Raw genomic sequence first — 288,358 nt, forward strand, 5'->3', positions numbered from 1 at the left:
GTAATTTTTTTTTATATCAAATAGAAAAAAAAACTTGGAAGTTACTTTCTAATTATAATAAAAAATATATATTTTGGTCTCTTAAAATTAATTTTTGTTTAAACAAATTAAAATGCGCTTGTTATACTTTATTGCGACTCATTGGTTTCTAAAATAAAGTGGTCAGCGAGTATCACACTCACTTGCCAAATTTACTCTTGATAACCTTAATGATTGTATCTGGTCGCCTAGGGATCCGGACTGCATTAGTCCTCTCTTGTTGGATGATGTTGAGTGATTAATTATATCAACATTCTCTTCAAATATATATTCTAAAATAGAGAGAAAGTGATATAAAAGTATCTTAAATAATAAGATGTTATATTATAAGCTAAAAATAATTAATTGATATTTTAATATAACAAATTTTAGATAAATAATTTTTTATGGTAGTCAAAATGTATATGAATAATATGGTCTAAAATTGAATTTTTTTATGAAAATGTTACTAATTGTTATCGATATCGTAATCCACCAAAAGTTATTTTTGAAAATTTAGAAAAACAAAAAAATTCTGAAAAGTGAGATTTTTTTTTTTAAGTTTCAAGTAGACATATATTTTGTGATTTCAGTATGTGTTGTGCTTTGCTGACATAATATGGTATATATGCAAATAAAATTTTCTAAAAAATATTTTTATAATTATTTTATTTTATATTATATGTATGTATATATTTTAAAAAAAAATCTTTTTTAAATCCAGATTAAGTTTTGTATCAAAAAAATTCTTATTATTTGGCACCTGAAGTTACCTAGCACCACATGAGGTAGTACTCCATAATTGTTTAGCAATACTCTATAATATTTATTAAATTCAAATAAATAAGACTCAATATTAAATTACTCTAATAACAAAATACTCCATAATACTTATTATATTATATGTATGTATATATTTAAAAAAAATCTTTTTTAAATCCAGATTAAGTTTTGTATCAAAAAAAGTCTTATTATTTAGCACCTGAAGTTACCTAGCACCACATGAGGTGGTACTCCATAATTGTTTAGCAATACTCCATAATACTTATTAAATTCAAATAAATAAGACCTAATATTAAATTAATCTAATAACAAAATACCACCTACTTATTATAATATTAGACACTAATAATACTCCTTAATAATTCTCAATCAAAAAGTTAGTCCACATCTACAGGCTACAACCCTACAGCCCCTGACACTACTTTATTTAATACACCTGGATACTTCCCAAACAAAACGAAACAAAATGTGGCATCGTTCTCCCATTTCCCAAGTCCACTGTTTGGTTTGGGTATCCCATAAGCATTAGCATAACCATAAATGAGTTGTCACAAAAATTGATTTAAATTGATATATATGGTCCATTTGAGCGAGAGCACCGGGTCCACTGCCGAATGCCCATGCTTTCGTGTTAGGCCATGTACTGCAAGTTAAAATTGACAAGCTTTCCATTTTCTCACTGTCGTCATCTTTTTCCCCAAACAATATTTACAAAGTGGCATGTGGGTGGATTTTGAGGATTCCCAAATTATTTTCTTAATAAAATTACAGTTTCGACGTTACGCTACCTGGTACAGGATTACCATGTCGCTTTATATTCTTACATTCATTTAAAGTTTGGCTTATAGGGACCACCATGCGCTCCGCATCTCTTTTAGTACACAAAATACGTGAACCAACTACTTCAGTTCAAGCAATGCTTCTTCTTTCCTTCTTAATATGGGATTATGATTTATTTAATTTTTCTCTTAAGAAATTGTATATATATATTTATCACTTCGTTTACTTAACTTCGTTTGACAGGCAAAGCAATCTCAACTACTTCGTGGGTCTGAGCGAACAAAGAGTAAGGTGGAAGAAATTTGGTGGTACGCCTTTGCCAAGTTGTAGAGTCCTTGGATTCATTTTTTTTCTCTCTTTTGTCTTTCCTCTTCCATGTTTTTACCTTTTATTTTCAAACTAATAATTCATCACCACGCGGCCACGCCAACTTATTAGTATGCAATTTTTTTAAATTTCCACTTTTACTTTTTTTTTTCTTTTCTATTTTCGTTTATTTGTTTTGGCTTGTAAGGTTGAACTTTTCTACTCAAGAGAATCTCTACTGTGAAGATCAGTACAAGTTTTTTAAGTTCAACATCGTAGAAGCTCTCACACCTCCGCGCTAAATTTTTTTTTGTCCAATTCACTATTGACAATTTTCAAAGTTTCATCGAAAATCCAGCGTAGACTTCCCAACCGCCCACAGTAACCTCTGTAATAAAATACAAAATAAAATAAATAAATTAATTGACAGCCAAACTAATCAACGAAATAAATAATATATTAAAATATAATGAAAAGAATGTACCTGGCACAAACGGAAATGGTAATGAGTGACGGATAGATTAACCCCACACGTAACGGAACGGAGATAAAACGTAACGGCCAACGGAAACGTCGACACGTTACGACGACGCTAAGGGAATACACGATGGACTTCCCAATGCTGCAAACGGCGGTAATTGAATGGTGACTCATCTGATCTGATCGGATCGGAGAAATGACTCTTTCTCTCACCAAGTTCTGGATTAAATAAATTCATTATTACAATGGAGTTCGATTCGATTTTATTTTATTTTTATTTTTTTGTCATGCCCTTGCTAGTGCAGATTTATGTCCCGAAAATGTGCTTCTATAGCAAATCATATATACAAAGGGAGTTCTCTTTCACTCCAGTCATGTCATGTCGCAAAAAAATTCTAGTGTTTTGGAGATCTCCAAGTACAAAACTCTATCCAATCGAATCAGCAGCCTCCTTCAACGATGGGGAACCGAAAATCGCCAGAGCTGACCAAGTCTCTGCCGCAGAATACAAACGACGCGCCCTTTCCCAGCAACTCCATTGGCACACATTCCAACTCAATAAATAACACGCCGGATTCCGGCCGGAATCTGAAATCAGAAAAGTACAATACTGACCAGAAAATGAACCAACCTGTGTGAACCAAATCAGAGATCGTCCGCCTTGGACATGATCAAAAGACGACTTCGAGTAGGCCGAAACCCCGCTCGCCTCCTCTGCTGATGCGAAGAAGGTCGGATCAGTGCCGTCAAAGCTCGCTTCACCCACTCGCCTTCCACGCCACCGATTCGAACCAGCGAGTTCGTCATAGCCGATCTGCGCATGTTCAGACGATTAGAAGGATACGGCACCGTGCTTTGATTTCCACCACTGCTTAGATTCTTGTGAAGGCTGCAACGGAATGAACCCGGATGATTGGTGGGAGAGCACATACATGTCTTTTTCGTGAGAGAGACCGGACGGCTTTGCTTGGAGACGGAGATGGATCGATTAGGAGAGATCGAACGGTGTTCAATGGAGAAGCGAACGGAGGAAGATCGAGAAGCTGAGTTGTTGTAAATGTTCACTCGAGTTGGAGAGGACGGACGGTGGTGATCTTTCTGAAAGAAGCTGGAAGCTGACGGGTAGAAACTGAAACTTGAAGAAGAAGCAAAATAAGAAGACGAAGATGAGAGTGAAGAATCCGATGGCGGCGAGTAGAACCGACCACAGGGTGAGAGCGAGCGCAACACTGGCCCGCTCGACCTGGTTTTCGTTCTAGAAGAAGAAGTCGACATTGAGGAGAGCGAAAAGGAGAGCACTGACAGAATTGAGAGAGAGCAACGAGAAGAAGACGCCGAGGAGTTTTTTTTTTTCCGAAGTATATCCCTAAAGGGCCCCCTCGGGGATTGGTTTGGCAAACCTAATGAGTCTCCAAGGCACAATTTATAGGATTGAGAAAAGAAGGGCAGGTAGTAATTAATGATAAATCTAAGGGATATTAATGAAGAAAGGTAACCATGGTTAGGGAGATGTTTAAACAATTGTTGTTGGATGGTTAGATTCTAAAACAAAAAAACTTATACATTACTCTTATGTTTGCAAATAAGAATAATATATGATTAAATAATTTTTATGATTTGTTTTACTTTTTAAATTAAAAATCCAATTATTTAATTAATTGATTGTTGTTAGCTAGTTTCTCTGATGATATAAAAATGTATAAGTTTTTATTTTTTAATTTACTATATGGATGTGTGTTGACTTGTTTTTTCGTCAACTCACACAGGGTGATAAATGAAAAGTTGTTTATGTGTAATATCTCAGAACAGATCTTTAATGATGAACATTGAGCTAAAGAAAAGAGAAATAAACGCAGTAATAAATGAACGAGACAAATATTTATAGTAGTTCGGTCAAACAAATATGACTTATGTCTACTTTAGTCAGTATTACTTATGAACTTTGAACCCTCAAGAGCAAGTTGAGCTTGATCTTGCTCTTGGGGCAGTTACAGTGATGGAGAGTAGAAGCTCTCTCCAAAAATGAACAACTACTGACTGGTTTCACAATTCTCGGATTTCTCCCGATTCTCCACCCCTTGTATTGTGCGGGTTGCACTATATATAGTCGTGGAGATGGGTAGGGTTGATGGTGCCACATTGTTTCCCGATCAGGCTAAATCTTAGTACACTTGGCTTGGAGACAGACTTGTGTCTCACTAAAAATGGAAATCCAACGTGTGTTGTTCATTTAATGGTTGAAGGCGCACTTGGGTGCGAAAGAAGGCTCGGATGGTGAGGGTCATGTTAGGATTTATGCCCTAAAAGCATGTAAAGACATTTTATTGATTTAAATTAAAGTATATTTTTATTATATTTGAATGTTATAATTATTGTTTGAATAATTTTATATGGATATCAAGAAAATTACATATTCATTTATGAGGATATGATCTTGTATTAGTATCGGAGAATTAAGATCTATTGATGCGGTTTTTCGCTAACAAGGGATTAAGAAACCCGATTAGAGAGATTAAGCTTGTTAATAAACCAGAAATGTAAACTCACAAGATTTTAATGTACTTCAGTGGTTAAAATCCCCCTAGTCCACGAGTCACTCTTATTCTTGCTTAGGAACTCTTGAAGGAATTGCTTATGAAAATTTCAGCAGAGTCTTGGCATACAAGATATCGGTCCCTTTTACTGTCGATTCCCCTTATATTTATAGGGAACTTTGATGGACAATATTGGGTAACCATACTATAAAATGGTAACATACAATATTGGGTAACTTTCAAATTAATGGATACGTGAATACCCTAATTAAGCCTAGTGACATTTACATTAATCAATAAATGTATGTAACGATCATAATATTTAATGCGCATATTAGGCATCCGAGTCTGTAAGGATTCTTCCATATGTGCATCTTTGAACCGCCTCGAGCTAGATGTCACTCTCGAATTGGATATAACTGGAGCAGGACAGATTGACTTAGATAATATTTGGGATAGATGAGGGTGATCTAGACAGGGGATACTTTGATCTCTTGTCATCAACATTTTCAAACGATTTGAAGGATCCTGGGCTGTCCCGAACTCAGTGACACATCCTCGAGCTGTTTGGTCTGAAGCTAACGAAACATCTCCAAAGTCTTGCATCCTTTACTTATTACATGCCAGCTGTACCTCGAGTAAGATAGTTAAGCTCGTGCTTTTAGGGTACAACATTTGCCCCAAGTCCCTGCTCGTGCATAACGTCACTTCTGACATGCACAGTAGGGGCTTTTTGACTTCTGTCGTGAGAAAACGTGCCCACCCACTCACTTGAGTATGGGACATGTTTCTGCTTGTTATATGCGTTTGTTCGGGTTTCGAGTACTGTGACAGTTTTCTTGTCAACCTTTTACTGCCGCTTGGTTTATTTAATTCTAACCCTCGGATCTCTACCCGCTTTAATCATGCGGCTCAGATTTGTCTCCAACTTTGATGTATAAATATGAGAACAAGGCATGACATTCGCCACATTTGCTTTTGAGTTTTCCTTTCTTACTCCTCTCCAAGAATTCTCAGAAACCCTTTTAAGTTTCTTCCCTCTCAGAAATCCCTCCAACAGTCACCTCCCAGTTTCTACAATCTTCGTTGTTATTCATCCTTTTACAACCTCGATCAAGAACCAATTCGTAAGTACATCTTTACTCTAGTTTAAATTTCATTTTACTTTTTTTTTTTTACGAGTTTATGAAATTTTCCAGTGTATTTTTTCCTTATTTTGGTTATGTATGGGTTCAGTTTGAGTTATACTAGGCCAAAACAAACATGACCAGAAATAGTTAGGTTAAGTGCATAAAAAGAGGTAATTTTTTATGGGTTTTTTATTTTTGGGTTTAGAGGTTAAATGTACGAGTCTTTTGGTCTAGAAGGTGAACGGTTTCGGCTCAAACCATGTAGCTTAAGGGACACAATACTAGGGTGCATTAAACCGTTTTTCGAAACCACCATGCCTGACGCATGATTCCTGAAGTTTCAGCACCTTCTCGAGATTAAGGTGCATGAATTAGGGATGCGTGTGGGACCACGCGTTAGAGTATTAAGCCTGGACTTAACCCGTAGATGTTTTAGGTCGAGTAGTAAAGCCGAGTAGTGAAGCCATAGAATTTTAGGTCGTCATTTCTTCCATTATTTGGAACTAGGTTACATCCTTAGGTCGCCTCTAATGAGTCATTTTGTAATCAGGCAAACTAAACACAATCGCTATGGCCTCTAAAAAGAAAAAGACCGTGGCAGGCTCCTCTTCTCGAGGCAAGGATAAGCAGGTCGCCCCCGTGACCCCCATCCCCCACTTTGGTCCATTGGTGGAGAAGGAGATTGAGGTAAAACCTGACCGTTTCTTCGAGGTCGAGAAAATCATGTCTCAAATTACTTCTCAACCCAAAGTAAATAAAATAATGCTAAGTCATGGGATCGAGATGAACCTGAACGTCTACGCTCGACCTCCATTGGAAGGTGAGCAGAGCTGTGCCCTGTTGGAGGATGAATTCGGGGCCTGGAGTGATGAACGCGTGAAGGTAGGTACCTTCCTTCCACTAGATCAGTACTTTGCGGACTTCCTCAACTCTGTGAAGCTCGCCACATTGCAGCTTTCGCCAAATTCTTATCACCTCCTCACGGGGTTAAAGTATATATTCCTCAAGAATGAGTGGGATGTCCCCTCTCCAGAGGATATTTTATATTTTTTATGTCTGAAGGCCAATCCAGACGTTAAAACCCGAGGTGATGGTTTCTACTACTTCACCTGACTTCCCAAATCTGCTAGCATCATTGACCTCCCCGGCCATCTGAATGACTTCAAAGATCAATTCTTTATGTCAAATGGATTTTGGAACTGCGAACATTGTTATTTCAACTGTCCCCGTAAGTATCTTACCTTTTAAACTCTTCATCTGAATTCTTTACTTTTGATAAGTTTTACTTATCCTGGTCGAGCTTTTATCTCGTGTAGCTATAGGGGTCATTACAATACTCTGAACAACGCTCCTACCGAGGAAAAAGAATTCAAGGCGGAGGTGAATGACGCCACCATGGTGGCCTGCAAGTTGATTAGGGAAGATTAGACACTGGCCATCAGGCCTCGAGGTCTTCCCAAGAGGCTGCCTCTAGTCGTTGAAGAGGTTGAGGAAGAGGAGGAGGACGCACCATTGGTGCGTAAAAGAAAGATTGCTGAAGGTGGGCAGGATTCTGACCAAGGTCATGCTGAATCGGGGGCAGCAGTTGCCGTCTCCGGCCAAGGTAATAAATATAGGGAAATTAATCGTGATGTTGCCAGTTTTTCCCTAACTCGTTTCAATCCGAGGAAACTCATGAGCAAACATCCCGAAGACCCAGACCTGGATGTAGCCCTGCATCAGTGCGTCGACCAATTGGTTGTTCGCCATGACTTTGCCTACCCTAAGTACATTGTAGTAGTAGATAACACTTTACACTTCGGGTCCACCATTTTTTAACAGTATGGTACAAACCTCTTATCATGGCATTCCTTGTGTCACAGTTCCTTTACCCCAGGTATTAGGCAGACTGAATACGAACCTAGTCCGGATGAGGAACCCAGACCTAATAGGACCAGGAAGTATTAATATTAGAATCTCCCCCTCCCCCAATAATACAAGAATTAGAGGTTGTGTCTAGCCCAATCCATAATCTATAACTGGTCATAGTAGTTTCATCCTCTAGTTCGGAGGGTAGGGTTCTTATTCTGTTACTTTATTTTGTTTACACAGTTAGAATTATAAGACTCTATTCTAACTTTTCTGTTTGTCCTTACAGAAGAAGATATGAGCCCCAAGGACATCTTCGGCATCGGCCCTATCGTAAAGAGGCCGAGGATTTCAAAGAAAACTACATCTGGAACTAGAGCTACTATTGGATCCCTAGCCAAAATCAAGGGGACCAATTCCACCTAGAAACAACTCCAGCCCTCCATGAATACGACCTAAGATGCTCCTTGTAACATCCCAAAATTCTTAATAAGGCTTAGTACCTTGATTAGGGGCCCGAGAGGGCAATATTGAAATATTTATGTGAATATTAGGTGAATTAATTGGATATTGATGCGATTATCTGAATTGCATGTGTTATATTAATATATAGCCAATTATGCATGATTATATGAATTATGATAGTTATATTATAATATGACTATATTGGCATGTGTTAGGTGTATTAAGCTGCATGTGGGCCCGTTTCTTATTAGAAGGGCATTTTTGTAATTTGTCCCGTTGATGGCATATTTGTATATACATGTGTGCATATTGATTGACACCACATTATTATGTGGATACATTTGAGTTGTTCAGCACGAGACAATCCTAGGGAGCAAGTAGTGGTTTAGTCACAATGGGGAGAAATACCCGGCTCGAGGCGAGCCAAGGGTATATTGGGTGATCTGGAGAGACACCGGACTCATTGTAGTGTGAGTCGTATTTTGGGAGAAATAGAAATATTTCGGGTTTAGCGGAATTATTTGAGGAAATTTGGGTATAGAGTGGGAATAGAGAGTGAAAATGACATTTTTGCCCTTATGGGGTGCTGAGAGAGAAGTGGGTTGAGAGATAAGCAGATTCAAGCAAGGTTAGAGTCATAACAATTCTAGGGAAGATTAGAAGCTTGATAGCATGGGAATTTAGCTAGAAATGGATTGTTCAGAGGTAATTCAAGCTCCTAAACTTCTGAGTTTTTGTTTTTTTAAAGTTTCTTAAGCTTGATTGAATTTTATGGTTTTGGTGGGTTTTTGATCCGTTTGTAAGTTGGGTTTTGCTGCCTGGGATGTACTGATGATGTTTTGGGATTGAATTATGGGTTTGGTACTATTTTGGGGTGAGTTTTGGAGGAATTGGCTCGGAGAAAACTGGGTTCGCATGGTCGCGCCACGACCCTCATAAACCTAGCAGCCTGGGCGGTTCCCTAAACTTCCATTGCGCTGCGACGCCTTCTGGGCTGTGCCGCGCCTTCTGACTTGAGGAGAGTCGCAGCGCCTGTGAGGGGCGCCACAACTCAAAATGGAAATGTTGGCCAAAGTAGGTTTTGAGTGACGGAACTCAAACCTAAGGGTTTGGGAAGAATTCTACTACCCGGTTTAGTAGAATTCGAGGACCCAGAGACTAGGACTCGGTCCGGAGATCTTTATTTGCTTGATATTGATGAATATCATTAATTATGGTTGTGACTAGGGTACCACTAGGGCACACGACGAGATCGTTCTTGAGGGTTGTGATTACCTAACTCGTGCTTAGACCAGAGGTAAGAAAACTTCACCCGGTCTGTGTTTAGGGCTTGGCCCGGTTATAGTACAAGATTATTACTATGTTGAGAATGTTGTATTAAACATGTTAAATGCGATGTGTTTACCTGTGTTATGTAATAACTTCTTGTCTGTATATCTGATTGGGAGGCTCAGCTTATAAGTTGAGGATTCATCTGTTATCTGATGAAAAGCTTGGTTTAATAGTCAATGGCATATTTGTTTTAAAAGATTTGACTTATCAGTTGAAGGTTAAAGACTCTACTTATCAGTTGAAGTTTTAAAGATTTGACTTATCAATCAAAGGGTAAAAGACTTGACTCATCAATCGAAAGTTAAAAGACTCGACTTATCAGTCGAAGGTTTAGGGAATCGACTTATAAGTTGAGGGGTTAAAGGCTTGACTCAGGAGTAGAGGGTGACAATAGCGTGCTAAACGCTGGTTGATAGGGTTAAACCAACCCGGAAGCAAGATATACGCTTGAACGCCCTAGGTTTGTCTGTAGTGTTAAGCATCAGACCTGCTTGGCCGGCTCTAAGGTTGGTTATCTGAGAAATTGGGCAATAGGCCCTAGTATGACTCTATAGTCACTTATCTAAATTAATTGCATGCATGAGTAGGGTTATTACTATTGGGCATGCTAATTATTAATTTGTGATATGATAATGTACTACTTAAAAGCATGATTATGTTTTCTTGTTGAGCCACGACTCACAGGTGCTAAATGGTATAGGTAAAGGAAAGGAAAAATTGGACCAACCATGAGTTGGAGAGCTTCAAGGGCATAATGTACATATGTGGCGTGCTCGTCTACCATAGCCGAGGTTATTAGTTGGAACTAGAGTTGGACCCTGATTTTGCTACCTAGGTCGGCTTTTGTATACATTTTGGGTTTGTAACCGTTTTAAACTATGTTGGGATCCCATGTATTGAAGTCAAACTCTTTTAATGAAATAGTTGATTTTTGACCAAAATTTGAGTACCTAAACCTATGGTCAGTTTTAACTACACGGTTTAAGTCCAAATGACTCATTTAGTGAGTTAAGCACTATTTAAATTACACAGTGTAATGGTCATGGATCAGGAGGACATTACAACTTGGTATTAGAGTCGTTTATGTTTAAAGGTTCCTAAAGATTGGCTGGGCATGTACACTCGCCACTGAAGACAAGCTCGACTTAGAGTTCAATAACTATTTATGTTAATTTTTGTTTACCTGCCTATTTGACATATGAATGTCTTATTTGCATGCTTGATTAGGAAGCATGAGTTATATTGATAGGGCTTGCCCCTTGACTATTATGTGAATGATAAAGGATGTGCTTATTAGCACTATTACTGCTATGAATATTGAAGAATGTGCTTATTAGCACCCTGATTGAGCATGAATATGAACTGACTTGCTTATTAGCATGATTGTTGTATGTGAAAGCTATTGAACTACTTATTAGCACCATTATTGCATGTGTATGCTTAATTTTATAGTCTTGGACCGTGGGAGTGGTGCTGGGCACTGCTATTGTTGCTTGATGTGTTGAGTCATTGATTGCAGATAGACTTGGAAGTGTGCTTCCAAGGGAATCAAATGAACCAGCCGGCACTGGAAGTCAGGTCAGAGATAACGACTAGTGTCAGTACCTTTCACTAGCTCCTGAGAACTGGCAACAAGTGCTTGCTGATATGTAAGCTAGGATACAGAGGTAGGAAGAAGAAATCTGCCTATTGAGACAACAGCAGGTTTCAGCAGGGAGCGCTGCACCACTTGTGGCACCAGTATTACAGTAACATCCAGGGGCTGAAAACAGGTGGGAGCCTCTCTGTGAGAACTTCAGGAAACAACACCTGATCTTTGAGGGATGGCCAGATCTGCTGCGAGCTGAGCAATGGATGGGTATGACCTCCTTCATCCTAGAATTTATTGGGGTGGCAGGTAATGACAGAGTGGCATGTGCCTCATTCGGGAGGGCACTTGAATTTGGTGGGAAGTGGTATCCAAGACCAAAATGTAAAAACCCTGAGCTGGGAGGAATTCAGAGAATTATTTAATGAGAAATACTATAACGATGCAGTCAGAGCTTCAAAGGCTGATGAGTTCAGTAATCTAGTGCATGGCAACCATAGATTGTAAGAAAAAGATGGCAACCTTTGAACCTGAGGGTGAGGACTTATTTGTATTTGTGGGAACTGTACACAGACCCCGTATTCCTATGATATCAGCATTGAGAGCTAGAGACCTATTGCGAGGTGGTTGCATGGGATTCCTAGCTAGTGTGGTAGAGTCCACTAGGGTTATGCCAGTTGGACCCGAGGATACCAGGTTAGTTTGTGAGTTTTTGGATGTATTCCCAAAACATTTACCAAGTTTAGCGTCCCCACAGAGAGATAGAATTTTTTATTGAATTGGCACCGGGCACAGAGCCAATATCTAGAGTACCATACAAGATGGCTTCAGTAGAATTAAAGGAACTGAAGGTTCAGTTATAGGATTTACTGGACTTGGGTTTTATCAGGCCCAGTTTTTCGCCACGAGGTGCACCAGTCTTATTTGTGAAGAAGAAAGATGACTCTCTAAGGATGTGTATTGATTACAGAGAGCTGAACAAGATGACTATCAAGAACAGATATCCACTGGCAAGGATTGATGATTTGTTTGATTAGTTAAAGGGTAAGGCTGTATTTTCAAAGATTGATCTTCAATCTGGTTATCACCAGCTGAGGATCAAAGATGAGGAAATTCCAAAGATGACCTTTCGTACCAGGTATGGGCATAATGAATTTTTAGTTATGTTGTTTGGATTAACTAATGCCTCGACACCCTTCATGGATCTGATGAACAGGGTGTTCAAGGATTACTTGGACATATTTGTGATAGTCTTCATCGACGACATTCCGGTTTATTCTTAGTCAGAGTTAGAGCATGAGCAGCTATTGTATGAAAAGTTCTAGATGTGTGAGTTCTAGTTATCTCAGGTGATGTCCCTTGGTCACATAGTCAGCAGAGATGGAATGGTAATGACCCAAATTTCCTAATAAGGCTTAGGGCCTTGATTAGGGGGCCAGGATGGAAAATTTTGGAATTATGTGATTATAAGATATTTATGTGTATCATTATGTGATTATGTGATTATGTGAGTTATATCATAATATGACTTGATATGCATGTTTAGGTGTATTAAATATGCATGTGAACCCATTTCTGTTTAATTGGGTAATTTTCATAATTTGGCCCGTTTTGGGTATAATTGGCATATGTGTGGTATGTGTGTGTTACTTCATTATTATTTGGTTATACTAGGGTTACTCAGCATGAGACAGTCCTAGGAGGCAAGCCAGTGGGAAAGTCACAACGGGATCCATACTTGACTCGGAGTGAGTCAAGGGGTATTTAGCACATTACCGAGATATTGGGTAATGGGAATAAATATTTGATGATAAATTGGGAGTTAGTGAGATCAGGGGGAAATTCTGGGAATTTTGACTATTTTACCCCGGGGGGCATTTTTGGGTCCCCGAGCATTAGGATTTGCTTGAGGTTACATAAGCTTGAAGTAACTGTTAGAATTATAAAAAGAACATTCTCTCTCCCTCCCGTTCCCTTTTCGACACCCGTTCGCATTATCGATGGAAACTTGAGTTTTAGGACTCGGATTCAAGGGAACAGGAAGGTTAGGTCAGCTGGTTGTAAATCTTTTCGACCACCACGGCCGAGGGTTTAAAGAGGAATTAGGGTTAAACCTTATTTTGCCGCTTAGGTCAGCTGGTTGTAAATCTTTTATTGTAATTAACCTTTAAAATATATTTTGGGATCCCAATGTATACATGTTTACCCAAAATGGCTGCGGATGACGTTGCATGAATTTTGTACATGAGGGTAACACGTGTCAACGTCATTAAGAAGGGGTGCTGTTCGTCTGTCGACCAGCTTCTCGATACTTCATCAAAGCTTAGCTATTAGATACGACCAGGCTGGTCGTATGATTCAGTTTATTTCCTTCAACGGTCATAATCTTGTAATAACTACGTTGATTATTTCCTCTTTATTACCTTGATACACGGATATTAAGGAGAATTAAGGCCCATTGGCCCATGTAACCCCCCTTGAGCCTAGAAATATACATGAAATAGCTCAAGGAAGGGACTTTTTGATCTCTGAATCTTTTTCCTGAGGATTGAGAGAGAAAGCTATAGTGTGATTATCCATCATTTGATTGTAATTCTCTCAAAGTTTGTGAAACTCAAGAACCCTAGTTCTTTGATCACGGCTTTGAGATTCAATATTAATAATAACACTAAGTGGACGTAGATCATTACCATTCTTTGGGGCCGAACCACTATAAATCGTTGGTGTTTTCTTCTTTACCATTAGATTAAACTCTTAATTGTCGTCTCATTTTCTGTCGTATATTTGACTCTGTGTCGTTGGCCAAATCGAGGGTCAACATTCTGGTGCTTTTATTGAGAGATTGATAAAATACTTTAAGAAAATCTAATGGCAAAAACATCCAAGAAGACTGGACAGGCCGTTGGCGCTGCACCATCCCAACCTCCTCCCCTAAATGTGGCTGAGAATGAACCACATTTGGAGTTTGAAGAGGAGGAGTTAGATTCCGAAACGCTGAGGGCAACGCTAGGGGTGTTGCAGGATGAGTTAGCTAATCTGAGGGCCAATCAGGAGAATGCTGCGGAGACAATGGTGCTGCAGCAAAGAGAAATAGAACGCCAACGCCAAGAGCTGAGTGAGCGGTAGGCGGACATGGACCATCGGCAGAGGGATGCCATGGCCGTTCTTGAAGCAACCATTCAATTGGCTCGGAGTCAGGCTGCGCCAGCCTCTCAGCCAGATCAGCCGCTGAGTGTGCCGCCTTAGAGGGCTCCCAATCCTAGTCCTCCCCTCTAACTAGCAAGCCCTCAAAGGCCGGAGCAGCCCCCTGTGGCTCAGGATGATGTCTCAGTTAGGGATCCTGAGCAGCAGCCTCCCTCTCAGGCTGGTCGAGGCAATCCCCAGCGCCCGAGGTAGAATAGGGTCGGGCAACCGCCCTACAACCCTAGACGCCCAGGGGATGAAGAGCCGAATCTACCGAGCAGGGGACAACGTCCTTCTGCCAACAAAAGGAACATTGAGTCAGGCTCTGTGGTCAGGGGCCCCCCACTGCATAGCAATGCATGGGGACCCAATGACCAGCGTAGGCCTCCCCTTGACACTTGGGAGATGCCAGCCCGAGGAGGAAATAGCGTGAACAGCCGGTCATGTCGTAGTCAGCCACAATTTAGAGATGGCCATGACTATAATGAAGTCGATTCCGGCAGAGGAAATGCTGGTCGGAGAAATGAGGAAAGAGGTGGAGGTAGAAGCCCCCCACCTAGAAAAATATAGGCCAGCTAGCCATAACCTTGGGGGGCAACCCAGGCAGCAGAACGTCTTTGATCGGCTAGGAGTTAGCGAGCAGAGACGCAGGGATGATGATTTAAGGGACGTACTTAACGACTGCCGCTAGAGGCACGACGAGTACGCTCCCCTGGCATCGATTGCCCCAACATTCCCAGAAGCGGTTCAGGCTCAGATTGATGCTCTGAACCAGGCGGTACAACAGCTGGTCGGGGGACGAACGTCCCATATAGAGTACGATAGGAGGAGGGGCACTCCCTTTGTACAAAGGATTGCTGCAGCTGAAACCCCCAGTAAGTTCAAGATGCCAACATTGCCGAACTTTGACGGGTACGGAGACCCAGTATCTCACGTTAATAAGTTTGAGATACAAATGGATATACAGAAAGTGTCGGAAGATGCCTGCTGCAGGATCTTCCCCACGACACTATCTGACACCACCCAGGTGTGGTTCTTCAAGTTCCCTCCTGCTAGTATAGTATCTTGGGAGATGTTCGTAAAGGAATTTTATGGACAATTCTACGCGGGTCGCGTACACCCCACAGAGGCCAACCAGCTGGTCGAGATACGCCAGAAGGAGGGAGAGCCCTTAAAAGAATATGTCCAACGCTTCATGCGAGCAGCAGCTGGAGCCAAGACAGTGGGCGATGAAGGTAAGATGATGGCTCTAACTGCTGGGGTTAGGCGCCATTCACCCCTCTGGAGTAGCCTCAGAAAGAATGGGGTAAGAAGTACCCAGGAGATTTTGGATCGAGCTGATCGATATATCAAGCTAGAGGACGTGATTTCCAATGAAGGGAAATCGCCAACAAAAGACAAGGGGCCAAAGGAAGAACCCGCCAAAGCAGCCAACGGGTCGGAAAAACCCAATGGCAACGACAAGGGCAAGGGCAACGGGAATGGCAATGGTAGGAACGGTGGAAAATGGGCGAACAATGAACCCCCATCTTCTGAGAATAAATGCCCCAAAGGCAGTCGATACGAGCCAAGATTCACTAACTACACAGCCCTTGTCGAAACCTGAGCGCAAGTCTACTAGGCAACCAGCTCAAGCGTGCCTTACAAACGACCTGCACCTATAAGGAAAGATATCGCCAAGAGGGATATAGCGAAGTTATGTCGTTTTCACAACAACTACGTGCACGATACTAATGAATGCAGCCAGTTGAAAGACGAGATCGAGTTCCTGATTAGGCAGGGACATCTAAGGAGATATGTTCGAGCCACAGGAGGATCCCAACGAGAGGCTCAAGGTGGCAACGAGCAGGCACCTGCATGCCAACGCTCGCCACCCCTACAGCCAGCTCCTGTGGCAGGCACTTTACTCACCATCTGCGGAGGCCCACATCTTGCAAAGGACAGTGGGAAGGCAAGGGAACGATACGCTCGAACCCTACGCCATGACCAGGACATCGAGATGATGAGTGTGGAGGATCGAGCACCAAAAAAGGCTCGAATAGAGGAGGAGTTGATAACCTTATCTGAAGACGATGCCCAACACGTACGATTCCTACATACCGATCCGCTGGTCGTAGACGTACAAATTGCCAATATGATGGTGAAGAGGGTGTTGGTCGACACAGGAAGTTCGGTCAACATCCTATACAAGTCTTTGCTGGAGAGAATGAAGTTGTTCGTCAAGGACCTGGAGCCATGCAACCAAACCATCTATGGTTTTTTCGGCGAAGGGCTCGCCCCAACAGGGTCGATTAGGCTTCCAGTTACAGTAGGTACTGCACCTACTAACAGGACATTACTCGCTACTTTCATAGTAGTTGATTGTCCTTCGGCATACAATGCTGTAATTGGGAGACCAATTCTGGTCGACCTACGGGCCGTCACTTCAATATGGCACCTTGCCATGAAATTCCCAAAAAACGCAGGGGTAGGATGCGTATTGGGAAATCAGTGGGAAGCAAGGGAGTGCTACAATGCCTCGATAACCAAAGCAAAGAAAGGTGTGTCGAGAGATGTTCCCGGGAAAGAGTTGCAAATGGCCATTGATGCTCAGGCCCAGTCAGGTGACAATGTCACCAAATAGGGCGTTGCCCAAAGTGAGGATAGAGACTTGGATCCTTGCTTTGGGGATTTTGAGGAAGAAATAGGACCCATCGAGGACCTTGAAGAGGTCCAAATCGATGAAGAAAATCTGAACAGGGTTGTGAAAGTTGATAAAAACTTAGAGACAACAACAAAACAAGCACTGGTGGAACTTTTGAGGAGGAACCAGGGAGTCTTCGCTTGGTCACACAAAGACATGGTCGGAATAGACCCTGCAGTCATCAACCATGTCCTGAACATCGACAAGAGTTTTCCACCGGTGCAACAGAAAAGAAGACTGCTCGACAAAGATAGATCAAAGGCCTTAAAAGAAAACTCAAGAAGCTGAAGGAGAATGGGTTCATCAGGGTGGCGTTTTATCCATCGTGGGTCTCTAATCCCGTGCTAGTTCCCAAGCCGAATGGCAAATGGCAAACATGTGTGGATTTCATAGACCTCAATAAAGCCTGCCCCAAGGATTGTTTCCCACGCCCTAGGATCGATCAATTGGTCGATGCCACTACAGAGCATGAGATTCTCTCTTTTATGGATGCATACTCCAGATATAATCAGATTAGTATGCATCCCCCTGATGAGGATCACACTAGATTTCGGACTGATATAGGGCTTTACTGTTATAAAGTAATGCCCTTCGGTTAGAAAAGTGCTGGTGCGACTAGTCAACCACATGTTTAAGGAGCTGATCGACACAAACATGGAGGTCTATGTTGACGACATGCTGGTTAAGTCGAAGAAGGCAGAAGGGCATGTAGAGGATTTGCAGGAGTGCTTCAACGTCTTGAACAAATATCAGATGAAGCTGAATCCCCTCAAATGCTCCTTCGGAGTAGGATGAGGGAAGTTCTTGGGATTTATAGTTAACTCGAGAGGAATTGAAGCCAATCCCGAGAAAATCAAAGCCCTGATCGATATGAAATCGCCAACAAAGATTAAGGATGTTCAAAGTTTGACCGAAAGGATTACCGCTCTCAGTAGATTTATTTCAAAATAAACGGACAAGTGCGTTCCATTTTTTAATCTACTTAGAGGCAACAAAAAATTTGAGTGGATGGAGGAGTGCGAGCAGGCTTTCCAAGCATTAAAGACTCACATGGCACAACCACCCATCCTATCAAAGCCGGTCGATGAGGAAACCTTGTTTGTCTACTTGGCGATTACAGAATATGCTGCTAGTGCTGTCTTAGTAAGGGAAGAAGAAGGCCTGCAGAAGGTTGTTTATTATGTAAGCAAGAGGCTAATTGGAGCGGAGCTGCGCTATCCACCAATTGAAAAGTTAGCGTATTGCTTAATTTTGGCCTCAAGGAAGCTGCGGCCTTACTTTCAAGCCCACCCAATCACAGTTTTAACCGACCAACCTCTACGACAAGTGCTGCAAAAGCCAGAGGCTGCGGAAAGATTGTTGAAATGGGCAGTCAAACTTGGGCAGTTCGATATCTCTTACTTACCACGAGCAGCGATAAAAGGACAAGCCCTGGCTGACTTCATTGCAGAGTTCACTAAACTTACAAATAGCGAGCAGACCGAAGAGCCTGATGAGCCTAGATCTCAAAACCAACCTCCCTCATGGAAGTTGTTTACAGACGACTCTTCTAATGAGCATCATGCAGGCGCGGGGGTGATCCTAGTTATGCCTGAAGGGCATTGATTTCACTTTGCAATCAGGTTTGATTTCACTGCTTCCAACAACGAGGCTGAGTATGAAGCGTTGCTCGCTGGGTTACGATTAGCCAGGGACATGAATGTAAAGATACTTGACATCTACAGTGACTCTCAACTAGTAGTAAATCAAGTCATGGGAGAGTACCAAGCCCGGTGTTTAAAGATGGTTGCCTACTTAAACAAAACAAAGGATCTATTAGCACAGTTTGACAAATATACCCTTCAGCAGGTACCTCACGACTAGAATTCAAATGCTGATGCTTTGGCCAAGCTAGCAAGTGCAAAAGATGCTGATACTCTGAACATAGTGCCAGTTGAACGACTATCTGTACCAAGCATCCAAGCAAAGGAGACCACTCTAATGATCCAGGTGGCGGATACATGGATGGCACCATACGTGGAGTATTTGATGCAAGGCGTGTTACCAATGGACAGAAACAAAGCTAGGACCTTTCAGCGATTGGCTACTAGGTACATCCTAGTCGATGGAATCTTGTATCGAAGGGGGTACTCAATGCCACTCCTCAGATGTGTTTTGAAAGAGAAGGCCAAAGAATTGATGAAAGAAGTACACGAAGGCTTTTGCGGGGACTATGCTGGGGGGCAAAGTTTGTCGAACAAGATCCCGAGGCAAGGGTATTTCTGGCCAACAATGAATGAAGATTCGGTGGAATTCGTACGGAGGTGTGACAAATGCCAAGGATTCTCAAAAATCTCGCGAGCAGCCCCTAATGAACTGAAACAGATGCAAAGTCCGTGGCCATTTACAGTGTGGGGGATAGACTTAATCGGATCTTTACCCACAGGAAAGGGCGGCGTCAAATATGCTGTGGTTGCCGTCGATTACTTCACTAAATGGGCCAAAGTTGAGCCACTCACAACAATAACGACCAAGAAGGTGCTGGATTTTGTGGTCAAAAACATCATTTGTCGCTATGGATTGCCAAGGAAAATCGTCTCAGATAACGTCACACAATTTGATAGTGATTTATTCACAGACTTTTGTGAACGGCATGGGATTATCAAGAGCTTTTCTTCAGTCACTCATCCCCAAGCAAATGGGCAAGTCGAAGCAGTCTGTAATGACCCAACTACTCTAGACTTTTGGACCATTAATGAAAACTATACATAAACACTAATCCTTAACAAAACTTACAAGTGAAAAGATCATAACTTTATTAAAACTTGTAAAAAGGAAATGTTAAACTTACATAAAATTGAAGTTAGGATATGAGATCCCATTGTTTTAAAATCAAAACATGACATAATGATAATTAAAAAGAGATTACATAATAAAATGCGGAAAGATACATATAAAAACCATAAGAAAACAAAAACTACATCCTCGAAACTGAAACTCTCGACTCCTTGAATCCATTCCGCCTCAATACACATTCCCCAAGCTTCCAAGAATCTTTCCCGCCACTAAGACTATTTTCCTGCACATATAAACAAAAAGGAGTGAACCTAATGCCCAGCAAGGAAAATCTAACATATAGCCATATACATAAAAGTTCATAATGCAACATAAAACATACTATAACACATACATACTATAATGGCCATTATTACTTGGGGTCCCATAAACTAAACAAGTCATATGCCCATTAGATTAGTGGGGTCTTGCTAGCTAAGCAAGTCATATGCCCATAATCTATTTGGGGCTTGTTAGTCATATGGGTCATATGCCCAAGTCTACAATCATACTTATCATAACATATTGCATAACATAAAATCATAAGATAACATATAAAAGCATATAACGCATAAATCCTATCCTATTTTCCTTACCAAAATAACCGGGATATGGGAACTGATTTGGGACCTTGGAACACTCCTAAAAACCATTTATAATATGGTGAGTATATTGAAGAAAAGGGATGAAAGTGAAAATGGGACTATGCTATCAAAATATACTTACCAAAAACCTTGTGCTTAAGAACTTGGATTTCCTAACCAAGAATAAGAATAAGGTTAGAATGAGTAGAAGACTATGAGAATTTTTAAAGAACATAATACATAAATGGACTAGAGTTTGGAAATACCTTGAAGACTTATATGACCAATCTAAACCTTGAACCGAAATGTGAATAAACCTTACTTCCCCAAGTGTTTGATAAGCTTATAATGATCAAGCTTATAATTCTCAACCCAAGTGTTTACACTCTCAATATAATAACCTAGCAACTTGCAGCCTCTGAACTTAGAGTAATAGATGAATAATGGCTGGGTACTAGGTCCTATTTATAGAGTTTAGGAATGAAGAGATCTTCATTTAAATTGAATAAAAATAATGGCTTTTTAAGTGAAAAACATTTGAATTATCGTTCAGCAGAGGCTGAAGACTCGTTCAAAAACATGCTGGACTTATCAAGAGGTTGAAGGTTTGAATGGAGAACGATTTCGCAAACTTTCAAATTATGCTGAGAGGGGCGATATATCGCCTGGGCCAGTATGCCTGAGGCAATCGTGCATCGTTTCAGGTTTTTCGTATCTTCGTGCTGCGATATATTGCCCCCTATAGCTGCGATATATCGGCATACGCTGATTATTTAAACAAGAAATTACACATTTTTAGCTTAATTTAAATTGAGTAAACAGCCTTGACTAAGCCCTCTAACGTTTTCAAAGCTGCTGGCTGACCTTAGAGTATTCAAATTTTAACCTTAATAAATTAAATCCTCAAAATACTTAATCATTAATAAACCCATACATAACATGTGTTATTATCTAATTGGTTCTTTTCTAAACCTTATAGTATAATAAATATTATCCTCAATATCAGTCATATTAATCAAACCTTAGGTTAAAATTAATATTCCTAAACTATAGGTTAAACTTAGAAAATCTACAAGTACTACTATGAGTGTCCAAATAAATCCCGGTCTGAACCAAAAATCCACAGTCATAAAGATAATACTATTATTACTATTATACTACTATCTAACTTAGCTAAGTAAAGTTCTTGGACTTTACACAGTCAATAAAACGCTAAAGGATACCTTGAAGAAAAGACTGGAAGAAGCTAAGGGTGCATGGCCAGAGCAATTTCCTGAAGTCTTTTGGTCGTACAGAATTTCTCATCGAATAGCAACATGCCATACTCCATTCTCTTTGACTTATGGGTATGAGGCTATGTTGCCTGTTGAGTTAGATCCATCCTCACATCATAGAATAACGTATGATCAAGGCTCTAACAGCCAACTATTGATGGAATCCCTAGACTTGATCGATGAGAAACGTGAACAAGCCCAACTCCGAGTAGCTGCGTACCAGCAAAAAGTCGCCCGGTATTTCAACTCTAAAGTACGCGAGAGAAAATTCAACGTCAGAGATTTAGTACTTCGAAGGGTTTTCCTAAATACCCGCGACCAGGCTGCTGGAGTACTCGGACCTAATTTGGAAGGACCATACCAGATTGAAGAAGTCCTCCATCCAGGCACCTACAAACTTGCTCACTTAAATGAAGATCTCATTCCTCGCTATTGGAATGGAGAACACCTGCGCAAGTACTATCAATAAACAATTCTTCTTAAAGAATTGGCTTGTATTAATTTTACTTTTTACAAGTTATGAAAAAGGGTTGGTCATTTTATGTGACTAATCGCTTATAAGTGTAAGATCTTATTGATCACTCGTACATACACGTTTTGTCCATTTATTACGAGAAATATAAGGGACTATGCGCAGTCAGTCATTCTTGCCAATTATTGTATTTATTACAAGTATTTGCTCATTACGTGTGTTGTTTTGCTGTATTATCGTTTTAATTATTTGCTCCGAGCAGTAATGTTCGAACAGGTTTTGGTCAAGGCAAGTGACTAAGGACCTAAAGCTCCTCAATCACTTGGGGGCATATAAGGAATCTAGTAAGCAAGGCATATCGAAAGGTATGTAAACACATGAGCAAAATAAGTGAAAGCATGCTAGGGTACTTAGAGTATTTTTCAAAATTTTGTATTTTGTTAAATCAAACCAAAGTACTATGCTAAGTTCGGTCATGCGAACAGATGTTATAATAAAATGCAAATATTATAATGTCTTAAGGAAACCTTTTACACCGCGAGCAGTTACTGCTCGGATGTAATTGTTTGATAAAAGGAAAAAGTAGCTGTCCGCGTAGCAATAAAAAAATATATTGACTCTACATCACGACCCGTAGGTTGGGTATTTAAAAGAATAAAAGAAAAATAGTAGACTACGAGGCAGGAGGATATTGAGGGGTGTCCTGGTTGACGACAGTTGTAACTTCATTGTTCGCCTCTTCCACGCCAGGTGCCAAAGAGATTTCAGGCGAGGCAGGTATCTTTGCTCTCTCTTTCTCCACCAAGCAAGCAATGCAGCGGCTTATCTCAGCATGCCTCGTGCGCTCGGGAAGATAGCTGAAGTTGGCCTCCTGGTTGTGTTTCCAGAAGTCATAGAAACACTTAACCGTGGCATTCTTGTACCTCTCCAAATTGCTGGTGTTGGTTTTTTCAAGTTCCTCGATCCGGCCTTCCAGCTTTGTAGTCTCCTGTTTGCTTGCAATCAGGTCCTCCTCGAGCTTTTTAGCCTCGTGGTAGTTGATGCGGTTAGACTCCTTGAATTGGTCTCTTTGCTCGACGGCCTTGTCCAAAGAATTCTGCTTCTCCCTTAACTCCTCAGCCAGCTTGTTCTTCATTCGAGCAGTGCTGCGTTTGTCTTCTGAACCACCTTAAGATGTTCAACATATTTTGCTTCGGCAGCTTTGAGTTCTTCAGCGTGCTGTTGCTCGGAAGTCTTGGAATGTTCGGTGATGGCTCTCGAGCGGAGACGACCAGCAGTCACGGTTAGCATTGCCTGCGATTAGCACGAAAGTTAAATTGACTATAATAAATAAAAGGATTTAGTCTCCACAGAAAAAAGACAACTTACACATGCGAGCTCGTTTAAAGCATGGGTTAAGATCTGGTCGACGTCCATCATCTCTGTCCCAGCCATCGCTTCTTGGAAACATTCGTGCCTCAAAATATTTGCCATCCTATCCTTGGCTGATCTTAGGGCACGACTCGATATGTCACCCCCTGTGGAAGCAGGGGCAGGCTACTGAGTCTGGTCAGCTGGAGCTGGTGGGGAAGGTGTCGACCCGACTGGAGCAGGCAGGGTTTCCTGCTCAAGGGGAGAAGGAGATGGTGTTGCATTTGTTAAAGGTACGTCTGCCAGAGGGTCTGTAGTACAGGTTTCTTGGCTGGAGGCGCTTTATTGCTTTCCCCGTGATGCCACCTGCTCGCTTTCTTCTTGCTCCCAGGAGCCTCGGGAGCACAGTATATATCGAACACGTTTTCAGATTCCATGTCTGCAAGAAAGAAAATGCATGAACAGTGAGATAGTACAAACGATTGAGTATGTTATGTCAGGAAAAGAAACAAAGAAAATCGTAAGTAAAATACCCGAGCTATCATTACTGGTCACTACATTATATACTCTACTAGTGTTACACTCACTCTCTAGCATGAAGAAGTCTGAATCTAAATTGGGAGCGTACTTAAAATTTCCATCCCCGTCAAACAAGTGACAGGGAATTGGAAAACTATCTAAGAGCGAGAGATCAGTACCGTTCTCATTCAAAGATTCGTCGAGAGGCTCGAGAGGTTCGATAGCTTTCTTTTTTCCCTTTCCCAGTGGGGCGGGGGGAGCAGTAGCTCGCGGGGTGCTGGAGGGTTCCTTGATTGTCACTCTAGTTGTCCTCCTCCTTTGAGGTTGTGACACGTCTGGGTGCTGCTCGGGAATCTCCTCGCCAATGGAACTTCCCGCTGTTGACTCCCTCACATCCTGATGAGGTGCCAAAAGCCTGACCAGCTTCAGGTTAGCCTCTGTGAATAGATGCTTGATGCTCTTCTCTACGTCAGTCAGGCTGGCCAAGAGGGCTGATCGGACCTCCATGTCTGGAGTAGGGTCAGGAGTAGGGCTGATCGGACCTTCATCTAAGGAAAGTGCAGGTAAAAATTAAAGAACAATAAACGACCAGAGGTGCAAAGACTTTACCTCCTTGTGCGAAGGCCAAGTTGTTCACGACCATGTCAATAGTCAGAAAGTACTCCAGATGGTACTTCCCCACGTTCGAGATAAAAGTAGTGTCAGTCAGGAAAGTACGACCTGTTTCCTGGTGACAGAAATGGAAGAACCCCGTGTTTTCCTGGTTAGGGTTGGATTATAGGTCGAACAGGTAGTTGACCTCATGTGGTGTGGGGACAGTCCATTTCTTATGGCTATAGAGGATATAGAGTGCAGAGAGCATTCTATATCCATTAGGGGTTATTTGAAAAGGAGCGACCCCGAAATAATTGGCCACTCCCTAGAAGAAAAGATGAAGAGGTAGGATCGCTCCTGCCTTGATGTGATACCTCGACCAGGCGCTATACGTGCCTCCAGGAAGATTCGCCCTTTGGTCTCTGGTGGGTTAGTCTAGGGTCACCCCAGGAAGTCCGTATTTTTTAATGTAATTGGCAATCACCCTAATTGTTACTCGGCTAGGAGGGGCGACGTACCATTCAACATCTGGTTGAATGGCGTTTTGAAGTTGAGCGCGAGTTTGAATGCTGGGGTCAGGGATATTTCTTTCTCGACCACTGGTCGAGGGAATTTCAGCATGAGGACCAGGCTGATTTGAAGGATTGGAAGGTTTCTTTTTCTGGGCTTTAGACTTAGCACGACCCATATTTTGGCGCGGGGACGATGAAATGTTTGGGGTAGCTCGAGAAAAAGGAATTTCTGGTATCAATAGCGACGGTTGCTCCTCCTCCTCGAGCAATTGAGCTAGCAAGTCTTCATCAATGGGTCTCTCACCTCCCCATGGATCTTTCATGAAAAGCTGTGAACAGAGAAAGGGTAAGATGAGAATGTAAAGCCTAAAAATCTGTGTTGAAAGTTGGAATAACGTTGCTCGCGTATAAAAGTTAAGCTTTTATATGGCCAGCATCATTCTAGCAAAAACACTAAGTTTTATACGAGCAGTTTGAGAAATAGATTGAAAAGCGGAAGTAAAAAGTTTTTCAGAGAAAACTTTTTCAACTCCGATAGGGTGGGAAAAAATTGAAAATTGAATTTTTACTTCGATTTTACGCCTTAAATCTACGGTCTCGACTATCAAACTGGCTCCTAACTCCTATACAACACTATTTCACTTCCCTATCAAGCATCGATCAATATGCCCATTATCCCAAAACAGTTTCGGTCAAGAACAACCAAGAACACATATTTAAATACAAAACAATTTTGCATGGCAACTTATACGTCTAAGGGGTTCGTCAAACTTACTTAGATGAAAGGTGGAGTCTGAACATGAAAGCTTTGAACGTCCGGAATGAAGTTCCTTGGATCAACGATGAAAGTTCCTGGGATTTCTAGGCTCTGAAGTTCGAAGTTCTTTGGAGTTCTTGAAAAGGAGATGGCAAGTGAAAAGTAAAAAGTGAAAATATGGATTTGGGGTATTATTTATAGTGACTGTGACACGATAAAAGAAGTAATCATGAATTACTTTTTTCAAAGTTTGGGGAAGTGTAGTAGCCATCATATAAGTTTTTGGGAAACCGAAAAGACTTGATTGGACATGATTGATCACTTTTTTCAAGAAAGCACGAGCGGCTCTGATAGATTTGGTGGGGTAAGCGAAGAGTCAGTTTCCTAAGTTTACTTTATGTTGGTCGCAGTAAAATAAACTTGGGGGGAAAATGTTTACCCAAAACGGCTGCGGATAACGTGGCAGGAATTTTTTACACGAGGGTAACACGTGTCAGCGTCATTAAGAAGGGGTGTTGTTCGTCTATCGACCAACTTCTCAATGCTTCATCAAAGCTTAGTTATTAGATACAACCAGACTAGTCGTATGATTCAGTTTATTTCCTTCAACGGTCATAATCTTGTAATAACTACGTTGATTATTTCCTCTTTATTACCTTGATACACGAATATTAAGGAGAATCAAGGCCCATTGGTCCATGTAACACCCCTTGAGCCTAGAAATATACATGAAATAGCTCAAGGAAGGGACTTTTTGATCTCTGAATATTTTTCTTGAGGATTGAGAGAGAAAGCTATAGTGTGATTATCCATCGTTTGATTGTAATTCTCTCAAAGTTTGTGAAACTCAAGAACCCTAGTTTTTTTATCACGGCTTTGAGATTCAATATTAATAATAGCACTAAGTGGACATAGGTCATTACCATTCTTTGGGGCCGAACCACTATAAATCGTTGGTGTTTTCTTCTTTACCATTAGATTAAACTATTAATTGTCGTCTCATTTTCTATCGTATATTTGACTCCGTGTCTTTGGCCAAATCGAGGGTCAACAATACAGTAAACGTTTTAGTGAAACGTTGTATCTTTAACCAAATTTTTTAACCCTAAACCGTTAATCGCACTTAGTTACACAATTACAGCCAAATGACTTGGTTAGCGAGTTTAGTACTGTTTAAAATGCACAACGTAATGGTCCCTAGGTAGTATGGTGTTACAGAATTATGGTGGATTTGGCCAAGATTGAGGCGGTCAGGGATTGACCAAGGCTAAGGAGTACTTCATAGATTAGGAGTTTCCTTACATTGGCAGGATTTTATCGGCGTTTTGTGGAAGGGTTTTCAAATATTGCAATACCACTGACAGAACTGACACACAAAAACTTGATATATACATGTGGATATGTACATGTGGATGTTTTTACTTTAACATGTGGCCTGACCTAGAGAGGTTTTTGATGGAACACCATTTTGAAATGAAAAAGGTGGGATCTTGTTATTTCTTTTATGACATTTGTTTTGCTATAACTCTGTAGAAGAGTAGTTGTAAATCCGTTTGCTAAACTAAAAATGTGCGCACACAACCTTTTTAAAAGTTTTTTTTATATGGATTTTTGGTACAATGTTTCAAAGTAAAACTTTAGAATTCCGAATGTTTCGGTCTTGTATGTTTTGAGGGTCATTACAAGTGGTATCAGACCTCGAGTTGAGTCGTTACAGTGGTAGTCACTGTAAGTACTGTCTTTTCATATCTCTTTCTATTGCTTTCTTTTATTTACCTCAATTCTATAAATTGTAGGTTATGGCCGATATACCTAAGATAGGTGACCTTGTGATAGGAAACCTACATGTGATCCCAACGCCCGAGATTAACTATTATAGATTATTTCACAACGAAGTTACTCGCCACTTCAAGCACGATTGACGGGATCTGCATGTTGTTTGGAAATGAATGCAGTACATGACAAAAGTCTTCGGTAGAGCCAACACACCCGATCGACGGAGGGTACGGTATGCCAGCACTTGTCTGAGAGGTGCGACCTAGGTATGTTTTCATCACAGACATTGGCGGCTAGTTCGCGACATGTGGGATGACTTCCGTATGTAGATCCGTGGTTAACAACATACCTTGAGGTAGGGCGGTAGATCCCAAGGATGATCCCGAGCAGCCGGTCAAGGATACTGACATAGAGCTGGATATGCTGAAAGATAGCCTAGATTAGGTTATGCTGAGAGGGACTTGTTGATAGTTTTTGTAAAGACTTGGAAAACCTACTCGGTTGTAGGACTTTTGTATAGTTGTAGTAGGCGTATGTAGAAAATCGACGTGTAGCTAGGGTTCTCTTTTGTATTTATCGTGCTGCTAACTAAAACTTTATGACATGTTCTATCATGATCATTTTGTATTGCTAGGTTATAGCTCTGAATGTTATGACTACCCTTTTTGAGTTGAATCGTTATGATTTTATTTTGTTTATCTTATGTGTGGGAAACTTGTATACTCGAATGTTTTAAAAATTGTTGTATAGAGACTCGCGATGGTGCCTAACACTCGAGCCAGGGGAGGTCGGGCTATTAATCCACCAGACCCAGCCGAGAGAGCGGCCATTGACCAGGATGTAGGTCGTGGTCGAGGCAGAGGAATAGGTCGAGGCTGAGGGAGAGGTCGAGGATAAAGAGCATAGCCAAAACCAAATCTGGCAACTCAGATAGAGGATCTGAGAAGGACTACGCATGAGCAGATTGTGGCAAACACTCAGATGTTTAAGGCATTGATGAGAATATTTCCAGAAGTACCACACAACCTTGCACCCCTAGCACCCCAAGAAGACATTCCAGAACCATGGGAAGCACCAGCACAAGGAGACCCATCGGTAGATGAAAATCCATCAGCACATGCACCCAGAGCAGAACCGCCAAAAACGATCTCTAAACGATTTGGTAGACAAAACCCATTCGTGCTCGAAGGGAATTCGGACCCCCTGATGGTAGAAGAATGAGTCAGTGTCCTGAAAAGGATCTTTGAATTTTTTGAGGCCACCGAAAGAGAAAAGGTGATTTATGTGGTGTACACGTTGAGAAAGGATGCCCGCATCTAGTGGGACATCGCTAAGAAGGCGTAATACTGCACAGATGGAATGGACATAATTTTTAAACTTGTTCATTGCTAAGTACTATAACCAGATAGTGATGGATCAGAAAGTGGTTGAGTTATCCAACTTGGTACAAGGGTCATCTAGCGTACAGGAGTATGTGCATAAGTTTGATCAACTCTCAAGATTTGCTTCAAACTTGGTAAACACTGAAGCCAACCGGGTATGCAAATTCATGAAGGGGTTCAAAAGAGAGATAGCTCAGTTCGTGGATACCGAGAAGACCAGCCCGGATACATATGAAGCCATGGAGCGAGAAATTCTCCAAGAGTCATGGCTGGTACAAGAGAAAAAAGAGCACTACAGGGCTGAAGAATGAGCACATGTCTTCAATGATCGGGGAAGGTACTCTAGTAACTAGAGCGGCTCTTCTGGAAGGTTTGCATCCAGAGGCAATCGAAGTATGCATCCAGACCAATACTCAAGGGAGTTCTAGGTTTCCCAATAGTGGGAATAACAAACGGAGAATGATCCGCCAAGCCGAGGTTCAAACATCAATAAACAACCAAGGCAAGAGAAAAATCATTTTCCACAATGTAACAAATGCAACCGATGCCACCCAGGCGAGTGTAACAATGGTAATTAGTTCACCTGCGGAAAACCTAGACATTTCTCCAGGCACTACCCGAATCTTGGTTAGAAGGAACGGAAAGACCAACGAAAGCCAATTGGAGCTGCACCGTGAGTTTATGCACTCACCCAGGGTGATAAAGGAGCTGGGACTTCTGACATGGTGTCAGGTCAGTTTCCTATGGATAATAACTCAGCATATGTATTGATGTACACTGGTGCATCCCATTCTTTTATTGTTGCACCTTATGTTGATAAGATAGATAAGAAGCCTGAGCCTATGGAAAATTTATGTGGTGTATCCTTACCTTCGAGGGAGGATATGATGGTATGGTCTTGGGTTAGTGTCGTTCCAGTCTGGGTAGAAGGTTGGGAGTTGATTGTGGATTTGCTAGTTTTAGATTTACATGACTACGATGTTATTTTTGGTATAGATTGGCTAACCAAATACGGGGTGATGGTGAATTGAAAATGAAGAAAGTTGACTTTTAACCCACCTGGGGAAGAACCGTTCGTGTTCCATGGCACAACCCGCGAGAAGAATTTTGCTATAATCTCCACCTTGAAGGCTAGGAAATTACTGGACGATGGATGTATCGGCTACCTGGCGAACGTAATAGACAAGGATATGGAGTCTAAGGTACAACCAACTGAGGTAAAGTGTTTCTTAAGGATCTTCCAAGGACACACCCAGATCGGGAAGTCGCGTTTGAGATCGAGTTAATTCCAGGAACGACACCTATTTCAAACGCACCGTACCGGATGGCACCGATGAAGCTCAAAGAACTACAAGCGCAATTACAAGACTACCTGGATAAAGGATTTATACGACCAAGTCATTCTCCTTGGGGAGCCTTAATACTATTCGTGAAAAAGAAAGAAGACTCCATGAGAATGTTTATAGACTACCGCGAACTCAAGAAAGTGACGATACCCATTACCTAGAATTGATGATCTATTCGATCAACTGTAGGGAGCATCGGTATTCTCGAAGATCAACTTGAGATCCAGATACCACCAGTTGAAGGTCAAGGAATGGGATATTCCCAATACCATATTCCGAATCGGTATAGCCACTACGAGTTTGTGGTTATATCTTTTGGACTCACTAATGCGCCCGCGACATTCATGGATCTTATGCATAGGGTACTGGGTGAGTATTTAGACAAATTCGTGATTGTGTTTATAGACGATATAATCGTATACTCGCAAAACCAGGAAGAACACGCCAAGCACCTGGAGCTGATCTTACAACGATTACACAAGAAAAAGTTGTACTCCAAATTCTCCAAGTGTGAATTTCGGCAAACTCAAGTAAGTTTCCTAGGGCACGTGGTGTCAGGAGACAGAATTGAAGTCGATCCAGCTAAAATCAAAGCGGTGAAATAATGGAAAGCCCCGAAGAACGCACAAGAAGTTCGTAGTTTCTTGGGCCTGGCAGGGTATTATAGACGCTTGGTGGAAGGTTTTTCCAAAATATCGACGCCTCTGACCACACTAACTCGAAAGAACGTCAAATTTGAGTGGACATATAGGTGTTAACAGAGTTTTTAAGAGCTAAAGACCTGATTAACGACTACTCTCGTACTCACTATTCCAAAGGGTACCGAGGGATATGCTATTTATAGCGATGCATCAGGTGAAGGACTCGGAGCCGTACTAATGCAACACGGGAAAGTGATCGCGTACACCTCCCAACAACTGAAAAACTATGAGAGAAACTATCCAACACACAACTTGGAGCTAGCAGCAGTAGTGTTCACATTGAAGATCTGGAGACACTATCTCTATGGGATTCACTGCGACATATACAGGGATCACAAGAGTCTGAAACATTTCTTCACCTAGAAAGAGTTAAACATGAGACAATGGAGGTGGTCAGAATTGTTCAACGAGTATGATTGCGATATACTGTACCAACCAGGCAAGGCTAATAAAGTAGCTGATGCATTGTGTCAGAAACCAATGGCATATGTAATTTCGGTGAAGGAAATTGTAATGCCCCAAATTTCCTAATAAGGTTTAGGACCTTGATTAGGAGGCCGGGAGGACCATAATTGATTTATTATGTTATTAAATGATTATATGCATGTTTAGGTGTATTAAATATGCATGTGAACCCATTTCTAATTAATTGGGTGATTTTCATATTTTGGCCTATGCGGGCATATTTGGCATACATGTGATATGTGTGTGGTGCTTCATTATTATTTGGTTATGCTAGGGTTACTTGGCACAAGACGATCCTAGGAGGTAAGCTAGTGGGAAAGTCACAACGAGATTTATACTTGACTCGGAGTGAGTCAAGGGGTATTTAGCATTATCGGGTTATTGGGTAATGGGAATAAGAATTTGATGATAAATTGGGTGTTAGTAAGATCAGGGGGAAATTCTGGAGGTTATGACTATTTTGCCCCTGTGGACGTTTTTGGGACCCCGAGCATTAAGATTTTTTTGAGGCTACTTAAGCTTGAAGTAACCTGTTAAGAAATAAAAAGAACGTTCAGAACGTTCTCTCTTCCTAAAAGTTCCATTTTCGACACCCGATCGTATTTTTGAAGAAAACTTAAGTTCTAGGACTTGGATTCAAGCGAGGATCAAGGCATAATGATTCTAGAGAATATTAGAAGCTTATTAGCGAGAGGATTTAGTTGGGAAACAACTCAATCAGAGGTAATTCAAGTTTTAAGTTCTAAGTTTTTAAGCTTGAATTGGACTTTGTGTTTTGATGAGTATTTGATTGAATTGAAGCTTGGGTTTTGTGGGTTTTGGATCATGGGGATGTTTGGAAACTTTGATTTTTGAGTTTAGAGATGTTTGGGTAGGTTTTTGGAAGGTTTTAAAATGTTAAAAACGAGGAAAAATGGCTGGTTCGAGGTTGGGCCGCAGCCCTGTTCTAGGGCGCCGCAGCCCAAGCTTGCTGATGAAGGAGGTAGGCTCTGTCTGGGGGGCGGGCCGCGACATGGTGTATGGTGGGCCACGAGACTTAAGGGAATTTTTTCCCATAATTGTGTTTTTGTCATGGGAACTTAACTCTAAGGGCCTGGGATCGATCCCACTACCTAGTTGAGTGAGATTCGACGTCCCGGAGGCTTGGGTTGGGTTTGGAAGTGTTTATTTACAGTTTATGATGGGGTTTTATATTATGGTTGTGACTAGGTTATCACTAGGGGCTCAGAATCAGGATCGTGCTTGTGGCCTGTTTATTGGTAACCTGTGCTTGGACCAAAGGTAAGAAAACTGCACCCCGTATATGACATGCATGGTTATTATTGAGGCATGTTGAGTGTTTAAATGTGATGCAAGTGATGCATGAGAAACATGTGGTTAGAGCATGCCATGAATGTTAAATATGAGATTGATCAGAGCTTGAGTCTCTGTGTTTGTGCATGATCCTAATTATGCTAGCAATTGTTAAGTAAAAATGTCGAATGCCTTGTATTCAGATATTTGACATATGATATATGCCTAGTAGCATTGCTTACTTGTGCGTGGCACTGACTTACTAGTCAGAATCAGCAATGGTGTCAGAACTAGCTGTGAAGCTGTGACTTACTAGTCAAGTTCGACAGTAGTTTTGAGCACTGGTTGCATGTTACTGACCTAAGAGTCAGGAGTGGCATAAGCATCGTGAATGCAGAGCCGATGAAAGATTAGATCTAATCGACCTCTGCATTGAATAACTCATTATGAGCATTAATGCCGGACCGACCCTAAGTTCGATGAAAACTAAAAGTGCTTGCCAAGTTCTATGACTAGTTACTCAGAGCTGGGGCTAGAAGGCCTAGGTGACCGTATCGCCACATGGCTAGAGGGTACGAAACCCACATTAGTGACTCTATGGTCACTCGGTTGGTTTGCATTGGTGACTTGCATATCAATCACTTATTTATTTTAAGCTAGTGACGTGATCACTTATTTGTAAAGGGAATGGAACCCACCTTAGTGACTTTTACAACTGTCACTCTTCTATTTAGGACTATAAGCCCAGCATAGTTATCGGAACCACCAGTGTTAAATCACTCATCTGATTAGGATTGACTTGATAGTCATCCACTCAGGAGGATTCCTTATCCTGGATACCCCATCATTATTTGAACTTATTTGCATGCGTGATTAAGGCTATTATTGCTAGCCATGCACTTTATGATTTGATGACATGATATTACTGATCATGAGCATATTGAGTTTTCTTGCTGGGCTTCGGCTCACGGGTGCTATGTGGTGCAGGTAAAGGCAAAAGAACGCTGGACCATCCTTGAGTTGGAGAGCTTAGGTGATGATGTGTACATATGCGGCCGAGGGTTTAAAGAAGAGCTAGGGTTAAACCCTGTTTTGCCGCTTAGATCGGCTGGTTGTAAATATTTTCTTGTAATAAACCTTTAAATTATATTTTGGGATCCCAATGTATACAGTAAACGTTCTAGTGAAACGTTATATCTTAACAAAAAAAATTAACCCTAAATCGATAATCATACTTAGTTACACGATTATGGCCAAATGACTCGATTAGCGAGTTTAGCACTGTTTAAAATGCACACCGTAACGGTTCCTGGAGTTTAGGGCATTACAGAAATTGCCCAAGAACTACAAACCGATATATCCAAATTGGATTTGGAGTTAGTAGTGGGAAGATTGGGAAAGTTATCCGTGCAACCCACAATCATGGAAGCAATCCAAGGGGGACAACTCGTAGATCTGTGGATCCAATGACTGGTGCATGAGACTACGAAAGACATGCGACCAGGGTTTCACATCTCGAAGGATGGAGTGTTGGGTTTCAAGGGTAGATTATGCGAGCTTGATGATAAGGAGATCAAGAAACAAATCTTTTATGAGGCTGATAATACTCCTTACGCTATGCACCCGGGAACCAATAAGATGTATCAGGATCTCGAAAGATACTTTTGGTGGGTAAGAATGAAGAGAGATGTAGCAGAGTACGTAGTACAATATTTGACGTGTCAACAAACCAAGGTGGAGCATTAGCGACCCGCAGGGTTATTACAGCTGCTAGAGATCCCTGAGTGGAAATGGGAAATGATCACCATGGACTTTGTTACCAGGTTACCATGCACTCCGAAGGGGCATGATGCAATCTGGGTTATCGTGGATAGACTGACAAAATTCGCTCATTTCTTACCCATTAAGACAACACATGGCGCGAATAAGTTGGCAGACGTGTAAATTGCTGAGATAGTGCGATTACATGGGGTTCCCATCTCTATAGTGTCTGATCGTGAAGGGCGATTTACCTCCGTGTTCTAGAAGAGAATGAAAATTGGATTGGGAACTAAACTCAAGTTTAGTACTGCTTTCCACCCACAGAAGAATGGCCAGAGCGAACGAACAATTCAGACCTTAGAAGATATGTTGAGAGCTTGCGTGCTAGATTTTCAAGGTTTGTGGAATGTAAAACTTCCATTTATTGAGTTCGCCTACAACAATAGCTATCTTGTTCTTGATAAAAATGGCTCTGTATGAGGCACTATATGGAAGAAAGTGCCGATCTCCAATCCACTGGCATGATACTGGTGAGAGGAAATTCTTGGGATCAGAAGAGGTGGACTAAGCTACGGAGGACATTAGGTCGATTCGTCAGAGGCTATAGACCTCTATAGATCGCCAACGCAAGTATGGCAATCGTCGACAGAGACCTTTAGAATTTTAAGTTGAGGACAAGGTACTGTTAAAGATAGCTCCACTGAGAGGAGCTATGAGGTTCGAGAAAAATGGCAAGTTGAGCCCTTGGTACATAGGACCATTCGAGGTTTTGAAACGCATTGGAAAGGAGGCTTACTAACTAGCCCTTTCGGTCACGTTCTTTAGAGTTCATGATGTATTCCATGTGTCAACCTTAAGGAAGTGCGTGAATGACCTCATTCATGTGCTAAGTTACGATGAACTTAGCATAGATTCTCAGCTAAGTTAAGAGAAAAAACAGTCGCAATTCTATATTAGGAATACAAGGTGTTAAGAAACAAAACAATACCTTTGGTAAAGGTGATGTGGTGTAACCACGACATTGAAGAGGTGACCTAGGAGATGGAAGCCGAGATGCAGGAGTGGTATCTCCATTTGTTTTGAGTTTCGGGGATGAAACTTTTTTAAATTGTAGGTATTGTAACATCCCGTGTTTTGAACACCCATTAGTAGTCGGTTGGAGCCGGTGAAGAATTATGTGGAATATTATTTTGATAAATGATATTATATGAATTGGTGATGATTAGTAAATTTTATAGTCGTTGTAATGATCTGGTAAAGGATCTAGCTTTATGCAAAGAAAGATTGGTCTCGGACCAAGGAATAAACCCTAATAGGAGAAAAATCTCGAATTAAATAAAACAATAAATACTATGTCTTAAAAATATTAATTTTTTCTAGAAACTGAGACTTTGTAGTCGAGCCAATAAGTTTAAGAAAAATTTATTAAGTTTTTAATTCCAATCAACCGAGCTTAAGAATGAGAATTTCTTGCTCGGGCCTCTCTAAGGACATTTTGCTCAATTTTATAAAATTGCCAAAATTTTGTGATAGGTGACGAATTTTATTTTTGGGTCACATTTAATTTAATTAATTAAGCTTGGAGATATTTAAAAACTATAGGGTAAAATTTTAGGGAATTTTAGATAAGTAAAATTACCAAAGGGCCCTTGAGTGTCTAAGGAGAGAGGTAAAATGGAGCAAGGGCATAAAGGTCTTTTCCAAGGGAGGAGGAGAGAGAGGGGTAGGTGGCAAGGCTATGCCTAGTGCTCTTAAGAGCCTAGGACACCTACCCTAGGGGAAGATTAAGAGCCTTACCCCACTCACAAGCTAAACCCTAATCATTTCTCTCTTACACTTCTAACCATTTTCTAAAAAATTCCTTTTCCCTCAAGAAAAACACTCTCTTCCATTTCCTCTCCCCAAAACCAAAACCCTAAGTCTCTCTACTCTCCATTGCAGCAATTTTTCTCTCCATGAGCCAAGAGCACTCATTTCCCCATTGAAGGAGGGAGAAGCTTAAGAGAACACTTGTGTAGAGTAAGTTTCGAAACCTACTTCATTTTTCTCCTCTTTTCCTTTTCAAACCCAAAACCCTAAGGGTTAATTATGCATGCATGTGATATAAGAGCCATGCATGTCATTGATCTTGTGTTCTAGGGTTCAAGAGAAGCTTGTACGGGTAGAATCTCAAGGATTTAACACTTTGGTGATCAAGTGAAAGCAAGGTGAAGGTCTTGGTAGTTTGCATGTTTTCTCCCTCATCTAAGTCTTTCTACCCTATCTCTCTCTTTAAAATATGCATGTGGGACTTTGGGGCTCGTCTTGAAAGTGTAGAGCGCAAGGGGGAGTTTGAGAAGCTAAGGAAAACACATCTCCAAGCAAGAACTATCAAAGGTAGAAATTTATGGTTGTTCTTGAGTTTTGTGATTTATATTAATAGATCTTGTTGTATAGGTTATTTTAATAGTTTTTGGAGTTAATTTTATGCTTAAGGCTGAGATTGTGTGATTTTATGATTTTCATGCATGCATGTAGCTAGGGTTATGCTAGAAATGCTTATTGTAGTTAGGTTGTGTAAAAATGCATGCTGCCAAAATTTTGTGGTCTGGCTTCCAACGGGTCAGATCACACTCTACTACCTCTGTTTGTGAAAAATACTTGTGTGGTACCATATTTATTTGTGATTACTTGATGATAGGCTTTGTAAAATCGTAAAAAGGTATTTTCAAACCCAAGTTATGCACTTTTTGGCATTGTGATGGAAATCTGGAAAATTCTGGGCAGCATGCACTGCCCAGATTGTTTTGACTTTTGAACGGGTTTTACTAATAAAAAAGCTATGAAATTTGGTAGGATATTATTTTAAACATGTATAAGGGTTACTGTAAAATTTTATAAGAAAATGTGTTATGGTATAAGAGATATGAATTTTCAAAGTTTGCCCTAAAATTTGGAAACAAAACTTCTAGGCAGCAAGCACTGCCCAGATTGCTTTAAACATTTTGATGTGTTATATTTCTCCAAAAAAATATGAAATTTTTAAAGAAGCTAATTTAGACATTTACAAAGATCTTTGTAAAATTTTAGAAAGAACTAGGCTACAATGTAAGAGGAATAAATTTCCAAACTACCTTAAAATCTGGGAAAAACTTCTGGGCAACAGTCACTGCCCAGATTGCTTTAAATATTTTAATGAGTTTTCCCATCCCAAAAATTATGAAATTTTGAGGGGAATTAGTTAAGATGTGTATAGCGGCACCTGTAAAATTTTATAGAAAATGGTGTCACGGTTTAAGAGAAATGATTTTTCTAATTTTTCCCTAAAATCTGAAAAGTACTAATTTTGAACCTTAACGAAAAGTGATTTTTGGGAGGTTAGTTCTCTTAACATAAAACAAGTTGTGAAACGAGACTTTTGTCTAGTTCCCGTCCTTATGACACAGAATACGTGAACGATAGTTTAAGGATTTTGGTTAAAAATCTCAATTTAGGGCAAAAGCTTAAAAACAAGACTTTATCACTTTAAAACATATAATGGCATTAAAGTTTTCGAAATGAGAAGCAAAAATCCTTTGCAAAGATAACTAAGGATTTTGAGATTTAACCAATCCCAAATCAGCTTGAGTTAATTTAAAAGTTGATTTTTACCATTTTATAAGTTCAGGGTCCAATTGCCCTTCTTTTAAAAAATAACATAAAAAGAGATCCTAGGTTATGGATACAAATGGTAAAAATGAGAGTTTGAGTTTTGTAGAACCTTTAAAAGAATGGGATATCATTGTTAGATATTATTTATAAAGGGTCAAAAAGTGGTATTTTGGTAAATGATAGAAAATGGTAAAATTTCGTAAGAGGACGACAAGTTGGTATTTTTCTAAAGACATGAGTTGAGTAGAACTCCTTTTTCCTATAACCAAAATATGAGTTATCTGATAAGAGAGTTATTTAATTAAAGAATATTAAGATGCATGGCACGGAGAGCGTGTTGCGATGAGGCCAATTTTCTGATGATATTGTAAAGACTGAAATGAAATCTGGCCTTATACACTTTAAGGTGTATAAAAGGCTATAGTATATAGTCTTTAAGAGAACTTTATTGCATTTAGCTATCATAGAGCATTATCTATAAGAGTATGCCATAGTTTAATCCGAGCACACTGTATTAATTACAGTAATTGCGAAAAAAAGGAAAACGAATAGTGGTGTTAAAGATCTACCTTGGAACTAAGGACTCCAAGTAAGTTAGCCTTTCTCTTTCTTGGCTACAACATGAATATACTAGTGTGTACTTGTCGTAGTAGATTACACTAGTTTTGTTTGGGTCGTTAAGACCAGGGTATGCTTAATGCCTACCTTTGCAATGCTTATGCATTCTGTGGCTTAATGGTAAGTGAGTTCGGGTTGGAGCCAGAACCTTATTGTAATACTATCCGGGTTGAATCGAGGACATGGTAAAATTATAGTCCGGGTTGGATCCAAGACATCGTGAAATTATAGTCCGAGTTGGAGCCAGGACATTGTGAAATTATAGTCCGGGTTGGAGCTGTGACATGGTGAAATTATAGTTCGGGTTGGAGCCAGGACATGGTAAAATTATAGTCTGGGTTGGAACCGAGACATGGTAAGATAAAGTCTGGGTTGGAGCCAGGACATGGTAAGATAGAGTCTAGGTTGGAGTCAGGACATGGTATGATAGTCCGGATTGGAGCCAGGACGTTTAGAGGGAATCCGGGTTGGAGCCAGGATCCTTTATGTTTGTTGAGTTGATTAAATAGTGTAATTATATATATCTCGAATGTTCTCAGATTTTCTGAGTGCAGGTTATCATGATATGTGTAACGTTGGTTGTTAGATACAATCAAAGTATTTGATTATGATTTGGCTATTATTTGAGAATTGTATGGTAGGTTTGGAACTTATCCAATACCCTAATGACCGGTAGCGATAACTACCTTAGGTTAGCCTGTTACTGGGTTTAGTATACTTGTGTGTAAGGCTATTCTTACTAAGGATTTTCGCTTACCTAGTTGTTTCATGTTGTAGGTAAGTGCAAAAGCAAAGTGGAGCAGTGAGCACCGGAGTCTGCTTGTGGATATGTACATGTGGCCTGACCTGGGGAGGTTTTTGATGGAACACCATTTTGAAATGAAAAAGTTGGGAGCTTGTGATTTCTTTTATGACATTTTTTTTTGCTATAACTCTGTGGAAGAGTAGTTGTAAATCAGTTTACTAAACTAGAAGTGTGCGCACACGACCTTTTTAAAAGTTTTTTTATATGGATTTTTGGTACAATGATTTAAAGTAAAAGTGTAATGCCCTGAATTCTCCGATGTGGTTTAATGGCGGGATTAGTAGGCCGGGAGGGCCATAACTGTTTAATTATGCCATTAAATGATAATATGCGTGTTTATGTGAATTATATTATAATATGATGTTATATGCATGCATGTGGGTCCACATTTGAGTATTATGATATTTTGATAATTTGGCCCGTTAAGGGTATATTTGTATATTTGGGTGCATATTGTGATTTGTGAATGAGAATCCATTATTATGGAGATATATTCGAGTTATTCGGCATGAGACGGTCTTATATAATGGACTAGCGGTTTTGTCATAACGGGGTCAATTATTGGGTAATAGGAATGTTATTTGATGATAAATTGGGAGTATTTGAGATCAGGATGGAATTCTGGAGGTTTTGACTATAATGTCCCCGGGGGTATTTTTGGGACCCCGAGCACTAGGTTTTATTTGAGGTTACTTAAGCTTGAAGTAGCTTGTCAGATAGAACGTACGTTAGAAAACCTCTCGTTCTCTTCCCGTAGTTCATTTTTACCGTTCGAAGCCTTTTCGAAGATATCTCTAGTTCTAGGAGTCGGAATCAAGCGAGGATCGAGGCATAGCGATCCTAGGAAAGGTTAGAAGCTTCTTGAACAAAGGATTTGACGAGAAACAACCTAATAAAAGGTAATCTAAGTTTAAAGTTTTGAGTTTTTATAGTTTCTAAGCTTTGAATTGGACTTTGCGAATCGTTGAGTTTTTGGTTCGTTTGAACCTTGGGTTTTGATAGTTTTGAGCCATTGGGAAGCTTGGGAACTTTGATTTGATGATTTGGGAATGTTTAGGTATGATTTTGAAGAGTTTGGAATGAAGAAAAACGTGTTTGGGAGTGACTCTTGAGTAGGGTTGAGCCCGTTTGAGTGTTTTGGCCCCGGGAACATGGTTTTAGGCCTCAGGATCATTCCTACTACCTGGATTAGTGTGGATTGATGTTTCGGAGGCTAGATATTAGTTTGGGAACCTATGTTGATCATTTTTATTGATGATGTCCCGTGATTGGTTATGATGAGGTGACCGCTAAAGGACTAAAGGTTGATCGTTCTCAAGGGTCGTTCTTTTATTCATTCTAACTCGAATCTGAGGTAAGAAAACTACACCCTATGTATCTATGACATGCGTATTTGTTATTGAGGCATGTTGATTGATAAATGTGGACATGGATTGCATATTAAATTCTAGTGAATGTTGATTACCTGTATATGGCACTGACTAGTCAGGGACACTGACCTAAGAGTCAGAAACGGCATAAGCGTCCTGAACGCAGGGCCGAATGAAGATTAGATCTAATCGATATCAATGTTGAATGACTCTAAGGCATTAACACTGGACCGACCCTAAGGTCGACGAACTTATAAGCACTTGGCTAGTCTAAGACTAGTTACTGAGAGCCAGGGCTGGAGGCCTAGGTGACTGCTTGTCACATGGCTAGGGAACAGAGTTCCATAGTTATGACTCTAGAGTCACGAGGAAGGTTATGTTGGTGACTAATCACCATGCACCTATCCTGTTTAAGCTAGGGAAATGCTCACTTATCTGTTAAGCCCTGGTGACCCTATCGTCACATGGCTAAAGGGAACTATCCCACATTAGTGACTTTTGCGACTGTCACCTATCTGTTTTGGACCGATAGTCCTGAATGATTATTATGATCATTGTTGATATTATATCATGCTATATTGTGTTTTCTTGCTGGGCCTCGGCTCATGGGTGCTATGTGGTGCAGGTAAAGGGAAAGAAAAGCTCACCCAGCCTTGAGTGGAGAGCTTAGGTGGTGATGTGTACATATGCGGCCGCTTGACCACCACGGCCAAGGAGTTCTCAGAGGAACTAGGGGGTTTACCCTATTTTTCCGCTTAGGTCGGTGGGTTTGTAAATTTGAAACAGTAGTGACCACTTTGAGTTGTAAATAACTTGTAAATGTTTTGAATAGCTCATGAGCAGTTTATGTACTTAATGAAATATATCTTTTCCTTTTAATTGTTTTCAACCTTAACCTGTTAATAACACTTAGAACACGTTTTTAACCAAAGGACTAGGGTAGCGGGTCAAATTGCCGGTTCACCGTAACTGTTCTGGGGTAACTAGGGCGTTATAACTTGGTATCAGAGCATGCCAAGGTTAGGGTTCTTGCAGACTGGCTGGGCATGTACACACATCACTGAAGTCAAGCTCGACTCATGGTTTGGTAACTATTTATGTAGTTATATGTATAACTGCTTAAATATAGTATATGTGCTTTACCTATATGCATAAGACACCATGTTAAACCTGTGCCCTGAAATATTATATCCTCAGCAACTATGTGCTTATTAGTACTGGGATTGCTGGAACATACTTATTAGTATTATTGTTTATGAACTATTATGTGATACATGCTGAGTGCTAAATGCTATAGACATGTTTCTGCCTGTGTATATTGTATGACTGTGGAATGTGATAATTGTCTGCTTGTTCTTGGACCGTAAGGTGGCAAGAGGTTTAGTTATTACTACCTGACTGGCCGTATTGATCAATATTTCAGCAAGGTATCAGATAAGAATGAATCCAGGGAAGACAGACACTTCAGCTAGCCAGAGTGATCAGGGCCAGAATAATAATAACAGTCAGGGTCAAGAAAATGACCAGTCTTAGATTCCACAGCCAGCTCCTGTAAACTGGCAGCAGATAGTCAGTGATCTGCAGGCTACAATATTAAGACAGGGAGAAGAGCTATGTCTCCTGAAACAGCAGCAAGTGCCTGTAGTGGCTAGTGTATTAGAGGCACCTCCTGTGTCGGTGCCAGTAGCTGGGTAGCTGCCTAAGGTTGGAAATAAATGGGAGCCTCTTTATGAAAGGTCCAGGAAGCAACAACCTCCAGTATTTGAGGGCAGTGCAGATCCTGCAAAGGCTGAATAGTGGATGAGTATGATTACCACTATCCTAGATTTTATGAGGGTATGTGGTAATGAGAGGGTTGCCTGTGCCACTTATATGTTTCGGGAGGATGCCCGGATTTGGTGGGAAGTGATTACCCAGACCAAGAATGTTAATGCTCTGACTTGGGAAGAGTTTCAGACTCTATTCAATGAAAAATATTATAATGATGCTATTAGAGAAGCGAAGGCTGAGGAGTTCATTAGGCTACTTCAGGGGAACTTGTCAGTCACTGAGTATGCCTTAAAGTTTGATCGTTTGGCAAAGTTTTCCATGGAGATGGTGCCCACTGATCGGACCAGGAGAGAGAGATTTTTCCAGGGACTACAGCCCAGATTATCCCGAGATGTACGTATCACCACTGTGGCTGGGGTTACTACCTATGCACAGGTGGTTGAGAAGGCACTCACAGCTGAGAGTGCAGAGAACAGAATCTGGCGTGACAGTGCAGCCAGAAAGGATTTTAGGAGGCCAAGTCCTCCATTTGTGGGTTCAGGTTGGGGTGTTGGCCCCAGTGATCAGAAGAGGAAGGTTCCTGACACCTTCCCAGTCCCAGGTCCTGATAGGCGGCCCCGTGGTATTTCTATGGGTCGTCCAGGTGGTAGTGAAGCCTGGAAGTCCTATCCTGAGTGCCCTAGATGCAAGAGACATCACTTGGGAGAGTGTAGGGCAAGGGCCTGCTTCTCATGTGGAGCAGTGGGTCATCTTAAAAAGGATTTCCCTAAGGCAAGAAAAGAAGAACCCAGAAAAGCGGAAAACTCGGCCCCAGCTCGAGTGTTCGCGTTGACTCAAGCAAAAGCTGAGGCTTCTCCCTCAGTTGTTACAGGACAGCTTCTTAGTGCTGGAACCCCTTATAATGTGTTGATTGACTCTCGTGCTACACATTCTTTTGTTGCTAGTACTATTATTGATAGACTGTGTAGACCTTGTGATTTTTATGCTGTGGGGTTTGGTACTTTGTTACCCACTGGAGAGTTAGTGGTATCCAGGAGATGGGTCAGATCTTTGCTAGTGACAGTGGAGGGCAGAGAGTTGTCAGTGGATTTAATAGAGTTGGTTATGACTCACTTCGATATGATACTGGGTATGGATTAGTTGGCAAAGTATGGGGCAACTATTGATAGCAGAAGGACAATGGTCACCTTTGAGCCTGAAGGTGAGGATCCTTTTGTGTTTGTTGGTGCTGTGCATGGACCTCGCATTCCTATGATTTCTGTATTGAAGGCTAGGGATTTATTGCAAGGAGGTTGCATTGGATTCTTAGCCAGTGTGGTTGATACCACTCAGGTTGTGCCAGTGAGACCAGAAGATACCAGACTTGTTTGTGAATTTCTGGATGTGTTTCCAGAAGATTTGCTAGGGTTGCCACCGCACAGAGAAATTGAGTTCGTTATAGAACTGGCACCAGGGACGGAGCCAGTGTCTAGAGCGCCTTATAGAATGGCCCCAGCTGAGTTGAAAGAATTAAAAGTACAGTTGCAAGAGCTATTATATTTGGGTTTTATCAGACCTAGCTTCTCACCTTGGGGTGTGCCAGTTCTGTTTGTAAAGAAGAAGGATGGTTCTCTAAGAATGTGTATTGATTACAATGAACTGAATAAGTTGACAATTAAGAATAGGTATCCTTTGCCAAGGATAGATGATCTGTTTGATCAGTTGCAAGGTAAGAAGGTATTCTCAAAGATTGACCTTCGTTCTGGTTATCATCATTTGAGGGTCAAGGAAGGAGATATACCGAAGACTGCTTTTCGTACCAGGTATGGGCATTATGAGTTCCTAGTTATGTCATTTGGATTGACTAATGCCCCTGCTCTTTTATGGATCTGATGAACAGAGTGTTCAAGGATTATATGGACCAGTTTGTGATCGTCTTTATCGATGATATTCTGGTGTATTCTTAGTCTGAGTCAGAACATGAGCATCATCTGAGGTTGGTTCTATAGAGACTGAGGGAACACAGACTGTTTGCTAAGTTCAAGAAATGTGAGTTCTGGTTATCTCAGGTATCCTTTCCTGGGCACATTGTCAGTAAGGAGGGGATTAAAGTAGATCCAACAAAGATCGAAGCGGTTAGAGATTGGCCAAGGCCAAAGAATGCTTCTGAGGTTAGAAGTTTCCTTGGATTGGCAGGTTATTATAGGCGTTTCGTGGAAGGATTCTCAAAGATTGCTACTGCATTGACTGAGCTGACACGTAAGAGTCAGAAATTTGTGTGGTCAGATAAATGTGAGAACAGCTTCCAGGAACTGAAGCAGAGATTGATTACAACTCCAATTCTGAGTCTTCCAACAGATCAGGAGAAGTTTGTGATTTATTGTGATGCTTCTCATCAGGGTTTGGGCTGTGTTTTGATGCAATCAGAGAAGGTAATTGCTTATGCTTCTCGGCAGTTGAAGGAGTATGAAAATAGATATCCTATTCATGATTTAGAGTTAGCGGCTGTGGTTTTTGCTTTGAAGATGTGGAGACACTATCTCTATGGAGAAAAGTGTGTGATTTATACAGACCACAAGAGCCTGAAATACTTCTTCACTCAGAAAGATCTTAATATGAGACAAAGGCGTTGGCTGGAGTTGGTAAAAGATTATGATTGTGAGATTTTGTATCATCCAGGAAAAGCCAACGTGGTAGCTGATGCTTTAAGCCGGAAGGGTCCGGAACAGATTTATGGTACGAGGCTGATAGCCAGAGAGTTAGCAGATGATATGACCAGAGCTGGTATAGAGTTGCTGGTGGGCCAGTTGGCTAACATTACGCTACAGTCTACGCTGTTGGAGAGAAGTAAGGAGGGTCAGCTGAGTGATCCATAGATGATCAAGATCAGAGAGGATGTTCTGGTTGGAGCATCCAGAGATTATACAGTGTCTGAGTTAGGCTTGTTGAGATACAAAGGGCGAATATGTGTTTCGTTAGACACTGCTTTGAGGCGGGAGATTCTGGATGAATCTCATACTACACCTTACTCTTTGCATCCAGGCACCACAAAGATGTATCAGGATGTGAGATCGTTGTATTGGTGGCCGGGGATGAAGAGGGATGTAGTTGAATATGTGACTAAGTGCTTGACATGTCAACAGGTCAAGGCTGAGCATCAGAGGCCGGCAGGGTTATTGCAGCCTCTGGATATCCCAGAGTGGAAGTGGAAAGACATCACGATGGATTTCATGGTGGGCTTACCCAGGACTGTTGGTCAGCATGATTCTATTTGGGAGATAGTGGATCGCTACACAAAGTCAGCTCACTTTCTTCCAGTGAGGACTACTTATACAGTTGACCAGTATGCAGATCTCTATGTGAGAGAGATTGTGCGCCTCCATGGAGTGCCTAGGTCGATCGTGTCAGATCGGGACCCCACTTTTACTTCCAAGTTGAGCCCTAGGTTCGTGGGACCTTTTGAGATCCTAGAAAGGATTGGTCAAGTAGCCTATAGGTTGGCTTTACCCCCATCACTGTCAGGGATTCATAATGTATTCCATATTTCGACGCTTCAAAGATATGTGTCAGATGTAACTCATGTTTTGAGATTTGAGGATCTGGAGCTACAAATAGATTTGTTCTATGAGGAGCGACCAGTTCAGCTCCTAAATAGAAAGGACAAAGTATTGAGGAACAAAACCATACTTTTGGTTAAGGTATTATGGAGGAACAACAAGGTCGAGGAAGTGACCTAGGAATTAGAGTCAGACATGCGGGACCAGTATCCGGAGATGTTCAAGTAAATTTTGAGGGCGAAATTTCTATAAGGAGGGGATAGTTGTAACGTACCAAAATTTCTAATAAGGCTTAGTGTCTTGATTAGGGGTCCGGGAGGGCAATATTGAATATTTATGTGAATAATAGGTGAATTAATTGGATATTGATGCGATTATGTGCATTGCATGTGTTATATTATTATATAGCTGATTATGCATGATTATATGAATTATGTGATTTATATTATAATATGACTATATTGGCATGTTTAAGTGTATTAGAAGAGCATTTTTGTAATTTGGCCCATTGAAGGCATATTTGAATATACATGTGTTCATATTGATTGGGACCACATTATTATGTGGATACATTTGAGTTATTCGACATGAGACAATCCTAGGGAGCAAGTAGTGGTTTAGTCACAACGGGGAAAAATACCCAGCTCGGGGCGAGTCAAGGGGTATTTTGGGTAATTTGGAGAGTCACTAGGACTCATTGTAGCGTGAGTCTTATTTTGGGAGAAATAGCAATATTCTGGGTTTAGCGGAATTATTTGAGGAAATTTGGGTATAGAGCGGGATTAGAGAGTGAAAATGAAAATTTTTCCCTTATGGGGGAAAAATACTCAAGTCTCACTCTCATTATCTCTCTTCCGTTCACTCTTCACGCTTGTTAGAGTTTTCGAAAGAAGCTCGAGTTTTAGAGCTCAGATTCAAGCAAGGTTAGAGTCATAACAATTCTGGTGAAGATTGATAGCCTGGGAATTTAGCTGGAAATGGATTTATCAGAGGTAATTCGAGCTCCTAAACTTCTGAGTTTTTGTTTTTTAAAATTTTCTTAAGCTTGATTGAATTTTATGGTTTTGGTAGGTTTTTGTTCCGTTTGTAAGTTGGGTTTTGCTGCTTGGGATGTATTGATGATGTTTTGGGATTGAATTATGGTTTTGGTACTATTTTGGGGTGAGTTTTGGAGGAATTGGCTCGAAGAAAACTGGGTTTGCGGGGTCGCGCCGCGACCCTGTTCTAGTGGCGCCGCCATCGCACAGAGGTGCCTTCTGGGCTGCGCCGCGACCCGTGTCTAGAGAAAAGAGAGGCTGGGCTCTCTAACTTAAGGAGAGTCGCGACGCCTGTGAGGGGCGCCGCAACTCAAAATGGAAATGTTGGCCAAATTAGGTTTTGAGTGACGGGAACTCAAACCTAAGGGCTTAGGAAGAATTCTACTACCTAGTTTAGTATAATTCGAGGTCCTGGAGGCTAGGACTCGGTCCGGAGGTCTTTATTTGCTCAATATTGATGAATATCGTTGATTATGGTTACGACTAGGGTACTGCTAAGGTTCGGGATGGGAACATGCTCGGGGGTCGTGATTAACTAACTCGTGCTTTGATCAGAGGTAAGAAAACTGCACCCGGTCTACGTTTAGGGCTTGGCCCGGTTATAGTATAGGATTATTACTATGTTGAGAATGTTGTATTAAACATGTTAAATGCGATGTGTTTACCTGTGTTATGTAATAACTGCTTGTCTGTCTATCTCATTGGGAAGCTCAGCTTATAAGCTGAGGATTCATCTGTGTAATCTGATGAAGAGCTTGGTTTAGCCAATGACATATATATTTCAAAAGATTCGGCTTATCAGTCGAAGGTTAAAGACTCAACTTATCAGTTGAAGGTTTAAAGGCTCGACTTATCAGTTGAATGTTTAAAGTCAAATTCTTTTAATGAAATGGTTGACTTTTGACCAAAATCTTTAGTACCTAAACTCGTGGTCAGTTTTAGTTACACGGTTTAAGTCCAAGTGACTCGTTTAGCAAGTTGAGTACTATTTAAATTACACAGTGTAACGGTCCTGGATAAGGAGGACGTTACACGCTTCCCCTTGCTTCTCGTGATCATGTGTATATCCCGCAAGTCATCCAAGTCGTAGCCCTAACTACTGCTATTCCAGGTCATGTCGTCGAGGTGGGGAAACATCCAAAACCCCTACGTGGTTCACTCTAGGAGATTGTGAACCATATGAAAAAGCATGCAAACCTGGTTAGCAACAGAGAGCTGTAGGCCATAAAGGAGAAACCCTCGATGACCGTCCTCGACTCTGCATTGGGGATGACTCTGACTGTAAGTCCTATCCTTATCCTCATTCTTAAGTTCCATGTTTTCACATATTGCCCCTCATTAATCATTGGTTGCACTCTTACATGGCTCAGATCCAAGGTATCGCTCGGATCGAGTTGAGGTGGAAGAGGCCAAGAGAACTCTGGAAACCTCCTAGAATAACAAAAGAAATTGCTAAGGCGTAAGCTTTGGAGGTGATCCACAGTCACAGTCAGATTCTGAAGGAGGTCGAAGACCTTAATCTGAAGATTTCAGAGGTCGAGGAGAAGTCCCTGTCCAAGGCCAAGGAGGATGCTCGGATCGAGGAGCTTGAACTTCTAGTAAAGGGCCATGAGGATATCTCCTTGGAGGAGATGTTCTATTGATTTTGGGCGTATAACCTGGACGAAGATTTCTCATTCCTTGATGTCGAAGTTTGGGGGCGCTACCTCGCCAAGTTTCAGAACCAATTGGCAAAGGAGGCCAATGAGACAGTGGAGACGACTTTTAGGGCTGGGGATGATGAAGGAGAGGAAGAGGTGTCATCCCAAGGGAAAACTGCCAGAGCTCAGGGATGACAGGGCTTTTCCATACGTCTAATTATTTGTTATTTTTTTATTGTTGGGGGTATTGCAAACCCTTGTAATAAGGAGGCCTTTTAGACCGAGACAATTGCCTTAGGGCACTGTTTCTCGTTCAGTTTACACACTTTCCTTATATATGTTGGTTTTTTTATGTTTGATCTTTCTGCTCCCCCTTTCCATTGATTATTATCGTCGTTATAAACCTTTGAAGCTTTTATACACTTATATAGTTGTATGGAGTGCTTTATAGATCGAGACATGTGCCTGATGGCTTTACCAGTTAATTTCTAGTCGTTGACCTGGTTATATCCAGAAGTTTTGATCGCCTATATGCACATACCTATTAGGATTCAGGCCTCGGACCTAGTTTGGCTCCAAGATTTTTGTACCTAGTTAATTCTAGGATTTTTATTTTTACATTGAATTTTCTTAACTTAGTTCGAATTAATTTTTTTTTTTTTAAACTCGAGCTTTAAAATGCTATAGACTTTCTGAATTTCCAAATTCTAAGTTGCACAAATTTATCTTAAGTTTGTAGAATATTTCAAAGACTATCGAGGGTTATAATCCCCCCAAGCAATCAAAATTTTAAAATATTCTTGATCACTTTTACATAATAAACTTGTGTTAAATAATAAGAATAAATTGAAAAATTCTAGCACCGTGTTTAAATTACACAACCTTATACTATTCAAATTGAAACAACAAGAAATATGGCTTTTATACTTAAGCCTTACAAGAGATGAAACAAATAAGGTCTAACAAAGATTTCTTATCATTGGTTATACTTCTTGAGATGCAAGGCACTCCAAGTTCATAGAACCATCTCTCTGTTTAACCGAGCTAGTTTGAAGGTTCCTTCCCATAAGATCTCTATGATCTGATAGGGTCCTTCCCAGTTTGGTCCTAGTACACCGTCTTTATGGTCTTTGCTAGCTAGGAACACCCTCTAGAGCACCAAATGTCCTAATTCGACTCTCTACTCTTTGACCTTTGCGTTTAAGTAGCATGTCACCCTTTGTTGGTAAATGGCAAGTTGTGGCTGAGATTCTTCTCATCGCTCTTTAATTAAATCCAGAGATGCATTAAGCATGTCAAGATTCTGATCCTAGTCAAAGGTCTTTTTCCTGTGTGACATTACCAAAGGCTCGACTAGGAGCATAGCTTCACTTCCTAAAGTTAGAGAGAAGGGAGTACGCCCGGTGGAAGTGCAATGTGACGTCCTGTGGGGCTAGGGTACTTGTGGGAGCCTAGGGTACTTGTGGGAGTTCCTCAGGCCGTAGCCCTTTAGCATCATCTATTCGTTTCTTCAGATTTGCCTTAAGGGTTTTATTTACTGTCTCAACCTGCCTATTGGTCTTAGGGTACGCCACTGAAGGAAAAATCTTAACTATGCCGTATTTATCATAGAAAGTTATGAACAGGTCGGTGTCAAATTGAGTCCCGTTTTCCAACACAATATTCTTTGGGAGTCCAAATTGACATATTATGTTCTTCACCACAAAGTCCAATATTCTCTTCGAGGTTATGGTTGCCAGCGATTCGACCTCAACCCACTTCGTTAAATAGTCGATTGTGACAATCGCGTAGTGAACTCCTCCCTTTCCAGTTGGCAACGATCCAATTATGTCGATCCCCCATATGACAAATGACCAGGGCGATGATATCATGGTTAGCTCCATGGGTATAGCTTGGGCGATGGTGGCAAAGCACTGGCATTTGTAACACTTGAGGATATATGAGGCCGAGTCCTTTTTCAGTGTGGGCCAAAAATAGCCCTGCCTTAACACCTTTAAGGCCAAGCTTTGCCCCCAACGTGGTCTCCAAATCTTAGAGGAGGCATAGAGTGATTTCGTTTGTATAGAATCCTCTCAACCATAACATACATCGGGACCTAGTATGGCATTTTTCGTGCATCCTTGTGGTCTTCAGGCAGTTTTTCAAACGTGAGGTATTCAATGATTGGCGTCATCCAGGTCGAACCTTCGCAAATCATTCTGAACTCTCTCGGCTCTTCATCTATGCTTGGTTTGTCCAAAAATTCTACGGGGACCACATTCAATGTGTCCGCTTCTTTGGTGGTGGCAAGTCGGGCAAAAGCATCTGCATTTGTGTTTTGCTCGCATGGCACTTGTTTGACTAAATAGAATTCAAACTCTGACAGTTCGTTTTTCACCTTAGCTAGATAATCTTCCATTTTTATTCATCGAGCTTGATATTCCCCAAATACTTGATTAACCACGAGAATCATTAAAACATTGAATCGCCTTTGCTTTCAATTCTTTTGCTACCCGAACTCCGACCAACAAAGTCTCGTACTCTACTTCGTTGTTGGATGCGCAAAAAATGAATCTGAGAATTGTACGGAAGCGATGTCCTTCAGGTGTAATTAGGATTATTCCAGCTCTGAATCCGTTTTCATTGGATGATCCATCAAAGAAGATTTTCCACAATTCTTTTACTGATTCCCCTATAGGCTCGTCCTGGAACCCGGTACATTCAGCCACAAAATCAGCGAGTCCCTGGCCCTTTATTGTTGTCCATGGATTGTATAATATTTCGAACTAATTGAGTTCGATGACCCACTTCAATAGACATCTCGATGTTTCAGGCTTTTGCAAGACCTACCTGAAAGGTTAATCGGTTAAGACATGTATGTGTGTGGGACTGAAAAATATGGTCTGAGCTTCCTCGAAGCCATGATTAAACAAAATGTGAGCTTCTCAATAAGAGGATATCTGAATTCATCTCCCAAGAGCCTCTTACTTGTGTACTACACTGATTTTGCGCTCGATTTTCTTCTCAAATTAACACCGCGCTAACCGCGTTCTTCGTGACTGCTAGGTATAAGTATAGACATTACCCAACAACTGGTTTTGATAAAATAGGGTGTTCATCTAAATGTGTATTAAGATCTTGAAATGCATGTGCGCATTCTTTTGTCCATTCTAATCATCTGTTCCCACTGAGAAAATTATATAAGGGGAGACATTTGTCCGTGGAATTGGACACAAACCGATTTAAGGCTGCGACTTGTCCAGTTAAACTCTGGACTTCTTTCAGTGACCTGGGTGATGAAATTTTTAACAACGATCGAATTTTTCCCAGGTTTCCTTTGATCTCCCTTGAGTTAACTATAAAGAATAGAAGTTTCTGTGACGAGACTTCAAAGGTGCACTTCTAGGGGTTCAGCTTTATATGATACTTTCTCAGTACGCCAAAACATTCTTCTAGATTGAAAACATGGTTATTGGAAATTTTTGACTTGAAGAGCATTTCATCGACGTACACATCCATATTTTTCCCGATCTGAACAACGAGAATTTTGTTGGCTTGCCTCTGATACGTGGCAACAACATTCTTTAGCTCAAATGGCTCGAATATGTAGCAGAATACATTGTGTTCGGTCATGAAGCTGGTGTGCTCTTGGTCTACAGGGTTCATCGCGATCTGGTTATATCTAGAATACGCGTCCATGAAGGACATGAGCTCCTGGCCCGCTGTGGTGTCAACCAATTGATCTATTATTGGCAGTGGAAAATAATCTTTTGGACATGCCTTATTTATGTCGGAGAAGTCAATGCAGGTCCTCCATTTTTTGTTTGGCTTCGGCTGCTAGATTCCTCCCAATCTTTACCACTCTCGAAGGTGTCTTTGGGTTGAGAATGATTTCTTTGAGCTCCTCTAGATCCTAGAGTTCAGATTGGTCTTCACCTATTCTTGGGTCTATTTCACCTTATTGGCAACCTTATTGTCAGTCTTCTGAGATTCTTCCACCTCTTCAACAGTTTTCATTGCATGAGACCCCTCATTCTCTTCAATTACCACCATGACTTGCTGCCCGAGTTCTGACTTTCCCTTCATGGAAATGTTGTAGCATTCCCTGGAAGTGAGCTAGTTCCCTCTTATAATTCATATCCCAAAGGATGAAGGGAACTTCATGGCCAAGTGGCGAAAAGATGTTATGGCCTTGAACGCCATCAATGCTGGTCTCTCCAAGATTACGTTGTAAGCGGTTGGGTAGTCAATTACAAGGAACTCAAGGATTTTAGCAACATCACGTGCTTCTTCTCCCAAGGTTACAACAAACTCGATTGTTTCTATTGCTACCATTCCTTCTCTTGAAAACCCATAAAGATTCATGGAGGTCGGCTTAAGATCGGTTACAGATAGTCCCATATTTTCAAGAGTGGATCTGAATAGCACATTCACTGAGTTCCCATTATCAATCAAGATTCTTCTCACCCTCCAATTAGCGAGCTAAATGGTTATCACCAACGAATCCTTATGAGGGAATTGGACATGTGTAACGCCTTACTTCCTTAGAGTCATTACCAAGTGAGTTTAAAAACATGCTTTCAACTCGCTAATCGAGGTTTTAAGTCAAACAGTGTAACTAAGCCATAAACAGAGGAAAAATGTAGAATTAATTCCATATCATTGAAGATCATAAAAGTTTGACACCTGGGATCCCAAAATATAGTTTATAAATATTTACAATATAAAAACTGTACTAAGTCGGCTAAACGAAAAAATCCAAGTTCATTTACAAGCATCTCCCAAAATTCTCTGGCTGTGGCAGCCAGGCTGGCCAAACATGTACACGCCGCCTCACGCCTGTTGTACTCATGGTTGGTTGATCTTCTCTTTACCCTTACCTGCACCACAAAGCATCTGTGAGCCGAAGCCCAACAAGAAAACCCACAAACTGATAACATATGCATCACATATATCAGGCATATAAATAGGCCACCAATTGGCTAAACACATACGGCCTGGCTGACCCAGGCGTTACCAAGCCCTGGAATCGCGGACCACGCCGTGAGGATATCCCAGGTATCCGTGTAGGGACTCGCCCTAGCAACTCGCACTCCACGTGCTCAACGCTGCTCCCGGCCCTTTGCCGTTCTCGGCCTTGCACTCAACATGCCCAACGTTGCTCTCGGCCCTTCGCCGTTCTCGGTCTACACCGTTCCCGACTCTTGCCGTTCACTCACAAAATAACACACATAATATAACAAGCAAGTACAGAATTCCAGCATAAACAGATAAAGGGCTATGCCCCGCAGTTCCAACATATTGGGCTCGGCCCTGCATATCAATTCCATTCAAACATATTGGGCTCAGCCCTGTACACAAGCTCTATGGGAACAACGGTTTTCTTACCTGAGTTCCGAGCTTTCTGAGCACCGATGCCCCGAGCACAGTCCTCTAACGTGAGCCTCACCGAAACCCTAGTCACAAAACATTAACAATGTCCATCCATCAAATTCTAATCTGCTAAATAACTTTGAGCCATAACCCTAACCTCCGAGACCTTGAATTCTATCAATTCGGGTGATAAAATCCATCCCGAGCCTTACCCCTTGAGTTCCCAAGCCTAAAATACCCTTAAAAACTCAAACTGGTACTAAGGGCTACGGCCCCACCCACAAGAGCCGTGGCTAGCCTCGAAACAGAGGCTAGCACCACACTAACCCCCACATGGGCCGCGGCGCGCGCACCAAGCTCCGCGGCGCGCATGAACCTCTCGGCCACCAATGGCCGCGCGCGCACACGGGCCGCAGCTCTCACCTCCAAACCCAAATTTTTCCACCATTTTTCCACACCTTTCCTCAAGCCAAATCACCCAAAACTCATCTATCAAACCCATATAGCTAACACATATATTCTAGCTCAATAACAACTCAGTAACAACATCAAAACCCATCAAAGTCTACTCCAAAATCCCACTAAAACCCCAAGAACAAATTAGATTCTACCCACATGCAAAGCTTGGAAACACAGCTGAAATTTAAGCATAACTTCCATGAAAAAGCTTACCTCTTGCTGAGTTAAACCCCTGAAGTTGAACCTTAATCCCCCAAGCTCCTAGCTCCTTAACTTCACAGCCCAAAGTCCTCAATTTCTTGACTAATTCCTCCAAAGTTCTCCTTGGACATGTCTTAGAGAATGAAAGAGAGAGATGAATAAGAGCTATCTTCAGTTGAAAAGAAATATGTGTCGGTTTCTAAAGCTTCTAAGTAATTCCCCTTTTTGTTTTATTTGACTTAAGTCTAAAGGGTTACCTCAAGGCTCGGGGTACCAAAACGTCCCCGAGGGCAAAATGGTAAATTTCCCCAGTATTCCCGCCTAGACATTCTATCCTCAAATATATCTCCAAATATTTATTTTCATGTCCCAATAATCCCGTAACACACCTAGTACCCAAATTACCCCTTGACTCGACCCGAGTCCGAATCTCAACCCTGTTGTGACTTTCCGACTAACCGCTCACCAGGACTGTCTCGGTCCGTGCTGCGCAGACATATCACATATACATAACATTTACCACATTTATACCCCTAATATCCAGATGGGGTCCACATGCGTATTTAACTTAACTAAACATGCATCACAATCATATATACACATAAATCCACATATAAGCATATTAAACCACTTATTGCCCTCCAGGCACGCTAATCAAGGCCCTAAGCCCGATTAGCAAATTCGGGTCGTTACAACTATCCCCTCCTTACAGAAATTTCATCCTCGAAATTATCTGAACAACTTAGGGTACCGCTCCCTCATCTCTGACTCAAGTTCCCACGTCGCCTCTTCAACCTTGCTATTTCTCCACAGCACTTTCACCAAGGCGATGGTCTTGTTCCTGAAGACCTTATCTTTTCGGTCAAGAATTTGAACCGGCTTCTCCTCATAGGATAAATCCTGATCAAGCTCCAAATTCTCAAAACTTACAACATGCGTTGAATCTGACATATACTTCCGGAGCATGGATACATGGAATACATCATGAACCCCTGATAAAGCTGGAGGCATCGCTAATCTGTAAGCTACCTCTCCAACCCGTTCCAGAATCTCGAAGGGGCCAACATACCTGGGGCTCAACTTACCCCGAAAACCAAACCGTTTCACACCCCTCATGGGTGAAACCCTAAGGAACACATGATCACCAACATACCTGGGAGGCGAGCATACGCGCTCTAATCTTTTCAACTGCCTCATTAGTCCTCTGAACCATCTCTAGACCCAAATACCTCCTCTCACCTGTCTCATCCCACTGAATAGGTGATCTACACTTCCTTCCATAAAGCATCTCGTACGGAGCCACACCAATGGTCGCCTGATAACTGTTGTTGTACGAGAACTCGATCAAAGGGAGATACTTACTCCACGATCCCCCAAAGTCAAGCACACAGGCTCGCAGCAGATCCTCCAATATCTGAATCGTCCTCTCAGACTGCCCATCCGTCTGAGGATGATAAGCGGTACTAAACCGTAATTGCATGCCCATAGCGTTCTGCAAACTCTCCCAAAACTTGGAGGTGAAGGTGGGGTCTCTGTTCGACACTATCGACCTCGGAGCCCCATGAAGTCAAACAATCTCCTTCACATACAACTCAGCGTACTGCTCCACAATATAAGTTGTCCTAACAGGCAAAAAGTGGGCAGACTTGGTATACCTATCCACAATCACCCACACTGAGTCATGCTGTCCCACAGTTCTTGGTAAACCAACTACGAAATCCATAGTAATATCTTCCCACTTCCATTCTGGAATCCCCAAAGGCTGCAATAACCCCGCTGGCCTCTGGTGCTCAGCCTTAACCTGCTGACAAGTTAAGCACTTAGCCACATAATCCACCACATCCCTCTTCATGCCCGACCACCAATACAGAGCTCTCAAGTCCTGGTACATTTTCATCGAACCCGGGTGCAAAGAATAGGGAGTGGTATGCGATTCATCCATGATCTCTCGCCGGATACCAGAATCCATCGGAACACAGATCCAACCCTTATACTTTAGTAATCCCATCTCTGAAATGGAAAAGTCCTTTGTCGCTCCGACTAAGGCACTCTCCCTATGACCCCGCAACTGAGAATCCTTCCCCTGTGCTTTCTTGATTCTCTCAAGGAGTGTAGACTGAAGAGTGATGTTGGCCAACTGACCAACCACCAACTCTATACCTGCTCTGGTCATCTCCTCAGCTAACTTATATGATATCTGCCTCGAGCTAAACAACTTCCCTGGGCCCTTCCGACTCAATGCATCAGCCACTACATTAGCCTTCCCAGGATGGTAAAGGATATCACAATCATAGTCCTTAACCAACTCCAGCCACCGCCTCTGGCGCATATTCAAGTCCTTCTGGGTAAAGAAATATTTTAGGCTCTTATGGTCGGTGTATATCTTGCACTTCTCACCATAAAGATAATGCCTCCAAATCTTTAGTGCAAACACCACCGCTGCCAACTCCAAGTCATGCGTAGGATATCTCTGCTCATATTCCTTCAACTGTCTCGATGCATAGGCTATCACCTTACCAGCTTGCATCAACACGCACCCCAAACCCTGCCTGGATGCATCACAGTAGACCACAAACTTTTCATTCTCCGTCGGCAAGCTTAACATTGGCGCAGTAACCAGTCGTCGCTTCAATTCCTTAAAACTATTTTCACACCTGTCCGTCCAGACATACCTTGTCTTCTTCTTTGTCAGTTCTATCAATGGCGTAGCTATTCTGGAGAACCCCTCAACAAACCGCCGATAATACCCTGCTAAACCCAGAAAGCTTCTTACTTCAGGAACACTGCTCAGTCTAGGCCAATCTCTGACCGCCTCAATCTTACTTGGGTCAACCAGAATCCCCTCCTTACTGACAATATGGCCCAGAAATGTAACTTGCAGCAATCAGAACTCACACTTACTGAACTTAGCATATAACTTATGTTCCCTCAACCGCTGTAGTACCAACCGCAGATGCTGCTCGTGCTCCATCTCTGACTGAGAGTACACTAGGATGTTGTCGATGAATACTATCATAAACTTGTCCAGATAATCCTTGAAAACCCTATTCATCATGTCCATGAAAGCTGCTGGGGCATTGGTTAATCCAAAGGACATAACCAGGAATTCATAGTGTCTATACCTCGTTCGGAAAGCAGTCTTTGGTATGTCCTCCTCTTTAATCCTTAGCTGATGGTAACCTGATCGGAGATCTATCTTGGAAAACACTGTTCTTCCCTGTAGCTGATCAAACAAATCATCGATCCTAGGCAGTGGATACTTGTTCTTAATGGTTAACTTGTTCAGCTCCCTGTAATCAATACACATCCTAAGGGACCCATCCTTCTTCTTAACGAACAACACTGGTGCACCCCATGGCGAGAAACTCGGTCTGATGAACCCCAAATCAAGCAACTCCTGCAACTAATCTTCAACTCCTTTAGCTCCGCCGGAGCCATTCTATAAGGTGTCCTAGATACTGGCTCCGCTCCAGGTACCAATTCTATAACAAAGTCAATCTCCCGCTGCGGTGGCAACCATGGCAGATCCGCTGGAAACAAATCTGGAAACTCACACACCAATCTAGTCTCACCCGGTCCAACCGACACCACCCTAGAAGTGTCCACAACGCTTGCCAGGAATCCTATGCAACCTTCCTGCATCAGGTCCCTAGCCCTTAAGGCTGAAATCATTGGTACACGCGGTCCACTAACTGACCCCACAAACACAAAGGGTACCTCCCCTTCTGGTTCAAAAGTCACCATTCTGCGCCTGCAATCAATCGTTGCCCCATACTTGGATAGCCAATCCATTCCCAAAATCATGTCAAAATCATCCATCTCTAGCTCAATCAAATCAACAGACAATTCCCTACCATCTACCTCTACTGGAAATGCCCTAATCCACTTCCTAGAGATTACCAATTCTCCTGTTGGCAACAAAGTCTGGAATTCCCTAGCATACACACCACTAGGTCTACAAAGCTGATCCATCACCCTAGCAGATACAAATGAATGGGTAGCCCCTGAATCAAACAATGCAGTATACAGAGAACCAGCACTAGAGATCTGACCTGTCACAACTGAGGGGCTAGCCTCTGCCTCAGTTTGTATCAAAGTGAATACCCTGGCAGGAGCAAGACTATCACTCTGCTTCTGCTCCTCCTTCTTAACTTTAGGTAAATCCCTCTTCAGTTGGCTGGCACTCCCACAAAAAAAACAGGCCCTAATCCTGCACTCACCCTGGTGTCGACGCCTGCACCGTGGACACATAGGAAAACTCCTCCAATTATCACTACCACCCTGACGACCAGTAGAAGCACCTCGTTCCCTCCTATCTGAGCTGAGAGAAACAAAGGAATCTGGGGCCTTCCTTTTCTACTCACTGGGGCCACCGCCCCGACTAGACCCAACAAAAGGAGGCACCGTCCTCCTGGAATCGCGCCTTACAGTGCTGTCCTTCCATATCTGATCCTCAGACCTCTCTGCAGTAAGGGCCTTATCCACCGCTTGGGCATAAGTAGTAGTCTCTGGAATCAACGTAATATTCACATCACAGGTGATCATCACATTCAACCCCCGTATAAATCTATCTCTCCTGGGCGCATCCGTCGGCACTAAGTCTGGTGTAAACTTCTCCAGTCTGTCGAATCTCAAGGCGTACTCAGTAACTGATAACCTGTTCTGAGTCAGGTTGATGAACTCATCAACCTTCGCAGGTCGAACTGCTATGCTGTAGTATTTCTCATTAAAGATACTCTTAAATTCCTCCCATGTCATGACTGCAACATTCCTCCGCTGACTCACCACATCCCACCAGATGCGGGCATCCTCCCTAAGCATATAGCTCGCACAAGCAACCCTTTCACTTCCTTCGACCCTCATAAAGTCTAAGATCAAGGAAATCATGTTCATCCACTGCTCTGCCCGCAGTGGGTCTGATCCACCCTCAAAGGTAGGAGGTTGTTGCTTCCTGAATCTTTCGTACAAGGGCTCCCACCTGTTCTTAGTCATAGGCTGAACTGGCATTGGCACCACATTTTGTTGTATTGGCAACCTTGTAACCTGTGGAGGGGCCTGTTGCCTCATCTGACGGAGTTCTTCCTCTATTCTCTGCAGTCTAGCCTCCATTTCGGCCAATATCTGTTGCCAGTTCTGTGGGGCAGGTGGAGGGTCCTGACCCTGGTTGTCATCCTCGGCCCTATTGCCACGGAGACTGGCTGATTGTCGAGGCATCTCAACAAATATGCCTGCAACCAACGACGCCTCTCATTAGGCATGATAACAACATCCAAAACCACCTCCCAGGCACATCAGTAATCCAAAATCATGTCAAAATCATTCATCTCTAGCTCAATCAAATCAACAGACAATTCCCTAGCCTCATTTTTTCCCACACTCGCCGCGGCCCTGCCTGTAGGGCGCCGTGGCACACCCCTGTTTTCTGGCCGCCCAGATGTTCTAAAGGGCCGCGGCTCAGCAAGAACAATGCCGTGGCCCGACCCCTCGAACCCAGAAAAAACCTCCATTTTCTCTACCAAAACCAAGCCAATTACCCCAAAAATCAATCTAACAACTTAATTTAATCATCCCATAAGTTCCACTATGATTCTAGCAGCAAAACCTGACAAACTCTAGCTTTAAAACTCATCAAACCCAAAATTCAATCTTCAACTTCAACATCTCAAAAGAACTTGAAACCCAGCCAATAATCACAGAAGTAAATAACTAAAATCACAGTTTAATGCTTACCTTAGCTCTGCTTGAATCCACAAATTGATACTGAACAATCTCCAAGTTTAGAGCCCCAAATCCTAGCTTGATCCTCAAAATCCTCCTTGGTATGACTTAGAGAAAAATGAAAGAGAAAAGAGGGTGCCTTGGGTCAGTTCACAAAGTTCTGAAAGCTTCCTTGGTTTTGTTTTATTTAACTTAAGTTTCTAAGGTTACCTCAAAGGCTTGGGGTACCAAAAACGTCCCCGAGGGAAAAATGGTAAATTTCCCCAATATTCCCTCCTAAACGCTCTAACTTCAAATATATCTCCAAATATTTATTTCCAAAACCCGATAACCCCATAAAATTTCCAATGCTCGAAATACCCTTGACTCGCCCCAAGTCGGGTATTCGACCCCGTTGTGACCTTCTACCTAAACTACTCCCTAGGACTGTCTCGGATCGTGCATCGCAGATATATCACAATTATTACATTTATCACATTTATGCACTCAACGGGCTAAAATTCCAAACATGCCCCAAATACCCAGACGAGGCCCACATGCATATTTAATGCACCTAAACATGCATTTCTAATCACATATTCATTAAATTCACACATTATGACAATAAATAACTTATTGCCCTCCAGGCACACTAATCAAGGCCTTAAGCCTTATTAGCTAATTTGGGATGCTACAACTATCCCCTCCTTACAGAAATTTCATCCTCAAAATTACCTGAACAACTCGGGATACTACTCCCGCTAATTCAAGTTCCCATGTCGCCTCCTCAACTTTGCTGTTCCTCCACAACACTTTCACCAAGGCGATGGTCTTGTTCCGCAAGACCATATCCTTCCGGTTGAGAATCTGAACTGGTTTCTCCTAATAAGATAAATCTTGGTCCAGCTCTAGATTCTCGTAACTCAGAACATGTGTCGAATCTGATACATACTTTCGGAGAATAGACACGTGAAAAACATCATGAACCCTTGATAAGGCTAGAGGCATCGCCAACCTATAAGCTAATTCTCCAACCCGTTCCAGAATCTCGAGGGGGCCAACAAACCTAGGGCTCAGCTTGCCCCGAACACCAAACTGTTTCACTCCCCTCAAAGGTGAAACCCTAAGAAACACATGGTCACCGACTTGAAACTCTACGCTCCTGCGTCTCAAGTCCGAGTAACTCTTCTGACGACTCTGGGAGGCGAGCATTCGACCTCCAATCTTGTCAATCACCTCATTGGTCCTCTGAACCATCTCAGGACCCAAATATCTCCTCTCACCCATCTCATCCCAATGGATAGGTGATATGCACTTCCTCCCATAAATAATCTCATACGGAGCCACTCTGATAGTCGCCTGATAACTGTTATTGTACGAGAACTCAACCAAAGGGAGATACTTGCTCCAAGATCCCCCAAAATCTAGCACACAGGCTCGTAGCATGTCCTCCAGTATCTGAATCATCCTCTCAGACTATCCATCTGTCTAAGGATGATAAGCGATACTAAACCATAACTGCGTGCCCATGGCCTTCTGCAGACTCTCCCAAAACTTGGAGGTGAAGGTTGGGTCCCTGTCAGATACTATCGACCTCGGAGCCCCATGAAGTCAAACAATTTCCTTCACATATAACTCGACATACTGCTCCACAGTATAAGTCGTCCTGATAGGTAAAAAGTGGGCGGACTTGGTATACCTATCCACAATCACCCACACCAAGTCATGCAGTCCCACGGTCTTCGGCAAACCAACCACGAAGTCCATGGTGATATCTTCCCACTTCCACTCTGGAATCCCTAGAGGCTGCAACAACCCTGCTGGCCTCTGATGTTCAGCCTTGACCTGCTGACAAGTTAAGCACTTGGCCACATAATCCACCACGTCCCTCTTCATGCTAGACCACCAATACAAAGCTTTCAAGTCTTGGTACATATTCGTCGTACCTGGATGTAAGGAATAGGGAGTGGTATGCGATTCATCCAAGATCTCCTGCTGGATATCAGAATCCATCGGAACACAGATCCGACCCTTGTACTTTAGTAATCCCATCTCAGAGATAGAAAAGTCCTTAGTCGCTCCGACAAAGACATTCTCTCTGTGCCCTCTCAACTAGGAATCCTTTCCCTGCGCCTCCCTGATCCTCTCAAGGAGTGTAAACTAAAGAGTGATGTTGGCTAACTAACCAACCACCAACTCTATACCCACTCTAGTCATTTCCTCAGCTAGCTTATCAGATATCTGCCTCGAACTGAACAACTGTCCCGGGCCCTTCTGACTCAATGCATCAACCACTACATTAGCCTTCTCAGGATGGTATAGGATATCAAAATCGTAATCCTTAACCAACTCCAACCACCATCTCTAGCGCTTATTCAGATCCTTCTGAGTAAAGAAGTACTTCAAACTCTTATGGTCGGTGTATATCTCGCACTTCTCACGATATAAATAATGTCTCCAAATCTTAAGCGCGAATACCACCATTGCCAACTCCAGATTATGCGTGGGATATCTCTGCTCATACTCCTTTAACTGTCTCGATGCATAGGCTATCACCTTACTAACTTGCATCAGCACACACCCTAAACCCTGTCTGGAAGCATCACAATAAACCATAAACTTCTCATTATCTGTTGGCAGACTCAACACTGCCGCGGTGATCAGTCACCGCTTCAACTCCTTGAAACTGTTCTCACATTTGTCTGTCCAAACATACTTTGTCTTCTTCTTTGTCAATTCTATCAATGGCGTAGCTATCCTGGAGAACCCCTTAACAAACCGCCGATAATACCTTGCCAGTCCCAAAATACTTCTAACTTCAGGAACACTGCTTGGTCTATGCCAATCTCTCACTGCCTCAATCTTAATTAGGTCAACTAAAATCCCCTCATTACTAACGATATGGCCCAAAAATGTAACTTGTGGTAACCAGAACTCACACTTGCTGAATTTAGCATATAACCTATGCTCCCTCAAGTGCTGCAATACCAAACGTAGATGTTGCTCATGCTTTGTCTCTGAATGAGAGTACACCAGAATGTCATTGATAAATACAATTACAAACTTGTCTAGATAGTCCTTGAAAACCCTATTCATCATATCCATAAAATCTGTTGGGACATTGGTTAATCCAAAGGATATAACCAGGAATTCATAGTGTCCATACCTCGTGCGGAAAGCAGTCTTTGGTATGTCCTCTTCTTTAATCCTTAACTGATGGTAACCTGACCGGAAATCAATCTTGGAAAATACTGTCCTTCCCTGTAGCTGGTCAAATAAATCATCGATCCTAGGCAGTGGATACTTATTCTTAATGGTTAACTTGTTCAGCTCCCTATAGTCAATACACATCCTAAGTGATCCATCCTTCTTCTTGACAAACAACATTGGAGCACCCCATGGGGAGAAACTCGGTTTGATGAACCCCAAATCCAATAACTCCTGCAACTGAATCTTCAACTCCTTCAATTCCGCTGGAGCCATTCTATAAGGTGTCCTAGATACTGGCTCCGCCCCTGGCACCAACTCAATGACTAACTCAATCTCTTGCTGCGGTGGCAACCCTGGCAGGTCTGCCGGAAATAAATCTGGAAACTCACATACCAATCTGGTCTCACCCGGTCCAACCGACACAACCCTAGAGGTATCCACAATGTTCGCTAGGAATCCTATGAAACCTTCCTGGATCAGGTCTCTAGCCTTCATTGCTGAAATCATAGGTACTCGCGGTACACTAACTCTCCCCATAAATACAAAGAGTACCTCCCCTTCTGGTTTAAAAGTCACCATCCTGCGCTTGTAGTCAATCATCGCCCCATACTTCGATAACCAATCCATCCCTAGGATCATATCGAAGTCATCCATCGCAAGCTCAATCAGATCAACAGACAACTCCCTACCATCTACCTCTACTGGGAAAGCTCTAATCCATCTCCTAGAGACTACTAGTTCCCCAGTCGGCAGCAAAGTCTGAAAACCCCTAGCATAAAAAACCATAGGTCTACACAGCTGATATATCACTTTAGAAGAAACAAACGAATGAGTTGCTCCTGAATCAATCAATGCAGTATAAGAAAACCCAGCACTAGAAATCTGACCTGTCACAACCGAGGGGCTAGCCTCCGCCTCAGACTGAGTCAAAGTGAACACCCTGGCAGGAGCGAGACTGTCGCCCTGCTTCGACTCCTATTTCCTGGCTTGTGGGTAGTCCTTCTTCAGATGATTGGCACTCCCACAGATAAAGCAGGCCCTGATCCTGCACTCACCCTGATGTCGTCGTCTGCACCGTGGACACACTAGAAAACTCCTCCAGTTATCACCTCCGCTCTGATGGCCACTAAAAGCACCTCGTGCCCTCCTATCTAAGTTAGGAGGAAGAAAAGTATCTGAGGCCTTTCTCTTCTGTTCACTAGAGCCACTACCCCAACTAGATCCAATAAAAGGAGGCACCGTCCTCCTGGAATCACGCCTCACCGCGCTCTCTCTCCAAATCTGATCCTCGACCCCCTCAGTTTTAAGGGCCTTGTCCACGACCTGAGCATAAGTAGTAGTCTCTGGATCTAAAGTAATCTTCACATCACAGGCGATCATAACATTCAACCCTCGTACAAATCTATCTCTTCTTGTCGCATTAGTCGGCACCAAATCCGGCGCGAATTTCGCCAACCAGTCAAATTCCAAGGCGTACTCTGTAACGGTCATCCGGTTCTAAGTCAGGTTGATGAACTCATCAACCTTTGTAGCTCGGACTACTACACTGTAGTATTTCTCGTTAAAGATGTTCCTAAACTCTTCCCAAGTCATCACTACCACATTCCTCCTCTGAGCTACTACATCCCACCAGATGCGGGCATCTTCTCTGAACATGTAGCCAGCACAAGCTACCCTCTCGTTCCCTTCAACCCTCATAATATTCAGAATAGAGGAAACCATATTCATCCACTGCTCTGCCTGCAGTGGGTCTGGTCCACGCTTGAAGGTGGGAGGATGCTGTTTTCTGAACCTCTCATACAAAGGTTCCCACCTGTTCTATATAACAGGCTGAATTGGCACTGGCGCCACAGCCTGCTGAACTGACAACCCAGTGGCCTGCTGCCTCAACTATCAAAGTTCTTCCTCTGTTCATTGTAGTCTTGCTTCCATTTCAGCAAACATCTGTTGCCAATTCTGTGTGGCAGGTGGAGGGTCCTGACCCTGGTTGTCATCTTCGGCCCTACTGCTACGGAGTCTTGATGATTGTCGAGGCATCACAACAATATGCCTGCAATCAACGATGCCGCTCGTCAGGCAAGATAACAACATCCAAAATCACATCCCAGATCATATCAGTCAAGCCATAAACAACACTCCCTGTAACATACAAATAGCATATAACACTCAACGGGCCATGCCCTGACATCATGCAGATATTAACTCATTCATCATGCTCTCTATAAATAAGCAGGCAAACAGGGCATTAAGCACATATTCAACATATAAGTCAATTATTACCAACCAACCCTGAGTCGAGCTTGTCATTGACAGCGAGCGTACATGTTAGGTCAATCTCCAGGAACCATAAACCTTGGCTCGCTTTGATACCAAGTTGTAATGCTCTACTTCCTTAGAGTTGTTACCAAGTGAGTTTAAAACGTGCAATTAACTCGCTAATCGAGGTTTTAAGTCAAAAGTGTAATTAAACCATAAACAGAGTCTTAAACGTTGGAAATAATACCATTCATAGAAAATCATATAGCATTTAACATTTGGGATCCCAAAATACAGCTTAGAAATATTTACAACTCAAAAATATAACTAAAGTCGACTAAATGACAAAATCTAGGTTTAGTACATTCATCTCCCAAAAATACCCCTAGCCGTGGCGGCCAGGCAAGCCAAACATGTACGCGCCGCTTCATGCTCTCCATACTCATGGTTGGTCGACTTTCCCCTTGCCCTTACCTGCACCATAAAACACCCGTGAGCCCAGGCCTAGCAAGAAAACTCTCACAAGCAGATAACACATGCATAATCAACCCTCAGCATATAATCAACCGCCAACAGGCTAAACACATACGACCATGGCCTCCCAGGCGCTTTACCAGGCCCTGAGTTCGCAGTCTACACCGTGAGGATATCCCAGGTATCCTATAGGGTCTCGCCCTGGCGTGCTAAACGTTGCTCCCGGCCCCTTGCCGTACTCGGCCTTGCCGTACTCGGCCTTGCCGTTCTCGGCCTTCGCCGTTCCCGGCCTTTGCCGTTCTTGGCCCTCGCCGTTTCCGGCTTTTGCCGTTCATTCACATATATGCACACAGAACATAATTAAACAAATATTTAACATGTATAAGCACAATCAATGGGGCTATGCCCTGCAACACAATCATATAGGGTCGTGCCCTGCAACACAAACTATAGGGCCTCACCCTGCTCTACAGGTACAGTAGTTTTCTTACTTGTGTCCCGAGCTTTTCAAGCACCGATGCCTCGAGCACAGTCCCCTAGTCCAAGCCTCACTGGAACCCTAGTCACAATGCATCAACAATATCCATCCATCAAGTTCTAACCCATTAAACAACTTTGGATCATAATTCTAGTCTCCGGGACCTTGAATTCTATCAATCCAGGTGATAAAATTCATCCCGAGCCTAAAACCTCCTTAAATCCCAAAAGCACACTAAACGTCGCGGCCCCATGAACCTATGTCGCGGCCCCATGCTCAACCAGAGGCCCAGCCTCATTTTTTCCCACACTCGCCGCGGCCCTGCTTGTAGGGCGCTGTGGCGCGCCCCTGTTTTCTGGCCGCCCAGATGTTCTAAAGGGCCGCAACTCAGCAAGAACAATGCCGCAGCCCAACCCCTCGAACCCAAAAAAAACCTCAATTTTCTCTACCAAAACCAAGCCAATTACCCCTTTATGAATGGATGTTAACGTGATGAACGCGACACATCAAATGGGTTGCTAAGGATATAAAGACGTAACCCAAGTTACTAAGGATATAAAGACGTAATTCCTAGGGCGGAGGCGCCGAGGTTATTCAAGGACCAGAGACTCTTGTTTACCTCATAGGGTGACATGGACAAGTTAGCGGGTCATGTTCATCATGAATGCTGTATGAACGTGATATGATGTTATGTTACGATAATGTTATGATATGCTATGGTGTTATGTTATTATAGTGTTATGATATGCTATGATGTCATGTTACGATAATGTTATGATATGCTATGATGTCATGATGTTTAAGATGAACGATAATGGTTGCATTTGTTGTATCCTTACTTGCTTATTGTTTGTACTTCCTTATTGGGCTTTTAGCTCACCCCCTTACTTTCCCTTCTAGGTAGCAAATAGGATTTCTCTGTGGCACGCGTGGTGACGTGAGGAGTTCTATCGTCGTAGGGTGTATGGCATGGGGTATCCTATGGACGGAATAAACGATCACTTTAGGACGCCATTTTAATTATGTTATGTTTTAAGAGACTTTCTAAATTATCAGTGGGACTTAATTATTTAATTTTGTTTCTTTTGAACTTTGCATAAAAACTCATATTTTTTTTTAAAACTAATGGGCCCAACTTGCATTGTTTTAAGCAAGTCCCCACTGAGACCTTTATAAAAAGTGGTTTTCTTTATGGACCAATGATATGTGAATGTCTTAATAAGTACTAGTCTAGGGCGTTCTTTACAAAATGTGTTTAAAGAGTGGTTTTTGTTAAAAAAATGGACATTTTTGTAATTTGATCCGTTGAGGGTATAATTGTAAAAATTATATGGTAGGCACATTGAGACCACAATATTATGTGAATATATGTGATTTTTGGAATGAGTGGAACCTTTCGAGCAGTTTTAGGAGAAAAGTCACAACAAGGAAAAATACCCGGCTCGGGTCGAGCCTAGGGGTATTTTGGGAATTTTTATATTTTGGGGATAGTGATAAAATATAATTAATTGATAGGATAATTATATTTTGTGGATATTAGTGATAATTTTGTGATTAGTGGTGTAATTAGAGTTTTAAGCTAAATGACCAAATTACCCTTGGGATTTATTAAAGGATAAGGATTAGTTAAAGGGATGGGTAAAATAGTCTTTTCACCCTAAAATTAGAGAAATCTGCTACGTGTTGGAAGTTACACTCCCATTCACGTCAACATATTCTCTCTCTCTCTCTCTCTCTCTCTCTCTCTCTCTCTCTCTCTCTCTCTCTCTCTTTCTAGTCTCTTATCTTCTCCTTCACTAACGTCACCCAAAATCCTAAGACCAAGTTTTCTTTTCGGAGGATTTTAGAAGGGATTAGTAGCTGCCAAGGGCCACAATTAACCTAGGATTTTCAAAAATTCAGAGAGGTAAGTCATTGGTTTAAGGTTCATCATTTTGCTTTTGTGTTCTTAGTAGAATATGAGATTTGGTGATCAATTTTGAAAATTGATAATATTGGGCTATTGAAATATGTAGATTAGTGTTAGGAATCAGTTTAATATTGTCTTTGCAACTTGAATTTAAATTGAAACCATTATTTGTGTTAATTTTCTGAGTTGGGGAAAAATGGGTTTAGAAGCCTAACTTTTGTTGGGAATAGTGCATTAAAGCAATTGTAGTTGACAAATGTTTTAAATGAAATAAATAATTAAATTAAATTATTATATATATAGACTATGTCTAATATTATATGATAATATTAAGTGAATATCAGAAAATTCCAAAGTTGATCTATGTGGTCTTAATCTCATATTGGTATGGGAGGATCGAGATTAAGATAATAAACTTAAACAGCTCGTAATAAATAAAGTTATGGAATCTTTAGATTAATTACTGCTAGTACGGTCCACTAGTATTATGAATACATGTGACCTAGATCCGGGTTACTAATGCAGTAGGACACTTTAGTTAAGGTACTTTGCATTATGAGTATGTAGAACTGGATCATATGTGATTTGTTAATACTTGTTTAAACACTGTTTCATAGTATTAATCAAACACATCAAATGATGATCATATACATGATAATCTTAATCCTGAGGTTGCTATGAACTCCTATATATTTCATCTGATCCTTTGATTCATGCGTTAAGGTTTGTCAGAATGATCAGGCTAAGAACAATTGTGTTGGGGACTCAATGATGTATATGGTTGGGGACGTAGTTTAACAGATATGGAATCTATACCTTCTTATAGATTGAATAATGGTTCCCTATTGGGTTGGCTTTTGGAACTGAAAAGGTTATGAGCGCTCACGTCGAAAACTTGTTGTGACACAACCTTCACTAGTAAAGTCAATGGTACTCTAGGAACAAGATATAGCTAAAAGAGTAAAATGGTAGTTTTATTCCCTTTTAATTATGAACCATTAATAGAGGATTAACGTTCTATGTAAAGATTATATCAATGGACACTTTATTCTTTAATAAAGTACTCAGTTAATATATGTTTATAATAATCAAGAGTTCAATCTCATATTTTTAGCGGAGTAATCATGAGATTAATAAATATGATTATTTAATCAAAGAGCTTTGATTAATAATGTAATATTTATTGGAGCTTTGTATTATAGGTCCCTAGGGTGGTTTTATCAACACCATATCAAGGTAAGAGTTCATACAAGGATATAACTGTAATTTGAGAATTTGAGAAGAATTTTCTTCACGTCAAGTATGCAATTATATGATAATTGAGGTTGAATAATTAATTTTCAAAAATATATTTATTAATTTAAATATGTAAAATTCGAATTTCATATATATATATATAATTTTTTTAAATTAATTATTTTATTTGAGTGGGAGAAAATAAAATTGGTAAGTGAAAAATAGTTTTTGATTTATTTAATTTTAAAAGATGATGATAATGGTGATCATCAAATTGAATTTTGAATTTCAAATTTAAATTTTGAAATATGGTTGTCATCTTTTCCTTAAAAAAGATTAACACCTTATTTTGTGGGAGATTGATTTTAATTAAATAATTAAACAAAAGAAAAATGCAAAGTCCCTAAAAAGGGAAAAGCAGTACATGCCTGACATAGTCCAAGGACTATGCCATGCGTGTACCACATATACAGATATTGTATATATATAGTTTTTATTTTATTTATTTAATTATTTAATAATTTGAAAATACTTTTTCAAATTTGGTAAGTTAGATATTCACCTAACTCAAATCCTATCATCATTATGATATTTTAATATATTACTATTATTATTATGAATAATAAGGTGATAGAAAAATCTATATATATATATATATGATATAGAAAAAGAAGAGAAAAAAAAAAGATACACAATAGAAATAACATAGAAAGAAAAGACACAACAATACAGAGACAACTCAGAATAGTTCTCAGAGTTTTTGTCAGGCAAAACTCTTTTTCTTCTTCTTCTTTATTCTAGTCACTCTCAGACCATAATCCAAGTTCTCATGTGTTGAAAAATACTTGTGATTCCTAAAATACAAACTCATGTTCTCTATGTGCCCACACACATCTTGAGATGTAGAGCACACTCTGGAAGATCGTGGTTTGAGTGCTCAAAGCTTTGTATAGGAAGATCGATAAATATATGAAAATACTTGATGAAACTTGATAGGCTTCAAGAGGTAATTGTTTATATGTTCTTGAATTTTTGTGTTTATATGTTATATATAAACATATTGTATATTTATATATATTTGTTGCATGATTAATAATTGTTGAGGCGGTTCTTCGGCAACAGGTAATTAAGAGAAGAAGAGAAAGAGATTAGTACTTATAAGTAGAACCGCCGCAGATATGAAATCTTTGTGAGAAGAACTAGGTGACCCTAAACACGTTTTTTAAGTGGTTCGAAGGTTAAAATCCTTCTACTCCACTAGTCAATATTATTGATCTTTTCTGGGTAATTGGTTTACAAAATATATAGTTCTTACAAGACTATTTTTTCCAACCTCTATCAATTCCCAGGGTCTCCATATTTATAGGAGAAGGCACCTGGAAATTGGTAGGGAGGTCATCCCGTGACCTTACCATTTGTCATATCAAGTCTGATATTCATGATTACTTCCTAAACCTGACACACAAGTGTGGTCTAATCAGTATGGAAGGAGATAATGGGCCGCACGGCCCAACCCATCCGTGGGTGTCTGAATACGCACATTCCTGCGGCGTGTCCGAGAAGTCAGGGGGATATCGGACACGTGATGGCAGGATTATGCACGTTTATCTTGCGTGTTGACCTCCCATAGGGTCAGAGCTTCCTGAGAAGCTCGCTACCGGAGCAATCCATAACCCGAGCTGATCCTTCAGTGGTCGTCGGATGTTGTTCCCAGCTCCTGGAACAACAAGAAGGAGCAGGAAACTCCATCCCCTCGAGCTAGAAAGGGCCCGTCCTGAAGATAAAGCCTCTGGCCTGTGGGAGCCTCGGGCTAAATCATGTTTAGTCCGAGGATCGTTCTGCTAAACAGCCCGTGGGAAATCCAGGGCGTACATCTGCCCCCCAAGCTCCTGCTCGTGGTCCATGACGTCAGACATGGGAGACCACAGTTGGAGCTTTTAGACTTCTCCCACAACCCTTCGCATTCCATGCTTTTCGCATGCGTCTGATACGTGGAACGCCGCGGGTGGCGACGGAACATTCTACGAGAACCGCATTAAATGGCCTAGCCTACTGTCCAGCCGTCGTTTCACATTTCGAGTGGAGGGTCTCCCAGGAGCCTTTCACACGTGATCCCCCCTTGTATAAAAAGGGGGTGGTCATCCCACGCACGGACCACCTTACCATTCAGAACCTCTCAAATTTCCTTCTTTTCTCTCTGACCTTCCGAAGAGCAAAACCCTCACTTCCATTGCTCTCATCTTCTCCGTTCACGAAGCTTAAGCGTGCGAGTTCCTTCAAGGCCTTGGAGACTACTGTGCCAACGAAGCCCCTACCCGCGCCGCAACCTCGCTCACCATCCAACCCTATACTGTAAGTCTTCTGTCCCCATTTATTTTTGAAAGCATGCCACTGTAGCCTAGGTAAAAATTTTTACTGTAGCCACATGCAGAGGTTTTCTGGGATCTGTTGAGGGCATAGGCGCGTGTTCCTTGGAACGCGTGGCACCACTCTCCACGGGCTGGGCTTACCCCAGCTCGTGTACTTAATGCTTGCCTCACTCTCCTGCTTGGGTCGCCTTTTCTAAAGTGTTTTCTTTTGCTCGATAGGCGACCAGATGGCTCCAAAGAGAAATCTGCCACAGAAGAATGTGGGAAGTTTGGCCTCCCAGAAGGATAAAGGAAAGGCGGTGGTGACCAGCTCGCCAATTCCTCACTTTGGACCGGCGGTGGAGAAGCAGGCCGAGGTGGCTCCTGACGCGTTTTTCGAGGCAGAGAGAATCGTCTCGAAGATAACCAGCCAGGCAAAGATCACCAAAATCTTCCTTAACCACAACATTCTTCTGGGGAAGACCTCCGTGATCGCCCGACCTGCTGCGGATGGGGAGAGGAGCTGCACGCCGCTCGACGAGTCGTTCGCGGCCTGGAGCGGGGAACACTTCAAGGCAGGGGCCTTCCTCCCCCTGGATCAGTATTTTGCTGATTTTCTGAACTACGTGGGGTTGGCCCCATTTCAGCTCCCCCCCAATTCCTACCGTCTGCTGGCGGGACTGAGGTATTTGTTCCAAAAGCATGAGTGGGAGGTCCCCACTCCTGCTGATATCTTGTATTTCTTCTGCCTCAAAGCCAGCCCGGACCAGCGGGGGCGAGGCGACGGGTTCTATTACTTAACCCGCTTCCCTAACACAGCAGCAGTGATCGAGCTGCCGAGCCATCCAAACGACTTCAAAGACCAGTTTTTTATGTCTACTGGGTTCCGAAACTGCGATCATCATTATTTCAACCGCCCTCGTAAGTAATCCTCCATTTAGCTCGCCTTTTAATGGTTATCTTATTTTAGCCCGTCCCTTATTCCAATTCTGATTTCGACCAACCTTGCAGCCATCTACTCGAGGACCGAAAAGTCCGTGACCCTCGGGGGTCAATACGACACACTGGCGAACCTGCCTCCTAGTGAGAAAGACTACCGCGTGCTCGTGACGGACGAGATGATGGTATTCTGCAAGCTGATTTTCCCAAATCAGACTTTGAATTTGAAAAGGCCCCGGGGGCCTCCCCCAGCCCGCGACAACAGGCCGATCGTCGCGGAGGAGGTCGCAGATGACGAAGGCGAGGAAGAAGGTGAGGAAGTTCCTCTGGTGAGGAACAGGAAGCGGAGCTTGGAGGTCGCCCAGGGGATGATCGAGGAGAGGGCCCAATCCGGAGCAGCCGCGGGTCCTTCCGGCCAAGGTAACTTTTACTTATTTAAGAACGTAGATAGGGCCACTGCAGACCCCCGGCTGGTTAGGTTCAACCCTAGGCAGCTCGTCCATCGTCACCCAAGGAATCCGGACCTGGACACGCTTCTGCTCCACTGCGTTGACCAGCTCGTGTTGGACAACCAAGAGAGTCGGCCCAAGGGTACCGTAGTAGTAGATAATACCCTAGCCTTTAGGTCGGCCATTTTTGAGGAGTACGGGACCAATTTACACACGTGGCCTGCGCTCTAGAGGGGCGTCTACGCTCCGGGGATTAGGCAGTACGTAGAAAAGTCCAGCCCCGATTCAGAACCGGACCTAGAACCTTCGCCAGTTCGGGAGATAATCGTCCTAGGCTCTTCCAGCTCGGGGGGTAGGGCTCCCTTAGTATTTGCTTTCTTATTGCCTTTATTTCTGTATGATTGCTGATAACCGTGTTTTTTGCTCTTTGGCAGAAGAGATGTCTCAGCCCGGGAATAGTCTGCGGGGCGTTGTGTTTGGTGGGAATCCCCCAGCGGGGCCGAGGTTAAAGAGGCTTCGCGAGTCCAAGAGCTCGACCGGGGTCTCCACCAAATCCCCAGCTACGGAGAAGGGGAGAGACCCGTCATCCCAGGTCGCGGGGGCGAACCTCCCTGTCGCCAGGACAGGACTCATGCATCCGCCACCCCAACGATCTCCACTGGCCGCCCAGGACGGGGTAATAGAGGTCGGGAATCAGGCCGCGGTAGCCCCGGACGTGCGTATCCCGGTCGACCCCCGGGCTCTGGAGAAGATGCCCGAAGCATTCCGGGGTACGGTGTACGAGTCGGCCAGCTACGCCGTCAGCCACTATTACAATATCAGGGAGAAGGAGCTCCGGGCCATCGAAACAACGAGCCCGGTCCGAGTTATAGAGTCCGCTATGGACATGACTTTAACGGTAAAGTGCCCCCTTCTTTTAAGGCTTTGACACTCACACGCCGCCTTTCTCCTTCCAGTTTGCTAATTTATCACTCTTTTCTTGCAGGGCATGGCTGCCGCCTATAGAGGCATCGTTAGGACCAAGGCCCAGCTCGAGGGTTTGGAAGCAGATCGCCAGACTGCCCTCCAGGAGTCTCAGGAGGCGAGAGACGCCTTGGCGGCCTCAAAAGCCGAGCTAGAGAAGGTCCGCTCGGAGAACCAAGAGCTTAAACGCTCCCTGGCCGCATCCGAGCTAGAGAAGCTTCGCTCCGAGAACCTAGAGCTTAAAAACTCCCTGGCCGCATCGCGGGCAGACCTTGAGGTGGCGAAGGCCGAAGTCCAGAACTCCCAGACCGCCCTGAAAGATGAACGGGTCGTGTCGGAGCAGTCCTTACAGGACCTATTCTATCACTGCTGGTCCCACAATGCGGACGCGGACTTCTCCTTCATGCCGCCGGACCTCTGGGCATTCCTGTTGCCGCGGCTTCAAGCCCGCCTGAATAAGGAGGCTCCTCCATCGGAGACTGGAGAGGCCTCTGCCGCGGCGGAGCAGGGTGAGACCGCGACCTCCAAAGGGCCAGCTGATGGGGCTTAGGATGCTTCTTGTTTTCGTATTTTGAACTCTTTTTTTTTATTGTAATTCTCTGTTTTATGTGAGGCGTTTCCGCCTCGAGACAATTTGCTCAACCAGTTTTACATATATATTTTCATGTATTTGGTCATAATTTATCTCTTTATTTTTATGAACGTAGTTCGAGTTAACTTTATCCGTATCCCGGGCTCTTTAAATAAGATCCGCGTTCAACAATTTTCTAGTTCACTCCTAAGCTTTCTGACCTGGTTAAGACCAGGAGCTTATTTTGAAAAAACTCAGATCGCGTCAACTTTTATCCGTATCCCGGGATCTTTAAAGAAGAACCTCGGTCAACAAATTTTAGCTAACTTCTAAGTTTTATGACCTGGTTAAGACCAGGAACTTATTTTGAAAAAACTTAGTTCGTGTCAACTTTTATCCGTATCCCGGGCTCTTTAAAGAAGAACCTCGGTCAACAAATTTTAGCTAACTTCTAAGTTTTATGACCTGGTTAAGACCAGGAACTTATTTTGAAAAAACTTAGTTCGTGTCAACTTTTATCCGTATCCCGGGCTCTTTAAAGAAGAACCTCGGTCAACAAATTTTAGCTAACTTCTAAGTTTTATGACCTGGTTAAGACCAGGAACTTATTTTGAAAAAAAAACTTAGTTCGCGTCAACTTTTATCCGTATCCCGGGCTCTTTAAAGAAGAACCTCGGTCAACAAATTTTAGCTAACTTCTAAGTTTTATGACCCGGTTATGACCAGGAACTTATTTTGAAAAAACTCAGATCGCGTCAACTTTTATCCGTATCCCGGGCTCTTTAAAGAAGAACCTCGGTCAACAAATTTTAGCTAACTTCTAAGTTTTATGACCTGGTTAAGACCAGGAACTTATTTTGAAAAAAACTTAGTTCGCGTCAACTTTTATCCGTATCCCGGGCTCTTTAAAGAAGAACCTCGGTCAACAAATTTTAGCTAACTTCTAAGTTTTATGACCCGGTTATGACCAGGAACTTATTTTGAAAAAACTCAGATCGCGTCAACTTTTATCCGTATCCCGGGCTCTTTAAAGAAGAACCTCGGTCAACAAATTTTAGCTAACTTCTAAGTTTTATGACCCGGTTAAGACCAGGAACTTATTTTGAAAAAACTCAGATCGTGTCAACTTTTATCCGTATCCCGGGCTCTTTAAAGAAGAACCTCGGTCAACAAATTTTTGTTAACTTCCAAGTTTTATGACCTGGTTAAGACCAGGATAGGACTTAGTTTGTGATAACTCTTATCCATAGATAAAAATTAACACCTAAGTCGTTAAGGAGACCTGGATATATCCGGGTACCATATGCCCCCCAAGTAACTGGGAAAGGGTCTTTCGTTGTTACTTTAAAATTACCCTTGCAAATAACGAGAAACATTTGATTTTTATTTATACATGGGAGGTGACCTTCTAGGTCTTACACATGTTTATTGATAATATTTCTTTAGGTGGATTGCATTCCAAGTCCGCGGGACCGCCCCTCCACCAAGTCGAGCTAATTTATACGTCCCTTCTTTGATGACTTCGATGACCTGGTATGGTCCTTCCCAGCTTGGTCCCAGAACCCCATCTTTGGGATCTTTCCCGGCCAGGAAAACTCTCCTCAAGACCAAATCGCCGACGCTAAAGGCACGTCTTTTGACCTTAGCGTTGAAGTAGCGAGTGATTTTCTGTTGATAATGGGCGAGCTGGAGTTGTGAATCCTCTCGCCTCTCATCCATCAAGTCTAAGGAGTGGCATAGGAGCTCGTGGTTCTTGTTCTGTTCGTAGGACCGGACCCTGTGCGATAGGACCTTTACCTCCACGGGGAGGACCGCTTCACTTCCAAAGGTTAGGGAGAAAGGAGTGTGACCCGTGGGAGTCCGATGTGAGGTCCTATAGGCCCACAGAACTTGGGGGAGCTGTTCTGGCCAGATCCCCTTTGCCTCATCTAGCCTCTTCTTGAGGCTTGCCTTCAGAGTTTTATTGACAGCTTCGACCTGGCCGTTCGCCTGGGGATAGGCCACGGATGAGAAACTTTTCACAATTCCGTTCTTTTCGCAAAATTCGGTGAACAGGTCGCTGTCAAATTGAGTGCCATTGTTGGAAACGATCTTTTTGGGTAGGCCGAAGCGACAAACGATGCTTTTAACCACGAAGTCTAGCACCTTTTTCGATGTTATTGTCGCCAACGGCTCTGCTTCGGCCCACTTTGTGAAGTAGTCAATGGCTACCACGGCGTAACGGACCCCGCCCTTTCCGGTGGGCAGGGCGCCTATTAGATCTATGCCCCAAATGGCGAAGGGCCAGGGAGACGATATCATTTTTAGCTCGGTCGGGGGTGCTCGTGCAACCGCGGCGAACCGCTGACATTTGTCGCACTTTTTTACGTATGAGATCGAGTCTTTGGACAGAGTCGGCCAGTAAAAACCCTGCCGAAGGATCTTCAAGGCCAGGCTTTGCCCCCCAGTGTGATCTCCGCAGAATCCGTCATGAACTTCCTGCAGGATGGCCTTCGCCTCACTTGGAAGAACACACCGGAGGAGAGGTAATGAATGCCCACGTCGGTACAACACCCCCTCGACTAGCGTATATCTCGGAGCTTGATAAAGGACTCGCCGTACGTCGTTGCGCCCTTCGGGTAACTTGCCCTCGACGAGGTACTCAACAATGGGAGTCATCCAGGTCGGCCTGATGTCAATCATCTCAATATCCGCTCGATCTCCGTCTATGCTTGGTTTGTCCAAGAACTCAATTGGCACCAACCCCAGGGTTTCTGCCTCCCCCGAGGTGGCGAGCTTGGCGAGAGCATCTGCATTGGCGTTCTGCTCTCGAGGTATCTGCTCGATCGACCCTTGCCCAAACGTAGATAATTCGGATTTTACCTTAGCCAAATAAGAGGCCATCTTGGGACCCCGCGCCTGATACTCGCCTAAGACCTGATTCACCACGAGCTGGGAGTCGCTGAAGCACTGGACAGAGCTTGCCTTTAGCTCGCTAGCTATCCTAAGTCCGGCTAACAAGGCCTCGTACTCTGCCTCGTTGTTGGACGCCTTGAACCCGAATCTCAGCGCCGAATGGAATCTATGTCCTTCTGGGGATATCAGAATAATTCCGGCCCCGGAGCCGTTCTCGTTAGATGAGCCATCAACGAAGATCCTCCACGATGAGCCTGAGGATCTGAGCTGCTGTGAATCTTCTGATGGGATCTCACGGAATCCCGCGCATTCTGCCACGAAGTCGGCCAAGGCTTGACTTTTTATGGTAGTTCGGGGAGTATAGAAAATCTCGAACTGACTGAGTTCGACCGCCCACTTTAGCAAGCGTCCCGAGGCTTCAGGCTTTTGGAAAACCTGCCTTAGAGGCTGATCGGTCATGACGTGTACAGAGTGGGACTGGAAGTATGGCCTGAGTTTTCGCGAGGCCGTGATTAGGCAGAACGCCAGCTTTTCCATCAACGGGTACCTTGACTCAGCTCCGAGGAGCCTCTTGCTGATGTAATAAACCGGTTTCTGAGCCCGGTCCTCTTCTCGCACCAGAACGGCACTAGCTGCGTCCTCAGTCACGGCCATGTAGAGGAAAAGAGGTTCTCCTACCCTGGGCTTTGATAGCACAGGTGGCTCAGCCAGGTGCGTTTTTAGGTCGAGGAATGCGCCCTCGCACTCTACTGTCCATTCGAACTTCTTGTTTCCGCGGAGCAGGTTGTAGAAAGGCAGGCACTTGTCGGTCGATTTGGAAATGAACCGGTTCAGTGCCGCCACCCTTCCTGTGAGTCCTTGGACATCTTTCCGCGACCTGGGGGATGGAAGCTCGAGCAGTGACCTGATCTTGTCGGGATTTGCCTCGATTCCTCGGGTATTGACTATGAAACCCAAGAACTTCCCCGATGCGACACCGAAAGTGCATTTCTGAGGATTGAGCCTCATGCCATATTCTCGCAGTATGTTAAAACATTCTTCCAGGTCGGCAACGTGGTTGGTGGCAGTCTTTGACTTGACAAGCATATCATCGACGTACACTTCCATGTTCTTCCCGATCTGATCCGCGAACATTCTATTTACCAGCCTTTGGTAGGTAGCTCCGGCGTTCTTTAGACCGAACGGCATGACCTTATAGCAATAGACATTAGTCGGGGTCATGAAGCTGGTGTGATCCTGGTCTGCTGGATTCATCGCGATCTGATTGTAGCCCGAGTACGCGTCCATGAAGGACATGAGCTCGTGCCCCGCCGTGGCATCCACCAGTTGATCGATCCTCGGCAACGGAAAGCAATCCTTGGGGCAGGCTTTATTCAGGTCAGAAAAATCAATACAGGTCCGCCACTTGCCATTGGGCTTTGGAACTAACACGGGATTGGCAACCCAAATGGGAAATCTGGCTTCGCGGATAAAGCCACATTTCTTGAGCCGGGCCACTTCTTCTTCAAGGGCCTCGGCTCGGGTTGTCCCTAAACGCCTCTGCTTTTGAGACTTTGCAGGGACGCTTTTGTCTAGGTGGAGCGTGTGCATGATTACGCTCGGACTGATCCCTATCATGTCCTCGTGCGACCATGCGAATACGTCTAGGTTCTTTTTCAGAAACGCGGTCAGATCCGCCTTTCTTCTATCGTAGAGGTTCTTTCCGAGCTTCACCGTCCGTGAAGGGTTTTGTTCATCGATGCCTACCTCCTCGAGATCTTCAATAGCTTGGAGCTCGGACCTGTCCTCGCCTACTCGGGGGTCAATGTCCTCGCTTAAGGCGAGCTTTTCGTCTTCGGAAACCCGAGGTTTTTCAATCTCAGGGGCCGCCTTGGGTCCCTGCGATTCCTCTTCATCCTGAATGGCCATCGCCACCTGCCCGGGTTTAGATTTTCCCTTCATGGAAATGCTGTAGCATTCCCTGGCAGCGAGCTGATCGCCCTTGATAGTGCAGACCCCTGTCGAAGTAGGGAACTTCATGGCGAGGTGCCGGACGGATGTGATGGCTTCGAAAGCAACGAGCGTTGGTCGGCCCAAAATTGCATTGTAGGCAGCGGAGCAGTCAATGACTACGAATTCGAGCAGTTTGGACACTGTTCGGGACTCGTCGCCTAGGGTGATCACCAGCTCGATCGTTCCTATCGCTGCTGACCCTTCGCCTGAAAAACCATATAGCATCATCGAGGTTGCCTTTAGCTCGGAGACGGTCAGACCCATTTTTTCTAAGGTTGAACGGAATAGGAGATTCACCGAGCTCCCATTGTCCACTAACACCCTCCTTACTCTTCGGTTGGCGAGCTGGACTGCTACGACCAAGGGATCGTTATGAGGGAATTGGACATGGCCCGCGTCCTCCTCCGTGAAAGTGACTGGTTGTTTCTCTAACCTTTGTTGTTTTGATTGACGCTGTTCCGGGACGAACTCCCCTCCATTGTGGGCCTTCAACTCATTTATGTACCTCTTCTGGGCGCCTCTGCTCGTGCCAGCCATGTGTGGCCCTCCAGAGATGGTGGAAATCTCTCCCTCGACCACGGGGGGAGGGACGTCCTGATCTACTCGAGGTCCAGGTTGACTGGCTGGGATCTCCGGAGCGGGTCGACCTGTGGGGACCCTGTTCCGCGAGTATTGCGCCAACGGACCTGCTCGGATGAGAGTCTCGATTTCATCTTTGAGGTGCCTGCAGTCGTCGGTATTGTGCCCGACGTCGTTATGAAAACGGCAGAATTTGGAAGCGTCTCTCTTTCCCTTAGGGTGCTTTATTGGCTCCGGTCTTTTCCAGGGGACTCGCGTAGCGTTGGCCAGGAAAATATTCTCTCTGGTTTGGGTGAGCTCGGTATACGCTGTGAACACGGGCTTGAATTTATCCACGGACTTATTCTTCTTTTGACCGTGCTGGACGTTTTCACCATTTCCTTTTCTTTTGCCGCCACCGGGCTGGTTGCTCTGCGTGACGTCGGGAATTGCTACTACGATCTCTGTTCCCGCCCCAGCGGGCTTCTCGAGGACCTGGCTGGTCCCCGCGGCTGAAGCTTCAGCTTCCTCCAAGTTTATCCATTCTTGGGCTCTGTTAAGGAATTCACTAACTGAGCTGACCCCCCTCCTTTGAATATCCTTCCACAGATCTCCGCCTACTAGGATCCCGGTCCTCATAGCCATGAGTTTGGAGCTGTCGTCGGCATCTCTGGCTCGAGCAGCGACATTTGCAAATCTGCTCAAGTAGGCTTTTAGCGTCTCTCCAGGTTGCTGTCTCACGTTAGCTAGGGAGTCGGCCTGGACCCTGGCGGCCTGAGAGGCGCGGAATGCCCTCTTGAAGTCAGCCGAAAAGGTCTTCCAGGAGCTGATTGACTGCCTTTTACTTTGTTTGAACCACTGCCTGGCAGGTCCAGTTAGGGTGGAAGGAAAGATCAAGCAACGAAGCTCTGGTCCGATGTTATGAGCCATCATTAGGGTGTTGAACATCCCTAAGTGGTCAGATGGGTCTCCATCCCCGTTGAACTTTGACAAGTGAGGCATACGAAAGCCAGAAGGGTATGCCGTTGCTGCTATGTTGGGGGCGAAGAGCTCCATCTCATCCCCTGAATCATATTCGTCTTTTTCTTTCTCTGACAGGAGCTTCTTCATCAGCTCCTCCATTTGAGTTAAGCGCTCTAAGGTTTTGTCCTGAGATCCTGGGTTATTCCGGGGCTGTTCAACAGCTCCGGACCCGTTGTACATATTAGGCGGGTTATTGCCCCTCCTATCTGGAGATAGGTCATTTGGGGCATTCCCGCCATTACGTACTTCGGATCGGACCCCAACTGAGCGGGCCTGGCCACCATCCCTAACTCGATCCTCTCTGTGAGAGTTGAGGCGATCTCGAAGGTCGCCTCCCTGGGTATTATGGTGACTTTGTGCTGAACTTAGTCGCTGTCGCAGGTCTCCTCCCGAAAGATCACTCCGTGCACTACCGGTCCTGTGACTCCTGCTGGACAGGCTCGATGTGCGTCTTTGGCGGCTCCGACCTGATCCTTCCCTCGGCACCCTGCTGCGCCGGGAAGGCCCGGCCGATGGCGGGTCTCTCCTACTATTTATGTAGGCCGGGATGTCTCGGATGGTTTGAGGAGACGGATATCTGATGGGAGAGGGAGGATGTCTGACCGGAGAGGCGATCCTAGTGCCGTCTGGACGGACTAAATTTGGTGGGGGCCTCTCGGCCCTGCCAGCTTGATGGTTTCGCGCTGGGCGATCTGGACGAGGAACTGGACGCTCTTCGGGGACGGGCTGACGTCTCCGGATCTCCTCGGCCCTCCTTTGGGAATTTCCCCTATCTCTTCTGGGTGTCCTCGAGGAAGGCTGAGAGCTAGGGGTTGATGTCCTAACCGAACGGCTGTACTGCTGCGGTTCGGTCTGAGGCATTTCCCTGAAGTTCGCCTCTTGATGGCGTGATGAAGGGGTGGAGTTGGCTGCAGGGAGTCTACCCGAACGGCTATGCCTGGATCGATTACTCCGGCGAGACTTAGGAGCCTCGCCTTGCCTCTCTCCAACGTTACCGTTGGTTGTGAGAGGGGGTAGTCGACTCAGAATATCCTGGATTTGCTGACCAGCTGCTGCTAGCTGGCTCCTCAGCTGAGCATTCTCCATCTCCACCGCAGTATAATAACATGGATTCGGATTAGGCGGCCGGGGCGTCGAACTACCAGTATCGTCTTGGCCGGCCGGCTGCTTTCCTGGCCTTTGCTGGACTTCAGGAACTTGCTCCTCGGGGAGGGCAACATGGCGGGCCTCCTGCCCATCATGCTGTTCTGTCTCGTTGCCATGTTTGGATCGAGTGGTCACCATAGTTGTATGTTTGTGGTAGTACTAATTAGATTCGCTCTCAATGAAAGCACCAAACTGTTGACGCGGTTCTTCGGCAACAGGTAATTAAGAGAAGAAGAGAAAGAGATTAGTACTTATAAGTAGAACCGCCGCAGATATGAAATCTTTGTGAGAAGAACTAGGTGACCCTAAACACGTTTTTTAAGTGGTTCGAAGGTTAAAATCCTTCTACTCCACTAGTCAATATTATTGATCTTTTCTGGGTAATTGGTTTACAAAATATATAGTTCTTACAAGACTATTTTTTCCAACCTCTATCAATTCCCAGGGTCTCCATATTTATAGGAGAAGGCACCTGGAAATTGGTAGGGAGGTCATCCCGTGACCTTACCATTTGTCATATCAAGTCTGATATTCATGATTACTTCCTAAACCTGACACACAAGTGTGGTCTAATCAGTATGGAAGGAGATAATGGGCCGCACGGCCCAACCCATCCGTGGGTGTCTGAATACGCACGTTCCTGCGGCGTGTCCGAGAAGTCAGGGGGATATCGGACACGTGATGGCAGGATTATGCACGTTTATCTTGCGTGTTGACCTCCCATAGGGTCAGAGCTTCCTGAGAAGCTCGCTACCGGAGCAATCCATAACCCGAGCTGATCCTTCAGTGGTCGTCGGATGTTGTTCCCAGCTCCTGGAACAACAAGAAGGAGCAGGAAACTCCATCCCCTCGAGCTAGAAAGGGCCCGTCCTGAAGATAAAGCCTCTGGCCTGTGGGAGCCTCGGGCTAAATCATGTTTAGTCCGAGGATCGTCCTGCTAAACAGCCCGTGGGAAATCCAGGGCGTACAATAATATTGTATGTTAATGTTTCTGGATTGTTTTCTTGGTCATATAAATTGTTTATATGATTAATGAAAAAAAAATTGATTGTTGTTGTTATTAATAAAAATCAACACAATGGGCGCACTATGCAAAGTTTTCGCTGCGTGCTCTGAATGTTTTCCAACAATTGGTACCAGAGCAGGTCATTAATCTATACATATTATTAATTGTTATGTGGGGTTATATAATTTTTTTATATTATATGCGATATATGTCTGAATGGATGGATGTTTTATTTTCATGATGATAGATTCTTAAGGGTTGTTTATTATGGTGCTTTTGGGTTTAGGAATTGTTCTTAAAATTTCTAGATGAAATATGTAGCCATTTTGGGGCATAGGAATTTTTGTAATTTTTTGCTAAAAATTCTGGGTGAAAATTCTGTTGTGACCCCAAGTCTAAGCCTGAGCCCCGAGCCCGAGTTACTGCCTGTTGCCAGCATCGTGCCCCCGCGAGCCCAGTCACGCCCCTGCGCACTGCAGCACCAACCCAGCCGCATGCGCCCAGCCAGTCACGCCTCTGTGTGCTGCAGTCCAAGTCCAGCCACGCCACTGCGCACGCTTCCCTGCTGCCTAGCCGCACCTCCTGTGCACCTCAGCCGCGGGCCGCCCCTCTCCCAGCCGAACCACCTGCTGCCACCACCCCTTGGTACATCCTACAGTTTGTTTTGTTTCAAACAAACCCTACTGTGTTGTTACCATAATTAATTTTTTGATTATCCATTTAATTAAAAGTCATAAATTGATTTAAAATGGTTTTTATTTGGAAATTTCTTTAATTGAAATAATAGTGATTATTTACCTTAATTAAAAATATTTTAATTATTATCTTCCATAATTAAAATTATTTTAATTAAAATATCCAAAATTAAAATTATCTTGAATTTTAATTTATAAAATTAAATTGTTTAATTTTATTTTTGAATTAAATTTCCCAAATTCAAATTGGGCCTTAGAAACTTTTGGGTGTTAAAACCCAAAATTTAATTATTTTAAAAGTTTGCTTAAAATAATTAAAATTTTGTATAATTCAAAATGGACATGGAAAATGGTGGCATTGACTCAACAAGACTACATCTCAAGGCTCAAGATCAAAGTGTTCTTTATCAAGCCTTAGTTAGTCTAGGTAACATTTTCATGTATATTTTTTCAAGTGTTGTAATTTTTTCTAAAAATACCCAAAAGTTACCATACCCTCTTTTATTTTATATAATTATTATAAATATTTGAATGTGATTAAAATCTTTAATAATTTGTCATGCATTATAACATGTCATTCATATACCCACACAGTATGCAACTAGCATGCATTATATTCATGTAGAAACATTCTATTAGAAATGTCCTATATTTTTGTTATATGTTTATATGTAATAATTCATATAATAATAAATTTAGTCTTAATTAGTTAAGATGGAAAATCAAAATTAAAGTTGTTTAATTTGTTGTTTTAATGAAAAATGTTTTATTAAAATAAAAATGATATTCTCTTAGTTAAAGCAAAATTAGAATTATAATTAATGGCACAATTTTCGTTTTTGGTTTTGCTTAATTAGATTAGTAATTAATAGAATATCATTTCGTAAAAAAAAATTAAAATTATTTTTACAACCAAATTAAAAAAAATATTGATGTTGTGAAAAACACACTTTTCCAAAATAGTGAGTGGGAGAGAGAGTTATGACAATAAGTCTCATGGTCTTCATTATTGGTTGAACACAGAGAGGCATAGGAAGGGCCTCGTGTCCATTCCGTTTGCAGCCTCCCTAAGGAAAGACTTCCGAATATGTTTATTTTATCTCAATGTTGACTTTTCTTATGAGAATATAATTAGTGATGTATTTCAATTTTGTCTGACCCTAAGACACACTCTTGAGTTAAGTCATTAATTGTAAATAATGAGTTACACTCCAAAGGTGTATCTAGGCTTTCGAGCACGATAGTAAATATTGACCAAACTAGCGGTAGTTCATAAGTCAAAAGAGAAAAAAGTATTTTTAAGTTTTCACTTATGAAATTGAGATTTGTCTCAAAATTAATTTGGGGTTAGTCTGATCTACCATAAGGCAGTCCATTAACTTTACAAATTAGTTTATCGTGGATTAGTATATTTTTTATGTGTTTTTATATGTTGCATTCATGCATCATATTTACTTTTCCAAATAAAATGTGATATTTATTATATGTTTTAATTCATTATATTTTATTTATTTATTTCTAGCAACAATGGTTAATCCTCTTAATCCTGGTCAAGAACTTCAAAATAAAAAAGAACCAGTTGATCCTCGTGATGGCTTCCTAAGTACTTTTCATTTAGACTTCAGCAATCTAGATGTTTGGTACAGAAACATACACATAATTCTAGATGAACTAAAAGTGTATGATGCAATCATTGATGTGCCTCCAGATGAGTCATCAACTTTATCTGATTATGATAATCATAAAAAATATGCAAATTGGATGAGATCTGATTATTTGGCTCGTCATTGCATACTAAAGACTATGTCACATGATCTTAAATTGAGATATGTGAACCTCAGATATACATATGAGATATGGGAAAGGATCAAAAGAGATTCTTTTGATCACTTAAGAAGTTTGCAAGAAGAAAGGGTAAATATGATTTGCTCATCTCTTTTTAATATATTTGAATAGTTGATTCAAATTTTTATGCCAGCATATTTATGTCTTATTTTCAGGAACGCATTATTCAAGAAAAGAAAAGAATGTGAAAGAAAAACAAGAAAATGATTGCAGATTGGTAGACCAAGAGATAACTGACATGGAAATTAGTTTTTCATTTTCAACTTTGTATTAAGTTTATTTCTTTAAAGTAGTTCTAGAATTCTTTCTAGAAGCTATGTTTTTAGATTCCTTATTTGATGAATGAACAAGTTTAATATTTCTTTTGAATAATAAATTCAGTTGTTATTTTATGAAATATACTTGTTCCACCTATTTCATCAGTGAGTATAAATGATAATATGAATTATTCAATAATGTGCAAATCATAGATTTAGTAAGACATCTTATTCCAACCACAATTAAGTGAAACATAAATGTGAATTTTTTTTATTTATTTTTTTAGATTGGCTTGTAATTAATTAGATATATATAACAAATAAAAGACAGCATTTTATTGCAATCATTCAATGGTTCTCTCCCTATTTATATAGTCTATTAATTAAAGTTAACCAAAAGACCTTTCTCTAATAAAGGCTCAAATAATCACATGATCATTTAGCTAATACATAGAGATGTATGTTGAACCTTTTAATATTCAAAGCTAAAATAAATAATAAATAGTAAGTCAATATTGATTGACATCTATTTTACATATGTTTAAACTTTGATCAAATGTAGAGAAATTTTTTAGAAATTTGTATGCAACATTCAAAGTCACTTAGAGACTTGTTTGATCTGATCAAAAGGAAGTTTAAACTCGAATTTGGAATTCAAGTAGTTTGTATGTGAACTTGAAATTCAAATCCAATTCACATACAACTAGAATGCATAGCATAATTAGTATTTTGGAAATGGAATATAATCATATTAGATCAAATTAAATAATGAGTAGTCATTATCGTCTTTATTATTTCTATAATTTTAACACTTGTTATACTTTGTACATATTTGATTGTACAACATCGAAGACTTAGAAGATGGGATTCACAAGTGGTTATGTGAATAAATTGAAATTTTTCCATGAAGTCATTTAGTGAAACAGTTTAATAATCATAAAAGATTACAAAAGAATTTCTATTTCTTTAATGCTAATTTAATGAAGCATGATTATTATAATCACTATATTTTCTAGTTAAATTGTAGTAGAAATAATGACTGCAAGTCAAGTAAGAAAGTTACTGATAATTAACAATGATAAAACCAAAGAATATCACAAATTCAGTAAGTTGTAGTGGGAGCGTTAGTTAGTAACTACTCCATTACAAATGTAAAGATAGTTTAATTATGTGTAACACAATCTAACTATACTTCATTCACATACTAGTATATGAAATGACAAAGTTTTTACAGAAAATAATAGTTGAAACACCATGAATCTAGAAATCGAATTTGGAATTCTATGACATCTGGATTCTTGAACATCCAACTAAAGTTCATTGAACTTCAGTTTGAAATAGGATATTCAAGATGAAGAGGAGAATAGAGGAAAGGCAGGCTTTTCGAAGTTAGGTTAATAGCCTAAGGCTATGAACAGAAAGAGGAATTTATTACTTGAATAAATATTTTCTGCTGTAACCAAACTTAAATCTGTTTACATACTCTTATCCATTGCTTTATGCATGGATTAAGAGATTAATTTAAATGAATGTCTAAGTAGTCTTTACTGGAATGGCTGACATGACAAAATCATTTGAAGATCTCGACCAGAAAGATTTTGTTGTGATTCTTATTCTTAATATTGACAACGTTCTAATCATTGAGAATGATGTAGAGAGATCGTCAATAGAAAAGAAACGGTTACCTAAATATTTCTAAATACTAGATTCAGAAAAGCCAAGAATGTTCTGTACATTAAATTTTAAAGAGATTGAAAGAACAATCCTTAGGCTCTGTCTCAAGCAACTTATATTGATAAGAAGCTTAAAAACTTTAGTTTACAAAATCCAAGAAAGGCTTTTTGCCTTCCCGGTAAGGAGGATGTAATATCTAAATAATAAACGTCCATTTATTCTTTTACTAGAAAAGAGGACATGAGACAGTTGTTCCTACAACACAATGATAGACTGTTTAATGTATCGAATGTTATATTTTCAAATTGACATTTGATAAACGGTGGGAATAGTCAGCAATTATCAATCCTTTTTTTATTGAGTCATTGAATAATTATAAGGACTTAATTTTGAGTATCTTAAATATAATAGAGATTATATGTATGTGCATTTAGGTAGAGACCAAAAATCCCAAAGGATGAACTGATTTTAAATCTTCAAAGATTGATATCAGAATCAGCTTTGTGGAGGAAACACATTGATCTAAAAATGTGTTAGACATTTCAGATTTATATGTTTCACTACAAAAGCCAAAATATAACAGCTACGAGAAATTAAATAGGCTATTTGATTTAGTTAAGTTCTTTGACATATCGAATAGGTTTTCAGACTAGAATAAACAACTGGCATCTCATTGTGAAAGCAATGGAGATACAATTATTCTAGAAGAAATAGAAATCATGAGAGGGTCAAGCACATGAAATGAAGTATCATCGAATACAATATATTTTTACATAACTGATGTAATAATCTTGAAGATAACTTCAAAACAGTTTCTTACACAACTGTTACAAGGACTTTGTTAGACAAAATTGGTCAGGAGAATATGATTAACATATTAAAAGAGATGACTCAATTTTTTTAGGGCAAGTGGGAGATTGTTGGGAATAGTTCCCTTAACGCAATTATAGTTGACAAATGTTTTAAATGAAATAAATAATTGAATTGAATTATTATATATATATATACTATGTATGATATTATATGATAATATTAAGTGAATATCAGAAAATTCTAAAGTTTATCTATGTGGTCTTAAACTCATATTGGTATGGGAGGATCGAGATTAAGATAATAAACTTAAATAGTCATAGTAAAATAAAGTTATGGAATCTTTAGATTAATTACTGCTAGTACGGTCCACTAGTATTATGAATACATGTGTCCTAAATCCGGGTTACTAGTGTAGTAAGACACTTTAGTGGAGGTACTTCGCATGCTGAGAGTATGTAGAACTGGACCAGATGTGATGTAAATTATGGTGGCAGGCGATCCATTTCGGGAGGCGGATCCCATCGAGTGGCATACAGGTAAGGTCTCCAAGTCCATTGCTAATGTTTGAACCTGCCATCAAGATGTTCGCCTTGGTAAATGAACCCTGTCTTGGTAAATGAACCTAGGCATCGGTAAATGAAACCAGATTAGGTATACGGGTATAACAAACCTAGTCCTTCCTACAGCTGATGTGTGCCCGAGAAATCCGACAGCTGGTCTCCCTAACTAACCTGAAGAATGGGGTTTGCACGGAATGTACAATGTTCCTAGGAAACGGTACTGCCACTATTCTGACAGATCTTGTCCCCAGGATCCCCCTAGTAGCCCACGTGGATCAGTCCATGCCAACGTACAAAGGGCAGTTGTAAGGCTCTAATACCCTTAAGTCGGCCCAATGGGCCTAGATTAATAGCTTATAATCATGTTGCACTCTTGTATTATGGTTTCGTTAGCGAGCACTTATACTTATATCCTTATAGGGCCCGGATTAGTCCGACCCAAGTCACATGACTACCTATAATTAGGGTCATTCGTGCATTGTAGCGAGGATCCCCAATTTTCTCTTGTATCCATAAACGTTGCTGAACTTGCAAAAAACCTCCATAGTTAAACTCTCTAAAGCCTAATTCTATTGACTCTTGGACTAAGGCTCATTAACGCCCCAACCACGTAAAATATGTGTTCTTGTTCATTTCTTAGCCTTTCTTTCTAGCTCTTATTTCTCAATATATTTATAGTTTTCAAAAAACTCGGTAAACATTAATATTTAAAGTTGTAATGGAAAAGTTTATACCTTTTGAGTATAAACTTTAATTATACCTGCTAGATGAATATTGGGATCTTCAGTAGCCATACCCCCAAATTGATTTTGTTGCACCATATTTATCAATGTTGGCTTCAACTCAAAATTATTAGCAGGAATGGTGGGATTAGAAATTCCAATGAGGTTCTCATTAACATTGGGCATACAAAAATCACGAGCTGCAAGTTCTTTTTGTGGTTATGGTGGTGGATTTGATTGGACGTTAGCTCCACCAACATTAGCACCAACATTGTTGTCTCATTGATTATTATTCTCCTTTGCAAATAACCTTCATCTTGCCCTTATCTTTCTAAGTGCATCTTCAATTTCAGGATCAAAAGGTTCGATTGGAGTAGAGCTTCTGACTTTTCACCTAAACTGTCCATAATTCAAGAGCAACAATGATGTTATGAACAAATAAAAATTAAATATAATGTAAAACAAAGACTTGTAGAAATAATATTAGCAAAAAAATAAAAAATTCCAATCCCCGGCAATGGCGCAAAAAACTTGATACTGATATTTTCTACCGCAAGCGTACGACGTTATTATAGAGTAGTTTTAATTGAAAAGGATGTTGAACCCACATCGATTGATTTATTAATTGCAATGGCCCGATTTCCTGAGACGTTACTTAGGGAGTCCATTTAAAAATAATAAACAATAAATACTTTAAGACACTAAGAGAAAATATTTATTTAAAATTTAAACAGACAATGAGATCTCATTATTTAAAAATAAAAATGTTGGACGCTAGGTTTAATGGCAACATAAAGAAAATAACCATTCAAGTCTGAAAATTTTAAAACATAACATTTATTTCTAAAAACATAAAATGATTGGAGCTAAGCCTCTAACATGTTCCGTCCATGCCTTGAGCCCGCACCACTCACTGCTTTGCTTTGCCTTTACCTGCACACAGAGTACCCGTGAGCTAACGCCCAGTAAGAAGAGCTATGTAGGACATAACTCCCCAAACCAGAAAACATAAACTTTCAACTAAACATAAATAAACATCCTAAGCATAATAATCATCGTGCGATATATAAACACCATATCACACTAACGTAATGTGTGTTACACTCACACACATAAATACTAACAAGTCATGTTGATCGGACATGAAATGTAATCTACCTTGCCTGCGCTGTACTCACACTCGACATTCCCATGGTGGCACCTAGTCTAGCCTGCGCTGTACTCACACTCGGCCGTTCCCTCGAGACATCGTTGCCCTTCCTGCGCTGTACTCACACTCGGTAGTTCCATGGTGGCATCCTATTATCCTGAGATATACACACCCAAGATAATTCCTACAAGTGCTATACTCACAAAAGTAGCAAAAATCTAGTAGCATGTCTACTCTATCATCTAAGCATGTCTACTAACTAAAATCCCTAGCACTATCCTCATGCTAGTCAACCTAATGCAACAATTCAGGTCACAAATATAATTACATAACTAAATAAATAAGAAAACAAGGTTGCACGCATAACGTACACCCTGTGCGTAGATGTCCACTCTTCTGACCATAAACAGTGCGTTTTCCGCTGACGTGACTCGAACCACTCGCTGCGTCACCTCGACGATCTCTAGCTCCTAGACGTCCAATTACACAGCGAAAATTCAGGAAAAATAAAAAAATAGGCGTTAAGGTTTTATTTCGAAACCCTAATTATCGAAATAATTTAACTATGTCATTTTTACATGCATGACACGTATATTAAAATAATTTTCCACAAAAGGTTCAAACCATCATGTCACATGCACAAACAATGATGTTTCTAACGTATCGCATGAATTCATATCAATATTTTTTATGTGAAAATTACCAAAATGCCCTTTAATATCACAATTACATAATAGACTCAATAATTTCTAAAGATTATCATATGACAACAAAATTTAACAACCAACTCTCCAAAGCCCTAATTAATAAGTGAAGACTCATATAAGACCAGAAAAATAATTTTTAATATTTATAAATTATTTTTCCTCAATTTCTCAAATAAAACCCAAATAATAGAAATAAATACACAACCAGCCCAAAAATCAAACTAACATACAGAATTCTTTAAAAATCCAAAATAAACTTATTAAAATTATTTTAGAAATTTCTGGGCAAAATAACTATTTTTCTTAATTAATTTTATAGAAAAACTAATTAATTAAAGAAAAATTCATAACTGATTAAAATAGAATCTAACTATACGGATCGGTTTCTACACCCTACAGTAACACACAAAAATTACCTAGGGTTCAGAACAGTAGCATTAATAATTTTTTATATTTAAAATATAAAATAAGCCAAATAAATCATGAAAATTACATAAATGATAAAAATTTGAAAAAAAATTACAAGAGCCTTAGAGTCTTATTTTAAACTTATACAAAAATTCTCAAGATTTTAGAATACTTTAAAAAACTTTCCACATTTATTCTCTTAAATCACATATTTAAAAGCAAATAATTGAAGAAAATTATCAAATACGATCAAAACTGAAATCTAAATATACAAAGCCATTCTAAATCATACAAATATCAGTGAAACATAAAATCATATTTTTCTGAACAATAAAAATATTTTTCATAATTAATCTTTATTTAAACTTCAATAAATCATAATAATTCAAAGAAAATCAGATAAATATGAAACCAGTTGGAAAATGCTCTAAAATTAATGTACTAATTTTTAAGATTGAAAAACCAAAAAAAAAAAACCTCAGTAAACACCTAGATCGGGTTCGCTGGAGCTCTTGCCGGAGTTGTTGTCTTCTTCGGTGCCGACGAGGTTATTTTTTTCGTTTCCGGCTACCCCAACGTTCCAAACCACTTGGAAACTTCCCACACATGTTCCAGCAGTCCAAAATGACCCTAAGACACAAAGAATCACGCCACAACCGCCTTGGTCGAAGTCTTCTTCTCCAACGCCGGTGTACCGCCAACAATGGAGCTCAAAATTGATTTTTCTTGCTCTAGACCATTTCAGCCTGTTTCTTCACGTCAAAACTGATTCTTTGAGTCCCCTAAGCTTGTTTATCACCAACCACTCACACCATACACTCTTGAACACACTTAAATCCAAAATTATCCAAGAATATGCATTTTCTTGGATAAAAATGGTGAATCACAATCCGAGGCTTTATAAATGTATTTCTCACACTCAAAATGTTTATTTCCTCCCCTAGAATGATTCTACAATGTTCATTCGTGTCCAGATTTTTCCTAAGTGCAAGAACTCAAAAATTTATTCTCTTAAAAAAAACAATAATCACACTCTCTATCTTCAATCCTTTGCTTCCCTCACTATTTCCACGATTTCTCCTTTCAGATTATCATGGTAAACACGTTTTAGAATAGGTTTAGAAAAGAAGTTAGCATTTGAAGTGGTAAGATCCTCTTTTCAAGGAATTCTTTATTTTTTTCTTTTAAAAAAAATAAAATAAAATAACTAAGGTTCCACAACTGATATCATCAGTTAAAATTCGAAAATTTGGCCAATTTTATGAATATTTAATCATATTAAATAAAAATAAATAAGGTCTCTAAAATGTCCCTTGAACCAATCCCAAACTTGAGGGTATTATGGTCTTTTCGCAAATTCAAATATTTAATATTATTGCAAACCAAAAATTACACATAATATGATAAAATAATTTCAAGCATATTATTATTACTATTATGTTCATAATAATAATTTTTAATTAAATAAATAACTTAACCCGAGCCGTTATTTATTCACTTGACATTATTCTCATGTTGTGATTCCACAAAAACTCAAACAGGAGAAATCATCAATTTTATTTCCATTGGAAGTCATACATATCCAATATTCCATCAAAGGAAAAGAAAAAAATTATGACAAGGATGCACATAGTGGGAAAATTATAAAATTGCCCTTCCGAGAAAATGGATATTACAACTATCCCCCCCTTAAAAGAAATTTTGTCCCGAAATTTCATTCAAATAACTCGGGATACTGCTGTAGCATATCAGACTCTAATTCCCAGGTTGCCTCCCCAACAACACTGTTCCTCCACAATACCTTTACCAAGGAAATGGTCTTATTCCTTAGGACTTTGTCCTTTCAATTGAGTATTTTCACTAGACGCTTATCGAATGACAAATCCTCATGCAAACCCAAGTCACGTAGCTCAGCACATGCGATGGGTCGGATACATATTTTCGAAGTTGTGACACATGAAATACATTGTGCACCCCGGACAATGATAGTGGTAAAGCTACCCTGTAAGCCACATTGCCCACTCTATCCAAAATCTCAAAAGGTTTGACATATCTGAGACTTAGCTTTCCCTTCTTGCCAAACCTCTTCACCGATATTCCTTTCCTTGGAGTCACACGCAAAATACATGATCACCAACTTCAAACTCAACATGCTTGCGCTTTAGGTCTGCATAAGACTTCTATCTGCTCTGAGTTGTGACCATTCTAGCCCTGATTTTCTGAATAGCCTCATTGGTGTGTTGCACTGCATCGGGTCCAAGTAGTTTTCTCTCTCCCAGTTCATCCCAGTGAAGTGGAGACCTACACTTTCTTCCATACAACATTTCATATGGTGCTACCCCGATGGTAGATTGGTAGCTGTTGTTGTAAGAAAACTCAATCAGTGGCAAGTATCTACTCTAGGATCCCTGAAAGTCAATGACACACGCTCTGAGCATATCCTCTAAGATCTGATTTGTTCTCTCGGTCTGGCCATCCATTTATGGGTGATAAGCTGTACTGAACTTCAATCGAGTTCCCATGGCTCTCTGCAAACTCTCCCAGAATGATGATGTAAACCGAGCATCCCGATCACACACAATAGAGTACGGTGTCCCATGTAGCCGTACTATCTCATTCATGCATAACTCGGTGAATTGATCCATAGAATAAGTCATGCGCACTGGTAGGGAGTGAGCTGACTTAGTATACCTATCCACAATTACCCAAATTGCATCGTGCTGTTTTGTGGTCCTAGGTAACCCCGTCACAAAATCCATAGATATCTCATCCCACTTCCATTCAGGAATATTCAACGGTTGCAGTAGCCCCGCTGGTCTTTGATATTATGCCTTAACCTGCTGGCAGGTTAAGCATTTTGCCACATATTCCACTACATCCTTTTTCATTCCTGGCCACCAATACAATACCTTATGGTCGTGGTACATCTTAGTGGTCCCAGGGTGAACTGAATATGGGGTAGTATGAGCTTTTGCCAGAATATCTTTCCTCAGCTCATCACTGTTTGGCACACAAATACGCCCCTTAAATCTTATTAGTCCAGTATCTGACATAGTGAAATCCTTGGCATTCCCATCCTGCATCTCTTGCTTTAGGTCACTCAACTTCTTGTCTGCATTCTGTCCTTCCCTGATCCTTTCTAACAAGGTGGACTGAAGTGTAACCTTCGCAAGTTTTCCTGTGATCAGTTCTATACATGCTCGTTCCATGTCTTCTAGGATCTTCCTTGATACTCCTTGTAAAGAAGAAACCATTCCCGGCCCTCTGCGACTAAGTGCATCCGCCACAACATTGGCTTTACCGGGGTGGTATAGTATGTCGCAGTCATAATCCTTGACTAACTCCAACCATCTCCTCTGTCTCATATTTAACTCCTTCTGGGTGAAGAAGTATTTGAGGCTCTTGTGATCGGTGTAAATCTCAAATTTCACCCCATAGAGATAGTGACGCCAAATCTTCAGTGCAAAGACAACGGCTGCTAATTCCAGGTCGTGTGTCGGATACCTCTGCTCATAATCTTTCAGTTCCCTAGAGGCATAGGCTATCACCTTACCAGACTGCATCAGTACACATCCCAACCCTTGTTTTGATGCATTACAGTAAACCACAAACTGCCCGTCCTCTGAGGGTAAGCTAAGTACAGGTGCTGATATAAGCCGACTCTTCAATTCCTGGAAGCTCTGCTCTCATTTATCTGACCAATTGAACTTCAGATTCTTTCTTGTCAATTCTGTCATCGGTGCAGCTATCTTCGAAAACCCTTCAACAAACCTCTTATAATAGCTCGCCAAACCCAGAAAACTTCTGACTTCCGAGGCATTCTTTGGTCTTGGCCATTCTTTCACTGCAGCAATCTTTGCAGGATCTACTTTCACTCCTCCATCAGTGACAATATGACCCAGAAAACCAACCTCAGATAACTAGAACTCACACTTCTTGTATTTGGCATATAGCTGATGCTGTCTCAATCGTTGCAAGGTTAGACGTAAATGATCCTCATGTTCTTCTTCTGTCTTGGAGTAGACCAATATATCATCTATGAACACAATGACAAACTGATCCAAGTACTCCTTGAAAACCCTGTTCATGAGGTCCATAAAAGCTGCTGGGGCATTTGTGAGTCCAAACGACATCACCCGAAATTCGTAATGCCTGTACCTGGTTCTGAAGGCTGTCTTTGGTATATCATCATTCTTGATCCTCAACTGATGGTATCCCAACCGAAGATCGATTTTTGAAAACACCTTGGTCCCCTGAAGCTGGTCGAACAGATCATCGATTCTCGACAAAGGATATTTGTTCTTTATTGTGACCTTATTCAGCTCCCGATAATCAATACACATTCTCATAGACCTGTCTTTCTTCTGGACAAAAAGAACTAGTGCGCCCCAAGGAGAATAACTCGATCTGATGAAACCCAGCTTAAGTAATTCCTCCAATTGAGTTTTGAGCTCTTTCAATTCTGTTGGTGCCATTCTGCATGGTGCTCGAGATACAGGCGTTGTCCCGGGCATCAAATCAATTACAAATTCTATCTCCCTGTGCGGAGGTAAACCTGGCAGTTCTTCTGGAAAAACATCGAGGAACTCAGCTACAACTTTTGTCTCTTCAGGTCTCATTTCTGTCTCTTCGGTTTCATTGACCATATTCACGAGATACCCCAAACATCCGTGTTGCAACATTTCTCTAGCTTTCATCGCTGATATTATAGGAGTTCTGGGTTTCTTGCTTATGCCTTCGAAATCAAATGGATCTCCGCCTTCCGGTGCAAAGACCACTTTCTTACGTTTGCAGTCGATAGATGCTCCGTATTTGGAAAGAAAATCCATCCCCAGAATTACATCAAAATCAGATAAATCTAATACAATTAGGTCTACATACAATTCCCTCCCATCTATCCATAAAGGTACAACTTTAACCCAATTTTTAGATATTACAATTTCCTCGGAAGGTAACATAGTCCCAAACCCCACATTAAATAATTCACTAGGTGCATTTACAACATTTACAGTTCTACTAGAAATAAAAGAGTGTGATGCACCAGAATCAAATAAAACTTTACATGTGATATTGGCCATAGGGATCTGACCTGTTACGACGGAAGGGCTTGCCTCGGCTTCAGCTTGGGTGATGGTGAAGACTCTGGCTGGGACGTGCTTGTCATTCTTCTTCTATTCTTCCTTATTGCTAGATTGTTCCCATGTTGGACAGTTGTGCTTCACGTGACCTTCCTTCCCACATTTGTAGCATACTCCAGCTCTGCACTCACCAAAATGGCATTTTGTGCACTTAGGGAAAGGTGGAATGTTTCTGCCACCATTTCCACCAGAATGGTTGTCATTGTTGGGCTTGGGCCGTTTATCATTTCTGGCTTGGCTGGTCCTGTCCCCTTTTCCTATTGTCATTGGAGGTGGCTTCCCCACTTTTCTTAGCATCCCTTATAGCAGCATTATCTTTCCAGATTCTCTCTTCGCTTCTTTCAGCCGTAAGAGCCATTTCCACCACTTCAGCATAGGTGAAAACACCTCTAGAAACAATCTCCACATCCTGAGCTATCATTGGTTTTAGACCTCTCACAAACCGGTCCGCTCAGACCTTGTCAGTAGGTACAAGATCCTTGGCAAACTTCGCCAGCTGGTTGAACTTCTGTGCATATTCTGTCATCGAGAGATTACCTTGAGTTAGCTTGGTAAATTCATCCATTTTTGCTGCTAACACTGCTGAGTTGTAGTATTTATCATTAAACACCTGTTTGAATCCGTCCCAATCCATAGTGTTAATATCCCGTGATTGCTCCACCACCTCCCACCAAATTCGAGCATCTTTTCTCAGCATGAAAGATGCGCACACCACTCGTTCATTGCCTTGAACTCCCATCATGTTCAAGATTCTCTCCATCCCATTGATCCACTCCTCTGCCTGGACCGGATCGATGTTGCCTTCAAACAATGGCGGGTGTTGCTTTCGAAACCTTTCAAACAAAGGCTCCATATGATTCTCTGCAACCGGTAACCCTACGATGGCAGGTGGCTGACTAACCATTGGTGCTTCAGACCTTACAGGTGGCCCAGCTTGCTGCCTCAGTTGATTGATCTCTGCGTTCTGTCTTTGAATGGTCTCTTCCATTCTCGCAAAATGTTCCTCTCATCCTTGTGGCGGTTCGGGCTGTGCTGCATTCACTGCTGCTCTCCCCTACCTCGACCACGTCCTACTCTGACTGATCTATGAGGGAGCATTCTCAATTTCCTGAACCACACATGCAAATAACTTATAATGAAAAGGAATTATTGCGGTAAAGAGATCATTATAAGAGAAGACTAAGTACGTAAATGTGCATAGTCAAAAGGCAAAAATTATTAAGTAATCTTTAACCGCTTACAGTACAGTGAGTTGAGCTCGTCCTTGGCGATGAACTTTACATGTTAGGGCTTATCAGAGATTCTTTAGGACTGTTTTTCTCTGATACCATACCGTAATGCCCCGATTTCCTGAGACGTTACTTAGGGAGTCCATTTAAAAATAATAAACAATAAATACTTTAAGACACTAAGAGAAAATATTTATTTAAAATTTAAACAGACAATGAGATCTCATTATTTAAAAATAAAAATGTTGGACGCTAGGTTTAATAACAACAACATAAAGAAAATAACCATTCAAGTCTGAAAATTTAAAAACATAACATTTATTTCTAAAAACATAAAATAACTGGAGCCCAGCCTCTAACATGTTTCGTCCATGCCTCGAGCCCGCACCACTCACTGCTTTGCTTTGCCTTTTCCTACACACAGAATACCCGTGAGCTAACGCCCAGTAAGAAGAGTTATGTAGGACATAACTCCCCAAACCAGAAAACATAAACTTTCAACTAAATAATAAATAAACATCCTAAGCATAATAATTATCGTGAGATATATAAACATCATATCACACTAACATAATGTGTGTTACACTCACACACATAAATACTAACAAGTCATGTTGATAGGACATGAAATGTAATCTGCCTTGCCTACGCTGTACTCACACTCGGCCGTTCCCTCGAGACATCGTTGCCCTGCCTGCGCTGTACTCACACTCGGTAGTTCTGTGGTGGCATCCTATTATCCTAAGTTATACACACCCAAGATAATTCCTGCAAGTGCTATACTCACACAAGCAGCTAAAATCTAGTAGCATGCCTACTCTATCATCTAAGCATGTCTACTAACTAAAATCCCTAGCACTATCCCCATGCTAGTCAACCTAATGCAACAATTCAGGTCACAAATATAATTACATAACTAAACAAATAAAAAAACAAGGTTGCACGCATAACGTATACCCTGTGCGCAGATGTCCACTCTTCTGACCTTAAACAGTGCGTTTTCTGCTGACGTGACTCGAACCACTTGCTGCGTCACCTCGACGACCGCTAGCTCCTAGACGTCCAATTACACAGCGAAAATTCAGGAAAAATAAAAAATTAGGCGTTAAGGTTTTATTTCGAAACCCTAATTATCGAAATAATTTAACTATGTTATTTTAATAGCATGACACGTAAATTAAAATAATTTTCCACAAAAGGTTCAAACCATCATGTCACATGCACAAACAATGATGTTTCTAACGTATCGCATGAATTCATATCAATATTTTTTATGTGAAAATTACCAAAATGCCCTTTAATATCACAATTACATAATGGACTCAATAATTTCTAAAGATTATCATATGACAAAAAAATTTAACAACCAACTCTCCAAAACCCTAATTAATAAGTGAAGACTCATATAAGACCAGAAAAATAATTTTTAACATTTATAAATTATTTTTCCTCAATTTCTCAAATAAAACCCAAATAATAGAAATAAATACACAACCAGCCCAAAAATCAAACTAACATACAAAACTGTTTAAAAATCCAAAATAAACTTATAAAAATTATTTTAGAATTTTCTGGGGAAAATAACTATTTTTCTTAATTAATTTTATAGAAAAAATAATTAATTAAAGAAAAATTCATAACTGATTAAAAATAGAATCTAACTATACAGATCGGTTTCTACATCCTATAGTAACACACAAAAGTTACTTAGGGTTTAGAACAGTAGCATTAATATTTTTTATATTTAAAATATAAAATAACCTAAATAAATCATGAAAATTACATAAATGATACAAATTCAAAATAAAATTACAGAGAGCCTTAGAATCTCATTTTAAACTTATACAAAAATTCTCAAAATTTTAGAATACTTTAAAAAACTTTCCACATTTATTCTCTTAAATCACATATTTAAAAGCAAATAATTGAAGAAAATTATCAAATACGATCAAAACTGAAATCTAAATATACAAAGCCATTCTAAATCATACAAATATCAGTGAAACATAAAATCATATTTTTCTGAATAATAAAAATATTTTTCATAATTAATCTTTATTTAAACTTCAATAAATCATAATAATTCAAAGAAAATCAGATAAATATGAAACCAGTTGGAAAGTGCTCTAAAATTAATGTACTAATTTTTAAGATTGAAAAACAAACAAAAAAAAACCTCAGTAAACATCCAGATTGGGTTCGCTGGAGCTCTCGCTGGAGTTGTCATCTTCTTCGGTGCCGGCGAGGTTGTTTCTTTTGTTTCCGGCTACCCCAACGTTCCAAACCACTTGAAAACTTCCCACACGTGTTCCAGCAGTCCAAAACGACCCTAAGACACAAAGAATCACGCCACAACCGCCTCGGTCGAAGTCTTCTTCTCCAACGCCGGTGTACCGCCAACAATGGAGCTCAAAATTGGTTTTTCTTGCTCTAGACCATTTCAGCCTATTTCTCCACGTCAAAACCGATTCTCGGAGTCCCCTAAGCTTGTTTATCACCAACCATGCACACCATACACTCTTGAACACACTTAAATCCAAAATTATCCAAGAATATGCATTTTCTTGGATAAAAATGGTGAATCACAATCCGAGGCTTTATAAATGTATTTCTCACAATCAAAATGTTTATTTCCTCCCCTAGAATGATTTTACAATGTTCAATCCTGCCCATATTTTTCCCAAGTGCAAGAACTCAAAAATTTCTTCTCTTTAAAAAAATAACGATAATTACACTCTCTCTCTTCAATTCTTTGCTTCCCTCACTATTTCCACAATTTCTCCTTCAGATTATCATGGTAAATACATTTTAGAATAGGTTTAGAAAAGAAGTTAGCGTTTGAAGTGGTAAGATCGTCTTTTCAAGGAATTTTTTATTTTTTTCTTTAAAAAAATAAATAAATAAAATAACTAAGGTTCCACAACTGATATCATCAGTTAAAATTCGAAAATTTGATCAATTTTATGAATATTTAATCATATTAAATAAAAAGAAATAATGTCTCTAAAATGTCCCTTGAACCAATCCCAAACTTGAGGGTATTATGGTCTTTTCGCAAATTCAAATATCTAATATTATTGCAAACCAAAAATTACACATAATATGATAAAATAATTTCAAGTATATTATTATTACTATTATGCTCATAATAATAATAATAATAATAATTTTTAATTAAATAAATAACTTAACCCGAGCCGTTATTTATTCACTTGACATTATTCTCATGTTGTGATTCCACAAAAACTCAAATAGGAGAAATCATGAATTTTATTTCTATTGGAAGTCATACATATCCAATATTTCATCAAAGGAAAAGAAAAAAATATGACAAGGATGCACATAGTGGGAAAATTACGAAATTGTCCTTCCGGGAAAACGGGTATTACATTAATTATGCTAATTTCTAAACTCTTAAGCTTAAAATTTTAATTAGAGAACTCAAAAATAGAAATGCTTAACGAAAGAAATAAAAAACAAAAATAACAAGCAAGAACTATGTACGAATTGAAAATCAGAGAATGTAAACCTAGAATATTGATTTTCCTATTTCAAATTAGGAATCCCAGTTTATCAATAATCCCAATCAATTCTCCTGATTTGTAATTTCAAGAATCTTAATTTAAATCATCTACCTTTCTCAAGTGTAAGTGAAATTATTCTTAATTAATAAAAAAGATATCTCTATTCAATATTAATTAAAGAAGAATTCATTAAGCAATAAGGTTCTTTTAATGAAACTCATATAAATCATGGAATCTCTCAATCTCACACTTTTCCTATGTCATACAATTCTAGGTCCAATTTAAGATTACCTCTCTCAAGCGTAAATCCTAAGTCTCAATTCAATTCAATGGTGATCAAGCACTAAACAAAAGAATGCATGAACAAATTAGAGAAACTTCATGGGAATAATATTAAAACTTTAATTCAATAACCTAAAATAGTTCCATCAATACTCTAGAAAATATGTTTAGTTCATGATCACAAACATTAAACCAATAACATTCATGTGCATAACTAATTAAACTCAAAATAAAAGTAAGAGAAGAAAAACTAGATTAGTTGTTCAATTCTCCATGTTCTCCAATGTATTCTCTTCCTCCAAGGTGTTCCAAAAGTCCCTTTCACGAAACTCTATGTGTATATTTATAGCCCACAAGAAATTATCCTCAAAATTCTATTTAAAATTGATTAAAAATTGAAATTTACGTGCAAGGCGCAATGACGCCTAAGTCCAAGCGCAATGGTGCTTGAAGCTCAGACTCGAGGCTCGCAAAATGTAACTGGGCAGCAGTGTAGGTGCAATGGAGCCTTCATTTGGCTTGAAGTTCCAAATTTGCCACAAAATCATCAAGTAAGCTTATTCCTATACACTTAAGGAAATACATCAAAACTAAATAAAAACTTAAGGAAAAATACAATAAATCATATTTTAATAGATAAGAATGAGTGTATAAACATGTTCTCATATGTTGAATATCATATTTGAATTCTTAAAGCTCAAGAATAGTGTGAACAAACTTATCAGGATAAGATGAAAGTCTGTAGTGACCATATCGAATTTGGGATTTTACAAATACCATTAGAATAATTATTTCATAAATCAGATATTTATATAAAAAAATATGATAAATATATATTAATGAATAAATATAAGATGTTTTTAAAATGTGATTAATGGACATTTTAACCTTTTATTTATTTATTTAAATTTAATAAAATAAAATTGATTTTATAAGATTTAAATTTCTGTAATAATTATTCCAATCAAAAAGGGACAATTGACCAATAATGATGTTCACATCAACAAATAGCTAATTGACAGTCGTGCATTTTCATTAACAAAAGATAGTTTTGTTGTTTTTTTAAAAAAGAATAGTACATAACCACCAACCACCACACTTTGGGTCTAGTGGTAGCACTCATGGCTTGGTATCCATGAGTTGATTTGTTGTAATAATTTGTATAAATGTCTAAATTATATATAATATTATATATTATTCCCTTTACGGTGGTGTGTTGTCCCCTTTTGTAGTGGTGTATCTAATCTCCCTCCTCGGGACTTGCTAGACACTACTTTCTCTCTAAAGATGTGCTGAAAGATGTGCTGAAAGATGTACTGTCAGTAGAGAAGTGCATATAGATCAAATATTCAGTCGTATGAATTCTCTTTATTAATGGACAATATTCGACTTGGGGACTATTGTTAAAAGGGGGTTTAACATAACATGTCATGTACTTGTTGGACATATCCAACTTATAATATCCCACATCAACCTTAATTACTGGGATCTACACCAGCGTAATATTTTAGTATTTTGACTTTAGGATACCAGTAGCTGTAAAAATAAAATCCTTGTATTATAGGCATTAGTTATGTTAGTTTCTAATTTTATGCTCATTACTAGATGTACATTATACATTTATCTTGTATATAAAAGATTCATGTAACGCATAAAGATGAATCATCGTTCATAATATAACAGAGCGGTGAACGATCTCATAGTAAAATAAATCATCTTTTCTTCTCTAATCACCCACCATGTCTAATGATGCATTTACCTCTAACACCATGTCTGATGATGTTTTGTCCTCCAACACCACCATGACCTCAAACACCACGCTATCACCCACCCAAACAGAACCTTATACCATTAACCACTCAGATAACTCGTCCACCATTCTCGTCTCTTCTCTCGTAACAGGGAACAACTATGGACCTCTGAGTCGTGCAATCACCATAGTGCTTCGAGCCAAAAAAAATTGGGTTTCATTTATGGCTCCTTTTCGATTCCAAAAGAAAAAGGTGATATTCCTATTGGCAATGTTGTAATGATCTGGTAGGTAGTTGGATTCTCAACTCTGTCTCCCCGGACATCCGTCCGAGTATCTTGTATGTTGACATTGCAGCGTAGATTTGGATTGATCTAAATTAGTGTTTCTCTTAATGGAACGCACCTAAAATCTATCAATTAAAAATACCCATTACTGATTGGAAGTAAGAAGGCATGTCTGTTACCTCATATTTCACACAACTTAAGTCGTTGTGGGATGAACTCACTTCCATCCTTCATAATCCTCCATGTATCAGTGGGAATGCCAGAAGCATGATTGATCAACAACACCAAGATCGTGTAATGGAATTTTTGCAGGGACTTCATGATAATTTCTCGACTATTCGCAGCCAAATTCCCCTAATGGAGCCTTTTCCATCTATTCAGTGAATCTATCATTTGGTGTGTCAAGAAGAAAAACAACAAGAAATCAATATTCAGCAACCTCCCACCATCGACTCGGCTGCTCTTCAAGCTTTTAAACCACCAAACTGGCAACCTGGAAAATGACAGCGTCCTTTTTGTGACCACTTCAATAAGCACGGACACACTCTCACAACCTGCTACTAGATTCATGGATATCCCGACAAACAAGGAAAAAGAACAATCACGCCTCCGACCACAGCTGTTGCTCCTCCGCCGGCGTTAACATCTGACTAGTACAACAAAATCCTAACACTATTGGCTAAAGGGGAATCTGATGGACCATCGGCTCATCTAGCAGGTACAATTCTAACTTGTTCTTTTCCTTGTTGGATTATTGATTCTGGATCATCAAATGTCATATTTGCATCCTTATCTCTATTTTCTTCATATCCATCTGTTCAAAAAAAAATTATAGGTTCAATTACCCGATGGCTCTCAGGCGCTTGTGACTCACATAGGCACTGTTCCTTATTCCACTCTTCCCAAACTTCATAATGTTTTTATATTCCACATTTTAAATTCATTTTGCTGTCAATCTCACAAGTAACAAAGTCACGTAATTGTGATGTAATTTTTTCTTCCTCTAATTATTTTTTTCAAGGTCGAGCATCGAAGACGACGATTGGTAAGGTAATGCTCAACATGGGCTCTTTTATCTTGCTGCTCCTTCAGTTTTACATTCTGCTTTTTCATTTCAGACTTGGCCACCCATCAACATCTCTATTTCACTTCATTCTTAAGAATCTTCTCAATGTTACTGCTTCTAAAAGTTTCATTTACAATGTATGCTAACGGGCTAAATAACCAGGCCTAAATGTAACGTCCCTGTAGTAGTATCTAAGATTACTTTTCTCTTAGACCTCTTTATTTTTGTGACTGTAGGTTGTCTTACTTTTATAGAATAGATTTAGCTTGAGTTGTGGTGATAGAATAAGGTATAATTTTTTTAGTAGTTATGATTATTATAGTATAATATAGGTTTATGATAGTAGCCTTGTTTGTGGAAAATGTGGTGATTGCATAAGAATAAATTAATTATGATATTATTAAAAAGTGTTATGGATCTAGCTTACATAAAACCCAAATGCTCAATAAGATTTTGGGCTTAGTAAATTCAACATCAGCCTAGGGAATTAGAGTTTGTTATTTTATGATTAGTTAAGATATTTGTGGATTAGGTTGTTATTTAGATAATTAAATATATTTTTCGTAACTTTAAGGTATTGTAACTTCTGACCTATTTTTGACTCAGTTATATTACGAATTTCAAAAAATAGTATTCTAGAAAGTTGTAGATAATTGAATTAGTTTTCTAACGGTATAAAGATGATCTAAATCGGAATTCTACCACTCTAGTTATGTTGATTTTACTACAGGTGATTTTAAAGTTACGAGATTTATGAAGTTAGAGGTTGGGATATTTTTTTATGTTAGATTATTCCTCAATTATTTAATAAAAATATTAATAAGATAATTTTGAGATATTTTCTACAGAAGTTAGGATTCTATTTTATTTAAATTTAAATTTGGATTATAGTTAGAATAAAATTAAGTTCTTTTTAAATAAAAGAAAGATCTAGAAACTCTAGAACCTTCCAGAACAATTAAGAGCATGACACTTGTCATAATTATATTTATTTAAGGATTTAAGTATTTTTTTTATTAGCATAGTTTCACTCCTCAAACTCTATAAATAGGACCTAGTGCTCAGCCATTTTCTTCATTCTTCAAATACTTGATCAGAGCCTCCAAGGTGCTAGTGTTGGTATAGAGAGATACACTTGGGTTTGGGATAAAATGTTTATCATTCTAAGCTTTCTAAACACTTGGGAAGTGAGATATAGTGTGATTTCGGTGTTGAGGTTTAGATCAATCTATAAGATCAACCAAGGTATTCCTATTCCTTAAGTTCAGTTCTTTATACTCCTTTAGTTTTCTTTAGTTTCTTTTATTCAGATCCTAACTCATGTTTATGATTCTTGATTAGGTATTTAAGTTCTTGAAACTTAAGGTCCTTCTTGGTAAGTTTCTTCTTGATGGTTTAGTTTTCATATTCATCTCTATTCTTAGAGATTCTCACCTTTTTCTACTGTTGGTTTATAGGAGTTTTCTAATCCCGTTTTTGTTCTCAAATATCCCAGCTTTTGGTAAAGAAAATAGGATAGATTTTATGTGCTTATATGTTATGATATGTTATGCTATGATATGTATATGTATGATATGTTTTAGTTCTTGGGTATATGATTTGTTTAAAAAACAAGCATATAACTTGTTCAGATAACAAGTCCCAAGAATATATTCCTTGGGCATATGATTTGTTCAGATAACAAGTCCCATAAATTTATATGATTTGTTTAGATAACAAGCCCCGTAAATTTATGGGCATATGATTTGCCTAGCTAGCAAGCCCCAAGTAGAATGATGGCCATTATAGTCCTATATGATATATGTTTTTATAGTCATATGTTTTATAGTGTATGTTCATATTATAGTCTTATGATTTATGATGTATGTTTTTAGTAGATTTTTCTTGCCGGGCATTAGGCTCACTCCTTTATTTTTAGTGTGATGCAGGAAAATGATATGGAAGACGGAAGGATTCTTGGTAGCTTGGCTTGTGTGTTGAGGATGAATGGAATGAATGGACTACATGTCGATCGAGGATGAAGATTATTTATTTTTAGTCTTTTAAATCATGTTTTTCCGCATTTAGTTTTTAAACAATTGAATTAAAGTTTATGATTTTCTTTTAAACAATGGGTACCCATGCCATATTTTATATTATCGTGTATTTGATACAATATTTTGAGTTTTCAATAAAGTTATATTATTTCTTATGTATCTTTCTCCAAAAGTAGTAGCTATGACTAGTAGTTTTTAATGGTCCAAGGTCTTAGAAATAGTTGGGTCATTACAGACCCAACTATTTCTAAGACCTTGGACCATTAAAACTACTAGACATAACTACTACTAATTGAGAAAACATACATAAGAAATAATCATAACTTTATTAAAACCCCAAATTAGATATTGTATCAAATTCAAAATAACATAAAAACATAAAATAAAATGTGATAGGGTATGGGATCTCATTGTTTACAAAACATAAAAAAGTAACTTTTAAATACTAATTGCAGAATTACATCAAAAAAAACATATTTTAAAAGACTAAATATAAATAACTTCGTCCTCGATCGACACGTAGTCCATTTAGTCCATTCATCCTCAAAACACAAGCCAAGCTACTAAGAATCCTTCCGCCTTCCATGTTCATTTTCCTGCATCACACTAAAATAAAGGAGTGAGCCTAATACCCAGCAAGGAAAATCTACTAACATTCACATATCATAATGTAAGACTATATCATAAACATATACTATAAAACGTATGATTATAACAACATATATCATATAGTACTATAACAATAATGACCATCATAAATTATTGCAGCTTGTTAGCTAAGCAAGTCATGTGCCCATAAATTTGTGGGGCTTGCTAGCTAAGCAAGTCATATGCCCAATATAACTTCTTGGGGCTTCCTTATCTAAGCAAGTCATATGTCCAATCATAAATTCTTGGGGCTAGCTTATCTAAGCAAGTTGTATGCCCAAGCGACTGAAAACATATTCTTGGGGCTTGTTGTTTAAACAAGTCATATGCCCAAGGACTACAAAACATATTATACATATACTTATCATAACATAAACATATCATAAACACATAAAATCTATCATATTTTCCTTACCAAAAGCTGGGATATTTGGGAACAAGAACGGGATTAGAATACTCCTATAAACCAACTGTAGAAAAGGTGAGAATCTCTAAGAATAAAGATGAATATGAAAACTAAACCATCAAGAAGAAACTTACCAAGAAGGACCTTAAGTTTCAAGAACTTAAATACCTAATCAAGAATCATAAACAAGAGTTAGGATCTGAATAAAAGAAACTAAAGAAAACTAAGGGATTATAAAGAACTGAACTTAGGAATATGAATACCTTGATTGATCTTGTGGATTGATCTATACCTTAATACCAAAATCACACTATTTCTCACTTCCCAAGTGTTTAGAAAAGCTTAGAATGATAAAACTTTTATCCCAAACCCAAGTGTATCTCTCTACAATAATACTAGCACCTTAGAGGCTTTGATCGAATGCTTGAAGAATGAAGAAAATGGCTGAGCACTAGGTCCTATTTATAGAGTTTGAGGAGTGAAACTATCCTATTAAAAAAAATACTTAAATCCTTAAATAAACATGATTATGACAAGTGTCATGCTCTTAATGTTTTTGGAATGTTCTATAGTTTCTAGATCTTTCTTTTATTTAAACTTAAATCCTTAAATAAATATGATTATGACAAGTGTCATGCTCTTAATGGTTCTGGAAGGTTCTAGATCTTTCTTTTATTTAAAAATACTTAAATCCTTAAATAAACATGATTATGACAAGTGTCATGCTCTTAATGATTCTGTCTAAACCTTAGGTTATAATAAATATATTTCTAGGAACAACAATATTAATCAAACCTTATGTTATAATTAATATTCTTAAACTATACGTTAAACTTATAAAATTCATAATTGTTGCTACAAGTTTCCAACTAAGTCCCAACTTGAACCAAAATCCACATAATCTAACATACTACTAACTAATACTAACTACTACTGCTACTACTAAAACTACTACTACTATTATCTAGCTAGCTAAGTAAATATTATGGAACTGTACACTAAAAGTACTACATGTTATTCTCATTGTTTTGAATTAATTCATGTTGATATATGGGGTGCTTTTTCTATACCATCACAAAATGGTTCACATTTTTTCTTATATTGATGATTATTTTCACTGCACTTGGATATATTTAATGAAAAATAAATTTGAAACTTTTCATATGTTGAATTATTTCTTTAACCAAATCAATCGGAAATTCAACATAAGCATATCACAAATAAATTCTGGAAGTGGATAATTTTTTCTTCCTCAATTACAAGAAATTTGTTTCGACAATGGGATTGAGTTTCTTTCCAAACAAATGCAAACTTGGTTCCATGATCACAGAATTATTCACCAACACAGTTGTGTTGCGACTCCCCAAAAAAATGGGATTGTTGAAAGGAAACATATTCATCTCCTCGATGTTGCTTGAGCTTTATGTTTTTAGGCCAATCTATCACTCTCTTTTCAAGGAGAGTGTATCCTCACTGCGACTTGTCTTATTAACAAACTCCCTACACCAGTATTTCAGCACTAGTCGCCTCATCAAATCCTACTTCATACCACTCCATCTTACTCTTCCTTATGGGTTTTCAGTTCCCTATGTTTCACTAAAAACATACATATTCATCATAAATTTGATGACTAAGCTAAACTTGGAATTTTTGTCATCACCTAGCCAATCCATTTTTATCACGCCTCTTAACGATGACGACATTATTGACTCTTCCATTCTTGTAGTCAATACTCCCTCTTCCAACACTATGACTCCAATCATGGAAAGTCCTTCTCGAATTTCATCAATTCTAGAGCTCAATATCACTTTTCCATCTCCATCCGATGATGCTCTTCCAATTGAATATAATCCACCCCTACCTAATCCTCCACACCGTGTTCGTCATCCACCTTCTAATCTGAAGGATTACATTTGTTATCATGCCTCTTCTTCTTTCCCTTAATGGATTTGTTCTCTTTATCATGTTTTTGCACCACCCATCTCATTTTTCTCGCCACTAACATTAACAGCGATGAACCATACTTTTATTCCCATGCCATGAAATCTATCAAATGGTGTGAGGCCATGGCAAGTGAAATCCACGCCATTGAAACCAAAAATTCTTGGTCTCTATGCTCGCTTCGCCCTAACAAAACTCATATTGGTTGTAAATGGGTGTAGAAAATCAAATGTCGTTATGACAGTCCAATTGAACACTACAGAGTGCGCCTCGTCACCAAAGGATACACTCAAATTGAAGGCATAGATTATCATGATACCTTCGCGCATGTGGTCCAACTTGTCACCATGCGTCTTCTTATTTCTATTGCCACCATTAAAAATTGGTCCCTTCATCAGCTTGACGTCAACAATGCGTTCTTCTAGGGCGATCTTGATGAAGTAGTTGTTAGGGTTGGTGCCCTAAAAGCATGTAATAAGACATTTTGTTTAGAATTAACTAAAAGTGCATTTTCTTTATAATTGAACGTTTGAATTATTATTGAATAATTATTATAAATTTCATATTCATTAATGAGATTATGATCTTATGTGAGTACGAGAGGATTAAGATCGTAGATAATAAGTAAAATTGGCAGCAACATATTAAAGTATGAAATCTTTAATTAATGGTTGCTAGTACGATTTACTAAGCATTTTTATTAATCCATGTGATCTAGATCCGAATTGCTAATGTGGATAGACAATTTAGTACATGCACTTTATGTGAATTAATTTCTTTAAACATATTGTTTGCCATAATGATTTAATTGAAATCAAAATGACAATCATATGTAGATGAGTCTGAATCCTGAGTAGTCATGAACTCATGTTCATGTCTCTTAGGTCTTTTGATTCACTCGTTAAGGTTTCTTAGAACAATGAGGCTAATGAGTTTTGTTTTGGAGATTCAATAGTGTAAATGGCTGGGAACATGATCTTACAATAATTGAATCCAAGCTTTCCTATCGAATCGAATATTGGTTCCGTTAAGAGTTAATTTTGGAATTAAATAGTTATTGATTTCAAATTTATAATATGATTATAAATTAACTGTTCAATAGTGAATTAATGGTACTTAAGGAGCAAGATGTAATTAGAAGGGTAAAATGGTAATCTTGACCAACTCTAATTAACGAACCAATAATTGAAAGACAGACCTACATGAAGTGATTATATCAATGGACAACGCGAGACAATTTTGTAAATATAATTCTATAATTACTAAGATTACAATTTCATATTTATAATAGAGTAATAATAGAATTAATAAATAAGATTATTTAATTAAAAAGTTTAATTAATAATGGGATAATGGCAGCAAAACTACCCAAATAGTTACGAATCTTGCGGTTAAATACTTATGTAAAAAATTTGACGGCAAAACTACTTAAGTAGTATATTTTCTTACACTTAACTCACTGTCGTTTAGTCAATAGTTAAAATTAATCTTGTGAGACACGTGGGAGCCTCCAATTTGTCCAAAATATTTTTTATTTTTAATATTTTAGAATTAATTAAAAATAATAAAAAATTCAGGAAAAAAATTAAAAAAATATATGTACATTTAAATTCCTCAAGTTTAATTTTAAAATATTTAAAAATAATTAAAAATTCAAAGAAAAAATAAAATAAAATAATTTAAATTCCAAAAAATTAACACAATTATTTTAAAAACTAAAAACCATTAATTTAATGGAAGATCTGAATAAAATCATAAAAATTTCATTTAGATTGTGATTAAAATCTAAATATAATCTAAATTTCATGTTAATTAAAAATGAAATTTCTATGATTTTTATTAATAGTTTTCATTAAATTAATGTTATTCTTTAGTTTTTAAAATACTTGTTTTAATTTTTTATGAATTTAAAATATGATTTTTATTTTTATTTTCTAAATGATTTTTATTTTTAATTTTTCCTAATTTTTTAATTAATTTTATAATATTTAAAAATTAAAAATATTTTGGACGAATTGGAGGCTGTCATGTGACTCACAAGGTTAGTTTTAACAGTTGACTTAACGGCAGAGAGTGAAGTGCAAGAAAATCCACTACTTAAGTAGTTTTGCCGTCAAAATTTTTACATAGGTATTTAACTGCAAGAATTGTAACTACTTGAGTTGTTTGCCGCCATTATCCCATTAATAATATGATTTATTGGGGCTTAGTATTATAGGCCCATGGTCCACAAGTCACCTCTATACTATACTACTATCTATGTAATGCCCTGGGTAACCAAGACTGTTACACTGTGTGTTTAAAATAGTGCAAGACTTGCTAATCAAGTCATTTGAACATAAATATGTTTCTAAAGTCATTTGACAGGTTAGAGTTAAGAGATTTTGATCATAAAATGATTGATTTTCATTAAAATAAAAGTCTGATACATGGGATCACAAAACTAAGTTTTGCATGGCGGAAACATCTCTCAAAAGTTAATACAGCAGTAGCCAGTCTAAATCGCAAAATACATGTTTGAGCTCTAGTTCTTGTAATTCCCTCGGCAGTGGCAGTCGACCAGCTGTCGATGTACACTCCGCCCCCAAAGCTCTCGAACCCATGGTTGGTCCAGCTTCCATTTTCCTTTACCTACACCACGTAGCACCCGTGAGCCAAGGCTCAGCAAGAAAATCATAATCAACAAGCATAGATAGCAACAAAAGCATATAACAACTTCAATCCAATCAGTTCGATTAATCAGTAGAATGCAAGCATTAAGCGAGGCAACGATAAACATATACTTTCAAACATATAATAACTCAATTTGTAATACAAATATTTAGGTGTCAGAGCCCTTAGGTCGAGCCCTCTGGTTATTTAGCTGATCTTGGCTCGCTTAGACCAAGCTGCGTTCAATAAACTTATCATCATCCCCAGTACACTTAGGTCCTACTTTCACTTCCCACATAACATATATATAATTCATAGAATACATATGTTCAATTACATGGAATGTCAGTCCTGTTCACAACCACTTGGGTACAGTTTTCTTACCTCGAGTCCCGAGCGATGGATAAAGAACGGTTTCGAGCACGATCATCAGTCCTGAGCTTTAAAGGTAACGCTAGTCACATGCAACAATGGAATATTATCAAATTCTAATCCAATTAAATGTTTTGGAAACAAATAAGCCTTCGGGACCTCAAATTCTATTAAACCAGGTAGTGGAATTCATCCCGAGTGCTTAGGTTTAGATCCCTGAGCCTCCCCGAGCTTAAAAACCAAACTAGGCTTTGGCTGCCTACACAGACCGCGACGTGGCCCTAAAGGTCGCATCGTGCCTCAAGTTAGAGGCGCAACCTCTTGCTTCTGGGGAGAGGTGGATCGCGACTTGCTCCCTAGAGTCGCAGAGTACCCATAAGTTAGCAGCCCTCCCAGGGCCTTCTCGGGCATGCGGGCCGTGGCGCCCATGAACTGCGCCGCGGTATGCCCTTGTGAACATAGAATTCCCTGGGTTTCTCCAACAATTTTTCCCAACAACAACCTCAAAATTCAACCCAACTATACACCCAAAACCAAACTAGGTCCAGAATTCTTATTATCATCTCAAAAACAGCACATATAGCCTCTATCATTAGTTTAATCCTCCCTAAAATCCTAGACTCAAAAAACCATCCCAAGCACCATTAAACAAAACCAAACCCAACAGAATTCAACAATTAGAATTTAGAATCTTACCTCAGTTGAAAGCCTAATCTCCTAAAAAATTCTTTGACTGATCCTAGCTTGATTCTTCAACCCTAAGCTTCAATTCCCAAACCTTTTTCCAGCTTAAACCAAGCTTTTCCCCTTCAAAAATCCCTTAAGTTTCAAAACACAAGAGAGGGAGAGAGAGGATACGTGAGAGAGAGGGAGAGAAAGAGTGCTAGGAGTTTTGAGAAATTTATGGTAACTCTGGTTACTTCCTAGGATCAGCTGAGTATATCTCTTAATTAAAAAGGACCAAATTGCCCCTTATACTAACCCAGCCTCTTAGTTTCCCTTTAAGGGCAAAATGGTCATTAATCCTGATTCCCGCTAATTCCTCAAGTCATCCTACCAATTCCTAATTAATCCCAACATGCCCAACTAATCACCAAACATTTACACGTTACTCGTTAAATCCCAAATATATGTTCAATTTTTCCCAAAATACCCCTAGGCTAACCCCAAGCCGGGTATTAAACCCCGCCGTGACTATTCCGCTCACTAGGATCGTCTCGAGCCATATACTGCAAATATATCCACATAATAATGTGATCTCAACCATTTAACACATATAATCACATTTATGCCCTTAATGGTCCAAAATTACAGATATGCCCTTATAAACAAGAACGGACCCACATGCATATTTAATACTCGTAAACATGCATGTAAATATATTCATATTATCATATAAATCATGCATGTCACATAGTCATGCATTTAATCAATTAATCACACACATATCCAATATGTCCTCCCGACACGCTAATCAAGGCACTAAACCCTATTAACATTTTTGGGTCGTTACAGTCTAGGGTGTGAATGTTATGGACGAGAATTAAAGAAGAAAAGAACTTAGAAAACAAGAATATAATTTTTCAGGACTATGTCATAATTATGTGTAATTAATTAATTTAATTACTAATATATTTTATTTAAAAATTATATATTAGTTATGTTATATATTAATTAACTTTAGGTTAATTAATATTGAGATAATATAATATTAATTTATTATATGATAATAAATAATTTAGACTTTATAAGAGAAAGTTAATTTTGAATTAATTGATATTTATACATTTGTGAAATAATATATTATTTTAATACATAGATAATTTATCTTATTAATTAAATAAATAAATGAGATAAAATTGGGGATGCACATATGTGCTACACGCCAGTCACGCGGTGACTAGCGTGTGACATGTCACAAACCCATTTTATTCAGTTCAAATTTTAACTGTTAAGGATTTGAATTATTTATATATTAAATAATTATTTGAAAGATATATTTTGATTTAATTTAAATAATTAAAATATAAACATAATCTGTTTTGACTGAGTTTAATTTATTAGATTATTTTAGGTTTATAAAAATCTAATAATCTATCGTAAAAATTTAGCAATTCATTTTTGTTTTCACTTTTAGAGAAAAACTTGAAAAATACGATAGACTCTCATAGCCATATCTCTTCTCCAAAGATCTCTAGATCTCATGTGTTGAGTACATCTAGAGAGATAAAATAATCTAAACCTATACATTCTACGTGCCCACACATGTCCTAGTGCATTGAGGGTTGGCTTTGAATATTATGGTGTGAATCTCTAATAGTCATATATCGTGGATTAGATGTTCATTTATTAATTACAGAAAGATAACAAGGATTCTTGATAGGCTACGAGAGGTATGATTCTATCTTTTATGAATCTAGATTTAATGTATGTGTATATATATGATCCTGGAATTTGTATTTTGTAAATATTTAATAATATCACTCTTCTGCTGCACACTTTCATTTACACTATCAATACCAGCAGAAGTATACATGAAACTTCTCCTGGATTCTCATCTAACGGTGATACTCGGGTCTCAAATTAAACAAGTCTATTTGCGGACTCAAACAAGCTTCTCGTCAATGGTTTAATAAATTTTCTTCGACCTTCATTAATCGTGGCTTTCACCAGTCTATTTCTGATTACAGTCTTTTCACAAATCACCTTGCCAATACTTCTATTTTTATCCTCATTTACGTTGACGATATCATCATTACTGGTAATAATCACACAATCATCTCTAAGGTAAAAAAAAAAATTCCTTGCTTAGTCTTTCTCCATCAAGGATCTTGGTACTCTTCGCTATGTCTTAGGGGTCAAGGTTTCGCGATCCAACAAAGTCATCTTTCTATGTCAACACAAATATGTCATTGATATCTTATCTTATTCCGCTATGACTGGTTCTTGATCATTTTCCTTCCCTTGGAACAACATCTCCACTTATGACCTCCTAATGGGACTCCTCTTTCTAATCTCACTATTTATCATCGCCTCTTGTGGTGCCTCATTTATCTCACAGTAGCTCGATTTGACATTCAATATGTTGTTATTACTTGAAGCTTGTTCATGCAAATTAATCATTCAGATCATCTTGATGCAGCCAACCGCATTATTCATTATCTAAAAGGATCGGTTGGTAAGGGTCTCTTCCTTCCCACATCTAGTTCTATCTCTTTAGTCGGGTATGCCGATTTTGATTGGGTCAGATGTCCCACTACTCATCACTCCACCACTGGTTAATTCATCATGCTTGGCTCTAGCCTCGTTTCTTGGAAAACTAAGAAACAACCTACTATATCTTGTTCCTCTACCGAAGCAGAATATCGCTCCTTTGCTGCACTCACGTCTAAATTACAATGGTTACATTATCTTCTCAATGATCTTGGTTTTTCGATCTCCCAACCTATTTCAGTCCATTGTGATAGCCAAGTTGCCATTCACATTGCTTCAAACCGTGTGTTTCATGAACACACCAAGCATATTGAACTTGATTATCATCTTGTTCACAAAAAAATTCAAGTTGGTCTTATCACACCATCTTTCATACGTTCGCATGACCAACTGACAGACATCTTCACCAAAGCTCTCGGAGCGGACACATTTCATCGACTACTTGGCAAGTTGGGTGTTCAGGACAGCTCCTTCCCACCTAATATCTTATCGTAATATGTAATGTTCTAAAAAAATAGTACAGAAGTACAACTTCAACTAAAATATTAAAATTTATACCACAAATATTTTCTTTGAAAATGATGAGTACATTTTTAGTATAAGGCGACATTTATAAAATCCCATTTTTAAAAGTAAAATGAAGGCTTTCTCTCATACAAATATATGTAAGTATTTGGCAATATATGTTAGTGTTACCATTAGCTAGATCGAATTGTCACATTATGTCCATATAGTAAATAAAATCTTGCAAAAGGGCATCTAAAGTAATGCTATTAGGGATATTTAGGATAATATTCAACCCCAAGTAAAGCAAATGAATCTTATTCAGTTGTCCGAAACAAATCTTCTTACTAAATCTGTCATAAATAAATTGGACAAATCAAAAGATGCTAGTGATGAAGAATTAAACAAACAAATATTTTCATTATAACAATAATAATGATAATATAAAACAAAAGTATTTTCTTAGGTAGGGACGTAAGAGCATTTTTTTATTTTCAGCACTTGGAGAAATTATAACATTTTTTACATGATGGCGAATGTTATAGTTATAACAGGCATCCTGCCAATTTTCAGGAAATTCTAAATAATTTACTTTGCCTAAATCAGTGTTCAAACAATCAATGGTATGTGTGCTTGATTTTTTTTATACGCATGGAAAACAAACTATTTGAACTCTGATTTCGGAACTGTAAATTCATAGAAATTTCTAAAAATTTGGCGGAATACCTGTTATAACTATAATGTATGTCATCATGCAAAAAAAGTGAGTTATAATTTATCTAAGTGTCGAAAATAGAAAACGCTCATACGATAGGGGCAAACAAATACAAGATTTTGTAGGAAGTTGCATATTACAAGATCTTTGTTTATTTTTATGTAATTTACATATTATCAAACAAACATGTAAATTTCTAGAACATGCTCTTATGAAAATGATACAAAACAGAGTAATGAAACTTACATTACGCAACAGAACTGGAACAACTTCTTCCTTCAATCTCTCTAACCCTTGATTCCTTTCTGTAGCAGAGCATTATCAAGAGATTGAACTAGATCAGCAACACAGTCTTCCCCACCAAGCCTTTGATTAACCTAGAACTAGTGTGGGCTGGTTCTCAACACATGAGATAGAGATCTAGAAGAGAATAAGAGAGTGAGTGGCCAAGGAGGGATTAGATTGTCTAGGTTTTCACTTACCCAATGAATCAACTGAGAATTCCTTATTGTTATCCCCATTTCCTTCCTTGGGCCCGAGATGGTGGTCCAGGCCCACTGACTGGGCATTGGGGTTGGGGCCAGCCCAGGCCCGTTTGGCGGGGGATGACCGACATCGACGGCCCAAGTGTGGGTCCAGACCCGGACGGTGTCTAGGAAGGATGATCTGGGATGATCATCCTGGGAGGCTTATGTTGTTTGGGGTTACGGTTGAAATGTATGCAAACGGTCCCGGAGCCTGGTAAACGATCCGGGCCCCATGTAGACGATCCGGGCCTACGGTAAACGAAGAGGGACAGAGGTAAACGAACCCGAGTTAAGTCCTCAGGGTTGGCAGGATAAATCATTCGTGACCCTGACTCCGCCCCATGACGCGTGGGAGTTGTCCCCACTTTTCACCTGCGGAAAAGGCCACATCGGGAATGCACGCCGCTGGTTCAGACCTGTGCCGCCACTACACTGACTGATCTTGTCCCCTGAATTTGCCTTGTAACTCGAAATTCCCAGACCAAAAGGCCCATTTTGTCGGGTGATAGATAGGCCTTGGGCTGCCCCGGTGCCCCATTCTTTGTCTTTTATATTTTTATCCTTTGTATTGGGCTTCCGATAGAGAAGCCAGTGGTATTTATATCCTTGTTGGGCCCGGGTTAGCCCGGTCCAAGCCCAGTGCTCCTGTGAGCCTATAAATATAGGTGATAGAGCACTGGAGAAGGGACCTCGGTTTGGCTGATATACAGTTACTCTGCCAAAACATAGAGAGAAACTCCATTGTTATAGACTTTCCAAGCTCTAATACAACTGTCCCGTGGACTAAGGCTCATTAACGCCCCAACCACGTAAAAATCTTGTTTATATCTTCTAAATCTCATATCATTAATCTCGCTTACTTTTTATTAATATAGTTTCCGAAAATCTCAGTAAACACTTATGAAAACCTTAGATTTCCTTATATAGGCAACTTAATGGTCTTTATTTAAATTAATTAAGAATAATAAATAAAAAATCAAAGCTTTGAGCTCCCAAAAATGGACTTGGGCCTAATCTCTTTGTTTTGAATTTAAATCTAAATTAGGCCTAAATTCAAAACATTTTTATTTATTTATCTTTTAATTAACTAATTACATCCTTAATCAAATTAACTAATTATAATTTGAAACTTCATTTAATATTATTTATTTATATTGACACCAATTTATCAATATTAATAAATTTACCCAAATATTCTCTTTTATTCTTTAAATCTCATATCTCTGTAAAAAAAATTCAAAATTGACCTAGTCAACTTTAAAAATCCTAATTGATAATTAAATAAATTAATTGAGACATTCTAGATGATTTACTCACAAGTGATGCAGGTACCATGAATCCATGAAATCAAGCTCCAATAAGTTACTGTGAATTATTTACGAACAATTCCATTATCTTATTAATTCTTAGTGACTCCACTATAGATTCAGAATTGAAATCTTGAACTCATAGAACGTATTTTCCAAACCATAAATATGTTATCCATTGTTATAACCATTACAGTTACTCAATCCTCTAATGTTGACTTACTAACGAACTGGGTGCAAATTATCATTTTACCCCTCATCAGTATTTTATCCTTAACTCCCACTAAGTTTCTTATCAATGATATTTCCGTGAACTTAATCACAGAAATGAGATCTCAATCATTTATCCTTTTGAACAAAGCAATTAAGGAAATATATTTTCACTTCTCATACAGAAGTTATAGATTTTATATCTATGACTAATACTCTTACTTAACTACACTATTAAATCTCCAAGATGTATGTATGGGCTAGACCGTAGGGTAAACTGGTAACGAACAAGTCAAAAGATTTAAATAATTTAATTAAAAAAATTTTATCACTTAGAATTAAGATCGTCTCGACCTATAGTCAATGTTGTGACATTGATTAGACTCGGCAACAACGATACTTATTTTCTATCAATAATCAATATTGGTCGTAGTCCGATGTAACCAAATACATCTGATCTTATCTACTTGGTCAATGCCTTGGACAAGACATCACACCTTGAATGTGTAAGTAGATCATATCGTAGATTGCCTAATCAGTTAAAATCCAATGCACTAATCTAATCTTAGGACTCATTTTTTTTTAACATATAATTACAACTATAATCCACAGTGACCTAGTCACTATAATTGTAACTATCCATATGTTCGGGATTTTATAAATGTTTGTATTATTCCAATAATCATGTAATAAAACAAGCAAGCAACACGGTTATCAAACTAAATGATTTCTACTACATTTATTGACAATATAAAATCGCGTTACATGTCTGACATGGTTTTATAAGGGCATAAAACCCAGCAAACTCCCACTTGCCCTTTTAAAACAAATGGGACATGTTTCTCAAAACCATGCATTCTACATGCTTCACAATTATGCTCTCTACTTATATCTTTGTAAAGGAATACAAAAAGATTTCCTTCAAATGCTATCTTCAACCTTCACATCACGCCTTCGCCACACATCCTCGACAATGTGGTACTTTCTCTCTAGCTTTGTTATTTTGTGGCTTCGAGGTTCTTTCGAATTCACTATTGCCTCATCATTGTCACTAGACAAAATGAGTGGTTTATCCATTTTTGGAATAACACCAAGATCTGTATAGAACTTCCTCAACCTGACTATTCCCTTAGCCGCCATAGACGCAACTATGTCCTTAGTCTCAAAGGTGGAATCTGGAATGGAAAATAGTCTAACGATTCTCCAAATCATAGCTACTGAGATGGTAGACAACCTATCGCTTCTCCACATCATAGCTCCACCCCCAAGAGTAAACATTATTTTTCAGAAGTAGAATTCCTACCATCAATGTCAGTCTAAAATCTGAATTTGTGTAGCCTAACAGATTTAAAGATCCACCTTAAAAGGCTAACATATAGTCTCTAGTCCATCAAAGATATCAACCTCCATCTATTGTTCATTTATAAAGTTTTACTGACACTTCCTCACCACTCCCACTACATAGCAGATTTTTTGTCACAGCACATAATATAACATGCATTAGACTTCTAATTACAAATGCATAAAGAATTTGTTACATCTTTTCTTTAACTCGAGGAATCTGTGGAGACTGCTGCTTAGAAAAATAAATTCCATGTCAAGACGCTAAACATCCTTTCTTGGAATTTGTTACAGAGTAACGCCCAAGCACCTCACCTAAGTACGATGCTTGAGTTAGAGCCAAAGTTCAGTTATATCTATTCCTGATGGTCTGGATGATACCGGGAACATGACTTGCTACAACAAAATCTGGAATTTCGTTTCCAGCCAGTTCTTAATGTTTGATAATTTCTTAACATTGTTTCCAATGAGCAAGATATCATCTAGATAAAAGATTAAGAATAGCACAGTGTCTTTTCCCCTAAGTTGTTAAACACAAGGGTCAACTACATTTTTTTTTCTTCGAAACCACAGGTCTTAATGTTTCCATTGAACCTTAAGTTCTGAGAGCGCGAAGCTTGTTTAAGTCCATAGATTGACCTACTTATCTTGTCGACATTCTTGTCCAACTACTTTAAATCCTTCTTATTGATCCATGTTAATGGTCTGTAGTGCACCAAAAAAAATTTTTAGTTATTAAAATTTTTGTGTTTTATTTTATATAATTGTTAAGTGTTGTGAATTAATTAATTTATTTGTTTGATTTAAGTTAAATTAAATTGTTAGAATTGTTTGGTAGAATTTTGTGAATTTATTTGCTAGTGTTATTTATTTGTTTTAATTTTTAAAAATGTGATTAATTGAGTTTTGGTTGAATGCGCTAAGGTGCATGGTAGGTAGTGATGCACCCTAATTATTAAGTGTGTGCTAGTGCAAGGTAGCATGGTGCACATGTGTAGAAATTTCTACACACTTATAGTATCCTTTATTTAGATTTAATTAATTAATAAAAAAAAGAAATAAATAGAAGAGGAAAGGAGGGTGGACGTGCACGGTGTAGTGGGAATGCTAAGGAGAGTTTCCTATTTTATGTGGATAGTGATAATGCAAAATTGATGATAGACAAATAAAGTGTTATTTTTTCTTCCTTTTAGATCAAATTAAAATCCTTTTTTTTAAGTAATTTAGAATAAACAAAATTAATGGGAAATTAGGAATAGGAAACTTACCTATTTATTTTTATGAGGCCATTATTTTCATAAGCTAGAATAAAAGGGAAGAGAACAAAAAAGGAGGCCATTTTTGGCTTGGGTGTCGTCAGCCATAGAGAGAAGAGAGAGAGAAAGTGGCGAGCTAGAGAGAGAAAGGGAGAGAAGGGGCTGCCATTTTCTAGAGAGAAGAAGGAAAGAAAGAAGGAGAAGAAGGACAAAGGAAAAGGGTTTCAAGCTCTAGGTAATGTGTTCATCTATGGTGTTTTTTTTTAAATCTTTGGTTAAGAATATTCTTCTTCTTCAATCTTAGAATAATGGTGTTTTCTTTGTTTGGCTCTATGGTGTTCGAAACCCCTAGGACTTTGAGCAAGGAGGTGGTTCTAGTTGGGCTCTTGATTTTCTATCAAGAGAGGTATTGGATTTTTTCCCCCTTCAATTCTTTGGTGGTTGTTATTTTATGTTGTTATTTGGAAAGATCATGGCTAAAATTGGGTTTGAGTTTTGGGTAGGATACTATGTTGTGTTGATTGATATTATTGATGTAGGGATGAAGGGTTGTTTTGTTTGATGCATAGAAGTTTTGGGCATGGGCGTGTGGTGTGTATATGCAATCATGATTAGAGATTTTGGTCATACATGAAATCTAAAATTCTTATGGTTATGTTTCATGGTTATTTTGATAAGAATATAAGGATGATGATGGATTCATGCAAATGTATTATTGTTGTTGTTAAATCATTATTTCATCTTACTCTTGGAAAACATGTTGGAATTATGTGATCTTCTATTTGTATTAGGGTTCATAAGTTTATTAAAATTGTTAGTAAACATGCCTATGAATTTGGGTTAAATTGTTAATATGTGGGAATTGTGGTGCATGGGTTTCGACCTATAGGGTGTGATGCATGTTGTGATGTTTTTATTTTTGTGTCACTTATACATGTTAGGAACATGCTAGGTTAATTTAAATAAAAGAAAGGATTGTCTTGAATTTTTTATAAATTGATATATTGGTGATTTCATGAAGATTATGGATTGGGTTTTGAGAAACATTAATTAAAGATGAATTTCATGATGATTTATGATTGCTGATTTTGTGAATAATTGGTGAATAAGTTTGGTGAAATAATGATATGCATACATTAGAAATGTCTCTAATGATATGTTGTATTTATGAGAATAAAATAGTGTTTTAATTCACACTTAAAATGATATTTTTACACAAATAATTACCTACAGATTTTTTTTTTAATATTTTGATGAAAATATGAGTTTTAAAAAAAAAATTAAAAATGGTGATTGTAATGATATAATTGGTTGCTGGAATTTTTGTAAAAAAAAAATGTGAAGTTGTATTTTAATAAAAGAAATTTGGTGAGTATCTTAAAATAAATTAATACCCTAAACTATGTAAATATTAAAAGTGGTATTTTTTTAATATAACATGAGTGCTCATTTTAATAGTTATGATTTTTCTTTATTTTGATTAAGAAAAATGTTTAATTTAGTTCACTTGTGAATTTTAAGTAAATTAAATTATGGCTGAAATTTTAGTTAAATATTTATAAAAATAATTATTGGATTTTTCACATAAGAATTTATTCTATTTTAAATTTAATCTTTAAAAATAACACAAGTAAAAATGTATTTTTCCACATCTAAAAATTATATTTTTTTCACATTAAGTTCGTAAATTTGTTAATTGGATTATAATGTTATTTTCTAAATAAACATGTTAAATTATGAGTATTTTACATAATTGTTAGTCTTTGTTATTTTATGGAAATTAAAAGTGATTAATGGAATAGTTATATTTTTTAAATGGTTGATTAAATTATTTTTATGAAATAAAAATAATGCTTTTGGGAGATTAATCAACTTGAAATTTTTTAAAGAGATAAATAATGGTAATCAAAGCATGCTACAATTTTATTATTTTGAAAACAATAGAACTAAGACACGTAGTGAATTATCATTTTAAACGCCACGTTTACGCAACGTTCCCACGTATGCATGTCGCATGCAAATTCACTTTTACGTTAAAAAATATGTCTATTATGCAACCCTGTAGTTTTTATAGCAAGATCATGCATGCAATATAGGTAGAATGTGCATTATTCTTTTATGACCTTATGTGTAATTATGCATTGTTTAGATGTTGTGAGTAACTCTCACCATGTGTGCATGGCCCATGGACACATGAGCTATATGAGTGGGCAAAATAGAGTTTATGTGATGCTAAGGAATGTTATTTTGATTATGGTATAGGCTCGTTGAGAAGTTGTCGTTTTACTTAGCTTGGACATAAGGTAAGGAAGTTAGATAGAATTCTATTTGTTTATGCTATGAATGGTAAGATTGACTTGTTTAAGGATAAATGATATGATATGATGTGTGAAATGCTGCTACGATTTGATGATGAATGCAAGGAATCATGTATTTTTCCTTGGCTTTTATATGACTTGATTGTATATATTTCTGTATGTTGTATGATATGTGTGAAATTCTATTTGTTTATGCTATGTTGTATGATATGAATGTATGTTGTATGATATGTAATGGTTGTTAGCGTGTTGAACGCGACACAACAAAGGGGTTACTAAGGATCTAAGACGTAACCTGAGTTATATGTAATGGTTGTTAGCGTGTTGAATGCGACACAACAAAGGGGTTACTAAGGATATAAAGACGTAACTCATAGGGCAGACACGCCGAGGTTATTCAAGGACCACAGATCCTGTTTACCTCAAGATGTGACATGGACAAGAAAGCGGGTCATGTTCACAAAGATATGATGATGATGTTTATGATGCTAATGTTTATGATGATGATGTTATGATGATAATGTTTATGACGATGATGTTTATGAAGATAACGTTTATGATGATAATGTTTATAATAATGATGACGTATGATGATGAAGTTAAGTATGATATGCAATGATGTATGAATGTGAATATGTTTTGTTGCGTTTACTTGTGTGTTGTTCGTACTTCCTTACCTTCTAGGTAGCAAATAGGATTTCTCTGTGGCATGCGTGGTGATGTGGGAAGTTCCGACGTCAGAGTGTGTATGGCGTGGGGGCATCCTATGGACGAGAAATGATCAGTTTAAAATGCCAATTTCTAAAGAACAATGTTATGTTATTTTTAACTTTCAGAACTTATCAGTGGGACTTGAACTTTAATTATTTTTGTTGTAAAAACGTTGCATGAAAACTATTATTTTCTTTTTAAACTATTGGGCCCAACTTGCATGTTTTAGCAAGGCCCCACTGAAATCTTTATAATATGTGGCTTTTCTCCTATAAACCAATGAATATGTGAATGTTTTACAAAGCACTAGATTATGGCGTTTTATATGGTCGCATCAAGATAACCATTAAAAATTCTTATTTGATGTCCATTTTGCTTGTCTCTTTATCAAAAGGTTATGGATAAGAGTATATTAAATGAATTTTAACATGACTACTAGAGAAAAACTTTTCTCTAAGTCAACTTTTTCTCTTTGCCACGAGTCGAGCCTTAAATGTCTCGACCTTTCCATCATCTCCCCTCTTCTTTTTATAGATCCACTTGCACCCCATGGGCCTAAAGTCCAACGACGCATCTACAAGATCTCAGACAAATTTAGAGTAATTAGACTCTATTTTCTGGTACTTGGCTTCGAGTCAAAGATTTTTTTCAGACTTACCCAGTACCTGTTTAAAGACCAATGGGTCATTGTTACCTGTGTCCCCAACCAACTTGTGGGTTTCACTATCCATCTCATAGGTATCGAGTTCCAAGAAACCCTCCCACTAGGATGAAGCACCGCAACCTTCTGACTTGGATTAGTGGTTTCTAACTCTACCTTGTTTTCATCGACTTGCGTCAGTGAGGATGGAACAATAGTTTGTCGTTTTTCCATCTAATACTATTTTGCTACAAGGCTTGAAATTCATTGTGTAGTCATTATCCAGAAAAGTAGCATTTGTAGAGCCAAACACTTTCTTGCCTACTGGACTATAAAATAGACTACCCTAAGTACCTTTAGAATAGCCAACAAACAAGCAAATCTCAATTCGTCGTTCTAGCTTTCCTACCTTTTTCCTCAAGACATAAGCAGGACAATCCCAAATTCCATAATGACATAAACCAAGTTCACGACCATTCCATAATTCTAGTAGTGTCTTGGAGACAGCTTTGAGATGGCACAACATTTAAAAAATGTCACATGCGATCTAGGTAGCATGTCTCCAGAAAAGATTTGGGTATGAAGTCAGTAGACTTGAATCGTGATTCATGCCGCTCAGCAACACTGTTCTATTGCGGAGTCCTCGGGGTAGTTGCTTTAGACAATTCTCCAAATTCAATTAAATGATCTTGTTTCTGATTATACAAATATCCTCCACCCCTATTAGATGGCAAGATCAATAACATTTTACCTAATATGGTTTTAAAGCCGTAGCAATGAATTCTTTGAACTTCTTAACAAATTCTCATAATTCATATGCTTTAGGTACTTACATGAGTCTCTAGAGCAATCGTCAATGAATCTGATGAAACACTCATAACCACCCCTTGCTTGAACATCCATTTGTCCCCAGAAATTTGAATATACTAGCCCTAGTGGTTATTTGGCCCTTTCTCTTTTCACAGATAATGGACGATTCATCATTTTTCCATCTGGACTAGATTCACAAACTGGTAGGTCACCCTAGGTGAGTTCCCTCAAAGGCCCAGCCTTTGTTATTCTTTGAATCATTTCATAGCAAATATGACCAAAGCGAAGATGCCAATGATACATCATTTCTAACGTTATTGACCTTTTTTCGTTTAACCGTCCCAGATTTAGCTATCTTAAACAACTCATTATTTAGTACATACGGTTCGTTTGGTTGCAATAGGTATAGCCCGTTTTCCATACATCCACCCCTCAATTCACATCCATTTAAAGAAATAGGATTTTATTACTTGTGAAAGTAACTACAAATTGTTGTTGATGTAATAAGAAAAACTGAAATTAAAATTTCTGTTGAAAATCAGAATAAAATACACATTGTCTTAAAACAATATAATTATTTCCAAAATTCATTCAAGCTTACCCTTTTTCCTTGTCTGATACAAACAACCTTTGATGGATTCCAAGCTTTTGCTTTTTATCCTTCGTGGCTTTCCTAATGCTAAAAAGGTGTAAAAAATTACATGCATGTTTAGTCGATCTTGATTCAGCGATGCAAAACTGAAGAATCATCCTCTAAAATCACATGCATCCAAGATAAATATTTCATTATCTTGGTCTTCATATTCCTTGAGTACTGGTCAATCTTGTAACAATTCTCATTCTCCTTGCAGTTGGAAACACTCCCCTTTAACAGTCCCTTTTAGTGTAATTATAATGAGGCCTTCTCCATGATGCTTTGCAGCATATGGTGCCTTGCCAGTGGTCTTCTTGTTCTTTTTGTTTGAATTTCTTCCTCATTTTCTCTTCAAAGAAGAAGCTTAAGGAAACTTCTCCTTGAGCATGTTTGGTAGTGTTGACGCAGTTTTTTGCCAACAGTGTATTAAGAAATAATAAGGTAGATTAGTGCTTAATAAACCGTAATGAAAAATAAATAATTTTATTCAAGAATACATAACTTTTACATGGTTTAGTGGTTAAAATCCACCTAGTCTACGAGTCTATATTATTGTTGTTTCTCTCTCTATTTTGGCAGATTTTTGATATTACAGAATTATGGTCCCCTTTCCTGTCCAATATTCCTAGTATTTATAAGGGAATTCCATGGACAGGTTTGGGTAACTGCATGAGTCAATCATGCATTTACATAATTATTACATTTAATACAAATAATTTCCATTTATATTTGGATATGATCTAATCACAAGGTAAATGTACTCCTAATACCTGAGATATTAAATATGACAACTTGGTCATTAATATACGTATAAAGGGATCCCGAGTCTCTGGGGATCTGCGGATATGCAATATACTAGAGCTACCACGAGCTGGATATCCCCTCCAAGCTCGTGCTTCAACAACTGTTTTAATATTCTGAGCTTGCACTTCACAGCATTCGTGTTCGTAGCTCGAGTTAAACCCAGGACGCCTAACACCACGCGTGACCACATGAAATTGGAGTTGCCCACGTGGATAACAAGCATGTATCATTCCCCTGGCTATTTCTCTGTATATTTATTTGCCAGCTGTACCCGAGCTGAGTGAATGAACTCGAGATAAAATTAGGGAACAATATTTGCCCCCCAAGCTCCTGCTCGTGTATGACGTCGTCACTTTTTGACCTACACAGTAGGGGCTTTTAGACTTCCATTACACAAAACCATGTCTGCCCACTACTTGAGTACTGGATACGTGGTGTACCGCAATTGGCGTCTGTTCAGGTTTCGAAGACTGCAATAATTGTCTTGTCACCTTTTTTCCGCCATTTGGTCTATTTAACCTTGGCCCTTGGATCTTGAACTAACCCAATTGGATGGCCCAGATTAATCTACACAATTTACGTATAAAAAAGATGGCCAGAGTTCAAACTCACCACCTTTCATTTAAAAAAAATTCATTTTCTGCACTTCCAAGCCTCTTTTCTTTCCCAGGAATCCCAAAAACTGTTCAGCTTACCCAGTCACCCAGAAGCTTTCCAGGAGCTTCCCATCACCGAGTCTACATCTTACCGTCGAAGAACACACTGTAAGTATCTCATACTTTGGTTTGAAGAGTTTTTTTCTCTCCCTGTTTTTATCCAGTGGAATTTATGTTCTTCACCACGTTCATCCGCAACATTCATTGTAGTTACTGTTGAGCTACTTCTAAATGTTTATCCTATGGGCATACATAATGACATCATAGACCTCAATGGGACATACCCCCTTCTCCCTGGCTTATGGTTGCGAGGCCATATTACATATTGAGGACGAAATCCCAACAATAAGGCACACGACATATGACTAGACCTCAAAAAAATCCCAGCTCAAAGAAACTCTAGCCCTAATTGAAGAAAAATGAGACGAAGCCCAACTAAGGAATGTTTCATACCAGCAGAGGGCTACAAGATACTTCAACAAGAGGATTCGAGACAGAAAATTTGGATTGGGAGATTTGGTCCTTAGATGTGTGTTTTTGGCCACACGAGACCCCTCTGCAGGTGTGCTCGGTTATAATTGGGAAGGACCATATCAAACCGAGTCCATCATTCGACCTGGTGTTTATAAACTAGCGAGATTGAATGGAGAATTGGTCCCACGAGCTTGGAATGATGAACATCTATGACCTTATTATCAGTAATGTAGGAATGATGTTTATACAATTTTAACCCAGCTTGTATTTAATTCCTGCTTTTTATCAATAAAGCATTGATTTTTATTCAAAGTTTTGTGTTTTTTTATTGTTATACTGTTTACCCGAAAAATGGCTCCTGATGACGTGGCAGGATTGACTTACATGTGGCTGGCACATGGCAGCTTTAAGTGAATGAATCCTGTTCGACCATCGACCAAAGAGTTATTGATTTATCAAGCCTCACGCTTAGGTGCGACTAGTCTAGTCGCATACTTTCATTTACTTTCTTCTGGATATACAATCTTGTAATATTAACATTTATTATATTTTCTTTTATTACTTTGATACGCAAGTCTTAATTGTAATTAAGGCCCATCATCCCATGTAACCTTCTTGAGCCTATAAATAAGAATGAAATGGCTCAAGGGAGGGACTTTTGGATTTTGGAACTTTGATCTTTGTACTCAGAGAGAAGAATATAGTGTGATTATTCGCCGAACTTGTAATCTTCCCAAGGCTTGTGAAACTCGTGAACCCTAGTTCATTGATCACAGTTGGGATTCAATATCAATAAGAACACTAAGTGGACGTAGGTCATTACCATCCAATTGGGGCCGAACCACTATAAATCCTTTGTGTTGTTTGATTTCCAATTGATTTTTCTTCTTGTTTTCATCTCATTTGCTATCGTTTATCTGACTCCGTGTTGTTGACCAATTCGAGGGTCAACATTTTGGTGCTTACATTGAGAGATTAATTCTAGACCTCAAGAAGATCAAATGGTTAAGACATCCAAGAAGACGGGGCAGACTTCTGGCGCTGCATCCACCCAGTCTCCTCCAACAAACGTGGGTGAAGATGAGCCACAGTTGGATTTTGAAGAGGAAGAAATGGATTCTGAAACCCTGAGGACAAAACTAAGTGTGTTGCAAGAGGAGTTAACCAATCTGAAGGCCAATCAACAGAATGCGGCTGAGATGTTGGCATTGCAACAGAGGGAAATTGAATGTCAACGCCAAGAACTAAATGAGCGGCAGGCAGACATGGACCGCCGGTAGAGAGATGCCACTACCGCCCTAGAAGCAGCCATTCAGTTGGCTCGGGGGAAAGCTGCAATGACTTCTCAACCGGATCAACCACCAAACGCACCTCCTCAACGGACCCCAAACCCGAGTCCTCCGCTTCAGCTGGCGAGTCCTCAAAGGCTGGAGCAACCCCATGCTGCTCAACAGGATATCCCAATTCAGGATCTTGAGCAACAGCTACCTTCTTGCGCTGGTCGAGATAATCCCCAGAGTCAAAGGCAGAATAGGGTCGGGCAGCCTCCCCGAAGCCCTAGACGCTCAATGGCCGATGAGCCAAATCCAGCGAGCAAGGGGCAACATCCTTCTGCTAACAGGAGGTACACCAAGTCAGGCTCTACGGTCAAGGGACCCCCACGGCATGATAATGCCCGGGGACCTACCGACCAACGCAGGCCTCCCCATAATGCTCGGGAGGTGCCAGCTCGAGGGGGGAGCAACGTGACCAATCGGTCGTGCCATAGTCAGTCCCAGTTCAGGGAAGACCATGACTATAATGAAGCTGACTCCGACAAAAGGAATGCTGGTCAAGGGCGAGAAGAAAGAGGTGGAGAAAGGAATCCCCCACCAAGAGAAAATAGGTTTGCGAGCCAGAACGCTGGGGGGCATCCTAACGTCTTTGATCGGTTTGGCGCCAACGAGCAAAGGTGCAGAGATGATGACTTAAGGGACGTGCTCAACGACAGGCACAAAAGGCACGATGAGTACGCCCCTCCAGCACCAGTCGCCCAAGCGATCCCAGACACCATACAAGCCCAAATAGATGCATTAAACCAAGCTGTCCAGTAGCTGGTAGGGAGTCGGACATCCCACATCGAGTATGATCGGAGAAGAGGCACTCTGTTCATATAGAGAATAGCTGTGGTAGAAACCCCCAGCAAATTCAAGATGCCAGTATTGCCAAATTTTGATGGGTATGGAGACCCAGTATCTCATGTGAACAAGTTTAAGATACAGATGGACATCCAGAAGGTGTCAGATGATGCTCGCTGCAGGATCTTTCCGGCCACCCTATCTGACACTGCTTAGGAGTGGTTCTTTAAATTCCCTCATACTAGTATAGTATCATGGGAAATGTTCAGGAAGGAATTCTATGCTGGCCTTGTACACCCAACTGAAGCCAACCAGCTGGTCTAGATACGCTAGAAGGAGGGAGAATCCTTAAAGGAGTACGTCCAACATTTTATGCAAGCAGCACAGGGGGCTAAAACAATGGGCGATGAAGGGAAAATGATGGCCCTTACTGCTGGAGTAAGGCGACATTCTCCCCTCTGGAACAACTTAAGAAAGAATGGGGTGAGGAGTACCCAGGAGTATCTTGATAGAGCAGATCTATACATTAAGCTAGAGGACACAATTGCCAACGAGAGGAAATCGCCCGCGAAAGACAAGGGACCAAAAGAAGATCCCGCCAAAGCCGCCAATGGGTCAGATAAACCCAATGGAAACGGCAAAGGCAATGGGAACGGGAACAATAAAAATGGTGGGAAAAGGGCAAACGTTGAGCCATCAACGTCTGAAAATAAGCGCCCTAAAGGCAGCGGGTACGAGCCAAGATTCACCAACTACACGACCCTTGTCGAGAGCAGAGCAGAGGTTTACCAGGCAACCAGCTCCATTGTCCCTTACAAGAAACCAACACCTATAAGGAAGGATATCTCTGTTGATGGTGAGAACTCGTGAACGAAGTTAAGTTAGAAAAAATCAAAGTATGTAGCTTAAAACTGAAAAACTTCATGGATCTAATAAGAAGTTTAGAAGATAGTTGTAGAAAGAACAAATGGAGAAAAGAACTTGTACTTCTCTTGGTGTAAAGCTACAGTATTTTTCCAACCCCCTTCAATGTTGAAGTGGGATTCCCTTTATAGTGGGCTCTAATGGCCCCTGATACATTGTGGCCCAGGGGACCAGATTGTACACAAGTACATTGTCAGAAGAGTGGTATCAGGTGTAGTGGTGTTGGCTCCAGTACTTGGTCAGAGTCTATGGGAGCACCTCCACTTTAGTACTCGATTATCCCTCCACTACTCACCTAGCACGGGTGTCAGAGATGGGCTGGTGAGGACCACAATAGGTACCTCACTTGTACGACAACTATTTGTCTAGCGTGGGCCTTGTGTCCGTACTCTAATTCTTCTTAGCTTGCAAGTGTGCTCCGTACTTCTTTTGACTTCCCATTGAATCGCTATGAGGCTTCCCCTATCCTTCCTTAATCGTGTGTAAAAGAGGTCCTTCATTTTACTTCTCGTGAGGCCCCTAAGGACGAGGGATGCTTAGTGGAGGCCATGGCTCGCGAGGCCCGCTAAGGACGAGGGACGCTTAGTGGAGGCCATGGCTCGTGAGGTCCCTAAGGACGCGAGACGTTTAGTGGAGGCCATGCCTCGCGAGGCCCCCTCGGCGTGGCTGGTGCGTGAGGCGAGGCAATCACGAGGCCCACGGCGCGGCTGATGCGAGGCGCCTTGGGGGCTGCAAGATGCTTGTCTCCTAGTGGTGTCGCGATGAGAGGCGCGCGAGTCCCTGGGGGTGTCACGCGATGAGAGGCGCGCGAGCCCCTGGTGGTGTCGCGAGGCAAGGCATGCAAGTCCCTGGTGGTGTCGCGAGGTGAGGCGCGTGAGCTCCTGGTGGTGTCGCGAGGCGAGGCACGAGAGCCCCTGGAGGTGTCATGAGGCGAGGCCACCACAAGGCCCACGATGCGGCTGGTGCGCGGGGCCAGGCCGCGAGACCCTTGGCATGGTTGGTGCGAGACGTGGCTCTTGGCGCGAGATGGGGCCCTTGGGTCGTTGGCGCAAGGTGCTCGTGGGCGAGGTGCAGGGCAAGGCGTGGTGAGGCGCGAGGTGAGGCTCTTGGGCCATTGGCGCGAGACATCCGCAACACCCCAGGTGTCACTTCGTGAGATGTGGCCTCGTGAGACGTGACCCTGCGATGCCTCCAACATCCCCCTATGACCTCCTCGGCACGAGACGCCCAAAGCACCCCAGGTGCCATTCACGAGACATGGGGTGATAGACTCACGAGATGATGGGTCTCGCAAGGTGCCTGGGTACTTGGTGCCTTTGCATGAGGCGCTTAGACCTCCAGGTGCACAGTGCTTCGACCCTAGGCACTTGAACCTCCAATGAGGTGGGATCTCGCGTTGCCACTAGGAGTGTCGTGAGCCCATTTTCATTTTCCTCAACGAGGCAGAGAACTGCGGGTGGATTTTTTGCATCTACACTTGCCCCCCAGTCTAGGAGAGGACCTTTAGGTGCTTTGGTAGACTCATTTCTTTGGTTCTTATAAGTAGGCCTCCAAAGCATAGGTGGTGTTTATGATGATCCTTGTTATTACTTGAGATTGAATGTGAGCCTATTATTTGGCTTTGCGGATCCCAATGTAGGTCTTTGGCCCCATTTTTGACCATAGATCAAGCATTGGACCTGATGGCTAAGATGAGCCCATGATTCTTATAAATAGGCCTTCATGTCTATCCTATCATTCACACTTTATCTCTTTAGCTTAGTGGCTTTGGAATCCTTATTCCTTTCAAGAGGTAAGGGGTTCGATTCCTCACCACCTCATTTTTGTTAGCCTTTTCTTTTATTATTTGTGTTCATTTCTTTTATGCCCATATTCATGCAGATACTTAGGGGCTAAAACATCATTTTCCTTTGTTTTTGCAGTTGCGTACTTTCGATCCTTTGCTTCTCTTCGACCGTGATGGTGGTTTTGACCCTCGGCCTCCTTTTGACCACGACAGCGCTTGATTTTACTTACTTGAGGTATACTTTCTTTCTCCCTTATGTTCACTAGGTCTAAAATTAGCACCACTCGAGATGGGTTGTTTTGGCCAGAGCTCGCAGTGAGTTAACCCAGTTACATGCCCTCGTTGATACCCCGTAGCTGGTCATTTAGAGTGCTTGTGCCTAGAGGTTTTGAGCCCATTCCTTTGTGTTTTGCAGCAATCCTCTCATTTACACGTGAACCCTGATTACCTACGAGACAAGGTACCATGGCATGTGAGGGGTCATCTGGTGCTCCTCCGGGGGTCGAGTTCGTAGACTTATCTTCAGATTCGGAGTCCCCCAAAGACAACCCTCACCAAGACTATGACACTTTGAGGCAGGCCCATATACATCATCTTGAGCATATGGCTGAACTTAGACGTAAAATATGGGTGGTGGAGAGCAAAATAGACTCAGTTATGAGGGGCGATGGAGTATCTTTCCCCCTTGACCTTAACGACCATGTAGCGAACCTTAGGGTGACCCTTTTAGATCTGCAGATGGAGTTGGAGTTTATGGAGGGAAATCTCCCACCTGAACCTCCTGCCTTGTTTTCCCCTTATGATTGTCATGGGGTCATCCAGGTTTCTCCTCAACCCTTGTTCTCGGTCTACCCTTGCTTAGCGCTTTCACACTCAGTGCCTCAGTGGAAGACCCTTGCTAGGAAGAAAAAATGGAGGGTAAAGTGCCCTATTTCTACCTCACCTTTTTCTCTTGGTTTTGCAGATATGTCAAAGAGAGTACGGTGATAGGTAGCCCCTAAGAAGCCAGACCCTGGTCCCCTATTGGCATCTACCCTAGTGTAACGCCCTACTACCTTAGAGCCGTTACTAAGTGAGTTTAAAACACAACTGTGCAACTAACTGACTCTACGAGGTTTTCAAAGACTAAAAGTGTGACTAACCGGAAGTTAAGGCTGTAATCTTTGAAAATACTTAGTTTCATTAAAAACTTTAAGTATCAACATCTGGGATCCCAAAATAAGGTTTACAAAATACTTACAACTCAAAAATAGATTTACACTTGATTGACTATCAAAAGAATAAGTTAATACAGCCCCCAACCAAAGCAGTCGGGCAGGTTGAACATGTACGCGCCGCCCCCACGCTCTCCATACTCATGGCTGGTTGACTGGCCCCTTGCTTTTACCTGCAACACAGAGCACCCGTGAGCCGAAGCCCAGCAAGAAAACTCATACAGTAAATAACATATGCATATATTATACCAGCATATAATCCATTGATAAACAGGAAAACCATCAGACTAAACAAACACGGCCATGCTGCCCCAGAGGTCTAACCCAAGCCTGGGGTCTCGGTCCTTACCGTAAGGATAACTCATATATCCATTGGGTCCCACCCTGACTATAAGCATCCCATGTGCTAGGTGTTACTTCCGGCCCCACGGCCGTTCTCAGCCTTCGCCGCTCTCAGCCTTAGCCGTTCATTTCATTATAATCACACATATAGTACATCTCGAAATAATCTTTCAATCATATGATAATTCATTTAAGGTTATACATTAGCACATAATACAATCTAGGGCCATGCCCTGCAATAACACTATGGGCCCATGCCCTGTTCTTGAGTGCTACAGTTTTCTTACCTGTATTCCGAGCTTTCTGATGCACTAAAGCTGCGAGCACGGTCCTCTAACCCGAGCTTTTCCAAAGACCTAGTCACAACACGTATAAAACATCCTTTAATACTAATCAATTCAAAACCACTTCCCGGGACCAATTCCACACTCTCGGGACTCCCAAATTCCTAAAACAATTCATTGGAAACATCCCCCGAACCCCCGGAGCAAAAGCTCAAAATTGCAAAATTTCATGTCCTGAAAATGGCCTAGCGCCGCGGCGCTGCCCAAGAGGGCTGCGGTGCCCAGCAAGTCAGAGAGCCCCCCTTGCCTGAAAGCAGCCTCGCGCCGCGGCGCCCAAGAACAGGGCCGCGGCGCTCCTTCGCGAACCCAGATTTCTGGGTTTTCTCTTGCGTGTTTCCCGAGCTACAACCTCCCCAAATCATCCCAAACAAATACCTAAACCCCAAGATCAATTTAAAACTTCATATGAACCATCTAACAACCCATAAACACTAGTATCAAGATCAAAACACCATCCCACCCAAAGATCCACCCTTTGATTTCTAATTTCAGCAACTCAACCCAAAACTTTAAAAACTTAACTCATGCTTTAGATTTCTCAAATCAAAACATAAACAAATCTTAAATGTGCATAAAATCCTTACCTCAAGTGGAGAATTCACCCAAAAGCTTCCTTGATCTCCTCCTAAACTCCCACTTCAGCCCCTTCTACTCTTCTTCTTCTTGCCCTAGCTTTTTCTTTCTTCTAGTTTTTCTTCTCTTCAATTTTTATCAAAACCACCAAATGACCCAATGCCCAAACCGTGTTCCCCAATATCCCAGCTGAAAATTTTCTAAATCCCTTGCCAAATGACCACTTTACCCCTTCCTAATAATCCTTCCTAACTAAACCTTCAAGGGCACTCAAGTCCTTTCACTTCTATTTCAATTCTACCATTTTCTATCTAAAACTTGTTACTCAAAGCAGTTACAAATGGTCACACAGGTTACTCAATCGCCAATAACTATAACCATTAGTTCTCAATTCAATTTACGAAATTCCTAAAGTACCACTAGGCTCCTTCCGAGCCGGGTACAAAATCCCGTTGTGACTTTTAGACTAAGTAGCTCACTAGGACCGTCTCGACGCGTGCATCACAATAAAAACTCCACACTCACGTGGTACAAATCACATAATACAATTATCACATCTATGCCCTCAACGGGCAAAAATTACCAGTTTACCCCCAACATACAAACGGGGCTCACAAGCATCTGTACACAACCTAATCATGCATTCTAATCACAAATTCAATCAAATTCATATAATATCATGTCAATTTACTTCTTGCCCTCCAGGCATGCTTAAACAAGGTCTTAAACCTTATTAGCAACTTGGGGTGTTACACCTAGTGTCCCATGTGTCTGAGAAAAAATTGCTAGAATTAGCAGAGAAATACCGTGTTGGCAAGGAGTACAAGTTATATGTTTCTTCGAACAAGTGCCGGGCTGATAACCCTTCTCAGGGCTATGTGCCATGAGTGAGCACATCTTGAAGGTGGGTGGTACAATTCCATTACACCCATTTTTCATCATGGTTCTCAACCATTTCGCCCTTGCTCCGCTCCAGTTGGCACCCAACAGCTGGCTGACTTTGAGCTGCCTCTTTATGGTGTATATGGAGCTTAATGAGCGTGCTCCCATGACTCAAGAGGTGCATTACATGTACAACCTCATACCCACTCCTAAATCCAAAGGCTTTTATTTCCTGTAGAAAGCCAATTCTTAGGTCTCCTTGATAGAGGGTTCTGTGTCCAACCCAGGGACCTGGAAGCAGGACTTCTTCGTGAAATGTCCCATTTCTATTCGAGTGCACTTTCGCTCATCTCCTAGTAAGTACTTCAAGTTTTTTTTTAACTTACCATTTTGGAACTTATGTTCATATTGGAAACTGTGTTGATTGTGCAAAGAACTTCATCATTCCTGACGTTTTCGAGTCGGAGGCGGATGCGGTGGACAGATTTCTCGATGTTGACCCCACCAAGAAAATGGCTGCATGTCTCTTCACCGTCACCAACCTCAACCATTACAAGCTATCCATGGTTTCAGAGCCTGAGTTGTTGTGGCATATTTTTGAGCGGAGGAAAAAGGCGATTTTAGCTGAGCCTCACTCGGATGGGGGTGATGCAGAGTGTGTGGCCGAGGAGGTTTCCCCAGAACATAGGCGACCTCGCCGATCATCTTTGTCTCCTAGGGGGTGCCCTCCTTTAGCCCCTACGGACCATGACATGGCCTCTCACTCCCATGATCAACATGCCATGATGAGGGGCTTCGTCTGTCCCTTTTCCGAGGACTACGATGCTTTCCCTCATGCTTCCCTTAATCCTGGTTCGTCGGGGGCTTATTTTCCTGATATTCCTGCGTCCTACCTCCTTTGGTGAGCGGGTCTTTTGTCCCTACCCAGCTAGGTCCTGTTGAATCGGAGGGGGCGCCTTGGGTGGGCCGCATGGTGACCTCTTATGGGCAACAATATATCCAGGTCCCTGGGATCTTCTTGAGGCTGATTGGAGAGGTTGTGGGAGTTCCGCCATGTTAGAGCTTCGGGAGACTCTTGTGCGCTCCGCCACTTGGGTGAGTTCATGCATCTTACATTGGCCTTACCCTTTTTTTTCTTGCTCATCATCATTATTGTTATTTTTCTTGTGAAGACTTATACAGTGGCCCAACAATTTGCCGACTCGGCGCAAGACCTCTCATCGTCGAATGCTGAGAGGGACCATCTAACGGTCAAGGTCCAGGGGCTCGAGAAGGAACTCATTGAAACCAACCTTAAGCTTGAGAAGGCCCTGGCAAAGGCCTCTTCATCATCAAAAAAGAAGAAGAGGGAGATTGCCAAGGCCGTGATGCTGTAGGAGAAGGATACTCGCTTAGAGGCCGATCTTAAGGGAGCAGAGGCCAAAATCGCAATGTTGCAGGAGAGGGTCACTTCCTTAAAGGCGAATTTGGCCGATATCGAGTATAAATCCATAGAGCGCGCCCTCTATGGAGTATGGAGGCAAAATCCTAACATTGATTTTTCCTCCTTTGGTGAGCACGTTGTTGCCAGGGTGGCTGAGTGGAATGCCTACAGCAGGAGGCCTTAAGATCCCGCTTCTGCAATTTTTACTGTTCAGTTCAATGTGGTTGTATGCTCATTTGAGCCTTATTTTGTTTTTAATTTCTCTGAGTCCTGACACATTATCATAACTCTCTTTTTTATATATATATACATATGTGATCATTCACTTTTGTTCCTCTATGTTTGAGGTTCTTTTGAGCCCGCAAAATGGGGTTCGATAGGTCCTCTCTTTTTATACTTTTTTGTTTATCATGCTTGAGGTCCTTTGGATCCCATACGAAGGGGTTCGATAGGTCTCTCTTTGGTGCACCTTGATTGTATCTATAAGGATATGTTGACCCTTTTGGTTCTAGTCATCCTTTTATATACTTTTGCGCGCGCTTATTATTTCTTGCGAGAAGCGTCCTTCTTGTCATTATCCATAGTACAATTTTTGCTAGGGTCTCTTTTAGGACCCCTTTTGGCTAGACGGCTTAATGGCCGCTCTAGGCTTATTGGTGGGTGCTTCTCCTGGGGCACTTCCTCTTGTGGAAGCATTTACCCTTATTAGGAGGCTTTTCTTGTAGGACCTTTTGACCTCCTTGATGTTCATAAGGGTAGCTAATCCTTGTGAACTCAAGTGATGCCTTGCAAGGTCTTCTTTTTTATTTGTAAGGGGTTTTTTTTTTATATATATAAGGGTATCGTTTAGGACCAGACCCCTTTTTTTGTATAGATAAGGGCTCGTTTAGGACCCTTTTTTGGCTATATACTCTGCCCCGCAAGTGGTTGGCGAGATTTATCTCGGTAGGCACTTTAATCATTTCATTCACGCATTTTGATAATCATTGTAAATGAGGTTTTGGTAGTGCGATCATTTTGCTCAAACAAGAGTTCTTACTACATATTCATTTAATGCCACAACATATTCATTGGAAATGAGTGAAGTACTTGGTAACCTATGGTGACTTCATTTTTACTACATATCAAGGAGTCTAATTTAGCCTTCTACCTCATAGCTATTATATTAGACTTACACGTTTAGACAGAACAATAACAATCTTGCCTCGGACATGGAGGTCTCACTGATAATATTTTTTTAGATGCTCTGCGTTCCATGCTCTAGGTACCATGGTATCATCAAAACGTGCCAGCTTGTAGGTGTTAGGGGGCACCACTTGGGCAACTTGGTAGGACCCTTCCCAGTTTGCCCCTAATACACCCGTGCTCGGGTCTCGAGTGTTGGGCAGGGCTTTCCTTAACACGAGGTCTCCGAACCTAAATGCCCTCTCTCGCACCCTTGAATTGTAGTATCTTGCGGCTCGTTGCTGGTACGTTGCTAACTTTAGTTGTGCCCTTTCTCTCCTAGCTTCCAACAGGTTCAAATTCCTGGCTAATGTTGCGATATTAGCCTGGTCATCATATGCTTGCATGCGGATGGAGTTAATCTTCATTTCTATTGGAAGGATAGCCTCGCAGCCATAGGCTAAGATGAAAGGCATCTCTCCAATGGTGGAACGAGGCTTGGTCCTGTAGGCCCAAAGCACATTGGGAAGTTCTTCGACCCAGGCTCCTTTCAACTTTTCCAACTTTGTTTTCAAGTTCCTTTTTAGGATCTTGTTGATGGCCTCCACTTGTCCATTGGCTTGTAGGTGTACTATAGCGGAGAAACTCCTCTTGATTCCCTTTTCCCTGCAATATTCCTCGAACATTCCCCCTTAAAATTGCGTCCCATTGTCGGAGATTATCTTGTAGGGTATTCCAAACCTGCAGATGAGGTGTACTATAGCGGAGAAACTCCTCTTGATTCCCTTTTCCCTACAATATTCCTCGAACATTCCCCCTTCAAATTGTGTCCCATTGTTGGAAATTATCTTGTAGGGTATTCCAAACCTGCAGATGATAAATTTGTTGACAAAGGTGGTGATTTGCTTAGCCATTATGTTGACTAGAGGCTCCATTTCCACCCATTTAGTAAAATAATTGACTGTTGCCACCGCGTATTTTGCTCCTCCTCTTCCTGCTGGCAATGGTCCAATCAAGTCAATCCCCCACACAGTGAAGGGCCACAGACTGGTCATGCTCACCAGCTCATTTGGTGACTGTCTGGGATAATTTGCATGCCTCTGGCACTTGTCACACCTTTTCGCGAAATCGCTCGTGTCCTTCTCCATGGTAGGCCAATAATACCCCTGGCGGATGGCCTTTTTCACCGTGGACTGCCCCAGCATGATTTCCACATTCCCCTTCATGTATCTCTTGCAAAAAATTTAAATCCTCTCCCTTATCTACGCACCGTAGGAGCGGGGCAGAGAAGCCTCTCTTATATAGGACTCCATCTACTAGGGTGTATTGGGCGGCTTTGTAAGCCAGCTTACGGGCATCTTTTTTGTCCAAAGGCAAAGTCCCATCATTTAAGTACCTCACGATGGGTGCAAACCATGACTTCTTAGGGCTATTGACCATATGGATCTCTTCTTCTGCTATGCTCGACTTGGAGAGGTATTTGACTGGGATGGACACAAGCCTGTCTTTGTCTCAAGTAGAGGCGAGTTTCGCGAGAGCATCAGCGTTTGTGTTTTTCTCCCTCGGGATCTTTTCTATGGTGTATCATTTCAACTTATCCAAATACCCTTTCACCTTGGCGAGATATGCAGCCATTTTTGGACCTCTAGCTTGATATTCACCCTTCACCTGAAATACTACCAGCTGTGAGTCACTAAAGACATGCAAGTGGGTTACCTTTAACTACTTAGCTTGTCGCAAGCCAGCCAATAGTGCCTCGTACTCTGCTTCATTGTTGGAAGCTTCAAATCTGAATCTTAAGGCGCAATACATCTTGTGCCCCTCAGGTCCCGTCATCACTATGCCAGCACTGACTCCTCCTTCGTTAGATGTCCTGTCTACATGGAGGCTCCATTCTTCAGGGTGCTTTTCCCATTCATGTGCTGGTTCATTCTCTTCTACTTCTCCCTCCTCATGGGGTCAGTGTGCAAACTCGAATATAAAGTTTGCAGGTACCTGCCTGTTGATTGAGGTCCTTGGGGTGTAAATGATCTCAAATTGACTTAATTCAATCGACCACTTTAACAACCTTCCCGAAGTTTCCAGTTTATGCAAGACTTGACGCAAAGGGGTGTTGGTGAGCACCTCGATAGCATGAGCATGAAAATAGGGCCTCAGCTTTCGAGAAGCCACTATCAAGGCATATGCCAACTTCTTTATTTTTGGGTACTGGGTTTCTGCGTCCACCAACCGCTTGCTCACATAGTACACGAGCTACTGATGCTTCTTTTCTCCTTTGGCCAAGGTGGCACTTATAACATGCTTTGATACGGCTAAATACAATTACAACTTTTCCCCTTTTTCTGGCTTGGCCAAAATGGGTGGTTTTCCAAGGTGTTCCTTTAGCTTAGTGAAGGCTTCCTGACAATCATCATCCTAAGCAAACTTCTTGCTCCCTTTTAGGATGTTGAAGAAAGGGAGGCATTTGTCTATGGACATGGAGATGAACCTATTGAGGGCTCCTACTCTCCCTGTTAAGCACTTCACCTCCTTCTTGCTTCGTGGTGGGCTCATTTCCAGGGATGCCTTGATTTTGTGAGGGTTGGCCTCGATACCTCGGCAATTCACCATAAAACCCAGGAACTTCCCTGATGAAACTCCGAAGGTGCACTTGAGCGGGTTTAGCTTCATTCTGAACTTTCGGAGGGTGTCGAACATCTCATTGAGATCATTTGTGAGCTCTTCTACCTTCTTTGTCTTTACCAGCATATCATCCACGTATACTTCCATATTCCTTCCTATTTAATTTGCAAACATTCTATTCACTAGCCTTTGATAAGTAGCACCTATGTTCTTTAAACCAAAAGGCATCACTTTGTAGCAATAAAGCCCATTGTCTATTATGAATGAAGCGTGCTCTTCATCGGCCGGGTTCATGGGTATTTGGTTGTACCCGGAATATGCATCCATGAAGCTAAGTAGCTCATGCCCCACCGTGGCATCCACTAACTGGTCTATCCTGGGAAGCGGGAAGCTGTCCTTAGGGTAGGCTTTATTGAGGTTAGTAAAGTTCACACAAGTCCTCCAATTTCCGTTGGGCTTTGGGACTAACACTGGGTTTGATACCCATATTGGGTAGAATGCCTCTCGGATAAACCTGTTTGCCTTCAACTTGTCAACCTCTTCTTTAAGGGTTGCATATCTTTCTGGGTCTAGCGCTCTCCTTTTCATCTTCACAGGCCTTGCTTTTGGGTCGATGTTTAAGTGATGACATATGACTGATGGGTCTATTCCTACCATTTCCTCGTGACTCTAGGCGAATACGTAGAAGTTGGCTTTCAAAAATTCTACCAGCTTCTCCTTCACGATACCCGTAAGATTTCTTCCTACCTTTAACTTTCTCAATGGCTCATTCATGACCGTGACTTCTTCCAACTCCTCTACCGGCTCACCTCTAGGTTCTTCCGCGACTCGTGGGTCCAACTCGTGTGAGTTCGTGCTTCATGCACAACCATTGCCATAGGCACCGACGACTTTGTGGCCGTACGAAGGGATGTGTTATAATATTCCCTCGCTTCCTTCTACTCTCCTTTCATGCTTGCCACTCCCCCGGGAGTTGGGAATTTCATAGCTAAGTGGTACATAGAAGCTATCGCCTTCAATTCTCTTAGGGAGGGTCTCCCTAATACAGCATTGAAGGCTGAGGCGCAATCTACCATGACAGAGTTTGCCATTATGGTGGTTTTTCTGGGTTGTTCCCCCATGGTGAGGGCTAACTCAATTGCCCCTAGGGGTTGTATTGAATCTCATGTAAATCCATATAGGGAGGTATTGCAAGGCTTTAGGTGCGGGATGTTTAGTCTAATTTTCTCTAAAGCTAGGCGATATAGGATGTCCACAGAGCTTCCATTATCCACCAAGACCTGATGCACCCTCATGTTTGCAAGCTGGACAGTCAACACCAAGGGGTCATTATGAGGGAAATGTACACCCCGTGCGTCTTCTTCGGTGAAGGTTATCAAGTCATTCTCACCCTTGAAACTCTTCGGGGGGCGTTGCTCCAAACTTAAGACGCATGGTGGTGGACTTCGTCTGGCCTCCCTGGCATATTTGTCTCACCCCTTCCTTGATTCGCCTCCGAATCCTGGCCCTCCAAAAATGGTCCTGACTTCTCCTTGTACCTCCGAGGCCACCTCTCGTGCCCGTGGCGAGGATACCCCTTCTTCCGGCCTTTGGTTCTCTTTGCGGACGTCTGCCCAAATGTCCCCTGCGTATAAGCTCTTCGATTTCTATTTTCAAATGGTTGCATTTTGCGGTGGCGTGGCCAATATCTTTGTGATACTGGAAATATTTACTCGGGTCTCTTTTTGACCGGTCTTTTTTCATTGGCAAGGGCCTTTTGAAAGGGACTTGGTTTTCATTCGTGAGGAAAATATGTTCCCTCGCATGGGTGAGGTCAGTATAAAAGGTGTAGGGGCCTTGCCTGCACTCATCAGTGCATTGGGGCTTCAGAGGTCGATCATCTCTTGTTCCTTCATAGACCTTCTTCTTCTTTACACCACTTTGGCTCTCCCGGATTGAGGGTTTTGGTGGGGACTGGTCTTTTCCGGCCTTAAGGCTTTCGTGACCATCCTCTACGCAAATATATTTCTGCACCCGCTCGTAAAAATCGTCCAAATCTGTGACCTCTCTCTTGAGCATGTTATCCCATAACTTACTTCCCGGGCGTACTCCAGCCGTGATGGCCATTTTTAGCTCTCTATGAGTCAAGCTCCGTACCTTGGCTGCCTCCATATTGAACCTATGGATGTAGCTCTTCAAACTCTGATCTTCTCATTGTTTAACGTTAGCGAGGCTGGTGCCCGACATTGTGTAATCACGCACGGCGTGATGTTGCTCGAGAAATTCAACAGAAAATTGTTGCCACGACCTGATGGACCCTGATCGAAGTCTTTTGAACCATTTGTACGCAAGTCCTTTTAATGTGACAACAAAGCAATGGCACCTGGCTCCGCTACTAATCCCCCTTAACTTCATCAGATCGATAAATGCGTCCAGATGGTACTTGGGATTTTTGTTTCCTTCATATGGGGTCATATGAGGCTCCTTGAAGTTGGCTGGGAGCCGGATGGCTTGGATCTCCTTAATGAAGGGCGATTCATGGTTGAACTCGTCCTCAATGGCTTTTCCTCCAGATGCGGTGATGATCTTGCTCCGGAGGCTCCTCATTTTTGTGTCTAGGTCTTGTCTCCTCTCGTTCAAGGAGTCTCTCACCGCGAACGAGTTAACATCTCCCTTTCATTTGCCTTCCCGAGGCGTCATAGGAGGTGTAGTCCTTTTATCCGCTCTCTTCTTGTTGAGTTCCTCTCCTAAATCTGAGGGTGTTTTCTTTACGAGGGCCAGTGTTGTTCTTCTACTCTAGCCTCTTGGGCGGCTTCAGTGGTCCAGGACGTTCGTGCTGCTTGGTCCGGGGGGTGTTACTGGTGGAGAGTCGAGTCCTCCCATCATCCACTGGGACTGTGGTTTCTGCCCCCTCTTGACCTCTCTCTTTTCGCCTTGGGAGAGATATGTTTGACTTCCCTTGCAGGCCATTCAACACCTCTTGCATGTTCTCTAAGGTGGTTTCTAGGATTTGGTTCTTACGGTGCAGTTCACGTATCTCCTCTTCATAAATTCGAGATCTAGAACTCGAGCTCAAGGAATGGACTCAGGGATGCTTGTCAGGTCTGTGTGTCGATGGGCCCGGATCTTGCCGGCCGAAGTTTGGCACCTACGGTGGCCTCAGGGACAGGAACTCACCAGCATCTCTTGCAGGGGAAACTGTTGACCTTGGACGATTCTCATTAGGTGGGACGGCCGGGGATGAGGCCTCCCTTTCATCTTCGTGACCCTCGGGCTCCTTTGAGGCCTCCACATTTTTTGGTGGAGGAGGATTCTTCATGGAGGCTTTCAGCTGATCTCCATCAAGGTGGACCTCCACCTCTCGTGGCTCTCTCAGTTGTTTAGAACGTCTTGGCATTTTTTCCTTGCTGGAATCAATGGAAGAACAGTGGCTTGGCGCTTATTCTTCCCACATACAGTGCAAAACTGTTGACGGTGAGAACTCGTCAACGAAGTTAAGTTAGAAATAATCAAAGTATGTAGCTTAAAACTGAAAAAAATTCACGAATCTAATAAGAAGTTCAGAAGATAGTTGCATAAAGAAAGAATGGAGAAAATATATTGTATTTCTCTTGGTGTAAAGCTACAGTATTTTTCCAACCCTTTCAATGTTGAAGTGGGGTTCCCTTTATAGTGGGATCTAATGGCCCCTGATACATTGTGGTCTAGGGGACCAGATTGTACACAAGTACATTGTCAAGAGAGTGATATCAGGTGTAGTGGTGTCGGCACCAGTACACGGTCAACATCTGTGGGAGCACCTCCACTTTAGTACTCGATTATGCCTCCACTACTCGCCTAGTACGGGTGTCAGAGATCGGCTGGTGAGGACCACAACAGGTACCTCACTTGTACGACCATTACTTGTCTGGCGTGGGCCTTGTGTCCGTACTCTAATTCCTCTTAGCTTGCAAGTGTGCTCCATACTTCTTCTGAATTCGCATCGAATCGCTATGAGGCTTCCCCTATCCTTCCTTAATCATGTGTTAAAGAGGACCTTGATTTTACTTCTCGTGAGGCCCCTAAGGAAGAGGGACGCTTAGTGGAGGCCATGGCTCGCGAGTCCCCCTAAGGACGAGGGACGCTTAGTGGAGGCCATGGCTCGTGAGGCCCCCTAAGGACGCGAGACGCTTAGTGGAGGTCATGTCTCCTGAGGCCCGGCGTGGCTAGTGCGCGAGACGAGGCCGCCACGAGGCCCACGACGCGGCTGGTGCGAGGCGCCTTGGGGGCTGAGAGATGCTTGTCTCCTAGTGGTGTTACAAGGAGAGGCACGCTAGTCCCTGGTGGTGTCGCGAGATGAGGCGCACGAGCCCCTGGTGGTGTCGCGAGGAGAGGGCACCACGAGGTCCATGGCGTGGCTAGTGCACAGGGCAAGGCTGTGAGACCATCGACATGGTTGGTACGAGACTGGGCTCTTGAGCCCTTGGTGCGAGACGAGGCCCTTGGGTCATTGGCGCGAGGCGCTTGTGGGCGAGGCAGGGCGAGGCGTGGTGAGGCGCGAGGCGGGGCTCTTGGGCCATTGGCGCGAGACATCCACAGCACCCCGGGTGCCACTTCGCAAGATGTGGCCTCACGAGACATGACCCTGCGATGCCTCCAACACGCCCCTATGACCTCCTTGGCACGAGACGCTCGAAGCACCCCAGGTGCCATTCACAAGACGTGGGTGATAGGCTCGCGAGACGATGGGTCTCGCGAGATGTATGGGTACTTGGTGCCTTTGCATGAGGCGCTTAGACCTCCAGGTGCACAGTGCTTCAGCCCGAGGCACTTGAAACTCCAGTGAGGTGGGATCCCGCGTTGCTACTAGGAGTGTCGTGAGCCCATTTTCATTTTCCTCAACGAAGCAGAGACCTGCAGGTGGATTTTTTGCATCCACAATCTCCAAGAGAGATACAACAAAGTTTTGTCATTTCCACAACGACTATGGCCATGACACTAATGAGTGTAATCAGCTGAAAGATGAGATTAAGTTCCTTATCAAACAGGGATACCTGAGGAGAAACGTACAAGCCACTGGAGGTTCTCAACGAGAGGCTCAAGGAAGTAACGAGCAGGCGCCTGTACGCCAATGCTTGCCACTTTTACAGCCAACTCTTATGGCAGGTACATTGCTGACCATCTGTGGCGGCCCACACCTTGCAGGAGATAGTGGGAAGGTGAGGCAACGATACGCTCGGACCTTACGTCACGACCAGGACATCGAGATGCTAAGTGTGGAGAAGCGAACTCCCAAGAAGGCTCGAACAGAGGAAGAGCTAATAACTTTCTCTGAGCTTGATTCTCACCATGTCCAATTTCCTCACTCGGACCCTCTGGTCATGGACGTCCAGATAGCCAACATGATGGTCAAAAGGGTTTTAGTCGACATAGGGAGCTCAGTCAACATCTTGTACAAATCTTCACTGGAGAGGATGAAATTGTCTGTGAAGGACTGGAGCCGTGCAACCATACCATTTATGGTTTTTCAGGTGAAGGGCTCATGCCACCAGGATCGATTAGGCTTCCGGTTACAGCAGGAACTACGCCCACGAAAAGGACATTACTCACTACTTTTATAGTAGTTGATTGTCCTTCCACGTACAATGCGGTAATTGGAAGGCCTATTCTGGTCGACCTACGAGTTGTAACCTCGGTTTGGCACCTTGCCATGAAATTCCCAACTGACGTAGGAGTAGGATGCGTATTGGGAAACCAACAAGAAGCGAGAGAATGCTATAATTCCTCGATATCTAAGGAAAAGAGAGGTGGGTCGAGGGAAGACGCCGGAAAAGAGTTGCAGTTGGCCAATGAAACACAAGCCCAATCAGGTGAGCACGTCACCAAATAGGGTGTTGCTCAAAGTGAGGATAGGATTTGGATCCTCACTTTGGGGATTTTGAGGAAGAAGTAGGACCGATCGAGGACCTTGAAGAAGTCCAACTCGATGAGGCAGATCTGACTAGGGTTGTGAAAGTCGGTAAAAACTTAGAGACAACAATAAAGCAAAAGATGGTGGAATTTTTGAAGAAAAACCAGGAAGTATTTGCCTGGTCGCATAAAGACATGGTTGGGATTGACCCAGCAGTTATCAGCCATGTCTAGAATATAGATAAAAGCTTTCCACTGGTGCAACAAACAAGAAGGCTGCTCAACAAGGACAGATCGAAGGCTCTGAAGGAAGAAGTCGATAAGCTAAAGGAGAACGGATTCACCAGGTAGCGTTTTATCCATCGTGGGTCTCTAATCCCATACTAGTACCTAAGCCGAATGGCAAGTGGAGAACATGCGTGGATTTCACAGATCTTAATAAATCCTGCCCGAAAGATTGTTTCCCTCTCCCAAGGATCGACCAGCTGGTCGATGCCACTTCAGGGCACAAGATCCTGTCATTTATGGATGAATACTATAGTTACAATCAGAACAGTATGCACCCACCTGACGAGGATCACACTAGCTTTCAGACCGATACAGGACTTTACTGTTACAAAGTAATGCCTTTCAGTTTGAAAAATGCTGGTGCGACATACCAGCGACTAGTCAATCACATGTTTAAAGAGCTGATCAGTAAAAACATGGAAGTATATGTTGATGACATGCTGGTTAAGTAAAAAAAGGCAGAAGAACACGTAGGGGACCTGCAGGAGTGCTTCAACGTCTTGAACAAATATTAGATGAAGCTGAATCCCCTTAAGTGCTCCTTCGGAGTTGGATCAGGGAAAATTTTGGGATTTATAGTGAACTCGTGAGGTATTGAAGACAATCTCGAAAAGATCAAAACCGTAGTCGATATGAAATCGCCAACAAAGATAAAAGATGTTCAAAGTTTAACCGGGAGAATCGCTGCCCTAAGTAGATTTATCTCCAAATCGATGGACAAGTGCGTCCCATTTTTTAATCTACTCAGAGGCAATAAGAAATTCGATTGGACGGAAGAATGCAAGAAGGCTTTCCAGGAACTAAAGTCTCATACGTCGTAGCCACCGATTTTATCTAAACCAGTTGAAAAAGAAACTTTGTTCATCTATTTGGCGATCACAGAATATGCTGCTAGTGATGTTCTGGTAAGAGAGGAGGAAAATGTGCAAAAAGTTGTATACTATGTAAGGAAAAGGCTAATAGTGGCAGAGCTGTGGTACCCGCCCATTGAAAAATTAGCCTACTACTTGATTTTAGCCTCCAGAAAGCTGCGGTCGTACTTCCAAGCTCACCCCATCACAGTGTTAACCGACCAGCCCCTACGGCAAGTTCTGCAGAAGCCGATGGCCGATTATTGAAAAGGGCAGTTTGAAATTTATTACTTACCATGAGCAGCAGTAAAAGGGCAAGCTATGACCGACTTTGTCGCAGAACCCACTAGGCTTCCAAACAGTGAACAGACAGAAGAGCCTGAACCTCAAAGCCAAACTCCCTCTTGGAAATTGTTTATAGATGGTTCTTCTAATGAACATCACGCTGGAGCAAGAGTGATTTTGGTAACGCCTGAAGGACATCGATTCCACTGCACAATCAGATTTGAATTCACAGTGTCCAACAACGAAGTCGAGTATGAAGCCTTGTTTGCAGGTCTACGATTAGCTAGGGACATGAACATAAAGTCACTTGAAATCTATAGTGACTCCCAGTTGGTGGTTAATCAAATTAATGGAAAGTATTAATCCCGGGATCTGAAGATGGTTGCTTACTTGAACAAAGCAAAGGATTTGTTGGCACTGTTTGAAAGATATACTCTACAGCAAGTACCTCATGACCAGAACTCAAACGTTGATGCTTTGGCCAAATTAGCGAGTGCAAAGGAGGCAGACACAGTGAATATAGTGCTTGTTGAACGGCTGTCTGCACCAAGCATCAGCATAGAAGAAACTTCTCTGGTAATTCAGGCAACAGACACATGGATGGCACCTTTCACTGAGTACTTGACGCATGGAGTGTTGCTGACGAACAGAAGCAAAGCAAGAACCCTCCAAAAAAAGGCTGCTCGGTTCATCCTGGTTGATGGAATTCTATATCGAAGGGGGTACTCAATGCCACTCCTAAGATGAATTTCAAAAGAAAAGGCCAAAGAATTAATGCGAGAAGTCCATGAAGGTTTCTGTGGGGAGTACGCTGGAGGGGCAGAGTTTATCAAAAAATATCCTAAGGCAAGGATACTTCTGGCCAACAATGAATGAAGACTCGATGGAATTTGTTCGAAAATATGACAAGTGTCAGAGATTCTCCAAGATTTCGCGAGCAGCCCTTAATGAGCTAAAGCATATGCAAAGTCTGTGGCCATTCACAATTTGGGGAATAGACTTAATCGGGTCTTTGCCCATAGGAAAAGGCGGCGTCAAATACGCCGTGGTGGCTGTTGATTACTTCGCGAAGTGGGCCGAAGCTGAGCCACTTGCAACCATAACAACCAAGAAAGTGTTGGATTTTGTAGTCAAGAACATAGTGTGCTGCTATGGATTACTAAGAAAAATTGTCTCAGACAACGACATTCAGTTTGATAATGATCTGTTCACGGATTTTTGCGAACGACATGGAATTATCAAAAGCTTTTCTTCAGTAGCTCATCCGCAGGCAAACGGACAAGTCGAGGCTGTGAATAAAATACTAAAATATACTCTGAAGAAAAGGCTTGAAGAAGCAAAAGGGGCATGGCCAGAGCAGTTGCTTGAAGTCCTCTGGTCGTATAGAACATCGCATAGAACAACAACAGGTCATACTCCATTTTCCTTGGCTTATGGATATGAGGTTGTGTTGCCTGTTGAATTGGATCCGCCATCACATTGACGGATGGCATACGATCAAGACTCTAATAGAAAATTATTAAGGGAATCTTTGGATTTGGTCGATCCAAGGCGCGAGCAAGCCCAACTTTGAGTAGCGGCTTACCAGCAAAAAGTCGCCCAGTATTTCAACTTTAAAGTACGTGAAAGAAAGTTTAATGTGGGAGATCTGGTACTTAGAAGAGTTTTCCTTAACACCCGGGACCAAGCTGATGGAGTACTCAGACCTAACTGGGAAAGACCCTACCAAATCGAAGAAGTCCTCCATCCAGGCACTTATAAACTTGCTAGTTTAAATGGAGATCTCATTCCTAGCTATTGGAATGGAGAACACCTGCGCAAGTACTATCAAACAATTCTTCTTAAAGAATTGGCTTGTATTAATTTACTTTTTACAAGTTTGTGAACAAGGGTTAGTCAATTTTGTGACAGATCGCTTATAAGAGTAAGATCATATTTTTGATCACTCGTACAGACTCGATTGTCCATTTATTACGAGAAATAAAAGGGATTGTGCACAGCTAGTCAATCTTGCCAACTATTGTATATATTACAAGTATTTTCTCATTACGTGTGTTGTTTGGCTATATTATCATTTTTACAAGTATCTATTACGAGCAGTTATGTTCGAACAGGTCTTGGTCAAGGCAAGTGATCGAGGACCTAAAGCTCCTCAATCACTTGGGGGCAAATAAGGTGTCTAGCGAGCAAAGCATATCGATAAGTATATGTAAACACATGAGCAAAATAAGTGAAAGCATGCTACGGTACTTAGAGTATTTTTCAAAATTTTGTTTAAATTTTGTTAAATCAAGCCAAAGTGCTATGCTAAGTTTGGTCATGAGAACAAATGTTATAATAAAAATATTATAATGTCAAAAGAAAATCATTTACATCGCGAGCAGTTACTGCTCGGATGTAATTGTTTATTAAAAGGAAAGCTACCTGTTATCCAAAAAACAGGCATGGATGACATGGCAGACGTTTATTACACATGGCTGACATCCGGCAGAAGTCTTGTTCGACCATCGACCAGAAAGATGTCTGTGGCACAATGCTCAATCATTATATACAACCAGCTTGGTCATATACTCGCTATATTTGGAGAAAATCTTATGCAGTTATAATCATATCTGAAATTATCTCCCATGATTTCCTGAGTATCCGATTATTTAGGAAATAATATCTATAACAAATTAATGTAATCTTTCTTGAGCCTATAAATAGAGAAAGATAGCTCAAGGAAGAGGACTTTTGGCTTTCTAATTATCTGAGATTAGAGTTTTACGAGTGTGTTAGAGCTATCATATTGGATATATTGTTTTGTTCTTCAGAGGTTGGCGAAACTCATTGAACCCTAGTTCTTTGATCACTACATTGAAATATTATATCAATAACAGCTCAAGTGGACGTAGGTTATTACCAGATTCTGGGGCCAAACCACTATAAATTCCTGTATGTTTTATTGTTTTTGTCATTATTCTCATTTCAACATATCTGTCCACATCAGGCAATTTTGACTCCGTGTCAGTAGACCAAAATCAGGGTCAACATTCTGGTGCTTTCATTGAGAGCTTGATACAATATTGTTGAAATATCAATGGCGAAAACAACCAAGAAGACTGGACAGGCGGCTAGCGCTGCACCATCTCAGCCGCCTCCTCCTCCTCCAAACGTGACCGAAGATGAGCCACATTTGGAATTCGATGAGGAAGAACTAGATTCCGAGATGCTGAGGAATACCCTAGGGGTATTGCAGGATGAACTGGCCAATCTGAGGGCTAGCCAGGAAAGTGCTGTCGAGATTATGGCGTGGCAGCAATAAGAGATTGAGCGGCAAAGGGACGAAGATTTAAGAGATGTACTCAACGATCGCAGGGAACAACATGATGAGTACATTCCCCCAGTAGCACCAGAGACCCCAGCGATTCCTGGCGCCGTGCAGGTCCAGATAGATGCCCTCAACCAGGCAGTGCAACGGCTGGTCGGGGGAAGAACATCTTATATCGATCACGATAGGAGAAAGGGCACTCCTTTCGTCCAGAGGATAGCTATGGCAAAAACTCCTAGCAAGTTTAAGATGCCTACGCTTCCGAACTTTGGCGGGTATGGTGACCCGGTATCTAACGTCAACAAATTTGAGATACAAATGGACATTCTGAAAGTGTCCGAAGACGCTCGGTGCAGGATCTTCCCTGCAACACTTTCTAATGCTGCACAGGAGTGGTTTTTCAAATTCCTTCCTGCAAGCATAGTTTCCTGGGAGATGTTCGTGAAGGAATTTTACGGACAATTCTATGCGGGTCATGTACACCCAACTGAGGCAAATCAGCTGGTCGAAATACGCCAGCAAGATGGAGAACCACTGAAAGATTACGTCCAGCGTTTTATGCGAGCAGCTGCTGGAGCGAAAACAGTGGGAGACGAAGGCGAGATGATGGCCATAACTGCAGGGGTTAAGCGCCGCACGCCTCTTTGGAACAGCCTCCAAAAGAATGGAGTCAGGACTACCCAGGAATTTTTGGATTGAGCTGATTGGTATATCAAGCTCGAGGATGCCATCGCCAGTAAAGGAAAAACCCCAGGCAAGGATAAAGGGACTGCCGAGCCCACCAAAGCCGCCAATGGGTCGAAACCCAACGGCAATGGCAATGGCAAGAATGGGGGGAAACGGCCACATAATGAGCCTTCCACCTCTGATAATAAACGAGCTAAGGGTAATCGTTATGAACCTCAATTCACTAACTACACTGCCCTTATTGAGTCTCGGGGAGAGGTGTATCAGGCCACGAGTTCTAGTGTGCCTTATAAGAAACCTGCCCCCATTCAAAAGGATATTTCGAGAAGAGACACTACCAAGTTCTGTCGTTATCATAACGACTACGGACATGATACCAATGAATGTGTTGACCCAAGATTTGGCCAACTGACACAGAGTCAAAATATGCTTGATATGAATGAAAGAGATGAGAAGAACGTAATGACAAAAGTAAATAAGACACAGTAATTTATAGTGGTTCGACCCCAGGATCTGGTAGTGACCTACGTCCACTTAGAATGATATTGATATAAAAATCAGAAGAGTGATCAAAGAACTGGGGTTCAATGAGCTTCACTAATCTCTGAAGAACGATACAAGTTTACTAGGAGAATTACTATAGTCTCAAGTGATTCAAAAGCCAAAAAAGTCCCATCCCTTGAGCTATCTCTTGCTATTTATAGGCTCAAGGGGGATTACAAAAGATTGTTACAGATATTCTTTCCTGAATAATCGGATACCCAGAAGATTGTATGAGATAAATTCGAGATTCATAAAGATCTTCCCATAAATGTCACCTTGTACACAGAACCATCGACCAGACTGGTCGTGGGTAAGACAGGCTTACACTGCTTCTAATGTGTCCTCTGGTCGATACTCTAGCAGACGTTTCCAGGTGTTAGCCACGTGTCCAGGAATTACTTGCCACGTCATCAATGCTAATTTTATGGATAACATTTTCCCCCCAAGTTTATTTATCACGAGCAGTAAATAAACTTTTGGACGAACGACTCTTCGGTAACCCCGCCTGACGTGTCAGAACCCTTCGTGTGTTCTTGAAAAAAGTAACCCACTTCTATCTAATCATGTCCTCTCGGTTCCCCAGAAACGATTTTGACGGCCATCCCATTTCCCAATACTTTGAAAAAGGGAAACTAATGATTACACTTTTTAATGTCAGAGACAAACTTATATAAGACCTTCGAAACCTTCTTTTTCTTTTTACGCACGCCACTGTTTTTGCAAGAAACCCTAAAAACCAGAGTTTTAAACTTCCCTGGAGTCCGTTTTCCTGCACTACCAAGACTCAGGCCGTGAGCTCCTTGATCTCCGAAGACCTTTCTTCCACCTCCACGATCACTCTTCTTGGTAAGTTTTCGAAATCCCATGCTTCTAATTTTTCGTGGTGCATGCTTCTGAATGTGGACTGTTTGAGATTATCTGTTTCTGCTTTGAGGTACTTGTAGACAGAATGTTTTGTAGGCAAAGTAGAGTTACGAGTTAGTTTAAAATCCGGGATCATGCTTTTTAGGACGTAAAATCGAAGTAAAAATTCGATCTTTAGGCTAGTTGAAAAAATAAATTTTTCCCGCCCTAAGGGGAGTTGAAAAAGCTCTTTCAGAAAAACTTTTTACTTTCACCCTTTGATCCGTTTTTCAAAATGTTCGTGTAGAAAGATTTAGCTTTTCGTTAGAATGATGTTGTATAAAAACTTAATTTTTATACTCGACCAGCGTTATTCTAAAAAGCTTTTAAAAGTTTTCTATCCTCACCTCCCCATTCTTCTGTATGCAGATTTTAATGCCAGATTTGTGGGGAGGTGAAAGGCCTATTGACGATGACCTTCTCGCCCAACTGCTCGAGGGAGAAGATCAACCAGCTGACCGTGTCCACGAGATCCCTTTTTCGCGATCCTCTTCTAGACCTCATCCTTCTCCTTCAATGGCCCGTTCCAAATCTTCAGGCAAGAAAAGACCCGAGTCTGAAAACAACCCAAATTCTGCTGCCCGTCCTGATTCGCAGGCAAGGGCTCCCTCGACCAGTGGTCGAGAAAATCTTGCTCCTGACCCTAATATCCAAATTAGGGCCAGCCCTCGCCATCAAAACTTGCCTAATGTCAAGTGGTATACTTCCCCAGCCAGTTCAGTAACTCTTCGAATGATTGCTAACTGCTTTAGAAAATTCCCCCTCATAGGGGTTTCCATTATACAACCTGCCGCAGATCAGAGGGCTAACCTCCCCGAGGGTGTCAACAGCGCCTGGTCTCGGTATCATATTGAGGCGGGAGCTTATATCCCTCTTCATCCCTTTTTTGTGGGGGTGGCCAATTATTTCGGTGTCGCCCCCTTCCAAATAACTCCAAATGGATATAGAATGCTGGCCGCACTCCATATCCTGTAGAAACTTAAGAAATGGCCAGAACCTTCACCCCACGAGGTCAACTATCTCTTTGACCTTAAGTCTAACCCGCAACAACACGGAACGGGTTTCTTCCACTTTTGTCACCAGGAAACCAATCGAACATTCCTGAGTGACACTACGCAGATCTCGAACGTGGGGCAGTATAATAAGGAGTACTTCCTCACCCCGGACATATCCAGCAACAACCTGGCCTTCGCACGAGGAGGTAAGCATCGTTCCTGACTGGTCGATACTTTTACTCAAGGTGTCTCCTTTCGTTTTTCTTAAACCATATTCTGTTTTTCAGGCCCTTGGTTACATCCAACCCCAACACCAGACATGGTGTTGAGGTCTAACACTCTGGCCAGGATGTCCGACGCAGCAAAAAGCGTCAAGATCCTGGTGACTGAAGAAAACTTGAGGCGGTCTGGCCTCCTGGCTCCTCGCCATGAAAATAGAGGGTCCGTGGTGGACGAAGCCACTGCCAAGGGGGTTCCCGAGCAGCAACCTCCCGTGAGTCCTCCTCGGAGGAGGCCAACGGGGATTACTATTAGGGAGCCCACGGGCAATCATTCCGCAGAAAGGCCTTCTGCTCCCCAAGGCAAGGGGAAACAAAAGGCCAAAGAGCCAGCTGTGGACTTGGGAGAGTCCTCTGATGATAATGGTAACACAATTTTACTTTTAAATGGTTTTCCAATTCCCTGTCATTTGTTCGACGGGGAAGGAAATTTTACGTATACTCCAAAATTAGGGCCAGACTTCTTCATGCCAGATAATGAGTATATGACTAATAGAGTCAATATTGTAGCGACCAGTAGTTGTAGCTCGGGTATTCACTTTGTTGCCTTTCTTTTGTCGCATATAATATATTTTCATCTGCCTCTTATTCTTATCAGTTTCCTGTGTTTACTTGCAAGCAGATATGGCTACTCCCAATATCTTTGACATGTACCAGGCTGAGGAAGAAGAGGAGGTTCCCCAACTCCAACGGAGATCCAAGAGGAGAACTGGCGAATCCAGCCGAGGCCCTCTGGCCAAGAAGGGTCGAACAGAAGACCTTCCCAAGGACGCGCCAACTTGGCAGACTCCTGGGCCAACGGGGCAAACTCATCCACCAGCTCCAACTGAGGAGCAGACTCCTCCTGCCCCACCGAATCCTCCGGCTGCACCCGCCAGAGATGAAATTGTTCGTGACGAAGCTCTCGGGGCTAAACTCATGAGCCGCACCCTTCGATCAGCCAGGGATCGCCTTGACCGCATTGGCAAAGGTGACCGTGTCAGGGATGCAATGGTCGAGGCTAAAAACTTAGGGGCTGACCAGGTTCTGAATAGGGCCCTGAATGAAATCTCCAGTGTGAGTACTTCTTCACTTTTTGAAGCCTTAGTCTTTTACTCTTCACGACAGGCTCTAACTTTTTCCTTTGTTCACAGGCCTTGCTATCTGCTATCATTGCTCGTACCCGTATCCAGGCTTCCATCAAGCAGGCAAAGGCAATGGCCACTGAGAGGCATCAAGTGAAGGCGGCTGAGGAGCTTTCGGCTGCAGAGGCTAGGCACGCCAAGGAGTTGGAGGCGCTAGCTCGAGAAAGGGATGCTGCGGTGACCAAACTGTCAGAGGCTGAAGCCGCAAAAGATGCCGCCGTGAAGTTGAGGCAAGAGTATCGATAGTTCAATCAAACTCATCTTCGCGAGATCAAGCATCTGGGAGAGATACTCAAGTCCAAGGACGAGGCTATTGTCACCCTTGAAGGCAAGGTGAAGCAGCTGGAGCTTGACAACTCCAAAAATCTTGAAAAGTACAAGAGGACGACACTCCGATGTTTCTACAACTGCTGGAAACACAATCAGGGTGCCGACTTCAGCTATCTTTCAGAAGAAGTCAGGGCTACTGAGTTGGCTCGCTGCACCGCCCAACTGGCCGAGGAGGAGGCAAGATTGAGGATCCCTGCCTCTCCAAGCATCGTTGGTGTGGAAGAAGAAGAAGTTGTCGAGGACGTGACCAACCAGGATGCTGCCCAGGACCCTCCGGCCCCAAATGCCTCTTAAACTTTCTCATTTATTTTTTCTTTCTTTTTGGCTATACGACCCACGGGTCGTGGTGTAAAGACAATAATTTCTTTTTAAACTTTGCTACATGGGCAGTAAACCCTTTTTTATTTTACTCGAACAGTTACATCCAAGCAGCGATGCTTGCGGTGTAAAAGCTTAAATCTTGATGCTATAATATCTTTATTTATTATAACATTTGTCCATATGACCGAACTTAGCATAGTACTTTGGTATTATTTAACACAACATAAATTTTGAAAAATATTCTAAGTACTGTAGCATGCTTTCACTCATTTTGTTCATGTGTTTACATACCTTTTGAGAGTATGCTTTGCTATCGATGTGCCTTATATGCCCCCCAAGTGATCGAGGAGCTTTAGGTCCTTGGTCACTTGCCCTGACCATGGCCTGTTCGAACATTCCTGTTCGTGCGGAAAAATGATACTTGTAATACAGCAAAACAACACACGTAATGAACAAATACTTGTAAATGTAAATTCACAAAGGTTGGCAAGAATGACTGGCTGCGCACAGTCCCTTATAATCTCGTATTAAAAATGGACTAAACATGTCTTTACGAGTGATTCTATAATAGAACCTTACATATACGAGCAGTTATCCATACAGCATGGCTAACCCTCTTTGCAAAACTTGTAAAAATTAAAATTTTTTAACACAAGCCAGTTCTTTAAAAAGGACTGTTCATTGATAATACTTGCGCAGGTGTTCTCCATTCCAGTAACGTGGAACGAGATCTCCGTTTAAGCGTGCAAGTTTGTATGTGCCTGGGTGAAGGACTTCTTCAATCTGGTAAGGTCCCTCCCAATTAGGTCTGAGCACTCCAGCAGTAGGGTCGCGGGTATTTCAGAAAACTCGTCGTAGCACCAAATCTCCGACGTTGAATTTTCTTTCTTTAACTTTGGAGTTAAAGTACCGGGCGACTTTTTGCTGGTATGCAGCAACTCGGAGTTGAGATTTCTCTCGTATCTCATCGATTGATTCTAGGGACTCCATCATTAGCTAGCTGTTCTGATCTTGGTCGTAAGTCAAACGCCGATGCGAGGGAGGATTTAACTCGACAGGTAACATGGCTTCATATCCGTAGGCTAGGGAAAATGGAGTATGTCCTATTGCTGTACGGGAGACGTTCTATATGACCAGAGGACTTCAGGCAACTGCTCTAGCCACGCTCCTTTAGCTTCTTCAAGTCTTTTCTTCAGGGTGTCTTTAAGAGTCTTGTTTACGGCTTCGACCTGCCCGTTTGCTTGGGGGTGTGCAATTGAAGAAAAGCTTTTGATAACTCCATGCCTCTCGCAGAAATCGGTGAATAAGTCGCTGTCAAATTGGGTACCGTTGTCTGAAACTATCTTCCTGGGCAAACCATTTCTGCATACAATGTTCTTGATGACGAAGTCAAGAACTTTCTTGGTCGTGATGGTTGCGAGTGGTTCAGCTTCGGCCCATTTGGTGAAGTAATCAACTACCACAACTGCGTACTTTACTCCGCCTTTCCCTGTAGGCAGGGATCCAACAAATCTATCCCCCATACTGCAAAAGGCCACGGGCTTTGCATCTGCTTCAGTTCGTTTGGAGCTGCTCGTGGAATCTTGGAGAACCTTTGACATTTATCACATCTTTGTACATACTCCATCGAATCCCCATTCATCGTTGGCCAGAAGTAGCCTTGCCTTAGAATCTTTTTTGCCAAACTCTACCCCCCAGCGTGATCCCCGCAGAAGCCTTCATGCACCTCCTTCATGAGTTCCTTAGCCTTTTCTGGCGTAATGCACCTGAGTAGTGGCATTGAAAATCCTCTTCGGTACATAACTCCATCGACCATTATGTACCTAGCAGCTCGTCTTTGCAGAGTTCTGGCTTTGTTCCTATCTGTTGGGAGCGTACCATTTGTCAGATACTCCAAGTAAGGCGCCATCCATGTATCCTCCATTCGAATCTCCATACTGGACTCAGTTGCTTGTACGCTCGGCTTGCTCATTCTTTCAACTGGCACAATGTTCAAAGTTTCAGCATCCTTTGCGCTCGCGAGTTTGGCTAAGGCATCTGCGTTTGAATTCTGATCTCGCGGGATCTACTGGAGGGTGTACTTCGTGAACTGGGCGAGCAGGTCTTTTGCTTTATTTAAGTAGGCTACCATTTTCAAACCCCGCGCTTGATATTCTCCAAGGACCTGATTCACCACCAGCTGTGAATCATTGTAGATATCAAGCGTCTTTATGCTCATATCCTTCGCCATTCTCAATCCAGCGAGGAGTGCTTCGTATTCTGCTTCATTGTTTGATGCAGTGAAGTCGAACCTGATGGCGCAGTGAAATCGATGCCCTTCCGACGTTATCAATATCACTCCCGCTCCAGCTTGGGATTCGTTGGATGAACCATCTGTGAATAGCTTCCACGAAGGAGTTTTTTCTTGAGGCTCGGGCGCTTCAGGCTGTTCGCACTGCTCGCTATCTGGGAGTTCAGTGAACTCCGCAATAAGATCGGCTAAGACTTGTCCTTTTATTGCTGCTCGCGGTGAATAGGTTATGTCGAACTGCCCTAACTCGACTGCCCATTTTAACAATCGCCCAGCCGCCTCGAGTTTTTGGAGGACTTGCCGAAGGGGCTGATCAGTTAGAACCGTGATAGGATGAGCTTGGAAGTAGGGGCGCAGCTTTCTAGAGGCAAGGATCAATATGCTAACCTCTCGATTGGTGGATATTTCAATTCTGCCCTGATCAGTCTCTTGCTGACATAGTAGACTGCTTTTTGTGCTCCTTCTTCCTCTCTCACTAGCACCGCGCTGGCAGCAACTTCAGTAATCGCTAGGTAAATAAACAAAGTTTCTCCTTCGATCGGCTTTGATAAGATGGGGGGCTGTGCCATATGAGCTTTCAGCGCCTGGAATGCTTGCTCGCAGTGTTCTGTCCACTCAAATTTTTTATTCCCCCTAAGTAGATTGAAGAACGGGACGCACTTGTCTGTTGATTTTGAAATGAATCTACTTAGGGATGCGATTCTTCCGGTTAAACTTTGTACATCTTTGATCCTTTCTGGCGACTTCATGTCGATCAGGGCTTTTATCTTGTCGGGGTTGGCCTCGATTCCCCTTGAACTTACGATAAACCCCAAAAACTTCCCTGATCCGACTCCAAAGGAACACTTGAGGGGATTTAATTTCATTTGGTACTTGTTTAACACATTAAAGCACTCTTGTAAATCCCTCACATGCCCTTCTGCTTTCTTAGACTTTACCAGCATGTCATCCACATATACCTCCATGTTTACACCAATTTGCTCTTTGAACATGTGGTTGACCAGCCGTTGGTAAGTCGCACCTGCGTTTTTCAGTCCGAAGGGCATTACTCTGTAGCAATACAAGCCCGTAACGGTCCAAAAGCTGGTGTGATCCTCATCTGGGGGATGCATGCTAATTTGATTATAGCCTGAATATGCATCCATGAATGAGAGGATCTCGTGCCCTACAGTAGCATCGACCAGTTGGTCGATCCTTGGGAGTGGGAAGCAGTCTTTTGGGCAGGATTTATTGAGGTCTGTAAAATCCACACAGGTCCGCCACTTGCCGTTAGGCTTGGGGACCAGGACCGGATTGGAGACCCACGATGGATAAAAAGCCACCCTTATGAATCCATTCTCCTTTAGTCTTTCCACTTCTTCTTTTAAGGCTCGTGATCTGTCTTTATCGAGCAACCTTCTTTTTTGCTACACGGGTGGAAATGTCTTGTCTATATTCAGGACATGGCTGATTACTGCTGGATCTATCCCAACCATGTCTTTATGCGACCAGGCGAAAACTTCCTGGTTCTCTCGCAAGAATTCCACCAGTGTGTGCTTCGTGGTAGGCTCTAAGTTTTCTCCAACCTTTATGACTTTGGTTGGGTCTTCTTTGTCGAGTTGGACCTCCTCCAGGTCCTCGACGGGTCCAACATTTTCTTCAAAATCCCCAAAGCGAGGATCCAAATCTCCATCCTCACTTTGGGCAACACTTTATTTGGTGATTTCATCACCTGATTGGGCTTGCATATCAACTGCCATCTGCAATCTATCTGGGGCAGTGCTCCTCGGCGTTCCGCTTTTCGCCTTTGTGATCGAGGCGTTGTAGCACTCCCTGGCTTCTCTTTGGTTTCCCAAAACACGTCCTACCCCCGCATCTGTTGGGAACTTCATGGCTAGGTGCTACATAGAGATGACGGCCCGTAGATTAACCAGTATGGGCCTTCCAATAACGGCGTGTACGCCGAAGGACAATCGACCACTACAACAGTGGTGAGTAATGTCCTTGTTGCAGGTGCTGTACCTGTCGTTACTGGGAGTTTGATCATTTCGGCTGGGGCGAGTCCTTCTCCAGAGAAGCCGTATATCGTTTGATTGCAGGGTTCCAAGTCTTTTACGGACAATTTCATGCGTTCCAGTGTTGACTTATACAGGATGTTCACTGAACTTCCTGTATTGACCAGTACTCTCTTCACCATCATATTGGCCATCTGGATGTGCACAACCTGCGGATCGAAATGTGGGAACCGGACGTGTTGGGCATCGCTATCAGAGAAGGTTATCGCACCTTCCTCTGACCGAGCCTTTTTTGGTGCAAGGTCCTCCACAGTCATCATCTCGATGTCCTGGTCGTGGCGCAGAGTCCGAGCATATCGTTCTCTGGCTTTTCCGCTATTTCCCGCGAGGTGCGGGCCTCCACAGATGGTTAAGAGTGTTCCAGCCACGGGGGCAGGCTGTAATGGTGGCGAGCGTTGGCGTGTGGACGCCTGCTCGTTGCCACCTGGAGCTTCTCATTGGGAATTTCCCGAAGCCCGTACGTATCTTATCAAATGCCCTTGTCTAATAAGGAACTCGATTTCGTCTTTTAACTGGTTGCATTCATTAGTGTCATGTCCGTAGTCGTTATGGTAACGACAGAATTTGGTAGTGTCTCTTTTCGAAATGTCCTTCCGAATGGGTCCAGGTTTCTTGTATGGCACACTGGAGCTTGTGGCCTGGTAAACCTCTCCCCGAGACTCAACGAGGGCAGTGTAGTTAGTGAATCGAGGCTCATAACGATTACCCTTAGCTCGTTTGTTGTCGGAGGTGGAAGGCTCGTTATACAGCCGTTTTCCACCATTCTTGCCATTACCGTTGCCGTTCCCGTTGCCTTTGCCATTTCCATTAGGGTTGGAACCATTGGCGGCTTTGGCGGGTTCAGCGGCCTTCTTACCCTTGTTCGAGGGTTTTCCATCATCAGCAATGGCTTCTTCGAGCTTGATGTAGCGGTCAGCTCGGTCTAAGAATTCTTGGGTAGTTCTCACTCCTTCTTTTCGGAGAATTTTCCAGAGGGGAGAGCAACGTTTAACCCCTGCGGTAATGGCCATCATCTTGCCTTCGTCTCCTAATATTTTTGCTCCAGCCGCCGCTCGCATAAAGCGCTGGACATAATCCTTTACTGACTCCCCATCCTGCTGGCGAATTTCGACTAACTGGTTCGCTTCGGTTGGGTGCACACGACCAGCATAGAACTGTCCGTAGAACTCCCGTACGAACATTTCCCAGGAAACAATGCTCGCAGGAGGGAACTTGAAGAACCACTCCTGCGCAGCTTCAAAAAGTGTTGCAGGGAAGATCCTGCACCGAGCGTCTTCGGACACTTTCTGAATATCCATCTAAATTTCAAACTTATTGACGTGCGAGACTGGGTCTCCATACCCGTCAAATTTTGGAAGCGTAGGCATCTTGAATTTACTGGGAGTTTCGGCGTTAGCTATCCTTTGTACGAAAGGAGTGCCTTTCCTCCTATCGTGGTCGATGTATGAAGTCCTTCCCCCGACCAGTTGCTGCACAGCCTGGTTGAGGGCGTCTATTTGGGCCTGCACTGCGGTAGGAATCGTTGTGGCCTCTGTTGCCAGGGGGACGTTCTCGCCGTGTCTCTCACGGCGATCATTGAGTACATCTCTAAGGTCCTCTTCTCTTCTCCGGTGCTCGCTACCCCCGAGCCGGTTGAAGACATTATTTTGTCTGGGCTGCCCCCCAGCGTCCTGTCCATTTGGTTGGTCATCTTGAGGTACCTGGCTCCTGCCTTTACCTCTTTCTCCATTCCTCCCACCGGCATTTCCTTTGCATGAGTCGGGCTCATTGTATCCGTGGCCATCTTCGAACCTCGACTGCCTATGGTGAGATCGAATGTTCCCTCGAGGTCCGTTCCTAGCTGAACCATCCCGAGCGTTAGAGGATGGCCTGCGCTGGTCGTGGTGTCCCCGTGCATCATCGTGCCGTGGGGGGCCCCGGACCGCAGAGCCTAACTCTGAATCTCTCCTATTTCCAGGAGGGTACTGACCTCTGTTCGATAGGTTCGGCCCATCATCCCTACGACGTCTAGGGCTTCGAGGCTGATGCTCGGCCCTATTCTGCCTCTGTCGCGGGGGGTTACCCCGAGTAGCTTGGGATGGTGGGTGTGCTTCAGGATCCTGTGGGACATCGTCATGGGGCATCTGAGGCTGCTCGAGCCTTTGCGGACTCGAAGGCTGGATCGGTGGGCTCGGATTAGGACCCCTCTGGGGTGGCCCATTCACCGGTTGGTCAGGCTGCGAGGCAGGTGCAGTCTGATTTCTGGCCAATAGCAAGGCTGCTTCAAGGGCTGCCATGGCTTCGTTCTGGCGGCGGTCCACCTCCGCCTGCCTTTCGCTTAATTCCGCGCGCTGTCGTTCGATCTCCTGCTGCTGCCGCGCCATAACTTCAGCGGCAGTCTCCTGACTGGCTCTCAGACTAGCCAGCTCTTCCTGCAACGCGCCCAGGGTACTCTTCAGCGTTGCATCATCCATTTCCTCCTCCTCAAAGTCCAGTTGTGGCTCATCCTCCGCCATGCTTGCAGGAGGAGGAGGAGGTGGCGGGTTTGACGGTGCAGCGGCGGCCTCCTGTCCAGTTTTCCTTCCAGCTTTCGCCATTAGTTTTCACAACGACGATAAATCAAGCTCTCAATGAAAGCACCAGAATGTTGACCCAAGATTTGGCCAACTGACACGGAGTCAAAATATGCTTGATATGAATGAAAGAGATGAGAAGAACGTAATGACAAAAGTAAATAAGACACAGTAATTTATAGTGGTTCGGCCCCAGGATCTGGTAGTGACCTACGTCCACTTAGAATGATATTGATATAAAAATCAGAAGAGTGATCAAAGAACTGGGGTTCAATGAGCTTCACTAATCTCTGAAGAACGATACAAGTTTACTAGGAGAATTACTATAGTCTCAAGTGATTCAAAAGCCAAAAAAGTCCCCTCCCTTGAGCTATCTCTTGCTATTTATAGGCTCAAGGGGGATTACAAAAGATTGTTACAGATATTCTTTCCTGAATAATCGGATACCCAGAAGATTGTATGAGATAAATTCGGGATTCATAAAGATCTTCCCATAAATGTCGCCTTGTACACGGAACCATCGACCAGACTGGTCGCGGGTAAGACAGGCTTACACTGCTTCTAATGTGTCCTCTGGTCGATACTCTAGCAGACGTTTCCAGGTGTCAGCCACGTGTCCAGGAATTACTTGCCACGTCATCAATGCTAATTTTATGGATAACAGAATGCTACCAGCTGAAGGATGAAATCGAGTTCCTTATTAGACAAGGACACTTGAGAAGATATATACGGGCCTCGGGAAATTCCCAACGAGAAGCTCCAGGTGGCAACGAGCATGCGCCCGCATGCCAACGCTCACCACCTTTGTAGCCTGACCCCGTAGCTGGAACTTTACTCACCATCTGTGGAGGCCCGCACCTCGCGGGAAGCAATGGAAAGGCGAGGGAACGATATGCTCGGACCCTACGCCACGACCAGGACATCGAGATGATGACTGTGGAGGACAGGGCATCAAAGAAGGCTCGGTCAAAGGATGGTGAGATAACCTTCTCTGATAGCGACGCCCAGCATGTCCAGTTCCCACATTCCGATCCGCTAGTCTTGGAAGTTCAAATCGCCAACATGATGGTGAAAAGAGTACTAGTTGATACAGGAAGTTCAGTGAACATCCTGTACAAATCTTCACTGGAACGCATGAAGTTGTCCGTTAAGGACTTGGAGCCCTGCAACCAAACAATTTACGGCTTCTCTCGTGAGGGACCGGCCCCAGCGGGGTAAATCAGACTTCCAGTGACAGCAGGTACAGCGCCTGCTACTAGGACATTACTCGCTACTTTTATAGTAGTTGATTGTCCTTCGGCGTACAATGTCGTCATTGGAAGGCCCATACTGGTTGACCTTCGGGCCGTCGCCTCAGTATGGCACTTGGCCATGAAATTCCCGATAGACGTAGGGGTAGGACGCGTGTTGGGAAATCAGAGAGAAGCTAGGGAGTGCTACAACGCCTCAGTCACAAAGGTGAAGAAGGGAACGTCAAAGAGCACTCCCCCAGATAGGTTGTAGATGGCTATTGATACACAATCCCAATCCGGTGATGGAGTCACCAAATAGGGTGTTTCCCAAAGTGAGGATAGGGATTTAGATCCTCGCTTTGGGGATTTTGAGGAAAATGTTGGACCCGTCGAGGACCTGGAAGAGGTCCAACTTGACAAAAAAGACCCAACCAAAGTTGTTAAGGTCGGGAAAAACTTAGAAGCAACCACGAAGCATGCACTGGTGGAATTTTTGCGAAAGAACCAGGAAGTCTTTGCCTCGTCACACAAAGACATGGCTGGGATAGATCCTACAGTTATCAGCCATGTCCTGAACGTAGACAAGAGTTTTCCACACGTGCAACAAAAAAGAAGGCTGCTCGATAAGGATAGATTGAAGGCCTTAAAAGAGGAAGTCAAAAGACTGAAGGAGAATGGATTCATTCGGGTGGCATTTTATCCATCATGGGTCTCTAATCCTGTACTGGTTCCCAAGCCTAACGGCAAATGGCGAACCTGTGTGGATTTCACAGACCTCAATAAATCCTGCCCAAAGGATTATTTCCCACTCCCAAGGATCGACCAGCTGGTCGATGCAACTGCAGGACATGAGAACCTTTCCTTCATGGATGCATACTCAGGATACAATCAGATTAGTATGCATCCCCCTGACAAGGATCACACCAGCTTTCGGACCGATACGGGGTTGTACTGTTATAAAGTAATGCCCTTCGGACTGAAAAACGCAGGTGCGACTTACCAGCGATTGGTTAACCACATGTTTAAGGAATTGATAGGAGTAAACATGGAGGTGTATGTGGACGACATGCTGGTAAAGTCGAAAAAAGCAGAAGGACATGTGAAGGATTTACAAGAATGTTTCGATGTGTTTAACAAGTACCAAATGAAATTAAATCCTCTCAAATGTTCCTTCGGAGTCGGATCAGGGAAATTCTTGGGGTTCATTGTAAATTCAAGAGGAATCGAGGCCAACCCCGACAAGATAAGAGCCCTGATCGACATGGAATCGTCAAAATATTTTCTTCAGTCGCGCATCCACAAGCAAATGGGCAAGTTGAAGCTGTGAATAAAACGCTTAAGGACACCCTGAAGAAAAGGCTCGAAGATGCTAAAGGAGCATGGCCAGAACAGTTGCCCGAAGTACTCTGGTCATATAGAACGTCTCATTGAATAGCGACAGGTCATACCCCATTTTCCTTAGCGTACGGGAATGAAGCTATGTTGCCCGTCGAGTTAGATCCCCCCTCACACCGACGAATTACATACGACTAAGACCAGAATAGCCAACTGATGATGGAATCCCTAGACTCACTCAAAGAGAAACGGGAAAAAGCCCGACTCTGAGTTGCTGCGTACCAGCAAAAGGTCGCCCAGTATTTTAACTCGAAAGTGAAAGAAAGAAAATTCAACGTCGGAGATCTAGTACTACGACGAGTTTTCTTAAACACCTGCGACCCTACTGTTGGAGTGCTCGGACCAAACTGGGAAGGACCTTACCAGATTGAAGAAGTCCTTCATCCAGGCACTTACAAGCTTGCACGCTTAAGTGGAGATCTCGTTCCACGCTATTGGAACGGAGAACGACTGTGCATGTATTATCAATAAACAGTCCTTTTTAAAGGACTGGCTTGTATTAATTTGTACTTTTTACAAGTTTCGAAAAAGGGTTAGCCACGTTGTATGGCTAATCGCTTATAAGTGTATGATCTTTTTAAGATCACTCGTAAAGACATGTTTAGTCCATTTTTAATACGAGATTACAAGGGACTGTGCGCAACCAGTCATTCTTGCCAACCTTTGTAAATTTATTTTTACAAGTATTTGTTCATTACGTGTGTTGTTTTACTGTATTATAAGTGTTACGTTTCCTATCGAGCAGTAATATTTGCACAGGTCATGTTCAAGGCAAGTGACCAAGGACCTACAGCTCCTCGATCACTTGGGGGGCATATAAGGTACATCGATAGCAAAGCATACCAATAGGTATGTAAACACATGAACAAAATGAGTGAAAGCATGCTACGGTACTTAGAGTATTTTTCAAAATTTATATTTTGTTAAATCAAGCCAAAGTACTATGCTAAGTTCGGTCATGCGAACAGATGTTATAATAGACAAAAATATTATAATATCAAAAGGCATTCTTTTACACCACGAGCAGTACTACTCGGATGTAATTGTTTAATTAAAAGTAAAAAAGTTGCCCATGCAGCAAAGTAAAAAGCTGCCCTTGCAGCAATAAAAATAAATTGTCTTTACAATATGACCCGTGGGCCATGAAAACGAAATAAAAAGAAAATAAACAAAAAAATTGTTAAGAAGCTGCAGGGTCCTGAGGATTGGGAGGAGTGCCTTGGTCAGCCGAAGGACCAGCTTCAGCATCAGCGGCAGGCACTTTGGCCTTTTCTTCTTCTTCCAGCCGAATGGCAACTGCGCCATCAGAGTCCTCTTCAACCGCTCGGACAGGTAGTTGAAATTGGCCTCTCGGTTGTGCTTCCAGAATTCATAGAAGCAGAGGTGAGTGGCCTCCTTATACTACTTCAAATTCTTGGCCCTGTCCTCCTCGAGCTCCTGCACTCGCTTTTCAAGCTCCCTCGTCTCCTGCCTGCTGGCGATCAGATCAAGCTCAAGCTGCTTGCATTCTTGAGTGTTGAGCCTGACACTTTCCCTGAATTTTTCCCGGGAGTCGTTGGCTTTCTTCAAGGTGTCTTGGGCATCCAAAAGCTCCTTGGTGAGAATAGCTTGGTCCTCGCACAGTTGTTCGGCCTGTTTGGACAGCTCCTTATTCTCCTCGAGCAGCTTGTCCTTGTCAGCCTCAAATGCTTGCTTAGTTTGGGCAAGCCTGGAGTCGAAATTCTTTCCCCGAGAAACCAACGCCCCAACACGGCGCCAGCCAGCAGTTAAAGTTAGCAACCCCTGAAGACAAAGAATGAGATAAAGTAAGGGAAAGAAATCAGACATAAATGATAAAGTAGCAGGAGATAACTTACGCTAACTATCTCGTTCAGCCCTCTGTTGATGACTTGGTCAGCCTCCATTGAGGCAGTTTCAGTAATGGCGGCCTGGCTACGCCTGTGTTTCGAGAGCTTGTATATCCTCTCCCTGGCTGAGCCGACCACGAAGTTGGGCAGGGAGCCTTCGGGCAAGTTGTCCAATGCCTCCTTGTCAGCAGCCTTAGAAGAAGGCTGTGGATTAACAGGAGTGGGAGTCATCTGCTCGGTAGGGGGCGGGAGTGGTAATTGTTTATTAAAAGGAAAGCTACCTGTTATCCAAAAGACAGGCATGGATGACATGGCAGACGTTTAGTACACGTGGCTGACATCCGGCAGAAGTCTTGTTCGACCATCGACCAGAAAGATGTCTGTGGCACAATGCTCAATCTTTATATACGACCAGCTTGGTCGTATACTCTCTATATTTGGAGAAAATCTTATTCAGTTATAATCATATCCGAAATTATCTCCCATGATTTCCTGAGTATCCGATTATTTAGGAAATAATATCTGTAACAAATTAATGTAATCTTCCTTGAGCCTATAAATAGAGAAAGATAGCTCAAGGAAAAGGACTTTCGGCTTTCTAATTATCTGAGATTAGAGTTTTATGAGTGTGTTAGAGCTATCATATTGGATATATTGTTTTGTTCTTCAGAGGTTGGCGAAACTCATTGAACCCTAGTTCTTTGATCACTACATTGAAATATTATATCAATAACAGCTCAAGTGGACGTAGGTTATTACCAGATTTTGGGGCCGAACCACTATAAATTCATGTGTATTTTATTGTTTTTGTCATTATTCTCATTTCAACATATCTGTCCACATCAAGCAATTTTGACTCCGTGTTAGTTGACCAAAATCAGGGTCAACACTACCCGTGCAGCAATAAAAATATAAATTGTTTCGACATCACAAACCGTAGTTCGTGTGTCTTAAAATACAAGTTAAAATTAAAGAAAAATAAAATAAAATTATGAAGCAGCAGGAGGGTCTTGAGGAGTCTGCTGGTCGACAGAGGCCCCAACTTCCTCTTCCATGCCATCAATGCCCATAGCCAAGGAGATTTCAGGGGAGGCTAGGAATTTCGCTCTCTCCTCTTCCTCCAAGCGAGCAAGGAACTAGTTTATTTTAGTTTGCCTCATGCGCTCGGAGAGATAGCTGAAGTCTGCCTCACGGTTGTTGTAATGCCCCAAATTTCCTAATAAGGTTTAGGACCTTGATTAGGAGGCCGAGAGGGCCATAATTGATTTATTATAGTATTTAATGATTATATGCATGTTTACGTTAATTATATTATTATATGATGGTGGATGCTGGCATATGGGAGAATTTATTATTGTGAGGGTATTTTGGTAATTTGGCCACTGTGGGCGTAATTGTATATTTTGGGTGCATGGTTGTGATTAGTTAATATAGCCACATTATAAGGTGGATTGGTTTGAGCTATTCGACATGAGACGGTCATGGGATGTAAGTGTTCGGTCTAGTCATAACGGGTTTAAGTTCGGGGCTCGGGGTGAGTCTCGGGGTGCATTTAATGATTAGAGAATTACCGGGAATTAAAGGGGTAATGGGGTATGATTTATTGATATTTGGGAATATTGAGAATAGCGGGAATTGGGAAGCGTTAATTATGATTAACGGGATAAGTGAAAAGTTCCAATTCTACCCTTGAAATGGTTTTAGAGGTTTTAAGTGACTTAAGGGTAATTTGGTCATTTGGAGTTTGGATATATATGACTTAGGAGGGCTGTAGAAAGAACAGAGCCAAAATAGGGGTTTTCATCTTCAACCCGTACACCATCCCTCACCATCTCTTCTTTGGTGTTCTTGAGGCCATCTTGAGGTTTTGAGCTAGGTAATCAAAGGTGGCAGCTAGGGAACTTGTTTCAACCATTAAAGGGGATTCAAAACCGTGTTTGAGGTGAGTTTTAGTCATTGAATTCAGGTGGTACTCTGTTTTCTTCTTTAGTTTTTTAGTTTTGATTTCTTGTTGGAAGTTTGGATTTAAAGGGGTTTTGATTGATGGTTAGATTGGGTTTTGATGAGGGGAGGTTATGGGTGATGTCTAGGGGTTTGAATGAGTGTTTGGATGAGGTTTTGGGCTAATTTGAGGGGCTGGTTTGAGAGGAAAAACACAGGGGAAGAACTGAGATCGCGTGTGGTCGTTTTTGCTGATCTGGGCTGGGCGCCGCGGCGCAGCTGTGGTGCGCCGCGGCCCTTGGCGTCTGGCAGGGGGGGAGCCCTTTCTGTTTGAGTGCGCGCCGCGGCACAGCAGGGGAGGGTCGCGGCCCTTATGGCCATTTTGACCAAAAACATGTTTTTAGCTTGGGGATTCAAGCCATAGGCCTCGGGGTTGAACCTAGTACCCGGTTAAGTGGGGATTGATGTTCTGGAGGCTAGATATTGATTTGGGGAACTTATGTTGATCACTTTTATTGATGATACCTTATATTTGGTTATGACTAGGTGACCGCTAAAGGACTAAAAGTTGATCGTTCTCAAGGGTCGTTCTTTTAATCGTTCTAGCTCGACTTTAAGGTAAGAAAACTGCACCCTGTGTATGTGTGACATGCATGGCTATTATTGATGCATGTTGGTTGATTAACGAGTATGACATGCATGGCTATTATTGATGCATGTTGGTTGATTATTAAGTATGACATGCATAGCTATTATTAATGCATGTTGGATTGCTGGATATTGCATATGATGCATGAGAAACATGTGATTGGGACATGCTTTATATACTGAGTATGATTTCGTTCAGAGCTTGAGCCTCTGTGTTTATGCATGGTCCTAATAGTACTAATACCTGTTTAGTAAGCATGCTAAATGCCTCGTTTATGGATATGGAACAAGTGATATATAATCGGTGGCATGACTTACTCGTGTATGACACTAACTAGTCAGGGACCGACTCTAAAGTCAAGAATTACGCATTGAATGGCTCTATGGCATTGATGCTAGACCGACCCTAAGGTCGATGACCACGCATTGAATAGCTCCATGGCATTAATGCGGGACCGACCTTAAGGTCGAAGAACTTATAAGCGCTTGCCTGGTCTATGACCAGATGTTTATAGCCAAGGTATATGACCCCAGTGACTGTTTGTCACATGGCTAGGGGACGCTATCCATAGCACGACTCTAGAGTCAGGAGGAAGGTTATGTTGGTGTCCACTCACCATGCACCTGTCCTGATCAAACTTATGGAAGAATCACTTATCGATTAAGCCCTGGTGACCCTATCGTCACATGGCTAGAGGGAGCTATGCTCATTATTGTGACTTTCAGCTATTGTCACCTATTTGCTTGGACTGATAGTCCTGAATGGTTATTATGATCGTTGTTGATATTATATCATGCTTTATTGTGTTTTCTTGCTGGGATTTGGCTCACGGGTGCTACATGGTGCAGGTAAAGGCAAGAAAAAGCTAGACTATCCTTGAGTTGGAGAGCCTAGGTGATGACGTGTACATATGCAGCTGCTCGTCCGCCACGGCCGAGGTTTAAAGTGGAACTAGGGTTGAACCCTGTTTTGCCGCTTAGAATGGCCTGTTGTAAATATTTTCTGTAAAAGACTCTGAAACTATATTTTCGGGATCCCAATATATATATTAAACGTTCTAGTGAAACGTTACATCTTAACCAAAGTTTTTAATCCCTAAACTGCTAATCATACTTAGTTCACGATTTTGGCCAAATGACTCGGTTAGCGAGTTTAGCACTGTTTACAAGGCACACCGTAATGGTCCCTGGAGTTTGGGACGTTACAGTTGTGCTTCCAAAATGCATAGAAGCAGTTAGAGGTGGCCCCCTTATACCTCTCCAAGTTGCTGGCATTGGTCTCTTCGAGCTCCTTGATGCGCCCATCCAGCCCCTCAGTTTCCTTTCTGCTAGCAACCAGGTCATCTTGAAGCTTAGTGGCTTCCTGGAAGTTAAGTCTAGAAGCCTCCTTATACTTCTCTTTTTCTCCAATGGATTTGGTCAAGGCAGCCTGGAACTGCTTCAGTTCTTCGGCCAGCTTGGTGTTCTGCTCGAGCAATTTTGTGTTTTTCTTCTCAGCCATCTGGGACTCCTCGGCATGCCTGGCCTCAAACTCTTTGAATTGAGTAATCAAAGCCCCCGAGCGGTGCCAGCTCACGGTTAAAGTTAGCATTCTCTGCGATCAGGAAAAAAGATAAGGTGATGGCAGAAAATGACAAGATAAATAAATAAAGCTCTGCAATAGATAGTAGCTTACGCTGGCTATTTCGTTCAGCGTGCGGTTAATTATCTGGTCAACCTCCATGGATTCGGTGCTGGTGATGGCCTCTCGACTGCGTCGGTGCCTCGAGAGTTTGGTCATTCTCTCCTTAGCCGAGCTGAGCACGACGTTCATCAGGGCATCTCCAGTTTGATCAGGAGGTGTCTGTTCGACAGGTGCAGGAGGAGGGTTCTGGTCGACTGGCCCTGGGGGAGATGTATGGTCAAGGGGAGACAGAGGAGGTGTTGTTTCCTTAGAAGGAACTGCTACTGGAGAGTCCCCAGTCCGAGCCTTTTTCGTCGGAGGGGTCTTCCTGCTCTCTCCGCGATGTGGCCTGCTCTCCTTCTTCTTGCTCGAAGGAGTAGCGGGTACGCTGTAGAGCTTGAACATATCTTCAGATGACATATCTACAAGTAAGAAAACATATGAGCAGTTAGAAAATATGAATAAATGTATTTACTACATCAAGAAAATAAGAGCAAGAAAATTGTAAGTAAAATACCCGAGTTACAACTACTGATCGCTACATTATTTACTGTACTACTGCTACACTAACTCACTGCCTTGAAGAAATCTGAATTTAAATTGGGTATGTATTTAAAATTGCCGTACCCGCCAAATAAATGATAGGGAATGGGCAGACTGTCTAAAAGAAAGAAGACAGTACCGTTCTCATCTGAAGATTCAAGGATGGGCGCAGGGGTTTCAGAAACCTTCTTTTTGCCCTTTCCCAAATGAGCAGGGGCAGTAGCTGCTCGCGGGTTGCTGGGGGGTTCCCTGATTGTCACCCCAGTTGTCCTCATCCTCGGAGGTTGTGACACGTCATGGTGCTGCTCGGGAATTTCTCCACCAGTAGCACTCCCCGTAGTCGATTCCCTCACATCCTGGTGAGGGGCCAAAAGGCCAACCAGCCTTAAATTATTCTCTGTGACCAGCTCTTTGACACTTTTTTCTATGTTAGACATGCTGGCCAAGGATGCTGCTCGAATCTCCATCTCTGGAGTAGGAGCTGGTCGGTGCCATGTGCCTGAAGAATTCTAATTTTCTAAGGAATGTGTAGAAAAGCTAAAGGGAATTAAATGATCAGAAAATAAAGAAATTACCTCCTTGAGTGAAGGCCAGATTGTTGGCGACCAAGTCTGTTGTTAAAAAGTACTCCTGGAAGTACTTTCCTACGTTGGATTTGTAGGTGATCTCACTCAGGAAGGTGCGAGCAAATTCCTGATGGTAAAAATGGAAGAACCCCGTGTTGTTATGATTGGGGTTGGACTTGAGATCAAATAAGTAATTGATCTCATGCGGCGTAGGCACATGCCACTTCTTGTGGCTGTACAGGATAGAGAGCAGAAAGCACTCTATATCCATTTGGGGTGATTTGGAAGGGGGCGACCTCAAAATAGTTGGCCACCCCCTGGAAGAATGGATGAAGAGGCAAGGTTACCCCTGCCTCAATGTGGTATCTCGACCAGGCGCTGTAGGCGCACCCAGGCAGGTTTACCTGCTGGTCATGGAAGGTTTGTTTAGCGTAATCCTAGAAAGTCCTTACTTTTTGAGATAATTCCCTATCATCCTAGCTGTAATATTGCTAGGACGTACCACGTACCATTCGACTTCTGGTCGAAGGACGTCCCGAGGTTAAGCCTAGGATAGAATGTCTAGATGATTGTTTTCAGCTTGTGGGTTGGTCGAAGGATTTTCAGCCCGAGGAGCGGGCTGTTTGGCAGGAGAAGATTTTTTTCTTTTCTTTTGGGCGGTGGATTTTACTCGACCCATGTTTGATGGACTGGTTGAAGGTCTGTTAGAGGGGGCATGGGAAAAAGGATTTTACTCGACCCATGTTTGATGGTCTGGTTGAAGGTCAAGCAACTGGGCGAGCAAGTCATCGTCGATCGGCCTCTCACCTCCCCATGGGTCATGCATGAAAATTTGCGAACAGAGAAGGGGAGATGAGAATCTACGGCCAAAAGACCAAGAAGTGTAAAAGTTGGAATAACGTTTCTCGTGTATAAAAGTTAAGCTTTTATACCACCAGCAGCATTCTAACAAAAACACTAAATTCTATGCGAATAGTTTGGAAAACAGATTAAAAAGCAGAAGTGAAAAGTTTTTCAAGAAAAACTTTTCGACTCTGAAGGGGCGGGAAAAATCCAGTTTTTCTGCATGCTTAAAAATCGAATTTTTACTTCGATTTTACGCCCTAAATCAATAATCCTAACTTCCAAGCTGATTCCTAAGCCCCATATAGTGTTTTTTCCTTATCCTATCATGCTAATATCTATATACCCATTTACTCCAAAGCAGTTTCTTTCAAGAACATTCAAGAACTCGGGATATGAAACAGATATAAAATAGATATTGTGCGACATTTCAACGACTGAAAATGTCAATAAACTTACTTGGGTAAAGATTGGAGTAAGTTTCTGAGACGCTAAGTCGATTTGGCTGGGCAGGAACTTCGTGGATCGCCAAGGTCGTCTGGGTTTCTGAGTTTTTTGCGCCTTGTTCTTTGATGTTATTGAGGAGAAAGTGAAAAGTAAAAAGTAAAAAATGATTCTGAGGGGTTATTTATATTAATCGAGGAGCAGTTACCAAGGTAATCATAAGGGGTAACTTTCCAAGGCATGGGTAAGTGTAATAGTCGTTAGACCACTTTTGGGAAACCGCAAAGATATGATTAGTTGCCTTTTTCGAGAAGGCATGGGCGGCTCTGACATATTTGATAGGGCATACGAAAGGACGGTCACCTAAGTTTACTTTATGCTGGTCGCAGTAAAATAAACTTGGGGGGCAAATATTTGCCCAAAAAATGGCTCCTGATGACGTGGCAGGACTGACTTACACGTGGCTAGCACATGGCGGCTTTAAGTGAATGAATTCTGTTCGACCATCGACCAGAGAGTTATTGATTTATCAAGCCTCACGCTTTGGTGCGACCAGTCTAGTCGCATACTTTCATTTACTTTCTTCTGGATATGCAATCTTGTAATATTAACATTTATAATATTTTCTTTTATTACCTTGATACGCAAGTCTTAATTGTAATTAAGGCCCATCGGCCCAGGTAACCTTCTTGAGCCTATAAATAAGAATGAAAAGGCTCAAGGAAGGGACTTTTGAATTTTGGAACTTTGATCTTTGTGCTCAGAGAGAAGAATATAGTGTGATTATTCGCCGAAGTTGTAATCTTCCCAAGGCTTGTGAAACTCGTGAACCCTAGTGAATTGATCACAGTTGGGATTCAATATCAATAAGAACACTAAATGGATGTAGGTCATTACAATCCAATTGGAGCCGAACCACTATAAATCATTTGTGTTGTTTGCTTTCCATTTGATTTTTCTTCTTATTTTCATCTCATTTTCTATCATTTATCTGACTCCGTGTCGTTGACCAATTCGAGGGTCAACATATACTTTTTGCAAGCTCTCAAAATTCAATAACCTAAGATTACAATCATAGGATATTAAGGGGGCATAAGTGTTATACAATCATACCATGAGCTCGAAAAAATATAACATCAATAAAAATAAACTCTAATAGCAGTGTATGGATTGTTAACCAAGCTTGAGGTAAACAATAACAGTGTATGGATTATTAACCAAACATTGATTAAACAAGTCTGTAACAAATCAGCAAATTCTAATCAACACGATTAAAATTTGGAATTCTAGATAAACCAACAAAAATCATGAGTCGAGACATGGCTGGAAATTTTTTCAAATAAATTTTAATCTCGTAACCTTAAGACCATACTTGAGGATGAAGAAAAGTTACTATATATGAGAAAAATATAACTAGACTAATGAGGTTACACGCCACTAAGTACTTTTTAATAAAAATACGTGGTAAAAGTAATATTCGACCTTGACAATAACGAAGTTGAAAAAGTGCAATCGAATTAACTATGTACAAATACATAGAAGCTCGGACCTAAGCACGACAATATTTATATAGATAAACAAATACAAAGGTAAGTACTTTGTAGTATGCTCGAAATATTTCTAACTAGAAATATGACATACTATTAATAAGTAAAAACAATAAAGGTAGATAATATGCATAAAGGTTTCGAGGAAGAAGCTTGAGCGTGAAAAACTACAATTAGAATATAAACTTGTAAAAAATCTCAAACCTTGAGTGTTAATTGTCTTTGCCCGAAGAGCATAAAAATAAATCCTTAATTACAAAAAAAAAAGTAATAAGGGATGCAACCCTTTTTAAAGTACAATTCATTTTTGGTTAGCAGATGCAGAGCTAGCTTCCTCGCCTTTCTCCTCTTCATCTCCGTCGTCCAAGGTGGTAACCGTGACCTTCTCTTTGGCCAACCGAGCCTTCCACCTGGAGATGAACTCTTCTTCCTTATCTTGAAGGAATGAGGTGTCCATCTTGGGGTTCAAATACCACATCATGTACATGGCCTGGTCGGTAGCCCAATCCATCTTGGACTTGAATTCCTCGAGCATGCTTTTCTTCTCATCCTAGAGGATTTTGAAGGCGGAGTTCTTTTCCTCCTTCAGGCATTCGGTCTCTACCTTGGCAGCACTCATTTCCGCCTTCAAATGAACGATCTCGGCCCTAGAGGCATCAAAATTTGTCGTCTTGATGTCGAGCTCCACCTTCAAGTTGTTGACGTTGGCCTCAGAGGAGGCGAGCTTGGCCTTGGAAGCTTTAAGGGCATCCTCAAACTTGGCTTAGGCCTCTTGGACCTCTTGAAGCGATGCTTCAACGCGGGCTCGGGCCTCCGTGGCTTCCTTGAGCAGACCCTCGACTTTGACCTGGGCTCACTTGGCATGCTTCAAGTTGTCTTCGACACGAATTCGAGCCTGGTTTATGTCATAAACCAAGGTCTCGGCAACAACCATTTTCGAGGAAAAAAGAGAGCTTTGGCGTAAGATACCAAGAAGGGTCTGAATCACAAGGTTACAATAGTTAGAAAATGTGTAATGAGTAACCAAGAAAGTAAAAATCTAATGAAACAGACTTACTGAAACCCCGAGCTCCATAGTCTGATCAATGAGGCGTGTGGGGTTATCCCCCCCCCCCCCCCCAAAGAAATCACAACGCGTTGGCGTCAAGGTTGTTGCACGATTGGCCTGCCCGAGACAACAGGTCCGACCACAGATCGGCTCCTAGGCTCCCAGCCACATTCGCCAGGGGGTATTCTCGCATATGGGATGAGACCACAAACTGCCGAACCATGGTCAAAGTCGAGGCACCCATAGGCTTGGGAACCGAAGGATTTACAACTTTTTTGCCTTTATCCCCTGGAAGGCTAGGCAAGGAGGAGGAGGAGGAGGAGTCTTCTTACTCTAAGGAGGTGGCATAGTAGTCGGGGGCTCATTTGTGATGGCTTTCGAGGTCGCGGGAGCAATGTCCTCGATCATATCTGTAATGCCCCAGATTTCCTAATATGGTTTAATGGCCGGGTTAGTAGGCCGGGAGGGCCATAACTGTTTCATTATGCCTTTAGATGTGTTTATGCATGTATATGTGAATTATATTATGATATGATGTTTTACGCGTGCATGTGGGTCCACATTTAAATAATTATGCTATTTTGATAATTTGGCCCATTGAGGGTGAATTTGTGTATTTGGGTGCATAACTTGATTTGTGAATGAGATCCCATTATTATGGAGATATATTTGAGCTATTCGGCATGAGACGGTCATATATGATGGATTAGCGGTTTTGTCATAACGGGGTCAATTTTGGGGTAATAGAAATGCTTATTTGATGAAAAATTGGGAATATTTGAGATCAGGGTGAAATTTTGGAGGTTTTGACTATGATGTCCCCGGGGGTGTTTTTGGGACCCCGAGCACTAGGTTTTATTTGAGGTTACTTAAGCTTGAGGTAGCTGTCAGATAAATGGTACGATAAGAAAACCTCTCGTTCTTCCTTTTGATAGCCTGTTTTACCGTTTGAGCATTTTCGGAGATATCTCGAGTTCTAGGAGTCGGAATCAAGCAAGGATTGAGGCGTAGCAATCCCAGGAAAGATTAGAAGCTTCTTAACTGAAGGATTTGACGGAAAACAACCCAATCGAAGGTAATCGAGGTTTAAGTTTTGAGTTTTTCCGGGTTTCTAAGCTTTGAATTGATTTTGTGAATTGTTGAGTTTCCGATTCGTTTGAACCTTGGGTTTTGAGGGTTTTGATGCATGGGGAAGCTTGGGAACTTTGTTTTGATGATTGGGGAATGTTTAGGTATGATTTTGGAGGCTTTGGAGTGATAAAATCACGTTTGGGAATGACCCAGGGTGGAGAGCCGCGGCCCTGTTCTTGAGGCGCCGCGGCCCTTCTTTGAAGAAGCAGGTGGAGGCTTTGTGCTTGCTGGGCGCCGTAGCCCTTGATGGAGGGCGCCGCGGCCCTTGCCTCTGGGAACCCTGGGGGCCGCGGCCCAAGGTGCTAGGGCCGCAGCCCTTGCCCTGTTTTCGCCCCGTTTGCTTGTTTTGACCCCGGGAACTTAGTTATAGGCCTCGGGAGTGTTCCTACCACTTTGATTAGTTGGGATTGATCTTCCGGAGGCTAGATATTGGTGTGGGAACCTATGTTGATCATTATTATTAATGATGTCTCATGTTTGGTTTAATTAGGTGACTGCTAAAGGACTAAAGGTTGATCGTTCTCACGGGTCGTTCTTTTAATCTTTCTAGCTCGACTCTGAGGTAAGAAAACAGTGTATGAATACAGTTGCACCCTGTATAGGTATATGACATGCATGGTTTGATATTGAAGCATGTTGGTTGATATATATGGACATGGATTGCATATTAAATGCTAGTGAACGCTGATTACCTGTTTATGACACTGACTAGTCAGGGATCGACTCTAAAGTCGATGATCACGCATTGAATGACTCTATGGCATTAATGCGGGACCGACCCTAAGGTCGAAGAACTTATAAGCACTTGCCTGGTCTATGACCAGATGACTATATCCAAGGTGTATGACCCCGGTGACCGTTTGTCACATGGCTAGGGGACGTTGTCCATAGCTTCGACTCTAGAGTCGAGAGGAAGGTTATGTTGGTGACCAATCACCATGCACCTGTCCTGAACAAACTTATGAAAGAATCACTTACCCGTTAAGCCCTGGTGACCCTATCGTCACATGGCTAGAGGGAGCGATGCTCATTATTGTGACTTTTGGCTATTGTCACCTATTTGTTTGGACTGATAGTCCTGATTGGTTATTATGATCGTCGTTGATATTATATCATGTCTTATTGTGTTTTCTTGCTGGGCCTTGGCTCATGGGTGCTATGTGATGCAGGTAAAGGAAAGGAGATGCTTAACCAACCCTGAGTGGAGAGCTTGGGCGATGTTGTGTACATACAGGTCCGCTTGACCGCCACGGTCAAGGTGTTCTCAGAGGGACTAGGGGTTTACCCTGTTTTTGTCGCTTAGGCCGGCGGGGATTGTAAATTTGAAACTGTAGCGACTCTTTTGTATTGTGGACGTCTCGTAAACATTTTAAAAGGCTCATGAGCAGTTTATTTACGTAATGAAATGTACCCTTTCCTTTTTACTGATTTTTTTCACCTTAACCTGATAATAACACTTAGATCACGTTTTAACCAAAGGACTCGGGTAGTGAGTCAAATTTCCGGTTCACTGTTCACCGTAACTGTTCTGGGGTAACCAGGGCGTTACAATATCTATAGCGTCGGGAGTTTGGACCTTGGGCTCATTGGAGACAGCTTTCAAGGTCTCCAGGAGAGGATCCTTGGCCACCTTTGCGGCTTTCGATAGAGGACTGCCCTTCTTTGAGGTGGCGCATCCCCACTTACTACCTCAATACTTAGGAGGCATCCCCAAAATATTGTCCAAGCTAGAATCCATCTCGCCTGAAAAGAATAAAGAAGATCAGTTAAGCCGAGAAAAGAAAAATTATACACATTTCAATATTAAAGATGACTAAGTATTAAGAACCTAACTGGAGGACTCATTTGAGCTTAAACTCGGGGACTAGGAAATTCCCCTATCTTCTGATGAGGCTATTGGAGTCCCCTCCCTGAAAGTAGGGGACATCCTTGAAAGGTTCCTATAATCATTTGTACCATACTGCAAAGCTATCCCATCCGAAACCTCGTTTAAACTATACATTGTTTGGTATTTTCCTAACCAACTATTGAACCTATGGACTCTAAGGTCTACCCTCGACCAAGCCAGGAAGTTATTCCTGGGGTCCTTAAAATGAAACATTACATCAAGTTCATATCTAAGAAGAGTGGGAGAGAACATGGATAGGTTGAGCACAACTTTACCTCCTCCTGACGAGCTCGCTGAGGCCTCATCCTGTGCCTCACTACCCGAGCCCGAGGGTTCGATTGGGAGAGGTATAGGGATACGTGAGCTAGAGCCCACGTATTTTCCTCTCACAGGTAGCTTGGTAGTGGGCACTGGGACATCTTCCCACCTTGCATATTTATGAATGCCCGAGTCGTCAGTGGACTCACCCTCCTCAAGAAGGTTGAAAATCAGAGCTTGTCTTCGTGAAGAAGGTAGGTGAGGGATCGCCGACCGTAAGGGAGCTTGAGGACAGCTTCCTTATGTTCCTTCATGGCATTTGTAGGCTGGGGATGGTGATAATTGGTTGTATGCAAGATTTGAGTGAGTCAATCGAGCTCGAAAATGAAAAGGCAAATCAAATTAGTAAGGACCATAACAAAATACTTACGAATCCACTAGATAGAGTAGAAGTGAGAGGGAGCGAGACCGTCCGCCAGAAAAAGACGATCTTTGTAACGACCCAAATTTGCTAATAGGGCTTAGGGCCTTGATTAGCATGCCTGGAGGGCAATAAATGATTTAATATGTGAATATGTGATAGAGATGCATGTTTAGTTGAATTAAATATGCATGTGGGCCCCGTTTGGATATTAGGAGTGTGTCTGTGATTTTAGCCCGTTGAGGGTATTAATGTGATAAATGCGATATGTATGTGATTTATCTATGGAGCATGATCCAAGACAATCCTGGGGAGCGGTTAGCCAGAAAGTCACAACAGGGTTGAGAATTCGACTCAAGGCGAGTCGAGGGGTATTTTGGGTATTAGATGTGTTTATGGGGTTATCGGGTTATGGAAATAAATATTTGGAGATATATTTGAGGTTAGAATGTCTAGGAGGGAATATTGGGGAAATTTAGCATTTTTCCCTCAGGGACGTTTCTGGTACCCCGAGCCTTGAGGTAACCCTATAGACTTAAGTTGAATAAAACAAAACTTAGGAAGTCTTTAGAAAAATTCAGAAACCGACTCTTCCTTTCCCTCTCTCTTGAAATTGTCTCCATTCGAAGCTTGGGAGAATTCTTGGTGAAATCAAGCTAAGGACTAAGTAGTGAAGCTAAGATATCTTTGGAGCTAGAAGCTTGAGGCTTAAGGACCAAATTCAGAGACTAAGTCCAGCAAGGGTAAGCTTTAAATTACAAGGATTTAGCTTGAAGTTTTTGCTGTTTTTAGAATATGCATGTAGTTTGGTGAAGGATTGATTTTGGGTTTGATGAGGTATTTGGGCTTAAGTTCTTGTTAGGTGTTGCTGCTGAAATTGCTTAAAGATTTCTATGATTAATGTTTGGATTATTAGGTTGATTTTTGTGGATGATTGGCAGTGTTTTAGAAGAGAAAATGGAGGATTTTTCTGGGTTCGAAGGGTCGGACCACGCCATTGTTCTTGCTGACCCGCGGCCCTCCGAAGCATTTGGGTGGCCTGGAAGTAGGGCGGGCCGCGGCATGCCCTAGCTAGGGCCGCGGCGCGCCTGCCCTGTTTTGGGTGTGCTCTCAGGTTTGGGGGCGAGCCGCGGCATGGCCTCATAGGGTCGCGGCTCTTAGTGCCATTTTATGCTTTTAAGTGTGTTTAGGCTTGGGAACTCAAAGGTTAAGACTCGGGATGGATTTTATCACCCGGATTGATAGAATTCAAGGTCCCGGAGATTAGAGTTATGGCTTAAAGTTATTTAATGGATTAGAACTTGATGGATGAATATTGTTAATGCGTTGTGACTAGGGTTTTAGCGAGGCTCAAGTTAGGGAACTGTGCTCGGGATATCGGTGCTCGGAAAGCTCAGGATGCAGGTAAGAAAACCCCTGTTCCCATAGAGCTTGTATGCAGGGCTGAGCCCAATATGTTTAAATTGCAGGGCGTAGCCCTATGATTGAAATTGTTAATGTTCAGTATATGTTTTATTATGCTATGAATGCAATTATGTAAATGTTCAGCAAGAGCCAGGAACGGCGCAGGCCGAGGTCGGCAGGGGCCGAGAATGGCGTTAAGCACGTTGAGTGCAAGGCCGAGTGTGGCATGGGGCCGGGAGCAGCGTTGAGCACGTGGAGTGCGAGTTGCCAGGGTGAGACCCTAAAGGATACCTGAGATATCATCACGGTGTGGATCGCGAACCCAGGGCCTGGTAAAGCACCTGGGACGGCATGGCCGTATGTGTTTAGCCTATTGATGGCCTGTTTATACGCTAAGTGTTTGTTATGCATATGTTTTTGCTTGTGAGGGTTTTCTTGCTGGGCTTCGGCTCATGGGTGCTCTGTGGTGCAGGTAAGGGCAAGGGTAAAATCGACCAACCATGAGTATGGAGAGCGTAAAGCGACGCGTACATGTTTGGCCTGCCTGGCTGCCATAGCTAGTGGTTTTGAGAGATGATTGTATTAAAACTTAAATTTTGTCGTCTACTTGACTTGGTTTGTAACTATATGTTGTAAATATTTCTACACAGTATTTTGGGATCCCATGTGTCAAACACTTTATGATTTTCAGTAAATGGAATTATTTTCAAAGTTTATAACTCTGCTTATGATTTAATTACACTTTTTGGCCTAAAATCTCGATTAGCGAGTTAAATGCACATTTTAAACTCACTTAGTAACGGCTCTAAGGAAGTAGGGCGTTACAGTCTTGAAATTAGGAGGATGATTGGGGATATCCTCGAATAGCCGCTTTTTCTTGGGATAGCTCGAAAGGTAGTAAAACCTGTCTCTGCCGTGAGCTCGGGAAGGGTTGCTTTTGAGACAAAAGAGATAGAGGATCTCATGTGCCGTGGGCTTACTTCATCTCCTAATACAATGATCTCAAATCGGTCAGGACCCTGTACAAGTTAGTCTGAAGTAAGAATGGGGCGATACCAATGTAATCCAAAAAGCTCAGGAAGTAGTCTTTTAGAAACAGTAAAGCCCCTGCTCACAAGGGGTCACGACTCCAGGCTGCGAGCTTAACCTTCCTCTCAGGATTGCCATCGCAGGGGCGAAGCAGCTCCTCTCATCGAAGCTGGCAAGATGACACGCTAACTTGCTGGTGAGCTTCAACCCAAGGCAGGAAAGTAGCTCAGAAATATTTCTAGGTCAAAGTTATGGAAATTTGTTAGTGTTCGGCTTCGAAAAAAAGTTCTCTGAGACCGGGATGGAAAGGGATTTGGGTCTGTGGATGGTTGGTTTGATGAACCCTCTGTGAGGCTGAATGCGAGTTCATCGGGAGAATAGGATACGGTGACTTTGAGTTTGGGGTCTAGCTGAATTGGCTAGATTTCCGGGTCTGGATTGGGGTGTATCGCAACTCGAAGCTTCTTTCTCTTCCCCTATTTGACCTTGTCGATCTAACATCGAAAATGGGCTCGTATCAATTGATTTCACTTAAAAGGAATTTTAGGTCGGGGAGATGACGGATGGGGGATGGCAAGCTCGGGCCCCCACTGATTCTCAGAAGACTACAACATCTAACAAGGAAAAAAAAGGTGACGGCCCATTATAAAAAAAAAAAAAAAAAAAAAAAAAAAGAGAAGAGAACCAGATTAACATCTATATAACTCGAGCTCGCAAGCTCGAGATAACGAGATCGCCTTAATCGAGCTTGATGGCTCGAATTTTGTAACGACCTCCTTTCTTAACATACATATATATAGTGTAAAAACAAGGTTTAACCTGAATACAATAATACTGAAATTCTGAATTTACAAAAAAACTTTATTAAACAATACATAAACTAATGTTCATAACTCAAACCATACAATACCCACAACCAAATAAAACTTTATCTTGCATAAAAATCTTAATACTTTTATAAATAATTTTTGTGGCGTTACTACACCTTCACGTAGAACTAGAGATGTATCCAACCGATAAATTGAAAAGCTTTATGTAAATTACAAAGTTCATGAAATACTTTTAAAACTTTATGTAAAGTTCACAAAATACTTTTTATGAAATATAAATATAAAATCAAGTTTCTCGTTTATTTATAATATAGCATAGCATAACTCAACTCCATTCAGGTCAGCCCCATATGTACAATCACGTTGGCCCCACGTATACTCATCAACAATTTATATTTGGGGCATCTTACCTACAACACAAACATTATCTGATGAGCTAAGGCTCAGTAAGCAGAATTACTACCTCATATGCATTAAAATAAACGTGCAACATATTATGTATTTTCTTTCTTTCACTTTCCTTTCTTTGGGCCCTAGAGGATGCTGCTGCTGGCATTACATAGGGAATCTCATTCCCACCTAAACATAAACATGATAATAGGGAATTTCTTCCTCGTAAACATTCATTATATAGGGAAGTACATCTCCCCTATTACATTTTGGGACATAGGTCTCCCAAGCAGCACCTTTACTTTAACGCTTTCAATAACTTGTCTATGAACATTAAACCTGCTTATGCATAATAAATATAACATTCTTGAAAATAACTTATGCATAAAAAAAATATGGCAGAATAACATGTAAAGCATATAAATGCACATAAGACACAAAATACTTGTGTTGTAGATGAGGATTCTACTTACCTTGCATCCTGATAAAACAACCGAAATTGTTAGCTTCCTGATAAAAACACAAACTATTAACTTACATAAAATATACATGATGTAATTTTAGTTTATAATTGTTATTATTCCATTTTTTCCCTATTTTATTGTTTATTTTATGTCCAGGCGTATGGTCATACTATAATTGTCCATGGAAAGATCCTTGTCTTAAAGTCATGGTCATGGTCATACGGAAATGTCCAGGTCATAATATCGGTCCATAATAGTAGGGAATAATTTCATATAATAAAAGTCCATAATAGTCCAAAGTGTGACCATAGCCTATATAAGTTTAGTATTATAATGACACATAAAAAAAATAGTTTATATTTCAATTTTGGCATTGTAAATTATAGCGACGTGGTAAAATAATCTATATAAATTTTGGCATTATAATGGCATGGTAAAATAATCTATATATAAATTTTGGCATTGTAGCAGTGTGGTAAAATAATCTATATATAAATTTTGGCACTATAACGGCATGGTAACATAATCTATATATAAATTTTGGCATTAGAACGACATAGTAAAATGATCTATATATAAATTTTGGCATTATAACGACATAGTAAAATAATCTATATATATATAATAGCTAAATAAATGAATTGAAAGGCTCGGGAAGGAGTTTACCTAAAAGGTTTTCGTAGGCTAGCGTTACAGACAAAACTTCACCTAGATCTTAGAGATATAGAACTTTTAAAAGAGTGTTAAGAAGATTTTTAGAGTGAGAGAAAGAAAAGGAGGTTTTGTAATTCAAAATGAGTTTTGGAAGAGCTATTTATAGGAAAACCTTGAGTTACTATGCTAATAAAATATTTTAAATATCAAGCATAGTGGAATAATAAAATATTCAAAATATTAAGCATAGTGGTTTGCTAAAGTCATCATTGTATCACTACTGCATCATCATGTGGGAACCATGGGGTGGACCCCGCTGTGGGACCCATGTGGACCCTACTGTGGGACTCTTGCAGACCCCACTATGGGACCCACTATGAATAGTACCCGGTGAAAAGCAACCAAAAAAATGAAAACTTCTCAATCTTATTATATTACTTAGTTCAACATTTTTTACTCACAAACTTTTTTGAAAAAATTTCTCTAACATCCATAAATTAATTATCCTCATGTGTTAGCTACTTCAACATCTTAGAATTGTTAAAATCCCACAATGGAATACAGCTATATCCCCAACGGTCAGGTTACTCTTTCCAACGGTCGGATCACTATTCACCAACGGTCATAACGACTAGTTTTTGTCCTATAAATACTTGTTCCTTCAACCATTTACTTGCACAACTTCTTCATCTCTTACCCTTCTAGATAAAATTCATCATCAAATCATGAATTTCTCTTTATTGTTCATAACTTTAGTGATTGTTTTCTTGTATTTTTCATCATTCTATGGGTATTATACTAATGAAATGCCCATGAATATTATAGTTGCGTATTCATTAGTTATTCTTCCACTTTACTTAATAGCTCTAGCCTTCGATTAACATTGTAATGTACTCAAAAGTATGAATAAAAATATCTTCTCTTATTTTTCATAATTGTTATAATGCATTTATAGAAAGAAGTGGGAGTTACAAATTGCGAGATTAACTCAAATCCCAACATCGAACTGTTATAAAGTTCGAGGGATTGAGGGTGTACCCACGAGAGTGTGGGGGAGTTATTGTCAGTTTAAGTGTCTCTCGAATTTCTAGGAAAAAGTGGGCAGGTACCCAAAAAGGCGATATTATCAGGATACATGCGCTAAAACCCTAATTTAGAACCCTATTTCTCACGAAACCTATATCTGATTACCACCTAATCAGAAAACAAAAAAAAAAAAGCCATTTTTTACCAGTTTTTTGTCATAAACAGGTTTCTACCCATCAAAATTTATACACCTTATGAATAAAAAAAAATCCTACGTATGGTAAAGATCATAGAAATATAACAAGGACCAACTTTTCTTTAATTCATGAAGATAAGAAAAAAAAAACTCGTACAAAAAATAAGTGATAAAGTTTGGTGAACTTACACAAAGTGGACTGTGGGATGAAGATATCGTCGATTGTAGAAGGGGTAGCAGGAACGATCTCACAGAGCTAACGTGGAAATGGCACTTTGTTTTTTGGGTTTGGAGAACATGCAAAGAAAAAAACTAGTTCGTGTTTTCTTCTGGTTCGTATTTTCTTTTTCTGAAGATGAAGATGTCAAAGAACGGGGAAGAAAGGAATATATATATAGGCAAAAGGAATGTCAAAGGTTGGGTTGCATTTGATTTGAGTTCAAAGAAGGACCCTTGATTTGAGTTTAAAGTCGATCTAAAGGGTCACATTTGAATACAAAATATTGTCGGCAAAAGGGTCATATGAAAGGATGTGTGAAGATAGGAAGGTACTCAAGTACTCTCTGTATGCAATCTCCCAATGACACGTGTTCATACTCGAGTGTGGTAGGTGGACACATTTTTCGAAAGTGAAGTTTAAAAGTTTCATTCTCAGAGGATTTGAACCAACACTTTTGAGGGGGCAACTTGGTCATTTGGCAGGGGTATTATTTGATTTAGATGACTTAAGAAACTGCTAGAACTAAGTAAAGGAAACAACTCTAAGCTTCTCATCTCTTGGTCGGTTCAGCATTTCTCTCTTTGGTGCATGATTTTGAGAGACTCTAACCAGGAATCTAAGGCTTGGAGCTTGGAAGGGGTGAGCTTTGGAAGTTGAGGAGCAAGTGAAAGCTTGAATTCATCAGCTGAGGTAAGGAGCCTAACTCTAAAATCCCTTGAGTTTCAGTTGAATTATAGCTAGAACTGTAAGTTGCATGTGAACAAGAATCTCGAATTAAGTTTGGTTGAGGGTTGAGTTTATATGACTGTTTTGGACTTTTTGTGGAGCTTAGATGGTGTGGTAGGGAAGTCCAAGCTTAATTTTGGGTTTAGGTTTTGAGTTGGGATAATTTTAGAAGGATTGGCTCGAAGGAAATGCAGGGAAAAATGGAGGTTTTCTGGATTTGGAGGTGAGAGTCGCGGCCCAGTGCTAGGCATGCCGGGGCCCGTGTGTGATGAGGCCTGGGGAGGCCTCTGATCTTGAGGTGCACCGCGGCGCTTGGCTAAGCATGCCGCGACCTGTGTCTCTTTCCAGGGAGGCGATTTTCCTCTGTTTTGGAGGCATGCCGCGGCCCTTAAGGGGTTGGGTCGCGGCCCTAGTTCAAAATATGGGTGTTTTGTGGGTTTTTGGCGTGGGAACCTAATTGATAAGACTCGGATGGATTTTATCACCCGGATTGATAGAATTCAAGGTTCTGGGGATTAGAATGGTAACCCAAAGTTATTTAATGAGTTAGAACTTGATGGATGGATATTGTTGATACATTGTGACTAGGGTTTCAGTGAGGCTCGGACTAGGGGACTGTGCTCGAGACATTGGTGCTTGGAAAGCTCGGGACACAAGTAAGAAAACTGATGTACCCATAGAGTAGGGCGAGGCCCTATAGTTTGTGTTGCAGTGCAAGACCCTAAATGATTGTGTTGCAGGGCGTAGCCCCATTGATTGTGCTTATGCATGTTTAAGTATTTATTTAATTATGCTATGTGTGCATATATGTGAATGAATGGCAAGGGCCGGGAACGGCGAAGGCCGAGAACGGCAAGGGGCCGGGAGTAGCGTTTAGCACGCGGAGTGTGAGTTGCCAGGGCGAGACCCTAAAGGATACTTGGGATATCCTCACGGTGTAGACCGTGAACCCAGGGCCTGTTAAAGGGCCTGGGATGGCATGGCCATACGCGTTTAACCTATTGGCGGCATGATTACATGTTGAATGTTAAATATGCATATGTTATCTGCTGGTGAGGGTTTTCTTGCTGGGCTTCGGCTCACGGGTGCTCTATGCTGCAGGTAAGGGCAAGGGGAAAGTTGACCAACCATGAGTACGGAGAGCGTGAAGCGGCACGTACATGTTTGGCCTGCCTGGCTGCCACGGCCAGGGGTATTTTTGGGAGATGATTGTACTAAACCTAGATTTTGTCGTTTAGTCGACTTTAGTTATATTTTTGAGTTGTAAATATTTCTAAACAATATTTTGGGATCACAAATGTTAAACACTTTATGATTTTCAATGAATAGAATTATTTTCAACGTATAAGACTCTGTTCATGGTTAAATTACACTTTTGACCTAAAACCTCGATTAGCGAGTTAATTGCACGTTTTAAACTCACTTAGTAACGACTCTAAGGTAGTAGGGCGTTAATACTTGGTATCAGAGCGAGCCAAGGTTTATGGCTCCTGGAGATTGATGGAACATGTACGCTCGCTGTCAGTGACAAGCTCGACTTAGGGTTGGTTGGTAATAATTGACTTATATGCCTGAATATGTGCTTAAATGCCCTGTTTGCTTGCTTATTTTATATAGAGCATGATGAATGAATTAACATATGCATGATGCCAGGGCATGACCTGTTGAGTGTTATATGCTATTTGTATGTTTTGTGGATTGCTGTTATGGTTGACTGATGAGATTGGGAGGTGGTTTTGGATGTTGTTATCATGCCTGATGAGCAGTGTCGTTGATTACAGGCATATTTGTTGAGATGCCTCGACAATCATCGAGACTCCGTGGCAATAGGGCCGAGGATGACAACCAGGGTCAGGACCCTCCACCTGCCCCATAGAATTGGCAACAAATGGTTGCCGAAATGGAAGCAAGGTTGCAACGAACAGAGGAAGAACTTCGACAGTTGAGGCAGCAAGCCCCTTCTCAGGCCACGGGGTTGTCAGTTCAGCAGGCTGTGGCGCCAGTGCCAGTTCAGCCTGTTATGGAGAATAGGTGGGAACCTTTGTATGAGAGGTTCAGAAAACAGCATCCTCCCACCTTTGAGGGTGGACCAGACCCACTGCGGGCAAAGCAGTGGATGAATATGGTTTCCTCTATTCTGGATTTTATGAAGGTTGAAGGGAACGAGAGGGTAGCTTGTGCTAGCTACATGTTCAGAGAAGATGCCCGCATCTGGTGGGATGTAGTAGCTTAGAGAATGAATGTGGCAGTGATGACTTGGGAAGAGTTCAGGAACATCTTTAACGAGAAATACTACAGTGTAGCAGTCCGAGCTGCAAAGGTTGACGAGTTCATCAACCTGACTCAGAACCGGTTGACAGTTACTGAGTATGCTCTGAAATTTGATCGATTGGCAAAGTTCGAGCCGGATTTGGTGCCGATTGATGCGGCAAGAAGAGACAGATTTGTACGGGGGTTGAATGTTATGATCGTCCGTGATGTGAAGATTACTTTAGACCCACATACTACTACTTATGCTTAGGTTGTGGACAAGGCTCTTACCACTGAGGGGGCCAAGGATCAGATTTGGAGAGAGAGCGTTGTTAGGCGCGATGCTAGGAGGATGGTGCCTCCTCTCACTGGATTCAGTCTGGGTAGTGGCTCCAGTGAGAAGAAGAGAAAGGCCCCAAATACTTTTGTTCCTCCTAGCTCGGATAGGAGGGCACGAGGTGCTTTTAGTGGCCGTCAGAGCAGAGGTGACAACTGGAGGAGTTTTCCAGTGTGTCCACGGTGTAGACAACGACACCAGGGTGAGTGTAGGATTAGGGCCTGCTTTATCTGTGGGAGTGCCAATCATCTAAAGAAGGACTGCCTACAAGCCAGGAAAGAGGAGCTGAAGCAGGGCGACAGTCTCGCTCCTGCCAGGGTGTTTACTTTGACTTAGACTGAGGCGGAGGCTAGCCCCTCGGTTGTGACAAGTCACATTTCTAGTTCTGGGTTTTCTTATACTGCATTGATTGATTCGGGAGTTACTCATTCATTTGTATCTGCTAGAGTGATAGATCAGCTGCGTAGACCTAGTGTTTTGTATGCTAGCGGTTTTCAGACTTTGCTGCCGACTGGAGAACTAGTAGTCTCTAGGAGATGGTTTAGAGCTTTGCCAGTAGAGGTAGATGGTAGGGAGTTGTCTGTTGATCTGAGTGAGCTTGAGATAGATGACTTCGATGTGATTCTAGGGATGGATTGGCTATCGAAGTATGGGGCGAAAATTGACTGCAATCGCAGGATGGTGACTTTTGAACCAGAAGGGGAGGTACCCTTTGTATTTGCTGGGACAGTTAGTGGACCACGAGTACCTATGATTACAGCACTGAAGGCTAGAGACCTGATGCAGGAAGGTTGCATAGGATTCTTATCGAACATTGTGGATACCTCCAGGTTTGTGTCGGTTGGACCGGGTGAGACCAGATTGGTAAGTGAGTTTCCAGATTTATTTCCAGTAGATCTTCCAGGGTTTCCGCCGCAGTGGGAGATTGAGTTTCTTAAAGAGTTGGTGCCAGGGGTGGAGCCAATATCTAGGACACGTTACAGAATGGCTCCGACGGAGTTGAAGGAGTTGAAGATTCAGTTGCAAGAGTTATTGGATTTGGGGTTCATCAGACCGAGTTTCTCGCCATGGGGTGCTCCAGTGTTGTTTGTCAAGAAGAAGGATGGATCTCTTAGGATGTGTATTGACTACAGGGTGTTGAACAAATTGACCATTAAGAACAAGTATCTACTACCTAAGATCGACGATTTATTTGACCAGTTACAGGGAAGAACAGTGTTTTCCAAGATTGATCTCCGATCAAGTTACCATCAGTTAAGGATTAAAGAAGAGGACATACCAAAGACCGCTTTCCGAATGAGGTATGGACACTACGAATTCTTGGTTATGTCATTTGGATTAACCAATGCCCCAGCAGCTTTTATGGATATGATGAATAGGGTTTTCAAGGATTATCTGGACAAGTTTGTAATTGTATTTATCGATGACATTCTGGTGTACTCTCAGTCAGAGACAGAGCATGAGCAGCATCTACGTTTGGTATTGCAGAGGTTGAGGGAGCATAGGCTATATGCTAAGTTCAGCAAGTGCGAGTTCTGGCTACCACAAGTTACATTTCTGGGCCACATCGTTAGTAAGGAAGGGATTCTAGTTGACCCAAGTAAGATTAAGGCAGTGAGAGATTGGCCTAGACCGAGCAGTGTTCCTAAAGTTAGAAGTTTTATGGGATTGGCAGGATATTATCGACGGTTTGTTGAGGGGTTCTCCAGGATAGCTACGTCGTTGACAGAATTGACAAGGAAGAAGACAAAGTATGTTTGGATAGACAAATGTGAGAAGAGTTTTAAGGAGTTGAAGTGGCGACTGATCACCGCGCTAGTGTTGAGTTTACCGACAGATAATGAGAAGTTTGCGGTTTATTGTGATGCTTCCAGACAGGGTTTAGGGTGTGTCCTGATGCAAGCTGATAAGGTGATAGCCTACGCATCGAGACAGTTAAAGGAGTATGAGCAGAGATATCCTACGCATGATCTGGAGTTGGCAGCGGTGGTATTCGCACTTAAGATTTGGAGACATTATCTATATGGTGAAAAGTGCGAGATATACACCGACCATAAGAGTTTGAAGTATTTCTTTACTTAGAAGGATTTGAATATGCGCCAGAGACGGTGTCTGGAGTTGGTAAAGGATTATGATTGTGATATCCTATACCATCCTGGGAAGGCTAATGTAGTGTCTGATGCATTGAGTCGGAAAGGCCCAGGACAGTTGTTCAATTCGAGACAGATATCTGATAAGTTAGCTGAGGAGATGACTAGACCGGGTATGGAATTGGTTGTTGGTCGGTTAGCCAACATCACTCTTCAGTCTACACTCCTTGAAAGGATCAGGGAGGCGCAGGGGAAGGATTCCCAATTGATGGGGCACAGAGAGAACGTCTTAGTCGGAGCGGCTAAGGACTTTTCTATCTCGGAGATGGGGTTACTGAATTACAAGGGTCCAATCTGTATTCCAATGGATTCTGATATCCGGCGAGAGATCTTGGATGAATCACATACCACTCCCTATTCCTTACATCTGGGTACGACGAAGATGTACCAAGACTTGAGAGCTTTGTATTGGTGGTCGGGCATAAAGAGGGATGTGGTGGATTATGTGACCAAGTGCTTAACGTGTCAGCAGGTTAAGGCTGAACATCAGAGGCCGGCAGGGTTATTGCAGCCTCTGGGGATTCCAGAGTGGAAGTGGGAAGATATCACCATTGATTTCGTGGTAGGCTTGCCAAAGACCGTGGGACAGCATGACTCGGTGTGGGTGATTATGGATAGGTATACCAAGTCCGCCCACTTTTTACCTATCAGGACGACTTATACTGTGGAGCAGTATGCCAAGCTATATGTGAAGGAAATTGTTCGACTTCTTGGGGCTCTGAGGTCGATAGTATCCGACAGGGACCCCACCTTCACCTCTAAGTTTTGGGAGAGTTTGCAGAAGGCTATGGGCACGCAGTTACGGTTTAGTACCGCTTATCATCCTCAGACAAATGGACAGCCTGAGAGGACGATTCAGATACTGAAGGACATGCTACGAGCCTATGTGCTAGATTTTGGGGGATCTTGGAGCAAGTATCTCCCTTTGATTGAGTTCTCGTACAATAACAGTTATCAGGCGACTATCGGAGTGGCTCCGTATGAGATGCTTTATGGTAGGAAGTGCAGATCACCTATCCATTGGATGAGACGAGTGAGAGCAAATATTTGGGTCTTGACATGGTTCAGAGGACCAATGAGGCGATTGACAAGATTAGAACTCGAATGCTCACCTCCTAGAGTCTTCAGAAGAGTTACTCAGACTTGAGACGCAGGAGCGCAGAGTTTCAGGTCGATGACCATGTGTTTCTTAGGGTTTCACCTTTGAGGGGAGTGAAATGGTTTGGTGTTCGGGGCAAGCTGAGCCCTAGGTTTGTTGGCCCCTTCGAGATTCTAGAACGGGTTGGAGAGGTAGCTTATAGATTGGCGATGCCTCCAGCCTTATCAGGGGTTCATAATGTTTTTCACGTATCCATGCTCCGGAAGTATGTATCAGATTCGACGCACTTACTGAGTTATGAGAATTTGGAGCTGGACCAGGATTTGTCTTATGAGGAGAAGCTGGTTCAGATTCTTGACCGGAAGGATAAAGTCTTGCGAAGTAAGACTATCGCCTTGGTGAAAGTGCTATGGAGGAATAACAAGATTGAGGAGGTGACATGGGAACTTGAATCAGATATGCGGGAGCGGTATCCCGAGTTGTTCAAGTAATTTTGAGGACGAAATTTCTGTAAGGAGGGGATAGTTGTAGCGTCCCAAATTTGCTAATAAGGCTTAATGCCTAGATTAGCGTGCCTGGAGGGTAATAAGTGAATTAATATGTTAATGGGTGAATTTGATGAATATGTGAGTAGAAATGCATGTTTAGATGAATTAAATATGCATGTGGACCCCATCTAGTTGTTAGGGGCATGTTTGTGATTTTAGTCCGTTGAGGGCATAAATGTAATAAATGTAATTATTGTGATATATTTGTGATATATCTGTGTTGCACAATCTGAGATAGTCCTAGAGAGCAGATAGCTTGAAAGTCACAACGGAGTCGAATACCTGACTCGGGGCGAGTCGAGGGGTATTTCGGGTATAAGATATTTTATTGGGTTATCAGGTTATGGAAATAAATATTTGGAGATATATTTGAGGTTAGAATGTTTAGGAAGAAATATTGGGGAAATTTACTATTTTGGCCTCGAGGACTTAACATGATTTGGTAGATGACTAAATTGCCCTTGGGTCGTTTAAGGACAGAGGTTAAGCTTAAGGGGCAGATTGGTCATTTGGCAGGGGTACTATTTGATTTAGATGACTTAAGAAACTGCTAGAACTAAGTAAAGGAAACAACTATCAGCTTCTCATCTCTTGGTCGGTTCAGCACTTCTCTCTTTGGTGCATGATTTTGAGAGACTCTAACCAGGAATCTAAGGCTAGGAGCTTGGAAGGGGTGAGCTTTGGAAGTTGAGGAGCAAGTGAAAGCTTGAATTCATCAGCTGAGGTAAGGAGCCTAACTCTAAAATCCCTTGAGTTTCAATTGAATTATAACTAGAATTGTAAGTTGCATGTGAACTAGAATCTTGAGTTAAGTTTGGTTGTGGGCTGAGTTTATATGACTGTTTTGGTCTTGCTGTGGCGCTTAGATGGTGTGGTAGGGAAGTCCAAGCTTAATTTTTGGTTTAGGTTTTGAGTTGGGATGATTTTAGAAGGATTGGCTCGAAGGAAATGTAGGGGAAAATGGAGGTTTTCTGGGCTTGGAGGTGAGAGCCGCGACCCAGGGCTGGGCATGCCGGGGCCCATGTGTGCATGAGGCTTGGGGAGGCCTTTGATCTTGAGGCGCGCCGCGGCGCTTGGCTAAGCATGCCGCGGCCCGTGTCTCTTTCCAAGGAGGCGATTTGCCTCTGTTTTGGAGGCATGTCGCGACCCTTAAGGGGTTGGGTCGCGGCCCTAGTTAAAATATGGGTGTTTTGTGGGTTTTTGGCTTGGGAACCTAATTGTTAAGGCTCGGGATGGATTTTATCACCCGGATTGATAGAATTCAAGGTTACAGGGATTAGAATGGTAACCCAAGGTTATTTAATGGGTTAGAACTTGATGGATGGATAATTTTGATACATTGTGACTAGGGTTTCAGCGAGGCTCGGACTAGAGGACTGTGCTCGGGACACAGGTAAGAAAACTGCTGTATCGGTAGAGTAGGGCGAGGCCCTATAGTTTGTGTTGCAGGGCACGACCCTAAATGATTTTTTTGCAGGGCATAGCCCCATTGATTGTGCTTATGCATGTTTAAGTATTTGTTTAATTATGCTATGTGTGCATATATGTGAATGAACGGCAAAGGTCGGGAATGGCGAAGGCCGAGAACGGCGATGGCCGGGAATGGCGAAGGCCGAGAACGGCGATGGCCGGGAACGGCGAAGGCCGAGTACGACAAGGGGTCGGGAGCAGCGTTTAGCACACGAAGTGCGAGTTGTCAGGGCGAGACCCTAAAGGATACCTGGGATATCCTCACGGTGTAGACCGCGAACCCAGGGCCTGGTAAAGCACCTGGGATGGCATGGTCATACGTGTTTAGCCTATTGGCGGCTTGATTACATGTTGAATGTTAAATATGCATATGTTATCTGCTTGTGAGGGTTTTCTTGCTGGACTTCGGCTCACGGGTGCTCTATGGTGCAAGTAAGGACAAGAGGAAAGTCGACCAACCATGAGTACAGAGAGTGTGAAGCGGCGCGTACATGTTTGGCCTGCCTGGCTACCACGGCCAGGGGTATTTTTGGGAGATGATTGTACTAAACCTAGATTTTATCATTTAGTCGACTTTAGTTATATTTTTGAGTTGTAAATATTTCTAAACAGTATTTTGGGATCCCAAATGTTAAACGCTTTATGATTTTCAATTAATGGAATTATTTTCAACGTATAAGACTCTATTCATGGTTAAATTACACTTTTGACTTAAAACCTCGATTAGCGAGTTAATTGCACGTTTTAAACTCACTTAGTAACGGCTCTAAGGTGTAGGGCGTTACAGATCTACTCCGAAGAGTGAGGTCAGCAAACTCACTAGACGAGGAGGAGGTTGACTAAAATGACGAGCTCGAAGTCTGGATCGGTCTCGAAAAGTGCATCAGTCTTACAATCGAGCTCAACGACGCGTTTTGCATGCGAAAACTATTAGGCAATCCTTATTCCTTGGGGATTTGTTGTTATCAGATAATTAAATCCATGTTATCATTGGATGTTATGTAATTAATGCATTTATTTGTATTTACATCAAATTTAAATGATTAATTGTAACTTCCCAAAATAGGGGGAAGATATTCTATCAACTACGTCTATAAATAGCTTGGAAAATTTCATTTGTAGTCACGCCCAAATTGTACTAGAGAATACTCTGCGAAATTGCTTCCTGAATAAAGCTTTGAGAGAGTATTGAGAGAAATAATATTGACTCGTGGACTAGACAGATTTTAACTGTTGAACCATGTAAAAAGCTTGTGAGTTCTTCTATTTTTTATGCAATATTTTTTAGTGCTCTTCATATCTAAGTTGGCGAAAAACAGCGTCAACAACTCTCGCTCAATTACACTACTAAATCTCAAAGATGTAAGTATGAGCTAGCCCATAGGATAAGTTGGTAACGAACAAGTCAAAAGATTGTGACATTGATTAGATTTGATAACAACGATACTTATTTATCTATCAATAATCAATATCGGTTCTTGTCCGATGTAACCAAATACGTCTGATCTTATCTACTTGGTCAATGTCTTAGACAAGACATCACACCCCGAATGTATAAGTAGATCATATCGTAGATTGTTTAATCAGTTAAAATCCAATGCATTATTCTAATCTTAGGACTTGTTTTTTTTATGATATAATTACATCTATAATCTACTGTGACTTAGTCACTATAATTGTAATAATCTATATGTTCAGAATTTTATAAATGTTTGTATTATTCTAATAATCATGTAATAAGACAAGCAAACAATACAATTATCAAACTAAATAATTTCTACTATTTTTATTTATCATATAAAATCGCGTTATATATCCGATATAATTTTATAAGGGCATAAAACTCAACAGCCGCATCAGTCGTATTAAACAAATAGTGTGTTTCATATGACACCCATCAACTCTCTGAATAGCTTTTACCCTTTTTAATTAAATTAGCATTTGATAACATTTAAATTTACATGAAATCTTTTGGCACCATATATACGAAGAATAAGAAAAACTAACTTTGTAAAGGCTGTATCATTATTATATGAAGCGGTTAAAAAATCCTAGGTATGCATTGGATTGGAACCTAATAATATTTATATGTTAAATGTGTGACAGCTGTGTGACACATAATTGAGTGTGACAGAAAGTAAACCCGTATAGGATATGGCTGATCTTATTTTTCATCTAATATACAAAGGGATAATAATTGGAATGGTCTTCTATATTGGCCTACATTTATGGAGACAAGTTGTCAAATGTTATTATTTTATTAGAGCGGCGGGGGGTGGCCTTAATTAGGAATAAAGAATATAAGCTCCTTGAGTTAAGACCTCTTAATTAACTATACGTATCTTAACCTATAATTATAGCCAATTGTTTTAGTTTGATCCTTATCCTATTTTATATTCATAATCGTAACCAGCCACCAATTATACTGGAAACTTCTTTTAACTTCGTATGTGTATAAATATATATATATATATATATAAATATATATTGTGGACGACTACATTGGGGCATATTTTTTGTTCTCACAAGTATGGATGTTACATATAGAAAAATTATAATTCAATATTTTTTTTACACGGTATATATTATAGTTATTTAATGTATTTTACCAAATTTTAAAAAATTCTAAATAATTTATCATACTGAAAATAAGTTTTAAAATAATTTGTTTAACGCGAGTATAAAACAAGCTTCAAAACAACTTATTTTCTTATTTTCAACACTGTAAATAATTTAGAATTTTCTAAAAATTTGTTGGAGATTCTAAATAACAACATTGTACACCATCATATAAAAAAATGGAATCAAAATTTATCCATACACCTAAAATACTAAATATGTTGTTTTTAAGTCTGTTTTATACGCACGTGAAACAAATTATTTTGAAGTGTTTTTCAGCACAAAAATTATTCGGAATTTCTTAAAAATTACTGGGATGCCTACTATAACTACAATGTACCGTCATATAAAACAACTGCGTTATAATTTATTGATGCACTAAAAACAGAAACGTCACTACCGATGGGGACAAAATGCATGCTCCTATTGTAAAATTTTCTCATATATATTCAGGAGAATTCTATAGTAAGGACACTACTTTTGCCCATACTGGTAGCATACTGATAGGGGCGTTTTTGTTTTCGGCACGTAGAGAAATTATAACTCAATTTTTTTTATAGGATGGTGTATATTGTAGTTATAGCAGACATCTTACTAGTTTTCGAGAATTTCTAAATAATTTACGATGCCAAAAACATAGTTCAAACCGTCAGTAGCACGCGTGCCTATCTTTTTTATCCGCGTGTAACTTACTATTTTAAACTCTATTTTTCTACACTGTAAATTATTTGAAATTTTCTTAAAATTTGTGGAATGTATACTATAACTACAGAGTATATTATCATATAAAAAATTAAATTATAATTTTTTCACGTACTGAAAACAGAGTCGTCCCTACCAATAGGAGCAAAAGTGACACACCTGTTATAGAATTCTCCTATATTTATATAACGTGAGTGGAAAAGGATTTTTGAAGAGGGTATATTAGAGTACTCTTGTGAACATCCGTTTATTGACTTTTAATATTATGATATCTTTTAAAAATTGTCCCCCCAAAAAAACTAAGGTGACGCATGATGTTGATGCAATCATTTTGATTTAAGTTGATGCTTGACTCCACTTAAATTAAGAAATTTAGTACATTCCATTCCACTGTTTTGAAAATTGGTGTCTTCTGTGTTACAATGCCCTTTGGTACACTCTAGGGTCGGATGCATACCTCTGTATCATCTATCTTCAGCTACGACCTATTATGGCCATATGACCTATTTAAACCGAAATCAAATATTTTTTTTATGATGAATTTTGCATTACAGATACAGTCCTGATATCGACCGATTGAGTCATAACTAGAGTGACTTAGCCATAAATTTATTAACAATCATTCAATTAATTGTTGATCATTACATAAACCTCTTAAAAAAAAGTCATATTGATAATTTTTTTCTTGAAAAAATCTTATTTTTGTCCAATTCAATTGTTGAAAAGTAGTAAAAGAGAGTACTTGGACGCCTCATTTGAGTCATAGGCTCAAGTTTAATACGAATTTGTCTAGAGGATTGTGGTTGGGTAGTTAGTTGCAACGTACTCTACTTAGACGAATTGTAGTCTTTTCTTCTTTTTAGAAAAAAAAAAGAGAGATTGATGAACTTTTTAGTCTTTGCAGTTTTATTTTCGAGATTGATGAGCTTAAAAAAAAAAAAAAAAAAACTTTAATGGCTTTCTTCTGTTTATTGTAGAAGTTAATTATATGTCAGGTTGAGTTGATCGATGCTCAAAATGTGGTTATTTAAGTTCGAGTCTTTTTATACTCTTGTCCACTCGGCTCAGTATATTTCCTGTAATTTTGTTCCTAGACTAGGTAACAAAAATTACTACCAATATAAAATTGAATTGTAGTCTTTATTTTTTTCTTCCACTATTGTCAAAGATTTGATTGAATAAATCACTATCTCTTCTTTTCTTGTTTTTAAAAAAAAAAATAATAATAGATTTATAAATGTTGGGCCTTTTCTCAAAATCCAAAGTAGGTGTTATAAGGACGAGTAGATAGGCACCACATTGAAGAGTTGCGACTTCTGTTTAATGATTTTGTGAACAGATTTGGGTAATTATTTTGTTAAACTACCAACTTCCCTACCACAGGTTTTGTTTTTTTTAAATGAGAGAACAAAAAGAAAAAAAGAAGAAGAAAGAAGCAATCATCCCCATCTTCAGATAATGAAAGAAAATTATAAAAATACTTTTAAAAAGAAAATGATAGTTGGGAAGATTCTGACATTGATTGAAGAAGAAGCATGCTATAATATAAACCAAAAAGAAAATAAATAAATAGTGAATATGGAGTAGCAGGCTTTCGAAGATGCTTGATATATAAGAACTAGAAGAAGGAGACATATATAGTGAAGAAATTTCTCTATTATGATAAAATATCCCATAAATGTCTGTCGACGATAGACGACACGTAAACAAAATATCAGATCAGCTCATTTCTCCTTTTTCATCTACTTCTCTTTGAATTGATTTTATGCTGGCCATTTTAGAAAAATTAGTCATAACGAATTAATGAGAACCAAATCATAAGTATACAATGGGGAATAGTTTATAATTACAAACTCTTTATGTGTGAGTATAAAATATAACATAACTATATATAAGACACAATTGAAGCATTATAAAATGCCATTCTTAAGCACATTTCAAAGGAAATACTTGATTGTTTGTGCTGCCATAATTTTAGAGAAATTAATACTCATTTATTATGCTAATTTTTATAAGGTGATAGTTACATTGATTTTAGCCATTAGATTGTTATTAAATGATTGTAATTAATTAAAACAAATTAATAAGTATTAATTGATAATCAATAATACGATGTTTAAATATTCACCTAGTATTTATTTAAAACATATATATTTTTTTAAATGAATGATAATTGAAAATGGATCTTATTTTTTTAGATGTGAAAATGGATCTTATTTAAAAATAATTTTATATTATAATGATTAATTAGTTTCTAAAAATTAAACTTACCAGTAATAAGTTTTATTTATACAATGAAAATTTATAATTTTTTTATACTTAAGTTGCTAATATTAAAATTTTAGAGTTCAAATCCTTAATAAAAATAATTATTTACATCAATTAGTCCATAATCATAATTTGATTTGTTTAAATATTAAGAGACTCTCATATGTGTTTATTTGTAAGAGTAGATTAGATTAGATTTTTTTTTGACATTTTCATTTATAAATAATAATTAAAAATTTCATTAACATTAATGTTCCCTTTAAAAACAAATTTCCTATACTTTTTTATGCCTGTTAATTGATTTGGCTAATCTAAGTTGTTATCCAGATTTCCGGATAGCGTTTAGATTGATGGCCTCAGGGAAGCAGAATTATCGATGTCTTTCACGATAGGTGACCAGAGCTCGCGGATATACAGAAAGGCTTCACCTCTCCCGCTTGGTGTCCGGATTACTCTTCCAAGCAAACACAATACGGAAACTCGTCAACTCTCCCGGACTCCCGAAGGGGTATCCTTCGGGGAAGCTCCTTCCAGGAGAAGCTCTTCGAGTGGTCTCCGCGGAAGCAGTTCCGTGCCTCGCACGGAACAAAGCCAAACGGTCGAGTCCTGGAGGAGGCATATTTGGAATGATATCCGCCTGACACAGGATCCCGCCTGACACGCCCGTCAGGTCAAAGCCGCACACATCCCAGCACGCCTAAGGGTACCTTTTCGCCTACTGTTCCGCTGACAACTTGGAAAAGACGGCTGACTTTGTGTGTTCCCCATACTTTCACGTAAATATACCCACATAGAGTCTTGTAGCCATGCTACTACAGTAATTGTATCCCTATTTATGGCTGGTGTAACTAAGACTCATGTACGTAGAGAAAAACCCTAATCCAAAACCCTAGCTATAAAGACCCCTTCATTTTACAAGAAGAGGGACGAACAAATCAGATAGCAAAAACTCTACTAAAATCTCTCTAGCTTCATCTTCTTCAAGAGAACCCGAGAGAAACATTGTGAGTGTGTGAAGTTCTTATGCACCAGCCATCTTACTGTAATCTTTTCCAAGTATAATAACATCGACTCGTGGACTAGGGCTTGTTAACGCCTGAACCACGTAAAAACACTGTTTGTTTAGTTACATTTCAGTATTTCTACAGTTCTTATCTTTTTATTATTCTGTTAGTTATTCGTTTCCGAAAAACTCGGTAAACATTTTGGTGCTTTCATTGAGAGCTGTAGGAAGTTGTTAGTCAGCTCTTTTTCTGTGTACGTTTTTTGTATTCACTTCGTGCTAAAGAGATGGTGACTACGAGAAAATCCGCTGTTGACAAAAATGCTACGGTCAACCCCGATACCGTGATGGAAGATGTGGTGCAAAGCGAACCCTTAGACTACCAAGGTGAAGACCCGACATCCCGCCAGGATCAGGTCAGTACCGAAGATACAACATACTTAGAAGACGAAGAAGAGTATGTCCAAGAAGGTTATTACAAGGACGGCTGCTACTATGAGAAGGACCCAGAACTGGTCCAAGTAGCCGAAGAACTGGTGGCCACTAAGGCCAAGCTTGCTGAGCAGGAGCGCGTCTCCGAAAGAATGCAACGCATGATGGAACGCCTCCAAAGTAAGTTCGGAGATCTAGGCGACTCGGACGAGGATGCCTCTGTTCTAGGTGGTGCTGATGCCCCCATGCCGGATCCAGCCGCTGATGGACCATCCAAAGCCGCCCCTAACAAGGGCAAAGAAAAAGTTGGAGAGCCTGTGCGCGCTGACGCCCCTGCACCTCCTAAAGGCGTGAATCACCAGGCCGACTGCCCCCCCCGCGCGCAGAAGGTCTCTGGCGCTCCTAAGCCCAGACGTCCTTCAGCCCCAAGGGGGCACTCTGTGCCTAAAGGGCCTGGTGCTAAGGCACCCAAGCCTAGGGGAAGGAACAACCGCCCCAGTGATTCCGTCAATCAGGACGGTCGGGCTGCGAACTCGCACTCCGAAGATAGCTGGTCCACGGTGGACCTAAGAAGAAGGTTGGAGGCCAAGTATGAAAAGGCCAAAGGGGAAAAGGCCCGGCCTCGCGGAGATGACCTCCGAAATCATATTAATGACAAGCTCCGGGGACGTGACCTCCCGGAAAGTGATACGAAGAGGCTCGAGGAACAGATTGCTGCCTTGACCAAGCTGGTCCGGAAGCAAAGTGGGGCCCTGTCAGATTCTGAGGAGGAAGACCCGGAACCATGTATTAGGAGGATCGCGGAAACGTCCCTCCCGGATAACTTCAAAATGCCTCACATAGAATTATATGATGGGAGGACAGACCCGCGTACCCACCTAGCTAAATACAATAAAATGATGCAAGTGGCGCGTGTCAGTGAGGACGCCAAATGCATGTGCTTCTCACTCACCCTTACCAAGTCCGCGGAGGACTGGTGGAAAAGATTAGCTCCCGGATCAATCCACAGTTGGAAGGAGCTACAGTCCGTGTTTAGGAGGCAGTTTATTGCTGCCCGCGACCACGACATGGAGGTTGGTTCCTTAACCAACATCAAGCAGCAACCCACTGAGAACCTCAAAGCTTTCATTCAGAGAATGATGGAAGCTGCTGCAAAAACCAAGGTCAGCGATGACATGAAGCTGATCGCCCTTCAATCGGGCCTTACTGTCGGCTCCCTGCTATGGGGGGAAATGCAAAGGAGACGGGCAGAAACACTGTCCGAATTCATGTCAAAAGCTCAGGGAATCATCAACCTTGAGGATGCCTACCAGCAGGCCTTTGGAGTTCCCCCGGCTCCAACCCCTTCCGTGACTGCGCCGAGCTTTGCTTCGCAAGCTCCCGCACCAGCCCTCACGTTTCCAGGAGCCCGATTCACTCCAAGTGTGTATGGGCCTTCCGCGTCTGCTCAGACGCCGAGTCAAACCCATTTCTCTGGGTACGGAGCAGTACAAACCGGATGTAGTATCGCTCCTGGCATGCCGCAGCCGCAAGCGGAAGCCCCAGAACGAAATTTGAGCCAATCGCGGAGCAAACGAAGCGGAAGAAACTCCAACCGGGGAGACCATTCAAAGAAACCCCGAAAGGACTATGAGCCCAAGTTCACGGAATATACCAGTTTGATAGACTCGCGAGAGAATGTCTATCGGGCGACCTGTAATATGGTCAACTACAAGAAGCCCCCGAAAGTGTCTCACGGAGGAAGGCGTCCGCGAGACTCCAATAAGAGGTGTGAGTTTCACGGAGACGTGGGGCACACCACGAATGAGTGCCTTCAGCTGAAGGATGAGATCGAGTCCCTGGCAAGAGCGGGACACCTCGGTCAGTGGGTGAGGATACCCATTATCTATCCCGGACAGGGGGTAGTTCACGGAGCTGCATATTCCCCGGGACAGAGGGGGGCCGCTAGCGCTCCTGGAGCCGGTCACCCCCAAGCTCCCGGGTCTCAGTTCCCAGCACTTCCTGCTCCACCCGCTCCGGCGCCCATTGCCTTGTTGGCTCCAGGACCAGGCAACCCATATCCGCCCGGCCTTGCTCCGCCACCCGTTGACGGACACGTCGCCACCATTTCCGGAGGACCACACCTTGCCGGAAGTACCCGCAACTCCCAGAAGAGGTACTTGAAGGAGTTAGAGCACGCCGAGGAGATGTGCGCTTTGGTCCAATCACCTGCTCAACGTCCCCGAATGATGGATCTTCCCATCACCTTCACGGAGGACGATGCTCGACATGTGCACTTCCCCCACAACGATCCCCTCGTAGTGGAAGCCCAGATTGCCAATAAGAAGGTCTCACGGATCTTGATCGATAACGGAAGCTCCGTGAACATCCTCTTCAAAGCGGCCTTCCACGCGATCGGATTGACCGAGACGGACCTGGCCCCATGCCCCATCCAGCTTCAAGGTTTCAATGGGGACGCACTCATGCCATTAGGCAAAATTCAACTTCCAGTCACCCTCAGAGGAGAAAGCGACGCTTGTGCCTTCAAGCATAGCACATTCGTGGTGGTCGACTGCCCCACGGCGTATAATGCCATCTTAGGCCGACCAGTCCTGATCGATTGTGGGGCCATAACCTCGATACGCCACTTATGTTTGAAATTTCCATGCGACGATGGGCGTATTGGCACCCTCCGAGGAGACCAAAGAAGTGCACGGAGCTGTTATAACGTCTCCGTCCGAGCCGTCTACACGGTCCGAGAGACGTTTGCTGCCATTCCTTTGGCGGAAGTATTGCCAGAAACTAGGGATGCTCAGGAGGCATACTTTGACGAACTCGACCCAAGAGTGGGAATCGAGAAAGCAATAGAGCCGATGGAGGAAGTCGAAGAGGTGATCCTCAATCCGGGAGGTTGTACAATCGGTTTCTTAGATTAGGCGAGGGGGCACCTTCTGTGTTCCCGGAAGGGTTCCTTTTTCCCGCCTGAGTATTAGTATGGAAAAGAAAGAGAATTTCTTCTGTTTGAGATCAAGTACTCAAGTGCGGCAAGGACCACGTGTCATTCTGGGAATGGTTCTGCGACCAAGACGTGTGCGTGAGGCGACTGGTTGAGTATGCGTGCGTCAGTCATCTAACTAATGATTTGACGGTTTTTAATGGTACTCCGGGCCCGAGGTGGTGTAATGATGGGAAATAAATACTTTATTCCCATCCGAGGAGTCATAAATAGGATCGTCGCTTCCTCTCCAGCCGTTGGATCTGATGCACACGGAATGGGAAGATCGGGACCGTCCACTTGAGGAATTCGAAACGGCCTCTTCCCTGCTATAAAAACGAGGGAAAGGACCTTTCTTCCTCTTTACGCTTTCAGATTCTCCATCTTTAGGATTTTCAGATTTCCAAACCTTCGAACTCTCAGGCTTCCCAGCTTACGTTCCCCCGAACTTGCCATTTCTTTTGGTAAGTATCTGGAAACTTTTCTTTTTGATTTGGCAGTGGGTTTATTCCCCGAAGTTCCTGGTTTGAATCGCCGTTCGTCTTTGCAGCTTTTACTTCTCGCGATCGTGCTGTGCAGTGATCCAGTTACTCCTTCAACCTCCAACTACCCGAATATCAGTAAGTATTTCTACTTTGCTCTTTCCTCCCAAACCTTAGGTTGTTGGTAGTTGTTAGAGTAGAGGTTTCTGCCATTATTGCTTATGTGCATTTGTGAATAGGGCTTTGGTAGGCATGTGATTGATTGTGAGTCGATAAGTAGCCTTTTCTGCATGTTTTGGCGATTTGCGTTTGGAAAGTCGTCCCTTGTTTTGCTGTTTTAGGGCATAAGCATGAACGCCTTTAGGGTGTCTTTCTCTGGAAAAACACTTCTTTTGGTGGGCTTAGGCTCGGGGTCTGAGTCTGGTTCCTTGCTGTCCTTCGGGTGGCATGGTGCCAATCCCTCGGAGGCTTCTGTGGCGATCATACCTCCGGGCTGAGCCTCTCCAAAAAGATCCTTCAACAAGGATACTTCTGGCCCACCATGAAGAAGGATTGTGTGGATTATGTCAGGAAATGTGAGCAGTGCCAGAGGTACGCCAAGGTTCCGCGAGCGCCGCCTACAGAAATTACCCTAATGACCAGCCCCTGGCCGTTCGCCGTTTGGGGCATTGACCTAGTAGGTTCCCTCCCAACTGGAAAAGGTGGAGTGAAGTACGCCATAGTCGCGGTAGACTACTTCACCAAATGGGCTGAAGCTGAACCTATGAACACGGTCACATCAAAAAAAGCACTGGATTTTGTCATCAGGAATATAGTGTGTCGTTTTGGGCTTCCACGGAAAATTGTGTCCGACAACGGAAGGCAGTTTGACAGTGAACACTTCACGAACTTCTGTGCTTCGCATGGAATTATCAAAAGCTTTTCCGCAGTCGCCAGACCCCAGGCTAATGGGCAAGTGGAAGCTGTAAACAAAATATTAAAGACCACGTTGAAGAAAAAACTCCAAGCCTGCAAGGCTCACTGGCCGGAAGAACTTCCGCGAGTACTTTGGGCCTATCGCACAACAGAGAGAACTTCGACGGGGCACACGCCTTATTCCATGACCTTCGGTTGCGAGGCCGTCATCCCAGTAGAAGCTATGATCCCCTCTCACAGGCAAGACACCTACGATCCTACCCGGAACCATGCCCTCCTCCAGGAGTCCTTGGACATGATCGAGGAGCTCCGGGAGCAGTCGCAGGTCCAACTAACAATGTACCAAGGCAAGATAGCCCGACACTTTAACATGAGAGTCCAGAGCCGTACATTCGAAGTTGGAGATCTTGTCCTACGGAGAGTATTTCCTGCTACGCAGGACCCGGGAGTAGGAGTCCTCGGACCCAACTGGGAAGGCCCCTACGAAGTCCAAGAAAAAGTGGGCCATGGGACGTATCACTTAAAGAGACTCGACGGATCTAAAGTCCCGCGCGCCTGGAACGCGGAGCACCTCCGCCGTTACTACCAGTAGGCCCCGGACCATCCAGTCGGAAGTCCTTGGTGAAAATAACAAAAGTGAAAAATGTGGAAATAATCCTCCCTGTTGTAAAACTCACGCCTAGCAGGCTAATTCAATGAAACACGGAGAGATTCACTCCGCTTTTACTGCACTTTTTATCCCTGTGTTCAAAGCTGCGTTTTAACAAGTGACCACGCGGTCCGGAGACGTCCGGACCCCACGCTCACTTGGGGGGTATACATGGCTAAGGCATAACCATACGCCCCTTGAACAAAACGTACACAGAACACCACTTATGTGCTAGCATTGTGTTTGAAATTTTTAAATTGTTTGAAATGTTTAAATTGTTGAGCTTAGGTTTATTTGTTGCCATGAACATGCTTGCATTACGTGTCATATGTGCTTAGGTGAAAATTGCCATGGAAATGCCTGCCATTATGTATCATAAGTATTATCTCCTGTGTAGCCCAGCGATGGACGGGACTGGGGGTTGAGGCACGTTCATAGAGCTACGCCAAAACACCCCCAACTCCCTGACAAGTCCTTTGCAGAATTCTCCGCGAGCCCTGTAGAGCTTTGCTTCGCAAAGCTCCAGCTCCGGATCCCGCAAGGCGAAAGATGGCAAGATCTGCGAGCGCTGTAGAGCTTTGCTTCGCAAGCTCTAGCTCTGGGTCCCGCAAGGAGAAAGATGGCAAGATCCGCGAGCGCTGTAGAGCTTTGCTTCGCAAGCTCCAGCTCCGGATCCCGCAAGGCGAAAGATGGCAAGATCCGCGAGCGCTGTAGAGCTTTGCTTCGCAAGCTCCAGCTCCGGGTCCCGCAAGGCGAAAGTTGGCAAGATCCGCGAGCGCTGTAGAGCGTTGCTTCGCAAGCTCCAGCTCCGGGTCCAGCGAGGCGAAAGATGGCAAGATCCGCGACCGTTGTAAGCCTTGCTTCGCAGGCTCCAACTCCGGATCTCACAAAATAATGCATGGCAAGCTCCATGGCCATTGCAAGTTTCAGCTCCAGAAGCAGACATGCTTGATCCCCCCACTCACAGCCGGCTTTGCTTCGCAAAGCCCCTGCTCCAGGATCACACCTGGTGGGCGTGGCGATTTCCCCAACAGCAATAAGCCTTGCCTCGCAGGGCTCCATGCCAGGTCCCTGAAGTCAGCCACAATGAGGTTCGCAACAACAGTTAGTTTTGCTTCGCAAAGATCTAACCTTAAGTCTAGCGACGCTCACCAAAAGAACTCCCGTTCCAAACAATGGAACGACTCACCTTAGCAATCCCAGCGAACAGTATAACTACAAGTCCCGGGATTGGCTATTTGCCTCAGGAAAGATAAAGTACGGTGAAAGGAGCCTGGCCGTTGGAACCAGAAAACCTTCGTAACCTAGAAACTACGTGGGGAAAGACATCATCCGTTAAAGCTTCAACTGGGAAGTGCATAAGTTTTGGCCGTTGGAACCAAAACCCCATACGCCCCTACAACAGTTTCTACCGTATAAATGTCTACCCTAAGCGCAAAGATAAATAAAGAACTCGGCAGAAAAAGAAAGGAGAATGCTATGATTATGGCAAAATTGTCCGCAATGAAAAACTCAAAATGAAAAACAATTAAAGATAAAACCCCTTCAAGCATTGGGGGTAACTACAGCGTCCACGACCGCAGCTTCGGGGGCATCTGTTTCAGCTGAGGCTGACGGAGTCGGCTCATTGGAAGGAGGAATTTGGTCATGAGAAGGTTCAGAGGTCCCCGCCTCTCCGGGATCTCCCGCCTCAGGAGCTTCAGCACGATCGTCAATGTTATAAGTTTGGACGTACGCCTCTGGGCCCTGATCCCACACGAGTAGCTTCTCCCTCATGGCTTCGGCATCATCTCCCAGATAGCCTAACACCTCCGGGTTCACTTTCCAGAGTTGATGCATGAGGACCACATGCGATATATTAATAGTCCTGTTCAGTATCACCTCAGCATCCTCCTTCTCCTTCAACCGCTCCGCCTCGGAGGTTGCCAGCTGTGCTTCCGCGGCAGTTAGTTGGGCCCTCAATTTTTCCATTTCGGCCTTGGAGGCATCCCGCTCCCCCTTAAGAGAATCAATCGCCTTGCGCTGCTCCCTATTTTGGTTCAGCACGGATTGCTTCTCGGTCACATGCCCCCTGGCAGTGAATTGCAAAGCCCCGATCTCTTTATCCTTCTCGGCGAGCCCCAACTGAAGCATAGACACGAGATCCCTGCTCCTCTTATGGAGTTGCTCCTCGTCGTGCAGCTTACTCTGAAGAGTGGAATATTCCTCTTGCCGCTTAAGGAGGAGATCGTTCTTTGATTGCAAGCGGGCTTCCAGGGTATCTTTCTCCACCTTGGCTTGGGACAGCTCTTCCCGGAGCTTGGAGTTTTCGGTCTTAATCCCATCCGACCGCTGTCTAAACTCATTCTCTGCCTTGGCCCGGTACTCTTGATATTTGGCAAGATATTTCTTCTCCGCCTCTTCTTCAGCCGTGCGCCGGGCCTGATCAATCTTCTCCGAAGCCCCCAAGGCCTGTTGGGTCAGTTTCTGTTTCTCCGCTTCCAAGGCCTGGCGAGCCAGTTGGCTCTCCTCCAGCTGAACCAGAGCTGCACCAACCTCCCGGAACGAGCGTTCCGCGATCATAGAGGCCTGCAAGGAAAGACAACAGAATGAGCTAAAGCAGGACCAAAAGACAGATGGTCCCAAAAAAAAAAAAAAAAAAAAAAATAACAACTGACGGCTTACCCCGGACAGTTGCTGCTTCACAGCGTGTGTCAGCAACAGCGGATCCTTGCTGCTGCTGATGGCCCATTTCTCAGAATTGAGCTCGCATAAGCTCAGGGCCATGTCCTCCATCATCTCAGCTCCGAACGGCGCCAATGCACGTCCGAGCCTAGGCACCAGCCTCTTCTCCAAGGCTGGACCATCCAGAACCGCTCCGGCCGGGTGAGGAGATCTCACCCCCTCGGCCAGCTCAGCCCTCTTCACGGCAGACAAGTTATCTGCCCTTCCCTGAGTAACGGCCTTCTCCGCCTCTAGCCGCCTCTTCAAAAAACTATCGGCCCGTCTTACACCCTCCAGGAGGGCAGCGGGAAAACTGGTCGGCTTCCGCGGAAAGTGGAACTTCAGGCCAGGCAGGGGAAGATTGGTTGTCTGAGAAGACGGAGACCCCGGAAGGGTGGACCCCCGTTGGGCTGGAGGAGGAGGCAGCCGGGGTATTAAGGCCCCGGTCTGTTGCTTTTGCTGCTGCGGTAGCAGAAGTAATTGCCCTTGTTGCTGCTGCTGGTTTGGATGTTGCTGTTGCTGCTGCTGCGGCATTGGTGATTGTCTCTCTTGTTCCTGTTGCTGCTGTTGTTGTAGTTATGATTGCTGTCGTTGCTGTTGTTGTTGCCTTCGACCGGGAGAAGAGTGTCTAAGGCGTTTGTTCTTAGCACCCTCAGCATCTCCTCCGGGACGCTTGCTCACCCCAGTTGTCCTCACGGGGAACACAAGCCCTTCCCCGTCGCTACTGCTACTCGAGACCATCATAGTCTCGGAAGGCCCTTCAGCAGGGGACTTCTCTACCCTCGGAGACGCTTGCGCCTCGCCACTTGTCTTCTTGGGGGAGGCAGCCTTACCTCCCCTACCAGCCTTGGTCTTCCGTCCTTTCCCCGTGGGCGGGTCTTGGCTGGTGGCAGCCTTCTTAATAAGCAAAGTAACCCTCCCCAACATCTTGGCTTCGGGATACTCTGCAAGAAACGTACAAAGCAAGGTTAACGAACCAACAAGAAATGAGAAAGAAGATAAGCGGAAGACAAGACAATCAGCAACATAAAAGTACAAGCAAGCCCGCCAGCAGGGAACAAGAAACAAGAAAAAGAAAAGTTTGAAAGGGACGACCATGCACGAGAAACGTGGATGGCCTTCCCCGAGCAAAACAAAACATCGCTTCCTGCTCCAGGAAGCTCCCGTACTCCTTGAAGTCCGGGAAGAACATGCTGAGAGAAGAAGGGTCAACCATGATGACACCTTCTGGCAGACTACCATCACTCAGACACCAGAGGAGCTCATCTACCCTATCACAGTACCTGTCGAAAGGTATCCTACGCGGATCTAGCCTAAGGAAACGAGGATCAAACCCCATCTGAGAGGTTTGGGAAACTTCAGACAGGCTGGGGGTGTGGATCAATCGAAAACTAGTCTTACCTCTCCCGGAGGAACTAGCCCCCGGAGCCCCTTCGTTAGGGTAAGCCGCGGCGTGGCGAGCCTCGATCTCCTCTCCCTCCGGCTGGGGGTCGGGGAACCTCTCCGCCCAACTAGGAGATAGAGTATTTTCGTCCCGAGCGGCTTGGGTGATCACCTTAGACAGCTCCAGGGCAATCTGCTCCCGGATGTCAGCCGACACCTGAGTCTGCCCCCTACCACTTACTGGCTCGATATTTTGGAAGGAGGCGAGTAACCCATACTCCCTCAACGATTCGGAGGTCACAAGTCCCTCCACTCTCAACTCTTCCTCGGAAAGCCCTTCGTAGAACTTGGACCTCCTTATCATCTCCGCGCAGCGAGGTGTCCGCGGAACGACTTCTGCAAAAATCAAATACAAGCGTTAGAGATCCTCCCAAAAGGCAAATCAAAAACAAAGAAACAAAGTTGAAAAGGAAAAGAGGAAACACTTACCAGGGATTTTGAAATCCAAAGATAGAGCTGGCACCCTCTTCAGCGGGAAGCCAGTCGTCAGGAACCAGTATTCCCGGAGGTCTGGAACCCTCGCGGTATGACAAGTGGGGCACATCACATCCGGGTGCCTTTCTAGCCTGTAAAACCCCACCTTGTCTGAGTGACCCCTCATAGGCTGAGACTTCAACCCATAAAAGTACAGCACCTCCTCCGGAGTAGGAGCTTCCAGTCTCCGGGACTTGCAAAAGATGAACCACCCCGTTAAGAGCTTGTAGCTGGGAGGAATTAACTGGAAGGGGGCAATCCCCGCCTTCACACAGAAATTGGCGAAGTAACTCCTTAGGGGCAAGTGCGCTCCGCACACTATGTGTGCCCAACTCCAGGCACCAAAGCCCTCGTGGCTCTGGCTAGCTGACTCGCCCAGCACCGACAGACGGTGCCACATCAGACCTGGGATGTTCTTCAGGCCTGCCTCAGAGGAATACAGCTCCAGCATGCCATAATTCCTGAAAAGGTTCGGTTTTTGGTCCATCTCCCAGATGGAACTATTGGAGGTTGGTGGGCTAGCCGCGACCGCTTTCGCCTTTCCTTTCCCCTTTCCACCAGCGACAGGAGAGCCCTTCTCTTGGGCAGAATCAGCCTCCCCCGCAGCAAGGAGTTGTTCCTTCGAGATGTTCGTCACTGGACAAAAGAAAAGAAAGAAGAAAACACTCTAAGCAGTCAGCACCCTTGTCATACCCTAGTGGTATCAAAGGCGTCGGGGAGACCCTCCTCGAAAACTGCTTGGAGAGGCTCCCACCGAGCTTACCGAGGGATTGGCACCATGCCACCCGAAGGACAGCAAGGAACCAGACTCAGACCCCGAGCCTAAGCCCACCAAAAGAAGTGTTTTTCCAGAGAAAGACACCCTAAAGGCGTTCATGCTTATGCCCTAAAACAGCAAAACAAGGGACGACTTTCCAAACGCAAATCGCCAAAACATGCAGAAAAGGCTACTTATCGACTCACAATCAATCACATGCCTACCAAAGCCCTATTCACAAATGCACATAAGCAATAATGGCAGAAACCTCTACTCTAACAACTACCAACAACCTAAGGTTTGGGAGGAAAGAGCAAAGTAGAAATACTTACTGATATTCGGGTAGTTGGAGGTTGAAGGAGTAACTGGATCACTGCACAGCACGATCGCGAGAAGTAAAAGCTGCAAAGACGAACGGCGATTCAAACCAGGAACTTCGGGGAATAAACCCACTGCCAAATCAAAAAGAAAAGTTTCCAGATACTTACCAAAAGAAATGGCAAGTTCGGGGGAACGTAAGCTGGGAAGCCTGAGAGTTCGAAGGTTTGGAAATCTGAAAATCCTAAAGATGGAGAATCTGAAAGCGTAAAGAGGAAGAAAGGTCCTTTCCCTCGTTTTTATAGCAGGGAAGAGGCCGTTTCGAATTCCTCAAGTGGACGGTCCCGATCTTCCCATTCCGTGTGCATCAGATCCAACGGCTGGAGAGGAAGCGACGATCCTATTTATGACTCCTCGGATGGGAATAAAGTATTTATTTCCCATCATTACACCACCTCGGGCCCGGAGTACCATTAAAAACCGTCAAATCATTAGTTAGATGACTGACGCACGCATACTCAACCAGTCGCCTCACGCACACGTCTTGGTCGCAGAACCATTCCCAGAATGACACGTGGTCCTTGCCGCACTTGAGTACTTGATCTCAAACAGAAGAAATTCTCTTTCTTTTCCATACTAATACTCAGGCGGGAAAAAGGAACCCTTCCGGGAACACAGAAGGTGCCCCCTCGCCTAATCTAAGAAACCGATTGTACAAGCTCCCGGATCCCTCAAAGCTCCGTGACCTTGGGGGGTAAATGTTATCCAGATTTCCGGATAGCGTTTAGATTGATGGCCTCAGGGAAGCAGAATTATCGATGTCTTTCACGATAGGTGACCAGAGCTCGCGGATATACAGAAAGGCTTCACCTCTCCCGCTTGGTGTCCGGATTACTCTTCCAAGCAAACACAATACGGAAACTCGTCAACTCTCCCGGACTCCCGAAGGGGTATCCTTCGGGGAAGCTCCTTCCAGGAGAAGCTCTTCGAGTGGTCTCCGCGGAAGCAGTTCCGTGCCTCGCACGGAACAAAGCCAAACGGTCGAGTCCTGGAGGAGGCATATTTGGAATGATATCCGCCTGACACAGGATCCCGCCTGACACGCCCGTCAGGTCAAAGCCGCACACATCCCAGCACGCCTAAGGGTACCTTTTCGCCTACTGTTCCGCTGACAACTTGGAAAAGACGGCTGACTTTGTGTGTTCCCCATACTTTCACGTAAATATACCCACATAGAGTCTTGTAGCCATGCTACTACAGTAATTGTATCCCTATTTATGGCTGGTGTAACTAAGACTCATGTACGTAGAGAAAAACCCTAATCCAAAACCCTAGCTATAAAGACCCCTTCATTTTACAAGAAGAGGGACGAACAAATCAGATAGCAAAAACTCTACTAAAATCTCTCTAGCTTCATCTTCTTCAAGAGAACCCGAGAGAAACATTGTGAGTGTGTGAAGTTCTTATGCACCAGCCATCTTACTGTAATCTTTTCCAAGTATAATAACATCGACTCGTGGACTAGGGCTTGTTAACGCCTGAACCACGTAAAAACACTGTTTGTTTAGTTACATTTCAGTATTTCTACAGTTCTTATCTTTTTATTATTCTGTTAGTTATTCGTTTCCGAAAAACTCGGTAAACATAAGTACTAAGTTCATCTATTAAATTATTGTAAGGTGTTATAAAATTATTAAGAATATAAAAAAATAAAATATAAAGTATAAAGTATAAAAAAAAAAAAATAGACTGATTAATAGAAAGAAATATAATAAAAGAGTGAACTCTTATTTTATTTTAATGGGAATGGAGATGGGCAATGACAAAGACAACCAAAAATGGTTTGGCGGGCCAATACAAAGCATTATATCAATATTTTATAATAATCTATATTTTTTATTTTTTATTATTTTTGAATACATGTAATATTTAAAAATAAAATAAAAAATTGTGGGGCCATGGTGTAACATGCCGGCCTTGATGGCATGTTACAAGCTAGGATGGCGCTCGGTCAGATGTGCACGCGAGGGTGCAGGCTGGTGAGCATGCTGATGCCTAGTTTGTACGGCAGTGACATTTTCGTAAATATCTTCAATATTGCCTGGAAATGGACGAGACTTGGTAGGTTCCATATTGAAGGGTCAATGAACGCAATGGTATGATCGGATTTGGGAGATTCGGAGAATTGGCGAGCTGGAAGCCAAATATGTCTCCCAAGCGAAAATCATATATGTTCCTGGTAGAAGGCTAAAAGCTCAGAAGGCTCTTTGTAGGGGGAGCACCTGGTGTCAGCTCTCCACCACCCCCTGGCGCAGGTGCGTCAAGTGAACTACTACTAGTTGGTAGGACTAGTAGGGCGGGCATATGAGGACCACGAGGGGACTCATAGGTCTCCATGAGTAGGAGTACTCATGGACATCATCGGGCCGCCCCGGTAGTGTGTCGAAGTGTGCTGCCAGAGGTTTAAGGGTACGGTTCCCTTAGCTTGCCGGGATGCCGCTTGCCTGGAACGTGGCCCAAACCTTCGAGAGATGTCGTGGTGCGCCATGGCCACGAATCTCGACACGAGATGGCACGGGAAGTCATTCGTGGGACTTGTTAGCATGCAAGCATTGGATGGTGCACTATGCTTGAGTAGGACAGAGGTCCAGTGTGTGCTACTAGTCTGGCAGCCAGTCTCGAGGGCCTGCCAACATGCACGATGGTATGGTGCCTTGAGGATTGGACCATGGACGTATGGGAGTCCTTGGTCTGTGACGTGAACTAATCGGATAGTATCGAATGGGACATGATGGGAGGTGTTGGCACGTCAGCTTGGTGGGCTCTTAGCCACACATGCTACCTTGACTTGCGAATGTCTGGGTGAGCATCGGTGTTGGGATTTGCCTTGCCATAGTGAGAACCTATGGACAGTGTGAGTGTCTTGGCTAGATAGCCTTGATGCATGATTGCACTCATAGATGCTGAAGAGCATGACTCGACGAGAGTTGTTCGAGAGACGGAAGTGTGTAGAGGCACACGGTCGCGCGAAAAATGTGCCCATTGTTATTCGAAAGGTTGGAAGGCTGACCTTGGCTCAGAGGAGTCAAGGTGCCGCACGGGCATTTCCGCTGTCAAAATGTCAGCCCGTGACAGTTGGTATCAGAGCCAGGTTCATCTCAAGTTGGGGTGAACCTGGTTGGCCCATCCTAGAAAGGATGTAGGCGTGCTGAAGGACCATAAGGGTCTGGATGCTTGGACAGATGTCGTTGAGCCTTTTAGTCACCTAGAAAGGATCAGTACGCTGAGACGGGATGAGAATTAGTTGCTCTTCTTCGTGGGAATACTGGACATCCTAGAGAGGGGACAAGTTATGGTTGCTTCGAATCAGAAAGTTCAGTGATGCTAGAAAGACAACAACCACATGCAATTGGGGAGAGGTGCTACAAAAGTGTTAGAACTCATTGACATAAGACAAGGTTTGATCGAGAGGTCAAGATTTTATGCTTGGTTCACTAGTTCAGGTTTGTCTGAGTGACAGTGTAAGTCGCGTGCAGCGCTATTGTTGAAAAGCGAACTTGTACGCAAGAGTGGGTGAGCATAATAGTGGCCGTCAGACGCTTGTTAGTCACGACAGAGGTCAAGAGTGGATAACTTTGGGGAACTAGATAAAGTTGAGCATGGAATGCTTTAGTTGCTACTTGTGTGCCAAAGGGCATCACATGGAGACCAAGGTGGCAGTGGCCGCGATTGTCAGAGGATAGTCGTACTTGGAAGTGTTTGCATGTTTACTTGTTCTGGTCTGGAGGGGAGGCGCCGAGACAATTGAGTGGGACGTGTTGGCTCACAGAGATGTTAGCTTGTGTGAGCAACACTAAGGCATTGTAAGATATGTTATGTTGTGGAATATATGCATCAAAGGCCAGCAGGGCCGAGTAGACCGCGCGCAGTGGTCAGAATAGTACTAGTGTTTTGAGAGCGCTGGAGGGCTGCGCAGGGAAACTTAGTACTGCAAGAAGGCTTAAGGAGGCAGAGATGGTGCTTGAGTTTAAATGTGGGCCAGAGGGCCTTGCTATTGGGACTTAGTGACCATAGAAGCCGAGAGAAGCTGCCCGGAGGGGCGAGATGCTAGTATAGAGCAGATGGATAGCTATGTGGACAGTGCATGCATAGGGGAATCGACAGTGGTGCTACACGAAGTAGTTGACTCGAGAGTCACATCCTACGGGGGACACTTCTAGATTTGTTGTGTGCATGAAAACTTGGGGCGGTCAGACGTTCTTGCATGTGGGCAAGTTGTCGAGGACGCCAACAGTTGAAGTGGGGGAGAGACCTTCACGGTTCAAACATCCAAATAGCAGACCAATGTTCCATTACAAAAGCATCGAGATGAGTTATCATGGAGATCGTTAGTTGTTCAGAATGTAAAGTCAAGGAGACTCAGAGACAAAGACAGAGCCAGTTACCTAGGGTGAAAGTCGTCAGGACTCAGGTACTAAGGTAACATCAGTGCAACGTTTGCCTAAGGTGAAAGTCAACAGGACTCAGGTACTAAGGCAACGTAGAGATGTCGATAAGCGAAGAGTCAGAATGGCCGAGACATTAGTTCAACATCATCTTCAAAAGTGATAAATGGAACGAGGGACCGCACGAGAGAAAGCGGTTAGCTTGCGAGCTATACCTTGAGAGGTACACCTCGAGAAGGGAAGTTATTCCCAAGTTGAAGTGGGGGAGCCCACTAATTCATATGTTCGAAGGGTCAGGGTACTTGTTCAGTTTTGGTGTGTGAATCTAGAGAGAAACACAACAACAGATGGGTTGTACAGTGCGAAGACATGCATGACTAATGCGAGTAGGTCAGGTGACCAATTGAAACTGCAGATAGACAGTATGCATGGGCTAGGCTGAGACCAAGATTGGGCAGGTGTTGCAGCATGTTATGGGACATGCTTAGTGTTTTATGGGGACACGTGTTTATGGGAACACAAGCCGAATGATTCAGAGAACATATGCCGAAGGGAGATAGCGGATTGGGACAACTTCAGACCTCAAGGGTGAGGTAAAGTGCAGTCAAGTTGGTCAAGATTCAACAGGCCGTCTAGAGTTAGGCAAGGTTGATTTGGGGGGGGGGGGGGGGAGAACTTGAGGCACGATGCTGAGAGTCAGCATGAGCACAAGCCAGAAGGCAGTGTAGTGGTTTCGAATGATGTCAGATCATTGACCACATTGTAGAAGCTTAGAGGAGCAGCGATGCTTATGGTCAAGAATGGCCATTCCGTATCAAGCCATGAGTATGCAGTAAGGCCGGAGGGCCAAAAGTCTAGGAGACTACTTCGCGAAGTCTGTGTGCAAGGATGCACTAGATACTGCATAAAGGCTACAGTTGGCATGAGTGCCACATTGAAGAGAGACATGCCTTCAATGGAAGGATGTTTCGTAGGTGTCGTTGGGAACGGTTGGTTTGCGAACCTCACCCTGGGGGGGTGCACCTTAATTTCCTCCTTGTCAATAAGAGAGTAGGCATTGGAAAATTGGCGGGAAAGCAACAATCAAAAGATGTGTTGGCTTTGGGGTCAGTGTTCCAAGGGCTGCTTGGTTGACTGGAGGGACATCGTGATGGACTCGAAGGAGTTCATGTGTGCAAGGAGTATTCGAGTGCAGCGGCACTACTTCATGGGAGAATTCTGAATGGTGACGGTGGCATGGGGTCCTTGATCGAGTCCAAGGGTGGACGTGGGAAATCATCACCAAGTTAGTGGTTCTACAGTGGTAGAGGGACTAGTGCAGACTCAAGATTCAGAAGAAGAATGGAATGAGCTTAGGAGTCGAGGCAGGAAGATTGGCAAGCGGTTTGTCGATGAGGGCATCGACAATTGAAGTGCGGGAGAGTGTAACATGCCGGCCTTGATGGCATGTTACAAGCTAGGATGGCGCTCGGTCAGATGCGCACGCGAGGGTGCAGGCTGGTGAGCATGCTGATGCCTAGTTTGTACGGCAGTGGCATTTTCGTAAATATCTTCAATATTGCCCGGAAATGGACGGGACTTGGTAGGTTCCATATTGAAGGGTCAATGAACGCAATGGTATGATCGGATTTGGGAGATTCGGAGAATTGGCGAGCTGGAAGCCAAATATGTCTCACAAGCGAAAATCATATATGTTCCTGGTAGAAGACTAAAAGCTCAGAAGGCTCTTTGTAGGGGGAGCACCTGGTGTCAGCTCTCCACCACCCCCTGGCGCAGGTGCGTCAAGTGAGCTACTACTAGTTGGTAGGACTAGTAGGGCGGGCATATGAGGACCACGAGGGGACTCATAGGTCTCCATGAGTAGGAGTACTCATGGACATTATCGGGCCGCCCCGGTAGTGCGTCGAAGTGTGCTGCCAGAGGTTTAAGGGTACGGTTCCCTTGGCTTGCCGGGATGCCGCTTGCATGTAACGTGGCCCAAACCTTCGAGAGATGTCGTGGTGCGCCATGGCCACGAATCTCGACACGAGATGGCACGAGAAGTCATTCGAGGGACTTGTTAGCATGCAAGCATTGGAGGGTGCACTATGCTTGAGTAGGACAGAGGTCCAGTGTGTGCTACTAGTCTGGCAGCCAGTCTCGAGGGCCTGCCAACATGCACGATGGTATGGTGCCTTGAGGATTGGACCATGGACGTATGGGAGTCCTTGGTCTGTGACGTGAACTAATCGGATAGTATCGAATGTGACATGATGGGAGGTGTTGGCACGTCAGCTTGGTGGGCTCTTAGCCACACATGCTACCTTGACTTGCGAATGTCTGGGTGAGCATCGGTGTTGGGATTTGCCTTGTCATAGTGAGAACCTATGGACAGTGTGAGTGTCTTGGCTAGATAGCCTTGATGCATGATTGCACTCATAGATGCTGAAGAGCATGACTCGACGAGAGTTGTTCGAGAGACGGAAGTGTACAGAGGCACACAGTCACGCGAAAAATGTGCCCATTGTTATTCGAAAGGTTGGAAGGCTGACCTTGGCTCAGAGGAGTCAAGGTGCCGCACGGGCATTTCCGCTGTCAAAATGTCAGCCCGTGACACATGGCACCCCTATGCCCCTGTCTCTGTTAGTGGGGATGAGCCTCAATTTATACAGAAAAATATGGTCTCGTAGAATCAAGTAACTAATATAAATATATTTAAAAAAATAAAAAATGATATTTAACTTTGGATAACATAGTGATTCTCTGTTATTATATTTAGGGTAAATAGCGGCTAAAGTCTATGTTCTTTTACAAGTGTAGCATTTAAGTCTCTTATCTTTTTTTTTTTTTGGCTAGAAAAAGTCCGCAACTTTACATAATTGTTGCACATTTTTCTCAAACCGTTATCCGTCCGTTAAATTGGGTACTAAATAGGAATATTGGAGACTATTGCCGCTAAAAAATGAAGAATCAAAGACTTAAATGCTTTACTTTTTAAAGAATTAGGATTTTAGCCGCTAATTTCTATATAATTTTTTTAGGAAGATTAAATACTCTATAATTAACATATAAAAAAATTGTTTCTTAGATTTTTTAAGAGGGCTATTGACTACCCTAGACAAGTTGTGGTTATACCACTATATAATTCCATAATATTTTTTTTAACTACAAAATTATGACAAAATATTTTATTTATATTACATCTACATCGGTTTCTCAATTTTTTTTCTTTACATTATTTAATATATTATATTATTAAATATTTTTATTAATTAAAATAATAAGAAATAATAAATTTGGAGAGAGAAAGAAAATTGAATATATATATTTAAATATTTAAAGGAGCTCTAAAAAGTCTATAAATATAGATAATTTTTTTTTATTAATATTAATCTTTTAGAGTACTCCCAGCAGCTCATCTACTCTATCTTTTAAAATACATCACTAAAACATCACTTTCTCTATTGGATTTATACATTTTTGGACCCTGTGTTTTGTCTCATTACTTGTTTAGACCCTGTGTTTTAACAAATTACTTTTTGGACCCTATGTTTTGTAAAATGGTTAAAATGGAACCCTAAATCCGATTTTGGTCAATAATTTCTCAACTAAAATCACAAATAATTTACCAAACTAACAATTCAGAACAAAAATAAAATCATCCTGCTTAAAAACTGTGTTGTTATATTCAATTTTTTTCTTTATCAAAATTGAGTTTAGGGTTCTATTTTAACCACTTTACAAAACATAGGGTCCAAAAAGTAATTTATCAAAACACAGAATCCAAACAGGTAATGGGACAAAACACATGATCCAAAAATGTATAAACCCTTCTCTATTTTATATCAAAATTTTACAATATATCATATATCAGTTTTTCTATATATATTTTTACATCATTTAAATATTATATCCTTAAACATTTTTATTAATTAAAATAATAAAAATTAATAAATTTGGAAAGAGAAAGAAAACAAAGTGAATAAAAACATAAAAAAAAAATGTTTAAAGGAGCTCTTAAAAATCTATAAATGTAGAAAAGAAAAATAAAGAATATAAAGAAACTCGATTTTAGAGAATTGGGTTAAATGAACTATTGGATGATAATTTTAACAATTTTTTATATGATTATAGTGAATTCTTCCTTTTAGAAGAGCCATTGGGAATGCTCTATTAATAATTTCCTTTTATATTTTAAGAGTTCCTTTAAACATTTTTTTAAAATTAATTATTTTACTTTCTTTCTCCCTCCAAATTTATTAGCTTTTCATATTTTTAGTTATTCTATTGTGTTATTTTAATTAATAAAAATGTTTAAGTATATGATATTTAAATGATGTAAAGAAAATATAGAGAAACTATATATCGTAAACAAAATTATTTTGTTTTAATTTTGTAATTAAAAAATAATAATTTGAGATTATACAGTGATAGAACCACAACTTATCCAGAGTAGTCAATAGCTCCTCAAAAAATATAAGAAATAATATGTTTATATATTAATTGTAGAGTATTTATTCTTTTTAAAAAAAATATTATATAGAAATTGGTGGCTAAAGTTTTCGTTCTTTCAAAATTGAAATATTTAAGTCCTGATTTTTTCTTTTTTCGCAGCAATAGTTCCTAACATTCATGTTTAGTCCCTATTTTAATGGACGAATAACGGTTTAGAAAAAATGTGCAATAATTATATAATGTTAGGGAATTTTGCTAGTTAAAAAAAATGATAAAGGACTTAAACACTAAACTTATGCAAAAAAATATATACTTTTGGCGCTAATTACCTTTATATTTATAACATAAGGTTAAGGTTTATTATATGAACGAGTATTACGCTTTTCACAAGTCTGATTGTGAATGTGTCCTAAACATGATGATAAGGCTTCGAAATAGTACCAGATGTCAAGATTTAAGAACAATAAAGATTTAAGAACAATAAATAGATTTTACAGAAAATACTTAATTTCGCTAAAAAATTTACTTTTTTTACAGTCAAATATTATTTTTTAATTTTACAGAATTAAGAAATTTTTTACATTTTTACGGTTTTGTCTTTTTTCTTTTTTGTGTTGTTTTTATGCTTTTTATTTTTTATTATTTTTATATTTAGTTGTTTTGATATATATATATATATATTTTTTTTATTAAGTTTATTTTGAGTTGAACAAGAGACTAGTTTTTAAATTGCTTTTAAGTTGTTTTTCTAAGACTATATTTTTGTAATTATGAAACTGTGAAAGTTATATTTTTTAAAACTTAAGTACGTATTTTTAAAAAAAAAAATTGAAACAGTAAAAAATAAATGTATTTAAGAAAAAAACTCCAACAATAAAAGTTATATCTTTGTGTGGAGCTTTATGATCTTCAATATTCATGTCTACAATAATAAATTTTTAAAAAAATATATAGCCATATAAAAAGATTATTTTATTTATCAATTTGATTTTATGAGAATATATATTTATTTTTTTAATATTTGGAAATACAATTTTAATTTCAAAGTTAATATCTAAAAGCATAAACTTATAATACGTTAAAATCTTCTACTTTTTCTTTTAAGGTAAAGACAATTTTCATTAATAGGATCAATTTAATAACTTATATGGCATGTTGAATTACTTATATACGACTAACATAGGTTAATAACTGAGTCGTTTACAATACCCTCCATCAAAGAATTATCAACCCGATGATGAGCAAAAACCTAAATACAATCAAAATATCATTATTGAAAATAAAACAACGATCTACCCATTTCATGAATACTCACATATCACGCTGATAGAGCACATAACAAGGGATTGATAAACATCTGAGCAACATCCCAAGCCAGATCTAAAAAAGATCCATCCAAGTGTTGTCCAACATAGACACATGTTTATTAGATCTACTAAACGGGGCAACAAAATACTGCCAAGCAAGCCACAAACCCTAATAGTGAGGGTGTGAGGCAGTAGGTACAAAACACCATTATTATGAAAACTAAACAAACTGAAACATAAGCAACAAAACTAAATAAAACTGAAAAATCAAAACACAAATAGAAGAAAATCACATCGAAACCAAGCACCAGCCCACCATCGAGAACCCCTTCTTTGCTAGACACAACCCAAACCCCTAAAACCTCTTCTTCCCCAGACCCTTAAGCCTCCACCCCCACCCACACAATGTTGGGGTTTTATGCCTTAATTAAAACTCAATTTATTTGTAATCTCATTTATTATCAATAAAATAATAGAAATCATTTTTTGACTTGGTCAATCACTTTGCTCACATGTTTTATTTTCATGATTATTTGTTTAATATAAACTTCTATTAAATCCCAAGCATATAGCTAATCGCATTTATAGTGGTGTAATCACAGTGGAATATAAATATGATTATATATTCAAAATAAGTTAGTCCTAAGATTAGTCAGTGCACTGGATTATCACTGACTTGCTAATCTACGATATGATCTACTTACACATTTGAGTGTTATGTTCTTTCCAGAACATTAGCAAAGTAGATAAGATCAGATGTATTTGTTATATCGAACATGACCGATATTGACAGTTGATAGGATAAGTAAACATATCGTTATTATCTATTCTAATCATATTATATAATTGATCATAGGTCAATTCAATCTCAATCCTGAGTGGTTAGTATTCTAGCTGATTGTATTATTTGAGTTATTTGACTTGTTCGTTACGGACTAGCCCATAATTACATCTTGTGAACTCGGTAGTATAATTGAGTGGGAGTGTTAATCATAGATATGAACATCTATAGCTTCTGATGAAGAAGTGAAACGATGCTTTCCTTTTAGTTTGGTTCACGGTGTTAAATGATAGAGATCTCATTTTAGTAATTAATATTAGTTTATTGAAATATCATTTACAAGGAACTAAGTGTTTTAAGAATAAAATACAATGAGGGGTAAAACGGTATTTTAGTCCCATCTCATTGTAGATCGTCTATAGAAGATTGAGGGAAAATTAGGGTTGTAATAATGGATAATTAATAGCGTATCCATATTTGTTATAGAGCGTTCTATGAATTCAAGAGAGCAATTCCGAGTCTTTAGTGGAGTCATGAGGAATTAATAAGTTAATAAATTTATTTGTTAGATTTATGATAACTTATTGGAGCTTGATTTCATAGGCTCATGGTCCCCACTGTACGTTGGATAAAATCATCTAGATAGTCTCAATTAATTGATTTAATTATCAATTAGAATTATCAAAGTTGACCAGGTCAATTTTGAATAGTTTCACAGAGTTGTGTAATTTTGAGATGAAAAAAGAAATTAGGGAATATTTATTAATTAAGATAAATTGGTATCTAAATTAATAAATAAGTTTAAATTAAGGTTCAAATTATAAATAATTAATTTGATAAAGGATTTAAATAATCAGTAATTAATTAAATCAATAGAAAATAATACATGCATTGATTTTAAGTTTTATGGGCTTATAATTAAATGAGAAATTTCACAGGCCTAAAGCCCATGATAATTTCGACTTAGGACTGTTAATTGACTATTATTTTATTGATTTTTTAATTAAATAAATAATCTAATTGAGTCTATAAAAGGAATGTTAAGTGAGAGTTGAAATCAGATGACAGACATAAGTTTCTGATAGGTTTTAGATTCTCTCTAAACATTAGTCATTTTCTAAGCCTTATTGTTCTTCTCTCTGTATCTATCTCATGTGCTGAGAATTGCCCACCCTAGTCTAGGTGATTCCAATGATACTTTGGAAAGCTTTGAAGAAAATTGAAGATCGGTTCAGTTTCTTGGTAATACTCTGCGACAGAAAGGATACAAGGGTTAGAGAAACTGAAGGACTCATTCATTTCGCTGCGTATAATGTAAGTATTCTTATCATTATTTCTCTTTGAATTAAATTTTAGAAATATGTTCTAGGTTATCTCATATTAATTTGTTTAATATTAGTTTTACATGAAAATAAATAAAAATCATGTATAAGTTTTCCTAACACGCAAGCCCAAGACAAGCACCCACCCTTCTCAGGCAAGAAGGACTGCAACCAAGCCACCAATAGCGAGGCCAACCCCACCCATCTGCACAAGTAGGAGACGAACCTCAGGCAAAAGAGCTCAGATGCACGGGCCAGAGGTGACAGCGCACAAGCGCATCAGGATCCAAATTATTTGGAGATACGGGCCATAAGAAGAGAGAAAAAAGAGCTGGCTGAGAGGTATGGCATCATCCACGAGATTATCTTTTGTGAAGTAACAACGTCTCCCAACCAGAGTCATGCCCAATCCTTGAAGGGTTGGCGAACCCTGGTCAGAAGAGAATCAAAGGTTTTGGGGCCTGGCTAGGATGGCCTATCAATATTAGAGAAAACTAGGAATCTCAATAGAAAATAAAAAATTATCACCATGAGAGAGGAATTACTATTGAGTATTGCTAAATAGTACTAATGGTTCCCCACTTCAAATCTTCTACTTAACTGCAATGGAAATGTAATCATTAAAATTTTATGAGAATGAAAAAATAGCATTTTTAAAATAAATTACATACGAATAATAAATTAGAACTGGTATAAATTTGAATACTTAGCTAGGAAAATTGACTAATAAGATAATATTACAGTATTAGTTGGTGTTGATGAGGGGAACTCTTCATTGGCAGTCGAATATCTTTCTAATTATTGTTAACGATATAGTTGTCATTCTCCATAAGATTGATAACGTGAACGTACTTTTGATAAATTTATTTTTTATTTAGCTTAGGGTGGAAAAGGATGACACCAATTTGTGATAAATTATTATACTTTCTTTATGATTTTTTTTTTTCATAAATAAGTGAGTAATCTTTCCTCTAAAATATGTAAATATATATCAGGAATTTCTTAATTAAGGGTGTCATTTTTTCCCTGATACATAGCGGAATTATAACTCAATATTTTATATATAATATTGTACATTATAGTTATAATAGACATCCCACCAGATTTTAGGAAATTCGAAATAATTTACTATGTCGAAAATAAAGTTCGAACAATCAGTTGCACATGTGCCTATTTTTTTTTTATACTCGTGTAAAACAGACTGTTTAACCCTAATTTCAACAATATAAATTATTTGAAATTTTATGAAAACCTGTGGGATGACTATCATAACTACAATGTACACCTTCATATAAAAAAATTGTATTATAATTTCTCGACTTGCCATAGACGCCCCTACCGGTAAGGATAAAAGTGATGCGTATATATATATATATAAAGACACGCGCGCAACTGGTTGTTTGAACTCTGTCTTCGACACCGTAAATTATTCAGAATTTTCAAAAAACTAGTGAGATGCGTATTATAACTAGAATGTACACCATCATATAAAAAAATAAAAATTTTACACAGTACCAAAACTATCACAATTTCAACATTTTTGCTGCCACATGACATTTTTTACTTTTTAACTATTCATTTTTTTTAATTTATACGATATGTTAAGTTTAGATATTACAATAATACTATTTAGTCTAATCCATGTATATATGTAATGATTATATGTATTTTTTTTTTTTTTGAAAATTCATTCTAACAGTTTCCCACTCTTTCAACTCTTCACACTCTTCGCACTCTTCTCTCCATTGCTTCTTTTTCTGATACACGATCATAATTAGACTTCGTTTTTTTTTCCTAAAAACTTGTGTTCTTAACCGTTCGTATAGTATTTAAGCCCACATTCTTGTTTTTATATATAGCATGAACTACCAACTATGAAAATTTTACGACCGACATCTTCTACTCCTTCTCCTTCTGTTAAAAGAATTCCAAAGTCCCCAAAGATTTCTAAACAAGCTTTGTTGATGGGGAAGAAAGCTACTGTGAATTGGATTGAAGAGAAACCAAGCTCTCATAACTCGCCCAAAGTCAAGCCATCGAAATCCCAATCACAGAAACGAAAAATTATTTATGATGTTGTTGAAGGGAGGAAGGCGAAAAAGGTGAAATCAAGCAAAGGGGAATTGAAAGTTGTGGGAGATAATCAGAAGGAATTTGTTTTTAAGGTTAGCATGTTGTTTGGATTGTATTGTTTTGATGTTGTTTTTTAGGGTTTTGTATGTAATTTTTGGATCGGTTTTACAGTTGAATGAACTGAATGTGTTTGTTTTAATGTTTGTTTGAAAATGCATTATAAGTTATTAGGCTATTTAATTTATAGTTTTAGAAATTGGCCCATTTTAAACTTTCTATTATCATCATGTTGTTTTCTTGTTTATTAATGTTGTTCTGTTGAAGATTTTTCGAAGTTTATATTGTTTGGATCAGTCTTATAGTTGAATGAACTGAATGTGTTTGTTTTAATGTTTGTTTGAAAATACATTATAAGTTATTAGGTTAATTTATAGTTTTAGTAATTTGCCCATTTTAAAGTTTCTATTATCAACATGTTATTTTCATGTTTTATTAGTGTTGTTCTGTTGAAGATTTTTTAAGTTTATTTTTTATTTTTGTTTCTGTTTTACTGTTGTTGTTTGAAAAAATATCTGTGTTTTTTCATGTCTGTCGTCGTTTATTTTCTGTTTGTTTGTTGTTACGTTGTTGTTTCATTATTATTGTTGTTAATTTAATTTTAAAAAATTGTTGTAGGATTGGCATTACTTAATCAATCCGAATCAATTTTTTTAACTCCTAGGTTGTTTCTTGTTGTACTTATGAGGTTATTAAAGAACTTGTTAGTTATTTGTCTGATAAACAAAAGGAAATGTTTTCTCAAACTTATTTTGGTAGTTTCCTGAATCTTCCTGCATTTAATCCTGAGCCTCAATTAATGCATGGGATGTTAATGAGGGAAATTAATCAGGCAAATGAGTATGAGCTATAGGTTATGATTAGTGGTTTTAGGCTGAGATTTAGTATTGAAGAGTTTGTTTTGATTACTGGTTTAGACTGTGAAGGGCAGTGCAATAGTTTGAATTTCAAACAAGAGTCAAATAGCTTCTTGGATAAATATTGGCCAGGTTCTGATAAGATTTCTAAGCAATCTATTTGTGAGTGTTTTAGGGCTAGAGGTGGGGTGATGATGATGAAACTGCTGTAAAGTTGGCTATTATGTATTTTGTTCAGTGGTTTCTACTTAGCTCTAGGAAGGATAAGCAATGCCATATATAAGATTTAGATGTCATTGATAGTGGTCGTTATAGTGAGTATGCATGGGGTAAGAAATCTTTTGATAAAACCATTATGTCTTTGAAGGGTAAATTAGTTGTTGGTACAATGTCGTATATAATTCAAATGAGGAGAAGAAAGTTAAACCTTATTATACATTAGTTGGTTGCCCACATGTTTTTCAAGTGTGGTTTTATGAGTGTTGTCGCTATATGGTTGGGAAGTACTGCAAAATGGTTTCTAAAAATATTCTGATGATTGCTAGGTGGAGTTGTTCTAGTACTTCTGAGATGAGATTGTTAAAGGTTCCTGTTTTTGACATTCCAACCAGGAAGGTATAGTTTTATGTTGTTTCTGTGTTAGTTTACTGTTGTTTTACCATTGTCTGTCTATTATATTTTAATGTTGTTTATGTTTTTTGGTGTTGTTATGTAGTTGAGGTTGATGAATCTGAAGCCAAATGATGATGAGGTTTCTGTTTACAAGTTGGGTGGATTTGTTTTCAACACAGATGTTAATGAAGTTGGGGAAGCAAAAGTTGATTTTGTGTCTAATGTGGGTTTTGTTGGTGTTGAAATCCCAACTACCCTCCCTGAAGGGTCCCTCCAATTTGATTCCTTAAATGCTATGATTGATTTGCTGGCGTCTAAGCATGAAGGAATGGCTGCAGAGTTATTGGATTTGAAGGAGTTTGTGAAGTCTCTATTTATTGTTGTTACTGCTATGTGTCTGCTATGCAGTAGAAGTTCGACACTATTTTTGTTGATGCATTTGATAAGGTAGTGTTGTTTTTCTGTTCTTATGTTATTGTTCTAGAATTGTTACAACACTTGTTATGCATATTTTTTTTGCTTTTAAATGTAGGTTGAAGAGAATGATTCTGATGATGATGGTAAAGGGAGTGACAACGATGGTGAGAAGGGGAATGAATATGAAAATGAGGTTAACGAGGAAGAAGAAGAAGAGGATGATGGGAAAGATGAAGACGAGGACAAAGGGGAAGAAGAAAATTCTGGTGTAGATATTAAAGGAAAGAAAAATGAGAATAGTGAAGAAGATGATGATGAGGTTGACAGTGAAGACACTGAGCGTGCACAGAACAGAAGGTATCTACATAGCCAACTTCTGTTCCCTAATTGCAACAATATGAAGATTTACTTAAGGTTTTTGATATTAGGTTTTAAACTTTAGTTTTTTATTGTATTGTAAAATGTATTTTTTTTAACATTGTTTTTTTGGGACTTACATTAGGTTTAGTTATTGTCATATAGTTGCTTAATGTATTATTTTTCTTGATGTATATTCATTTATTGGATAATTCTCATTGTATGGTTGGAATTATTTTTTATTTTAATGGATATTTATTTTTTGGTCATTGTTATTATCAACTTTTTTGCATAAAGTTATATATGTTTATACATTCTATATTTTAATATTGTACAATTTGTTTTTTTTTATTATTCATTATTGTTGTTGTGGTGTTGCAATTTTGTTACTGAAATTAGTAATTTCAATAATTGTGTTATTATGTTGTTTTTGTTGTGACAGGTGGCTGATGTTGTAGAAACTGTATCTGATGTTGTGAAACCTATGAAGGAGAGTGATCTTGGCCCTGCTAATGAAGCCATGGATTTTGAAGATGATGCAGTTGTTTTGTCTAAGGAGGTTATTGATGAAAATGATATTCTTTCAGGCAAGGTAGTTTGTTTATTTTTATTTTATTTTTAAAAAATTATTTATTTTATTCATTTGTTCAATTTTTTTTAAGGCTGCCAGTGAAAAAGATTTTGATGTTTTTTTCAATGGGTTAAGTCAGCTTCAAATTGAAGAAATTGTGTTGTTTGAGATAGAGGCTGTTTCAAAAATGAAGGTTTGGGTTGTTGTTTAGTTGTTGGTTTTTTATTGTTGACATGGTGTTGTATGGGTTTGTGGTTATTGCTTACATTATAATGCAGTGTTGTTTGAGTGTTTCTTTACAGATTCCTTCCAGTTCCTCTGCAGTTGTTGAAAGCATGGTGATTGTTGAACTACCAGCTCAGGGGGGACTTGGTGTTGTACCAAGGCAAGAGTCTAATGCTGTTATTTCTGGTAGTGATGTTGTTGATGTTAAGGATGGCGATATTATAGAGAAGAGAATAATGAAGCCTGGAGCAGCTTTGAAATATCCATTCCAGCAAGATTTTGTTTCTTTTGGTTTTGGTTCTCGTGAAGAAGGTGAAGCATTTCATATGGTGACTTATGTTGAAGGGTTGTTTCCACTGGATGACAACATTGGAGAGGTTCCTAATGAGGAGCATGAGAAGGAATTTGATCTTTGGCTTCTTGATGGTCGAAACAAAAGAGAGAAGTTTGTTATTAGTATTATTAGTATGTTTTTTTTTGTAACATTTATTTATTTGATATTGTTCTTTTTATTTTTAATATGTTTTTTTAGTGCAGGAAAAATAATGTTTATTTGAAGGGTAAGAATACATTTAAGCCTACATTTAACATTGGAGTTGATGTAGTGAATGATAAGATATGGTTCCACATACTTTCTCATTGTGGAGAATGTCTAACAGACTTAGTGAGTTTTTTTTTTTTTGCTTATTTATAATTTTTTGTATTTTTACTAATGTTGGTATGGTGTTGCGCTAATGTTGTTTTTATGTGGTTTATGACAATCATTTTTGTAATTTTTTGATGTTGTTTTCAGCATATTGACGTCATATTCTATTACTTAAGGAAGAAGGGGAAGTATTCAGCTTTCCTTACGGTGAACTTCACTACAATAGAATATTTTTTTAGTGATAGCATATCTTCTCTTTATGAGAATTTTTTGCACAAGAATCGGGATGCATCAGTTCTTAACCTTAGGTGTTGACTGTTTTATGGCCAACTGACGCAGAGTCAAATAATTAATTAGAGAGCTTTCAATTAGACAATCAATGAGCAATAAATGAGCCAAGAACCTAATAATAGTGGGCAACAAATAATGAAGAACAAATGGATTTATAGAGGTTCGGCCCCAAAGATCGGTAATGACCTACGTCCTCTTAGTTTTGCATTAATCTAGAAGCCTTACACAAGATCACAAGAGATTACAAGTGGATTTCTATGTGTAAAATGCAATACAATGTGGCAAATTCCCTGCAAAATACTGAGGGAAACTGCTCAGTATACCCCTAATGTTGATCGGTAGGCTATTCCCCTGAACACCCTCTGCTGTGGTGGAGGGTTTGTATTTATACTATCCCCCTTGCCCCCGGGTTGCGCCTGAGCATAACTGATAGAGAAATATCTCTTTCTTCTCACAGGTAATTACAGTCCTATTTGTTAGGAGGTTTGACTGAGTCTTCAGGGAAGTTAGGCGCTCTTTGTGGGTGGTTGGGCGATTCTTGCGGAGTTCCAACGGAGAGTGTAACGGCTTTCATTCGAGCAGGTATATCTGCTCGTCATACCGACTAGCAAGTATTTGGGGGTCCTGCTGGTCAGGTGAGCCTATAGCATGCCAAGTAGTAACTTGTTCGTATTCCATGCAGGTATTTATTGACCAACTTGCCGGGGGGGTCTAACCAGTCTGCTCCACGTGTCCAAATTTAGTGCCACGTCAGATATGTCAACTTTTGGGATAACATTTGCCCCCTAAGTTTGCAGTGGTGCTAAGCAGCATGGAAACTTTCTTCTGGAGGTCACCCCGTCTAGCCTGGTCAGGGGTACACACCCCTTGCTACGAGGCATAACACTTGGTGTAGTTAAGAACCTTTGTATTTCCAAAAAAATGACATTTCAGTTCTTCCCGCCACTTTTTGGAAACATAAGGCATCATAATAGCCCTCCATTTAGTGTACCGCGCAGTTTCTGAAGAGTGGCTGAGGTGAGGTGATTGGATGGGCGTGTTGACGTGTCTGGGGAGATGTGCCCGTGGTGGCCGAGGGGACTGCTGAGTGGACGGACATTGAATTCTTGCAGTGAAGAAATAATTTCCCTTGGTTATAAATAAGGATGCTTTTTCCTTTTCGCTTCTTTTCTACTTCAAATAAGCCATAATTGTCCTGGAAAACCCTGATCTCCATCTCACAGTCTCTCCGAGAGAGCTAGCTTCTATTCCAATCCCTATATCGCGCCACCTTCAACCTAGGAACTCGTCCTCGGCGTCACGATAGTGCAGCAAGTAAGTTTCTTTAAGCTTCTCTTTCTATAATTTATGTAGCTCATGCAAGGTGCGTTCTTCTTTCTTTGCATTTTTCACATTGTAGTTGTGAGTAATTTTCTTGACGACTCCCTAGATTTCTTGAATGTATGTTGTCTGAACCTATAACTGGATGACCACCTTGAGTGGCTTTTGGCCTGGATAGCCCCCTTTTTTTTTTTTTTTTTTTTTTGATTTTTTACAAACTAGGTTTTAACTTCCTCTTTTTGTTGATTTACATTTGGGGTTCTTGAAATAACACGAAGAACACCACTCAAAAACTATTTTGGAACAAATCTTCCACTTTCTTGAGCTTTCTTGTTTTCAATTTGATCTAGTCCTTGTCATCACGATACTCTGTGTTTGGTCTAGGCTGGTCGGTATAATCTGTGAACTTCTACCGACCAGCACTATTCGGTGTTCTCGCCTCACCCTTCCATTTTTCTTGTTTGCGTAGAAGGGAGGTGACCACCAAACTATGTTTCAAGACATCATTTGAAATCGATGGCCCGCATGAAACACATTAACTGGGGTATTGAAGAAGAAGAAGATCCCCATGTGGCGCGTTGTGCCACCACTGGGGCCAAGCAGAGGGTCCCATCCGTTGAGGAAGAGCCAAGCTCTTCTAGGCAAGATGAGGAATATGCCACGAAGATACATACCAAGGCTGCCCTTAACCCAGCCTCAGAGGTAGAAGATGCCCCTCTGTATGTAGCTCCTAAGAGCACAATTTCTAATAAACAGTTGCAAAATATCAGGGAGCATTTCCATCTTGGAGATGTTTCCATCTTCAAACTTGCAGCTGTACAAACCGCTGAACACTCTGGGGTTCAATTCTGAGCCTAGAGCAGATATCATATGAACGCAGGTGCCACCCTTCCTCTTCTGCCATACTTTCGCAGTGTGGTAGATTACATTGGGCTTTGCCCTACCCTGATTAGCTCGAAAGGCATTAGATTTCTCTCAGCCCTTTATGTTTTGTACCAATCCTTAGACTGGCCGGTACCTACCGCTCATGAAATCAATTATCTCTTTGATCTCAAATCTAGCCCTCACCAAGGTAGGTTAGGGTATTTCTATTTTAGCCATCGGGACTCCAATATTTACCTGTCGAACACTAAAGGCATCTCCAAAGTTGGAAAGTACGCTAGTCAATACTTTGTCACATATAATATTGCCGCCAATCATTTGTCATTTCGTCGTAACGGTTCTTTTAGCTGTTGTAATGACCAAATTATTTCTAAGACCTTGGACCATTAAAAACTACTATACTTAGCTACTACTTTTGGAGAAAACATAAGAAAATATCATAACTTTATTAAAACTCTAAAATAATTATTGTATTAATAACATAAAATTATAAATTAAAATGTAATATGGCATGGGTACCTATTGTTTGTAAAACATAAAACATAACTTTAAACTAATTGTTTAAAAAGTAAATTCGAAAATACAAAAGAAGCATAATTCAAAAGACTAAATAAACATCATCCTCGATCGACACGCAGTCCATTTATTCCATTCATCCTCAACACACAAGCCAAGCTACCAAAAATCCTTTCGCTTCCATTTCTAATTTCCTTTATCACACTAAAAATAAAGGAGTGAGCCTAATGCCCAGCAAGGAAAAATCTACTAACAATCATAGATCATAAACATAAGGCTATAAACATATGACTAATAAAACATATATCATATAGGACTATTGTACGCCCTGATTTTCCTACGGGCTATTAGTAAGCTGAGATACGGCCTGAACTGTATCAGCCACGTGGACGTCCCCACAGACCGGAGCTGCCATCGAAAGATCCTACCTCCTCAGCTCGAGGTAGCCTAAGGGATCACCAAGGTTAGACTGGGTTGGACTCTGAAGGTCACAGGTCGAGGGAAGCATCCAGCTTGTGGTACGAGCTAGGGTTGGAGGCTATGACCCCTTATAAAGTCAACCACGCAAGGTAAATGTGGATATATCAGATATCACATGTCTGATATATCCCTGACTTCTCGGACACGCAGCGTGAACGTGCGTATTCAAACACCCACGACTGGGTTGGGCCGTGCGGCCCATTATCCCCTTACCTATTGATTAGACCACACTCATGTGTCAGGTTTAGGAATTAATCATGAATGTCACAAAGTTGACATGATAGGTAAGAAGGTCACGGGATGACCTTCTTACCAACTCCCAGGTGCCTTCTCCTATAAATATGGAGACCCTGGGAGTTACAAAGGGTTGGATTCTATTGTGTAAGAAATACCCTGTAAAAGAATACCAAGCATATAGCAATAATATTGACTGGTGGAGTAGAAGGATTTTAACCTTTGAACCACCTAAAAACGTATTTGTGTCACCAGCCCATTTCTAAAAAGATCATTCATCTATTTCGGTTCAACATAAGCACTAATCCCTTCCTCTTATTTTCTTAATTACCTGTTGGCGAAGAACCGCGTCAACAGTTTGGTGCTTTCATTGAGAGCAAGTTAGATTGGTGCTGTCGCAAACATCCAACTATGGTGACCACTCGATCCAGACACGGTAACGAGATGGAACAACATGATGGGCAGGAGGCTCATCATATCGCCATCCCCAATGAACAAATTCCTGAGGTCCAACAGCGGTCGGGCAAGCAGCCGGTGGGCCAAGATGACACTGGAAGTTCGGCGCCCCGGTCACCTAATCCAAACCCAGGTTATTACACTGCGATGGAGATGGAGAATGCTCAGCTGAGGAGCCAGCTAGCAATAGCTAATCAGCAGATCAAGGATGTGTTGGCCCGACTACCCCCTTTTACAACCGACGCTAACGTCGGAAAGAGGCAAGGCGAGACTCATAAGTCCCGCCGGGGTAATCGGTCCAGGCATAGCCACTCGGACAGACTTCCGACAGCCAACTCTACTCCCTCATCACACCGTCAAGAGGCAAACTTCGGAGAAATGCCTAGAGCCGAACAACAACAGTACAATCGTTCAGTCCGAACTTCGACTCCCAGCTCCCAACCAGCCTCGAGCGCGCCCAGGAGAGCTTGAGGAAATTCCAGAAGGAGATCCGGGGAGGGCTCGCAGCATCAGCCTGTCCCCACTAGCCGTCCTGCGCCTCGTCCAGATCGTCAGGCGCGGGACCCGTAGGTTGGCAGGGCCGAAAGGCCCCCACCTAACTTGATCCGCCCTGACAGAACCAGGATCGCCTCTCCGATCAGGCATCCTCCGTCTCCAATAAGATACCCATCTCCTCCTCGGCCCATCCGAGATATTCCAGCCTACGGAAGTAGCAGGAGAAACCCGCCATCCGCAGGGCCTTCCCGACGTAGCAGGGCACCGAGAGAAAGCCCGGATCCTCACCACCAAAGGCGGACTCCGAGCCTCTCTAACAGAAGCTACTGGACCGGCAGTCGCCGGAGTGACCTTTCTGGCGGAGACCTGCATCAGCGTTTGAGTTCGGCACAAAGTCCTCAAACCACCCAGGGGGGCGACCTACGAGATCGCCTTAACTCTCATAGAGGGGAACAAGTAGGAGGTGACAGCCATGCTCGCTCAGGGGGAGCCCTGTCCGAAGTACGTAACGGGGGGAATGCCCCAAATAACCTTTCTCAAGATAAGAGGGGCAATAACCCACCAAATATGTACAATGGATCCGGAGCTGTTGAACAGCCCCGGAATAACCAAGGAAATCAGGACAAAACCCTCAAGCACCTAGCTCAGATGGAGGAGCTGATGAGGAAGCTCCTGTCGGAGAAAGAGAAAGATGAATATGATTCGGGGGACGAGATGGAGCTCTTCGCCCCCAGCATAGCTGCAACGGCTTACCCACCCGGTTTCCGTATGCCGCACCTGTCCAAGTTCAATGGAGACGGAGACCCGTCGGATCATCTGGGGATGTTCAACACCCTGATGATGGCCCACAACATTGGCCCTGAGCTGAGGTGTCTAATCTTTCCTTCCAGACTGACTAGACTAGCCAGGCAGTGGTTCAAGCAAAGCAAAAGATAGTCAATCAGCTCCTGGAAAACTTTCTCGGCTAATTTCAAAAGGGCATTCCGAGCCTCCAAGGCTGCCCGCGTCAAGGCCGACTCTCTGGCTAACGTGAGGCAGTAGCCCGATGAAACCCTGAAGGTTTACATGAGCAGATTCGTGAATGTCGCTGCTCGGGCCAGAGATGCAGATGACATCTCCAAGCTCATGGCCTTGAGAACTGGAATCCTCGTTGGAGGAGAACTCTGGAAAGATATACAAAGAAAGGGAGTTAGCTCAGTGAATGAATTCCTAAACAGGGCCCAGGAATGGATAAACTTGGAGGAGGTCGAAGCCTCAGCCGCAGGAACTAGCCAGGTCCCTGAACAGCCCGCTAGAGTGGAGACGGAGGTCGTGGCAGCGACCCAAAATGTCACACAGAACAACCAGCTCGGTGGAGGTAAAAGAAAGGGGAATGGCGAGGGCAGCCAGCACGGCCCAAAGAAGAATAAGTCCGTAGACAAGTTTAAGCCCATCTACGCGACTTATACAGAGCTCACCCACTCTAGGGAGAACTCTACTCGCCTCCCCTGTAAGAGGCCAGAGCCGTTGAAGCACCAGAAGGGGAAGAGAGACACCTCCAAGTTTTGCCATTTTCACAACGATGTTGGCCACAATACCGATGATTGTAGGCATTTGAAAGATGAGATCGAGACTCTCATCCGAGCCGGCCCCTTGGCCCAGTACGCGCAGAACAGGGTTCCAGCAAGTCGACCTGCTCCGGAAGTCCCAGTTAGTCAGCCCGGGTCTCGGGTAGATCAGGACGTCCCTCCTCCCGTGATAGGAGGAGAGATATCCACAATATCTGGAGGTCCGCATATGGCTGGCATGAGCAGGGGCGCCCAGAAGAGGTACGTAAATGAACTCAAGGCGCATAACGGAGTAGAGTTCGTCCCGGAGCAGCGTCTGCCAAAGCAGCAACGATTGGAGAAGCAACCGATCATTTTTGCAGAAGAAGATGCGGGCCATGTCCAGTTCCCTCATAACGACCCTCTGGTCGTAGCAGTTCAGCTCGCTAATCGGAGGGTTAGGAGGGTGCTGATCGACAATGGGAGCTCGGTAAACCTCCTATTCCGGTCAACATTGGAGAAGATGGGTTTGACTATCGCCGAGCTAAAGGTGACCTCCATGATGCTGTATGGCTTTTCGGGAGAAGGATCGGCGGCTATAGGGACTATCGAGCTGGTGATCACCCTAGGAGAAGGACCTCGGACAGTCTCCAAACTCCTCGAGTTCGTGGTCATCGACTGCTCTGCTGCGTACAACACAATTTTGGGACGACCCACACTCATAGCTTTTGAGGCCGTCACTTCCATTCGCCACCTCGCGATGAAATTCCCTACTTCCACGAGAATATGCACTGTCCGTGGCGATCAACTTGCTGCCAGGTAATGCTACATCATTTCCATGTAGGGAAAATCGAAACCCGGGCAGCTAGCAATGGCCATCCAAGGTGGTGGAGAGGAATCTCAAGAACCCTTAGCTGATCCTGAGATTGAAAAACCTCAGAGCGCCGAAGGGGAAAATATCGTCTTAAGTGAGGATATCGACCCCCGAATAGGCGAGGACAGATCCGAGCTCCAGGCTATTGAGGAGCTCGAAGAAATAAACATCGATCCGCAGAACCCTTCACGGATGGTCAAGCTCGGGAAAAACCTCTGTAGCGAGAGGAAGGCGGAGCTGACAAAATTTCTGCAAGACAACCTAGATGTGTTTGCGTGGTCACACGAGGACATGGTGGGAATCAGCCCGAGTGTCATCATGCACACCCTTCATCTGGATAAAAGCGTTCCTTCAAAGGCCCAGAAGTAGAGGCACCTCGGAACAACCCGGGCTGAAGCCTTAGAAGAAGAAGTAGCCTGGCTCAAGAAATACGGCTTTATCCGTGAAGCCAAGTTTCTGATTTGGGTCGCCAACCCCGTGCTGGTCCCGAAGCCCAACGGGAAGTGGCGGACCTGCATCGACTTCTCCGCCTGAATAAAGCCTGCCCCAAGGATTGCTTTCCATTGCCAAGGATTGACCAATTGGTGGATGCCACAGCGGGGCACGAGCTCATGTCCTTTATGGATGTGTACTCAGGCTACGATCAGATCGCCATGAATCTGGCGGACCAGGAACACACCAACTTCATGACCCCGACTAACGTCTATTTTTACAAGGTCATGCCATTCGGGCTGAAGAACGTCGGTGCTACGTATCAAAGGTTAGTAAACAGAATGTTCACCAACCAGATCGGGAAGAACATGGAAGTGTACGTTGATGACATGCTAGTCAAGTTGAAGACTGCTGATAACCATGTTTCCGACCTGGAAGAATGCTTCAAGATACTACAGGAGTATGGCATGAGGCTTAATCCACAGAAGTGCACTTTTGGAGTCGCATCGGGAAAATTCCTGGGTTTCATCGTCAATACCCGAGGAATCGAGGCAAACCCCGACAAGATCAGATCATTGCTCGAGCTTCCCTCACCCAAGTCGCGCAAAGATGTCCAAGGCTTGACAGGAAGGGTGGCAGCCCTCAATCGGTTTATTTCAAAATCCACCGATAAGTGCTTGCCATTCTACAACCTGCTCCGAGGAAATAAGAAGTTCGAATGGACAGAAGAGTGCGAAAGCGCTTTCCTCGACTTGAAGGCACATCTGGCCGAGCCACCCATGTTATCCAAACCAAAAGCAGGAGAGCCTCTTTTTCTCTACCTAGCTGTCACAGAGGATGCAGCTAGTGCCGTACTGGTCCGAGAAGAAGACCGGGTTCAGAGACCAGTCTATTACATCCGCAAGAGACTTCTCGGAGCTGAATCCTGGTACCCGTTGATGGAGAAATTGGCGTTCTGTCTTATCACGGCCTCGCGAAAGCTCAGGCCATACTTCCAGTCCCACTCAATACACGTCATGACCGATCAGCCTTTAAGGCAGGTTTTGCAAAAACCTGAAGCATCGGGACGTTTGTTAAAGTGGGCTATCGAACTCAATCAGTTCGAGATTTTGTACACCCCCCGAACTGCTATTAAAAGTCAGGCCCTGGCCGATTTCATAGCAGAGTGCACAGGATTCTGGGAGGATCCTGCAGAAGACTCACCCCAGGTCACCTCGGCCCGGGCATCGTGGAGGATCTTCATGGATGGTTCATCCAACGAGAACGGCTCCGAAGCTGGAATCATTTTGATATCCCCTGAGGGACATAGATTCCACTCGGCGCTGAGATTTGGATTCAAGGCCTCCAATAACGAGGCCGAATACGAAGCTTTGTTGGCCGGGCTGAGGATAGCCCAGGAACTGAAGGCGACTCCGTCCAATGCTTCAGTGACTCTCAGCTCATGGTAAACCGGGTTCTGGGCGAATATCAAGCACGGGGACCCAAGATGGCTGCCTACCTAGCAAAGGTAAAAGTTGAGCTGTCCGCATTTGGGCGAGGCTCAATCGAGCAGATACCTCGAGAGCAGAACGCTAACGCAGACGCTCTTGCCAAGCTCGCCACCTCCGGGGAAACGGAGACCTTGGGGTTGGTGCCGATAGAATTCTTGGAGAAACCAAGTATAGAAGAAGTGAGGACGGAGGTTGAGATGATCGACGCCAGGCCGACCTGGATGACCCCCATCCTTGAGTATCTCGTCGAGGGAAAGCTACCTGAAGGGCATAATGATGCGCGGCGAGTTCTGTATCAAGCTCCCAGGTATACGATAGTAGATGGGGTGCTATACCGGCGTGGACACTCCCTACCTCTCCTATGATGTGTTCTTCCAGGCGAAGCAAAGGCCATCCTGCAGGAGGTGCATGAGGATTTTTGTGGAGATCACACTGGGGGGCAAAGCTTGGCCTTAAAGGTCATAAGACAAGGATATTACTGGCCCACTCTGTCCAAGGACTCGATCTCATACGTGAAGAAGTGCGACAAGTGCCAGCGATTCGCCACAGTTGCCCGAGCTCCCCCAGTCGAGCTGAAGATGATCTCTTCCCCATGGCCATTTGCGGTTTGGGGGATCGACTTGGTTGGCGCCCTCCCTACTGGAAAAGGCGAGGTCCGCTACGCCATGGTGGCCATTGACTACTTTACGAAGTGGGCTGAGGAAGAACCTTTGGCAATGATAACTTCCAAAAAAGTCCTCGACTTCGTGGTTAAGAGCATTATCTGCCGATTCAGGCTGCCCAAGAAAATCGTTTCCGACAATGGGACTCAGTTCGACAACGACCTATTCACCGAGTTTTGTGAAAGGTACGGAATTGTGAAAAGTTTCTCCTCCGTGGCCTATCCTCAGGCGAATTGTCAGGTCGAGGCTGTCAACAAGACGTTAAAGGCGAGCCTCAAGAAGAGACTAGACGAAGCAAAGGGGGTCTGGCCAAAACAGCTCCCCCAGGTTCTCTGGGCATATCGGACCTCACATCGGACTCCTACGGGTCATACTCCTTTCTCCCTGACCTTTGGGAGTGAGGCAGTCCTCCTTGTGGAGATTAAGGTACTTTCGCATAGGGTCCAGGCATATGACCAGGACCGCAACCAAAAGCTACTTTGCACTTCCCTCGACTTGGTTGATGAAAGACGAGAAGATTCGCAACTCCAACTCGCCCATTACCAGCAAAAAATCACTCGCTATTTCAACTCAAAAGTCAAAAAGCGCGCCTTTAGCGTTGGCGACCTGGTCCTCAGGAGGGTTTTCTTAGCCGGTAAGGATCCCAAAGATCGAGTATTGGGACCGAACTGGGAAGGGCCATATCAAGTCAACGAGGTCATTAAAGAGGGAACTTATAAATTAGCTCGTCTTGATGGAGGGGCAGTCCGATGAACTTGGAACGCCATCCATTTGAAGAGATATTATCAATGATTCCCTTGTAAGGCCTAAAAGGCCATTTTTTATGTATTACGCAATGAGAATTAACTTTTCGTTTATGATTGTACATATTTACAAGTGTAATCTAAAGTAACCACGAAAGACCCTTTCCCAGTTACTTGGGGGGCATATGGTACCTGGATATAACCAGGTCGCCTTAAAGACTTAGAAGTTGATTCATATCGATTGATCGTTGTTTTTCTTAAAAAATGCGAGATATTGATAAGGGGTTAACGCGAACTAAGTCTTATCCTGGATTTATCCAGGTCACCTCAAAACTTAGAAGTTAATTTAAATCGATTGATCTTTGTTCTTCCTAAAGAGCACGAGATATTGATAAAAATTAACGCGAACTAAGTTTTCAAATTAAGTTCCTGGATATAACAAGGTCATAAAACTTAGAAGTTAATTTAAATCGATTGATCGTTGTTCTTCCCAAAGAGCACGAGATATTGATAAAAATTAACGCGAACTAAGTTTTCAAATTAAGTTCCTGGATATAACCAGGTCATAAAACTTAGAAGTTAATTTAAATCGATTGATCGTTGTTCTTCCTAAAGAGCACGAGATATTGATAAAAATTAACGCAAACTAAGTTTTCAAATTAAGTTCCTGGATATAACCAGGTCATAAAACTTAGAAGTTAATATAAATTGATTGATCGTTGTTCTTCCTAAAGAGCACGAGATATTGATAAAAATTAACGCGAACTAAGTTTTCAAATTAAGTTCCTAGATATAACCAGGTCATAAAACTTAGAAGTTGATTTAAATCGATTGATCGTTGTTCTTCCCAAAGAGCACGAGATATTGATAAAAATTAACGCGAACTAAGTTTTTCAAAATAGTAACTAAAGTGCATAAAGACAAAAGGAAATATGTCAATTAAGAATAAAATTGATAATTAGATTGTCTCGAGGTGAAAACACCTATGCAAAAGTTACAACAAAAAATGAAAATAATAAAAGAGTGGGAGCAAAATGGAAAGGCCCTAGGCTCCACCAGTTGGCCCCTTGGAGGTCACCGTCTCGCCCTGCTCAACTGCGCCGGAGACTTCCCCGGTCTCGGAAGGTGCTTCTTTCTCGAGGCGAGCTTTAAACCCCTCCAGCAAGGGCTCCCAGACGTCCGCTGCCAAGAAGGAGAAGTCGCCGTCCGGGTTATAGGCCCAGCAATGGTAGAACATGTCCTCCATGGCAGTGCCTGCTCGGCCTCCAGGGCGGCCTTGGCCTCAGCCTTCGCAGTATCTAGGTCTGCCCACGCAGCAGTGAGGGCGGCTTTGGTAGCCTCGAGCTCTTGTAGCTTGCGACGGGCTTCTTCCAACTCGGCCTGCGCGGCCTCCAAGGCATCCTTAATCGTCTGCAAGGAAGTCTGGTGAGTGTCCACAAACGCTTGATGCTCGCTCCTCATATCCTCGAGCTGGCCCTTGGTCCTGGCTATGCTCCGGTGAAAGGCAGCGGCGCTCTGCAAAAACGGAGAGGCAACTGCCTTAGAACAAAAAAACAGGGCAAGGCATGATAATCAAAAACCATAAGAGGGTGAGGTCAACTTACTGTTAGGGCCATGCCCAATGAAGATTCCAGCACGCCCACCGAGCTCCTGGTTTCGATGGCCCTGAGCTCCCTCTCGTTGAATTTATAGAAGTGACTGACGGCATAGTTCGCCGTCTCATACACCGTCCCCCGAAAGGCGTCTGGAATTTTCTCCAGGTCCTGGGGGTCCACCGGGATGCGCACCTCGATAGGCGCAATCTCCGAAGCCCTGGGCTCCGCTCCTGTGTCCCGGATGAAGGCCGGAGCTCGCGGGGGGGGGGGGGGGGGGTGGGGGTGGGGGCATGCTCCCCCCTGCAGCAGGAGGAACGGTTTCCATGACCTGGGCGGCTGGGGGCTGCTCTTTCTCCTTTGTAGGAGACTTGGTTGAGGTCCCGACGGTTTTCTTCGACGTCTGGAGTTTTTTCATTTTGGACCCGGAAGCCCCGGCGGAGGAGTTCCCTCCGGTGAACACAGCTCGCAGACTCTTTCCTCCGGGCTGAGACATCTCTTCTGTCAAAACAAAGACATGGTCAGTACACAAGTTAGCAGTCATGCAAAAACAAAAACAAAGGGGAGAAAAGCAAAAGTCAAGTATGTATATATACTAAAGGGAATCCTACCGCCCGAGCTAGACGAAGAATCTATGATTACGACCATCGACCCCAGAGCTTCCGCGGGGGAATTTAAGGCAATTATTTCTCGAGCTGGCGCAGGTTCTGGATCCGAGGCTGTCTCAGGACTAGACTCTTCTACATATTGCCTAAGACCCGGAGCTACGATGCCCTCCCAGAGTGATGGCCATGACTGAAGGTTGGTCCCATACTCCTCGAATAGTACCGACCTAAAAGCTAGGGTGTTGTCTACAGCTATGGTCCCCCTAGGGCAGCTACTTTCGTAGTCCAGCACAAGTTGGTCGACACAGTGGAGCAGGGTTTCATCTAAGTCTGGGTCACTTCGATGGCGTTGGACGATCTGTTTGGGATTGTACCTAGCTAGCCGGGGGTCGGCACCAGCCCTATCTAAGCTCCTCAACATGTAAGGGTTACCTTGGCCGGAAGAACCCGCGGCTGCTCCGGACCGGATCCTCTCATCGTCCGTTCTCTGGGCGACCTCCAACGCCCGCTTCCTCGTCCTCACGAGGGGCACTTCATCCTCCTCGTCCTCCTCATCTTCATCCCTCGCGACTTCCTCCACGATGATAGGCCTAGTATCGCGAGCTGGGGGAAGCGCCCGGGACCTCCTCAGGTTCAGAGTCTGGCCTGGGGAGATCAGCTTACAAGCCAGCATCGTCTCGTCTGTCACGAGCTGACGATAGTCCTTTTCACTGGGGGGCAAGCCCGCCAGTGTCTCGTACTGGCTGCCGAGGATCACAGACTTCTTTGTCCTCGCGAAGATGGCTGCAGGATTAATCAAGTCAGAAACGGATATAGGAGGAGCTTACTGATACTTAACTTACGAGCTAAGGTTGAAAGGAACTTACGAGGACGATTGAAGTAGTGCAGCTCACAGTTTCGGAACCCCATCGACATAAAGAATTGATCTTTGAAGTCGTTGGGGTGGCTGGGCAGCTCGATGACCGCAGCCGTGTTGGGGAACCGGGTTAAGTAATAAAACCCGTCACCTCGCCCCCGCTGCTCCGGGCTGGCCTTGAGGTAGAAGAAATACAGGATATCCGCAGGAGTGGGGACCTCCCACTCCTGTTTCAAGAACAAGTATCTTAACCTCGCCAACAAACGGTAGGAGTTGGGGGGGAGCTAGAATGGGGCCAACCTCACGAAGTTGAGGAAGTCGGCGAAGTACTGGTCCAATGGGAGGAAGGCCCCCGCCTTGAAATGTTCGTCGCTCCAGGCCGAGAACACCTCGTCAAGCGGCGCGCAGCTCCGCTCGCCTTCTGCGGGAGGTCGGGCAATCACGGTTCCTCTCCCCAGCTCGATGTTATGGGAGAGGAATATTTTGTTTACCCTCGCCTGGTCAGTAATCTTTGAGATGATCCTCTCCGCCTCAAAGAACGCGTCGGGGGCCACCTCGAGCTCCCGTTCCACTGCTGGCCCGAAGTTGGGAATCGGGGATTCAGCCATCACCTCCTTTCCTTTGTCTTGTTGGGAGGCCGAGCTGCCAGCGGTCCTCTTTGGAGCATTCTTCTTGGGGGCCATCTGGTCGCCTAGCGAACAAAAGAAAAGATTTCAGAAAAGGCGACCTAAGCATAAGGAGGAATCAAAAAGAGTTTACTTTGCACGAGCTGAGGTAAGCCCAGCCCGTGGAGAGTGAGACCACGCGGTTCTATGAACACGCGCCTGTGCTCCCAACAGATCCCCGATTACTCGGAATTCATGTGTCAGGAGGGTCAGGATAGAATTTTCCTTGGAAGGAAAGTTTCAATAGGCGAGAAAGGCAAAACCGCCTGTGAAGCGTGTCCCCTAAGCTACCCGGTTTTGCACCCAAAATACTGAATACTTTAAACCAGCATACCAAAAATCCTACCCAGAAATTTTCCCCAGAAAATGCATCCTATAAACCATGTTCCTAAATGGTTTTCTACTGCAAAGATACCCTAACCTAAAAGGCTTTCACCCTTCATACCCACAAAAAACCAACAAAACCTTGCATGTGGCTACAGTAAATATTTACTTAAGCTACAGTGAAAAATAATTTCAAAACATGCACAGTCAGGAGACTTACAGTATGTTTTGGTTGAGAAGAGGATGAAAGGATCGCCTAGGTAGGGGCTTCGTCGGAGCCGTTGATTCCAAAGCTTCAAAGGAACCCTTGCACCTGAACTTCTTGAGCGTTAGGAATGGCGGTCGGAAAGAAGAGGGTTTTTCTTTTGAAAATGACGAGAGAAGGAGAAGAAAATTTCTGAAAATTTTCAAATGAACAGGTGGCCCATGCGTAAGGTGGCCACCCCTTTTATATACGTGAGAGGCCACGTGAGGAGGGCCGTTGGATTGCCCTGATGTGGGATCCAAGGCTCTCCACTCGAAAGACGAAACGACGGCTGAGTATAGGCTAGGCCATTAAATGCAGTTCTCGGAAGACGTACCGTCACCAACCACGATGTTCCACGTATTCGGTGCCTGCGTAAAATATGGAATATGAAGAGTTCAAGGGGAAGCCTAAAAGCCCCTACTATGGCCCTATGCGACATCGTGTACCACGAGCAGGGGCTTGGGGGGCAAATGTACGCCCTGATTTTCCCACAGGCTATTAGCGAGCTGAGATACGGCCTGAACTGTATCAGCCATGTGGACGTCCCCACAGACCGGAGCTGCCATCGAAAGATCCTACCTCCTCAGCTCGAGGTAGCCTAAGGGATCGCCAAGGTTAGACTGGGTTGGACTCTGAAGGTCACAGGTCGAGGGAAGCATCCAGCTCGTGGTACGAGCTAGGGTTGGAGGCTATGACCCCTTATAAAGTCAACCACGCAAGGTAAACGTGGATATATCAGATATCACGTGTCTGATATATCCCTGACTTCTCGGACACGCAGCGTGAACGTGTGTATTCAGACACCCACGACTGGGTTGGGCCGTGCGGCCCATTATCCCCTTACCTATTGATTAGACCACACTCATGTGTCAGGTTTAGGAATTAATCATGAATGTCACAGAGTTGACATGATAGGTAAGAAGGTCACGGGATGACCTTCTTACCAACTCCCAGGTGCCTTCTCCTATAAATATGGAGACCCTGGGAGTTACAAAGGGTTGGATTCTATTGTGTAAGAAATACCCTGTAAAAGAATACCAAGCATATAGCAATAATATTGACTGGTGGAGTAGAAGGATTTTAACCTTTGAACCACCTAAAAATGTATTTGTGTCACCAGCCCATTTCTAAAAAGATCATTCATCTATTTCGGTTCAACATAAGCACTAATCCCTTCCTCTTATTTTCTTAATTACCTGTTGGCGAAGAACCGCGTCAACAACTATAATGGCCATCATACTTCTTGGGGCTTGTTAACTAAGCAAGTCATATGCCCATAAATTTTGTGGGGCTTGCTATCTAAGCAAGTCATATGCCCATCAATTATTGGGGCTTGCTAGCTAGACAAGTCATATGCCCAAGGACTATAAAACATACTATACATATACATATCATAACATAAGCTTAACATAACATAAGCTTAACATAACATAAACATAACATAACATAACATAACATAACATAACATAACATAAAAGCACATAAAGTCTATCCTATTTTCCTTACCAAAAGCCAGGATATTTGGGAACAAGAACGGAATTTAGAAACTCCTATAAACCAACAGTAGAAAAAGGGTGAGAATCTTTAAGAATAAAGATGAATATGGGAACTAAACCATCAAGAAGAAACTTACCAAGAAAGACCTTAAGTTTTAAGAACTTAAACACCTAATCAAGAATCAATAACAAGAGTTAGGATCTGAATAAAATAAACTAAAGAAAACTAAAGAATTATAAAGAACTGGACTTAAGGAATAGGAATACCTTGGTTGACCTTATGGATTGGTCTAAACATCGATATCGAAATCACACTATTTCTCACTTCCCAAGTGTTTATAAAAGCTTAGAATGATAAAGCTTTAACCCAAAACCCAAGTGTATTTCTGTATAGTAACACTAGCACCTTGGAGACTCTGATCAAATGCTTGAAGAATGAAGAAAATGGTTGAGCATTGGGTCCTATTTATAGAGTTCAAGGAGTGAAACTAACTCCTTTTAATTTGAATAAATAAATGATTATAAAATGAAAAGATTTGAATTTTCGTTCAACTGACGCCCAGAATTCGGTCAAAATCGTTCAAAGGTAGGTCTAAGTGGTTAAGGGTATTTTTAAAATTCAAAAAGTATCAAACTTTCAAAAATATACCCATGGAGTCGATATATCGCCCACCCTAGGCGATATATCGCCTCCCCCAGTATTCCTGAGGTTCGTTCGATCGCTCGTGCAAAGTTGACGTGTTTTTCGTATCTTCCGTTAGGCGGTATATCGGCCCGTATGTATTAAACACGTATTTGCAATTTTAAGCATAATTTGAATTGGATAAATAGCTTTGATTGAGTCATAATACTATCCCAACAGTTTCTGGAAGGTTCTAGAGCTTCTAGATCTTTCTTTTATTAAAACTATCCATAAAAAATACTTAATTCATTAATAATCGTGATTATGACAAGTGTCATGCTCTTATTGGCTCTATCTAAACCTTAGGTTATAATAAATAATATATCTAGGACCAGCAATATTAATCAAACCTTATGTTATAATTAATATTCTTAAACTATAGGTTAAACTTATAAAATCCATAACTGTTGCTATGAGTTTCCAACTAAGTCCCGACTTGAACCAAAATCCACGGTAACTAACATACTATAAACTAATACTAACTAATACTATCTAGCTAGTTACATAAATATTCTGGAACACTACAGTTGTTCGACCCCAACTAAGGAAATGGTGACAAAGGCTAGTTAACTAGCTGATATGATTCCCAGGGACAAGGATATGGTGGCCCTGCTACTGCGGAAAAACTTATATCCACTGGGCTCTACCCTAACCCCAAAACAAGGGCCAAGGATGCCACCCCTAAGAAGAAATCGCCCAAGAAACCTTCATCTATTTCTAAACCGCCTAATTCACCACTCGCTAAGAAGCAAACTAGAGTGTCAATCCTCTCGTCCAGACCTTGCGTGGCTCACTGAACCAGTAGTTCGGCCAAAGTTGTCATCAAGGAGTCGGCCGAGCATGGAAACTCAAAAGCTGCCACCACCCCAAGCCTAGCAAAGGCAAAGAGGCTGAAATAGAGCATGTAGACTCGGATTCGTCAAATAGTGATAGGGGTCTTCCGTTCGATGCAGCCGACTGCTCAGGGGGAGATGAAGAGGGTGATCTGACTCTCTTTTCAAACATAATTTTATTCTTTTCCCAATTATGATGATTTTTTGTTAGTCTGTTTCGACTCTGCTCGGCACTATTGCTAATCCTTTTCTTTCATTTTGTAGATATGTTGCCGTATTTTTCAAGAAACTTTCCCAGAAACACACAAGTGGTCCTATCAGTGAGGTTCCCCCGTCCAAGCGTCAAAAAGTCGACCTTCCTGTCAGAACTGCCGAGCAGGCCAATAAAACCCCTGATAAGGCCTCTTCTCAGAAAAAAGCACCCACACCATCGCGCAAGTTGGGAAAAGGCAAAGGATTATCTGTTGAGGACGGTACCCATATAGCCACTGCATCAGAGTTGACTAGCCCGAGAAAAGCTCCTGATGGCACTGTTGAGAATCCTGCCGAGGAGGTTCATGGACCCCTGAAGAAAGTCCTGGCCATCCAAAAAGGACACATAAAAAAGGTGTCTACCTCCCAGACTAAATTCATGGATACTCTTAGTAGCAAGTCTCTGGACTTCATTACTAGCACTGGTCTCCAGGATGTTACTAGAGTAAGTAATAATTTTTTTCGATCTCTGAGTGGTCTTTCTTCTCTTTTTATTTGTTTTGAATTTCTTTATTTTATATTGCGAGGTATGCTGGCTCTCAGCTACACTCATCATTGAGCCAAGGGGGTAAGCAAACATGTATTTGGTCTATTGATAGAGTCTGAGGACAAAGCCTGTCAGGTTGCCCAGCTAACCGAGCAGGTTCGCAATCTTCAGCAGACCATTGAATAGATTTCCAAAGAAAACGAGGAGCTCAAGATTCCCGCCGAACAAAGGAACCTTGACGTCAATCGACTGGAGAGAAGGGTGGAGGAGCTAAAGGATATTTCCATGAGGAATGCTGCCAAGAGGAGAGCCGTTCAAGAAGAAAGGGATGAACTAGCAATGTCCCTTGATGAAGAAAGGGCTGGTAGGGCTGCTGATGTCGCGGCCTACGAGACTTTTGGCCTGAGTACTTTCTATGACTTCTAGGTGCGCAACAAGGGGGTGGATTACAACTATCTGGGGGAGGCTTTCTATGAGCTTATGCATAACTATACTAAGCAAGAGTAAGTCGAGGCCCAAACTGTGTCCACTGAACAAGTTCCAGTTGTCCAGGATCCTACCTTCCCTGTTGCCAAAGAAGACAATCTTTCTGCCCCCAAGGATTCTACTCTGCCTTCCAATCTGAGTTCTTCAACTGACACTTCTGCTCCTGCCGACCAGCTTCAAAACCAACCAACCGATCAGCTTCAACACCAACTAACTCCCCAACCTCAAGACCCTTGAAGTATTTTGTCTCTGTAGCTTTTCTTTTTATTTTTGCAAAGACAAAAATGGCTGAGCCAAGCAGCTTTTAATCTCGAGCAATCTTTTAATTCATTCAAAACAGCATGGTTGAGCCGAGCAACCTTTAATCTCGAGAAATACTTTACCTTTTTATAAAATGCTTCTTGTTATAGCTATAAATCCGCTCGTCCTTTTTTTTTAGCTACTCAACATATACTGTTTTTGGAATTGTGCAGCTCTATGAATCGGAGCTGTTCAATTTTTTTGAATGAGTTGTAAAAAAAAATTGCTCAACCCTATCTACAGAATTTGTTTTATGGCTCTTTTTGTTGTCCGGTACATATCGAGCAACGCGCAAGCACTTTAACATTAATAAAAATTAATGTTTCTAAGTTCTTTTGATTACGCGCTTTTCTCTCTGCTTGTCCATGTATGACTATGGTGCCCCCCAAGTGATCGAGCAGGATTCATAACTCTTGGGTTATCCTCTTGGTCACTTACTAACTAACCAGAGCTATTCATAATAACCTGTTCGGGGGTACTTGGGTTCGCCAATACCTATAAAGGTTTCATACACTGCCGACAATCCGTGAAATAAATCACTAATTAGCAAGATAATCATTGTAAAAGTAAGGCTTGTAAAAATGGACAAAAATCGTGTCTTATTGATTAAAAGTTAACCATACAAGTTGTGTCTCTACTGTGTAGCTTACATTCATAAGTATTAATTATTACAATAAATGGGCAAATCGTGCCTGTTCATAATTAATATAACTAACTTGAGCAGGTCGGTGGTATGGGCAATTCGTGCCTGTACCAACCAGTCAATGATCACTTAAAATTGATCTTTATTGGTAGTACTTCCTCAGGTGTTCCTCATTCTAGTAACGGGGGACAGGTACTAACTAGAGATCTTGGTCATATCGCGCTAGCTTGTATGTGTCTGGTGGTACTATCTTCGTGACCTGGTAGGGGCCTTCCCAGCTTGGACCTAGTACTCTTGCCGAAGCATCTCGAGTTTCTAGGAATACTCTTCGTAGGACTAAATCACCCACATCGAACTTTCGTTCCTTAACTCTAGAATTGAAGTACCAGGCAACTTTTTGTTGGTGGGAAACCAGGCGTATATTGGACCTTTCAGGTCTTTCTTCAATCTGGTCTAAGGACTCGGCCAATAGTTGGTGATTACAATCTTTGTTGTATGATGTACGTCGGTGAGATAGTGGATTCACCTCAACTGGAAACATTGCATCTGTAACGCCCTGGATAGCCAAGACCGTTACACTGTGTGCTTATAAAGGTGCAAGACTTGCTAATCAAGTCATTTAACTCAAAACGTGTTACTGAAACTATAGTTGAACTAGGGTTAAAAGATTTTGGTCTCAAAAGCTTCACTTCTTATAAATAAACATTTTCTTTTTACATGGGATCCCAAAAGTAATAAGTTTAAGATCGTTTACAAAAGAATTAAGATTTAAATACAGATGTTAGCCACTCTAAGGCAAAACAGACAAATAGGCTTTTCTCGTCCTGTTCCACTCCTCGGCTGTGGCGACCGATCAGCTGACTATGTACATTCAGCCCCGCAGTTCTCCATCTCAGGATTGGTCCAACTTGCCTTTGCCTTTACTTGCACCACGTAGCACCCGTGAGCCAAGGCCCAGCAAGAAAACACAATAGCAAAGCATAATCATTCAACAGACAATCAGATAACTCATACCGCATAAGCATGTACTCAACAGTCTAAGCATTCATGTTAATCAAGTATTCAACATACCAAGTATATCATTTCATATCAGCAATCAAATCACATATGATAACTAGGGTTAATGCCCATAGGCCGCACCCTCTATTTATCCCACTGACTCCGGCCGGCTTAAACCTAGCTCAGTGTATGTTAAGCTGTCCTCAGCTACCAGTGGCCGAGTCGCGCCCTGTGCACAAGTATTATTTATGGTACCCTTAGGCTGTTAATCACATGTCCCATGGCATAATACCATCTATGACATCATACAGAAATAGGGAGCTCTTAGTCTCATCACAAACACATAACCGGGTGCAGTTTTCTTACCTTTAGATTTCGCTAACTTTGTTCAATCTAATCCTCAAGAACGATCCCTCATGAGCCCTAGCGTACACCTAGTCACATCCATAGATCAGAATCATCACCAAACCTCAAAACCAAAATCCTAGCCTCGGGACCAATCCCGAGCCCTCGGGAAGCCCTAATTCCACCAAACGGGGTGGTGGAATAAAACCCCGAACCCCCGAGCAAAAACCCTTAGAAATAACCCAAAAACCCCTTTTTGGAAATAGGGTAGCGCTACAGCACCCTAAGGAGAGCGCTACAAATAGAGCCAAAAGCCTCTGGAACTTCAGGGCCTAGCACTATAGCGTCCAGTGACTAGCGCTAGTCACAGCACAACCCTGCTCAACATTTTCTCCTTCGAATTTTCCCGAGCCAAACCTACTCAAAACTCAACCAAAACTCAAAGCAAGCCTCCCAACATCCTCCACTCATCCCATAAGTCCCAATCACATGCACTCCAAATCACAAAATTCACCATGGCTGATCCTAGAGCTCAAAATCTCAGCAAAACCACAGAATTCACAAAACTTAAACCAGAGTTTCTTACCTTTGATGGATGAGCTCAACTTAGGTTATCCTCCACACTAGCTTAGCCTTCACCTCCTCAAAGCTTTAGCCTCAACTCCCTAGAATTCTCCATCAAAACTCAGCTCAAAATCCATGTTTACATAAAACCATAAACTGAAGAAAACAACCTTAGACCTTACCTCAAGTGGATGAATTACTCTTGCTAACTCCTTGCTAATTCCTCAAGCCATACCAAAGACCTTAGCCTCAAGCTCCTGACTAGACTCCCTTTGAGTTTTAGCTCCAAACTCCTTCAAGAATTGAGGAAGAAACCTCCAACCGAGAGAGAGAAATATAGACTTCCAATTCCTTTTTTTTTCCTTTTCTTTTCTTTCTTCAGACTTCTAAGACCTTCTACATATTCCACTAAGGCATAAAACTTAATAATACTTATCCCTTATAAGCCAAATGACCAATTTTCCCTCCCCTTTATCCCTAAGCCTTTAAATCAACCTAGGCGCATTTTGGTCATTTCACCCAATTCCCGCTAATTCCTCAAATGTCTCTAAGATTTACCGCTTACTTCCCGAAACCTAATTAATCACCAACTATATTTCCCAATATCAAAATAGACTCCAATATATTCTCTAAATTCCTAGAAATACCCCCAGGCTCGTCCCGAGCCGGGTATAAATCCCCTCCATGACTTTTTCGCTAAACTACTCACTAGGATCGTCTCGAGTCACAGATTACAAATATATCCACATAATAATGTGGTATCGACAATTTATCACATATATATACAGTTATGCCCTCAACGGGCCAAAATTACGATTATGCCCTTCTAACCTAATCAGGGCCTACATGCATACTAATACACTTAGTCATGCATCACAGATATTCAAGTAATCATATAACATGCTTTAATCGTTAAATCACATATAATCCAGTTATGCCCTTCTGACACACTAATCAAGGCCCTTAAGCCTTATTAGCAAATTTGGGTCGTTACAGCATCATACCCATATGTAAGTGAAAAGAGGGTATCACCAGTAGCTGTTCGCTCGGTAGTCCTATATGACCAGAGTACCTCAGGCAATTTCTCAAGCCAGTTTCATTTGGCTTCTTCTAGATGCCTCTTCAGGGTGTCTTTGAGAGTTTTGTCAACTGCTTCAACCTGCCCATTTGCTTGAGGATGCGAGACTGCTGAGAAACTTTTTGTGATGCCATGCTTGACACAGAAATCAGTAAAGGTTGGCTGTCAAACTGGGTGCCGTTTTCGGACACTATCTTCTGGGGTAAACCAAATCTGTAGACTATATTTTTCACCGCGAAGTTTAGTACTTTATTGGAAGTGATGGTTGTTAGTGGCTCGACCTCCGCCCACTTGGTGAAGTAATCAACTACTACGACCGCATATAGAACTCCTCCTTTTCCCTTTGGTAACTGACCAATAAGGTTAATTCCCTAAATGGTGAAGGGCTACGAGCTCTGCATTTGAGAAAGTTCATTTGGTGCTGCTCGGGGTATCTTGGAAAATCTTTGACGCTTGTCACATCTTCGAAAATATTCAAAGGCGTCTTCATTCATAGTTGGCCAAAATTAGCCTTGCCTTAAAATCTTCTTAGACAGACTTTGCCCCCTGCATGGTTCCCACAGAAACCCTCATATAATTCCCCCAACAGTCGTCCTAATTCTGTTTGGTTGACACACCTGATTAATGGCATGGAGAATCCCCTACTGTACATAACTCCATCCAGGATTATATACAGAGAAAATTTCCTCATTAATTTTCTGAATTCATTGCGACTATTGAGTAGGATGTCGTGTTCCAGATAAGCCACAATCGGAGTCATCCAGAATGGAGTGTTGTCTATAAGAAAGATTGGTTCTGGCAGGTTGATACTTGGTTCGACTAGGTATTCAATAGGGACTAGGTTGGCTGTGTCCATTACAACATTGCTGGCTAGTCTAGCCAGTGCATCTGCTATGGCATTCTGCTCTCTTGGTATCTGTTGGATATTGTAACTTTTAAGCTGAGCAAGAAGGTCTTTGATCTTATCGAGATAGGCCATCATTTTTTCCCCCGAGAAGTGTACCCTCCGAGGACTTGATTGACAACATTGCAAATCATTGTATATGTCTAAGACTTTAGCCTTTACTTCCCTAGCTTTCCTCAGCCCAGCAATTAATGCTTCGTAATCCGCTTCATTATTGGATGCTTTAAATCCAAAACGAAGTGCACAATGGATGTGTTGCCCTTCAAGAGTGATTAATGTTAGACCGGCCCCAGACAGTTGATCAGTAGCTGAGCCATCAACGTGCAGCTTCCATACCTGTGGTTCTTCCTTGGAATGAACAATACTGGTCACTGGGTTCTCAGTATTCTGCTTGGAGTCCATACAGTTCGGTGGTCTAGACCTCAGTGATTGCTCGGCCACTTCTTCATTTGTTCCTAGTAACCCGGTACATTCAGCTACAAAATCTGCAAGAGCCAGACCTCTGATGGCTGTCCGGGGCTGGTAAGTGATTTCATACTGTCCGAGCTCTATAGACCATTTTAGTAACCGAGCAGAGGTTTCTGGCTATAGTAGGACTTGGCACAATGTTTGGTCGGTAAGAACCTTTATGGGATGCACTTGGAAGTGTGGGAAAAGTTTTCTGGACAACAGGAGCAGGCAGTAAGTTAATTTTTTCAATTAGAGGATACCTGCTCTTGGCTTCGACCAGCCTCTTACTGACATAGTAGACTAGATGTTGGATCTTGTTTTCTTCTCTGACCAAGACTGCACTGACAGGGTGTTGAGTTACTGCCAGGTATATGCATAGTTCTTCACCCTCTAGAGGTTTTGAAAGGATCGGGAGTTGTGTCAGTTGCTGCTTTAGAGCTTGGAAGGCTTTCTCACATTCTTCGGTCAATTCAAATTTCTTTGTGCCTCTGAGGATATTAGAAAACGGAATACACTTATCAGTTGATTTAGACACAAATCTGCTGAGTGCTGCTATGCGTCCTGTTAGACTCTGCACGTCCTTGATCCTGGTTGGAGAGGGCATGTGTAGTAGTGCTTTTATCTTTTTAGGGTTTGCTTCAATTCCCCGAGAGATTACTATAAACCCTAAAAAAATTCCCGACCCCACACTAAAGGAGCATTTTAGTGGGTTCAATTTCATTCTATACTACCTTAGGATGTTGAAGACTTTCTCCAAGTCCCCAATGTGCCCTTTGGCCTTTTTGGATTTTACCAACATATCGTCCATGTAAACCTCCATGTTATTTCCTATTTGGTCTTTGAACATACAGTTTACTAGCCGTTGATACGTGGCTCCATCATTTTTCAGGCCGAACGACATAACTTTATAACTGAACAGCCCCACATCCGTGCGGAAGCTAGTGTGCTCCTAGTCGAGTGGATGCATACTTATCTAGTTGTACCCCGAATAGGCATCCATAAAAGTTAAGATCTCATGGTCGACTGTAGCGTCCACTAATTGGTCAATTCTCGGAAGTGGAAAGCAGTCCTTCGGGCATGCCGTATTAAAATCGGTGAAATCTATGCACACTCTCCACTTGTTTTTAGGCTTTGGCACCAATACGGGATTAGACACCCATACTGGGTAGAATGCTTCTCTGATGAAGTTGTTATTTTGGAGCTTCTCCACTTCTTCCTTCAATGCCTTTGCCCTCGATGGATCTAGTAACATCCTTTTCTACTGTACGGGCTTGAAGTGTTCGGTATCGATGTTGAGGGCATGGCTTATAATGGTTGGCCAGATCCCCACCATATCATCATGAGACCAGGCGAATACATCTTGGTTGTTCCATAGGAATTGGATTGAAGCCGATCTTATGTCCCCAGACAACATTTTCCCTACTTTGACTACCTTGGTCGGGTTCTTTGGATAAAGCAGGACCTCTTCTAATTCTTTGACTGGGCCCACTCCCATATCAATATCCCCAAAATGAGGCTCTATGTCTTCCCCCCTGTTTTGGGCTGCATCCTATTTTTGGTGACTGGGGCCTGCTGGTTGTGCAGTGCAGGCTGCCTTCCCTGCCTTTTTTACTAACGAATTATAACATTCTCTGGCCACCACTTGGTTCCCTTTAAGACATCCTATACCTGCCCGGGTTGGGAATTTGACAAGCAGATGGAAGACTGAAGTGGCTTCTCAGAGGTCATACAGGGCTGGTCGGCCTATCATGGCATTGTACGGAGAAGGGATGTCTATCACCACAAACAAAGCCATTATTGTGTTGTTGTTAGGTGATGTTCCTAGTGTCAAAGGCAACCTTATGCTTTCAGCCGGGTCCATGCCATTCCCTGTAAATCCATATAGTATCTGCTCACATGGTTCCAGATCTATGATGCTTAAATTCATCCTTTCTAGGGTACTTTTGAACATGATATTGGCATGGTCAATCATTATTCAGGCTATGATCATGTTAGCTATCTGTACTTCTACCACCAATGGAACATTATGTGGATGATGTACATGACTTGTGTCTTCCTCGCTGAACGTGATAGGCTCACATTCGTAGCAAGGTTGTTTGGGAGTACGCTGCTGGACAGCCAGTACATCTTCTTCTTGCTCGTGCCTAAGAGAATGAGCGTACCTTTCTCGAGCCTTGCTGGAGTTGCCGGCCACTGAGGGATTTCACCCTGGTGGCTTCCCACATAAAACATTGAATGCATTCCTTTAAAGGTTCATTATCTTTCTGTTTTATGTCCACCAGGTCATTCGGTTCGACGGAAAGGGGCATTGCCGAGGAGAATTGGGAATAGAACGCGCGTACAAATCCATCCCATGATGTAATCGATCCTGGAGGTAACTTAAAAAATCATTGTTGGGCAATTTTTGATGGGGTGGCTGGGAAGATCCTGCACCTAGCATCATCCCTAACTCCCTGTAAATCAATCTGTAGTTCAAGGTGACGAACATGAAATATTGGGTCCTCCAACCCAATATACATTTTCCACGTTGGCATTTTAAATTTGACAGGTGTGGGTAGCTGATTGATTCAGTCTGAAAATGGGGAACCTCTCTGCCTTTCCATTTCAATATCCGTTAACTTGGGGGCTGTCAAGTCCCTTACCAATCGGGTTAACAGATCCAGCTGGGCTTGGATGTTAGGGTCTGCAGCTGCCTGGGGCTGTGTTGCATTGCGGACCTCATCCATTCTCGGGTCCCGAATAGGCTTAGGCAGAGCTACGTTGTTTGAATCCCTATTTTCCCTTTTTCCATTAAGAGCATCTCAAAGGTCTTCACCTCCCATGGGACCCATTCGGTTGAAAACAGAATTAGGTCAAGGTTTGCCCCCAGCATTCTGGCTATCTGCTCGACCTGGCACTAGAGAAACTCCCTAGAACCTTCCACCCCGAGGTGGCTGGTTGTTTAGGACATCCTGCCCTTATGGGACAAACAGTCCTTCAGGCTGGTTACCTCCCTGACCTTGATTATTCTATTGGCGAACTTGGCTTGCTGCTTCATCGTGGTCATACCCGTCAACATAATGGGGCCTGTATGTGCTACTAACTTATGGCTCATCTCTTCGGGACCTTGGTCGGTACTCTTGATGCTGTCTGTATCGACCAAGTTGCTGTTGGTAATTTTTGGGTTGATCATTCCTATTTGGTACTGGAGCTTGGGCGTTGCCATCTCGTCTTGCGGCACCAGGACTCCTGCTACGGCCGCTACCCTGAGATCTTGGCTGAAACTTTCCTGCTTGGTCATGTCCCATGCCACGCCTTGGCAAGACCTGCCCATCAGCTGGTAAGGGTCGTCCATTATTGTTCGCTTGGGCACCCCGACTAGATTTGTGACTCCTGGTTGACCCCTAGTTTCAATTTTGAGGTTGAGCCTTTGGCCCATGCATGCACCTTCACCGAAACCAAAAACATGAGGGTGTTGTTGGTTTTGGGCAGTAGTTCCAGCTGCAATTCCCATACCTTGGGTTTGCGGAAGGGCTCACTTGCATCTCGATTACGGCATTCCATGTCTTCCTGACGGGCCTGCACCTCCCAGGCATGCCGATCCATCCACTCTTGAAAATCTCTCCTTTGCTTTTCGAAAGCTTCATTAAGGGCCTCCTACGTAGTGGCACATCCCTGGTTCATGGAAGCAAGCTGATGTTGCATCTGCCCAATGACTTCCTTTATCTGATCAATTTCATGGTCAAGTCCTTCAATATCTATGTGGGGCTCATATTGTCCAGAACCTCCAGCTCTGGGTCCCTGTTGGTCAGTTCCCCGCGCAGCAGTTCCACCTGATATTCTTGCCTGAGTGATTCCAGTAGAAGCAGCAGCCCCTTGTTCTGTTGTAGTGGGCCTAGCAGTTTGCCCTTAACACCAGATGGATTCCTAGGCAGCAAATCTCTTTGCTGCCCATTGAAATTGCTTATCGACGGGACTTGGTGAAAGACTTCAGCCTCAGGCTCTAGAGGCTCTTAGCTTGACCTTCTGGTTGAGACTACCATTCTTGCAGCAATAGAATCTGAAAGTGATTGTCTTAGGCTCTCAATGAAAGCACCACAATGTTGCTGGTTTTTCGGCCAACCGACGCAGAGTCAAATAATTAATTAGAGTGCTTTCAATTAAACAATCAATGAGCAATAAATGAGCCAAGAACCTAGTAATAGTGGGCAATAAATAATGAAGAACAATAGAATTTATAGAGGTTCGGCCCAATGATTGATAATGACCTATGTCCTCTTAGTTTTGCATTAATCTTGAAGGCTTACACAAGATCACAAGAAATTACAAGTTGATTTCTATGGGTAAAAAGCAATACAATGTGGCAGAGTCCCTGCTAAATACTGAGCGAAACTACTCGGTATACCCCTAATGCTGGTCGATAAGCTATTCTCCTGAACCCCCTCCACTTTGGTGGAGGGTTTGTATTTATACTGTCCCCCATACCCTCGAGTTGCGATTGAGAATAACTGAGAGGGAAATATCTCTTTCTTCTCGCAGGTAGTTACAGTCATATTTGTTAGGAGGTTTGACTGAGTCTTCAGGGCTGTTAGGCGCTTTTTGTGAGTGGTTGGGTGATTCTCACGGAGTTCCAATGGAGAGTGTAACGGCTTTCATCTGAACAGGTGTATCTACTCGTCATACCGACCAGGAAGTATCTGGGAGTCCTGCCAGGCAGGTGAGCTTATAGAATGCCAAGCAGTAACTTGTTCATATTCCCCAGATATATATTGACCAACCTGCCGGGGGGTCTGACCAGTCTGCTCCACGTGTCCAAATTTAGTGCCACGTCAGATATGCCAATTTTTGGGATAACATTAGGCATTTAGTTGCTTAGTTTATAAAGGGCAAAAAGCTTATGTGTGGTAAACCATGGGTTGAGTGTGACCATGTTTTGTTCCCAATCAATATGAGGAGGGAGAGACATTGGATTCTAGGGCGTTTGAATGTAAAGGAAAGGATTATTTACATGTATAACTCATTGAACTCTGGGCGGTATGAAGTTGCATCTATGGCAGCTATGGAGCCATATTCTATCATGCTGCCATCATTTTTTGAGTTGCTGAATTTTTACAAATTAGAAAGGACCCTAGTGCAATTTATGTTGATTCCAATGCTCCTTTTGATGTTGTTAGTGTTGATGGATTGCCTCAACAAGAGGACAAGTAAGTAATGTCCTGTGCTTTTTTATTTGCTCTATTTAATATTTTTAATGCTTGTTTACATTTTACAAATCCATTAAATGGTGTCTGTTTTGCAGTGATTGTGGGATTTTTGTTGCATCCTTTGCTGAGTATTTTGCTGATTGCAAGGAAATTCCATCAAGTGATTTTTCAATGAAGATCATCGTTCTAGATTGGCTGTTTTTTTTATTCTTATGGAAAAATGAAGCAGATAGAGAATGTTGCTAGTCAACCTGAACTTCGAAAGAAGTCTCCTAAAAAAGTTAGTAAAAAGTTGGAAGAAAGTGCAAAAGGTTGCGTTTGAAGGAATCATGATTGTGTTTTTGTTGTCGGCAGCTTTGGAACAACGCTTTAGCAACAAAAGAACAACCTCAAACATTGTGTTTTTTTATGTAATTTCAGTTTTCTAGATAATAGTCTAGTTTCTTGGTTTATTTTGGTAACAGTAATCTTGTTGGTCCTATTTCGTTTTCAATATAGTTCCAGACTTTCATTTTTCTATTCTTTGTTTGACTATTACAACTATCTACCAACAAGACAACAACAACCTCATAATATAAGCTATTATGTTTTAAAAATAATGTTTAAAAACAATAACTAGTCATCAATAATTATGGCTTAATATCAGTATGATGCATATGTCCCAAAATCTACAAAGACAATAAAAAAAATCATTGTAAAATAAGGGAGCAACAAGAATTAATCAATTTCCTTCCAATGTTTAAGTGTTTAAAATAAATAAAAATTGAAACCAATGTTATTTATTTAGGTGATTTGATAAACTAACATCTTTTTTTGTGTTGTTGTGTTGTTATTTTCAACTTCTTGGTGGTTGGGTTCGACATGTCTTCCTATTATGATATCTTTGTTCACACTTGTTGCACTTTTTCTTCTTTTTAGTTTCCCAAGAAGATATAATTCTTCTTTTCTTTGGTCTTCCAACTTTCACTCTTTCAAATGGAGGCAACACTATGATGTCTTTGAAAAAGTCTGGTAATTCCCAATCTCGTTGTTTCTCTACTAGATACACAGTTGCATCGTATGTTTCTAACCATACTTTTGTTGTGTAGTAATGTGAACATTAATCGTAGGAGTCTATGTTCATCTCCTTCATCAATACAATAGCATGAGCACATGGCATTTCATCTTTCTAAAATCTATTAAATGTGCAAATTCGTTCTTTGAGATTTACAATCCATGACTTGTCTTCTTTGAATACCTCAAATAGATATTCATTTGCTGGCTTTACCTATATTATATGTTGCATAGGTACGGTAGCAACATTACAGCAACACAATAGCAACAATACTAAGTGGCAGAAATAATTGAAAAAAAATGAAAAAATTGACCAATCTTACAGTTAATTTCAAAGAGTATACGAAGGTGTTGGTGAGTGCTTGTTTTGCAACTGGTGTCAATCTTGTCATTGTTTTTTGAGCTAGTTTCCTATTAGTGTATGTACAATCTTGGAGTAATCCACACAAACACTCCAAAAGTGTTGTTACATGTACCTCTTCAGCTGCCACGGTGGCTGAGTTAAGTGACTCAGCAATATTGGAAGTCATTACTGAGTACCCTTTGTTTTTGTAGTAGAATCATGACCATTTATGATATCTAATTTTCTGCAAATAAGGCCTTATTTTCTTATCCAAGTTGTCAAGCTCCTTCATATGATATTCAAATTTCTTTTATGTGTACGCTGTTGTTGCACCAAAGAAAGGTACATTGTATTCCTTTGCATGTTTCTTGTAGGATGTTTTCAACATGCAGTAGCCATGTGTTATTTCTGGGAAAACTTTGTTTGTTGCTTTGATTATGCTTTCATGTCGATTTGATATTATACACTAGTCTTCTCTCACTCCATAGGCTTTTCTTAATTTTGTGAAAAACCACTCCCATGACTTGTTATTCTCATAATCTTCTATACAAAAAGCAAGTGGGAATATTTTACCTCCTGCATCTTGTGCACTAGTAGAGAGCAACGTTCCTCCATATGTAGACTTCAAAAAAGTGCCATCAACAACTATTATAGGTTTGCATTTTGCCCAGCCTCTAAAAGATGCATTCAAGGTCGTGAATAGAAACAACATACTATCATCTTCTCCTTTTTCGATGTTGACTATAGTTCCAGAGTTGGATTTTTGTATCATGTACCAGTAACATGGTATGAGGCTGTAAGATTCCTTTGCTTTTCCTCGTAATTTATTAAGTGTGTGCCCCTTACTTCTCCATGCTTTCATATAATTCATCTTTATACTGTATCTATCATTAAAGTCGCCTCTAGTGGAGTGCAAGTTGTTTTTAGGCTGAGGAACTTTGGCTTTATGTAGTTGGCTATTAATTTTGATGTTGCTTGTCGTTGATCGCCGAATCTGATTTCCAAAGAGCATGTGTGTATTTTGTAATATTTTTTAATGATAAATGATTGTGTTGTTCCATTCCTTTATGCTCTTATGGACCACTTGCAGTTTTTGTCCAAACAAATAATGTTGTATTCTCTAGAGCATGATTTCAACACCTTGTATTGGAAGTGGTTTGTTATTGCAAAGTAGCTGAGAACGCTTTTTATTGTTGCCTTGTCTTTTTAGATCTAGCCAATTTTTATTTCAGGATGGCGGGGGTTTGTGATTACTAGTGAATCTATAGAGTCAAGCGACTAGTCCTTATGCTTGTTGTTCTCTAGTTGTTCCAACATTTCTGCAGTGATTAACTTTGCATAGTCAATGAAGTCAAGTTTCATTGATTTCTTCTGTAATTTTACATTCTTGTTGCTCTATTGTTGATTCTTTAGTTAGTGGTCCATTCTCAATCATCGTCAATTCTGTTGTTATTGTTGGTTCTTTATATGCGTAGAATGGAATTGAATTTGATGTTGTTGCCATGTTGTTTATTGTGTTCACACATAATGGATATCTTGTGAAGTCAGACTCGTTCATTTTCAGCTGCAAGTAGAAAAGGAGACTTTCATCATCCACTATTTTGAGGGGTGGGTAGTCTTCCTTCACTTGATACTGCAGTTGCATGTGTGTCGTTGTAGGGTTGCAACGTAATTGCAGCAACAATGTATGCAATAGTTTTCCATATTTGAAATTTCTTGGTATCAATTCCCCACTAGGTTCAAAATCAATGTAATTATTGTTGTCATCCCTTTTTATATTGCTATGAATACGGATTGGTAGTGATTCCATTCGCTGAAATGTTAAATAGAAGGGTTACTATATGCGACAACTCGCAAACAACTTTCAAACAACGTAAGAGCAACAAATAATAAATCAATTTTAAATTCTTCAATCAATTTGTTAGAAAAAAATATCAAATTTATTATTTCAACATAATTGGATGAATAATGAAGAGAATCCATATGAAAAATACATACCTGATTGTAATCTTTTATTGAAATTAATTGTTAGAGCAACTATTTTCCAACAATTTCTTCCTTGATCTAAATTTTTCTACAATATTTAAACACAGATTATGAGATCATTCATGAAGTTTTGATGAATTAATTTTTCCAATTTTGTTTTTTGGTTGCTTACCTTATAGTTGTCTTGATTTTCCCAGAAATTGAATGTGCCTAGCCATTTTCAACATAGTTGTTGTTGTCTTTTGGTTTTAAGCGTTTCTGCCCAAAATCAAATAGTATGCCATTATTGTTGCTGGTTTCTTAGATCGGGATCAGGTTGTAGATGTAGTTTTGTTTTTAGATCAAGATTTGTCGTTGTTGTGGTGTTGTTTTTAGATCTAGATCGTCTGTATTTGGGTGTTGTTTTAGATCGAAACCCCCTGTAGTTTTGTTGTTGTTTCAAGGTGATTTTGGCTATTGTTTGGAATTGAAATCATCGTGGGTTTCTTGAGAGAGGTTTTGGCTGCAGTTTCGCAGTTCTTTGAGGTGGAGTTCGATGTTGTTTCAGTCGAAAGTCGCCGTGGGCAATGGCTTGCAGAGGTTCGGGTTGCTGCCTGCAAGAGAGAGAGAGAGAGGGGAAGTAATATTTGTGTAATTTTGAAGTTTTGATCGGTACAAACATAAAAAAATTTATGTTGCAATAAAATTGTTCTTTTTTATTACATTTTGGTTATTACAGAAGAAATCTCTAAAAAAAATTGGGATATTAATTTTCTACGTCTCGAAAATAGAGATGCCTCTACCGGCAGGGGCAAAAGTGATGCCCCTCCTTAACAAAATTCATATATATATCTGTGACAGTCAGTATCCTGTGATCCATAGGGGGAAAGACCGGGTAAAGTTGTGCAATCCCACACCGTCTGGGGAAGGTTAATTGTGATGATTCTAAGACTATGTAGGTATAGGACTACGCCGTTGAAGAGGGCTTAAATGGATTGATGGGTACTACCTATATCAACAAGATGCATATTTTTTTCGGTAGCCAATCACTTGAGAACTCCAAAGTTAAGTGTGCTTGACCTGGAGTAGTCTCATGATGGGTGACCTCCTAGGAAGTTTTCTTAGGAAGGATGCGAGTGAGAACAAAGCACGTTGGAAAGACTCGTGTTGGTTTGTAGGACCAGTCGTCATTCCATGAAGCAACCATAGTGATGTGGGGCGTTACAAATGGTATCAGAGCCTTGACCCAGCCAGAAGTGTGGTCGATGGGGACGTCGGACCCCTAAGGGTGGGTGATTGTGATAGTCAATATCCCGTGATCCGTAGGGGGAAAGATTGGGTAAAGTTGTACAATCCCACACCGCCTGGGGAAGGTTAATTGTGATGATTCTAAAACTATGTAGGTATAGGACTACGTAGTTAAAGTGGGCTTAAATGGATTGATGGGTACTACCTATATCAACAAGATGCATCTTCTTTTCGGTAGCCCATCACTTGAGAACTCCAAAGTTAAGCGTGCTTGACCTGGAGTAGTCTCATGATGGGTGACCTCTTGGAAAGTTTTCTTAGGAAGCGTGCGAGTGAGACAAAGCACGCTGGAAAGACTCGTGTTGGTTTGTAGGGTCAGTCGCCATTCCATGAAGCAGCCATAGTAATGTGGGGCGTTACAATATCCTTATATATAAAAAGTGTGTATCTAATAGATTCTTGGTTTAACAATTTTTTTTCTATCAACTTTAACAGAGTCCGTTAACTTTAACGATTTCTTTAAATTTTTAAAAAAAACTATGAACTTATAAATTTCACAAAAATATCTCAGTATTTTAGCCATTGTTAGGGTTGATGCCCTAAAAGCATGTGAAAGTACATTTTTATTGATTTAAATAAAAGTACAATTTTGTTATATTTGATTATTGAAATTATTGTTTGAATAATCTATATATAAATATTAGAAAATTCCATATTCATTTATGAGAATATGGTCTTGTATGCGTATGAGAGAATTAAGATCATATATAATGAATAAAATAGTCACCAATTTATTAAAGTAATGAATCTTTATCAATGGTTGCTACGGTTTACTAAGCATATAGTTGGATGCAAGTAATCTCTATTCGGATTACCGATGTGAATAGACATCTTGGTAAATGTACTTTACATAATTATGATTATATATGACAAGATCGATGTGAATTAATTTATTTATAAACTTACTGTTTGCCATAAAGATTTAATTCATATCTTAAAAGATGATCATTTGTAGATCAGTCTAAATCCTAAGTAATCATGAACTCATGTTCATGTTTATTGGATATTTTGATTTATTCTTTAAGGTCTCTTAATATAATGAGGCTAATGACTTTTGTTTTGGAGATTCAATAATTTGAATGGCTGGGAACATGATTTTACAATAATGGAATCCTGCTTTCCTAATTGATAGAATATTGGTTCCCTTAAGGGTTAATTCTGGGACTGAATAATTATTGAGCTCAAATCTATAATATGATTATAGATTAATTATTCACTGGTGAATTAATGGTACTTAAGGAACAAGAGGTAATTAGAAGGGTAAAACAGTAATTCTTGACCAGCTCTAATTAACGAACCAATAAATGGAGGACAAAACTACATATATTGATTATATTAATGGACTGCAAGAGCTTATTCTGTAAATATAATTCTATAATTACTAAGAGTGCAATTTCATATTTATAATAGAGTAATAATGGAATTAATAAATAAGACTATTTAATTAAAGAGTTTAATTAATAGTCTGGTTTATTAAAGCTTAGTATTATAGGTCCATGGTCTCCGAGTCGCCTCTGTACTGCACTATCAAGGGTAAATATGTCACAGGCAAGATTAATGGAAAAAATGACTAAATTGCGAAGTAATTAATTTTCCAGGGCTAAATGATAATCATGTTATGGTTATGTATAATTCATTAATTAATTATTTGACTAATTAGTTTATATTTAAAAAACTTTATATTAGTTTAAATTAATATTAATCAGTGTTTGGATTAATATTATAGAGAGTTTAATATTATCGTCGTATAAGATAATTATTAAAAATGTCAAAATTTAAGATAAAGTAAATTTTGAATTAACTGATATTTATTTTGAAATAATATTTATATCATTTTTAAATAAATATATTGTCTTAATTTTAATTAAACAAACAAATGAGAAAAATTAGGGACAGTAGAGTGTGCCACACGCCACTCACTTTTAAATATTATTTTTCTAATTTGATTAAAAAAAAAATCCAACAGGTCAATTTTGAATTAATTAAATTTTAAAAAAATAAAATTATTTTATTATCTTTCTATGTTTAAAAAGAGGCGATCATTAATGAGACACTTAAGTTAGAAAAAGTCGATAGAAGTTTCTAAGCCTGAAAATTTCTCTTGAACTCTCTAAAGTCTTCTCTTATCCAAACTCTTTAGATCTCATGTGTTGAGAACATCTAGAGAGCCTAAATAATCAAACCATTGAATCTCAAGTGCCCACACACGTCCTTGTGTGTTTGAGGAACGACTTGGAAGACTTTGGTGTGAGTCTTCGTGTGGATAGGAATATTTTTTTATTATACAAAAAGACTCAAGGACTCTTGATAGGTTACAAGAGGTATTCTTCTGTTCTTATTTTGTGTATAGATATCATGTATATAATATGTATTAATCCTCGCTCGGTATTAATGATTTTTAAAACCATCACTCCCTTCCGTTGTGTCCATGATTTTTTAAATTAATACCGACAGGCATAACTTTCAATCCAACAGTCTAATTTTAATGACCCAAGTATTTCTAAGACCTTGGACCATTAAAATTACTAGACATAACTACTATTTTGAGAAACATACATAAGAAATAACATAATTTTATTTAAAACCCCAAAATAAATATTGTGCAAAATACAAAGTAAAATATGAAATATAAAATACGTTATGGGTACCCATTGTTTAATACATAAAAACATAAAGCGCAAACTCAAATTAATTGTTTAAAAGCTAAGTGCGGAAATATATAAAAACATGAATAAAAAGACTTAAAAACAACGTCATCCTCGATCTTCCATCAGTCCATTCATCCTCAACACACATGCCAAGCTGTCACGAATCCTTTCCGCCTTCCATATTCATTTTCCTGCATCAAACTAAAAATAAAGGAATGAACCTAATACCCAGTAAGGAAAATCTACTAACAATATATATCATAAATCATAAACATAAGACTACATCATATACATATACTATAAAACATATGACTATAAAACTGTATATCATATAGGACTACAATATTAATGGCCATTAACTCATTAACATGGCATGTAATAAAACCATCTAGGTCATCTGTCTACTAATCGAGGGAGGTTAGATCACAAGGTAGTTTATGATAACCCATCTAGGTCCTTTGTCTACTAATCGAGGTAGGGTAAATCATAACTCTAAACCATGAAAATGATAAAAATTCTTGGGGCTTGCTATCTAAGCAAGTCATATGCCCAAGTGACTACAAAACATATTCTTGGGGCTTGCTATCTAAGCAAGTCACATGCCCAAGGACTATAAAACATATTTATACATATACATATCATAGCATAAAACATATCATAACATAAACATATAAACACATATAATTTAACCTATTTTCCTTACCAAAAACCGGGATATGGAGACAAGAACAGGATTTGGAACACTCCTAAAACCAACAGTAAAACCATGAGTTTCTAAAGAAATAGGATGAAAAAGAGAACTAAACCATCAAAGTGGAAACTCACCGAAAAGAACCTTAAGTTTCAAGAAACTTAAACATCTAATCAAGAATCATAAACAAGAGTTAGGGCCTGAAAGAAAATGAAAGGAAACTAAAGAACTATGAAAAAATGAACTTAAGGATAAGAATAACTTGAATGATCTTATGACTTGATCTATACCTTGATATCGAAATAACACTATATCTCATTTCCCAAGTGTTTAGAAAAGCTTAGATTGGAAAAGCTTTTATCACAAAACCCAAGAGGGTGTTTGGCACCTTAACTAAATTTTTTTTTTTGTTTTTAAAAGCTAAAAACTGTTTTTTGAAAACAAGTTGGGGTGTTTAACGTTGTTTTCATAAAACAATTTTTAAAAACAAAGTTATAAAAAACAGAAAATTTTGAGAACAACAAAAGGTTGTTTTCTGTTGTTCTCAACAAAATTTTGTCTATCTTTTTTTCTTTCTCACATCATTTATTTATTTATTATTATCTAACATCATTTATTGTCACATAATTTTCTCTCTCATTAGTTTCTCTCTCTTCAGTTTCTCTCACATCAATTTCTCTCTCATCACTTAATATATAATCATTTCCTCTCTCATCATTTCCTCTCTCATCACTTTCTCTCTACTCACTTCTCTCTCTTCACTTTCTTTCTCATCACATTCTCTCTCATTTTTTCTTAGATCAATTTCTCTCTTCTCAATTTCTATTTCTTCAAATTTTCTCTCCTTACTTTCTCACTTCTTATTTTTCATCATTTTTTTTCAAATTATTTTATCTCATTATTTATTACAAACTTTTAAAATATTTTTCTCTTTGTAAATATATTTGTTAATATTTTATTTAAGATTTAAAAAAAATAAAACTAAAAAATAGTTTTTAGAAAACATTAACCAAACACCTCTTGTTTTTTGAAAACTACAAAAACCGTTTTCTGTTCTCATTTCTGAGAACACAACTTTGAAAACAAAAAATAGAAAACAATGCCAAACAGGGCCCAAGTGTTTCTCTCTATAGTAACCTTAGCAACTTGGAGGCTCTGAACAATGCTTGAATGAATGAAGGAAATAGATGAGTACTAGGTCCTATTTATAGAGTTCAAGGAGTGAAACTAACCCCTTTTAATTTGAATAAATAAATTAATATAAAATGAAAAAGATTTGAATTTTCGTTCAACAGACGCCCAGAACTCGGTCAAAATCGTTCAAAGGCAGGTCTAAGTGGTTAAGGCTATTTTTAAATTTAAAACCACAAACTTCCAAAAAAAATGTGAGTTGGAGCCGATATGTCACCCCCTATAGGCGATATATCGCCTCCCTCATATTCCCGAGTCCCGTTCATTCGTTCGTGCGAAGTCAACGTGTTTTCCGTATCTTCTGTAGGCGATATATCGGCCCCTATAGCTGCGATATATCGGCATACATTGATATATCAAACAGGTATTTTCACTTTTCAGCATATTTTGAATTGATTAAACAGCTTTGACTGAGTCAAACGTAATCCTAACAGCTGCTGGAAGGTTCTAGAGCTTCTAGATCTTTCTTTTACTTAAACTATTCATCAAAAATACTTAAATCCTTAATAAACATGATTATGACAAGTGTCACATTCTTAATAGTTCTGTCTAAACATTAGGTTATTATAAATATATTTCTAGGACCAGCAATATTAATAAAACCTTATGTTATAATTAATATTTCTAAACTGTAGGTTAAACTTATAAAATCCATAACTGTTGCTATGAGTTTCCAACTATGTCCCGGCTTGAACCAAAATCCATGGAAACTAACATACTACAAACTAATACTAACTACTAGCTCATACTACCACTATCTAGCTAAGTAAAAGTTCTGGGACACTACACTAATTTCAATGATTTTGATACCATTGGAAAGAAAGTTGAATAATATATAAATATATGTGAAATAGCAAATTGACATTATTTAGGGGTCAAAAACTAGTCGTAAATTAGATGTTTGGTTAATTACGAAAATTTCCAAAACTGTGCTAGTATTTTAGTCATAATTTTTCGTTCCAAGAGTCTTTTTTCAATGAATTAGATATCGTGGGAAAAATAATTAAAAATTTTATAACTTTGGGTGGAAAGTACTTTTCAGATTCACATTATTTTAAGGTCAAAAAGTGTTTGTAAGTTACATATTTTGTTAAATACGAAATTTCACATTTATTTGAAAAGTTAAAGTTATTTTATTTAATTTCACATTAAAATTATATTTATTTAACTTGTTTTTGGAATTTAAAATAAAAAAAATATTGATGATAAAATTATTTTATTTGAAAATATTTATGAGGATATGATCTTGTATTAGTACGAGAATAATTATGAGGAAAATAATAATTATATAATTGTTAGAATAATTTATATAAATATTAAGAAAATTTCATATTCATTTATGAGGATATGATCTTGTATTCGTACGAAAGAATTAAGATCATATACAATGAATAAATTAGCCAATAACATAATAAAGTATGGAATCTTTAATGAATGGTTGCTAGTACGGTTTACTAAGCATACAGGATGAAGTGTGCATTTTCGCGGGCTAAGCTCCAAAGACACAAGGTGGTTATTTCTATAGTCCCAAGAACCAAAAGGTATTTGTTTCCACAAATGCAACCTTCCTTGAACACGACTATATGACTAACTATAAACCTCGGAGCAAGGTAGTTTTGGAGGAACTCATAGCTGATAAAATTCCATCACCTTCATCATCATCATTAAATGATAAACGACAAACCGAGGAAACCACTATTCCTGAAAAAGAAACCCCAGTGCAACGTCGTAGTGGGAGGATTGTGAGGCAACTTGTTCGCTATGAACATGAGGCACATGTCCTTGTTTCTAATACGGACAAGGATGACCCATTGACCTTCAAAGAGGCAATGGAGGATCTTGAAAAGGAAAAATGGCAAGAGGCCATGAACCAAGAAATGGAATTGATGTATTCCAATTTTGTCTTGGAACTTTTAGACTCACCTGAAGATGTCAGGCCCATTGGGTGCAAATGGATCTTCAAGAAGAAAAGAGGTATAGATGGGAAAGTAGTGACTTTCCAAGCGAGGCTAGTAACCAAAGGTTACACACACACAGAGGGTGTTGATTATGAAGAAAAAATTTCTCCTGTGGCCATGCTAAAGTCCATACGCGTCGTCTTATCCAAAGTTGTCGCCTATGATTATGAAATATGGCAGATGGATGTCAAGATAGCTTTCCTTAATGACTATCTGATGAAAGTATCTATATGGTACAACCAGAAGGGTTCATTAAGAAAGGGGAAGATCATAAGATGTGTAAGTTGCTAAAATCCATTTATGGATTGAAGCAAGCATCTAGATCTTGGAATATCACCTTTGACGAGACAATTAAACCATATGGCTTCGAACAGAATGTCAACAAAGCATGTGCGTATAAATATGTCAAGAGTAAAGTGGTGGGTTTCTTAGTTCTTTACATGGATGACATTCTTTTTATTGGAAATGATGTGGATACAGTGCCAAACGTGAAGAAGCAGTTAGCTGAAAAGTTCTAAACGAAAGATTTAGGTGAAGCGAGCTATGTTCTGGGAATCCAAATCCTAAGGGATAGGAAGAACAAGATCTTGGCACTTTCTCGGGCTAATTATATGGATAAGGTGCTTGAAATGTTCTCTATGGAGAATTCCAATAAAGGTCAACTACCAACCAGGCATGAAGTTACTTTTTCAAAAAAGCAATGTCCAAAGACACCTCAGGAAGAAGAGGACATGAGAAAGTATCCATATACTTTAGCAGTTGGGAGTCTAATGTATGCTATGTTGTGTACTAGGCCCGACATATGCTATGCAGTGGGGATTGTAAGTTGTTATCAATCAAATTCTGTTTTGGAACACTGGATTGCAATAAAGCACATTCTCAAGTATCTTCGGAGAACGAGATATTATATGCTTGTATATTCAGAGGGTGAGTCAAACCGTACTGGATTCACTAATTCTGATTTCCAATTAGACAAAGACAATTGTAAGTCGACACCAGTGTTCACTCTTGGTGGATGAGTTGTAGTAAAGAGAATTATTAAACAATTTAGCATTACAGATTCAACCATCCAATTCGAGTACATAGTGGCTTGTGAAACAGTTAAAGAAGCAGTCTGGCTTAAAAAAGTCTGCACTGATCTGGAAGTAATTCCAAATATGGAGAAGCCACTAATCCTGTACTGTGGCAACAGTGGAGCAGTAGCTAACTCTAAGGAACCTAGAAGTCACAAGAGAGGAAGGAATATAGAAAGGAAATACAATCTGGTAAGAGAAATTTTGCACCAAGGTGATGTGATTGTGATGAAGATAGTGTCGGAACAAAACCTGGCAGACCCATTTACCAAGACACTTCCTGCAAAGTCGTTTGTGGGTCATGTACACAACATCAGATTAAGGGAGATGCCTCACTTTCTTTGAGGGCAAGTGAGGGATTGTTAGGGTTTATGCCCTAAAAGCATGTAAAAAAATATTTTATTGATTTAAATAAAAGTACAATTTTATTATATTTGACTGTAAACATTATTGTTTGAATAATTTATATAAATTTTAAGAAAATTTCATATTTATTTATGATGATATGATCTTGTGTTAGTACAAGAGAATTAATATTGTATACAATGAATAAAATAGTCAATAACATATTAAAGTATGGAGTCTATGTAGACTAAGAAGTCTGAATTAGATAATTAGGCTTTTTTATGAAACCGTAAGTAAATATCACGCAAGAACTTTTACGTGATTCAGTGATTAAAATTCACCTAGTCCACGAGTCTATGTTATTCTATTTTTTATCTCTAGAAAAATTATTTAAGAAAATTTTTGCTGAGTTTTTGCATTTAGAATTCAGTCCATTTATCAATCATTCCCTCTCTAATTATAGGGGTTCGATGGACAAATTTGGGTAGCGTTAAATATTGGGTAACTTACCAGAATGGGCAACTTCCCAAACGTACAAATAAATACCTTAAATACAATGATTGCATGATATTAAAGATGTATCATGCAAGGGTTACAATATATTAATTATGCATATAAAGTCTCTGAGTATTCAGGAACTCAAGCCAGTGTGTTCCATTCGCCGTCAGCGAACTGAATGCACACCATGCGAGCTAGAGGTTTCTAGGCTAAACCGATCTAAGCGTTGAGACGCTCGAGCTATGCTTGTAGTAGCTAAGGATATGGCTAGATGATCTCCTTGATGTCTTGTTGACCTGTAGTTGACCCGAGCTACGCATTTTAGAATTTGTATCGCATTCTTCAAATACGGATAATCTTATAAAGTGCTTACCAGCTGTACTGCGAACCAAAACGCGTCAGCTCGTATTTTTTGGGTACAACATTTGCCCCCGAAGTCCCTACTCATCTATGATGTCATTCCTATACCTGACATGCACAATAGGGGCTTTTCTACTTCTGACACAGGGAACATGCCCACCTACCTATTCGAGTACAAGACACGTGTTTTATTTTTACAGGCGTCTGTTCGGGTTTTGAGTAAAGTGACAGTTGTCTTGTCAACTTTTTTTGCCGATGTTTTGTCTATTTTATTCTAGCCCTTTCGATCTCAAACTAACGTGATCATACGGATCTAATTCTTTCCCAAGTCTGGTCTATATAGGGCCAGAAATTTGATCCTTACCACCTTTGCATTCTGAATGTTTCCCTTTCTCTTCTTCTCTGAAACATTCAAGCTTTTTGGAGATCACCTCTTGAATCATCTCCTCGTGGTTCCTCAATCCTCTCAATTCTTCAAGCCTTCTTTGACTAGAACTATAAGTATTTTTCATTCAAACTTCTTTTACACATTTTTGTACTCTTGTGAATTTTTATGTCATTTTCCATTGTGCCCTGTGAATGGCTTTGGTTGAGTCTGTACACCCTCATGTTGTGAGGGAAGAATGGGTAGTCTACTACTTTATTTGACTGGAAGTGTGTGAGAGAATTGATGAGAATAAGTAAATTTTAGGGCATTTTCTGGGTTTTGAGGCTTGTACAAAGTGAAATTTGGGCCAAAATTGTAGGCTTTTGACCTTAAAACTGGGTAGCTTAAGGGTCATGCTTCTTGAGCGGTTTTGCATTAAAACTGCTTCCCAAAACCAGATTTTTGACATGCGATTTCTGAGGTGATAGTACTTTTTATATTAGAGCATGTGACTTAGGGGCACGCGTGGATCCACGTAGGTGGATATTAACTCAAATTTAGCCCGTGAAACCTAGCCTTAAGCTTTAGGTCAAGTTTTCCCTGGATCTTACTCTGGTTACCAACCACGACCAGCTCCCTTGACTTTTATGATCCTTGTCCATAGGTTACATCCTTAGGTCGCTACTAACAGTTAGCCCTGTTTTGTTCCCAAGCAAACTTAATAAATTCAAAAAAAAAAATAAGCAACCAAAAGAACAAGAACATAGTGGGCTCTTCTTCCCAGAGCCACCAGGTCGCAGAAACCCTCATCACCCACTTTGGACCGATGGTAGAGAGGGAGCTCGAGGTTAACACATATAGTTTTTATGAGGCCGAGAGAATAGTCTCTCAAACAACTTCGATGCACCAAGTAAATAAGACAATGAGGGACCAGGGATCTAGATAGACTCATTTTATGCGTGACATGTGCTTGAAGGCGAGCGGAGCTACACTCCCCTGGAGGATGACTTAGGGGCATAGAGCGACGAGTACCTAAAGACAGATGCTTTCCTCTCGTTGAGTTTGTATTTTATGAACTTGCTTAATTTTGTGAAGTTAGCTCTGTTTCAACTTCCCCCCAATACCTATCGCCTCCTTGTGAAGCTTAAATATTTGTTCCTTAAGAATGAGTGGGAGGACCCCACTCCTGAAGACATCCTGTACTTCTTTTGCCTCAAGGCCAATCCGGACACCAGAACCTGAGGTGATGGTTTCTACTACATCACCAGATTCTCGAAGAACGATAGCGTCATCGGTCTCCCCAGCCATCCAAATGACTACAAGGACCAGTTCTTTATGTCGAACAAGCTCAAGACCTGCGAGTACTGTTATTTCAACTGACCTCGTAAGTGTTTTTTGTCTTCGCTTTATTAAAGTTTATCTACTTTGCAATTTTTTCATATTCTGATCGCATTACTTTTTTGTGTTTACTGATTTACAAGAGGTCCGCGACTTCCATGGTCCGCCAGAACCAATACCAGATCCTAGCCTCTGGTCTTGCTACAGAAAAAGAATGGCGAGAAATAATAATCAATGCCAACATGTTGGCATCCAGGCTAATAAATGAGGGCCAACCTTCTAGGAAGAGTCCTTTGTCCATTATAGAAGAGGTCAATGAAGAGGAAGAGGTCACGCCCTTGGTGCGTAGACACCCTTCCAAGGGCGATTTAGATAGTGACCCAGATCGGGCAGAGTCGGGGGCAATAGCTGGCACCTCTAGCCAAGGTAACAATGATAATGATATTAACCAAGCTGCTTCCAACTATATGTTAGTTCGCCACAATCCAAGGAAGGTTGTGACTAGACATCACGAGGACCCAAATAAGACATCACTCTTCAACAATGTGTCGACCTCCTGATCCCTATCCATGATGTTAGCCTTCCCAAAAATGACCATAGTTATAGATAACACTTTGCACATTAGGCATACAGTTTTTTGAGAAATATGGGACGAACATCCAACCTGAGTATCCTCTAGATTTAGGCACCTTTTTTTTTCCAGTCACTAGGCAGCCGGAGTATGATCCTAGCTCAGATGAAGAGCTCAAGTCTGAAAGAGTGCTTGATGTTCTTATGTTAGAGTCTTCCCCACCTCCTGTCGTTCAGGAGTTAGAGGTTCCCCTAGTATCTAGACCGGCCCTAATCCAGAACTAATTATTGTAGTCTCCTCTAGCTCGAAGGGTAAGATTTTTTTTCTCTTACTTTTTGTTTTCTAAGTTTAATTGGAATCTGTCTAACCCTAACTTGACCATTTTTTAGAAGATGACATGGACCTCACCAATGCCCTAACAGGTTCTGGTCCCACTATTAAGACACAGGGGTTTCTAAAGAAGGGTGCTTTCGGAGCTGGAGCTTCAATGAGAACTTAGACTAAGGCCAAGGAGACAACTCCTTCCCATTTGCGAGCTACTATGGTGTCGGCCAAAGAAGCTCCTCCCCCAGCTCTCTAGGTGACTGACCCTGCAACTCCTCAAGCCATTCAAGCAACTCCCTCCATCGCTATCTCAACTCCTTATGTTATGGTGGGCAGATTTCCTAACCATCTCTGGGCTTCATTTAAAACTCTAACAAGCCAGGTGGTTGCGCACCTCAATTAGCACTCCGTCAGGAAGATGTATAATATTAAGGGAGAGACCGCTAAGGTCGTGATGGATTCTGCCCTGGGGATGTTGCTGACAGTAAGTTTCTTTATTCTGTTTTCTTGAGGTCTATTCCATATTTTTCATGATCTAATCCTTTGGTTTTGTTCTATGACAGTCATACTTTGCTCAGATCCGAGCTTGAGGTAGGATCCGCTCTGCCCTTGCTGATGTGGGGTGATATGTCAAGGAGCTAGAAGAGGTTAAGAACTGGTGTAGGCGGATCGAGGATGACACCTCCAGGGAATTGGAGCAAGCCCGCGAAAAGATCCAGCAGCTTTAGGTGGACCTTCAGACATCCAGAGATAATGAGAAGATTTCCAAGGTGCAAGCCATGGAAGTGATCAAGAACGACGACCGGCTCCAGGGAAAGATTGACGAGCTCCAACTAAAGGTGAATGGAGCTAAAGCCCATCTTGCAACTTCCATGTAGGAGATGTTTTACAAGGTTTGGTGCTTCAACGAGGAGGGTAATTTCTCCTTCCTTGATGCCGAGATGTGGGGGCGGTATCGTGCCAAATTCCATGATCGACTAGCAAAGGAGCCAACTGAAACGGTAGACATGACCTCGGGAATTGGCGGAGATGGTGGGGACGACGAGATTTCTTCTCATGAGCAAATTTCCAAAGCTTAGAGTTGAAGACCTCGTCTGTTTTGAATATTTTATGTGTTTTTTTTCTTTTGTTTGGGGAGATCCTTTTATCCCTTGTAATCAGACCTTTTAGGCCAAGACAATTTACTTGAATGGCTCTATTCGAGGTTTACCTGAATGGCTCTGTTTGAGGTTATTTTTCCTCATTTTATATTAACCTAACTCTGATCTTTATACATTTTCCTTCTATTATTTTGTTTTAAAAGTTTTTATACACGTGCATAGTTATGGGGGGTTGCTTTAGATTGAAGTATGTGCTTGATAGTTGACCAGTTATTTTTCAGGTCGCGGACCTGGTTATATCCAGGATTTTAATTGCCTAGCTGCATACATGTTAATATTCAGGTCTCGTACTTGGTTTAATCCAGGTGTTTTTATTTTTTCTTTGAATTTATTTAACTTAGTTCATACTCGAAATTATTTTTTAAAACTCGAGCTTTATCAAGCCGCAAAATTTCAAAAATTCCAAATTCTAAGTTTATATCTCACCACAAAGGGTGTATGCCCCCAAGCAATTAGAATATATGAACATTCTAGGTCGCTTTTACATAACGAGCTCGTATCAAACAAAATTTTGTAAAGAATTTGGTAATGTGTTTAAACTACACAGGGACCATTAATTTATTAATTCAAAGCAAAATCTAAAGGAAATGACTTTTATAATCAATCTTACAAAATGATAACATAAATTGGTCGTAAAAGTAGACCCAATCATTGTTAGTATTTCTTCAAATGTAAAGCATGCCAAGTTCATGGAATTGCCTCTCCACTTAATAGGGCCTAAGATGCCATCTTTAGGATTTTTATTTGCTAAAAATACTCGTCTAAGCACCAAGTCTCCCAGATTGAGTCTCCTCTTTTTGAATTTTGAATTGAAGTATCGTGTTACTTTCTTTTAGTAATGGACGAGATGTATATGCGATGCTTCTCACTATTCTTCAATTAGATCCAAGGACACTCATAGTAGGTTGTGATTCTGCTCCTGGTCAAAAGATTTTTGTCTATGAGAGGTCACTAAGGCTTTGATTGGGAGCATAGCTTTGCTTTCAAAGGTTAGCGAGAACAGTGTGTGCCTAATAGATGCGTGGTGAGAAATTGTACGCCCAAAGTACTTGTGGGAGCTGTTCGGGCCACAAACCATTGGCATCGTCCAACCTCATCTTTAAATTTTTCTGGCGAGTCTTATTCACCGTCTCGACCTACCCGTTAGCCTAAGGATAAATTACTGAAGATAAACTCTTAATTACTTCGTACCTTTCACAAAAGTTTGAGAACATGTCGCTATCAAATTGAGTATTGTTATCTGACACAATCTTCCTCGGGAGTCCAAAATGGAAAATTATGTTATTTATCATGAAATCCAGTACTCTCTTCGAGGTTATAGTTGCAAATGGTTTTGCTTCGGCCCACGTCGTAAAATAGTCCACAGTAGCCACCGCATAACGAACTTCTCCTTTCCCGGTCGGTAATGACCCGATTAAATTTATTCCCCAAATGGCAAACAGCCAAGGTGAGGAAATCATTATTAATTTGACAAGTGCAGCCCAGGCTATCAACAAAAAATGTTGGCACTTGTCACATTTTTGAACCTATGAGGTCGAGTCTTTCTTTAGGGTAGGCCAAAAATATCCCTGCCTCAATATTTTTAAAGCCAAGCTTTGTCCCCCACTCTTGTCTCTGCAAAATCTCTCTTTGACTTCTTTAAGGATAGTCTCAACCTCCTCTGGCAAAACACATTTGAGGAGTGGCATAGAGTGACCTCGCTTATAAAGAATTCCCTCGACCAGAACATACCTTGGGACCTGGTAGAAAATTTTTTGTGCGTCCTTGTGATTTTTGGGCATTTTTCCAGTGGTGAGATATTCTACCATTTGAGTCATCCAGGTCGAGCCTTCTCAGATCATCTTGACTTTTTCTCATTCATACTCTACCTGGGCTTGTCAAGAAACTCAACTGGGACTACTTTCAATGTGTCTGCCTCCTTGGTTGTGGTGAGCCGAGCGAGAGCATCTGCATTTGTATTTTTCTTGCACGAGACCTGCTCTATAGAGGAGAAGTCGAAATATGATAGCTCACCTTTTACCTTAGCAAGATATGCGGCCATATTGAACAACGAGCTTGATACTCTCCCAGTACCTAGTTTACCACGAGCTGAGAATCACTAAAGCATTGGATGGCCTTTGCTCTTAACTCCTTGGCAATGCGGATTTCGACTAGTAATGCCTTGTACTCGACCTCGTTATTGGAGGTGCAAAATCTGAATTTGAGAGCTATGTGGAAGCGATGTCCCTCGAGTGTAATTACAATTACCCTAGCTCCTGACCCGTGCTCGTTGGAGGATTCTTCGACAAAGAGTTTCCATAGTTCTTGGATCGGTTACCTCATTGGTTCATCCAAAGAACCGGTGCACTCAACCACAAAATTGGTAAGGGCCTGACCCTTTAGTTGGTCGTGGTTTATACAAAATCTTGAACCGACTGAGTTTGATGGCCCACTTTAGCAAGCGTCCCAATGCTTCAGGTTTTTACAAGACCTGCCCTAGAGGTTGATCGGTTAGGACGTGTATAGCGTGGGACTGGAAATAAGGCCTAAGCGTTCTTGAAGCTAGGACAAGGCAGAACGCGAGATTTTCAATCAAAGGGTATTGGGACTCAGCTCCCAGAAGCCTCTTATTAATGTAATATACTAGTTTCTAAGCTCAATTTTTCGCTCAAACCAAAACGACACTAACTGCATTCTCAGTTACTGCTAGGTAGAGGTATAAATCTTCCTCGCTAACAATTTTTGACAAGAAGGGGGGTTTGGCCAGGTGCCTCTTCTGATCTTGAAATGCCTGTTCGCAATCGTTGGTCCATTCGAACCATCTATTTCCCCTTAGAAAATTGTAGAAGGGGAGATATTTATCGAAAGACTTTGACACAAACCAATTGAGGGTGGCGATCTTTCTAGTTAGACTCTGGACCTCTTTTCAAGATCTGGTTGATAGCATTTCCAGCAGTGATCTGATCTTCTCGGGACTAGCCTCAATCCTCATCGAATGGCATGACTTTGTGGCAATATACGTTATGCTCGGTCAAAAAGTTGGTATGATCTTGGTGTGTAGGTTTCATCGTGATCTGGTTATATCCAGAATACTCATCCATGAAAGACATGAACTTATGACTAATCGTAACATCAACAAGCTGATCAATCCTTGGAAAAGGAAAACAGTCCCTTGGGCAGACTTTGTTGAGATCGAAAAAGTCAATGCTAGTCCTCCACTTTCCGTTTGGTTTCGGAACCAGGACGGGATTGGCAATCCATGTTGGATATTTCACCTCCCCGATGAATCTGCATTTTAAGAGGCAATCTACCTCTTCTTCCAGAGCTTTTCCTCTTTCCTTTCCCAACAACCTTCTTTTCTATTGTTTGGTAGGTATGTTTTTGTCCAAATTTAGTGTGTGCATATCACGCTAGGACTGATTTCCACCATATTTGCATGTGACCAGGCGAAGACATCGAGGTTGTTCCTAAAATATTCGATGAGATTTCTTCTCTATTGGGCACTAAGATTTTTTCCAATCTTTACAACCTTCGAGGTTGCTTCCTGATCGAGGATTGCCTCCTCTAGCTCCTCCAGAGCTTGGAGCTCAAATCGATATTTCCCTATTCTTGGGTCAATTTCTTCTTGGTTGGAGACCTCAACTTCTGCTATATGAGGTTCTTTGGCCCTTCGACGATTACAATTGCCTAGGGCTCCTCTATCTCCTCAATTATCACCATGGCTTGCTGCCCGGGTTGTGAGCTTCCCTTCATAAAAATGTTATAGCATTCCCTAGCAGCTAGTTTATCCCCTCCTAATGTGCATATCCTAGTGGGTGAAGGGAACTTTATAGATAAATGTTGAACAAAAGTTATGGCCTCGAACACTATCAAGGCTGGTCACCCCAAAATGGAATTGTAGGCAGTCGGGCAATCTATGACAGTGAACTTGAGCATCTTTTCCATATCTCATGTTTCATCACCAATGGTTACAATAAGCTCGATCGTCCCGATTGCTGCCATTTCTTCTCCTAAGAACACGTACAGAGTTATGGAAGAGGCCTTTAAGTCTGTCACTGATAGTCTCATCTTCTCTAGAGTGGACCTTTATAGCACATTCATGGAGCTCCCGTTATCCATCAAGGTTCTCTGAACTCTCCTGTTTGTGAGTTGAATGGTTATGACCAGCACATTATTGTGCAGGAATTGGACATGGCTTGTGTCCTCCTCTATAAAAATGATTGGATGCTTGTCCATTTTCTGCTGCTTTGATAAGCATTGCTTGGGAGTGAATACTGCACCATCATGGGCCTTCAGTTCCATAATATACCTTTTCTAGGCCCCATTTCTTGTGTCGGCCAAATGAAGTCCACCTGTAATTATGGAAATATCTCTTCCCTCAACAAGAGGAGGGATGCATGGGTTTTCTGGAGCTGGAAGAGCCAGTGGTGGGTTCTGCACGGTTGGCTGGTTGGGAGCTACCTGATTTTTGGCTTTCTATGCTAACGATCTAGCTTGAATGAGAGTCTCAATCTCATCCTTCAATTGACGACAGTCATTAGTATTGTGGCCAATGTTAATGTGGTAACGACAAAACTTGGTCAAATATCCTTTTTCCCATTGATTCCTCGCAATCTCTCGCTTTTTCCATGGTAGGCGAGCAGAATTTGCTAGATATATGTTTTCTCATGTATCCATCAGGTCGGTATACGCAGTGAATATCGAGGCGCATTTTTTCCCAGGTTTGTTCTTCTTGGACCCCGCCTGGTCACCTTCATTACTTCCCTTCCACTTGGTACTATTTCCCACCTGGTTATGGTTGAGAAGGAATTTGACTAGTTCCTACTATTGCGGATCCAACCTCCTCGAGATTTATCCACTCTTGAGTTCCTCCCAGGAACTCATTTGTATTTTTCACTCCTTTCCTTAGGAGTTCTTTCGACAATTCACCTCCCACGGTAATTCCGGATCGCATCGCCATGAGTTTGGCACTATCATCGGTGTCTCTAGCTTGAGCTGCTATGTTGGTGAATCAATTTATGTAAGCTTTGAGAGACTCACCCGGATGTTTTTTTATATTGGCCAAGGAATTGGCTTCCACCCAGCTCGGAACTGCTTTTTAAACTCTGACGACAACTGATGCCAGGAGGTGATTGAATGCCTTTTAAATTTGTTAAACAACAACTTGGCTACTCCTGTCAGTGTGGCTGGGAATAGGACACAGTGCAATTCGATATTGACATTATGGGCTCTCATCAAGGTATTGAAAGTTCCAATGTTGTTTGATAGTTCGGTCGTTCCGCCATAGGTAGTCATGTGCGGCATCTCTGTGGGCAGGGTTTTCACTAACTCTTAGTTCCATTAATTAATTTATTAACTATGAATTATTACACTAGAAATTCATAGTTGAACTCTCAAAACTACAGTCTTATATTATTAGAAGCTATACTTATAAAGTCGTCCATTGATTTAGTCATTGCATGAGTTATGACCCTCTGCTAGTTGTTCATAATTAAAGCTAGGTCTTAATGTCTGCTAACCTCTCTAATTGTGTTTTTATCAATTAGTTCAATTGATTCTCTAATGAACATTATTTATAACCTTAATTATAGAATGAATTTTATGTTCTCTAACAGAAATTGAGCGCTCTATGTTCAAGCCCCGAATCAACACTAAAAGGAGCAACTAATCTTTATTCATTTTAAGTAAGGAGCAGATTCCATATATGTAAAGTATGTTCCCAGCCACTTGTAGTTCTATGACTCCAAGATATCAGGAATTTGGTCGTAGGAATATTGAACCTTACCCGCTAAGTCAAAAGTCATAAAAGCACAAATAGGAGTTCATTACTTACTCCAGGATTGAGGTCAAGTCTCAAACGACCATCGATTGATGAATTTTGAACTTCTATATTTTAACAGAGATTATTAGAAGTTCCATTTTACATTGTGTCCTAGTCCAATACAATCTATATTGTATACGGTACCTCTATCTCTTTGTGTCGCAACACTTAACAGTCTGGATAAACTGCTCTGTCTTAAATAGAAGATAGATTGTACTCATAATCTTTATTAAATAAAGCTCCCACTTTATTTAGCGATTACGGATAACTTTTTTTATATTATTACCTTGAATTAAATCCTTTTGTATATATATCATTATATATATACTTTATTCAAGACCACATCAATAATATTGGATCTTCAATACAAATGGCATGTATAATTAAATACATATATGAGCGCAAAATATTAACTTTATTTAATTAACAGTAATTGTTCATACAGAAATACGCTTTAAGGGCGCATATCCCAACACCAGACTGGTGGTAATGCCTCCTCGTTTCTTTGCACTTGACCACCCAATCAGATTGGTACTGGAGGATTCGGGGGGACTCCTGTACATCCAGAAGTAGTCCCTACTCGCCCTGTATAATTTGTCTTAGTTCTGGCAACATGAGCCGCCTGCTCGTTCTTGTGATTGTGAGTGGGTTGGTCATTCCTAGGGTCCATTCTGACGGCACAGAGCTTGGGGTTGCGGTCCTCCTTTTGACATTATGATTGGTTATAAGAGGGGCTAATCGAGACATTATCTCATCAATATGCTTGTTGGCATGGGCGAGATGGCTCCTCATCTGAGCATTCTCCAGTTCGACAGCTCTGACGTAACCTGGATTGTTATTGCAGTGGTGGGACGACGAATTGTCAGTGTCGTGGTGATCCCCGTCCTTGTTTTTGGGTTGTTTTCTAGGACGATGGGGGTAAAGAATTGCCTTCTTTAGCAGGGTTGATTGCATAGAACTCTCCATAGTCCCCAAGCCTCCCTGACTCGTTGTTGCATATTGAACGTGTTACCACCATTTTGATTGAATGACAAATTTACAGAGAAGATTGACAAGCCTAATTGATCTCTCAATGAAATAACCAATCTGTTGACACGATTTTTTGCCAACAGCAGACTAAGAAGTCTGTAATAGATAATTAGCTTTTTTATGAAACCATAAGTAAATATCACACAAGAACTTTTATGTGGTTTAGTGATTAAAATTTACCTACACCACGAAATTGTGTTATTCTATTTAGGATCTCTGGAAAAATTGTTTAAGACAAATTTT

At 41.4% G+C, this 288,358-nt stretch overlaps 1 protein-coding gene across 1 annotated transcript; it reads right to left on the reverse strand.

The window, feature by feature from the left end:
- Positions 1 to 2,006: 2,006 nt before the first annotated feature.
- Positions 2,007 to 3,757, reverse strand: LOC133804202 (uncharacterized). Its single transcript, XM_062242363.1, has 2 exons — positions 2,372 to 3,757; positions 2,007 to 2,275 (listed from the first exon to the last, which is right to left on the reverse strand). Exon 1 carries the CDS (start codon positions 3,640 to 3,642, stop codon positions 3,013 to 3,015), a length of 630 nt encoding a protein of 209 aa, XP_062098347.1. The 5' UTR covers positions 3,643 to 3,757; the 3' UTR covers positions 2,007 to 2,275; positions 2,372 to 3,012.
- Between the last annotated feature and the right edge of the window lie 284,601 nt (positions 3,758 to 288,358).

This window comes from Humulus lupulus, chromosome X (assembly GCF_963169125.1).
Source record: "Humulus lupulus chromosome X, drHumLupu1.1, whole genome shotgun sequence".
Taxonomy (NCBI): domain Eukaryota; kingdom Viridiplantae; phylum Streptophyta; class Magnoliopsida; order Rosales; family Cannabaceae; genus Humulus; species Humulus lupulus.

Excerpts from the sequence above, each read along its gene's own strand:
- LOC133804202 (XM_062242363.1), bottom strand. The coding sequence starts at position 3,642 with ATGTCGACTTCTTCTTCTAGAACGAAAACCAGGTCGAGCGGGCCAGTG.